Raw genomic sequence first — 288,358 nt, 5'->3', positions numbered from 1 at the left:
TTCCATCTACTGCATTAAGTTTCCTTGGCCAACCACTGCGTCTACAGTCCTCAGCATTGTCCCTTTCTTTGTGCTTCTTCAAAAGAGCTTGAACAGAACATCTTGAACCCCCAGTCTGCTTTGAAATTTTTGCCTGGGACAGACCTTGCTGATGTAGTATAACTATCTTGTGTCTTGTTGCTGTGCTCAGTCTTGCCATGATATATGACCTGTGACGTGAAACTGTCTTCCACAACCTCACCTTAGGAGCAGAGTTTGGCTGTTCCTCCCCCAGTTTTAAGCCTCCTACATAGCTGTTTCTGTTGCAGTTTGTGACTATATTTCAACCTACATGTGAAATTGATGATCATTAGCACCTGCTTGGTATAGCTGGTGAATCATACACCTGACTCTAATCCTGCAAGATCCCTGACTTTGTGCAAGTGTACAAAGTGTGCAAGTGTAAGAATTGATGCTGGTTTGAAGCCAAGGGTAGTCATACCAAATATTGATTTGATTTAGATTTCTCTTCTATTAGCTCACTTTGCATTTTGTAAATCGATAAACATTAAACAATTACAACATAAATTTTTGAAAGCATTCTTACTTTACAGCATTTTTTCACACCTGCCTAAAACTTTTGCACAGTACTGTATATGCACACATACACTTATTCTGTGCATTTAAAATTATGACAGCTTTTAGTCAAGAACTGCAGGAGCTCCAGCCATTCGAATGCCTTCTTTCTCTTCATAAAAGCCTCCCAGCGTGATGCAAATGACATTTTGCAAGGCTACAAGAAGTAGCAGAATAACACTGCGTTACCCTTCCAATTGGCTCCAAAATGTCATTACCCTGTTTGATAAAGGAACAGAAATTCTGTAGCCAGTCCAACAGCACAGTCGGCTTCCCTAGAAAGGTTTTCAAATAGAGTTTAAATAAAGCACGCTCACACCCGGCCAACGTGAATGGAAGATCTACAGTTCTAGGTGGAACTGCAGTTTACTTACAATTTACCTCTTAGTTTACTTACTCAGCACATCTTTTGCCAAGAGTACACTGCGTGTATGCATAATAAACTTAATTGCATGCTTGAGCAACATCGCTTATTGGTTCCACCCCATGGGCATATTATGCAGTAATTTTAGCATTCCTCTTTGTATGTATTTAGAGAAGGAGGAAAGGTAAGAGACAAGGGAGGCCTGCTGAGAACCTGCAGAAATCACAATTGCAAAACAGCATTGGCACTGGTTAGCCAAATGACAAAGAGTGGAATTAGAAAAGCAGGTGTCAGGTTAAAATGATTCTCACTGGGAAGTCAACCCTGAAAACATTTTTGTTTTCCTCTGCAACTCCTTGCTAGCTTTTAAACAAGCCCATCAGTTCTTGTTTTCCATTTACCAGGATCAGCAGCTTCTAGAAAGAATGAGGAGAAACCCTGATGCATCTTTACCAAGCTCTTCTGAAGGCATTGCTACAATGTTCTTTAATCCTGGGTGCTGATTTTTATATTTCTGAATTGTCTTATGGTGTAGACTATTTAAACCATTTAAAAACCAATTAATGAAGTGTTGCGCCCCCTTTTCATAACACAAAGCTGATTCTCATTATCACTGAATTAGAGGGATGGAAACATACTTGCAGTAATAGCCCATATGCTTTCTAACGCTCACAACTGGGAATTTTGGGTGTTGTAGCTCCCACGCATTTGGAAGGCTTCATGTTGTGGAATTCTTGCAACACCTGTTAACTTCGCAGAGCAGGCTCATGTAGAAAAATACACACCAGACATACAGAAATCATCATTGTTTCCCCAACACTTTAACCTTCAAAAGTTGCATTCCTACAGGCTAAAACAGGCAAACTTTATAAGGCTTTGGGCCCCTCTTGTCTTCATCAGTTTTCAACAACTGAGGACTGCATCCGGCAAAGCAACGATGTCACTAAACAGAATGGGTGGAATTGTATTGTTTTCTCCCCATTTGGGAGTGGAGGTTTGAGGGCTTTTGGTAAAGAAGTAAATAGGTACACTGTCAAAGACTTAATATTTCCACTTGATTTTTTATTTGCCCCTGTGAGAAATCACATTCCTGTTAGTGAGCAGTTTGACACTGACTTTTGGCAGTTCGGAAAGGACTCCAGTTGTTATAAACACCGAGTTGCACAATTGATAATTGTGTGGAAATATTCACCAAACACAGTAGGACTTACTTTTGAATAAGCATGTATAGATTTACTCTATAAATGAAAGCAACTGAGCGTAACTTTCCCAACTGAAAGGGCATCTGAGAAAGGTATAACATTAATCTGTGGCTCTTCTTTAGAATTTAGAGTCATTCTTATTGACTATAAATTAAGATTATGCAGAGAGTAACACAATTTTAACAGAATTAAAACATCATATAATAGCTTGCTTCAACTGTTGATTTTATATCTCTAAATCAGTGTTTCTCAACCTTGGCAACTTTAAGCTGTATGGACTTCAACTCCCAGAATTCCCCAGCCTCAGCTGGCTGGGGAATTCTGGGACTTGAAGTCCATACATCTTAAAGTTGCCAAGGTTGAGAAACACTGCTCTAAATAGATAATTATATGCATTTATAATTATGTCTTGCACAATTTTAAATCTTTTGTGATTAATCTGCAAGAGAAAACTGTAACTTATTTGTGCAAAACCATGTGGATAAATGACACTGAAACTTGAAAGTAAAGAGCAAATTAATGGGTTGAAATTATGTTCAAGCAATAACAGAGACAAGCTCTTATGGAAACATGTATCATATGTGGAGAGTAAGTAATGTGTTTTTTTTTCCAATACTTTTTCCCCTATGAGATGTAAAGCAACTTCTGGTAACATTGTATAATTATTTTTGAAAAGCAATTCAGACTAGAATTTTTATTTTTTATTTTAGTGCAGAGTGAGACTGGGAGATTTTCCCTAATCTGATATATCCATAAGTGTAATTGCAAGGTAAGGGAGTCAGTTTGGTGTAGTGGTTAAGGTATCAGACTAGAAACAGGGAGACTGTGAGTTCTAGTCCTTCCTTAGGCACAAAGCCAGCTGGGTGACCTTGTGACAGTCACCCTCTCTCGGCCCTAGGAAGCAGGCAATGGCAAACCCCTTCCGAAAACATTGCCAAGAAAACCACAGGGACTAGGCCAGGCGGTTGCCATGAATCAACATTAACTCAAAAACACCACCACCAACAACAAAAATTGCAAGGTACCATAAATATCAGATCACATGTACCATTGGGAAAGATAATACTACCAAATCTACATGGTATACTAATGTGCACATGAGTGTGTTGCTGTAAAACTTTGGCTTTTCCATTCTTATTAAATTCTAGCCCATTAGATGTGTGACGTTCTACATTTCACTAAGTGTATAGTTGTATGGCCTTTGGAAAGTACAGTCTATATTAATAAGTGTGTGATGGCAGGGTTTACATAGTTGCTGGGTTCCTAGGCACTGAGCCCTTCCAAATCACACTCCCAATCCCTCACCTAGTGTGATGGAATGGAATTATGAAGGCCAGACTCAGGGAGGCAAGCATCCTCTTTCGTCTCCAGAAGGGCGAGGAAGAGATAAGAGGATGAGGCTGGCACCTCCCTGAGGAATTCACTCTGTTTTCACAGCTACTGTGGGAACAGAGTTTCAGTCTGGGAAGATTCTTGATAGAGGTTGTAGCTAATAAACATTGCTGAACTGAATCTGCATGGTCTCCTGGAGTTCCTTGGGCTAGGCCTGACATCAATCTTCCCAGACTGAAACTCTGCTCCCACAGTAGCTGTGAAAACAGAGTGAATTCCTCAGGGAGGTGCCAGCCTCATCCTCTTATCTCTTCCTTGCCCTTCTGGAGACAAAAGAGGATGCTTGCCTCCCTGAGTCTGGCCTTCATAATTCCATTCCATCACACCTAGTGATTTGAAACTCACCAGAAATCGCCATCATCCTTTCTGGTCCTTTCAGAACTCTGACTATATGCAGGGCACACAATGAACTAATTGTATATCAGAGCAGTGTTCTGCCATCCACTTCCACATAAAATGGAACTAAAATAAATCTACTGAGCTCCAAATCTGCACTTGCAGTACATATTCTGTATCTTTGTCAGCTTGTTTGCCAAAAAATAATAATAATAATAATCTGAGCCACTTCCCGGGGGAGTGGGGGTGGGGGTGGGGGGTGGGAATACTTTCTGGCTGCAAAAGTATCATTCATTTGCACTGAAAATCATCTTGTAAGCAGTTATAATGAAATGATAGCATGTCAGTATGTGGCTACCAGGTGCATTCCCAATATCTCTAATTAATTGTTCAAGTCCGGGGGAGGAAGGGAATAAGGCACTTCTGTAATGGAAAAAGATGGGCACAAGTAACAGGGTGCTAAAACTTAGGAGATGGGGGGAGGAGTAACATTTGCTAGAATGCAAGAATAGGGAGATAAGGCCAGAAACGCTATCAATAAAAACAAATTATAGGCTTTAGAAACCTGTTCAGCCCTTAGTGCTCTCGTGGCAATAATGGGAGTGGGGAGAGGCAGTTCAGAGCTGGGATAAAATAGACCAGCATTTTGCAATCTTAGCAATTTTAAGATATGTGGACTTCAACTCCCAGAATTCCCCTGTCAGCATACTGGCTGAGGAATTCTGGGAGTTGAAGTCCACATATCTTAAAGTTGCCAAGGTTGAGAAACACTGAGATAGACTGAAGACATTCAGTCTATCTCCCTTGCAAGGGATGAAAAAATGCACCAACTTTGGAATGATGTACTTATTCCACTTCCTACTGAGAACAATGATTGAAAAGTGTTTTTTTAGGGGCAGGAGAAGTGGACAAAACCCTGGAAAAAATGTTGTCCCATCTCCTCCCAACCAGGGATGCTGCTCACCTTTGGGCCTGCAGGCACAGAGGACTTAGCTAACTCTTCCTTTCAAAAAGGCTGTGTGTTTGTTTCTTTCTAATGAAAACCCAGCTGCCCATACAGCAGTGTTTCCCAACCTCAGCAATTCTGAGGTCACTGGCTGCCTGGGGGATTCTGGGAGTTGAAGTCCACAGATCCTAAAGTTGCTGAGGTTGAGAAACACTGCCATAGAGGAAGCTGGCAGCATGATGGGGGCAGACTGGTAGGCAGAAGTAGGCTGCAGGCAAGCATGGCGAACTGACTCAGTGCATATTAAGTAAGCAATCACTAGATGGCAGCAGCAGAGAGAGATGTTAAAGTGTATTTGTTTGCTGCCATCTAGTGGCCATATCTATTTTATTTATTTATTCACACAATTTATTTGCCACCAATCTCCCTTTTTCCAAGCAACTCTGGGCAGCGTACAACAGGGTTAAAGAACAATCAATAAATACATTAAAAAGTATAAAAATATAAAAAAACTAAACTAAAACAAATAATAATAAGCAAAGAGATGTTAAAAATAATGGAGCCACCTCACTAGATCACCCATTCCCCTGGGGTCCCCAGGCCTGCTGGCACAACCAGGTCTTGAAGGACCTCCAGAAGCCCAACAGGGATGAGGCCAACCTCACCTCAAGGTGGAGAAGATTCCACAGTGTGAGTGCCACATGTACTTTTGCAGCCCAGACTGGGTTGCCCTAAGACCGATGCAACCTGAGGGCACTGCTCCACCACTGAGCCATTCCTTCCCAATGGATTTTTTAAAATATTTTTTTTACATTGTTAATGCAAAGCAAGGATGTCGCAGAGCCGTAATCTCTGTTTTTAAGAATGCTTTTGGGATCCCGGAGGCATGGGGGGAAATGATACAGTGTTGCAGCCCAATTCCTTCTTTTGGAAAACTGCCAACCTGGAAAATAGGTGTTTTGTGACTAGCCATGCCACCGTGGCAGCCCTTTTGTGAGTGTGCCCATAAGTTGCTCTCAACATTACGTACTTGCCTTCTAGTTCCAAAAGTCTGGAAACTTTTTTTTGGAGTCAATATTGAACTAACTAAATCAATGTTCTAAGTTGACTGTAAAAGGCACCTTGCTGGCTTGTTGAATGAGTCCAGTGGCTAAACTGTGATCATGTATTAAGAAATAATCCAGAAAAAGAAAAGAAATGCAGTAGATAGTAATTGTAACTAGGGCAGAATGAAATTAAGCTGTTTTAAAAGTAAGGTTGAATGGTTTATCCCTAGTCTTCATCACGCTTGCAAGACACTCCTGGTTTCCATGAAATGAACTATGTTTTCAGACTTTCTTGATTACACCATTTTAAGAGGTGCAATTATTTTAAACTACAGCTGTAATTTAACAGCGGAAGCCTAAAGAAAGAGAGAAATGATAACCATAAACATGATAGATGTATTTTAGGGCATGTTATTACAAGTTCAAATCTCGGAAATTAACAGCATGATTTTACCTACTCAGGAGTAAGTCTTGAGTTCAAAGAGAACGAGACATACATAATAGGGCCTAATGCTGCATTTTTCCAGGGCAATCTTATACATATGTCCTTACTGAGCTGTTGCTACATTCCACAAAGCAGGAATAGCAAGCTTTCCAAGCTGGAAGACACCTTTGGACCCTTTTTGAAAGCATGATGTCTGGCAATTTCCAAAGGGGCTGCCATGGAAAGCTTGTCTAAATTATTTCATTTATAGGCTATTGTATGTGTGAGAGGGACAGGGAATCAAAGTGGCTTATAACAAATGCCAAGTGAGGCAAAGAGTTTGGTGGGCACCAAAGGAGGTGTCTGGGCATATTAGGGCTCACATGGGTCATGTTGCTTATTCCTGCTAAAATGTGCATATAGTCATTGTTGTTTGCAAAACTAATCTAGGTGAGTTGTGTTTGTGATCTACCTGAATAAGGGATTAAAGTATCTGGAGAGCTAATATGTACAACTAAGTCTGGTATGAAGCCTGACAATAAATTTCCTTAGTTACAGTGTGCAAAGAACATTAAAGAAAAGGATTTGTGGATTCCTTCAGCCCCCAAGAGGATTTGTTTCCACCTTCCTTCAACAAACAGCCTGAAGGAAAATGTGCACCAATCATTTTCTTCAAGAAGGGTGAGGCCGGGCTGGGGAGGAGCCATATTTTGACAGGTGATTAGATCTGCAGGATTAGCCACTTGTCAAACAAGGTCTCAGCACCTGATGCCCAGGCTGAGAAGGGAGGCAGAAGAAAAGGGAGTAGTTGGCTCCTTCACAGCCACCAAGTCTCCAGTCCCAAGGATCAATCCTGTGGACAGAGTCAGGTCCCCGCTTTTTTAGGGAGAGGTGGCAAGACAGCTCAAAGAGCTGATGGATGTGTGTGTGTGTGTGTGTGTGTGAGAGAGAGAGAGAGAGAGAGAGAGAGAGAGATGTTGCAATATACAGTGGGACAGAAATTCATGCTACACCATATAGCCTTCCCACACTTCTGCAAGCCTCCCCACCCAACTGTTACCTAATAGTTGATAGGTACATGGGGGGGGGGGGTTGTATGGTGTGGCAGGAAGGAGACTCAGCACCATTTGGGGGGAGGGAGTGTCTGTTACTCCAAATATCTGTTAATTCTGAATTTGTATCATTTTCATGTTGACATTATTTGTGTCTATTTATATCATTTGCATAATTGACTTAAATGGCATCCTTTGCCATAAAACCTTAATATAACAGGTGGAACCTTGATTTAACAGACAATAATCTATTAAAAGTAAAAGTCTGAAAGAAAAATCTGTCCATTATATCCAAAGGCTGTTAAACAAAGGTCTCTGCTAACTACCTAGATTGACAGGTTAGATTTGATTGACAGATCAGATTCAGACTGCCCTTTAACTCTGTAGTGTGTGAAAGAGTGAGATTTTTCCTCATTGACAATAACATTCAGTAGGAAAACCAGAACATTTTGTCAGGTCCAGACATATAATCACCATTTCTAGGAAAGCTGTCAATAGGATTGGCACATGAGCATCTTCAGGAAGAGCAAAGGGAGCAATGATGACATATGGGTGACTGTGTCATCACTCAAAGGCCATAACTTACTTGTACCTGCCTTCAGGACACAAATATGCAAGAGCAGCATATGTGTGATGATGTTACTACATGGGTGTCATGCTGTCTTCATTATGGTTTTCTGCCAACACCACTGGTTTGACAACAATACATGGAAATACACAAAAGTCAGATTATCAGTGAAGTTGTCCTGGAACTTGATTGCTTTCAAATAGGGTTCTTTATACTAGAGTCTCCTAGCGTCCATCTGAGCACAGGGGTTGTTGATCAACTCTGAATACAGGAAGTGAATGCTGTTCACAAGTAACACTACACTCCCAAGCAAAGAATCCCAAAGTAACTTCATGCATCCTGCCTTCTTTGCAGGGAGTGGTATATTCTGCCTTTGGGATTTTGACATGACAATGTCAACACTCCTACATCCTGGAAAGCCAAAACTGAAGACTGGATCACTGTTGAGAAATGCAGAGTCAATGGTAGTAAGGCAAGATTCTGCTTAAACTCTGTTTAATCTCTGGTATAGTCTCTGTTACTGAAAGGGAGAAGTTTCTCGGGTCTTCTCCCTCTTTGCTTCTTCTGATTAGGTACCATGATATAGGACATGGCCATGATTTTCACTCGCACCCTTATCCATGCCTGCCTCTCCCTGAGCTCTACCCAGATATATTCCAGGGATTTTTGTGCAGAGAGATTGCAGGAAGAGAGATGAGGGAGGGGGATGCAGGGGACAACACAGTTGGATGAAATCCTGCATTTGCATGCAACAATCTGCCTTCCTGCTGTAACCCCATGGCTTCTGAAAACTCCATAGATCACTACATCAAAGTAAATAGCATTTTCTTTATTAAATTATGCAGCAATTAAGGTAATAAATTGAAATGTTTTTAAAGAAGGTGATGAGGTGCAATTTTTAAAGGAAAATTATTGATCAGCTACATAATGAAGACATTGGGAAAGTGATGCATATTAGCACAGATAAACAAAACGTCTAATTCATGTGGCACAAACTGAATATCATTATACCTTAACTGCAAAACTATATTCCTAATATTTCTGGGAAATTACAGGCTTAACTATTAAACCAGAGCTAATTACAATGTATTTTTGTAAAGTTACCTGGGTGCCTTTCTTGCTTTTTTTATGATTCTGGCAATGATATGATACTTGATACCAAGAATTTTATTACCTGAGTCAAATGAAAGTGATATATATTTTCTCAAATAGCTCCTTTGTGTCTTCTTGACACAGTGCTTCAGTGTTGGAAAGAAAAACACAGTGAAATATCAGGAGAAGGAAACAATACTGTTATTTATGTTGCCAAAAGATAGTTGCCAGGTTGGTAAGGTAATTTATTTACTCTGTTCTTAGACAGGCATATAAATAGCTTTTCTGCCCACCGGAGCCCTCAAAGCAATCTACAATTAAAAATAAACCAATATAATAAAGGCAAAAGCAAACCCCAAACTATATTCAAATCCCTCAGAGGCCAACATACACGCAATCCAACAATTCAGTAAGAATGGAGCCAACTGCCTACCCAGAGGAAATGTTCTGCTGTTTGGGTGCTACCACAGAGAAGACTGCCTGGAGAAACCATCAACCCAACCTTTGCCAAAAGCTGATAAAGTATGTAAATCTTCCCATACAAGAAGTTGTCTTTCCGATGTCATTGTTCTTTTATAGCATTATAACTGAACCCCAGTATCTTGACCTAAGCTTGGAATCCAACTGAGAGCCAGATCCAGTTTATGTTCAGTAATATTGTTTCTAAAGTACGTGATCAACAATGCATTGCACACTATTCATTTGTGGAGTACTTTACAGTAGTCTAAACAAGAGACAATTAAGGTCTAGGTCATCATGGCTAGATTATCTTGCCATATGAACCAAAACTACACAAGGGCGCTAATCATAGAAAGCTCCTGGCACTCTGAGGACACAAGTAGATCAAGAAGACCCCTCCTCCCAAATGGTGAGCTTTTCCATTAGAGAGGGATCGCAACCACAACCAAAACAGGGCTTAGCATCTAAGCTCAGGTTAACTAAACTGTACAGTGAAGTAACAGAATTTTTACCTTGTCTGTGTCCCAAACTGAAAGAGTAAACCAACTTGGATTTTCCACTAGATGCCATCACACTGCCTGCTGGCCCTCAATATCTTGGTAGAATCATTTCCGAAAGGAACCTATAGCAAACCTCGCTGCTTTTTCCCACCATTACTCCTGATCACAAACCCTGCGTGATTATGATTCTAAAAATAACAGGATCAAACCAAAGCAAAGAACAATCTCTTCATTTTAAAAAGTACTCCAACACAGGGGGTAGGTCCAGGGGGCATAGCCCCACCCTCACCTTCGTGCAGTCATTAACTGCATAAGAAAAGCAACAAGTGAATATTGACTGCATGTAGATATCAGGGCAGGATGGAGAACAGGGGTGCAATGAAAGCCATAAAGCACACCACAAATCAGAATTGTCATATAAATGATACAGAGTAAGAGAATACCTGTGTTTGACTTAATAATGAGTGACTATTGAAAAGCACAAGTATGATATTAATGGTGATTTTTCTAAAAAGATCGTGCAGATGCAGAAAGATACAGTTGTGGTTTCATATTTTCAGTCTTTCTGTAATTATACTTTGAGAAATCTAAGAAGCCACCTTCTTTTCCAGAAGTGGTATAATTATATCGGCTATGAAGTTAAAATCAGCAGGATATATTCAGAGGAAAGACTAATTGCATGAGGCTTAACAAAGGCTATTATATAGAAGAATGATAACTTAGTAGGCATTTCTTTGATGAAGCAATTGAAATGTTCCAATTTTAACTCTAATAATATGGTGCACTGCTAGCAGTGCTGCATTTGTGAGTTCGGTGTTTTTCCCCACAGCAAAGTGCTGAAATTATTTTTGTTCCGTTACTACCACTTGGTTTTCCATTCTGATACTGTAAACATATGCCCAGTTCCAAATTAGATTTGAGGCAAAACTTTCCATGTGTGTTTTATGACTATCAAACCTTATCTCTTTGGTTGGCACCCAGAACACTGTTATTCTCCAATGGGGCCATTATTCTCAGGTCCCATTTACTATCACTGAAGGGCCATTCTATTGACTGAATTGATCCATGTAATCCTGCTGAAATTGTGGGGTTCTTTTTCCCATGCAGCTTGGTTGGCCTCATAACTTGCTGTGCTCTGTGAAGTGCTACAAACATCTCTTTAATGCTACAGCCTTTGCTGTAACCGCTAGTTGTGTGTGCTATTTTATCATATTGTTGTTTTGTGGCTGAATGCTACATTTTATAATTTAATTCACCATGAATGGGAGGAATATAAATTTGAAGTTGAGAGTGGCATAGCTATGTGTGCAGTTGGATTAAATCACAGTGTGGGCAAATGAGGCCATGTCAGTGAAGGCAAGAAACGAGAAGAAAAATGATGTTGAGAAGAAAAAGTACTAAGAAAAGAAAGATAAAGGTAAAGTTTCTAACATTATTAGAAACTATTTTATATACTTTATTAATATTCTGGACAATACTATTTTCATCATCAATGAATGCTTCAAGACTGGGCAATTTTAAACTCTGGGACTCAACATTGGCCAGTTCAGTGGCTGACCTCATGGATTTGTCGGTGGGATAGTGCCTTTTTTCATGCTGGAACCTCCCTGGAAAATTGAACAATCAACAGATGTGCACTGTGTGGATGTCCATAAATGCAGATGGGCACATCCTCTTCCCTTTCTTCAATACTTTTCATTCTCACCAGCATTGGTTGCAGGACCATGATACAAAGTCCTTTTTCTGGCTGGCAAAGAGAGAAAAGGGGCAACTGATTACCACCCTCTATTTATTAACAACAGAGAAAAGGTAGCAATAAGGTTTCCCTTGTACTCCCCAAAGAAAGACAACATTGATTTTGTTCCCTTTTTATAGAAGGAAAAGAGACTTCATAGCTTCACCTTTCCTCCCTGCAAGACAGCTGAATATATTGTGATCGCTACATTCTCGCTGCCATTGGCAACAGGAACACAGCAAACTGCAGCTTCTTTTTTGGAGGAAAAGAGCAGTCCTTTTCTTTCCAATGAAAGTGGAGTAGGGCTGAGTTTTAAGCAAGACAATTCTCTGCTGCTCACTGTTCAGCTATTGGGGAGATGGAGGGGCTCAGAAACCCCACTACAGTGGTACCTCGGGTTACGAACGCCTCTGCTTACGAACTTTTCGGGTTACGACCAGCTCTGGCCGCAAAAATTTACCTTGGTTTGCGAACTCCGCCTCGGGGTACAAACCGGATCCGCAGCCATTTTCCGCTGTGACACGTGGTCTGCGGCCATTTTCTGCCCGTGCCACGTGGTCCGCGGCCGTTTTTCCACCCTGCCGCGTGGTCCGCAGCCATTTTTCCACCCTGCCGTGTGGTCCGCGGCCGTTTTTTCGCCCTTGACGCGTGGTCCGCGGACGCTGGAATGGATTAACAGTAATTACATTGAACCTTATGGGAAAATTTGCTTAGGGTTGTGAACAAATCGGGTTGCGACCAGAGTCACGGAACGGATTAAATTTGTAACCTGAGGTACCACTGTAGTTACTAATCGTGTCCACCCATCAAAATAAGAGTAATAAGGAGTGGCCTTCTTTCTTTTTTTTCAATATGTGTGTTTTATTATAATTATTTCAGGAAAAAAGGAAAAAAAACAATGCTGATGCAAATATACATTTAAAAGAGTATAGGAAATACAGTAAGGAAGGAAAAAAGATTAAAAAAACAGTGTAAACATTAAACTATGGGTGGATAACTAACACATCTCAGATAACCAGCAGATTTTGAACAAAGGCCAGATGGTGCTGGAAGATGCTAGTGGAGATCTTAGCATCTTCTCTTGCTTCTCTTGAAATTCTTGAGCACTTCCCAAAGCTACCTGAAGAATAGTAAGGAGCAAAATACAGTTTATAGATTGCCATTTCATAGTATGATTAATTCATATGCATTGGATGTTGGAGAACATCCTGCCTGTGGTCACAAATAGGCCATCTAGATGGCAATAATAGGCTGAGAGATGGGCATTTCTGCATTGGCCCATCTCTCAGCCATTCTCTTAAATTGTTGTAACTCTTTTGGAGCATGATTGAAAAGGAAAAAAAAAAAATGATTCAATTATGTGCGACGGATCTGCACTCAAAATATGGAATTAACATCTCTGCTTTGGCACATTAGTCACTTGGAGCATTTGAACTCTCAAATGTTCATTGTCTTTCACAGTAATAGTCTCTCAAGGTGTAGTCATTATTTTATACAGTAAATCTATTTCTTTTATTTGAGAGAGAAGGAGTAGAGAGAAGGTGGTGTGTGTGTGTGTTTTAATTGCATTAAGAAACCATGCTTGACAAGTTGTGACAAGGAGGCAAAGTACCACACAATGTCTATGTTATAGGCACCCATAGGAACATTTATTATGTTTTCCAGCTGCCTGCCCTTTGAGAAATGGAGCTAAGGAAAATCTGATATTAAATTCTATTATGAATTATATCTGAATGAATGAGATTGCCTAATTGTTGTTGCTTTTACAGAAGAGATATGATTGAAAAGAGGAAAATTGGTAAACATGGACATGGATGATGATGATGATGATGATGATGATGATGATGATGATGATGATGATGATAAAATAGTAAAAACTGACTAGGTGACCTTTGCTAGTCACTATCTCAGTCTAACCCAGTGTTTCTCAAACTTGGCAACTTTAAGGTATGTGGACTTTAACTCCCACCAGGTTTTTTTTTTTTTTTTCCTGAAACTGTCCACTTTTTATCTTAACTCTGATTGCCTTTTGAAGAGCAGCTTCCAGCACACCAGAAAAGGCACCTCCAGGAAAGACATAGGATGTGAGACTTGGGCAAGACTGCATGCTCCACAAGTTGTTTCAAACTTTAAAAGTTTTAGCAGCTATTTCAGAGCTTGCCCTTGCTCAGCACATGGAAGAAATTGATTTCAAGGTACAACTCTTTCCGTACAAGTTTCACGTGGTTACAAAAATCCCATTTGCCCTCTAAAAATCTCAGGAGAAAATGGAAAAGCTCATCCCCAGCTATGTATAATGGGATCCCATCCATTTTGTAGTTTTGCATTTGCCTCCTTTTAAGTGTTGCTGTTAACACCCTGGTAACCAAACCCCATGAGGTACAGTTAAAGATAAGGTAAGCCTACAGAAGACAGCTGAGGAAAGAAAAGATAAAAGTCTTCAAATATTAAAAGGGTTGCCACATGGAAGGAGTGGACTTTTCCTCTATTTCCCCAAGGGTAGGGTTAGAATCAAAGGGTTAAAATTAGAAGGAAGGAAGTTCAGGCTAGATGTCAGAAAGAACTTCCCAGCTGTTAGCCAGTGGAACCAGCTGATACATGAAGTGGAGAATTCTCTTTCATCTGAGCTATTGGAATAAGACAGATCCTGGGGATTCTGAGCTAAGCAGGGGGTTGAACTAGATGACTTCTCATGTATGTTCCAACTCTAAGTTTCTATGAGTAAAAGATTCCCAACTCTATTATATATTATCTATATAATTTTTATAAACATGGTTCAGCCAGGACACCATTTATGAATTGTAGCAATGAAAAATCTGGATTATTGATGTAAATTTCTTGCCCGGCATTAAATGGCCTCCAAAATACTAACATCTAGGGCAAGGATGAGAAATTTGTGACCCTGCAGAAGTTGATGAATTATAACTATAGCTTCCCTCATTTTATTCACAATGGTGGTTGGAACTGTAGCTCAACAACATCCGAAAGACCAGGTTCTGTTCTCAGGAGAAGGGGCCTAGCTCCCACAGAGATATAAGCTTGCATTTACTACCTCATTCAGACTATAGTCAAGAACTCACTGAACACCAATACAGACAAATGCATCAAAGAGAAGGCTCAAAAAGAAACATCGCTGTTTTTACTAAGGCTCATATTTTCTGTGGCTCTCAGGTTTGGCATACTAGGGATTAACTTTGCACACAATTCCAGGGCTTTGCAATTAAGCATTTCCACGTATCTAACTTTCTACTTTTAAGAAATTGTGGGTGTGTATGCGTGTGTATACATCCATGCACATATCTTCTCTCACACACATAAAACTAATTATATGTGGTAGCCTTATCTGCAGCTTTAAAGAGCTCACTTTTCAAATATCTCATGTTTAAAACCGTAATAGGTATCTTGACGTCCTTTATGACTAGAAATTTATTTCTTTTAATCTAATAGTTCTCAATATTCTACCACCCAATGGACATGCAGGTACATTTTGAGGAACACCATCAAGCTAAAGGCTATATACTACACATTCTTGGTGCTGAAATAACTTTCAGGGCTTTTAGCCAGTCCCTTCTGATTTTGGAAAGAATGTGTTTGACAGAACAATCTACAATAATGCTGTGATCTCCATCCAGAAGACTGACTGATGAGATTTTTATCTTAACATTCCAGCCTGGTAACATACTTTCTATTTAAGCACCCCAGTTGTTTTCAGGAATTTCTCTTTATTTCTTTCAAGCACAGTGTTAAATTTTATGCAGTTGTGAGCTAAGTCAATAATCAATCTTCAAAAACAATTAAACCACAAATGAAGTTAAGCTTAGTCATGTGAATTGAAAATACTGTTTTGTTAACATATACTGAATTCTCAAGGATTTCACATTATCAGTTCAAGCTTGATAATTAATTCCTCTAGTAAGTTACAACTTTTTGTGAACAACTAAACCTTTCTGAAAATCTGAACTCTTGGTTACTTCTAAACCACTAAATTAAATACATTTTAAAAGCAAATAGAAATAGCATTGGATCAAATACTGTATCCTCTCTCTTTCCTCACTTGAAAGAAAATTATTTCTAACTTCTGGGTGATTCTTTATAAAATGCTAGTGAAACACAGAAAATAGAGATTCCAATCTTATTAAACTTCCCAGAATGAAGATATAAAGAGCAAAAAATCTATTTGCTTTATATATTATTCTTACAAAGAATTGAATATATATTCCACAAAGTATTAGATGTGATTTGCCATTTTACATTTCCTTGTTCTTTTGTAATTGGGCTGGTGGTTTTTAATCCATATTCAACAAACTTGAATATGGGATAATTAAACACAGATATGCTTCCATTTTTACTTAGTAGCTAAGTATCATAGTCAAAAACCAACTTGAAGGCAGACGCACAGAGAAAGTATCATAGAGCTGAAAAGGCTCTTAGAGACTTTTTAATTTAACCCTTTTCCTTACGTGAAATATGCAGACCTATCTATCAGGGACAGTGTAGTGAATCCTGCAGTGTGCAAGGGGTTGTCTTGATGACCTCTTAGGTCACAATTCTATGACTTGACTGAAAATATACCAACACATGAATGTCCAGGGTGTGTTGGAATCTCTACTGACATGGAGCACCTCTCTAGTCATTAATGCTGCTGAGAAACTGCCCTTATCATTCAGAAATTTCTCCTAACCTCTGTTTGAAATCTTCTGGTTCTGTGATCTGGGTGACAGATCTTCAGTTATATGAAGAACGCTATCATCACATCAAGCTTCAAGCAGGAACACCATGACTAAGTATTTCTTGAACAAAGGAAAGTAGCATATGAGGACATTATGCTATATATACATGTGTGTACGTGTGTGTGTGTGTGTGTATAAATAATACCACCTTTATTATTTTTATAAATAACTCAAGGTGGCAAACAAACCTAATACTCCTTCTTTCTCCTATTTTCCCCACAACAACATCCCTGTGAGGTTAGTTAAGCTAAGAGAGAGTGACTGGCCCAAAGTCACCCACCTGGCTTTCATGCTAAGACAGACCTTTTATTTATTTATTTATTTATTTATTTATTTATTTTATTTATTTATTTATTTATTTATTTAATAGACTTGTCCCCGCCCATCTCCCCACAATGGCGGACTCTGGATGGCTTACAACATACCTTTTCCCTGACTTCTAGCTTTCTACATGCAGAATTTGAAAATAGGCTTACTCCAGTGAAACAGCTGCATAAGGATAAGGGGGTTGTGTTAAAAGTGCAACATATCTTATTCCTATTTTCTTCCCTTGTTATCTCTTGACCATTTCTAAACTGAACACCTTTTACTACCTTAAACCCCTCGGTAGATATGTTGAAGGCTGTTAAGATGATATCCTGATAACAAGACAAAATAACTCTGTAATTTTGGATAAAATAACCTTTGAAGCATTAATGTTGTGGTTTTGTTCTCGTTCAGTTACAGTACAAAAAAGACATACTATGACACTTGTGATTGGAAGAATTATAGGTATATTATAAAACTGGAAGATTACTCCACCACATTTAAATTTCCTGAAGATTTGTTTCTTTTCCTTGTTTGTTTGTTTTTGGTAAGCATAACTGATCATCCCTGACAATTTTGTTTCTTTGCAACCAATTTAAATCATTGCTAGATTATTAGCTCATCAGAATTTGGGGGTTATATAATATCTAAGAAATATGGTCTCATAGTGGGAGATGTTTTATTGACTGTCCTTTTTTACAACATTCTAGCCCTATAATCCGTTCTAAGTTGCAGTGCCCAGACGTGCACACACTACTCCAAGTGTGGGTCGCACTACAGACTTGTGTAAGGGTATTATTATCTTATCAGTTGTGTTTTCTGTTCCATTCCTAATTATTCCAAGCATGGAATCTACATTTTTAAGAGCAGCATAAACTACACTAACATTTTCATTGAGTTGTCCACTGTAACTCCAAGATCTTTTTCCTGGTGAATCATTATCAAGCTCAGATACCATAAATGTATAGTAGAAATATAGGGTGTATGTGTGTGTGTGTCTATGTACACTACCTTACAGTTACTTATGTTGAACTGCATTTGCCATTTTAAAGCCCAATTGCTCGGTCTGGAGCACTGCTTTTCACAATCCCTCTTTGATTTTACTAACAGTTGAGTATTACCAGTAAACATGGCCACTTCACTGCTCAGCCCAAAGTCCAGATCATTTATATACTACTTTAAAAGCCCAGGTCCTGACACCATATGTTGGGTGACCTGTAGCAGCTACATTTTTCCAGGAAATTTTGGTGAGGAACATCGTCAAAAGCTTTTTCAAAATCCACATATTCAATTTCTATTGTCTACAAGCTTGTTGACAGCCTTTAAAAAGTCTTCAAAAGGAGAAGATTCCTGTTTTATGTAAAATAATTTCCTACTGAGATGATAACCCATGGTTGCTACCATTACAACAAGAGTATAACAAAGATACATGATGAAGTCTGTCTTTATCCAATCCTCCATTGCAACCACTAGTGTAAATAAAGAAAGGATGGTTAGGTAGCCACCTTAGAACCTGCAAGCATGGGAGCTCAGCCAAAGTCTCCCCTGCCACCCACTCTTTGCCCGATGCCTTCAACAAATCTGACTGCACGGGATAGGGCCACCATAAGCAGAGTTGCACTATCACAGCACCAAGCTCTGCTCCTTTCATCTGTGTGCAATGTCATGACACATACAAAAGCAGTGAAGCACACAATCGTGCTTTTGCCTTTTGTCCAGTCTTATATCCACCCACCCCCAGCCACCCAGTCTTGCTGTTTCTGAATCTCTTTGTTGCCATGTTTAATAAAAGTCAAAGTAGAAGAGTAGCATGGAAGAAAAGAAGGATCAGGTGAGGGGAGAGATATTGCCGCTGCTTCTACCACCATTTTCACTGCTGCTGCTCCCGAGTCAACCACTGCCTTAACCACAATCACATCTGCTGGAAGCAGAAGCCCTGGAGGCTTTCCTGGTAAACATTGCTTGCTGTTCCAATCCTCTTTTTGCTCTCCGCCTCCTTCTTTATGGTTGTGAGGAAGGAAAAAGAGGCTTCATCCCTGAGCTTCAAAAATCTGGATGACCAATGAATGGCAGCAACCAGAGATAGAAAACTCTAATTCCTTACTGCCACCTAATGGCGCTCCAGGTTTCTGCAGCCTGCAGTTCAGTATGCCTCAGGTGGAAAGACTGTTAGGTGGCAGAGTGGGGGAGTCTTCTGATGGAAGAGGCTGGAGTGCTGTGCACACAATTTATTTATGTGTTGGTTATCTGATTTATGTAGCTGCCCATCTCACATGTGTGACTCTGGGCAGCTCACACAATTAAAAAATAACAAAAAACAGAAACACATGCAAATAAATAGCCAAAACAATAACAACAAAAACCATTAAAAACAAATTAAAGCAGTTAAAAACATTAAACATAAAATGTAGGAAAATGCAATTGATATTTATTTATTTATTTATTTATTAAATTTTTATCCCACCCATCTCCCCCAATGGCAGACAATGCAGCCATATCACAGGCTCCATACCTCCAAGGGAACCCCAGGCCCAATGGCAAAGTCTTGTGTTCAGGGCTTCCCAAAAGGCCAACAGGGTCACAGCTTATCTAACTTCAGGGGGTGATGATGTTCCAGAGGGCAGGTGCCATAGCAGAAAAGGCTCTCCTCCAGGGTCCCATCAGATGAAACTCCTGAGTGGACAGGACCTGTAACTTGCCTCTTCTGATGGCCGTGAAGGTAGATTGCTATATTCTGAATGGGAAGAAAAGTGAGGTTTCCTCAAAAGTAACAGTCAAACATGGGGGAAGAAGAAAAATTTTGGATGACTGAGAAGATGAGACCCATGTGGGGATCAAGCCCATTGCTGTTGTGAAGGCATAAGAGAAGTGGGACCTAGGGACTCTTAAATCTTTTCCACCAGGGGGAGATGATATCTTGGCATTGGAGCTCTCTCACCCTGGGGATGGGAGGCAGGGATCTGAGAGGTTTGTTAAAGGCTCAGAGAGCTCTACTTATACCCCTGACAGCAATTATCAATAAGCTTTTGCCACCCAAGTATGTTGGACTTCGAAGCCTATCATTTCAACACAGTACAGCGAAAGGTTATTGAGGAACTATGGGAAGTGAAGTCTAACACATTTGAGGAGAGCCACAGGATTGAGAACAGCTGATCAATTGCTTCCAAATCTTCTTTTATTGTAATATTATGATTTAATTTTTACTGTCTTAAGTTCTAAAATTATTACACTTGGAGCAGTTAGACCTTGGCTAATAATTGTTATACATAGAACTACATTAGAATTCTATTAGAGTTTGGGTTATACAGTTCATTGAAATCCTGACATATCAGCTAATTCAAGGTTTTATTTACTCCATAGCTTTTACTCCTCCTCTAATACTTTTCAACAACATTTTTTTTTTCTTCTCATAGGGGACATAGTGGTTTTTATGAAGTATAAGTGCCCATCACTGTTTTATTTCTTACTGTTGAATAGTGGATGTAATCACATTCTGGCAGGTGTGCTATTCCCAGTACAACACCTCTGTCAATAATAGATGAACCCATCCTGTGACCCAGCTTTAGCCAGTGAGTAGTGACTTCAATGCTGCAGGAACCAAGCCAGAAAGGTTTGTATAGATACACTAAAAACAATCTTTTAAGGGCTTTTTTTTCCCTCTCAATTTTTCAATTCAGTATGAAGACAGCAGAAAACATTGACAGTTATTTATTACACACTTATAATCACAATGGAAAGAGTTTATTGTATATTCCTGCAGACTGAATAATTGCATACAGTATATTGCTGTTTAGCTCTGCTAAAGTGATCTGGACGAAAGGTGAAATATTAATATCTTATAGGATATGTGCCTAATAATGCTAAATATACATCTTTCCCATCCTTCCCAATCTTTGGAAATTGTTTTCTAAGAAGAGACGGAAAGAGACTTTTCAGCTTTCCTACCAGCTCATTGTATCTCCTCCCAATAGATAAAAATTACTCATCAAGAGGATAAGCTGATTTCTTTGGTTTTATTTCCAACATCATTGTTACAGTGAGAAATATCTATCTCAGGCATCTGAATTCAAGATCTGACAGTGAGAAACAGCTAATACTTCTTCTTTCATTATTATGATATCTTGGGGAAGAAAGAATCAAGGGAACATACACTAAATCCTTTTATTGCACTCATTACTCATGTAAATTCCCAAGTATTGTTCAGCCACAAATCTCATCATCCATCCCTCAGCCATGCTGGTCAAAGATTATGGGAACTATAGCCCATCAACATCTGAGAACCCCCTGCAATAAGGGCTGGGTTGTGCAAATCATTCCATGAGGGGTTTTGTTCTGAATCAATTCTTCAAAGCTGCAAAGCAACCACAGCTGGTCATCCTGGCATAAATGTCTTCTAGGCATGCACATGCATGCCCAAAGACCTCAGGAGGGCTTTCAAGCAGCTGCACATCAGTGAGCAGATCCAGAGAGGGGCTCTGGACTGCTTCTTCAAATGATTTGCACAAGACTACTAAAAAGTCCTGCTGAATACAGAGCAGTTATATCAAATAAATATACTTTGGGATAATGATAGCTCAGGGACTGCGTATGTGCTTAGGATCCAAATGTACCCAAATTCAGTCTTCAGAATCTCCAAGGTTGGAAAAAACTCTTCTTTGTAACATTGAAAAGATGCTGCCAGACAGTTTACTACCAAACCAAACCAAATGAGTCAATGGTCTGGTTGAAATAAAGCAGCTTATTTACTATGTTTGTATTATTACTTACCAGAGTCTCCATGGTGTTGGTTTTCAGGCTAGCAATTTCTACATATGACCAAAGATATTTTCAAATAGGGATTGAAAGGCCCTTCTCTGTCCAACTAGCTTCAGATTTCCAATATCTCCATGTGTTGTTTCATGTTCTGGAAGTAGTGATAAGACACTATTCCCAATCCTGAGCTTGTTTTTCACACTTGCATTACAGACAAAATGAATGGTTGCACAGCCATATGAAAATTGTGTATCTCACAGAAGTTCCTTAACCTCTGTAAATATTTATTTGTGGTTTTGTAGGAAATAGAAGGTGAAGGGTAGAAGGTTTGAGATAGTCATATCAGTTCATAGCTACTTCAGGAGACCTTTTGCCAAGGAAAATCTGGAGCAATCAATGGCTTTTGATTTCAGTATTTAGTACAATGCCATGGAGAGTCCATAGATGAGCATACCCCAGAAATCCAGTGTCACTGAATGTCTGTGCAGAATCTCTTTGATTTATATGACTGTGCTGAATCAGTTCTATCTTGTTCAGCATCTTGTTTTCTAGCTGTCGCTCCAAAAGGATAAGAATACAATAGCATCCCCTTGCTCCTTTGCTCCAGCAAATAATGTTTAAAAGTCTACTGACCTTGATTATTGCAAGTAATATACAACCATCTGTGGAAAGAAGGCCTGGGGGTGCATGTGTGCAAGCACAGGGAGGCTGAGGAAACAGAGCACAGAGCATATGCGATCATAGGAAGTCTGTAGAAAGAGGGTGCTGTGTATGTGCGTACGTGTGTACAATCACAGGGAGGCCATGGAAAGAAGGCATGGGATGTGTGCATGTGTGTGAGCTCAGGGAGGCCAAGGAAAGAGGGTGGAGAATGTGTGTGAGCAAAGGGGGGGAAGGAGGGCACAGTGGTGCAAGCAAAGAAGGGCATGGGGAGATTTACCCCATTGATTTGTGACCTTCCTTGCTGATTTCCCATTGACTTTGCTTGGGGGAAGCCATCAGGGAAGGTTACAAATGGTGATCATGTGATCACAAGGCACTTGGCAACCAGTCATAAGTGCGAATGGGTTGCCAAGCACCCAGATCACAATCATGTGACCACGGGGGTGCTGGGATAGCTGCAACTTTGAGGACTGGTCATAAGTCTCCTTTTTCAGCACTGTTGTAACATCAAACGGTCATTGAACAAATGTTCATAACTCAAGGATGACCTGAAAGTCCAATGTTAAAATATTTTGCTTCATTCTGTATTTGTAAGTCGAGTTTAAGTGTTCTTCTTCTTTAATTGTAATTTTTATTTCCTTCTAGTTCCCTCTAGTGTCTAATATTTAAAGTCTTATTGTATTATGTTTTTTTTTTAAAAAAAAGAATTCAAAACAAAAGCATCTTCCCACAGGAAGGATTCTTTATAATTAATTCCAAAATCTTATTTCAGATTAATCTGGACCCTTACTCCATTTCTAAAAACTTTGTTGGTTTTTTGTCTTTCCCCCCAAAAAATTTAAGTCCTTAAACTTGTATTTAAAACTTCTTTCACTAAGGACTGAAGGAAACTCACTTGATGCTGTAAAACCTGTCAATCCAAAGGTCCCTAATAGCTGAAAAGCAGTTAACAAGCAATTTCCAAAAGTGATTAGAAAAGAAAGTATGTGAACTCAGTGTCCTTTCAAAGGCTCCAACTGCAATTTGAGCAAGTTGGTTATTCCCTTGTCTCCCACAGCAATAAACCCACCAGAGACCACTGTCTTGCAATCTCCTTGTGAGGAGCAACTGCCTGGAGCACTTGTGGGCAATCTCAAGTCCTGTTTTTGTCTGGAGAGGAATTATTGAAGAGCAGGTCTACTCACTGGGTCTTCATTCCACCGTGGTCGTCAGCTCAGCTTTTGTGGAGCCATCTTCAGTCTGCCATTTTTTCCCCAGAAGTTCAGTTCAAGACCCACCCCTTTTGTATGTGCATTGTGATGGTTGGAGCTTAAGGCTGAATACTTTTTGTCATTTTGAAGAAAACAGTGGAACTTACAGAAGCCTTTGTATATGGGATCATACAGGCCATTATATATAGGTTTATCTTCCATGAAATATCTTTAATTCCTATTTAAAATCATCCCAGTTGGTGGCTATCACTATATCTTGTGTTATTTATTCCAATGGGACTGTTTTAAGTATAACAAGTTTGGATTCAGCCTGTTAATATTATCCTACTCTAAAGCCATTCTTGTGTTCAGTTTCAATTAATTTATCCATTAGAATTGAAAGCATAGAGCTCCTCCCAGTTCAATCATTTTTAGCATTCTATTTCCCATTTATTGTGTAATTTCACAGCATTTAAAATGAGAGGGAGAAGTGAAAGTCAATTTGCCCATCAGAGCTTATTTTTCATGCTCTCTCTACATGACTTACCCTAAAGATTTATGAAACTGTTAAAGGCAATTTTAACAAGTCAGCTGGAAAAAAAATATGGAACTGACAACAATAGCTACTGGAGCCAACATGAAAACATTTTATTACTTGTGAAGTTATCATCAACTTACCAGTCACCTTAATTAACCTGCACTTGTGAATTTATCACTTACTTATTGTCACAGAGTGGAGACATAGTATGTGTTTGCACAAAAAAAGAAAAAGAAAAAGCAATTCATGCTTGTAGCAGATAACAGTGGAATTTTCCAGGAATTCCTGCCAGAGGGAGCTATTGCAACATAACTTAATTGAATTATGTAGTAAACAAAAAGGAAATTGCTGAGATCCATTTCACACCAATTTTTAAATGTTTCTAGGTGTGTTGCTAAGTGATTTGCTTAGGCCTGAAGATTTGTGTAAGTGCCACATTGGAAGCATCAAACATCAGTTCCATAAATAAACTCAGAAACCATTTCAGGAGCAATTCTCTAGACATTTTTTCTCTATCAGCATTTTTTTGGCGAGGAAGGAAGGAAGGAAGGCCTTCTTCAAGTCAAGTTTGATTGTTTGACTGCTGTTGACTTCATGAACATAATCATGTTCCTTAAAAGGCAAGGACAATGCAATGCTTATATCAGGAAGCTGTAATTATTCGCTCTTTTCTCCCAAGTTAAGAGGTTGTGAAAGCTTTTATATACTATTCTGAAGTTAAACTCTGGAGTGTAACTCAAAGTTGACAATGTTTTCAGGTGTTGGTCACAAAGTTACATGACTTTGTGTGATGGGACTAGTGACAAAAATTAACAATGGCTGAAATCTTACAAGATCCTCAAATCCCTTCAGATTTTGGAAATCTCATTTCTGAGATCTCACCTGATCTAATGTGAGAACACTGGAACTTTACATGTATTTTGCCTTATATTTTGTGAGGTTTCATGCAAGAACACTGCTTTCTTGATAGATTTGATAATCCTGTGCCACATGGGCCGTTAAAATATATATCTTTTTTCAATTTTATTTCATTTAGTTTATTTCATTATAGGACAACATAGCATGAACAGATGCAACATTTCCAACTCCCTGAGTAAAAACTTCAACAAGTTGTGTGGGTGCTTCTGCTTCAGCTGCCATGACTGATAATAAACTTGGAATCGAGTCCTTCAACTTCTTTTCTAAATAGTAGATATCCATGCTTCAAAGCACTTCCTGCTTTGATTTTAATTTTGTTGCCATGAAAGTGCCATTGGAAAGTACTTTTTGTATCATCAGAAATATGCAAACAAGAAAATTTGTGTGTGTTGTTGAACACTTGAGTTAGGCAACAAGTTGCATGAGATGTCAAGGAGCAAAATCTTAGAGAGCACAAATTTCTTGAGATGTGTTTACAAATATTGCAAGGAAGGAAGGAAGGAAGGAAGGAAGGAAGGAAGGAAGGAAGGAAGGAAGGAAGGAAGGAAGGAAGGAAGGAAGGAAGGAAGGAAGGAAGGAAAGGGGAAGGTCTTCTAATCAGGTTTGATTGCTGGTGACTTCATGGATATCACCATGCAGAAATTTTTGGCAGCAATAGTAGTTTGCCATGGTCTTTGTTTTTTTTTCTTTTGACTCCCCAATCTACTCTACAGCCCCAGTATTTCCTGAAAGTCCCACTGCTCCCTTGAAATTCCCCACATTTTTCATTTTTGGTGGAACCTTTGATTTTCTTTCAGATTTTACTTTAGGCAAAACCTTCTGCCAACATCTTTTCATTATTTTTATTCAGATAGGGATCAGATATGTAAGTGGATTTGTTTGCTAATAAATGTATTTGCTAATAAAGTGAGAGGTACATTGGGTGTTTTGTTGTTTCATGGTATACTTTTTAAGTGTTTCTTATATTTTAAACTGTGTTTTTATCTTTTCTTTATTTGTTAGGTGTTTCTCTTGGAAAAAATGTGAGAAATAATAAGGCTACACAAAATGGCTTCATAATTTCTCCATGTGTACTTGAAAGAGTGAGATTTTATTGCTACCACCCTCACTAAATAATTCCCACCCTTATTGCCATGCCTACGCAAGCTAAAATGGACATCTGTTTATGTAGAACAGCACTTATATAGCTGCAGCATTTAAATGGGTACAGCAGTTGCACGGGGTTCTAGTTTGCATAATTTTTGGAAGTTATGCACTTCTGTACAGGTAGTCCCCAGTTTAAGAACGAGTTCCATTCCCAAGGTCTGTCCTTAAGTTGAATTTGTATGTAAGCCGGAACAGTATTATTGTAAAATACTGTATAAGTAGTATTGTGCAATGATCTTGAACCATTTTAACGAATCATTGTGTATTCAGCTTCAATTTTGCTACAGTAGGCTCCATTTTTAACTATGGGTTGTCCGTAAACTGGGCGTTCTTAACCCAGGGACTACCTGTATTTGTATACAACCATATAGGTGCCAAATAAAAGTTCTACAGAGACTGACTCTTTACAGAGGTAAAGCTTGCATAAGTAAAGCTCAGTGTTTCCCTTTACCACACATTAATTTCCATGCAGATGACATCTGAAAAAGCAAGACAGAATGGTAGAAACCCAGAAAGCCCATCCCTCTAACCAGTTCTCTGGAAGGCTTCTTTTAAATTGTCTTCTAATTCACTTTTGACAAATGTGTTCTCTGGAGACTTAATGACTTTGACCCTTTTCCCTCCATCTCATTATGGAAGGAAATGCACTGGGTCTCTCACTAAGAGAGAATGAAAATACAGTGGATGCAACCTGCTCCTTGAGATTAAAAAAAAACATGCAAAACACAAAAAAAGCAAGTCATTACCACCCAGGAGAGAGCAATGTCACATTCTGTCAGGATCACTGTCCTTCTTCAGTTTTGATTGCAGTTATCATACCCACAAGAGGAGAATGTAAATGGGATTCCATTAGAAGACCTAAGCTCTTTCACAGGGTCTTTGTCAAATTGAACCAAAAAAAAAAAATAGTAAAAGTCTTAAATGAATCTACAGGATGAGTAAAAGAGATGCATGGAACATGGAAATCTTTAGAGGGCTCCAAAAAAAGTAGATGAAAAGTTTAGACAGCTGTCTATTTTGATGGATGACCAGATGTTCATGGACCAGCATGACATAGAGAAGGGAGGCTTACTTATCACCCATCATCTGCTGAATTTTACATGCAGGCACATTTCCTAAACAGGGCTTATACAGTAGTTAGTTTTGCAAACCCAACTAGCAATTGGGAATCTTTTTCAGAAACCATGGTTTAGCAAGATGGATGAATCAGGTCATAGTGTGCAGAAATATATAAAGCTGATTTCCTCCAGATCTAAGTCCCAGAATTCCCAGTCCAAATGGCACAATCTGTAATACCTTGCTGTAACTAAACTTGACCATAGGTAACTGGAATAATTCATATTCTTTCTCAGTTTAGCCCTGTCTTCTTCTTTTGCTGTTTTCCTTGTGTTAAACTTTAGAGAATGGGCTTCTCCTACTAGACTTTATAAAGGGAAGCACTTAGGCCTTTATGGGAGCACGAGGTCCCTTCTGCCACATCTCTGGAGCCATTGCCTTAGCACAATATTGCCTGTTTCAGAAGCTGTCATGGGTACAATCAAGCTTGGCATCTATTACTCTTTACATCTTTCTCAGTTAGGGTGAGTGCATTATAGCAATACTACAGCTGACAGATCTCTTCACCAAGTGCACTTGCCTTTTCTTTCTCTGTCACTGAGCCTTATTAAATTCTGCCAGCAATTCCCAGCAGCCAGCTAGAGAAAGTGTTTATTTAATCTAATTAGTGATTAAAAGGAGATGTCTCCATGTTATTATTCAATGGCTCCCAAGTAGTGTAATAAACACCCGTGCTTAGAGATCCTTATATTTGTTTTTACAAGAACAAGCAGCTAGCGGAAACTGTGATCACCATCAGGAAAAACAAAACCAATGAAATAGAAGAGAGATGGGAAGATAGATAGAATGGGGGGAAAAAAGTTTGGCACACTCTCCTTTAGTTTGATTCAGAAGCACACTGCCATTTAATAAGCTTCCTCAGGCAAATCTCAGGCCTGCTTCAGTGCATGGACACCAATGGTGTCAGGCATGCACCTTACACTTTTATTCCCTGGAAAGTATAGGTCCAAGCCCCAGAAATGGTAAAAAGCAACTTAGAAGCTCAGCTGCTCCATCTCCCAGAATAAAAGCAGTCAAGAAAAAGAGATGCTTTTAGATCTTGGAGAGAAATCAAGAGAATAAATAGCCCTTGTTATTTATTCTCAAGAATCAGTCAAGAGAATAAATTACCCAATAATCATTGCTGTAAATCACCTTGTCAGATAGACAGAAAGGTGGAGTCTGAATTTAATAAATAAATCCAAGATGTGCACATCAGTAGGACTCTAGTTCACCTACCTACCTGTCCTTTTAAGGTAGTATTCTGGTTTGCCAGGATTTTATTTCACTTGATTAAAAAAAAAACTATCTCTACTTACATTTTCAGTGGTCTATGGAGCTGTCATAGGCAGCTTTCTGTAATGTGTGTGTTTATTAAAGTATATTCCCCAAGAAACACTTTTTCTTAATACACGTTTCCCCAATCTCCTTCTTTGTTATGTATGGCTGTTTTATCTCACAGTAAACCTGTGAGACAGATTAGGTAGACATAATGGAGATTAGAACCCAATTCTTGCTTAATATTCTAATTGTTAAATCAAACTGGCAGTCAGGCCTGAATATTCAATTCAAACTGTGGAAGCAGAAAAGATTTCTCTTATCACACAAATAAAAATACACAAGGGAAGCCTTTGTAATGAGAAGACAAGCTAGATCTATGTATCCCTTGAGTGGCACAAGAATGTCAGATCTTGTGAACATACTGTATGTGCATTTGAGACAACAATTCCAGGAAATAGTGACTCAAACGCTTACTTCCTTTTATGGCATAAGAGATGCAATTATATTATCTTAGAAAGCACCTTTTTCTAATATAAAATCAGAAAAGCAAAGTAAACTAAGCTGCAGGAATGAGTGAATGTATGTATGTAGGCATGTGTGTGTATATATACATACATACACATATACACATACATTTTGATATTTAATATTCTAAAATCTTTAATGTTGTAAGTTGTGGAGATGTTGTCACAAATGCATTAAGGAGCAACAGTGACAAAAGCATTCTCTGTTCTGAACCGCTCTTTTTCCTATAACCAGAGCCAACGCAGGAACAACATAGATTTGGTGTACAATATAATTCCATTATGGGGCATGCCAACATTTGATCCTGTCCTGATTTCCTTCACAAATAGAACAGCATGGTTGACTGCCACGATGACATATTAAAATGATCATGGCAAGAGAAGATAAACCAAAAACAAAACAAAACAACGCTGCTCTGCCCAAAAAACCTGCTGAATAGTAACAAGTGGCTTGTTGATTTTCTAAAATAATTCAAGCTAAGATAGCAGAGCATTGATCTATAAAAGAAAAAAAATCTCCTTCCTTTGATGGATTTTCAGCTAATTTAAGTCTACCCTCCAATGTTAAAGATGAATTTGGGAGAGGAGAGACTAGTACTTTTTTTCCATATAATTTGACTGAAGAAATTTTTAACAAGATAAAAACAATGCAAATATTAGAAAAAAACCCCAAAGGAAATAAGGAAGAATAGTAAATAAGAAAGAATAAGTAGCTTCCACCCCCACATAGCTACCATAATCATCAGCCAATATCAGTTCTGGTTGCAGTTGGGGGTTATATACAAAAAACTCAATTTCTCTTTTTAACCCCTCCCAAAATAAATTCTTCACCCAAATTTTGCAGATCAAATATTTTATATCCTTTTTCTAATATGTGTTTCCTGAAAACCAGCTACATCTTGTTTCAATTTTTAAAATAATGAAATAATTTTATTCTTTTTTGAGGAGCATTTGCTCCATTTATATTTCACATTAGGCATTCAAATGTATGCCAAAAAGTTATAAAAGTCAATACTTGTTGCACCTAGCATGGTAGTCTCCTCCTCAGTTTCTTGTGGTAGCTAGTTAGAGTCCAGAGTGCTGGAGCCCTTTGTCACTTCCAGGTCCCCTTTAAGCTTTTCTAGTAATTCTCTTGCTTTTTGGACTAAAATCAGTCTGAACCTCTGTTGTTTAAAAGTGAAGATCACGCCTTCCAATTTATCCCATCAAAATGGTATTTTTTTCTGTTTGAGTTTGTCAATCAAAAAGAAGTACTCTTTTCATTTGCACAGTATTCTATTCAGAATTTCTTTAGATACAATCACATCTGCATTATTAATCTTCAGTCTAGTAGTGAAATGCTACTGCAAAACCTGATCTCTGGTCTTCTTTCTGACAAAGTGCACAAGAATATCCCTTGGCACATTTCTTAGTTTTGCAAATTACGTGTTGATTCTATTGACTTTATCAATTTTTGCCTCCATGTCATCTTCATCCCATTCCAAAAAAATTGTTAGAGATTGAACAATCTTTTCTCTAGTGTCTTCTCCAGGATCCTCTGGAACTGCTCTAAATCTCAGGCAGAATTCTTTTTCTCTCAATTCCAATTGAGAGAATTATCTAAGATAATTATCCAAATTATCTAAGTAATTTTCCATCTTTCTGTTTATTATTTCTAATTTTATTTATTTTTAAATTTTATTTTCTAAAATTTCCACTTTGTCATTAATATAACTTCTCCCGTAAGATGCCCTATAGATTCTTCATTTTTTGTGTGTGTGTGTGTGTGTGGGGGGGTAACTTCTTTCATCTCCTCTTTCATCTTTATGAACCTTTCTTCCATTCTCCCTTCAAAAGCAATCAGCTCACTTTTGACAGATTTGACAGATTCAGATACCTGCTTTCCCATTTCTTCAAACATTTTTTGAATTATTTCTGGGGTAATTCCTTTTTCTGTCAGTTGCTCTAATGAACCTCTCCTTCCCTCAACTTGATTTTCAGCTTTTCTGGTAGTCAGAATATTTTTTAAATGTATAATCCAAAAGTAAAAGTAAGTCAATTACAAAGATGAAAGTAAAAAGCAGACTTCTCATTTTTTTCTGTTTCACTTTCTCTATACCCTTAAGGCTTTAGTCCAATCTGTCTTCCCATAGTTTAGATGAAATAATCCATCTCATATTACACTTATCTCCTTATTTTATAACTTCCACCAATTACCTTGTCCATTTGTTGTCAAACAATCAACATTCCCAGGAAAGCCTAGTCTGTTTATTTAATTCCAAATAACACTAAAAGCACTTTTGCTAAAATATTTATCTTTCAGATTTATACTGTCCCTTTTATCCATTTATAACTTTCTTAGTCAAAATCTTTGCTCTTATTTTAAAGTCTTTTAATAGTATTTTTTCCTCTTTACTTTACTCTTTGTAATCCAGAAGGAAAGTTAACTCGCCAAGAAGTTTTCTTTGTTCCGCTGTTTTCAAAGACCTCTTTTCAACTGAAAATTGATTATATCCTGGATTAAGAAAGTGAGGGTTGGTCGAACTTAGTGTCCTTTAAAAAGCTCCATTTGCATGTACGAGTGAGCAATTTCTCCCTTGATCTCCTCCCACTCTACTCATGAGAAAACCACAACACTTCCATCCCGCAGTCTCCTTATGAGGAGCAGGAGTCTGGGGTGCAGGTGGGCAATCTTTCAGTCTCTCCTCTATGTGGAAAGACTTCACTGGCCAGAAATCACTGCTGGCTGCCATTCGTTGCTACAGTGCCATCTCCACTCCTTCGGATATGTCTAATCCACCATAAACCTCACCTGGAACCCTCCAGGAGAGATAGACTAGTCTTGTTTTCTAGTAAACAGAACTTCCTTGAAGTGAAAAAGAAGTTAGCAACCTTTTTCAACCCAAGTGCCAGATGGTGCATGCACACACACACACACAGAATTCATGTTACACATGATTAGATCACTGCATCTTTGCTCATTTGCCAGGAGAATAAATTCCACTGAGAACAGTGAAACAGCTAAGTAGGGATCACCTTCTTAGATATAATGCCATGTATCTTGCATATGGTAAAATGGGCCCTAACCTGCAAAAGCAAATGCTATAACACTTTTATCTTTGCCTTTCAAGATGGTACAAACTTCTTCTAAGGATTTTGAACAGTCCCCACCCCTCTTCGTTTAATGTCCACTCAGTCAGCCATGCCTTCTTCTAAGATATTTTATGACAGTTTCTTGCACACCCAATTTTTTCATTCCTTTTTTCTCAGGTATCTTTCTCCCGGGAGACTTTGAACTTCTCCAAGGGTTTCTCAAGTCCAGTGATTCTTTCCCTTGGGCACAGATAATGCTCTACTGACTAAATAATCTATGGCAATCATGTCTGAGCATCAGAAATAATTGAAATAATGTTTAAAAGACTTCTGCAATTCTAAACTTGGATCAGAAATATTTGAGAGTAGTTTCATGAAAAGCCACATTTGGAGATGTCGACCTTTTTGCCCAGGAGATAATAGTAAAGCAGAAAGGTGATTACTTATTAAAGCAATGAAGACCCGTTCCTGTGAATGGCGCACCAATCCAGATAGAACCTGAATCCAAAATGTGGCAAGAGTAGGTCAAACTCAAATCATATCGCTTTATATTTTAGCTCTTGAATGCATTTCCTACAACAAGGCAATCCCAACCATATTTTATTAAGCATTCTTTAAGATATCCAGTATATACAAAACACAGTTTTCTGTTAACAGTATATTAAAAACTATATTTCACATTTTTAGAATAACCCCTTTCAGAATACTACAGAACAGCACAGAAAATGTAAAATTACCATATTTTGCAGCATTTTAGCTGAACTGTTTAATATATTTCTGCTCATATTGTTTTCTTTTTTCCCAGGAACTCATGTAGATGGTCTCACAGACAACACATGGGTGGACTGAAATAAGGAGAAAACTGCAGGCCCTGCTTTTGAACAACAGCCAACTGAGTTTCAGCAACAAGATGGTGCATTGATTAAAAATGGATACTAATTTGTATTTACAGAATTTTTAAGCTGCTCTTTAACGGTACATTCTCAGTGGATGAACATCAGTAAATAATTCAGATACGACATGGAAAAAAATGGAAAACAGACATAAGATTAAAGACCAAGAAGTATCAAAATCAAGAATATTAAAAGGAGCAGTAGCAATTTGTCACTAAGAATTTTACATACCAGAACACATGGACTCTACTTCCTCTTTGATTACAGATTATTTTCAGGCTTCACATTATGTCATACTGCATATTTCATCAAGCAAAATTATTTTTAAAGCCATAAGCATTAGCCTTATTAAGACTTTATTTATTAGGTAAATATGATGTTTTCAATACATTCTGTTCCCAAGAACAGGCAAGATGGTTGAAAGTTCGGGGAGAAAAAAGAGTCTGTGTTTAAAATCTATTTGTGTTTGAACATTATCGTTGGTGGAGAAAATGTAGAACATAGTCAGCTAGGCAGTCTTTGTTTATCAAATTTATATAGCCACCCATCTCACAAGAAGTGACTCTGGGCAGTGTACATCAGGTAAAACAATAAATATATAAAAACAATCATTATAAGTATAAACAATCATTATTAAAAATTAAAATATACAAACCACAAGGCACAGGAGAGAGTGAATATTAACCACAATAGGGGAGCCATCTTAGAATGTCATTGGCTCCTTGGACCCCCAGGCTGGATGACACAGCCAGGTCTTGAGGGACTTCAGGAACAGCGATGGAGCTAACCTGACTTTGGCGGGGAGAATCTCCCACTCACTCTAGTGTACTGTAGCTTCAGATCATAAGAGAAAAAATATAAATAACATTTTAAAATAACATAAAATACTTTAATAATCAGTAATACCATTATGTATAAGAAGGAATGTATTCCCAGATTATATTTCATAAATACTGTATATTTGAGATTTGCCACCACGAATAATATTCAAGTCCCTTGTGCCTGGTGATTTCTTCTTTAGGATGTATGATATATTTGAAAAATATTGGGTAGTCCTCCTATTCCAAGGGTTGGCACACAAATTCCCCACATTTCTTTTCTATTGCTCCTCTCCTATGACTCATCGACTAACATCAGCTCTGCTGAAAATAGGTGGCCCTGCCATTTGACAGCAGGAAACAAGCCAATTTTTTTGTAGGACAAATCCCAAAATGGGCTTAATATGGTTTTGAAAAACCTACAGCACCTCTCTGTAAAATAACTTCCCTTTTGCAACATGCCACCTCCCAACACAGTTGTATTTTTACATTGGCCATCCACCAGAGTGGTGTCTGGAGTATGTGTGTGTGTGAAGAATGTCAAGATGGTGGTTGTGGCTGCAGGACTGAAGCCCTGTCTCTTTGTATGTGCAAAAAGCTTCAAGTGGGGCTTCAATCTTGCTGCCACTATTGCCATCTTGATTACTCCAACTCTTGTGGATGCCACACAAACATTATCTATTTATCTTTTAACAATGTTTTCATTCTGGCTTGGAACCTGGATTAAAAATAATTCTGCTCTTAATTTTAAACCATTTCTTTTAGGACCTGTAACCTACTTTGGAATTCTTTGTAATGAGAAACTATGTAGAAATACTTTTTAAAAATAGATAATGGAAGAAACTAAATAAAAAAAACAAGGAACCATCAACAAGCAGAACCCCAAACTTTGGCCTTAATCATTATAAGACACAGCAGCCTCCAATCTCTACACCATCTGCAGACTTGTATGAAAAACCTTCATATTATTCTATTTCTTTTTTGTTCCAAAGGACCGTTTAGCTTAATTAACAATTAACCATGTTATATAAGAGTCAGAGACACTTGTTTTTTAAATCCACTGTGAAACAATTAAGAGTAAGAGCCACACTTTAAGGAGGATATTTCCCATAGCCATGTAAACACTGAGTACATTCTGGAGAGTGAATCACTTTTTACTTGGAGGGAATTCAAGAACATTTACCTAACAGCTTTGGGGAGGGTTGTTTTGTTTTGTTTTTAAAACTTATTAGTAGCTCTCTCCTTTCTTCCTGGCAATCTCTAGTGCAGCCTTCACCAACCTTGGTACATTCCAGATGTGTGAACTTCAATGCCCACAATTTTTTAAACTGAGTTGCCATTATGGAGAATTTTAGAAGTGGGAAACCACACATCTCCAACTGCAGAATGTTGCTGTGCTCTGTGTATCCCAACTGTGACTTTCTGTAGGCTGCTAAAGATGGAGAAACGTGGAAATAATAAAGTAGATTATTGTGTTTATATCCATGGGTACTAGTGTTCCCAAGATACCATCTTTGGTGCCTGCAGGCTCCCTGCCCCCACCCCCAGTTTATGTTTTTAGGTTCTTTTGATCTAAACCTTCAGCATCATCAGTATTCCAAGAATGCTTCTGGCTCCCTTCACAGGGCCCCTAACTATTCTTAGAAAATAAAAATGGGCATGGCTGCATCTCAGTGCTTTGTTTGGAATTATGCCCACATGCCCAGGAAAAAAGGGGAAAACTATATTAGGGGAGTTAGATGGTCCTCTCAGAGACTAAAAGGAAAGGGCAAGGTTTATTTTTTTTTTCCTGTCATATTTATAAAGATATTTTAAAAAGTGAACCATAGGAAGCTATCATCCATTTGTGCAAGCCAGTTTTATAAAGAGCACAGCATTATCTTAAGTCTGCCATGTGATTCACTGCAACAAATATGGCTACATTAATAAGGATTCAAATCCAAATCATTAAAGACATGATCAGCACTTAGAGCCTTCTTCTGGGAGGGATAAATCTTTCTGTTTTCAACATTTTGTAAGTTTTTGTACAAGTAAACAAAACCCTTGCCTGCCTTTCCCTCTGAATCTTTGATAATAGATACATGTTAGACAAAGTAGTAACCATATTTTTAGTATTCCCTTCATAACAAAGTACTCTATAAATAGGAAACCAGTATACCAAGAAGAGGCTTAGCTAGAAGCATGCTAGATGTTTAATTGCAACGTGTAACAGCTAGAAGAACCAAAGTCAGACACAAAGAACCTGATGCACCAAACATGTTTGTTCCAGTAACTAATAGATGTCAACCACCCCACCAACTGAGAAATAACCAGCTTTTGGTTTGTTGCGATATATAGCCTGGGGCAAAAGAATGTAAGATTTGAATCTGGGAACATATGTATGTGGCTTGAAGCTTCAATGTTTTATTTATTAATTTGTTCGTTTGATCGATGATGTGCCATCAAGTCAGTGTCGACTTAGTGACTAAATAGATTTTCTTTATGATGATCTCTAACATGGTCTTTCAGCTTTTCCAGTGGTGCACTCATCAATGCCATAACTGAGTCTATCCATCTCATACATTTAATTTGTTAACCTGCTGCAATCTAGAGGGTCTCATGATTATTTATAGTTGATAGCTGCTTGTTTTCTGCTCTAATTATGGCTCTTTTAGTATCTAATAAAACTAGCTTATTGAAGAGTTGCATCCTTCAGTCTCAGCCTGGTAGCCTTCAAGTCTGAGCAACCATTGGGTGAACACAATAAGTTTATCATAGGGAGGAATTAAACTTAATCCATTGAATATATTTGTCAACCAGACCCTTGATGGCTTTAAAGGAGAATCAAATGAATCCATGAAGGAAAAGCTTATATATGATAATTAAAATGGAAACTCTAACCATAATGGTAGGTATACCACTGAATATGTCTGCCTTCTGGCTTTCTTTTCTTTTTTTTTCTTTTTGTTAAGCCCAGTTAAAAGAAATTCATCTTTGAGAAGTCCTTTTAAAAAAAAAAAAATTGAAGCGGGAATTCATTTATCTAAAGGAAATATCAAGCAGTAAATCTCCAGTTGCAGTCTGAAGTTGTTCAGCTTGACAACAGAAACATATAACAGAGATTGATTAATCTTAAGTATATATGTATGTATTTATTTAATATATTTGTTAAGGCCACTCAACTCCAAAAAGACTAGGTTGCTTACAAAATATCAAACATATATCACAGCCTGTAGCAATGAATTTTAGAAGGAACTGGAAGAATTCAGTGACTCTCCTCCAAATGTAGTTTTCCAATGTTCTTCAAATGTGTTGGATTACAAATCTCATTGGTCCAAAAATAGCATGCTTTGAAGAGATCAAGAAGGTTCTGATACAGTACTACCAAAGGTTGCCAGATGGGTCAGTGTCCTAAAGCTCTCTCTCCTTTTTGGCAGTTAATACTAAAATGCGGACACGAGAATAGCTCTGATGGTTGTGGCCTAGGCCCATCTAGCCAGCATTCTGTCTTACATGGTGACCCATCAGGTTCATCTAGAAAGATCTATCCACAAATAGGAGATCGAAGCACCTTTTTCTTCCATTGTTGCTCCAATGCACCTGTAGTTAGAGGTGGGCAATTCCATGCTTGAAGCGTTATCCAGTCATCAAAGTTAGTAATCATGATAGGACTACCCAATAGGAAATTGTCTAGTCCTCTTTTGAACATTATGAGAATAAGAATAAATAAGATTATATTGTAATATTATAAATAAGTTGATATCAGAATAAATAAGATTATATGGAACAAGGCCTACCTTTGTGAATCATATTATTGAGTGCTTCTCTAGCAGTACCAAACTGAACAGTGGCAATTGCAAACAAGAACTGATGACAGATTTAGATTACTGCTATCCTTCCATTACCTGGAAGAGACAGTTCTGTTTATTTTCTATGCCACGTTCCTTCTGCCCTGCAGAGGAAAAAGAAGAAAAAGTGGCAGGTGCATTAGGAAACACAGGAGAAATCCACAAGTTTGGCACATCCTTTCTGATCAGAACAAATAATAGATATTCATGCTCTGTTTAGCTCATCTCTTCTATGTCTTTGTGATACATATGTACCATTTTACAAACTTTTTTTTTTTCCAAATGGTGGAAAATGGAATTTCCCAGTCCAATGTGTAATTTAGGAACAGAGGAAGCTGTCCTAAAATCAGATCACACCACTGATTCTTTTAGGACAGTATTTCTACCACTGAGTGCCATACTTAGCCCATGATTTTCTGGACCCATCTGGAGATGCTGGAAGTTGAATGTGGGGCCTTCTGCATGTCAAGCTTATGTCTATCACTGAGGTACAGTCCAGTTCTGGGAACCATACCTTACTCCCAAGCAGTAATTCCACATGGATGACACTTGCATTAGCTAAACCCATGTAAAGTGTATAACCTACAAGGGCACCCCTTCCCATCACAAATAGAAGAGGCCGGCACTTTGTGAAGGAGCCATGCATTTTTTTATATGACCAGGATCTGTATTACACATACATCAAGTCCAATTTACCTTTTACTAATACTAATAGTATTGCAATATTGCAGTAAGACATTGGAGGTCCACTTCCACCATAGTATTAGTAAAAGGTGAGATAAGACTTGATGTAGTCCCTTCCTACCTCCCTTCCTTCCTCCCTTCCTTCCTCCCTTCCTTCCTATACTTTGGATTTTCTTTTTGAATTTCTTCTGGCGATGTTCAGCTTTATTATTGAGATAGCAGAGAACACTGTTGTTGGTGATTTCCCTTTACACTCCCCATGCTTCCTGATCTGAGAATGGCCCATGGCAGACATTCCCCCAAAATATTTCCCCTTGGGATTTTTAATTGATGAATTGGAAGTCAAGGAGGATGCAGGTTGCTAATGAAAGAGCAGCACCTACAAACCCACCCCAGTCACCTTATAATTTATTACAAATTAACCATTTTGTACTCATGAAAGTTTCACCATTTTTCCATCAAAAACAAACCATACCTCAACTAATTTAATTCCTCTTAAACTGAAGGAGAATTTTCTGCCTTCTGTTCTTCTATTCACTAGTAATGCAGAAGGCAGATAATAGCAAAAGCAGTTTGGGAAAATTAAAAAAAAAACAACACAGCATAGGATTGCTGATTAATGAAACAGGAATTTGTATGAGCTTTGAAGGGCAAAAGTTTTTTGAGAGCAGCCTGGAGCAAAAGTCGCCTACATAATTAGAATTAGAAAACATTAACAAAGTGTTCTGTTCCACCAATGCATGTTTGACTTAGGGTATTCTCTGATAAGATGTGGTGGTAGCCACTGGCTTCAATGTTTTAAAGACAAAATCAGCAGTTACAACCACTAGAATAATATTCCAGATGCTGAGGAAACAGCAGAAAGCAGATGCCTTCATGATCTGCTTATGGACTGGCAGAAGATATTCATCAGCTAATATTCAAAACAGACAACTGCTTTGGATGGATTGAACCCATAGAGTATCTTACTTGGCCTATGCAAAGCTTCCAAGGGTTACTTCTCTTCTATAATATTTCACAAGAAGCACCTCTTAAAAGCATTGTGCCCCCCACTTCTAAAGACTGAAGTTGCCACATTGTTTCACTTCATGTTATTCCAATGATTTCCTCAGGCATTTATGGCTCATAAGTGCTGAGAAGATTCCTAGAGCAGAACAAAGCACCTCAACAAGGCAACTGCGTCATTACTGTGCTTTAGCAAGGCAAACAATATTTGTCTGTGGCATGAAACACCTCAACAAGGCAAAGCATGGCTACTTCTCACAGACTTACTCCTTACTCATTTTTCCCTACATCCAGAAACACAGTAACATTTACATTCAAACAATGAGCCATGTCTTGCATCCTTCCTTCCCTCATTAAAGCAGGCATAGATAGGATTCATGACTCAGGTCATCTTGAATTCATGCATTCTTTTTCCTGAGACCAGTTTCCCTGGAAAGCATATGCATCACCAAAAGATATATGAATCTCTTCTTCAGGCATTTTACTATGTTTTACCTTTACACCCATTCTTAACCCGGGGACTACCTGTGTAGGGAAATGGTGAGTGACCTGTACTGGTGATAGGCCAAGTAGAAAGTGTGGATCTGCCTCAAGTCTGCTGTTTGTACTTTGTTTGTTTCCAATAGATTTAAAATATTTAGGGAGAGAATTGTTTACATTTGCAATATTAACAATGAAGAGGGTTTGTATGCATCTTTCCCTAATTTACTGATTAAATAAATTGCGTAAGAAGATTTAGCTTAAATTGTTCAAGGATTTTTTTGGCATGTATAATTACTCTGCTTTCATTATTTGACATGTGATGCAGGTATTTTAAATGCAAATTCTCCCAGGGCAAGCTTTTCAATGTCACTACCACCGTTTGCACAAATTTTCAGTAAATGAAAATTTTAGAGGCAAATATTCATTCTACTGCAAACTCTAACGTAAATGAACACCCACATTCATTCCCAACAAAATGTATGCAGAATTCCTTTATACGTCTTCTCTGGAGTTACAAGCCCATTACCTGCTTTGAATCAGCGGCATTACTGCTGTTTGCAACCTGGTCCTATTACAGCTACCAAACCGGTTAGGACCATGTGAGACAAAAACAGAGCCCTGCCTATTATATATCAGATATTGACTAGGCTGTTTTTGGCAGCTAATCTTCTCCTCTCTCCGGCAGAAAGTCTTGGAGATCACAGTACTGAAAACACCATTTTTGCTCCTGGGGCAGAATTAACATTTAAAATAATGTGGCAGAAAAAGCAACACAACTGAGGCCATATTTTGCCTCAGCAAGATGCTTTGTGGCACAGAGGTGGCATTGTTACATTGTTCCATTCTCCCAACTTATCAGGCTGGTGAACTGAAAGGAAAGAGACAGTGCCTAGTAGTCAGTATAAACAGAGAGGCTTTTATTGCTATTCCAGGCTGGTGTCAGCACACCCCTTCCCCTCCAATCTTCCTGAAGAGCAGGACACAGTGGAGCCTGAAATGGCAAGTACCTGAGATATAAAGCTGCCAAGTAAACTACAGGGTCACCAGGATTCATGCTTATCTTGAACAAGATTTGCTTTTTAACTGAATGTTTCAAGTTGCCGTGAAAGCCTCTGCTGTTTCCACAGCCAGTCAGATTCACATAAGAATGGTAGAATGCTTGCTTTACTCAGGGGTACTTTCAGATCATTTACTTTTGGATTAACATATAAGACTCATAGTATTGGAAAGCTGGCCCTAATCTAGTATATTTATATAGTCCAGTATATAAAGACTATCTTACAAAGTGCAGATCCCTGTTTCAGCCCTCCTTGGCCAGCTTCTTCTACCAAGCAATGGGCGGTTGCCCATTTTTTGATTTAAAGAAAGCATCACATTACTTTTAAATGTATATTTGGGCAGATGTAGGGACCACCTTTATGTTGGTGACTGAGCAAAATTTCATTGTAGTGCTAGACTGCCCAGCCCGATTCCTCTTTTTTTTTTTTTTTTTAGTTTTTTTCCACATTGTCTTGGAGTTTGCATGGGGCTGCTACAGTGTAACACTGAAATCACAGGACCAAGAGCTCTTCATGGCTTGCCACCCATATATCTTCAAAACTACTTCAACTATTTTTGACCTATGCAAGGTGGCTCTTGGAAGAAGCTGTTAGCTGTACCCTAACTCTGGGAAATGAGAGCAACTAAGGCCCAGTACTGCTTTCCATGATGGCCTCTAGAGGCAAGATTGGCTCCATCATTTACAATTTTCAAAAGTTAATTAAAACTGAATTATTCTAGGTTTTTGGTTGTTTGCGGTTTAGATTTTATATGCTTACCATGGATGCTTAATGTTGTATTATATAATCATTGTGAACCACTAAAAGTCACAAAAAGTGGTGGTATATTAAAAATACAGACAGACAGACAGACAGACAGAATGAATCTAGGAAGATAATTCTGTTCCCTTTGTGATTCCTATTTGTTTTGTTTTGTTTTAAAACCATATTATTAAAATTATATGATATGATGGAATGTGGTATAGAAGCAGGGTGCCCAAATGCAGCCTAGAGATGCCTGACAAAGTGAGACCCATCTTGTTCTTGCATTACACTAATATTGGCAGATAACAAAATTTGGCAGTGTGTATAGCCTCCGGCCATTTCAAAGATAGAATAGGACTTTAACTCTGTATGAGAAAAGGCCATAAGACCTACAGAATCATGTCTTTATAGAATTCTTTGCTATTTGATCCACTGAGTAACCTTTTGCAATCATAATATATTTCTCAAGAATGGTCAGGGGGGTTAAACAGTGCTATCATACGTCATAACAGCTTTTCTATCCAGGGTACAGGTCAAATTCTGCTGGGACGCATTCAATCCAGTTGGGATTCCTTTTCGAGCAGTCTAGTTGGTCAATACATACTGTTATCAAGACCAAAAAAAAAATCCTTTCCTTATCCAAGAATTGCAGTGGTTTTCTAGATGTTTTCTCATGCAGCTCATAGTTGTGATTGTTCATAAGATGTAAACCCAAAGAGAAATATGAGAACATCCAATTTTTTTTAAAAAAACAAAACCCTTCCACTTTGCTGGAACACTTTGCTCTCAGCACATGTCTTATTTGCAAAACACAGGCTTTATTGGACCTCTTTAAGCCCCTTGAACTAAACATGAAATGCAAGATTAACACTAAGACATCTTTACAAATGATAGCACTATCCAAGGGGCTAAATGCATGGAAGAGAAATATAGACAAGACAATTTATAAATACTTTGTTTACCTTTCAAAGACATTGAGAAGGCCTTTCCTGTTGATCAGACTTTTTTGTCCTTCTTCTTCCATTTTAATGACTTTGAGAAAGTAAGTCATATCTTACTTATAAATCTTCCTAATGGGGCATGAGTAGACTTCCTCAATGCCTCCCTAAAGTGAAATCATAATGGTCATATGTATTTTAAAGTAGCTTTTCAGTGAAGTCTGCATGCTTGCTAATATTTAATTACTCTTCTGATTCTTATTTCTGCACCTGCTAGTACATGGAATTGGGAGGGTGTAGCCCTGGAAAGTAATTTAAAAGACTGCAAAGGATAATACAAATTATTATATGCAGACATTCAGTCTCACCTAGCAAATGGGTAGGAGCCAGCTGGAGCTTTTAGATGAGTCTGTGATAAACATAACCCATAACACATATGTCATGCTATTTATTGATCAGCTCAGTTCATGTCTGACAGAAGTCTGGCTTCCATGCAATTTAAAAAACCCTGGTTTTCCCTGATGATTATAATCTATAATTTTGATTACTGACTTTTGTTTCCAGGGCTATCAAATATTGTTAATGACCGCTTAGTTCCTGAACTTTTTTCCCAACAATTTATGAACCTTACCTACCACTCCATAGCACTGACTTTATTTTAATTCTTCATACACCTTATATAATTATAGAGTTTGCAAGTTTCTAAATCTCAGAATTAATTTATTTCTGCTCTTCATTTTTTTAAAAAAATGATCCAGAAAAGAAGCTCTGTAGCTTTACCTAGATGTTTTTGTTGTTGTTAAATTGTGTCCGACTCTTTGTGACCCCATGAACCATACCGCGCCAGGCCTTCCTGTCCTTCACTGCCTCCCTGAGTTTGCTCAGTTTCATGCTCATGGCTTCAGTGATGCTATCTAACCATCTCATATTCTGCCGTCCTCTTCTCCTTTTGCCTTCCATCTTTCCCAGCATCAGGGTCTTTTCCAAAGAGTCCTCTCTTTGCATTAGGTGACCAAAGTATCTGAGCTTGAGCTTCGTTATCAAACCTAGATGTTAGACAGTTAATTAATATTTAGGGGCAAGTGCTGGAAGGGCCAGGAAGATGAAGATGATGGCTGCAACCATGTGTTTGAAGCCCTGCCCTTTTTATGTGTGTTCCCCTCTACATAACAAAAGGAGAGGCTTCAGCTGTGCTCTTGTTGCCACTGTCTTGACTTTTTTTTTACTTACCATTTCCTATGGATGCCCTGTTAATATCTCTTCCAAGGACATGTTCCAATTTATTTATTAATTTATTGGATTTGTTAAAGCCAACCAATTCCAAGAAAACTCTGGGTGGCTTACAGTATGTCCAATATATATGTTTAAAACACAACTACCATGGAACTGCCCAGACCAAAACATGTCCCAACATGCAAAAAAAAAAAAAAAAAAAACCTGAGAGGGGCTTCACAGACACCCTAATCCCAGGCCTAGGAACAGAGCCAGGTTTTAAGAGATTTCCAGAACCCTAAGAGAGTGGGAACCATGCATCTCTCCAGGGGGATGTTGTTCCAGAGGTCAGGAGCTGTGACAGAGAAGGCATGCTTCCTCAGTCCCATTTAACTGGTGCCCTCTCTCTTTTTTAATAGGAATTATTATATCTTTAATACCTATCTTCAAAGTGTTTCTGTTTTTCTTGGGTGGGGCTCCCCTTCACAAGCTACCATTGAAACCAAAACATAATTAAGAGTTTATGGTTCTCCCCTGGCAAGCATGACAAATGGCCATTTTGTAAATCTAAAATTTAGCTGTCATGCACTGCATGCTCCTGGGGCGCATACATGTTCAGCTAGACAACTGGATTTTCATGGCTGTCTTTGATCTTTCTTCCAGAACATAAGGATGCATTAACAGGATTCAGAAATATGTATAAAGAAAACAATATCCAAGATAGTAAAAGCAGAATGAATTGAAGAAGAGCTTTTGCTATGAATGTGGTTCCCATCCTACTAAGACAGAGAGAAAAAGAATGATTGGGAGGAAAAAAGGCAGTTATTAGGCCACATAATCTTATTCTTTCAGTTTAAAACTAAGAAGAAGGAGGGCAACACTTTGGTAGGTATATGCTATTACTGGTAAAGCTTCAAAAATTCACGTTGAGTAAATTCAGCTGCTTTTCAAAGATAAGAAAAGGTTGAGTACTCTATTAGATATAGCACATTCTGCTTTCTAAAAGCAGAGTCACCCCTTGCAGGTTTACCTTCTTTTGCAATTGCCCAAATAAATATTGTATTTATTTATTAATTGCCCTACAAAAGGGTAAAGGGCAAAGAAAAGGAGGAGTGCCTTCTTTCAAAATCTGGTTCCCTGCCTACCTAAATATGTGGAAATTAGCAAACAACTTTAGACTGTGATGAGAAACTTAAGAATGAATGAATGAATGAATGAATGAATGAATGAATGAATGCATGCATGCATGCATGCATGCATGCATACATACATACATACAGTATGTGTATGTGTATGTGTATGTGTGTATGTATATATATATATGGAAATCTTTGGTGAGCTTGTCTGAAATCCTCCCATTCATTCAATGACATCCATATTTAGGAGAACATGTAGCCTATCATGAGTCTCCATTGACAGATGCTCATCCAAAATAATACATTTACAGTAATACCTTGGTTCACGAACACTTCCGTTCACAAACAATTTGGTTCACGAACAGTAGCGTTTGCAAAATTTTGCTTCTGTTCGCGAACTCCACATCGGGTGACAAACACAACCCGTGGCCATCTTCCCTGCTCTGACATGTGGTTGTGGCTTCTTCTAGGTGAGATCGTGGTCGCAGACAGACACTTGCTGTGAAGCTTTTTGGTGTTGCCTCAAGCAAGGTTAGTGTTCTCTCTCTTTATACTGTACTGTACTGTACTTTGTTTCATATTTTTGTAGTTAAAAAAAAATACATATGGTTCAGAACGGATTAACCTTATTTAAACTGAACCTTATGGGAAAATTTGATTCGGTTCGTGACCAGAATCGTGGAACGAATTAAGTTCGTGAACCAAGGTACCACTAAATCAAATGCTCTGATAAAACATCTGCATCTTTGAATTTCTGACATGAGGGAGCAGGGGAAAAGAGGTACCTTATATAAAGCAGGCTGAAGAAACAGAGGGCCTTTTCTCACTACCAGGCTAAAGTGCTACCCTTCTGGGTACTTACAGCCCATCCCAGCACCTCTGCAGTCACATGATTGCAATCTGGGCACTTGGTAACCGACTTGCACTTAAGATGGTTGCAGCATCCTGTGGTCACATAATCACCATTTGTGGCATGCCCTGCCAGCTTCCAACAAGCAAAGAAAACTTGCCCTACCCAAAGACAGTACCCTACCCAAAAACTCCACCAGTATAAATTTGCTGTCCCCACTGCCAATCACTATCCTGTTGCTATTGTTTCTGTTCTGACTTACTGCCAAATGGTGCTGCCCTGATTTTACACGTGAGTTGATTCCTCTGACTTTGTTGCTCTTCTCTTTTCATGTAACTGGCCAGCAGGGAAACATCCATCAATCATCTTCTATCTGGGAGATAATGAGCAGGTTTTGTCCTGTGCTGTTTCACTATTTCAGACTTCCACAAACCAGTAAAGGTCATAGGTTATGTGACCTTACGGTACTGAGCAGTCTACCATTACTGTGTAATTCTGGAAGACCATTGACCCAACACTGTTGGGTCCAACTCTTTACTGAAATAATAGGTAGCAGGCAAGGCTGACTAGGGGCTAAAGAGGAGACAGCATGTCTACATCAGCCTGAAATGGCCAATAGCACCACTCTGGTCCCATATCTACTACAGATCACTTGACTTTATCTCTGACATAACAAGTGATGAAGAATAAGGGATTTTACATTCCTTGTGGCTGTTGTTGGCTGCTGTTGCTTAAGAGGGAAAACATTATTTTAACAGTGGAACCCTGCCTCACTAATAGACAGAATGACATGAAGGAATATCATAACATAAAAAGATTTATCAGGACATGCTTGTACCATAATGAGGTGCAAGAGGGGAAAGGTCTAAACAAAAGAGAATCCCTTGCATGTAATCTTTTTTCCTAATATCCCTGATAATAAATAAATAAAATAAAAGGAATAAAAGAACAAAGAATTAATCCTTCTGGAACAGCATCTCTAATAGCGCTGGTCCATAGGAGAGAGAGAAGAAAAATATATATAAAATCAGACATGGGCAATATCTTTTCAGGATTAATTAAAATACCCTTGTTAGTCAAGGTATGAAAAGGTGAGTTGGTATGAAAATACTTTTATTACGTTTCATGTTTCCTATTAGTGAGTATCTATGTAACAATTTGAAATGTTTGATATCTTGACTCTGCCATCATGGAAAATCTCAGCCAGTTGTTACATTGTGCTGGATCAGTAGTTAACACGACTGCTGTCTGATTTGGTAACATACCATTGTGTAGTTATGCTCAGATTGCCAATTAAAAAATATAATTAAGCTGAGCTGATGCATTTGTCCAAGACATCTTGCTAACTAAAGCAAATGATGCAAGTATGGCTGGAAATCAGAACCCAAGTCCAGGGCCCTGATGACACCTAGGGAAGAGCAAATAATTGCTTGAGAAGGGCCAAAAGATGATGCAGGGAGAAGAGATACGGGTAATCCTTGGTTAATGATGGTTGGGACTGAAATTTCCATTGCTGAGTGATGAGGTCATAAAGCAAGATGTCATGTGACCACATCACTTAGCAACAACAATCTTGGCACTCCTCACTGCAGTTGTTAAGTGAGGATTGCAGGTCATTAAGCGAGTCCCAGGTGGCTTGCAAGCAGGCTGGCATGCAGGTAAGGTGTAGTGTGAGTGTGGTGGGGCCTGGGGTGGCTGTTGCCAGGTGGTGGGGGCTGCATGGGTGGCCTGCAATGTGCCAGGTGGGAGAGTGACTTGCAATCTTACTGGAGTGGCTTGTGACCTTCCCTGCCAGCTCCCCCACTGATTTTGTTTGTGGGAAGCTGGCAGGGAAGGTCACAAATGGAGATTAATCTTATGTGCTTAAGATTTGTGGCAACCATCTTAAGTGTGAGTCGGTTGCCAAGCACTCAGATCACAATCATGTGACTGCAGGGGTGCTGGGATGGGTTCTAAGTACCACTCATTTATAATATATGATAATATATATCATTATAATTTCAAATGGTCACTGAATGAGTGGTCATTAAACAAGGACTGTAATGGAAGGAGCCAAGTCAGGACCCACATTCATTGAGGCAAACTCTCAAGTAGAGGGAGACAGTTTGGTGTGGTGGTTCAGGCACTGGCCTGGAAACCAGGAGACTGTGAGTTCTAGGCCTCCCTTAGGCATGGAAACTGACTGGTGACCTTGAGCCAGTCGGTCTCCTCAGCCCAACCCCCCTCACAGGGTTGTTGTTATGGGGAAAATAGGAGGCAGGAATATTAGGTATATTTGCCATTTTGAGAAAGGGAAGGAGGGAGGGAGGGAGGAAAATAATAATAGTAACAACATTCTAAAGGATGATGATAATGGTTGTGCTACAACGCTTCCCAAAGTGGGATACTTGGTAAAATTATTAGAATAACAATCAGCTTGATTGGCATTCACACATTTCTGGCTTGGGGCTTCAGAGAAAAACATTCCAGAATAATTCTCCCAATGCATCCTCATGGGAGAAGCAGTTGGGCAGTGACTCAGAGTGTGGCCAACTACTGAGTTCTGAATCTCCTCATTTCTCAATACACTCTCTCACTCTGTCTCTCTCTCTCTCACACACACGCACACACACCACATTGCTTTGTTGCTCAGAAGAAAATATAGATGCCTCCTATGGCCAGTAAAGGGGTTAGAGAGAATTCCAGAAGCTGTGTTCTGCAGGCTTTCCATAACCTATTATTCTGTTCCCTTAATTTAAGTTTAATTGATGTCAGAACATTGTGGGATGTTTAGTTTTTGCTTAATTTATATTGGAGTAATTTTTTATTTTTAAAATTCTTCAGAAGTTGGTTGTAAGCCACTTTCAGTTATTCATTTAATAAATAATTTAATTTAAAAATAATAAATTTAATTGTTTATTTAACACGTATTAACAATTAGGTATGTATATATAACATTACTTGTATAGTCACCCTTCTTTCTTGTTTGGGGGAAGAAATACTGCATGAGAATAGGAAATAAAGGGCTTGGATATGTTCCTCTGCAATAGTTTTCATCTCCAACAGGAACAGATATTTGGAATGCTAATAGATTTTAACTGCCCATTTTGGACTAAGCCATCCTTGATCGGTTTGCAATACAGTAGGAATAACTCACAATAATAATTTGTTTCTGGGAAAAATCCACTATCACCACTACTCCTGCTAGGCTGCAGTTAAACTTAGAAAGAACAGAGAAACCTAAGGGATTGATTTGCCGTAGACACTGCATTACACATAAATATACTGGGCTGCAGGTCCAACAGAGTGACAGCACTCTGCCATCTTTACATGTTCAGCAGCCTGCATGTAGGCCCCACCTGCTCATTTGTTGAAATTCATATATGAAGACTCAAATGGCCGTTTCTCACATCAACAGAATGGGCAAGCAGACACTTCTTCCAGAATCAGGCTGACTCAGAGGCACACACATTTCCTCTGTCTAAGAGATGGCACCCTTTTTCACCTGCCCTCTACCTTCTGTGTTTGTGAAACAGCACTTTAATTGCTTTTTCTAACTGTAAATTAGATTTTGATTTGCAGATGGTGGCAATCAGAATAACTTAAGGTTCAGAGTGGTGCTCAGAAGCCCAACTAGTATTGATTATGGAAATCGCTTTAAAGATGCTACTTCTGAACCAATCTGCTGTTGCTGGAACACTTGAGAGTCCATATGGTATCCACATTGAATGTCAATGAGTAAATTATAATGCCGGCTGTGAATGTGAATGCAAAATTAGCTGGGATGCTTTGATCTGCATTTTTTTGCAACCAATGATAATCACACAGACACATGAAAGAAAGAAGGGAGTTCTTTGATTTTCTTTGAATGTTGCCGCAACTGGTGATGGTGAATTGCCTTTTTATATATTTTTTTAAAAAAACACACCATATTGGTTCATACTCTACTGTTTACTGTGTATGCAGAAACCTTCATCAAGCTTCCTTATCATTTGCTTGTTGACTTTTTCTACCATTTCTTTTGATGCAAATTTGTATCTTTAGAGTATCACAACTGCACATCAGTTAGATATATTCATGCTGTGTCTGGCTAGAAAATCAGCAATACCTAATATTCATACCCCAAGAAGTAAATCTCTACATTTACATACATTTCCACATAAAGTTAAAATAAGGGATCAGATGAAGCCAAACTAGTTTGGACTGGTCACAGAGAAAGCTCATTTAAGTGTTCCATGTTAGGTCTGTTTGGGTTTGCCCCCCAAAAGAGCTTCACACCATGGAGGGCGTGTGATTCCCATGCTTTTCATTGACCCAAAGAGGGAACAGAGATTCCTTTACATTGGCTACTACCTCCTTGTAGCCTCTCACCTGTTCTATGCAGCCTCCTCGGCCCCTCGCAAAAGCCTCTTCCAGATCTGGCAAGCACTGGAGGAAACTGTGGAGCACCAGCAGGGCTGAAGAAATGGCTGAGGATGAAAGCAAAGTAGGAGTGAAGCCACCCGGTAGTTTGCATTGCTTCCTGAAGCAGATCCAGGACAGCATTTTGCTCAAAACTTTGTTGAAGCAAAGTACCTCTTTGCATATTTTCACAGCTCTATTCCATATATTCCTTTTTTAACAGATCAATGAAGTGATTGGTGAATGTGTTGAATTCTATCAGTTTCTCATTTTGTGAAGTTTTCAGAAATATTTTTTAAAAATGGCACAGTACACATTTTACTGCATATTTTCTCCAAATACATATAATTGTATTACCAATGATGCCTATTACATAAGATTTGTAGATTATTTTTGCTATATAATGCATTTTGTATATTAATTGTATGTATTTATGCATTTTTGTATTGGCTTTTAATTAATATATACATTTATTACAAATAAACCATATTGCCAAGTATGCATTTCCAGTGATAACTAAAGTTTGGAGTATGTATATTGAACAAAACACATTTTTTCTTTTTTCTTTTTCTTATGTTATTATAAATTATGACAATGTAATAAATTAATACATTGTGTTGTTTCAATACATTGATGTTTGTATAATATGATTGAAAAATATTAACATTCTATTATTTAGATAGCTTAGAATATTGAGAAGAGAAAAGAGAAAGAAAAGAAATCAATTACAATTTAGGGTATCAATATTACAAGCATAGAATTATTTTGCTTTTTCATCCAAGGTTGAATATAACATTGAAAAAGAACCACTGCAACTTGCATCAAAATATTTGTTATATACTAGAGGTTCCAATCATAAGCTAATTACCTGAAAAATTTGATAAATTTAGATTAGGATATGATCTGAACAGTCTCTATTGTACACAGAAAGCTAGAGATAAGGTAGCAATTGCTATTCTGCCTTCTATCATCCTGAGCTACCAGCAGAACTCACAGTGACAAGCAATTAAGTGCCTCTTCTAGTCTCATGTTATTCTTTCAGACCTAATATGAAGCCAATGAAAGAAGAGAGTGGCCTCATGAGCTTAAAGGTAAATTCACATTTTCCAAGTTATGACTTGGTTGGTAGTTACCTATAAACCTTTACTGAGCCTGTTCAATCACAGCATTTCAGTCTTAGGGCTAATCCTCACATCCCCCTAACTCAGCACAAAAGTGCCCCTGTAATCTTTTAGGCAATGTCTTTCATGTCATTGCCATCATCTCATCCCTAGCCCACAGCTTGAGGCACCTTAAGTTTGTCTTTAGGTTTTCCAGTTTTACAGCAGAGTTTTCCCTCTTTCTGTGGATTTGATTTAGCACAACTGCACTTGATATGTGGTATCTGATATGGTCAGAGGTAGGATCTACCCAGTTCTTATTGTCCACTTTAGCCTGAGCATTTGATCTAGCATGCTTCACTTGATGAGACCTACCTGATATAGTCAAAGGTAATCCGACCAACTTCTATTCATCTGCTATCATAATGCCAAACCAGTACTTTCTATTAGACATACAGTTTGGTGAGTGGCTAAACACACAATTCCAAGCACCCACTTCCATTGGTCTAACCCTGTCTCAATCCACATTGGAGAGTGATAGTGGTTGTTTTCTCATCAGGAAGCAACTCTTGACGGGAGGGGAAGTAAATCTACCAATCACATTTCCTTAACTTGTCTCACATTAAAACAGGAAGGACAGACTAGTCAGTAGCCTCATTACTGTGGTAGAATAGGGCTTGGCAATCAGGACAGCAAATGTCAGCCTCCTTTTCTGCCAGCTCAATAACTAGTAGACAGCATTTTAAAATAGTCATTTGATTGTGTCCTTAATCTACAAACTTGATTATGAAGTTGACTACACCATGTTTGATCCTTTAAAACTTCCTTGGTAAGAAAAGTTAAAACCTTACTTTTCTGTGTGAGATTACTAATCTCTAACCTCTGAATTCCTTCTTAAATTCCAAATTTGTATATGGGTTTTTCTTTAACACATAACACCTGCTTTCTTTGATCTCTCCCTCTGACGTTATAAATCAAAGGCATATGTTTCCAGGATGATTTAATGACCTGCCTGAGTGCCCTTCAGTATTGCAAGGAACTTTCTAAAAGTTTCAAGCCTTGAAAGTAATTTTTCTGCCGTACCAGAATGATTTAGAGAGATGTAACTCCCGAGATATTACAGAAATGCTGTACACTAAGGCCCATCATACATTTAGTGACAATGAAAAAGTTGTTTTAAATATCATTTCCCTCTGGGTTATATGTCAGTGAAAATTGCCATTTTTCCTGCTATAGTCTTGTTCCAATAACTGCTGGTTGAAAAGAACTAAATGATATCAAAGAATGTTGGTGAGTGCATAACACCTTTGAAATATGTCAGTTCTCATATTTCTATTTGTAAAAGTTTCTTCCTCATCTCCTCCAACACCACCATTACCCACATACCTTAATCAGTGCCTGGCACTGGATTGGAAATATTTTTTTCTTGACAAAATATATTTGTCTCTCTTTCTTGATCTCTCCCCAACTCCCTTCCCCCATCTCTGGCTTTAGTGGCCTCACATATTCCTGCACTGAAATTCCATGAAATTTTGCACTTCAAACAGCTTTGCTCACTGAAAGTAGACTTCACATTGTTGTAGTAATTATTATTAATAAACCTTTGTATTAAGGTTTAATTTAGCTATGAGTCACTATTCTACCAGAGCCTGAATGTACTGTGGCTTATGCTGCCTGAAGACAAGAATGACAGATTAATCAATCTTTCTTGCAATTAGGGGATAGCCCTTCAAGCTTCATCATTGCAAGGGCAGAAGAAAATGCTATATAATAAATGTTCCATTTCTCAGTGTCAGACAAAGTTCTTCCCTATTTTTTGTAATGCCAGCATTTAAGCATATCTTAAGTATAAGCGATTTATTGCAATGGAAATGAAGAAAAATCAGCTCTTGCTTTTATGGTTTAACTACAGCAAATCCTTGAGTTAATAGACTAATTAGGAAGAATGGATGTTCATTTAAAGCCAAATAGTGAATGGGATCTTTCAAGCTTCGAAAACTCTTGCCTATGCGAAACCTTACTATATGCCACCTGGGATTTGACAAAGATGATATTGGTGACTGATTTGCTTGAAGAAAGTATCCAACTTTAATATTTTGGAAGCATGCTGTTCCTGTATGATTACTTCTCTAAAAGCATGGAAATGGGAGTAATGGAGCTGGAGTCCATAATCAGATGAGGAATCAGTAAAAGTCATCACATTGCTGATAACTTGGTTTTTGAAGTTCTTCCAGTTCTTTCTCTTGTTGTTCTTTTAACCATAGCTTCTTCAGCTATGTCACTCTATCATCAGCTGGTATCAAGAATCACCTTCAACTTCCTCTAAGCACTGCAATACATTATTCACCAACTTTTGGTATGATTCTGTAGTAGTCACTCACTTCAAATCCTGTATTCATGTCATAAGGCAGGGTTTTTTTTACCAGCCATTTGCCCACACTGGCATTTTGACTACTTTCCAAGCTGCTGCAGTACTGAAGATGGGCTTAAGTTATTACTTCTGAGGTTATGTAAGGTACGTTGCCCACTTGTGTGTTTTCTTTATTAGATTCATCTTCCAACACAACTATAATCTCTCATCATCTCTTCCTACAAAATATTTTAGTTGTTTGAATATCCCCTGGTCCATGGGCTAAATGGTTGATGTTGTATTTTTTGGCAAAAACAAGCACTTACTTTTCCACCTTTCATACACATTTTTTCCCTGGTGGATGAGTGGAGGCATTGGCCAGATTTAGGTGACCTTTTACATTTTCAATTTGCCTTATCAGCACTCATTTCAATATCTTCTGACTTCTGGCACAAAGTGATTAATGAATCGGTCCTGAAAAAAGTTGATGTAAACTGTGACTTCTGTGCATTATAATCAATTCCTGGCAGTAGATGCATAATGTCTTTCAGCACTCTTGGACGTGACTTGCCAACAATGGCTGGTGTTAATCTGTGCACTTGGTTGGTGTTTACACAAAGTAACACTGAATCTGCTGCTTGCTGATCTTTCATCCTGCTGTTGATTTTTTATGTCTAAAGGCTTGAGTACTCTCAGAAACCAAACACCAGCACCAAACATCATCAGTACTGTAAATCTGTAACAGTATGAGGCCTTCATTCTCAATTAGCTTGAGTAAACTTTTCCTAAAAGTCTGTCTTCCATTGGCATATTCAGTATTTTACTAAAGGTTTGCTCATGATTCGTTGCCTTTTCAAAATTGCCAAAGTCATCTATCACTGGCTTTGAAACTTATTTTCTTTTTTTTTTTTTTTAATGTTTTTTTTTATTTTTACAACAAACACAAAACAAACATGAACAAACAAAAACATAAAAAGGCATAAAAAAGTATCTTCCATTTTATACCGTGTGTCAACCAGTTAAACTCGTTGGTGCCCCTTTCATAATCTTAAATTTTCATATCATCTATTCAAAATATACTTGTATACTTATCAATTAACAATCATTAATCATTCATAGCTAATCTATAAAATCATATATTACAAAAAATTTTAACTTTCAATAGGATTAGTAATACATTTCCATCTATCTATTATATGTGTATATATATAATAATTAATATCAAATTTCTATTATAAAATTTCTTAATCTATTACATTACTATATTTTCTCTTCTAATCATTAATAAAAGCAAATCCCGTGTCATATAAAATTACTTATCTTCTTACTCTAGTTTCAAATCTCAGTTTAACTCATCTCTGCACATTCCATAATTTTCAATAACTTCCTCCTGCATAAGTACTTTTTAATTTTTCCAATTCTTAAGAGTTACAGTTCTAACCAATATCAGTTACAATATCAATTACAGTTCTAACCAAGTTACAGTTCTAACCAGATTCTTCACTACATGTTATACAATTTTTAACTATATATCTCAGATTTATACTTTATTCCAACGCTTGCATAATTTTGAGTTCACCCTTTTCATTCAATATCCCAAGATATCTAACTGTTCATCCCTTTTTCTATATTATTGAATAAGAGAAAGCAATAATAAATGTCCTTTTGAACATTCTGCTTTTGGAAGCTTCTGTCAGTTCCATCATTGTTGTATTCCCCTGATTTTTCTTTAAACGTCTCCAGTAGTTTCTTTCAATATTGTTTTACTTCTTCTTTTTGTGCATTCTCTTAGTACAATTTTCCATTATGATCTTGTATAATCTTTTTCTCACCCTCAGTGCCAAGAACAAATCTGTCTCTTCATTTATCAGTTGATTAACCCTTTTAATTCTCAGTTTATAGGCCTCACAATAATTCTGTTTAATGTTTCTGATTTCTTGTACTATTTCTTCCTTTTCCAATGATCCCGGTTTATATTTAATTAAGTCCATTTTAGCTTTAATATCTTTTTTTCTTTTTCTTTTTTTTTTGAGAATTTCTGCAGCTCTTCTTCCAATTTTTTATAGTCATCCTCAATAGTTTAAAGATCTTTTTCTGCATTGTGTTTCTCGTATAGTCTATTATCTTGATAAACCTTCATTGAGTCAAAGGATTCTTTATCTTTGTTCTTGCCAAAAATAAGAGAAAAAAAGAAGCAAAAGGAGAAAAAAAAAAAAAGGAAAAATAAAAAGAAAAGGAAAAGAAGGGAAAGGCTAAGCCTCTTTAAAAAAAAAAATCCAACGGGGGGGGAATAGAGAGCAAAGCAGAGCTTCTAGCAGAAAAAAGAGCTACTGCCACTAATCAAGGCTCTTGTGACTAGCTCAAACTTTCCATCTTAATATTTTCATAATCGCTTTCAACTCCACTTTCTTGTTTATAGTTACGGATGGCACCTGTATAAACATGCACATCCCACTATCTTTTTAGAAAGCACAGAGTCCTTGAGCGTGCGTCACAAAAAAAGAAAGCACTAAATCGAGCCTCTAGATGGCAGTGCAACTTTCTTTCATTTACTTTCTCTTAACTCCACTTTCCCCATTTCAAAGTCAAAATATAAATTTCTTATAACAATAAAGAAATCTTAGTAAAAAAAAAAAAAAGGCTTAAAATAAAGAGTTATTGAATATTGAAACTTATTTTCTTGTGGTTATTGTATTAGCTACTTTGTTCCACTCTGCATACATAAACATCCTACAAACATTGTTGAACATATCATTTCATCACTACTTCATCTAGGGCTACTTCCTTCCCATGCCATTTTGATGTTATCTTGCCCCAGTTTCAGCATTTTTACTGATAACATTTACATCATGTAGTATTAATTCTTCTTGAGCTTGTATTTTGCTCTATAATTATCTTACCTAGCTTGTTTTTTTATACTGAACTTGTCACAGATATATGCAGTAGGCATTCCTAATTGTAATTTATTTGATCACCTCTGGTTTACTTTACATTCAGATCAACTCTTTTTTCTTCTTCACTTGCCATTGGAAGCATGGTTGATTAAACACATCATTTCCAATATGTTTACAAAACCTTACAAAATACTAACTCATACAGCAGATATACACATACACAGATGTGAAGATGTTGAGATTGCACACAAATTCTGTATGCAGTACTGCATTTGTTGATATAAAGTTTAAGATATAAAGTTTAAGCATGCACAGAAGTGGCAACTGTTTTATCAACAACAGACTTTTGTCTATTGTCTGGGGCAAGGTGCAGATTAAAATTTTGTTTATTATAGGTAGTCCTTGCTTAACAACCACTTGTTCAGTGACCATTTGAACTTGTGACAGTCCTGAGCAAGTGGTATTAACAACCAGTCCTCAAAGTTCTGGCTATTGCAGCTTCCCCCGGTCATGTGATCACAATCCGGGCACTCGGCAACTGGCTTGCAATTATGACATTGTAGCATCTTATGGTCATGTGATCACCATTTGTGACCTTCTTTGCTTTGTACAAGGAAAGTCAATGGGGAAGCTAGTAGGAGGTCAAAAATGGCAACCATGTGACATTCTTGCTTAATGACAGCATGGGATTTGCTTAACGGCAGCAACCAGGAAGTGCCAGAACTGCCATTGCTAAGCGATGTGGTCACATGTTGCACTTTATGACCTCGTAGCTTAGCGACAGAAATTTCAGTCCCAATTGCTGCTGTTAATCAAGGACTATCTCTGCATCCAAAGTCTACTGAACTGAAAACTGTAAAATCCAGAGTATGCTATTTATAATTAGTAGCCCCATTCATGATCTATCACGAGACTTTTCAAATAAGGAGTCCTTAATTCAAAGTTTAAAATGAGATCTGACATGTGGCTTTAAAAAAAAAATCTGACTAGTTTTAAAATACTTGTTTTAAAGTAACTTTTCCTTAAATTTATTTTGGATTGTTTATTCACCTATATCCTTCTTGAGTTTCCATGACTGAATATTGTGGGGGAGATGGGTGGGGGAGAAATCCAATGAATGAATGAATGAATGAATGAATGAATGAATGAATGAATGACTCAGATGAATTCTAGTTCAGGTTTCTAAAGCTAGTGTTGTCTGTCTATCACCCTAAGACATCAGTAAGAAGAGAAATTCTGCAAGTTCAGCCAATGTAATTCTGTCCACAATATATTACAGGAAAGAGATGCCTGCGGAATGCCCATATGGATGATCCAAACATTCTTTTTCCTGTACTACTACAGTTTCTGTTTGGAGAGATCTTTGAAAACAATCTTACAGTGGGATCATGGTAACCATAAGCTATGATAAGAACCTACAGACTAAAAATAATTAAACACATGTTCCTTTAAAATTGGACATAATTATACCTCAATTATTACCTAAACTGAAAGATGTAGTGCCATGTACAATAAAATGTCAAACCTTGAGGATGGAAACCACCCATTTTAAAAGCCATCTTAAAATAATCCAATGTCCCAATATTAACTGCCTCATGTGCAAGAAGTAAAAATATTGCCCTGGCCAATTAAGTTTTTCCTCTAAGGGTGTAAACCTTGATGTTTCCATTCTAAAAATAAATCATACATCATTCTTCTTAAAAGATCTGTACCAATTTCAATATAATTAAATATATTAAAAGACATAGTAGAAAACAATTCCAATTTCTGATGAAATAGCTCTGAAGATCGTGTTCACGTATCTTCAGAGTTACGAGAGATCTAATTTCTGCTACTCAGGTGTTATTTTCCAACCACATGCAGCTTGTGACTGTCACTTGATTGGTCCTTTGAATTAGAAAATAATATCCTTCTTATGCATAATGGACAAGAATCTTTAGAAACCCTGTTTTAATCTTTTTGGTGCAACTCAGATTCAAAATTTGTATCCGCAGTGAATAGGTTTTCAGTTTATAAGTATTTCCAAAATACCTTGCACTTTATTTTTTCAACCCTGTATTAGTACTAGCTCTTTTCAAAGTGATAAAAAAATTCAGTGACATGTTCATTTATTAAGAGTTTCTTCATGTCAGCAATACCTGCAATAATCCAGACACCACCACCACATTTTTTTAAAAAGCTTTAAACACAAGATGTTTTTAAAAAGTCAAATCTTACATTTATGAGATTTTCAGTGTTTTTCACAAGATCAAAAAAAAAAAATCACATTTGGCAATCATGTGAAATTTGGGCCATCTTTTCTTCTTTCTCTCTCTCTCTCTCTCTCTCTCTCTCTGTTTTTGTTTTCACCCTCTCGTTACCTGAAATTATCCAGGACACACTTCTCATAGTTGTTGTTTCCCTGGGTAGAGAACTGGAACAGTATACACAGTATTCACAGAAAATTTAACTCTGAAAACTTAGCAAAATTCTTTTTCCTTTTTCCTCCAATCCAATCCAACTCTCATCCAAAATTGAAAGAAAACAGAAGGAGTGTGTGTGTGTGTGTAAAATGAAAACCTCTTTTTCTTGCTGAAAGACATTGTTCTTAGTTGCTTCATATACACAAATCCAACACAATCTACTAAAATGAGCTGCGGGCTTCTGGATCTATAATATTTATATAATTGTGGTTGTTCAAACGCCTTCAGTACTGTAATGCATTCCATCTGTGGGTTGCTTCTGATCAACCATTTCTAACACTTGAGAATACAGAATAAAGTTGCCAGACTGAAAAGATCCTTCAGAAAAGACCTTGTGACTTAAATAGGTGGTTCTCTTGTGAATGAAATGGAACACCATTAGCATCATTATGGGAGGGATGCTGTGAAAAGGAATGTTTGCTTTTATCCTTGAAGATTCTCAACAGCACTCTGAACTTCTAAAAGCCTAACTACAGTAAAGTGAGCCTTCTAGATAAATGGAACACTTACTCATGCAGCCAACTGCCTTAATATTACAAAAAGGCCCCTACTCTGGAAAAAGTCATTTAAGAACCTACCGTATTCTAAAGAGGCCAGAAAAGAGGAATAGAAAAGCAACAGATGGTATTTATTGTCAGGACGCTGCTGGATGACTGGTGGGGATCAGCAGTGCTACAGATGATTGAGTAAGCCTGCTTTCACTGGGAAGGTGCAAAAAGTCCTTGAAACCAGCATATAAAGTGGGAGAAAAAGGAAATATGAACTGTAACTCAGCTACCCACTGTTTCTTCACTTCCCATATGCAATGATGCTATTAATCTGATCTTGGCTGTTGAGTACCATGATCCTTCAAGCAATAATAATCTCTAAAAGGCCACAGAGATTTTTGGTTTCAAGGTACTGTGGAAGAGCCCTTGAAAGTCTTTGTAAGTGTAATTATCAGCCAGGATAAAGCATCCCACATAAATAAACAGATGGAGTATATGTACATTATATAATATAATAATATAATATAAACAGATTTGGAGTTCTTCACTCAAGGGGGTACATGTTCCCTCTTGCTTTTTCTACCTGAGGTACTGCTTGACTTCTGTTTCTTTCTATGCCTAAGTTAATTATCCTTATTTTTTTACTCTTTATCTCCTCATTTATGTAAAGTTTCTCTTTCTTCCAACTTCTTTTTCTTTGTTTTGTTTACATTGTTCTCCTTCGGAACTGGAATTTTCTATTTCTCGTGCATATCTAGAACTCTGGAACCCTTCACAATCATGGAGGATTCTATGCTGTACCAGCAAGCAAAGACTTGGCTTTCAAACATTTCATTCAATGCATGAAGGTCAAGGGTGGAGCTGGCAATGACACAACGGGTGGTGCCAGCATATTCAGCTCTCTCCTGTCAACACACCTTTTGACTATCCAGGGATCGACACTTACCTTAACATGACAGCCATTTTCTGAAAGAAAAAGACCAAAACTATTTTTAATAAAGATCTGTCCACATTAGATGCTCAGTAAGCTGGAGTTTTGTTTTTGTTTTAACATACTCTGTGGTTCACACCTGCCTTTTCAGGATCCTTCTGTTATTGCCCACTTATTGTCTCACTCCAGGATTCTTGCCAAATCTTAACAATAGGATCATTAACAAAGAGTTATTGCAATGTCCCATATCATACTACCTTCCTTGTTTGCTAATGAGCATGATCATCTCTGCACTTTGGGGAAGCCTAATTTAATGTTCCAGCCTCCACTATTGGGGATTGCAACTGCTTGGCAAACACAGGCTTCCTTTGTGGACCAGCTGCAAGAATGTCAGGACCTCCCCCTTCACAAGCTGCAGTGGAGGAGGGGATGTTCATTTCATGCATAGCACATTCTTACTACCCCTCACTCTGGGCTCTTGTATTTTCTCCATATTAAAACAAAAATAATAAAGTAATTTGCACACAAAGTAACTGGTTTGCTATCAGAACATGTAAAAAAAAAAAAAAGTGGACCCTTTCCTGATAATAAGTGTTACAGCCAAAAGTTAATTATATAAAATTGATTTACTCACAAAGAGAAAGAAAAGCTAGTATTTGCCAGGGTTGCTCAAACAGAATATCCATAATCTCAATCCTATACATTGTATATGGAGCAAAGTCATATCTGTGAAATTTTGAATTCTTTTTGGCAAATTTTGTCTAGTGAACATTGAAGAAATATGCATGTTTACAATTTTATTTTCATTATTTGAAATATGCCAGTCATTGTCAACAATGACCTGTGATGCAATTAAATCAAATCCATCTTTGGTAACAACTCTAGGGAGACCATAGCATCAGTAGGCAGGATCTTAGATTGAAGGAAATAGATTCAGAGGAAACTATGGAAGGGATGGAAGGACTAGTATCTCCCTCACTACTGAAGTAGCACTCAGCTTCAGTACACAAGTATTTCTAGTTGAAATGCAAAGGAAGTCTTTCCAGAGATAAGCTTAATTTAAATCAGATATCCATCAATTGGCTGAGTATAACATGTAGCATCCTTGCAGTTCATACAATACATCAAAAGTCAAACTAGTCTATCAGCCAAACATCCATTTGATATTCCCTGGCATAAGTGGATTCCCTATATCCACTTTAAGCAAGAGTAGTTAATACAGCAATCCAACATTTCTCAACCTTGGCAACTTTAAGATGTGTGGACTTCAACTCCCAGAATTCCCTAGTCAGCATGTTGAAGTCTATACATCTTGCCAAGATTGAGAAACACTGGAGTCATCCTTTAGCTTTTCCTGAGGAATCTAAGACTAGAAACTCTAAAATAACCAGTACTCTGAACTGGCATCTGCTGATAGGATATGAAACTGGCAAAAGAAACATTTTCATATCTCATGGCTATATTTTTTTTTCCTAAAAGAAAAAAAGAGAGTTTTATCCCTCATAGCAAGCAACAGTAAGGAATTAATCCCAGTTCCAGAAGTAGTAGAGATTCCAGACTAGTTTAGTGGCATGTCAAGTTGAGCCCTATAGGCTCTGACTCTGCACATGTTTTTGGACCCATTCTGACTTAGGTCTTTGCCAATATCAAAAGGAGAGGATTTCCAAGCCTGGATAAGCACAGAAAGTTTCCAAAATTGGACCCTTCTTTCTGACTTCCAATGGAATGCAAGCCATAGAGGGCTGCAGCCATAGCTAACTTGAGCAAATGGTTAAGCTAATTTTTTTAGCAAAATTCTAAGCAAAGCCATGCCTTAATATGAACTAAACTGGGACTTCACTGTTCCATGTTCATATTGGTGGTTCACCTTAGAGCAGTGTTGTCCAAACTTGGCCACTTTAAGATGAGTGGACTTCAACTCCCAGAATTCCCCAGCCAGCCTTTTATATGCCAGTGATGCTGTAAAAGTTTTATTTATCTGAGGTTTTCTATTGCTTCAGTCCACAGACTCTAGATGGACTAGATACAGACTTAAGATCCTTCCTTAGTGAAAAGTTAAAAGAACTTTTTTTAAAATTCTACTATAATCTTACCTGAAGGAAGGGAAAGAAGATTGACGGCAGCAAATACCAGAGGAAAGCATCTCCCTGAGCTGTCCTACATTTCAGGTCATAAAGAGACACTGCATGTAGTAGAAGTAGGAGAATCTTACTCTTTCTGAGTAGGAATGTTTTCTGAGATCAGGGAAGCTAAAGCAGATGGCAAGCTCACACAGAATCTATGCAAATAGGTTTAACTATTCCACACCATGGACCCTCCTTCAAACTTCATGTTTGTCATCAGATTTATCTTCATGCCAATGTTCAGTCTCTGGCTTGCTTTGAGTTTACCCTTTGCAAGAAGCATTAAATTCTTCTCATCACCTTCAGTCACCTGCTTTTCTAGTGAACTAGTATCTTTTGTTGGCTTTTCCTATATTTATTTCTTTTGCTAAGTCCAGCCTTCATGTTCTGTTCAGAGAGATTTTTCTCCATGAATTGATCTAACCTCCTGAGTTGGTGACCAACACTGTATACTATAGAAACATAATCCATAGGACTATTCTCCTCTATAAGAGAGTAAGTCCACTCCCTCTTCTATCTGACAACCCTTCAGATATTTGAAGACTGCTTTTATATTTCCCTTCAGTCATCTTTTCTGTAGGTTAAACATATCTATGGTCTTTAATTATTCTTCACAGGGCTTTTTTTTTCCTTTGCTGAAACTTCACTGGATCACCCCAGTAAACATGACCTCCTTCTTGTTTGTCTGGTTATTTCCAGAAGACCTGACACTCTATCACTGAAGTCTTCTGATTTCAGAACTGAAATTAAGCAGAACATACATAGATTGTTCTCATTATTTTAGTTACTAGGATGTTATAGTAGGGTTACCAGACCTCCAGCAAAAGGAGGGCACATCCTCCTTTTTGTCCTCATGTTCTCTGTCTGGCAGGCACAGTCTTAAAATCAAATATTGTCTGACTTTTTGAATATCTCTGCCTAAGCAGCTTTTCTCCACAGCCCACCACTTCCCTAATAAGTGCTAATAGCAAGTTAACAAGCACAATTCTGTGATCTTAATTAGTTGATTAGTATCCTCCAGCCTGCTACCTGAAATTGACAAGACCTTAATCAGTTACACACTGAAGGTTTTTGCCTCCTAACTGGCTTTAGAACATGCCTATGATTGAAAATCTAGTCCTTCTGATGCTGGAAAAAGTAATTTCATATACATGTAGGTCTAAGTCCCTTTTTTTTTTTTTTTTTTGGGCAGTTTGTCACTGTAATTTTTGTCATGGATGGCAAGAAAGTTAAAACAGTTAGTGTGTCCTCTTTTTCTCCCATTTGTCCTCCTTTCCAGTTATCTTTGTCCTTTGCCTGTTCAGATATCTGGTAACACTATAAGTGCTTCTGCCTTGTGAATCTGCAGCACTCACTGAGAACCAATAGTCAGCCAAAATGAGCTTTTCCTGGCCACTAGGAGAACAGAGATGTCTCAGACAATCTGTGCTCAGCTATTGGTCAGTAACATTTTTTTTAGTAAAAAGTTAGGAAAAAAAAAGTAAAAACCTGCATGCCACTAGCAGAGTCAGCTTGCAATAGAGATCCAATCAACAACCATGATCAGTAACAATATATGCCAAAAGCAAATACAGGTAGGCCTCAACTTATGACCATTTGTTTAATGACTGTTTGAAGTTATGATGGTGCTGAAAAAAGCAACTTACAACAGGTCCTTGCACTTACAATTGTTGCAGCATCCCCATGGTCACATGATCAAAATTCAGGCACCTGGCAACCAGCATGTATTTATGATGGTTGCAGCATCCTGGGGTCACATGGTCACCATCTGTAACCTTCCCAGGGGGATTCCAACAAGCAAAGTCAATGGGAGAAGTCAGATTCACTTAACAATTGCAGCAAAAAAGGTTGTAAAATCACGACTCACTTAATTACCATATTGCTTAGCAATGGAGGTTCTGGTCCCAATTGTGGTTGTAAGTCGAGGACTACCTGTATTTCAAATGTCATAAAACATCATGATGGTGATGATGATGATGGAAACCAAACAACATACAACACTTGGCACCATCATAAAAATCCAGAAGACATAAATCAATCAACTCTTGGAACGTCAGTCTTTTCCTTAGACAGCTTGGAACCCATATCCACTAGTAGCCTTGGAGCCCTGTTTCAGCTCCAGGCCGTCAGATTTCAGCACCTGAGTTTGCTCTTTTAAGGATAATGCCTCACCCAAACAACTTGAATCCAAGTGATTCATGGCATTGCTATCATTGCTGAAGGGAAGGTTATGAACTGCAAAACATTTTAGAGAATTGGTCTTGATTTAGCAGCTTGAAAGTACATTATGCGACACCCACTGGTGAAAAGAAAGCATCAAAGGGCCTCCCTTGCTGCCTCATGAAAAGTAATATATGGGCAACAATAACAGGAGTTGTCAGAAGCTGTCTACTACCTTTGGCTGCTTTCAAGACGCAATATATTTATCTTTTGTCCTGTGACAAAAGCAGATTTCTCCTAAACAAAAGAAGAACAACACAATTTCCCTTTGCTTTTGACTGGGAATTATCAAAGCAGAAAGGATTAGTTTAGTCAGGCATCAAAGAACAATTTACTTTTTAAGTGTGAAATCCCTCTTGAGGTTGTGGTAGTTAATTAGCACTGGGCATAGACATTTCTTTGGATCTTATTCAAACTCAAGCCAGTAGGAAGGGGGGTGCTGACCCAACACAGCTAGCTGGTTGTGGCTGACTGGGAAGGAAAAAAGGTACCCCCTCCCCATGGGACAAAACCAAGAGTGTGCTGGCATTTTAAAAAGGGGTTCCCACTCCTCATTAAACAAAAACCTATTAAATAAACATGTACAGAAAATGGAGCATTGTCATGCAATGAATAACAAGCTAACTCAAATGCCATTCTCCTTTTCATTTCCTTTGGACTGTTCTTGCATCTGCTTTGTTTTCTTCCGACTGCTGGGGCTGCGTGCATGACGCTTAATGATACTAAGGGGTTTGTGTTTAGAACGGAAAAGGCAGGCGGCTCTCCATGAAAAGGCATTTGCTGCTAGCTGCGTATCGCAGGGGAGACAGATGTTTTCTTCTGGCACATGCAATAAAATTATATAGGGGAGAACTTATCTTTGATGCACGCAACTGCTGAGTTTAACTGCAGCCAGTGTTCCCAGGGTTGTTTTGCCTCCTCCATCTGGAAGCACAGCTATTGAAATGTTTGGCAAGATAACTAATAACTAAAGAAAACCCTCGCCATTTTCCTGAACAATTCTCTTCTGATAGTTTTTATTATCCCTTTGTCTTGTTCTTTATGCCAAAGAAGGCTCTGAAATTGACAGGCTCGTCTCTGCTTTTTGAAGGATCTGGCCAGCTTTTGATTTTTCTACCGAGCCGGAGGAATTTGCTTCCTTGTAGTCTTCTCCCCTTGGAAATAATGGCAGCAAGCATTGCATTTGCAGGCACTTCTTTGAATCTCTTCCTCCTCCTTGTAACACTGATGAATGGGATTAAGTATAGCTATCTACATGCCAGTAAATACAGCTAAATGGCCTAGTGCATTCCACAAGGCCAGGTTCATTCCCTGACATCTTTCAGCTAATTAAGAAGACCTGGAAAAGGCCTTGGAGAACTTCTGTCGATCAGCATAGACCAGTTCTACTATAGGTTCTTTGGTCACCTTGGCCAGGAATTCAGGGAGTTGTAGTCCCAAGACTTCTGCTGGACACCAGGTCGAGGGAGGTTGAAGTAGACAATGCTGAATTAGATACAAGTACTCCTCACTTAACAACCGTTCACTTAGCAGCTGTTCAAAGTTACGATGGTGCTAAAAAATTGACTTATGACCGGTGCCCAAAGTTACAACTGTCGCAGTGCCCCCACAGTCACATGATTGCGATCCAGGCACTTGGCAACCAGCTCTCACTTATGATGGCTGCAGAGTCCCAGGGTCACATGATTGCCATTTGCAACCTTCCCAGCCAGCTTCCAGCAAGCAAAATCAATGGAGAACCACGTGATTCACTTAATGACCATGTGATTCACTTAATGACCACATATTTCGCTTAATGACTGCCGCAAAAATGGTCATAAAATTGGGTCCAGTCACATGATTTGCTTAATGACCGCATCACTTAGCAACCTAAATACCAGTCCCAATTGTGGTCATTAAGCGAGGACTACCTGTAGATCAATGGCTTGATTGAATATACATTGATTTTCTTTGTTTTCTGATATATCTGCCCATTAGTGAATACAGTCCTAGCTTTTACAAATTCCCCACTAACCTACAATTATGTGGGGACAATTGCAGGATAACTGCAGATTGTGCTTCCATAGATTAGTGTATACTTGCTTTTTTCCAAATTTCTTTCCTTAATCTAGTTGGATACTATAATGTCAAAACATTAAAATTATTTATTTTATAGGTAGTGCACTGAATAAACAGTATTGAATAAATAATAAATGGGAAACAACATTGCACAGAATGGAAGCTGAACTGAACATACGTATTGTATGCCTTTGCAGTGTTTGTGGCTTGCTAAATTTTTGGAGGTTGTACTACGTCAATTTAATTAGTAGTGGAAATATTAAAATATATATTTTGAAAATCTTATACAAGCAAAACACACATAAAATTGGTGCTCCTCATCCACAGTATTAGATTCAGTACTTGTGGTCTCTGAAACAGGGAAGACTGAGAAGTCATGATAACATTTGACAAACTATGTTAGTTGCCAGGAAAAAAAAAGAATCCAGTAAATTGAATTGTATACATAATGTAAAAATATTAAAGAACTGCACTAAAGATGCTTCCAGATATTTATTTATATCTTAGTTACAGTGGAAGCCCACAATAAAACATCTAGCCTTTGTAAGAATCATAATACTGCCTGCTCCATATACTTCCATCTTGCTATATTCAGGAATTAAATTAAACATTAGCTGTAAAAAATCCTTATGTCATGAAAGGTGTCTGCACTCTCATTAAAGGGTATTAAAATCCAAAATAGTTTAGACTAGAAAAGCAATGCAATAAACTGGGATTAAAAGGATGGTTAATAAAACAGGGAATGGCAGGTAAAAAAGCCAAACAGAAGCTAGGTTTATAATAAAATCAGCTAATTAAATTCCAGCTGAGTCATTGAGTTATATTAGTTTGCTGGGGCAAATAAATCAACACCTAAATAGCACCTAAATTGCTTTTCATTGTATTCATGACAACTGCCTCTGACTAGTTGATTGTTAACCAGTGGAACTCCCTGCCACAAGGAATTGTTTTCAATCATTTGCACAGCCAAACAGTGTTTATTGCATGTTAAAGTTGGCAGGACACAAGGATGTGAATACTAGGTAGGTTTGGCAGGAGTTTTGACATCCTTTGAAAAGCAGCACAACCTGTGAATAGTTATGTTAATGAGCTGATGGTCTTGTTCAGCCCATGGACAAAGATACTGCTGAGTCAGGCAAAGACAACCTTTTGGGGGTTGGGTGCTGCAGCACCTTTATGGGTAGGCAGACTGGCAGAGTGGTTTAAAGACAGAGGCAAAGTGGGTGGGACCATGCCATACATATATGTGGGTGAAGCCAGGATTTCCCACTTTATGTGTTTGTTTAGATGAGTTGCACTCAGTTTTCCTGGATTCCATCAGTTTTCAGTGATTATGTTCAGAGGAGCCACAAAAAGAGGATTTCACATATAATATTGAAGCCATGGCTTGCCACTCCTCCTCTATGTGTCCTCCATCTTCTCTGTATTGGGTTAAAAAAAGAGATTTATTTCTGGCTCCATCCTCAACTGCAGGGATGTCAGCCCCATTAGGTAGACCAGAGCAGGAATCAACTCCACAGGAAGGCTAAGGGTACTTTCACTGAGAGGGGCTATAACAAGCCCGACTGAGCGGTATCTCCTTCCCTTCTTATACCCATGTGAAATAGGGAGGTATCTGTCTTAGCTGCTTCTGCATACTTTCTGCTTGTTTTGGACTTAAGCTATGTTTTTCTTCTTTTGCCTTTGGTAATGGATCTGGCCTATTTCTGTCAAGATCATCTTCCTTACCCTCTACAAGGGGTGCCTGCAGAGTATGGTCAAAAAAGTCAAGAGTGTGAACAGGTGCATCACAAAAAAAGGCAAGAGTGTGAAGAGTGTGTCATAAAAACCAGGTGGAGCTTTGATTGCACCATCACAGCCGCTATCTTGACTTTTTTGACCACACCCTGCAGATTCCCCTACTTCACTTGGAGGAATAAAAATGAAAAGGATTTTCAAAATTCTCCGTTATAGCAAGGGAAGATAAACATTTCACAAGCTCAGTTCATCTGCTATATTGCAGACTTAAAATTAGATAAAATGTGACACAATTATTCAAGCATCTGTCATTAGTACATTCAGGAATATTTCATCAAGTATCTTTACTGCCTAGCTAAATTAAGCTTTCTTGACAAGTGCCTTTGATAAATGAAAGAGAAAATGTAATGTACCTAGCCTTAGAAGGACATTGAGGAAATCAAATAAAATGGTGCCTGGTTACTAAATTCCAAAATGAATATATGTTAAAGGTGGCTTTGTTCTGCACCATTTTATTTGATTTCTCAGGGTACATTTGCACTCTCATACTGACCTTGTTAAAAAAAAGTTACAGTCAGAAAGAAATGTTATGAGAATGTTGGAAATATTATACACAGACAAACACCATTCCACGTGTTAAGTGTAGCACAATTTGATTTATTTAATTTGATTTTGGCACTGCTCAATTCCATAACAACTTATTTTATAAGATAACAATATGCTCAGAACCTGAAAATAAAATGGTAGAGAGATTTAAACAAAAAGTAAATATATAGAGAACAATATATTCATTTTTTCTCCAAATCCAATTTTGTTATGACTACTACAGAAATAGATTGGATGAAAGATAGATTTTAAAAAATTATAGGTTATATTACTCTAATTTTAGATGAAAATTTTATAATTAAAAATAATTCAATGAAGAAATGTAGCAATTCTAGGAATTTTTAAATATAACACTTGCATTATAATTTCTCAGTAATATTATAGTCCTATAAGATTTAAAACTCATGTACTTTTCCATATACTACTCTCTCTCTCACACACACACACACACTATATAGATCTATATACATCTATATAGAATCATAGTTAGGTCATTGAATACAATCCTCTACTCAGTTCAGGAATCCAAATTAACACATCTGGTTAATGGTGGTTGCCTAACTTCCACCAAAGAGAAATCCACTACTATTTCCCTGGTAATTGTTTGCGTGGTGTGTGTGCGTGCACACGCGTGTTTATACTATCTCTTGGAAGCTGTAATTTGAGGTATAGAATGGTAATCTAACTGCATTTTGCCAAGATCCTGGATTTGTCCATTGTTTCCAGGAATAACTTTATGTTTACACCGTGGAAGGCAAAGCAAAAATGTCCCAAAAATGTCCAGGAAGGCCCATCTCACTCTAGCCTTTTCACTGCAGTCAAAACACAAATAGCAGTTGCCTTTGAGAAGTATACACACCACCCATATACACTAGAGAGGAACATACACTAACAATATATCCCATTTGAATTATGAACAGTAGAATCTGTCTTAAACAATGATGCTCATGCAGACTAAGTTCATTCCTTCTGAACCAGATAAGCACACTGATAAGCCAATTGACTCTAAAATTATTTACAGGGTGGGAGAAGAAACCTTCCTTCTTTCCTTCCTTCCTTCCTTCCTTTTCTTAATAAATAAATAAATAAGCAAAATTCTTATACAATATTTTCCCAAGGCGGCTTTCCTGGCCCTCATAGCATCATCTTTTCAACACCAGCTAGGGCCTTCCTCCTCTACCCGGGGTTTTCCATTATTTTTAAATGTTTAAATGTCCTCCTTGTTGGAAGATACTGGTTTTTATACACTGCATTTGTACACTGTTTGTTATTGGATGTCTTGGTTTTTATTCTCTTTAATCACATCTTATCTCTCCACCTATAGAGCTCTTGTTATTGACTAGAACTGATTGATTGATGATTAAAGCAGTGTTTTTCAACCTTGGCAACTTTAAGTGTGGACTTCAACTTCTGGCTGAAGATCATGCTGGCTGGGGAATTCTGGGAGTTGAAGTCCACACATCTTAAAATTGCTAAGGTTGAGAAACAGTGGATTAAAGCACGTCAACCTTTCAAGCAGCAATTCAGAAAAGCCAATGCCTCCACAAAGCCAATGCCCCCACAATTCCCCCCATAATGAGTATGGGAATACCTGGCTTAGTCTATGGTAATAAAATAGTCCTAGAGTTTGTAACACTAACCAATTTTATTGGGGCATAAACTTTGGTAAGCATCAATGCTCCAATAGAGTAAGTTAGCCTTAAAGGGGCTACCAGATTCCAAACCCTCCAGGATGTTTGGACTGCAATCATTTCAGCTGCTATTTGTGTTTTTATTGCAATGGCTCTGGGAAACATTCTTGGAGGGGATAAAAAAAAATGTTTCTCTATACAATATTCAGCCACCTGCTTTCAAAATGGATGCATTAAGCTGGAATTTGGAGTTTAGGGGATGTGCTGTTGCACTTTTCCCTTAAGTCGTCGTTTTGTTTTTGTAACATTTTTGTTCTCGAGGAAACACACCCCAAACTGTACAGATTAAAGTCAGTTAAGAAATGTGCTGATGGGGAGAAAGGCAGTGTCACAACAAGCCTAATTGCTTTCCCCAGAACAGCTGAGTAGACTAAGTGTGCTTAGGCCTGTCAAGACAAGGAACTGACAATTGGTGTGTCTTTGCACTGGAGATGGTGTAGCCTTCAGTACTCAGGGTTCTGTTTCCACATTTTGGGCGGGGGGACAGAAAACCATGAGGAAATGATGAAGGTGAACTTTAAGAAGTGTTGTTTTTCCAGGAACCATGAGAAACAGGAAACTAGCAAACCCACATACACTAATATTCTGCAAAACTGTGCTCTCCCCCTCAAAACAAAACAAACCATACCTCATGTAACGCTGTTTGTTTATGCATATATATGACTTTCCTAATGTGGAACCCAACACTCCTTACTATATTTCTTCTTCTCATTGTATCTCCCCAGAGGAGATTTTAAAATTAACATAGTAATCTCCTCAGTCCTCCTGCCTGCAATATTGCTTCCTTCAGCAAAATTTTAAAAATTATTAATATTACTACACAGTAGGAAAGCTACACCTCCATGTTCTACCCTGAGTGTAAGCAATTCCACAATTCTTCAGAAGGAGCTCAAAACAGCTTTTTTTTCCTTTTTAATTAAAAATCCTTTCTTTTCTAAGGATTTTATCTCATCATCTTGCATCATATTTTTCTTTCTTTTGTTCTTGTGGGAAGGGAGGAACGAAGTTTGAGGAATGAGTCTTTGAGCCTACATTGGGGTTTCTTGTGGGCTGGTTTAAGACTGGCAATATGGGTTTAAGAACCCTGAGACCTCCAGTATTGCATCAAAACACCATATTGAAACCAGGTTTTCTCCTGTTAAGCAAGGTAATATGCTGTAAAATTTACAATACATTCATACAGAAAGGCAAAATATATGTTGCAATCAGTCCTACTGTGGCAGCTACAGTAGTGAAATAGTTAAGATGTTGGATCTGGAGTGGAAAGAGCCAGATTCTATTCCAGCCATGGAAGCTCCTGGTTAACTTTTGGAAAGCTCGTAAGACCTGGCTGTTTTCCTAGGCAAGGGGGTTGGGAGCTTAGTCAAGCCTGTGAAGTACTGTTCATCTATTATTGATGAACTTTGTTTGCATTTTTTCTGCTTTCTCTTCTTTTTTATGTATCTATACCTCTTTTTTGTTATATTGATGTTTTTAAATGTGTTTGCCACCCAGAGTCACCCTGGCAAGATGGGTGGCCATATACAAAATAAAATAAAGTAAAATAAAATCCTTTGGGACAATCCCTCACAGGGTTGTTATGGGGAAAAAGAGGAGGGCAGAGCACTACAGCTACCATCTTCAGCTAGACCAAACTAGAAAACCAAAGTTATAAATGCTAATACTACTTTTATTATAAGTTCAAAATAGGGAAAGGTGTACGACAAGGCTGTATACTGTCACCCTGCTTATTTAACCTATATGCAGAGTACATCATGAGAAATGCCAGGCTGGAAGAATCACAAGCCGGAATCAAGATTGCAGGGAGAATCAACAACCTCAGATATGCAGACGATACCACCCTAATGGCAGAAAGTGAAGAAGAACTAAAGAGCCTCTTGATGAGGGTGAAAGAGGAGAGTGCAAAAGCTGGCTTGAAACTCAACATTAAAAAAACTAAGATCATGGCATCTGGACCCATCAATTCCTGGCAAATAGAAGGGGTAGAAATGGAAGCAGTAACAGACTTCATTTATTTGGGCTCCAAGATCACCGCAGATGGAGACTGCAGCCATGAAATTAAAAGACGCTTGCTCCTTGGGAGGAAAGCTATGGCAAGCCTAGATAGCATATTAAAAAGCAGAGACATCACCTTGCCGACAAAGATCCGCATAGTCAAAGCTATGGTTTTTCCAGTAGTAATGTATGGCTGTGAGAGCTGGACCATAAAAAAGGCCGAGCGCCGAAGAATTGATGCCTTTGAACTGTGGTGCTGGAGAAGACTCTTGAGAGTCCCCTGGACTGTTAGGAGGTCAAACCAGTCAATCTTAAAGGAAATCAACCCTGATTGCTCATTGGAAGGATCGATAATGAAGCTCAAGCTCAGATATTTTGGTCACCTAATGCGAAGAGAGATCTCTTTGGAGAAGACCCTGATGCTGGGAAAGATTGAAGGCAAAAGGAGAAGAGGACGGCAGAGGATGAGATGGTTAGATAGCATCACTGAAGCAATGAGCATGAAACTGAGCAAACTCAGGGAGGCAGTGAAGGACCGGAAGGCCTGGCGCAATATGGTTCATGGGGTCACGAAGAGTCGGACACGACTTAACGACTAAACAACAACAACAAATAGTAACAGAATCCTGCAAGTCTGAATGTGCTTCCCCCTCCCTCCCTTTATCTTCGTGAGAATGAAGGAGGGTCTTGTCTAAGATGCTTACTTGTATTACAGTTCTGCCCCAGACTCAGATTTCTTTTATCTGACTATTGTCTTGGTTGCAGCTCCTCAAGACCATTTCTTCTGCCCATTACAGTTTTCAACCCTTTCTGTGAGTGCTAGAAGATTATTGGTGTGAGTGAGATGTATCACTATCCTGGTTGTCTGTATCTCACAGGGCCACATGGTAAGACAACCAACACAAGGCTACCTTTGTGAAGCACAGAAACAGGCCTCCTTGGGAGCCTAAGGAACAGAAGAAGGATTGCTCATGAAAGCCTCAATGAAATCCATATTCTGTGACATCCTCAATTTCTGTGACATTCTCAACTTCTGTGAGAAATTTCAGCTCTGACAAAAAATTATTCAATCTTCTAAGGACCTTTCACCACATGCCTTGGCAACTTCTCTTTTTCTGCTCTGTCCCCATGACATTGCCTTCGTCTTGTTCCGGCCAATAAGAGAGGCAGGTTGAAGTTATACTTAATGGTACCACTGTTAAATAATATTTTCTTCCTTGTGACACCATCCCAGGGCAACTTCAAGGTATATAAAATCTGTTAGGCTTTGTCATACCTTGCCTTAGAGGAAACTCAGAAGACTGCAATGATCTAAATCAGGCAACGGAAGCAAGACAGGGATAGCAGATGTCATATTCATATAGTTTTCTGCCAACTTCTACTCAGCAGTGGTGAAAAGCCCTAAGTTGATAAGTTTCATATACAGAGCTTAAAAGTACACCTTTCCAAACTTTATTAAACCAATAAAGCCAAACTCTCTGGATCAATTAGCAATTTTAATTCAGGGCCACACTATTTACTGCTGAACATATGAAACCAGAGGAATCTTGCATCAACTGTATATACATAAACAAGTATTTGAAACTTATATGTAATTTTTTAACAAATCACCACATTCCCATGAACCATATGAACTTTACCAGTTTGGGTAAAGTTAGAAATTACTTGCAAGGTGTTTATCAAAATCAGAAAATGTGCACATAATTCATTTTCAAGGTTCTAAAAGGGAGGGGGCGAGGAAGTCTTATGATGTGAATGAAGAAAATCAGGATAGAGGTTGGGAAATTTCACCTAAATGATGCAATTCCTTCCTAAATAATACAGACATACAAGACAGGGCAGGAATAGAAAGAGATTTGACTGAGACAGTGGCAAGAAGTAAGTCATGCAGCATCTGTGGTTCAGCTAGGGTGAGCCTGAAACTGAGTTATGTTGAGAGAGAAGTTTCTGTCAATATGGGATGGCCCTTATAAGGATAGTCCTTGGAATAGTTACTATTTGAGCTTTTTAATGAGGAAAATAAAAAGCAACACCACTGTTTCATAAATCAGTCTTCATTAAGGGAACAGTTGTTTATTACAAGAAATGGGCATGGGAATTGTGTCAGGCTTAATCTGTATGAGGCTAGGACAAGTTAGGCTACATTTAAAGCTCTACTCAATCATGATGTTCACTGGTTGACCATCGTTCAGCCTTTTCTAAGAATGAAGTGAAGATAATGGACACTAAGCAGTCTTCTGGGGAAGGAATGGCAAAATGAAGATGGCTCCGCGAAAAGCAGAGCTGACAACAATGGTGGAATGAAGAGCCAGTGAGTAGATCAGCTTTTGATAATTCCTCTCCAGACAAGGAGAGGACTTGAGATTGCCCACAAGTGCTCCAAACAGTTGCTCCTCACAAGGAGACTACAAAATAGTGGTCTCCGTCAGGTTTAGAGCTCTGGGAGACAAGGAAATAGCTATCTTGCTCAAACCGCAGTTGATGCCTTTGAAAGGACACTAGGATCATATACTTCCTTTTCTAATCACTTTCAGAAATTGCTTGTTAACTGCTTTTCAGATATTAGGAACCTTTGGATCAACATGTTTTACAGCACTGGGTGAGTTTCCTTCAATACTTAGCAAAATAAGCTTTAACTGCAAGTTTAAGAATTAAAAAAATTTTTTTGGAATAAACAGCAAAAGGGTGATTAAAACTTTGATTTTAGAAAGTTACAAATGGACTAAGGGTCTAGATATATTTGAAATAAAATTTTGGAATTAATTATAAAGAATCCTTCCTGTAAGAAAATGCTTTTGTTTTGAATATTTTTTTTTTAAAAAAACATAATAAGGTAAGACTTTAAAAATTGGGAACTAGAGGGAACGAAAGATTATAGTTAAAGGAGAAGAACTCACAAACTCAGCTTAACAATTACAGAATGAAGCAAAATATTTTAACATTGGACATACTGAAGTATATTTTTGAACAATGGAGCCAGAAGTTAATTTAAGAGATAGGCTGTGTTTAAAAGATGTTATGTGAGAGGAACAAATTTTATGTGACAAGATCAAGACTGAGTTGAAAGTGGATTTAAAAATGACAGGCTACAAGAATGACATGGAAAAAGTTGTTACCCTGGACATACAAAAGAAACTAGCTGATATCTTAAAAATTAAAAGGGATATACAAACAACAAACCAAGAGAGTGACCTGGATAATTTTCCTATATTGGATTTACAAAAGAGACTTGTTAAAGCTTTGAAGAATTTTGCGAGAAGGGACAAAGAAAAAATGAAAAGAAATCAATTTCTATGACATTATTGGAAGGGACTAAAGATCAAGATTGTTAGAAGTAAAAGGAAGGAATATAAAGTTGGTTTATTTGATCAAGGTTAAAATAGACATGTTGTTATCTCTGGTAACCCTTAATGGACTTTTACTGACATCAGGACTGAAATGACAAGGCTTTATGGATGGGATATGGGAAGAAGAGATCATTTGTTGTATTTTAAGAGAAGGTGATAAGTTACTAAAATTGTTTATACTTGTGATGAAAGGAGAAGTAATTTCTTTATATATTTTCCCTTTTTTTAAACTATATTCTTATTTTTTTCTATTTCTCTATTTTTTTCTTTTCTGCACCTTCTACTTTTCCTTTTTCATATATATTCACATATATTCACAATATATATATATTGTGCATCAGTTTTTACAGTTAATGGACACTAAGCATACTGCCCTTAGTTCCACAGAGGATGGAAAATATCTATGGAATAAAGTTTAAATTATTGTTCTTAGCTTGTTGTTAAGGCCCTAGCTCTTAGGAAACGGGCGTTTTTTTATCTCATCCTCCATATGAGATCAGACGGTTTGGAGGGATGGTGTAGGGGGTTTAGAAACAGGAGAGGGAATGTTGTGATGGTGCTAGGGGTGCTGAGTGTCTGTCAAAGGTGCCCTCATGCCATTCTGCCAACCCCAATTCCCAAAGTCTGTTCGTGGTCAGTGATATCAAAGACTGCTGAGAGATTAAAAAAAAAAAATGGGAGAGGTGCGCTATCCCCATCCAGGTCCTGACAAAGGTCATCTACTAATGCAACCAAAGTTGTCACTATCCCATGCCCAAGCCTGAATCCTGACTGACAGAGGTCCACATAGTCTGCTTCATCTCGGGTGCTCTGCAATTGGTCCCTTATCACCATCTCAGCAACATTCGCTAAGAAAGAAGGTTGGAGACTGGGTACTAGTTGTGTAATATTTCTGGATCCAGGAGTGCACCACTAAGGCAGCTGGTTGCTCACACACACACACACATACACACACACACAAGGTATTAATTTTGAGATCCAGGGAACTACCCCCACTCCTGATGCTTGAAGAAGCCAGGAGAGGCAAGGATCCAGGCCACAGAGAGCAAAGGACATCCTCAAAAGCTCTGTCTCCACTTCCTTAGAGGTCACCAGTCAAAAAGAATCCTAAATAACCTGGTGAAATGATGCCCTTGTCATGGATCTAAATTCTGTGCAAGTGGAGTCAAGAGTTGAGCAATCTGAGTGACTTTACTGGCAAAATGCTGTGCTAAGTGGTTGCACTGGCTAAAGGGAACCTCTTACAATTCCTGAAAGACTTGAGGACAGTCAACTAATGCAATAAGTGAGGAGAAATATATTTGGGAATAGTATTCATTCTGCCATACATTTGTCTAAGATGAAAATCCTGAATCTAGCCTCAAAGGAATTCTGCTGAGAATACTTCATATTCCTGGTTCTAACAAACTTGAAAAACACATTTCCAGCTTTGACAGTAATACATAAAGGAAATATTTACATACTTTGCAATATGCACATGTGGTTTGATGAATCAGCAACAACATGAATCACTTGTTAAGATTATTTTGACCTGCAAGTATGTTAAGGTCTAAGGAAACTGCAAATGTCTCACCGTTTTTTGTTTTTGTTTTTCCTCCAGAATTGTTTGAACTCCATCTGGAGAATCAAGGCTCTGTTCTCTCTATAATTCTGCTGTACCACACCAGAAACCACAACAAACTAGTTTTGAAAATTATATAACAGGAAATAAAAATCCATGAGTAAATGAAGGAAAGCATCTGAGAGCAGTTACATTTGCTATCATGAATTGTTTACACATTGCAACTCCATGTGACATCAGCAGCGGTGTTGTATCACGCCAATTTTTCCAGTTCTCGGAACAAAAGAATCACAGAGATATGAAATCCCCTTAATATTAAAGCCATAAAAATTAGAACTCTGTGAGAAATACTGCCATTTATATCTTTAACCCTCTAAATGTTCAGTGAACAACATTTTATGGCAACACGTAACTACAAGAAATGGAAGAAGAACTAAAGATTCTCTGAATATTTAATCCTTAATTTAGAAATCTAACTGAACGAAGAGAAAAACTCAGATAAATGGTTGGATGCCCAAAGAGTATGGGAGCGGCTTTCCTATCTAGGGAAGCGCCTTTTCTGTTTGCCTATGACTCAGGCCCAGTCATTATTTGAAGGCAAAGGGGAGTCATTATTTTCATAGATTCACAACAATACTCCCAAGTAAACATTACATTAGGGTACCTGGAGAATATCTAAATGCAAGTGCTGCTAATTATTCTTTTTTTCCCCCTGTTGCTTTAAGAATAAAAAATATGGCAACTCTAATGTGTTATAAATAGTATAAATGAACCAGATAACGACAAATATTACATAGAATATGTAATTAAGTTAAAAGAAGGTAAAGAAATTACATGAAAATGTATAAACAGAGCCCCTAACCTACAACATCCCAATGTTTTGCTTATCCTTCCTTGCCTCTGTTGAAGATGAATAAGTTCAAATACTGAACAGGCTCAATCAGTACATAGCATTTTACAGTACAGTACAATCAGTACATAGCATTTTACAGTGACAAGCAGACAGGTCCCACCACAAGGATTTTATACTTCAAAAAAATTGTCAGAGAAACAACACTGGATTATAACTGCGCTCAGCCAATTCATGAACCCAGCCTATCTCTAGCATGCATTGATTTGCAGAGTCAGCATTTTATGAAGGAAGCAGAGTCAGGATGGAGTTTAATAAATAAGTATTAGCTTTGCAAACATTCCCAGCCAACCCTGCATCTGCTTTGATAATGTTGTTCAGGATTTTTTGAATCACTTTAATTATCCAGGGGAAATGACATGCTGTTTTAATGAATAACCACTAAAATGATGGCTATAGAAGGAGATATTGATTTTCAGCAGGGTGACTTTTCTCCCAGGCGGAGACTTAATATCCGTTAAAGAGATTCTCCAGCTGAGTAACTCAGGACGGTGGCCAAACTCGCTGTGCGTATTTATTCCCTTTGCAATGTTTGGCAGAAAAAAATAATCCGTCAGAGACAACTGATTAAGGAACCTTATGAATACATTGGGTTTTTTCTCCCTCCACTTTTGGATCTCTGGAAAAAAACTAAGTGGATTGTTTGCTTTAACATAAATGTGTGCCAGTTCAGATGGTCATGCTGAATGGAATATTATTAGATTTGCACCACACGCAAGGCAAAAGGCTGGGGAAATATTTGCCATACAAGCACAGCTTGTAATTTCTGAGCGCGGCAGTAAAGTCACAAGGCTTGCAATGACATGCCAAAGCCATTTTTGCATGAACATGTGTTATGGCAAGGGGCAGGAGGAGGGCCCAGCTTACTGCTAAAACCACACACTTTGCTTGCAGCAGACCATGGCTTTAATCCATAACATCTTGCTGGGAACACAAACAATTGCCTTATGTCAGACCAGATATTACATGGTCCATCTATTCCATTATTGTTTATTGTAACTATCAGGTATTCTCCACCATCATAGACAGTTTTCATCACATCACCCAATATCTGGTTCTTTAAACTGAAAGGTGGTTAACCTTCGGGCTATAAAGTTCTCCAGGATCATGTTGACAAATTCCATAGCAAAATGGTGATTTTCAACAGCCCACTTGTAGAGGAAAATAGTTTATCACTGTTTTCCCTAAGGATGTCAGGGATTGAATCTGGAACCATTAATATGCAAAGCTGACACTGAGATAAAGTTTTCTCTAGCCTCAGTATGCAGAAGACTAATGAATCTTTGAAAGACACAATGAAGAGAGAGTTTATCCAGTGCAGCTTCTCCTATTATAATACTGACATGATGATAGAAACCACTCCTGGTGGGATTTAGGAACCTTTAAAATACAAGAGTCCATTTGGAAACATACCATTATCAGCATGGAGGAAGCATGTTTACAGCCTGTGTACCACAATGATTTTTCTATAGAATGCTCTACAACAGGGGAGTCATGAGGGTGGGTAAAAAAGCCAAATTGCAACCACAACTGCATGAATGCATCTTGACTTTTTTTTTTTTTTTTAATTAATGTGTCCTTTGGCTGCTCTGCTCTACAAAGAGATGGGATTGCATAAAAAATGAATCAAATTTTAAGAATAAGTCCAGCAACTTACCTCAGTATTACACATAAAATATATTTGCCAACAAGCTGGGGCAAGTAAATAATTTATCTTATATGAATTACAATGATAGTAAAGATAAATGTTACAAGCATTAATGGACGTTGAGGCTGTTCTTCCTCAAGAAATGAGATAAGGAATTAGGAGGAAATTCTTTGTGAACAAGTATAAAAAGAACTTGCCAAGAGGCTATGGAAGAAAAAGTGCCATAAAATTATTTTGGATGAAATGTTTTTTTTACTATTACATCTATATATCCAAAGAAATGTCTGTTATAAGCCATTACATCACCTCAAAAGTCACTCTCAATAATCAAGCATGGCCTGTACATCATGAATGGGCTACCAGTGGTGGGAGTCAAATATGCAAAAACCAAACAGGTGCCTACCCCCAATTTAAGAGGTCTCTGGATTCCATCTGTTCATGTAGTTTATGCATAATGTTAAATATATTATATAATTTGACTTAGCTTAATAGGTGAATCCATCAATTAAATCTTAACATCATATGTATATGTGGCTAAGCCATATTTTTAAAAAATCTTAACTTAGCATTCTGTTTGACTTGGTAAACACATCCTGGATTTTAAAAGATATTTTTACATTAAAAGCCAAGTTATTCTCATTAACAGGATGTTTAGCAGCTACCTGAATGGAAAGCATGATTTTTACAAAGTTTTCTTTAGCAAGATTTATTGAGATGAAACACATTGGGGTGCAAGAATTTCAGACATGCCCACATAACAGAAAGCAATTGGTGGAAAAAGAATTAGGGAAATCCACTGATCAAGAGCTATGTTAACAACAATCTGGACAGAACCCCAGGCCATCACTGCTGCCAAAGTGGTGGAAAAGGTTGAAAATCAGAAAAGGACTTCTTAAGCCGGCTTCATTTCCAGCCAGTTTACCCACAGGAAACAAGTAGCCAAAGGCTGCAATGCCCCCCCCCCAAAAAAGCCCTTTGAGAAACATGTTGTGTGAAGCTAGCCACAACATTTGGAAAGGGCATGTCCCAAAGCATAGGACCTACAGAAGAAAATGACTGCCACAGGCACATATGGCAGTCTAGTTGAGACAGCCAGATTAGGAATCTCCTTTGAGACAGCACATAAGGTAGAAAAGTAACAAAATATCTGTAGTTGACTACAGGAAAGTCTGCCGGGGGGAGAGAGGTGTCAAAAAAATCAAGGTGATGGCTGCAACCGTGCAAGGAGTGGCACTCCTTTTTATATGAATTGTATATAAAGAGATGATATGCATGAATATGGCTTATAGTATGGCTGATTTTTAGATATGCATGTAGACAAATGAGTAGTAATAGTACAGGTAATCCCCAGTTTAAGAACGAGTTCGGTTCCCAAGGTCTGTTCATAAGTCGAATTTGTATGTAAGCCAGAACAATATTATTGTAAAATACTGTATAAGTAGTATTGTGTAAGGAACTCAAACCATTGTGTACTTAACTCAAATCATTGTGTATTTAACTCAAATTTTGCCACAATAGACTCCATTTTTAACTATGGGTCGTCTGAAATGGGGCGTTCTTAACCCGGGGACTACCTGTATTGTAGCAAATCATAAGGAAGATCTCTATAGGCTTCTGAGACGTATGCATATACCCCAGTTAATTCTCAGCAGACACACCAATTCAGAGCAGGCAGTCATTTGACCTAGTTTTCCCAGACGTGACTCTGACACTCTATGTTAAAGTAGGCTAAATGACATCAGTGGCACTGAGCTCATATTTCCTTTCTTCATGTGCTAAACATCCTGCAAGATCACAAGAGACCTCAAGCATTTTCATAACTAAAGTTCTGAGACTTCTTTAGATGAGATTAAATTAATACATGTCTCTATACACATCTTAGAGGGATCCAACCCATATTCCATGTTCCCAAGCCACTCTCCTGGGTGGATGGGAGATGCTATGGCTCCCTCGTTTTCCCACTGAAGGGAACTTTTATCTCAGCCTTCCAGGTTCTGAGCTTTAAGTTTGTCACTCTGACAGCTTTACAGTCCCTCTCAATAATTAAGACCAAAAAAAAAATGGGTAAAATTGGGTAAATTTGACCACAGTTTGGTGATCAGTTTTTTTTTTCTCTTCAGCACTAAAATAGCCAGACAGTATGCTGTAATACATAGTTGTTGTTCATTTCCTTTATTTACCCTTTTTGTAGGGTGGAAGGTAAGAGAATTTTGTTAATGCAAGACCTATAGCAACTGAAAAGCAGGCCACTGATTTTCCTTTCATGTTCCTTCCAAACATTTCAAGTTGGTGGAAGTGGAGACAATCATGGATTGCTTTTGAATTGCTTCTGAGGGTTTGGAGAGAAAAAAAACCAGTAAAATGTGAAAGTCTGCTTTGTCTGAATCCCTTCTAAAGTGTGAAAAGAGAATTAACTCATTACTCATTACAGACAAGAACCTGAAGTCTCTCAGCACATATTCCCATGTCTGAAACAATATATTTAGGATTACATACATGGTTTTGTTTTTTGGCTTTCAACCAAGCCACTTTAGAGCTTAGGGGTTTCATGCGGACTTTACTTATTTCATCTGGTATCCAAAGAAATGCCACACAGTATTTGTCACTGGAGAGGTTGCATAACATCTAATGATGACTCAGGATTATTTGGGGGAAAATTCAAAATCTCAGTTCTCTGACCCTCATGGTGGGAACATCCTAAAGCCAAAAAGTAGTCAACAGAAAAATAAATCTCCCTGTTTCAAAAATAAGATTGATAGGTCAGAGGGAGGAAAAAAAATGGTAAACAAAGTGAGAAGAAAGAAAAGAACAGTTCAGGTCTTCACTTTACAGTTTTGTAAACTCTTCAAGAAGTTTCTTGGTAATTGTATGATGGAAAGCTGAACCATCACAACTTAAAGTTTCTAAACTGAGCATCCTTTGCTTCACCATGTACCATTATACTTCCTAAAGCCATCTGTGTGACATTCGGAAATAATACCTCTGTTCGCTAAGGCTAACCTTTGATAAGGCTTCAAGTGAAGTAAGGTGACCACTCCCTTCCAAGGTGCTGCAGCTGAAGATCAGAGAGACTTCTAGAAGTGCAATAGAAAGTGGGCATGTGGGTCTGTGCGCATGCATGCACACATACTATCCTGAGAATTTGTGAGAAGGTACATAAAGAAAAAGCCTAGTGCTGCATGTTTCACAATTGACAAGAAAGAGCCCTTATTGTTTTTATTAAACTCGATCACTCTAGAAAATAAACTGCCAAGTTGAGCTTTTGGATAAGGCCAAAAAGAACATACAATATCATATTTTGGCAAACTGTATCTACTGCTGTCCATAACAAAATCACCAGGCAGTTTACAGATAAAAATGGAATGCTATTAAAAGTCTAAATTTATGCGCAATGAAACAGAGAGACTTTAAACTACACAACAAAAGGAGGCATCAGCGTTCCACTGGGCACCTCAGAAAAGGAAGGAAAAGATGCAGCATCGGATATTGATTGTCTTGATCTCTGCCTTTGCTTTATCTTATGTACCCAGCTGCTATATATAGGTGCTAATAGATAAATATTATTTTGCAAGCTGGCAAAAACAGCTCAAGGCATCACCAGTGAAGGGTAAAAATATATCCTCACAATCCATGAATAAACATTTGTTATGGAAAATAATTGCACGAACTGAGGAACAGAGTACACCATGGAGTCACCAGTTCCATACTTTCAGTGAGCAGTGTCCTACTTTCCACTTTATTATTTTTTCTAAAAACATCCTCTCATTAGGCTTTCTCATTCTTTAAGCTTACAGGTGAGGAATTGAGAAGAATGTTTCCTAGCTTGGGGGGTTCAGATCCAAAAATGTGGTTTCAGTATGATTGGCACTATCCTCAAAAGAAACTAAATATTTCTATGGGGAAAAAAAGTTTCAAGAGGAGCAGGTTTTCAGTGTAGAATGTGGAGTTTTGATGTCTTCAGGAAGTAAGGTCAAAAATGATTTCCTACCAAAGGAGATATGAAATCTCTCTGCATGTCCTAGAACTGAAGCAACATCCTGATACAAGAGTTCCAAACTTCATCTTACTTCATTGTCCTTGTACCTCAGTATATATAATCTATTTAGAAGCCTATAAAAATACATAATGGAAAAGAAGACCACATGCACATAGTAGTCAGTGTGGCATAGTGGTTAAGGTGTTGGACTAGAAGACCCACCTCTAGTCCACCTTTAGGCACAGAAGCTTCCTGGATGACTTTGGGCCAGTTACTCCCTCTCTCAGGTCAATCTACTTCACAGGGTTGTTGTAGGGGAAAACAGGATGAAAGGGGACTATGTATACTTCCTTGAATTACTGTATTGAAAAGTTGGAAATAAATAAATAAATAAATGGGATAAGGGACACGCAAGCTTGCAGAATTATAAGAAAGCATTTAGGGAAAGAATTTGTAAGCAAGACTATTTTTCTTTGCAGATTTTTGTTCTCCTCTAAAGGGCTTGTGTTACTAGCAGTAATACAATAGTCTGGCAGGTAATAGACGAGTCTTGAATAGAAGGAAAGTGAAGGGTTGCGGAACAGGAGGACAATAACCAATTCAAGCCAGACACAAAAGAAGCACTGTACAAGCACGATCTATAACCTTGACAGAGGGAGTTTTATATACCTTCAGTATTCATTCAGCCAAGCCTTGTTGTTTTATCACGTAGTCTGAAATGCAGATAGTGCTAGGGCACTTAACAAAAAAGGTAATGTATAAGGAAAGGGAATTTTCAGCTCATGCAAGAAGAGACACTTAGGACATACTCTTATGCATATTTACCTGGAAAGAAGTCACAGTGAACACCATGGGCCTTGCAGTTGAATAAATATGCAGTAGTTCCGTTGACCTGGCAAATTACTGCCAAGTTCTTAATATTGGATATACTGCTTGCATTGGAGACCTAACAAAATGCCACGGGGCAGGTCACCAATATTTGCAACAGGAGACCTTTCCTACTCTGTAATTACATTACTCTCAAAACTGTAACAGTGGAGAATATAGAGCCGCACTTACACAAATAAGCAGCCCCAGGGAGGCTTTCAGAAAAAGAATCGCATCAAGAGGAACAATTCCTTTACAGAAACTCAAGATGCACACAACTCTTGTCAGAGACTCTTTGACCAATAGCTTGGAAAAACAAGAGCGCAACATGCAAAAAAATACTGCCCTAGATGCTCTTTTTGTTTTTTGGTAACTCTCTTTTTCTTTACTTCCACTTTCCATTAAAACCTTTAGCACTTGGATGACTCATTCCTTTTTGCAGCATGAATTTTAATCAGAGTTAACCCATTGATTTTGACTAAAAACCCAACATGACCATTCCAATTTATATTGATGTAAAACACCATTAGGCAAATTCAGCAGGCCCTGGTGCAAGAGTCAGCCTTTGTGGATATGGGAGAGGCAGCACATAGTGATCTGCAGGCTTGCCAGGCAATCCAGGGAAAAGAAGGGCAATAAAAATGATGAAAATTTCTGTACTACTAACTCCTTAACTCCATGCATGCCACTGGTTTCACATCCCCTGCCTGGACACAGGCACACACATGCTCCAATAATGGGCTCTGAAGGAACCTGCCTTCAAGCAAGGAGGATGGGAGACAATGTAAACAGGCCAAGATAAATGCTTTTCTCTTACAAGGAGCACTGAAGTTGGAGAGAAATAAGCTGCATTACTTCTGCTCCTGTTCCTTTGGGTCAGTGACCTCACCCAGGCATGCTGCTTAAAGGTCCTAGCTTTTATTGGACCTCATTATAACCACAAGTTCTGGGGTGATCCCAGAGGCCGAAACCTGATATTCTAATGATCTCTTTCAAGAGCATTGCAATTCATTCAGTATAATTAGGGGTGCTAATGTCATGGGGGGAAAAATAATTGTTTTTGCTAAAATTTAAAGACATAATTGCTAACTTTATGTATCCTGTGGCCAGACGTAGTATTGCATTGGGCTGCTTGGGGAGATGTCTTAAAAGCTAGCCTGGATCTTCTATAATGCATTATAATTTTTGTAATGGGATATTATAGAGATGAGAATGCCATAGTTTGCATTTGATAATTGTTATTTTAATATTTAATTTATATTTATTTTGAAATTAAATTTGAAATGTGTATGGCACCCTTCAAATCCAAGTTCTGCCAGTTTTTTGTTGTTGTTTTTTTGAAACACTTCTTTAAAAACTGTAGGTATATATTGTCTACAGATATCCAACACATTCTTATTTTGTATCTGTGTTCATCTGAACATTTTCAGGTATAGATTTAGAATGCACACTCTACGTGGCTGAAAAACAACCTGCAAATTTAGCACTTTTAAATTCATATTTGAAAGGGAGTGAGTATGAACTACTGGGACAGCTGGATCTGGACTCACTAGTACAGCTCTCCCCTAATTATGATCTGAATAGGGATCGGAATGTGTAGGTTAGTGTTCCTACCAATTTTGTTAGGCAGAGGTCCACTTAGGCTAGGGTTACCAGATGTCCTTATGTCTTCCATCTGGCAGGCATAAACTTAAAATCAAATATTGTCCAGCTTTTTGAGTACAGGTAGTCCTTGCGTTAACAACTCCCCTGTTTAGAGACTGAAGTTACAACGGCACTGAAAAAGTAACTTTACAACTGGTCCTCACACTTACGACCATTCCCTGCGGTCATGTGATCACCATTTGGGTGCTTCACAGTCAACTTCCAACAAGCAGAGTCAATGGAGAAGCTGGCAGTAAAATCACAAGTCGCGGTCATGTCATGTCTCGCTTAATGACCATGTCACTTAGCAACAGAGTTGCCAATCCCAGTTGTGGTCCTTAAGTGAGAACTACCTGTATCTAAATGAGCAGTTTTTCTCCATGGCACAGTACTGTACTTCCATAATAAGAGCTAATCACAAGTTCACAACCTCCACCTGAAATTGACAAGATCTTAATCAGTTACCTGCTGAAGGCTTTTGTCTCCTAGCTGGCTCCCACTGGCAGGTGTGAGAGCACTAGGCAAACAACTGACACAGCACATTCCTGTCAATGTGTATTCCCCATTGTGTGCCTATTTACTCACCTGCAATCTCTTCCTCTCCAATGAAAGTGAATACAAATATTACACAGCTAGTGTGTCCTCCTTTCCGCCCCATTTGTCCTCCTTTCCAATTGTCTGTGTCCTCCTTTGCTCGTTCAGATAACTTGTAACCCTAATGTAGGCAGATTTACATCTGGATTTTTAATGAAATATCCAGACATAAATTTTCTTCTGGAACTTTTACAAGCAGTGTGGATGTTTACTTACTTCTGAAAATGTGCATAGTCGCCAAGGCTATTCTTTTCATAAACAAAATGTTACTTTTATCCTGACATTAGAATGAGAAATAACATTAATACAGGAAGAGTGCAAGAAAGAGAACTTAGGAAAATTGTGAACATTCTGAGTCCTCCAGCATGAGTCCTGGTTCCTTTGATAAGCTCATAATTACTGGTGTTTTTTCTTTTATCTAGTGGTAGCTCAGTTGGCCATCAAATTGCCATAGATACAGTATATGGCATAAACCTTATGGCAGCTGGACTGATAAACCTATTGCTTTCCATTGGGAAAATCATGCTTGAGCTTGTTAGTTAAATACACAGCAAAGGCTCTTGGATAAAGGGAGAAGCAGCTTCAACTATTACAGCACCAGCACTACTGTAATGGAAGGACAGACAACCAGATACCATTTGCCTCTATTTTTTGCCTCCTGAAGAAAAGGATTTGCCAAATCGAGGTACTCAGCTTACCCATCTTGCTCAGATGTGGATCTAGCTGTTTGCTGGCCAGTTTCAATTACAAAAGAGGAAGATGAATAAATTTTGCTCATATTTGTCCTGAGCTGTTTTTTTAGAATGAAATCCATATTAGATTTCCTTGAATTTCATTAGGACTGGGAAGACTAATACAGTCTAGCATCTTCCTGTCTCATATCTTTTTTTCTTTTTTCAGTTTTTCTTCCCATAGTTGATATTGCCTTCATGAAATAAGACAGGATAGACAACTTGGTGCTTTCTGCATGCTTTACATAACAAATCCCATAACCCCCTATTATTGGGCATGGTATCTGAGACTGATGGGAAGGAAGTGATGTTCCTTTAGTCCAGTCATCTACTTCCAACCCTACTTACCACAAAGGATTGTCAGGGGGATAAAATGGAGAAGTGAATAGATATATAAATATTGAGCTCCAGGTGGAATATACATCTAAGAAATTAATAAATTAACCTTTCTTAAAAGTGAGACCAGATTGCATATCTTCTGCTATTATACCTACGCTGGGTTTCATTCTTAAGGGTAAATCAACAAATTTCTTGAATTATCTCCTGGTGTTCAACTCAAATAATAGAAGAGAATATACGTAGCTGAAGGTTGAACTGTGGAGTCCCTGGTGCTCTCTGAGCTTGGTTGTTTACTTGCAGACATTTCATTACCCAACTAGGTAACATCTTCAGTGCATTCCTCAATATCAATGCTTCTGTTTAATATGTGGAACTCTTCAGCCCTCCTGCATGGAATGCTTGAGTTAAGATAATCCTGAATGATATCAGTCACTCAGCAACTTCTGGTGAGCACTGACATTTATGTTTCACTGCCACTGGAAAGATTATTGGTACCTCTCACCTTTATTTGAACCTCTGAACTAATTTCATATTTATATGTGCAAAATAAATAGGGGAAAGGAAAGGAAAGGAAAGGAAAGGAAAGGAAAGGAAAGGAAAGGAAAGGAAAGGAAAGGAAAGGAAAGGAAAGGAAAGGAAAGGAAAGGAAAGGAAAGGAAAGGAAAGGAAAGGAAAGGAAAGGAAAGGAAAGGAAAGGAAGACATCCCATTCCTAAGAGATTATGCATTCACCACAAGAAAATCGAATCCTTCAGCCTGTTCTGAACCAGCAATCAATATTAATATTGTTTGTGAGTTTTAAACAAATCACTATAAAAGGGTTATTCATTTGTAAATTAAACTGTCTGTTGCAATTTTCACATGTTATATCTGCTACTATTGTATGATACAATGGTTTTATTAAAATATGAAGCTGATGACACTTCCTTTTCCTTGAATGTCAAATACAAACTGAGGATAAGTCCTTTTTCTAAAAGGGTATTAACTTCTGCTACACACTAGGGCACATTTCAACATGCAACATCCTTGTTTGGTCTCTTCAGTGAGACATAGAGAGCAAAACGATGCAACATTTGGACTGGCAGGACTATTCAGTATCAGTCCCCTTAAATCAACAGGGTTTTATATGGGCTGTTTGGATGATTTATCATGCCCCTTTGGTAAATATGGGGACTTTGAAGACAAGGATTAGATTGAATAGGGTGGCCTGTGTTGTGCAGTATCACATTATTGGCTGGTTCTTTCTAATTCATCTAGCAGGGTATTTGTCTTTATAGCCACAGAACTGAATGTTATCATGCAACCATGCCTGCAGAAACCCACCTAATAAACACTATTCTTTGGAATATCCATATAATGGCCATAAGAGAATGTGCCTGCCCTCCCCCTTCCAGAGGAGGGTGAGGGCTTGTCGTCCAGATAACACATTGCCTGTGTTCATTCATGCTATGAATTATGCATATGCAGAGCTGCTTGAAGAGATAATAAGGTGCTCTGGGCTGCAGTGCCCTAAGATCCAAACATATATATCTCTGGATTTTTTGTACAGTTGAAACAGCAACTTAAAATACTTCAAGTGAAAGATCAATATATCTCAAAAAGTTTCCCTAACATAAGCTGACCCAATACAAAACAATGGTGCTATTGACTTAATAGCCTTCATTCACCAAAGTCCCCAAAGCAGTAATACTGGTCAAGAGATTTAAAATCTCATGTATTTAAATTACAGTGATTTAAGTTTTCAATCTCCTTTGGTAGCCCAGAGAAGACAACATGATCAACAGTTGCTTGAGAATGATCAACATGTCTCCAGAGAATAATCAACACAGGTCACACTATGGCAGCACATTCTCTTATGGCCATTATATATAACCCTAACCCTAGTATGTAGCAGAAGTTAATACCCTTTTAGAAAAACTCACAAACAATATTAATATTGATTGCTGGTTCAGAAAAGGCTGAAAGACTCAATTTTCTTGTGGTGAATGCATAAACTCTTGGGAATGGGATGTCTTCCTTTCCTTTCCTTTCCTTTCCTTTCCTTTCCTTTCCTTTCCTTTCCTTTCCTTTCCTTTCCTTTCCTTTCCTTTCCTTTCCTTTCCTTTCCTTCTACCTATTTATTTTGCACATATAAATATGAAATTAGTTCAGAGGTTCAAATAAAGGTGAGAGGTACCAATAATCTTTCCAGTGGCGGTGAAACATAAATGTCAGTGCTCACCAGAAGTTGCTGAGTGACTGATATCATTCAGGATTATCTTAACTCAAGCATTCCATGCAGGAGGACTGAAGAGTTCCACATATTAAACAGAAGCATTGATATTGAGGAATGCATTGCAATTTTGGTTCAATGTCAGTTAAATTACTTGAAAAACTGGTGAAATGAGTTTGTTGTCTTTCTACACTCAGAGCCAATTCAAATATAGCATTTCCCCTTTAGAGTAAATAACTGGTAGGAAAAAGTGGGTGGTTTCTTAGGTTTCTTATGCATCACTCATTAATAAAAATAAGAAAAGGGTTATGCTGGAGGACTTATTACAGAAATTTCACAATTTTCCTAAGTTCTCCATAAATTCGTCACTTTGGAGATCCAGAAACAGTCTCTAAATCTTTGTGCAACAGAGAAAACTGTTGACTGGACTTTGTTGTTCTGTGTATTAACTATATTTGAATTGTGGAGACATTGGTGTTCTCTGAGCTTGGTTGTTTGCTTGCAGATGTTTCATTTCCCAACTAGGTAACATCATCAGTGCGAGTGAGTGTGGGGTTTGCTCTCTGTTTATATACAGTAGTTTATATACAACAGCCAGTGTGTAGGACAGACAGGCAGAAGACTAGCAGAGCGCATCCATGAACACCAACTTTCAATTAGAAGACATGATGAAAACTCCTTAATCTCACAACACATGGACAGACTCAACCACAATTTCAACTGGGAAACTGTTAGCATCTTAGGCCAAGTCAAATCAAAAAACGCTAGGGAATTCCTAGATGCTTGGCATCCAGACAAGTCAACCATCAATAGACACATAGAGATAAACCATATTTACACACCATTCAAAAGAGACAATAAAAAAGCTAAGCAGGAAACAAAAAGACGAGAACACATCCTCTCCAGCAACCAACACCCAGATAAGGAGGGATTAACTTAAGACAAACAATAAAGCAGAAAAAAATACCCAAGTCAAAGAACTACCAAGAAGAAAACCACACTCCCACCAACACTGGCTGGTATATAAACAGGGAGAAAACCCCACACTTACTCATACTGATGATGTTACCTAGTCGGGTAATGAAATGTCTGCAAGTAAACAACCAAGCTCAGAGAGCACCAGGGACTCCACAGTTCAACCTTGAGCTACGTATATTCTCTTCTATTATTTGAGTTGAACACCAGGAGATAATTCAAGAAATTTGTTAATTTACCCTTAAGAATGAAACCCAGCCTAGATGTAATAGCAGAAGATATGCAATCTGGTCTCACTTTTAAGAAAGGTTAATTTATTAATTTCTTAGATGTATATTCCACCTGGAGCTCAATATTTATATATCTATTCACTTCTCCATTTTATCCCCCTGACAATCCTTTGTGGTAAGTAGGGTTGGAAGTAGATGACTGGACTAAAGGAACATCACTTCCTTCCCATCAGTCTCAGATACCATGCCCAATAATAGGGGGTTATGGGATTTGTTATGTAAAGCATGCAGAAAGCACCAAGTTGTCTATCCTGTCTTATTTCATGAAGGCAATATCAACTATGGGAAGAAAAACTGAAAAAAGAAAAAAAAAAGATATGAGACAGGAAGATGCTAGACTGTATTAGTCTTCCCAGTCCTAATGAAATTCAAGGAAATCTAATATGGATTTCATTCTAAAAAAACAGCTCAGGACAAATATGAGCAAAATTTATTCATCTTCCTCTTTTGTAATTGAAACTGGCCAGCAAACAGCTAGATCCACATCTGAGCAAGATGGGTAAGCTGAGTACCTCGATTTGGCAAATCCTTTTCTTCAGGAGGCAAAAAATAGAGGCAAATGGTATCTGGTTGTCTGTCCTTCCATTACAGTAGTGCTGGTGCTGTAATAGTTGAAGCTGCTTCTCCCTTTATCCAAGAGCCTTTGCTGTGTATTTAACTAACAAGCTCAAGCATGATTTTCCCAATGGAAAGCAATAGGTTTATCAGTCCAGCTGCCATAAGGTTTATGCCATATACTGTATCTATGGCAATTTGATGGCCAACTGAGCTACCACTAGATAAAAGAAAAAACACCAGTAATTATGAGCTTATCAAAGGAACCAGGGCAAACAAGGCAGTAGGATAACATTATGGGAAAACAAACCATGTCTGCAAGTACAAACAGAAATAATTTTCCCTCCTCCCTTTCCAGTTATAGTATAAGAGAATGGCATAATCGAGCCATGATAAATGAGAAGAAAACATGTGCAGGGAAATGGAAATCTAAAATGTCTTATAATTACTAATGATATGACTGTTCCTATGAAAACTGCTGCTCCAATGTAATTTAGAAGAGGTGTGTGAGCAGTTCAGTTGCATGAGTGCACACATGGAGACGCGCTCACTCACAATCATATCATTTTTAATGCCAATACAAGGACAATGAAATAGGGCAAAGGGCAAATGAAGAACCACAGATCTTCTGGTGATGGTTGTTAATAAGCATATAGGAACTTGTTAAGCCATGGACCTAATTCAGCACATTACTCTGAATGTGAAATCTATAAATTAAAGATGGGCCTCTTGCCCATAAAGGCACTACTGCCATTAGAAAGACTCTGGGTGAAAGATATGATGTGGGTGAAAGATATGATTCTTTGCAATAATATTAAGCCAATAATGGGAGATAAAAGCATGGTTACTAATTCAAAAATGAAACATTGAAATCTAATCATTCTCCCAAAATTAATGGGTAATTGGGAATAATAATATGAACATGCAGCTTGAGAGTTAACAGAGCCTTGTCTATTCCTATAGTACCTACCAAACATTTTTCATTAAAACAAATTACTTGCTAGCCTTTGAGCAGTAGAAGCATTTCTCCAAAGCAATGGAGGGTGCAATTGTACATTGAATGATTTATTTAACAATGTAGAGCATTTTTCTGTCTTTGCAGATAAAAATGTTTCTGAATACCTTCTGGAATTGCTGAAGAGCCTACTTGAAAAAAAAAAAAGATGTTATCAACTTGTACCATTCTTGAAAGCAATTTCAGGCAACAAAAAGTCTTAATCAATATTTTTCCCCATTTGTAAATGCATTAATTGATTGAATAGAACATGCTGGGCAAAGAAATAAAAGTTGTGCCATCAAAAGAGAGTGACAAAAATAAGATGTTAATGTTACATAAATAGTATCCAGTCGCAACTTACTACTTTCCCCAAGAACAGATGGGATTTATATTTTAGAAGGAAACCTTTGCTTATAACTCCAATTATTTCTTAAAGATTAAAATAACATTTTAATGTTTCAAGAGTTTAACAAAAAGTGCTACTCTTAACTGATATAAATAAGCATGTTTCTCCAAACATATAAAATGCATTGAAATAGCTCTGAAGTTTCTTTTTCATCCAACAACATATAGAAGTCAGAAATATTTATGTTCCTCATTTCAAAAACAGTTTCTTTCTGTTGCAGCCTTAATACACATCATGTTCTACAAATCAAAGACATTGCCTGTTTTGCTCACTCAAGATTGCAAAACGCAGCAAGACAGAGAACGTCAGGCATGTGACAAACTGCAGGACTTGCCCAATGGATCACTAGTTGTGCAAACCTGCTTTATTGGCAGGCCCTGGGTAATATCCTGGAATTAACTGAATCGCCATCTATATCAGTTTCAGAATCATTAACATAGCATCCTTATCTGATAAGGCATCAGAGTAGTATTAGAAAATCATTCCTGTGCAAGCTGTAATGGTTTGATTAAAAACGTGATAGAAACTTTTGAAGGTTGGTTTGGTGTTTATTCATTCTGAATAAACAGTTTATTCAGTTTCACTCAGGAATAAGTTTACCAGGCTAAACCTTTTATTGGCTAGGACTTGTAAACTAGCCTCAGATCTAATCCACAGGATCATTAAGTGCATATCACCATCACATATGGGCACTTATTTCTGAACTTCTTTATTAGATTAACATTTACTTGTTTGATTTCTTCTAGATGTTCCACCACTTACATGGGGAATTCCCTTCATTTTGATCCCCACAACAGCCAGACTGAGAGGAATTGACTGGACTAAAGCCACCCAGCGAGTTGCCATGGTTAAGGGGGGACTTGACCATGGGTCTCCACAGTTCTAGTCCAACTTCTTTACCACTAGAGCACTCTGGCTCTTTTTACATTTGTCAAATCCATATTTATCTTGATATTCAAATGTTTAGGCTGGCATTGATCCAACTCAAATCAGGATTGCATCTTGGCAGAAATTCAGATACTCTAGCTTGTTTTTAGATGTGTTTTATAATACAGAACCAAAATAGAAGACATTTCTGCACACTTGTTTCTTCCCTTAAAATAAAGCACTAAACAATCTGTTTTACCACTTGTTAATCCCTCATCATCTCTCTCTGCTAAGGTGGTCATTTTTATACCAAGATGCACTGAAAGTTATTTATCTATATGTAAGATGCTATAGTGATCACATAGATGACTTACTCTAGCTGTCCTTTTAGGTCCATCCATCTTGCTGCTGGTCATCCTCTTCTTCTTTTTCCTTCCACATTCCCCATCATTGTGGACTTCTCAAGAATGCTGGGTCTTTGCATAATGTGTCCAGAGTATGATAGTTACTCCGATAAGATGGGTCTCATGTGAGAACTGGTAATTTGTGCCTCAAGTGAGAACTCTGGATTGATCTGTTCTATAATCCAGTTGTTTGTTTCCCTGGCTAATCATGGCATTCTCAAGAGAGTATTCCAACAACAGACTTCAAAACACCAAGTCTACCTTTTGCATCCTTAGAGCATCACAGAGAAAACCACTTTCTGAATGATTCTAACCTGTATAGGTATAGACACATCATGGCATCTGAATATCTTTCACAAGGCCTTCGTGCCACCCTACCAAGTACAAACTCTAATTGTGAGTTTACATGCTATGCTTTCCAAACATAAAACAACCCAATTAGGCCTTACTGCAGGGTATGAGTTTGGCCACTGACTGTTTATGTGGATATATCAGCACTCAGGAGAAAGTGATTGATTCAACAGAATGAGAGATACCAAATTTTTATTGGATTATACAAAGAACTAACTCACTGTAATTGTTGTATTGATTTAAATTACAGACCTGCCTAATAATCCTGACTATACCTGATACAACAAATCTCTTATTATTTTTTTGATATTTTTGTTCAGCAAAAGTTGCAACTCAATATTGTAAAGAATTAAGTAAGCATAAAATCTGACTAAGGCCCTATTTGTTAGGACCTGTATGTGATATCTTTATTTTCCTCACTAAGCAAACTGCTGACAAGTCTATAAACCTGGACATGTAAGAACACAGACCTATTCTACTTTATTTTTGTTCTAAACTCCTTTTCCTGACAAACATCTTGAGATACCCGAGGCCTGCAGAATATTTCTTTTACAAAGAGAGTTGATGAGATATCATTTGTACTCATTCCATATCCCTTAGCCAATGCAGGCACATATGTATCTCTCCATAATTATATGGTTTGCAAAGCTCAGAGAAGAATTATAATTAAAAGCAGTCACAATACATTGAATAAGTTCTAAGAGATCTATTGCTCACATCACATAATTAATTACACCATGCTATTCTTGGCTTGAATGCGCTGTTGTTGAGAGGGTTTTTTAAGGGGAAAATAGCTGAATAGAGGAATAATCAGGCCATGTGTCATGTGCATATTTGTGCATGGTAAATCAGCAACAGAATTTATGCACTTAATTACCTAGGACTGGTAGCAATCTACTGGCAGAAGTATTTATGAAATAAATGAAGAGAATGTTGGTAGCACGGTTTCTTTAAAAGGCACAGAATTCCCAGTTTTGATCAGTTCTTAGCTTTAATTGAATACAGGGCCTCTTTGAGAGAACATATTTAAGACTGACATAAACTTAGCTGTGCTGCAGTAGAAAGGGTCTTATCTTGTGTTTAGTGTCTATGAAAAACCATAAGTCTTTTTTTTTTTTTGCAGCTGCCTTTGTGGAGAGTTCTAATGGGTCGTTATTAAATGGAACAGTCTAAATCCATGAAAGATGTAGGCTGTGATTTTGGTTGCTGTACTAAAAAATCTGCACCTATTTATGTCCACAATGCTCGCTAACACATAGAGTGTTCGTATGCTGTTGCCCTTTAACGCACAATGTTATTATATGTTTCCTTTTTTAATGCAATTTTAATTCCACAAATCCGAATTGGAGGTGAGTTAACTATGCTCACACAACTCTGATATTTTAGCAGAAGGCTCTAATTCCCCATTTATCTCAATAGAAGGAGCGTCTGCGGCATGCAATGAAACCCGTATGCAGATATGCTCATTGACATGAACAAGAAAACATGTGGTGGCAAAGCATGTACATTGTACTGCATTTTCTTTTTTAACTTGGCTTCTTTTTTTATTTATCCATTGGTGTGAAGTCCATTACTTGTGCAAAGCAGCAAAACAAAACCTGAGCATGAATTATTCCTATGCAAAATCCTGATGACTAGGACACTTCTTGACCAAACATATAAAAGGGTTACTAATTGAACAGGTCTATTAAATACTGGAAAGGAAGGAGGGATATTTTACATTTTTATTATAATTTATTTTATTTAACAATCTAAGAAGTTTGCAGCCATCAGTAGCTCCAGTACTATCTCAGGCGCAACTGGAAATTCAGGAATCTCTGTGGAGATAGAGTAGTATCAGTGTTATACTGTTAGTATAGTGAACCTTATAGGTGAAATACATGCATACTTTGGATAAGATGTGGGAAGGAATCCCTCCAAAATTCACTTTGTTTGTTTCACTTTCAGCAGACCCGCCTGGGCCATTCAACATAGCTTTTATTGTTTCTGATGTGTGTGCTCCCATATAACAATGAACTCACAGTGATCAGAAGATAGCAATCAAACCCACCATATGTTTTCTCTTCTCTGTCCATCTCTTCTTAATGCATGCTGTTTCATTGCCCTTGGAGCTTTTAAAACAAGATCTGTCCATGCCCAGTACCTGCAGAAATCAACAAGGAGCTTCTCAAGTATCATATGGATGTAGTCCTACACTGCAGTGGTTGTACATTACAGCCTTAGAAGAAATCTAGCCTGGGACAGGATACTAGCAAGCAAATACCTGAACAGTACAAATGTTAGTACAGTTTTTTCATATTTTGTCACATTTATTGCATGACTCATACACTTGAGGAAGCCTCAAAAGTTCTCTTTCAACAGAGGAATTCTAATGCTCTACCCAGCTCCCATATATACTCGCAGGCTGAGTGAAGAAATCAAGTCTGGATTCCTTGTGGCATTACCCACTATGGGTGGAGTTCTGTATCCCTCAACAATAGTTGGCCATAGTGGACAATTAAATAGTGAACTTTCTTTCTTTCTGCCACTAGAAGGGAAGACAGAATAGAGGTTAGAGCAACAGATTCATTCTTGAGAAGATCCTGATCCATATAAGCAAGTAGATTGCCCTACTATTTATTTAAGGCAGACCAGTAACCTGTATGAGCAGCTCCAGCCCCAATTTTGCAGTCCCCAGAGCACCTACTCCAGTGGCCCTTCGTGGCAGCTCCTGACACCTGGAACAAAGCAGAAAAGAAATCTCCCTCTCCTGGCACACAAAATAAAACTTGCTCAGCTTTGATTTGAAGTATTTACTTTCTCACAGTTGCCAGTTGTACAAAGGAAATCATATCTACCCAAGCTCTGAAAAGGCCTTTGATAAGAAAAATAGAGTTAATATTTCAGTGTTCTTAGAACTGGGGTAGAAGAACTTGTGTTATTGTTGCATTAAAATCTATGTTCTGATCACCTCACTTCCAAGATACCTACAACAAATACACATACAAAATGTCAAGGGCCTCTATTCAGGCCTTTTTCCCTATAACTTTAACCAAAAAAAAAAAAATTACAATTGCTAATTGTTTGAATGCTATCTAATCTGTGGGGTCCTTCGGGTTCTCTGAGCTTGATTCTTTTCTTGCAAACGTTTCATTACCCAGCTAGGTAACATCTGAAGATATTACCTAGCTGGGTAATGAAACATTTGCAAGAAAAGAACCAAGCTCAGAGAACCCCAAGGACTCCACAGTTCAACACTGAGCTACATATATTCGCCTCCATTGCTATCTGATCTAGATTGCCCTCAACCTGAATGAACTGCTGTTTAGAGGAGTTTGTGAAATGTCCTCTGTATGAATTTCTCTATGAGATTAACTAATTCATGCTTCTTGAAATAAGAATACATACACACACACGCACACAAATAGCATAAATAGCAATAATGCCCAGTGTCTATCAACATTCATCACTCTTGGATAATGTTTAAGAACAAAACAGCATCTATTTGGAAAGATGAATACGAAAAGTATATACTTGAAAAAGCTTCATACCAGGAAGTGCATGCTATGGAAAGATGCATGCTGAAAAGTATATATTACAGACATGTTAAAAACACCCTACATGAGGGAAACCTGCATACATAATTGTCTTTATTAGAGAAGGTTGCAAAATTGATGCACAGAAAATATTTGTGTGACGGAATGTTGCATAAACAACACAAATGGATTTTCTTGCAATTTTATATGCTCTGCAGAAAATTTGACACAGAGGAATTATCTATCTATCTATCTATCTATCTATCTATCTATCTATCTATCTATCTATCTATCTATCTAATCCACACTCAATCGTTACCGATTCTGTGGCGACTGCCTGGGCGAGTCCCTGCAGTTTTCAAGGCAAGGTGTTTTGGAAGTGGCTTGCCAGTGCCTCCTTCCTAGAGCAGAGCCCAGCTGGCGAGCACAGGAGGCGGGGTTTCTGTTGCTTCGCGCCTTTTTGGGGCGTGCGCGGCTTCCGCGTTACCGGCAACTGCTCCCGTCTCCCGTGCAAGCGCCGCCAGCATTTTCCTCCCACTGGGGTGAGAGTCCCCATTTACCTACTCACGTACGTTTTTGAGCTGCTGGGTTGGCAGGGGCTGGGGAGGAAGCAGGAGCTCACTCTGCTGCACGGAGCTGGGCTCGAACCACTGAAGTGGCGACCATTTCTGGCCGGCAACTTTCAGCATCATTAAGTCACTGCGCCACTAGGACTCTTGTGTATGATGGTTTATAACCTTCAATTGGGTGACATGAAGCATGATAGGGCAACAATTTTTGAACCAAGGTACCTCAAATGAGCTAACTTACAGAAGGCATCCAAAATCCAGGACCCATGACTCCCATGGGATTGGAATTTGGCAAAGTTGTGGCTGCTTAAGCACCACTGCACTGTCGCTCTCAGCCACAGTCATGTGACCTTCATGCCCAGCACTAGGAAAGTCAATGGGGAAGCCAGCAGGAAAGTAGCATCTCCTTCCCTGGGCCTCCCTGTGTTTGTACACATGCACACACCTGCCAGCACCCTCCTTTCTGGGCCTCTCTGTGCTTGCATGCACCCTATGACCTCTTTCCCTGGCCTTCTTGAGTTCCCACACACCATACACACACATACACACCACCTTCCCTGTGCTTGCACACATTCATATACCCACCAGCACCCTCTTTTTTGGGCCTCTCTGCACTGGCACACACCCTGTGCCCTCTATCCCTGGCCTTCCTGCATTACCACACACAACACACATGTGCCCCACCCCCTCCTTCCCAGGCTCTCCTGCATTCACACACACATGTACACCCACCAGCACCCTCCTTGCCAGCCTACCTGTGCTTTCACACACTCTGCGCCCTCTTTCCCCACATATGCCGCAGCACCTCCCTCTGCCAACTTGCACGTAGCCTGCCAGGGTCTCCCCCACTCCTCTGCAGCACCCCCGGGACTTCCTCACAGCACTGCCCCACAGCAGAGGTATCTGCATATCACACCAAGCCAAACTCAAGGGCAGAATACAAATATGGTTTACAATACAAGTGAGTGTGTGCGTCAAAGAGAAAGGGAACAGCATTTAATGGCATATACTATGTATTTATAACAATGATTAAGACAACAGATATATTAAAACTGAGCCTTCATGTTTTTCAATTGCCCTGCTGTAAAGCAACTGTTTTTTCAGTCAGAGATGCTGAAAAAGGCAGAAATCAAACCATTTTATCTTTAAAAGGGGGTATGTGAATAAAGCCATTCCAGGAATTCTGTAAGAATTAGCATGAATGATAAAAATGTTTTCAATAAGCAAGATAAATAAATATTCAGCAGTGGATTTCACTGAATTTGATGGAATTTATGGAAAAGTGGTTACAGGTTTATTAGATCATACAGACAGTATTTGTAGGAACAGTTTGTATGAATTCTAGCAGTTTATTTCTGCTATTCAGACTTTAAACTTTAAGTATAACGAACATAGTTTTCAAATATGTCACTAATACTATGCCCAAAATCCTACATTCCAATCTGCAAATTTAATATATTTTTTCTTCATTGAACTGGTTATTATATATGCTTCTAATATATTATAAAATATAAAATATTATAAAACCACTCAAAAACTCTCTTTTGGAGGAATAAAGCAGGATTTTTTTTAAAAAAAAAGTTTCAGTTCTACAATAGAATGTAATTAGAAACATTAGACAAATTACTACCTGTAGCTTTTCTGGGGGTTTTTAATGTACACTTTTAATTTTAATGCAAATGAATAAAACAAGTAACATTTTAAAACAATTTAACATACATATGTCTATCTGTGTGTGGATCCACACTTGCTTTCTCAGTCTTTTCCTCTCATTTCAGTATTATATTTAAAGTTTTGCCTGATCAAATATTCTGGATTTTGAGGCCTTGATGAATTCAGATCACAGACGCATAGCACTTTGTATGTACAGTAGAAGAGAAAATCAGATGTGCAAGAAAGACAAGTCAAAAGCTGGATGGGAAATATTTTGGATATAGTCCAAGAAAGCAGGAGAGGGGTTAGCTATAATCAAAGCTGCAATACTATATCAAGTTTAAAACTGAATTGTCCTTCAGTTTGCAAAGGTCAAATCCATTTTTCCATTGAAAAAAATCCAAAGTACAAAAAAAAGCTAATAATTTAAGCATACTCTTTATAATGATAAATGAGTAATTAAAAGCGTTAAGGCCCCTAATTTTCATGATAATTCTGTTTAGGTAAGGAAATATCTCTGAAATGATGACCCTATGGGTTGCTGTGGTCAGATGCACACGATCGCCATTTACAAGGCTCCCTGACAGCTTCCCACAAGGAAATGCAATGGGAAAGATGGCAGGAAGTCAGAAGTTGCTCCTGCTCCCCCTGCTTTTTTGCTCTTGGTCATTCTGTTTCTCTGTTTAGGTAAGGAAATATCTCTGAAACAATGACCCAATGGGTCTAGCATGTGAATAAAAGTGGGAATGGCATAGGCTAGATCTGGAATGGCTCCATATCGCAAACTAAACTGATCTAATAAACAGCTGTCGTCTGCCAGATTTCTCACTTCTCTGAATGTTTCAATGTACTTTCATTTACCACAAAATTGCCAAATTATATATTTTACTAGAAAAGATAGATTAAATGCATATTAAAGTAAAATAAGTATGCATTTTGAGAGGGTTTTTTTTTAATGCAGATAAATAAGAAAAGCATCCAGAATGGAAATAAATAAATTTGCTCATCTCTACTTTTGCCCTGTGCTTCAACATCATCTATGAGCTGGTGCTGAATTAGGATGATCCCATTCTTCAGCATTCATTATACAGTTTATGGCTTTAGAGTTTTCACTTATGGGAAATTTGTATGGCAGCAAAAATGTCTTCTTACAAATAGAGATGGAGCATTTTGCAAAAATGTACATACATAGCCTTTGGATATCACTCAGATGCTGCTGAGAATTATGATTTTCAGGTTCACGACACCGGGCATAACTCAAAACTTTTAAGACCATTAACTTAAGACCATTAACTGGCAGGAAGTAAACATAGTTATTTAGGACTGCTATACATTTGGATATAATTCTGTGCCCTTCAGGACAGAGAGGTACATTTAATGCAGTGTTTTCTTCTGCCTCCGTCCTACTTTCTATAAAAAGAAGAGTAGTTTTTGAATGGTGCTGCTATCTTTGGTGTAAAAGTAAATTACTACATAGAAAGACACAGGCAAATGGACACAAGTAGAAATTATTCAGTTGAGGAAGGACAAACAAAATTTTCATTTTGATAGTTGTTCCCAACATTGGTTAGATAATTTCTAGAGGACAGGGTTTTTTTTTTTCTGAAAATGAATCCAACTGATGGAATAATTGGATCTAATCCTGTGGGCCAGGTGACCAGATGGTGTAAAATGATGTGTTTCCCCTTGAAATCAGTGGATTGCATTCATTTTTACAATTGCTATTCTGACCTATTTTGATTCCTACCCCCCCTAAAAACTACATATTAGATTGATGGGTGAAATAGCTTGGACCAAAACCTTCCCAAAGGCAATCCCTGAACCTTTGCCAAAGAATTTAAAATCAGCTCAGGCTAATTTTATTTTCATAGATATGAAAATAGGGCAGATGGGTCCTGAAGCAGAACTGCCAAAATTTAGTGTGAAAGTCTGTTCTTTCATTTTTTTTCCCCTGATATTTTCACTGTAAGTAAAAAGAGGAGAAACTGTACAAGGAAGAGAAGCCTATTTCTTAAAAAGCTGCAACACCACCAACAAAAATCCACTTTGCAACTAACCATCATTTCTACTAAGTTCACTGTGTGTTCCTATCAGTATGTTTATTGGTCCAGCACATTGGACATTGAGCTGAGAGACTATTATAATCAATTCCTTGCAATGGAAAGTTTGCTCCATTTATTCAAGTAAGTCAATAATTTGCAAGCCTTGCTGAAGAAACATGCTTTTATTTCTCATTCAAGAGCAAAAGCAAATTATGATACATGTCACAGACAGACCATTTTTAGTGCCAGGGGTGTACTTAGTGTTCAGTAGTCAAAGATCTCAGGAAATACGACAGTGATGCAATGATACTAAGTATTTGGGTGGGCTTGGGGGAACGTAGCACTCCAGCAAACCATGTGCCCTGAAATGATCTCATTCTAGTTCATAGAAGGTACGTGCTACTTTGGTTTCACAAGGCACAATTTGAAACTGGTAAGTCTAGATACAATATCAGGTGTAATTTCAAAGTTGGAAGAGGAGGTACAAAATGCATTTCCTTTTGCCAGTAACAAGGTATTTCTCATGCAAAGCTCATTCCTTTCTTGTACAAAACTCCTATGGCTTCCAGTCTACTTTAGACACTTTCTTGTGGCATCATCAGGGAGGCATAAGAAAGAGGGATTTTTTAGGGTGGAGCATAAAATACTGGTTTATTCTAATGGGTCTCTTCTACATGCTATATGTACTGTTCTTTTCAGTATTTTTAGTAGTTTGCAGTTCTTGTAATTATCATTTTATATTATTAATTACCTGATATACTTAGTTGTTTGTAAATAAAATAAATAGGTAGATAAGATAGATAAGGTTAAACAAAGACTCATTTGCTGTACTTCATTTCTACTTGGATCAATTTGATGTATACGGCAATCCTACCCATCTCTATTTAGAAGATGGCCCAACTGTGTTCCATGAAACTTAATCCCAGATAAATGTGTTTGGACTAGAGCTTTAATCAATGTTAACATCAATCCCCAAAAACAAGAATTTAGAATGAATTTAGCAACCATAGAAACAGAGATATTCAAAATTCTGTTGCTTGCTCTGCCTGATTACTTCCTTCACTTGGACAATATTGGTGCTTCATACAGCACTCTGTTAATATAGTTGGATCCAGTTTTTCAGACTTGATGATCAACACTCAACCACATGCACACTAGCATCTACTCACTTGGTAAAAATAACTGATATGCAAAATATCATTAATTGTTCCTGCATGCAGATTAGAAGAGTTGTTTCATTTACTCATAATGCCAACTTCTATTCACCTTTCAGAAGGAGAGATTGATTGGGTTAACTCCCTGCACAAAGCTATGGTCTGGCTTTCTCAGTTTTAGCTCATGCTGTGAATTCATGACTTATCCACGGACTATGATGAGGCAAACCTAAGTTCCTTGTTCTCATTAAAATCACCAAAGCCTTTCTGCAAGTGGTAGTGTTTGCACAGTTATTCAAATTAGGCTTGGCCGTTTGAGACAGTTAATACTCATTCCCATTACAAGTGCTGTGATTAGAGGGTAGGTCTTCTACTCTGCTTAACAGAATATAAATTCTCAGCAGCAGGTTGCCTTGAAAACCTCTCATGTACACATTAGCCTGGGGTTCTTTTCTTAATGGCCATTCCCCACCTAGATTCTTGATGATTTTTAACATTCCATGAAGCGCTAAGTATTTTTTCATAGCATGATTTCCCCTAAGTTAATAAAACAAAGTGCAGCACAAGAGGCAGCTGAAAGGAGGGTCTGACACTTAGGTGACTTATTTAGTATTTGAGCCTGAAGCCTAGGGCAGTCTTTAAAAAATTTAACAGCAAAAGCAGTGGGAGATGGCTTTAGCATCTTGATTGCCCATGACGCCATGCTTTAAGCACAGTGCTTGTCATGAACTTCATACTCTTTGCCCGTTTCATAAACATTTTGAAAAATAGTTTGGCAGCCTTGGTAGCACCAGGCAGAACATCTCTCTGGTGGCAAATCATCATTCTAGTGTTTGCCTTCTGTAACCTGAATAAGTCAGACACAATAATCCTTTCAAGCCATAAATAAATGTTTGAAGGAATATGTGGAACATTTTGTGCCAAGGTTTTGTCAGTGATAGGATGAGATAATAGAGATAGGTAATAAAAAGTTCTTAGGGCCAAATAGGTACATTAATCACAAAGATTATGCATTATGTTTATGCTCCGTGATAAACATCCAGTAAACATCTGATAAAAGTGCAAGCATATAAAGGATGCACAGAGAGTACCTATAGTGGAGAAGGGACCCCAGAATTGAGAGAACATAGATAGACCGATTAGTTTAGATCTGTAAGATCACCCAACTCATACTTTATACCCTGAGTGGTGTACAAGTATAAAACCAATATAAAAACCACAACCATACGCACACAACCAAAGCTGGAAACCACAACCACTCCTTTTCCTAACAGAACAGAACCGCCTGGCCCCCTGCACTGGGGGAAGAGTCAGGGTTTCACAGCGCTATGAAAGCTTAGGAGGGTTGGGGCCACCTGCATCTCCCAGGGAACTTGTTCAAAAGGCCAGGTGCAGCAGTAGAGGAAGCACATCACCTAGGTCCCATAAAATGACCCTGCCTCAGGAAAGGCACTTGGACCATCCCCTCAATCCACCCAAATCATTAATGTTCTGAGTGGAACAAAGAAACAGATGTTTATCATTCTTCCATTGAGTTCAGTATATGCTCAAATATACTCTTTCCCAGCCCTTCCTAGAGCTACCAAGGATTAAACCTTTTGCACGCCAAGCATATGCTCTGCCATTGAGCTAGTCACTGAAATCATAAATCCAAACCTTGGCTCGGTGGGCTTTTCAAATAACTTTGGGCCTCAGAGAGGGGCCACTTACCTGGCTGCTAGTAATTCAGGAAGTTTGCTTACACCAGATCAGAATATTTATCATCTAATCAATAGTAGCTCCCAAGAGTCTCAAGCTGAGTTCTGCTACCGAATCTTTCTGAACTGCAAGTACCAGCGGGTAAACCTGAGATCCTCTGCACACAGGCTACTACTGAGCTATGATTCCTCTCTAAATTGCTTGCTGAAAATCAGCTCAGGTGGATACAGACACACACACCCCCAAATAAATTTGCTGAAGCAGGCTGATAACAAGATGGCAATCTCTCTTCTTCCATGTACAAAACCCAATTAAAGTAGCAATTAAATCTTTAACACTGACAAAGGGACAAGAACCATCTCAACACCCAAAGGAAGCAATCAAGTAATGCATTGCTCCCTCTTCCTTTTCTTTCTGCCATTGTCCAGCATCTGAATTCTGAGGCATCATTTGGCCTGAAGAGATAAGGCCAGCCTTACAGATGAATACTCTTATGTTTCATACTACTGTAGTGCTAATATTACAGTAGATGCTATAAAGAAAATGACCAAGAAAGGAAAATGTAAGGAGAATGAAGTCAGAGACTAACAATGAGTAATGAAAAATGAGTTTTCAAAACTGGTAGGGATGATAAAAATATGTGCCTGTGTGTTAAGAAAATAGTAATTAAATGCCAATTCCCTTCCACCACTTTCCACAAACCAAGCAACATCTTTTTTTCTACTGCTTTATCTCTCTTATCAAATCATCACATTGCTTTCATCTCATTGTTGGCTTTTGATTGAGATGGTCTTAAGTGGTTCTTAGGTGTATATGCATTAAAGGGGTATTTTCACACTTCTTCCAACATTGTCCAAGGGTGTCCACAAGGTATATAAAATGTATTAGGTTTTCTCACCCATTATTTAGGAGGGAAGTCAAATGCAGTCAGCTGTACTGTAACAGAGGCAACAGAAGCAAGATAGAAATCAACAACAGAGACAGGAAATTTCATGCCTTAAGAGTTTTCTGCTGACTCAAGGTGAGGCTATAACACTTGTGCTCAGCAGCAGCAAAGGAGCTGAGTTAACAGGAACCGCCTGATAGAGAAGAAGGAAGTGGGTTGGAGAATAAGGAAGAAGATGCATCCACCCAAGCCTTATTCCTAAAACTATGCGTGCAGTTTAGATATTTGGGAAATTGGGAAAAGGAAAGGAAAATAATATTTTTGGGGGCTTGTGCACATTTTTGTTGGGAAGAAATAGCTGTGTATTTGGACAAAGTTCAAAAGCAAATTAGAGCAAATCTCTAAATGCATACACTGAAATTATCAGTGTTGGATATATGTGTGTGGGTCTGACACACATACACATATGATTAAAAACAGACTGTGAAAAGTAGCATTGCATCCATGTGTTTCATAAGCCACACATACAAAGTGAATGAGAGTGAGAGCACACTTCTGCCAAAGAAGTGGGGGAAGGAAAGTAATAACTGTGGATTCATCTCACACAGCTCTACAGTGCCAGAACTTCAAAGGCATTGTTACAAGAGAATTGTTGAAAAAACAAAAGATTCAATGGCTTAAATGGATTTCCAGAGAATATGTTTTGAACAGTACATAGACGTCCATTCAAATTTCCTGTGATCTTTCACTTAAAAGTTATTACACTTCCAACTATGCATCCACAAAGGTAGCATAAGATATACCGTGCTTTGGCAGTGATGCTTAAAAATTTATGAGCTGGTCAGTTTTAATGCTGTATTTTTTAAGTTATTTTCTGAAAAAATTCAGAGATTTTTCTTTTTTTTAATCATCCGTGTCCCATTCATAGCCCCCACCCTCAAAAAATAAGGCTACGCTGCTGATTTTTCCTACATATTCTCCATTTATATAGTTATATGAATGCACATGTTTATCGATATGGGACTTGTTATTGCCCATTCAGAATGCCCCTGAAAGACACTTGTCCTGGAGCATCACTGAGTGTACAAAATGATAGTCAGACAGCAGTACAGTTCCTGCATTTACAACCACAGGAAAAGAAGAGAGGGAGAAAGAGAAGAGGATTTATGCTACCAGTAATGATGAGAAACTATCAGAGAATTATTATTTCACATGGAAAAAATCAGTGAAATAGTCTCCCAATTTCTTTGCCCAGAGAGTGTAGAATTTTGGAAGGCCTTTTACAAATATCTTTAGAAATGATTCAGAACTCAGTTCTGAGACAGGGATTTCCCCAAGAATCCTGATCAAGCATATGACTGAAAAAGGTGTGTGTGTGAATATGAATTTCCCATTAGACTCCCATTCCTCTAATTGTGTATATCCTAAAATAGGTAAGGATAACGTGAAGGTATTTGTGAAGAACATGGATTATCTTGCATTTAACTACTCTATTAGCAGTTTTCATGGGAAAAACTGATGGTTAAATTGCACCTGGGGCACCTAATTCCAGTACTTATAATATAATGATAAGAACAGGACAGCCAAGCTTCCAGATAAGTTGCTCTAGAATAAAGGGGCATATTACCCTAACATTATAATCTAGACTTTTATTGTACATTGTTGAAAGAATACTCATTTTGATTTAAACTGGAAAAACCCTCTTCCTCCACCTCCTTTTTCAAGGGAATGACCAGATGATTATACTAGCCTATTTTTAAGTAAATAGATATCAGGTGCTTCAGCTAAATGCCATTAGGACAATTACGGATAACTTTTTTCTTTGTGATAAACTGTTTTATCACATTATCACAGGCATATGTTGATTCTTGATTGGGCCACATGCCTGCAGTGGGTGATACCAGAGCTAAAACATCACCGTTTACAATGTCATTCTACATTGTCCACACTCTTTCCCACTATATCCACAAAAGTTCTTCGCATTGCCCCTCAGAGAGATATCTTCCTAAGCCATCCCATACTTGATGCAATGAGAAAGTTAGTATTCAATCCTGGCTAACAGAATGGAAAGGAATTCCATGACACTATAACAAGATCTATAGCAAACAGCAGTATATTCCTGGGGGCTGAATATTTCCCATTTCTGTCTCCTATGCTTCTAAAACTCAGAGGGGCTCTGAGAAAACCACATGGAGTCCAATCTCCTTCCCAAGCTGTTCATGCTGCTCTTCCTAGAGACTTTATTAAGGGAAAATCAGATCACATAACTTGGGAGAAAGATCATCCCTTTTTTAATCAGTCTTATCTACCGAATCAAATTAATATATTACATGGTACCTAAAGTGGCCTAAAAGAAAACATTGCAAAAAGAATGCAAGTAGAATTTTTTGGTAATGCTTACTCCAATAAACAGGGATGTCCATGGGGAGAGTAAAAAAGTTGGTGACTACAATTGTGTGACTTTGATCACTTGGTTGCAGTTCACTTTTTTTGACACCCCCACCACCATGGATGCTCTTGCCTATCAAATACTTACAAATGATAATTTTCTTTTGAGTCCCAAGTTTAGGCAGCACTTCAATCCCATGAAAGCTAAATGAGATCTCCACCCTCTATGCAGAGTGGGTGGGCATCTCAACACCTTTGTAGATTTACAACTTAGCCCCAAAGACTTAATATGCTTAGCTTGAGTTTCTTGGGACACTTTCCCTGTGGTTTTAGGTCAAAGTCCTGTCAGTTTGGAAGCATTTGAAACAGAAAAGTAGGGCTCTAGAAAAGTAGGGCTCTGTTTTGTAATGAAACTCAAAATGAATTAATTTTCTAATGAATCAACAAAATGTTTTTCCATGCACAAAAAATACAGCCTCTGCCACCTTCCTTTGCCCTCAACTAAGCAGGTATCTTTATGATACTATTCCATTTTCTGAGCTAAATCTATTCTCCTTGTGCAAACTCCATCTGGCTTGATTGTCCCATTAGGTCATCACTCTGTTTCCATTCATATTGTACCCTTCCTTCATTCACAACCCTTGAAAATGCCACTTCATCACATTTAGATGCAGAATGGTTATGAATTCAGCCAAGACCTATTCATATGTCATTCAGAGGAGTTATGTTAGACAAATCTCCACTTCAAGCAAGCCACCTTTCATATTACTTCTCTTCTTCTATTAAAAGACTCAAAGGGATTGAAAGATAATCATGGACTTTATTCTCCAGATCTGAATCCCATTATATACATTACTGGAGATTCATGGACACTATTGACCCATGAAACTCTATTTAATAGAGTATGGGATGAGTATGATTTTAGTGGCTGGAGCCCATGTTTAGGGCTTATCCACACTGCCTGGTTGCCCTGCCCCCAGAACTGGACAGCAACTCTTTTGAGGACCAGAACAATGACAGCCTCCCCCCTGTCAGAAATTCAACCTCCAAGTGTGTTTTCTTGCTGAACTTTGAAAGTAGTTATTTCCTCTTATATATCCTTGACTTCTCTTGTCAATTTGGGCTAGAGCATTTTATTTCCTTATACACCAAAACCAGTAGAGTGTTGGCTACTTCCCAGAGGGCAGAACATCCCTTCAGTGGAGCTAATGCTTACCATTAGCTGTACCACCATATAGAACTTCCTATTATTATAACTGTTTCAATACCATAGTCCAGTGTTGTCCAAACATCTTAAAGTGGCCAAGTTTGGACAACACTGCCATAGTCAATATAACTGGCTTAATAAGTCAAGAGTAGCTGGTTTGAAACCCAGCAGAAACTTTTTAAAATAAATAGTTATATTTTCTTTCCCAGCTTCCTATTTCTGTCTGTGCTTTATGTTTTTAATAAGTGCAGCTCCTCCATTTCACCATTTTTTAAAGTCCCCTGAGACAGAGAGGTTTCACTCTCAGCTCTCAAACAGTGGGAGCACTAAAAAAAGAAATTACTGCTTACACACTGGAAAGGTTCATACAGCACAATAACCCATGGTTAGTTTAAATGTGGTTTATTGAATAAGTTAGCCCAGCATTGCCTGAGTTCATACAATATGCTAAACCATAATCTGCTATCTATGGTTTTGGTTCATAATGTTGTATGAACCAATCTAAAGAAATATGTATCTGAATGTGATGTAAAGAACCTCTAAAAGAACAACATGAACTCATCTATTTTCTCCAGTCATTATAAAATTAATAACCAGATACTCAAGCCTCTTTGAGATTTAGAATCCCTACTTCCAGTATCCACTTTAATTGTATCATCTCAAAACAAGCTGCTGCTTTCAGAATAGATCTTCACAGATGGGGCCTCTGTTTGAGCATGTGGGAAGGATTAAGGAAGAGTTCTTAATTTAGATTTCATGCTTTTAACCAATACTGAGCTTGGCTTGTTTAAAGCACCTGCTAGTTATGCTTGCTTTAGAAATTCTATTTACAGATCTCTTGCCCACGCTGTAATTCTTTGGAGGAATGTACTTCCAATACAGCTTTCATTGCACATTAAAACTATACAATTGCCTAATCCTTGGGAGAGGCTACATGCTTGAAAATATTAGAAAACATTCCTAGGGGCCAATTTCAAAAGGAAATAGACATAAAATTGAAATGTCCTTGCTGTTGCTGTTCTTCCCAGGGGCAGAGCAAGTGATAGCTTAAGCCAGCCACCAGCGGGAGACTTACAATTTTGGATAAATGGTAAAGACATCTGTGAGATCTTAAAGGACAATAACACATGCAATGTATGTGTATGTGATTGGAATGTATAAACATTGTAACGAGGCACTTTAAGGTAACAATAATTAACGTCAATCTAAAATACTTTAAGGAACCAATTCACTGTATGTAAAAGAAATAGCTAACCATAGCACATTTATTCTGAAATGGAAGGCAAATTCATTTTTTTATTTAGTCTTACAAAATGTGTGGCTAGTAGACTAAAGTAAAGAAACATTCACTGGCTTCTGTGTATACTTTCTGGAAATCTGGAGAGGGCAGGATATGTTTTAAAATTCAGAACTGAATTGTGATCCTACCTGAAATCCTTGGGGGGAAAACCCCACTAGATATATCAAGGCATTTCTTTAGATTTTCTTTAGTGGGTTTTTTTCTCAATCCAGGTTTTACAACCACAGAGCTGCTCAGTTGTCAGGATGTGTGCCCATTTTCTTTCACCTGACAGGATTCTCTGCACTGTTTTCCCCCTGAGATGGCCAATACTGGGAGGCTGATGATCCATTCCTGTCACCCGGGGAGCTGAGTGTTGTAAACTCTTGACTTATTGTCCCTCAGACTTTGGATGCACTAGACAAAATCCAATTGCCCTTTGATGCATACAAAGCACCATTTTGCACATGCATAAAATCCAATTCACCATGTAATAGACATTTGTGTCTAATGAAACCCCTTCCTTTCATTGGCCCATTAACTGAGAGTTTACTGTATATCATGATGTCCAAACACTCATGCATACTTATATATTTCCTCTCAAGAAATAGACTACACCCACAGTTTCCCAACTGTGAGGCAGGGTTCCCAAAGGAAGAGTGGGCTGCAATTGCTTAGAGAGAAGCAGAGGTTGAAGAAAAGAAAAGAAAAGAAAAGAAAAGAAAAGAAAAGAAAAGAAAAGAAAAGAAAAGAAAAGAAAAGAAAAGAAAAGAAAAAAGAAATTCAGATTAAACATAGAAATGTGGAAAGAGCTGTAGGAATGACAAACCAGGCTCTTCCAGTTGCCTCAGCAACTTGGAAATCTGAAAAAAAGAGATTCTTTGTATTCTCCCTGTGTTCCTTGTTTTGACTAATAATGATTTAAAATCCATAATGACAATTTTAGATTGAACTGTGTAAGCATTACATTTAAGTGCAAGTGCATAACATTTGCAGCAACCCATGAATTCTGACACTCAGAATCTTGCCCATTAGTCCCTGTCACTTGTTCACTAAATATTAGAAGTTCCAAGAGAAGTTGCAGGAAGAAATCTGCCAGGTCTTTTTTTTTTTTTTAAACAGATCATTTAACTAAGGGTGGAGAAGAAAGGTGATGATGGCAATACGAAGTCCTACCTTAGGCATGAAAGCCGGCTGGGTGCTGTTGGGCCATTCACTCTCTCTCAGCCCAACTCACCTCACAGGTTTGCTGTTGTGGGGAAAATAGGAAGAGGAAGGGGTATTAGGTGTCTGGTGTGGGTCTTCCGGGCTGTGTGGCCGTGTTCTGGAAGTTTTGTTTCCTAACGTTTCGCCAGCACCTGTGACCGGCATCTTCAGAGTGCAGGAGCACAGACAGGAGCAGTTCTCTCTGTGCCCAGGGTGATGTGACCCTTTTGTGGGTATTCTCCCCCCCCCCCAGATCTCTATAAATACCCACAAAAGGGTCACATCACCCTGGGCACAGAGAGAACTGCTCCTGTTTGTGCTCCTGTACTCTGAAGATGCCGGTCACAGGTGCTGGCGAAACGTTAGGAAACAAAACTTCCAGAACACAGCCACACAGCCCGGAAGACCCACACCAGCCATCGTATGCCGGCCGTGAAAGCCTTTGGGTATTAGGTATGTTCATCACCTTGAGTTATTTAGAAAAATAATAAAAACAGGACTAAAAAATCTGAAAAGAAAGATTGCTGATAATAATTTCTGATGAAGAGCACAACCTTGGAGATATATGGCAATTTTATAAGGTTTGCTTTATTTATAAATATCAAGAACATAATGAAGCCAAAGAGGCTGTCCTATCAGGTAGCAGATTCATTAAGCCACAGGAGATCCCTATGTCTCCAAGGAGGACCAGATTTAAGGGTTGGCATTCTAGCTGTTTATCGAGAGTTCTAGGGTTAGGCATGCTTGGGTTAATGAAAGAGCAAATGATTGGTTAAAAGAAAATTTGCACTGTAATATGAGCCACCTTGATCCTGCAAAGGAAATCTCTATGGAGTTAAAAAAACAGTTTTTCATCCAGTACATGGGATATGTATCAACTACAGTAGCACATAGCTCATATACTATCAGGGCAGATAATCTGGGAGGACAGTGAATTCTAAAGAGAGAAGATAAACACACAGAGAGAGAAACCTTTTTGGTAATAGTACAACTATCATATATTGGGGAGCCTTGTCCTTGAAAAATAGTTGAAGTTCTCCATCCCACTAAAACATTTGGACAAATCAGCTACTCGATTTCTTTACTCACAAATTGGTTAGAAAACAATTGTGCTCAGCTATATCCATATCCCAATGCTGTTTGTGGGCATCTGTGAAATAAAACCTTATTTTTCTTTTCCTTTCTGGGTATCCCCCATGTTTTCAAACATTGCATGAAAAATATGCTTAGTGGCTTTCAAAATAAACTAGTGTTCAGGAAGAAAAGAAATAAAAATCACTTTTTGCTTTAATGAAACCAAGGGTGCCCAATAAGGGCAAATCAGCCTTTTGAAAAATTGAAATGCTTTTGAAATTTAAAGGCATTAATAGATTATGAAAAAAATACACCTGCCAATAATCAACAGACTTTTGTGAAAAGCACTCAGCACAGTAAATAGAGCTTAAAACCCACTAAATCTGGGTTTTAGATTTAAGTCAGCCTTTAAAGATACAAGTTTCTTTTTCAAGTTAGCATCTGTAAAGCATCTGTTGATTGTTTTCATCTTGATTCATTTTAATTTTGCTGTGATCATTTGGTGAAGTGGTTAAAGGGATCAAGCTGGGAACCATAAGACTGCGAATTAGGCACAAAGCCAGGTGGGTGACCTTGGGCCAGTCACTTTGTCTCAGCCCTAGGAAGCAGGCAATGGCAAGCCACTTCTGAAAAATGTTACCAAGAAAACTGCAGGGACTTGTCCAGGCAGTTGCCAGGAGTCAAAGCTGACTTGAAGGCATATATTTCCTTCCTTTCATCAAGGAAAATGATCAAGGTCTTAGAATGCTTACTGCAATGATAAGGATGCATGTTAGTACTTTACTTAGAATATTTGACATTTGTTCTCCTTTGCTATCACAATCTTCTTTCAAAAGTGGCCTGTAATTAAAATCAGTACAAAAGTACTAGGCACTGGCAGTGGATTGTTCAGGCTTTTCCCCCTGGAAGGAGACAACAAAAGGAATTACACGTGGGTTAAGTTTGTCTTCCTACCCTGAAGTCCTGCAGATAAATTGGGCTACAAGTCCTGTCACTCTCAGCCAGTATTATCATGCTACAAATCAACCTGAGATAAGGTAGTCTGGAACATGACAATTCCCACTCCCAGTAAGATTACATGTTTGTCATCTAAGCACTGGGCAAGTGATGGAAAGAAAAAGTGTAGAGTAACTATCAGAAACATGGGGATTTGACCCAGTTCTAGCCTTGCATTTAGATATTCTGTGAATGTGTGGAGAAGTGAGATCATATGCATCTATCTTCCATGCATTCAGAATGGCCTGAAAAACCACCCAGGCCTGCATCTCTATGTATTTTGAACTTTCCTACCTGATCTAGGTCTTATTTTGTCAGAGAATCCAAATGTGCAAAAATTATATCAGCTTTCTTGTGAGAAACATTTCCCAGGTATGGGAAACATTTTGGCCAAGAGTCACTCTTCTTTTTTTCTTAGCTTCTGAAGAACAAGAAAAGCACAGCCAAAATGGTCACTTTTTTTACATGTTGATGGGTTAAAACAAAATGCATTAAGTGTATCAGAGCCAGCTGTGAATTGCCATTTTGTCACAATATTTCAACTGTGAGATCTAGAAATATTCCAGTGATCATAAAAAATGGGCTTATTGTCCACCTGTGATGGGAAAGTTGAGTAGGAATGATCTTACTTGTGCTTCTGTCTATTCTAAAATATAAAATAATTGGTAGATGTACCCCATTGTATGATTTGAAATATTTATGCTTAATAGATCTGTTCTCAACATCTTCAGCATCTGGGTTACAGGCTAGCCTGATTTTGCTTTCAGGGATTATTTATCCACATTGTCTTTCATCTTTGGCAGCTGACCTAGCCCTTTCCAGGTCAACCAAACAACTATAGCCTTGTCTGTCCAGCAGTGGCACCATTTTAACTCATTGTGCTATTAAACTGCCATTCTGAATGTGCACTGTGGAGAGAGTGTTTAATGACACCCTGTCCCTGTTATTTCATCTTTCCCCCTCTAATTTCTACAAGCATTCAACCCAAGACAGGCACTAATAGGTCTGAGATGGGGAGGATTATTTTAAAATTGCACAATGACAGGTTCCTTTCACTAGATTTCCATGGGCTAAACAAAGCATAAGTGTGAACCAACAAAAGACCTTGAAAGGTGGGGGGGGGGGACATCCTGTGTGTTCTGTGCTTACTTTTATTCTTTCTCAAAATACCATGGTAACTTGAACAAAGATGATGCCATTATATAAAAGTCTTCTGGAAGATATGTCAAGATGTAACAGTATCTGTATTTTTCTGGATCATCACCATTCCACAATTAAGGCTGGATTCATACAACAAGCTGAACTGTAGATCTGAGTTGACAAAACACCACTTCCATGTTAATATAACACACTATGCTTAGATAAGATATGGTAAGATAAGATATAAATACTATGGCTTAATGTGATGGTTTGATTCATGCAACTTGCCAGGACAATGACTAGGTTCCACAAGATGAGCCATGAACTATCCAAATTTCATTTCAACCTAGCTAAAGTGCTCTGCAAACCCAGTTTCACTGTAGAAACTACTGAAATATTGCTTATGAAGATTCCATAAGGCAGATGAATGCTTAGCTCATGTAAGACAAAGCTATTGAAATTGCAAAGCACCATATTGCTAAAAATAAGACAATATATAATGGTGAAACTCAACATTATACATTCCTTCCACTGAGCCTGCACCTATTTTTAAAAGGAAATGCAAATTGTAAAGCTATGTCTGAAATGCATTCTGCATTTTTCAACCATTTCCATTCCATTCAATGTCAAAGGAGAAGGAATATTCAATGAAATTCTCATGAGCAGAGCATGCTGTTCTTGTTACAAGATGACCAAGGGATGGGTGTGAATATCCTGTCCTTTATTGTATATTCACTTGTCCAACAGTCTGAAGTCTCTCTGCCTTCCTGGGCTTTCATTAAATCCCAATAGAAAATACAATGAGAACATTCTTCTCATATGACTTCTTCAGATCTGAAAGTGCCAAGTGTTGGAAAGATATTAACAAAATAACATTCGCATCTTCCATCACCTTGTACAGGAAGTTCAAAAACAACTTTTAAAAACTGTAAAGCACTCTGAGAATAACATGTGAAAACAAAAGCCTCTTTTGCAAGGGAAAATATTGTCATGAAAACCAAAAACAGCTTTTGGTAAATTATTAATAAATTGCATTTGTTATAGGAAGAATCATGATCAGGATTGCAATAGGTATGGTGGAGAGGGAATTTTAAGCTTTTTTCTCCCCAGGAGCTGCAGTTCTAAAGAAAGGACTGCAGAAAACTTTTGAAAGCCAGTATTAACATTGGGAGGAAATCCTATCTTTTAACTATGTATGTACTAACTTTAAAAAGGAAATGTTTGCTCCTCTTGCAGGAATGGAAGAGGGCTGTTTTCTTAATTGCATTCAGCTGCCCTTTAGTTGCAGCATCTGATCATTAATACTGCTTTCAAATTATTTAAACACCAATATAATCACATCCCAATTATAAAACAATAGCAGAAGGTGAAAGTCCATAACATCCCTCCAAAAATGGCCAGAATAAAAGGGGCCTTCAGTTTCTCCCCAAAATCCAGCAAAAAATAAAACTCTGCTTGAGAATACTGATAGGCAACCCCAGAAATGACATTGTGCCTGACATTCACAGCCTTAATTCCTCCAGCTGAAGTAACACAATGCAAAGATGAGACAAGAACATGGATACTAAATTCCACATTCAAACAGAATTCATTAAACATGGAACACAATGGAGTACTGTATAAACCTCAGGTCCATCACAGAACAATTTTTTAAAAAGTCTATCCACCTGGCTAATATGCCAGGAACATAAAATAAATCCAATGAATCTAGAATCAAAGTTTAATTTAATCCAGAATTCTATGTCATGTAGGCACCAAACATACCTCTGGAAGCTTTCATACAGGATATGCTAATCCTCATCCATTAAGCTTCTCAAGAGGTACTACTTAAGGCATGCAAACTTTATTTTGGAAATAACATTCAACCATTAAGACCAGTAGCCATTGACTAACCGTCTATGAATTTATCTCATCAGTTGTAATGACCCAAGAGGAAAATATTGGCTGACTTTCCTTCTACATTATCAGTGCGGTATTATGCTTACATGGCTTGGATAAGGGTTGTGTGGATTGGGAGCTGGAGAAGGAGTAGAGTAGACCTGGGTAGAGTAAAGTAAGGAGCAGAAGAATTTCATTTATATGAATAGCAATGATTTGTGAAAGGATGAGAGAGATAGAAGACAGTGAAAATAGCAGAACACCGTAAGAGGTAAAATAGAAGCTGATAACTTGGGAGAATGACTTGTGGAATCATCAGCTCCTCTCACCACCACAACCCATGAAGAGCTGAGACAAGTCTAGCTGGTACTTAAGAAGAAACCTGGAATAGAGAAACTCTCTCACTCTCCCCCCACCCCCACCCACCTTAAAAACATCTAATGATGGTTGGCATTGCCACATTGGATGACAGTGAGTTCCACATTTTAACTACGTGTTGTTTAAAAAAAAAAATCTTTTTTTTTTGATCCAGAATCTTTCAGTAGTTAAATACAGTAGATAGTCCTGAATTTAAATACTGTATTATGAGAGAGGGAGAAAAACTCCAGATTTTCAATGCTATATATCATTTTATAAACCTCTATCATCCCCTGCCCATCTTACTAACCTTTTTCAAAACTAAGTCTCAGTGCTTAGTTTTTCTTTTCTATTAGGTAAATGGTTCTAGTCCCCAAATCTTTTAGTTGCCCTTTTCTACATCTTGAAAATAACTTTGGAATATGTGTGTGCTGTTTCGTTACCACTGAATGAAATATGTATATGCATTTTTCAATATAATATTCAGTCTTTCTGCTCATCAAGTCTTCATTTCTCATGGATCAAATTCAAGAGAAAGTCACTGTTCTCTTTCCATTTCACCAGCAATAATTTGGGGAGCAACAATAATTCAATAAGCACATACATGTTTTTTGTTTTGTTTTTTGAAGAAGCAATTTCAGTATTTGCTTTGATAGTGTTTCTAAATGAAAAACAATACTTGGTATCTGTAGAGTGGATGTTTAGTTTCTTAAAAAATAAAGATCCAGAAATGACAGCTGGCCTCCAAAGTAAAAATAACACCCTACTTTTAGCCTCAAAGTAGATTACTGGAAGAATAATTAGGTATTGTTACAGTTCTTAAAAAGAAAGAAAAGCTCCTAGAGACTCGTGCTACTAGTGATAGCAATATGGTTAATTATACACTCTTTTTAAAGTAATTTGAGTTTGATCAGTCAGTCATCCTACCGTGGCATGCCAGAATAAAATGATCATGATTTAATGAAGAGTTATAGCAAACACAAAGAACTTGGTTTTTGGAATAAATGGTTAGTACTCTTCATTGAAAGAGGATTACAGTACTGAACCCCAGGTGTAACCAAAATATTTTATTTAGCACTTGATGAAATCCCTCCAGAGAACGGTATCACAGTCCCTCATCTGAGGCTTAGAATATCACTGTATTTTCAGGGAAGTGATAGGGAGCTTTTTTGGACAACTGTACAAAATATGAAAGTTTGAGAACACATTGGGAGCACTCTCATAAAATTGCAGCCATGTATAGATATTGTGATGGGAAGAAGGAAGAACCCTGAGGAACAGGAGGAAGAACCACAATCAAGACAATAGTGAGATAAAAAAAATCTGGGTCCAGATTGTAGAAATGTAGAAATGCAGAAATGTAATTTGAGAAAATCTCAGACATGACCCTCCTTAGTTTTCATGAAGATAAAGGGAGGGAAGAGAGAAGTCCATTCAGATTTGCAAGATTCTGCTACTTTAACCATATAATAAAAGTAGTATCAGCTTGCATGTCTTTGGTTTCCAAGTTTCGTCTACCTTGGAGGGCTGACAGCTATTCACCAAACCCAGGATGCTTTCTACTATCACACCTTATGTTAGTCTTTCATACACACCTCCTGACTTCACTTCCAAACATAGCACTTTGGTATAGCTATCTAACATTTTTATTTTCTAAGAATGTTTACAGAACTCATGTGGGTTCGCCTTGTAGTTAAAGATGATCCTAGATTATTTGTTTTTCATTATTTATAAGAATCATTCAAAAAATTAAGTCCAAGGGGTACAGAGCCTAATATGTACTAGGAGAGGTCTAGGGAATGGAGGATAGAACTTTATAAGTGTGGATTAAAGTCCACTCCATCAAAATGAATGGGACAACCCTCACACCTAATGCTGAAAGAGTTTCTTTGCCATGTTTAATGAACACGATGCCTGAGCAGGATGAGAAAAACTATCTTACACAGCCTTGGTCAGTATGCTCTCCACTGAACAAAACCAGCACTCCTGAAGTATCTGATCAAGGTTTTCTTCTTCTATCTCTCCTGCTCTCATTTGGATTCTTTCTTCAATTTGGGCTTAGTAAACCACACATGTGGTAGCATGTAATGACACCAGCGTTCAGCAATTGTAATATAATCTATGTGTTCTTGTATGCATAACCATTAAAAAAAATGATTTAGAGATATGTGTTTGAGAAATCAATTTTAATTTTCTTCTTTGAGAAACAACAGATATGTGGTCAAAATGTGATCATATGAAAAGACAATCCTATAATTACAGAAAGTGATATAAAGAGGTGCTAAAAATCAGAACAGTGAGAGAGAGAGAGAGAGAGAGAGAGAGAGAGAGAGAGAATGCAAAGAAACAATAAGGAGGAGGTTTTCATGTTGCTTGTTGGGTTCAATTTTCAGCAATTTTTTTCTAATGAAGAGATTTATATGTGTGTGTGTGTGTGTGTGTGTGTGTGTGTGTGTGTCATATTTATATAGCCACCCATCTGTGGGTGGCATACAAGAGATGTTTCATTTAATACTGCCTGGATGATTCCTAATGTAAATCTCTGGTTCAGTGCATTCATTCTATATATTTATTATGCTCAGGGTTAGTAAACAACTTCATCTAACTGCATGCCCATCATTTCATATAGGAAGCTGTTTGTGTGCAGCAGTTTCCAACACAAAGTGCTATTTGAACAGGGTAGTATGTTTGTTATTGGAATGGGTGTGTTGGAGTAATTAAAACTGTACTACTGGGCTGTGAGTAATAGCTCAGAGCCACTAACTGTCAAAAAATTTAAAAAATACCCTCAAAAAATAACTTCATGTAGGCTTCAATTATTTAAAAAGTAATCAGTAGGCAATACCTACACAAAACAACTATCAAAAAGGCAAGCTTGTTCAGTAGCCTTAACGCTGTATTAGATGGCTTTATTCACACTTTACATATCCTTATAATAATAATGAAGTACAGCAGATCTGAATGTGTCTACAGCTGAAGGAGTGTTGTAATACAAGACTAATGAAAAATGGTTGGCTTCTCTCCCAATATTTGTAGGCTTGTAATCCAAGCCTATATCAACATGAGTTTGTCTGCTGTGTGCTTCACCTTAATTCTTCAGCACAACCTTCTTTTCATACCCTTTAGATACGTTAGACCAAATCATATAATTCCCCATTTATATTGAGCCAAATAATGTAACATTAAATGCAGAGTCAATATGGTATAGCCATAAAATTAGTAGATTGTGTCTGGGGAAATCCAAGATTGGATTACTGCAATGTGCGCTGCCTGGAATTGCCCTTGAAGACCATGCAGAAGCTACAGCTGGTTCAAAATGCAGCAGCGCAAGCAGTAATGTGTGCTTCTTCTTGTGCCCATGTGTCACTACTGCTACATGAGTTGCATTGGCTGCCCTTTGGCTTCAGGTGCAATTCAAGGTGCTGGTTGTTACCTTTAAGACCTTCATGGCACAGGGCCTGGATACCTGAGGGCCTGCTTTTCTCCCATTGTTTCTACCCACCTGGTACATTTGGGCAGAATGGGCGAGCTCCAGGTCCCTGTTGTGGTTTGTTTTAACGGCTGTTTAGTCTGGACTTTTGCTTTATGGTTTTTAATTGTTTTAATTTAGTATTACAGTAAATAGAGAGCCAGTTTGGTGTGGTAGATCAGGTGCTGGCCCAGAAACCAGGAGACTGTGAGTTCTAGGCCTGCCTTAGGCATGAAACCCAGCTGGTGGCTATAGGCCAGTCACACGCTCTCTCAATCTACCCCATCCCACAGGGTTGTTGCCGCCTTGAGTTGACACACACACACGTGCATGCACACACACACATATTGTGTGTGTATTAGCAGGATAACATTATTATTGTTGTTACTGTTGGTCACAGTCAGCCAAATGTTTAAACTGGAATTGGCATTTTTATCCACCTATCAAGTCCTTCGCAAGGATCTGGGATAGTCAGATGTTGTTGTTGTTATTATTTAGCATTATATTTTATAAGCCACCCAGAGTCCCACTGGGTGACTTGGGGTCAGTCATTCTCTCTCAGGCCAACTTACCAGAAAGAGTCGCTGTTATGGGAATAAAATAAAGGGAGAATCCCATGTAAGCCATTGAGTTTTTGGAGGAAAGGTGGAATATAAAACTAAGGTTGGTTTTTTTGTTTTTGTTTTTTGCACTTAATGATTCCTTTCAATGCAAAAGCAGTTTCTGTGGAACAGTTTTTTTAAAGACACCTCAGGGTAAGAAAGGTTTAAACTTCTGTTATGTAGCACTGCTATTTTCAACAATGTACAGGTTTAATACGAAGATCTGCCTAATGCAAAGTTTCTCTTGGCCCACAGAGATAGGAAACAACTGCATGACTCCTCCAGGGAGTGATCCAGTTGAGTATAAGTTCCAGACCCTAATCAGGATTTTGCAAGAACTGCAATAAAAACAATCCTGCTTGCAAAATATACCTTTTTCATTGTAAATGGGCCATTCCTGAACATCAGGATGTGCAAAGAAACTGATAAAAGTGCAGTTCTTTCCAGAGAAAACATTGAAAAATCTGTGTACTGTGAGCAAGGGTTTTGATTCAGTTCTGGGCAATAAAGTCCAACATATCTAGAGGTACTAAGCCTGAGTTATACCACATTTTTGTACAATGTGAAGAATAGAGGAGAAGGAGACAAGAGGGTGAAGGGTAATTTTTTTGTGACCTAGATTTAAATTAGCTTTTATGTGATGCAACAGTTTGAACTATGGAAGAATTTAGAAACTAAGGAAAATGGTAATTTGCAGTCAACCTTATTCACATTTAAGTCAGCATGACCTGCAAAAGTCTGAGTCCTGGAGTTCTAATGGGCACACCAAATACCAGTCCATAGTGATTTCTTTATCCAGCAATTTTTGTTCCAATTCTTTGCAAAACTACTCCATTGGTTTAGAATTGGCAGCACCCACAAAAGGCCTTTGAATCCACATATATACCCTGACCTGGGACTATCTTTTTTTTTCTTTAGAAGTAGTGCTTAGGAATATCAAAGTAATGCATTTCCTTGGGACAGAAAACTGTTCTCAGAAATATAAGAAAAACATACAGTACATTTTTACTTACCAGTTTCACTCTTGGATTCCAGTGATTCATGCAAACAAATATCAAGACCTATTTTGTGGTGGCTACAATTTGTTTCTTAATTAGGATATCACTTTCAATGTTCTCAGGAAGAGATTAAAACATTCTCTAGAGATGGCATTTTCTCTATATAAAAGTGTTAAATTTTCATTTATTGTAAGCTTTATAGCCTTCCTAATTAGCTCCCACTGATAGCATATGTGGAAGCACTACATTAGATTGGGCATTTAATCAGAAAAAGGCTATGAATCTGATTTCTACTATTTATTTTTATAAGTTGAGCTTCTCGTTGTCGTGATGCATTCCCATAATCCCAGTGCACCAGCAAGAGGTCTTTCCTTATTGCTGACTTGAAATGCTATCCAAGATTTTTCTTCCCTTCATGGGCATCCGTGGGAGGCAAATGATGAAACAAGTGTCAAGACACAAATTCTGCCCCATTAAACATGCATCGTGACATTGCATGCACACATGAAAGGGTCATAAATTTTGTTGCAATATTGTGACATTTGTCTCATCCTTCTGATGAAACCACTGGATTCTGTGAATTATTCTGCTCCGCTCCCTTTTATTTTGCTATATACAGTAGGCAATTAATGCCAATATCCAGCTTCTTCCATGTTCTCTTCAGGAGCTCATGTAGAAAATTAGTCCCGTTATTCCAGTGTTTCACTATTTCAGTCTTGTGCTAGACCGGTAGAGATTATAGAATAAAACCACTTATAGTTGGTGAGCAATTCTGGACGAGCAATTCTGATTTACCACTAGTACACCACTTCTGTACCCATCTCTCTAGGTGGACAAAAGCAAGATGGGGGAAAAAAAGGGTTAAGGATAGGAATAGAAAGAGATGGGCATCCCTACATCAGCCTGAAATGGCCAGTAAGTGTCACTCTGACCCCACCTAGTCACCTGACTTTGCCTCCAACAGTGAGGAGTGAAGCATAAAAGATGTTACACATTTTGAGGCTACCATTGAATGCTGTTGGCTTTGAGAGAAAACACTACTCTAGCACCAGTGGAAGTAGGGACAACTTAAGTCTTATCAGTGATAAGATGGGTATGAGATGAAAACAAAGTCATGGGGACATGGCTGAACAAAACCTCCATGTGCCAAGTTGCAACAATCTTGATTTGGCTCTGCAAAGTACATAAGCCAAAAATAAGAAAAACATATCAAACTCTACTGAATCCATACCATGGTTAGGTGTATGAGAACATAGTTAACACATTTAAAGGGAGATTATATTACTGTTTGGTGGCAAGATGCAAGTGAAGCATGTGATATAAATGATACTGGCCTAGGTTGAGCAAGAGTCCTGATTCCTATAGGGTATTTAAAAGGCTAAAAGATATGACGCCGGAAGATGAGCTCCTCAGGTCGGAAGGTGTCCAATATTCTACTGGGGAAGAGCGGAGGGCAATTCCAAGTAGCTCCAGAAAGAGTGAAGCGGCTGGGCCAAAGCCGAAAGGACGTTCAGCTGTGGATGTATCTGGAAGTGAAAAGAAGGTCCGATGCTGTAAAGAACAATATTGTATAGGTACCTGGAATGTAAGATCTATGAACCAAGGCAAGCTGGATGTGGTCAAACATGAGATGACAAGATTGAACGTCGACATCTTGGGAATCAGCAAATTGAAATGGACGGGAATGGGTGAATTTAATTCAGGTGACCATTATATCTACTACTGTGGCCAAGAAACCCTTAGAAGAAATGGAGTTGCACTCATAGTCAATAAGAGAGTGGGAAAGGCAGTAATGGGGTACAACCTCAAAAACGACAGAATGATCTCAGTGCGTATCCAAGGCAAACCATTCAACATCACAGTAATCCAAGTCTATGCCCCAACCACTGATGCCGAAGAAGCTGAAGTTGACCGGTTCTATGAAGACCTACAACACATTCTAGAACTAGCACCAAAAAAAGATGTCCTTTTCATCATAGGGGATTGGAATGCTAAAGTAGGAAGTCAAGGAGTAATCGGAATAACAGGCAAATTTGGCCTTGGAGTACAAAATGAAGCAGGGCAAAGGCTAATAGAGTTCTGTCAAGAGAACAAGCTAGTCATAGCAAACACTCTTTTCCAACAACACAAGAGACAACTCTACACATGGACATCACCAGATGGTCAATAGCAAAACCAGATTGATTATATACTTTGCAGCCAAAGATGGAGAACCTCTACACAGACAGCAAAAACAAGACCAGGAGCTGACTGTGGCTCAGATCATGAGCTTCTTACTGCAAAATTTAGGCTTAAATTGAAGAATGTAGAGAAAACCACTAGACTACTCAGATATGACTTAGATCATATTCCTTGTGAGTACACAGTGAAGGTGATGAATAGATTTAGAGGATTAGATTTGGTAGACAGAGTGCCTGAAGAACTATGGACGGAGGTCTGTAACATTGTACAGGAGGCAGCAACTAAAACCATCCCAAGGAAAAAGAAATGCAAGAAAGCAAAATGGCTGTCTGATGAGGCTTTACAAATAGCTGTGGAAAGAAGGAACGTGAAAAGCAAGGGTGAAAGGGAAAGATATAAGCAACTGAATGCAGATTTCCAGAGAATAGCAAGGAGAGATAAGAAGGGCTTCTTAAATGAACAATGCAAAGAAATTGAGGAAAACAATAGAATGGGGAAGACTAGAGATCTCTTCAAGAAAATTGGAGATATCAAAGGAACATTTAGTGCAAAGATGGGCATGATAAAGGACAAAAAAGGCAGGGACCTAACAGAAGCAGAAGAGATTAAGAAGAGGTGGCAAGAATACACAGAAGAACTATACAAGAAAGATCTTAATGTCCCTGATGTCCATGCTGGTGTGGTCACTGACCTTGAGCCAGACATCCTAGAGAGTGAAGTCAAGTGGGCCTTAGGAAGCATTGCTAACAACAAAGCTAGTGGAGATGACAGTATTCCAGCTGAGTTATTTAAAATACTAAAAGATGATGCTGTTAAAGTGCTGCACTCAATATGCCAGCAAGTTTGGAAAACGCAACAGTGGCCACGGGATTGGAAAAGGTCAGTTTACGTTCCAATTCCAAAGAAGGGCAATGCCAAAGAATGCTCAAACTATCGCACAATTGCACTCATTTCACATGCTAGCAAGGTTATGCTCAAAATCCTACAAGCTAGGCTCCAGCAGTACGTGAACCGAGAACTACCGGATGTACAAGCTGGATTTCGAAGAGGCAGAGGAACTAGAGATCAAATTGCCAACATTCGCTGGATCATGGAGAAAGCACGAGAGTGCCAGAAAAACATCTACTTCTGCTTCATTGATTATGCAAAACTTTTGATTGTGTGGATCACAACAAACTCTGGCAAATTCTTAAAGAGATGGGGGTACCAGACCATCTTACCTGTCTCCTGAGAAATCTGTATGCGGGCCAAGAAGCAGCAGTTAGAACCGGTCATGGAACAACCGATTGGTTCACAATAGGGAAAGGAGTACAACAAGGCTGTATACTGTCACCCTGCTTATTTAACCTATATGCAGAGTACATCATGAGAAATGCCAGGCTGGAAGAATCACAAGCCGGAATTAAGATTGCAGGGATAATCATCAATAACCTCAGATATGCAGATGATACCACCCTAATGGCAGAAAGTGAAGAAGAACTAAAGAGCCTCTGGATGGGGGTGAAAGAGGAAAGTGCAAAAGCTGGCTTGAAACTCAACATTAAAAAAACTAAGATCATGGCATCTGGACCCATCAATTCCTGGCAAATAGAAGGGGTAGAAATGGAAGCAGTAACAGACTTCAATTATTTGGGCTCCAAGATCACCGCAGATGGAGACTGCAGCCATGAAATTAAAAGACGCTTGCTCCTTGGGAGGAAAGCTATGGCAAACCTAGATAGCATACTAAAAAGCAGAGATGTCACCTTGCCGACAAAGATCCACATAGTCAAAGCTATGGTTTTTCCAGTAGTAATGTATGGCTGTGAGAGCTGGACCATAAAGAATTGATGCCTTTGAACTGTGGTGCTGGAGAAGACTCTTAAGAGTCCCCTGGACTGCTAGGAGGTCAAACCAGTCAATCTTAAAGGAAATCAACCCTGATTGCTCATTGGAAGGATTGATAATGAAGCTCAAGCTCAGATACTTTGGTCACCTAATGCGAAGAGAGATCTCTTTGGAAAAGACCCTGATGCTGGGAAAGATTGAAGGCAAAAGGAGAAGAGGACGGCAGAGGATGAGATGGTTAGATAGCATCACTGAAGCAATGAGCATGAAACTGAGCAAACTGAGGGAGGCAGTGAAGGACAGGAAAGCTTGGCGCAATATGGTTCATGGGGTCACGAAGAGTCGGACACGACTTAACGACTGAACAACAACAAATGTGGATACATATGTGGTACTTTGGTTGCTATGTGGACCACAGATATGCATGCTTATATGGAAGTTAATCTAACTGTGCTTAATGTGCTTAACAGTGTTCCACTTCATTAACTTGCATTTATGCCATTATATTAATTTCCTTACCCTCAGATCCTTTCTGTGACAGTTACAGCTTAGTTTTTATTTTGGCCCAAACTATTCAGGAGTCTACTCTTTCTCTTCGGCCCTGTCTTCATTGAAAGTACTTTTCAGGAGCTACAATAAATAGCATGAGGGATGCTGTTATTTATATAAAAGAAAATATGATTCGTTCCATTATAAAGCATGAAACACAAGTGTGGAAAACACACAATAATACTCTGTTCCACCACATTTCTTATGTACATAAACTAGTGCTGCCTTATATAGACCAGCTATTTAGAACAACTAAAATTTTACACAATTATAGCAGAATATCTAAGGTAATGGGTTTTTCTCATTTAATAAGTATTTTACTTGATATGCCATAAACATTACAAAGCATTTAGAAGCATAGAATACACCAAGCAGGATTGCTACAATGCTCATAAGTAATTAGTTTCACTTCTGTGATTTACTGTTTTTTTAAAAAAAGGTTATTTTGGGGTTTTTTAAGTGATATGAAGCTTATCCTAGGATATGATTCCCTACTGCCAGCATAAGCAGAACCCAAGCAAGTCCCAAATGCTGTTTTTCATTTGTCCAGCTTCTTAACATTCTGTTGTCATTATACCAATGTTAGCAACTGTACAGAATGATATATTGCTTGAAGATACAGTGGCCTCAGTTAAAAATCTGTATTCTGGAATGCTTGGAGAACAGACTACTGCCAATAAAACATTTTGCAGTTACTTTTAGCATCTGTTGCTGACACTGTTAATTTTGTAAGGGAATTTTCCCTCCAAACTCAAAACCTAAATCCAGAAGTCACTTGAGAAATAATGGGCCGGCGGAAATCAGAAAACTTCTGCTTAAGCAGAGTTAATTTTTAATCTTCACAAATTCATGCAGAGAGTGACAGATGTTATGAGTTAGACAAGAAACAATTTTTTTCCCAGCTCCATTGCCATATTTATCATTCTAAACCCCAGCTACAAATGATCCAAATAAGGATCAAGAACCAGAAGCTGAACAAACATAAAAATGAAAATGCAGTGGCCTCTTTGTATAAGTAGAAAGCACTTCAGTTCATATGTTTTATCAATCCACCCACCCATGGCAGCACTGAAAAGCTGGTCCTGGGAGTTGGGGGAAGGGACTTTGTACGGCACCCAAGGATACTGTGGAGAAATAGCAGTAGGTAGAGACAATGAAAATAATTAAATACTTTTATCTGATACAAACACCACTAATGGAAAAACCACCCATCAATGCAAACTATAAGAAAAATAATTTCAATCACACTAAAGGCCAATCCAATCCAGCATCTTATTTCTACAAAGGATTCAAGAAATCCCAAATACAGAACATGAAGACAATTGCTCCTCTGATGCTTGCTTGCTTGCTTGCTTGCTTGCTTGCTTGCTTGCTTGCTTGTTTATTTATTTATTTATTTATTTATTTATTTATTTATTTTTCAAATGTATATATGCCACCCATCTCATTATACAACTGACTCTAGGTGGTGTTACACATAAAAACCTAGAAAACCCTAGAAAAAATATATATAAGTTAAGACAACAAAAGTAAAAATACTACAAAACTACAAACTATCCCCAGCAACTAGGTATTATTTGGAGGCAAAATGGCTCTGATTCTGGAGGAAGATATCCATCCATCATGAAGTGTTGTTACTGATAGCTTTCTCCTCCACAAAGTTGCCCTGTTGATCCCTATCCTGCCTCCACTGCCTTGGTTTCAAGTAACTGTAGTCACTTGACTTCCTTTTAAGGTAATGGGTAAGTGATGAGGCCTAACAGATTTTAACCAGGCTGCCCTTAGTTGTTGGTATAAAAGGGAAAAAAAAGTATTATTTTAACAGTGGTACAGCTGACTTGCCTCTGTTTTCCTGATTCAGTGGGGATGAGAAGATGGCAAAATCATTGGAAGATGGCTGACAATGCCAGACTCCATTTGTGATATAGTAAGGTGTAGGTAGGGACAGTAGCAAAGTCAGTTAACATAACACAGCAATGGAATCCAGTTCCAATATCAACTGGAATGGAAGAAGGAAAAGGAACAGAAAAAGGAAAGGGAAGTCTCCAAGATCAAGCTGATTGTTTGTCAAATAGCTTTGCCAAAGATTTAGAAAATTAACTGCTGATCTGCCCACCAGTTGCTTCAGCCTGCTTCTTCAGAGTCTATTTGAATGAAATACAACTGAATGCTACAAAACCAGCAGTGTTTTCAAATGGTAAACTCCTGACATAACCAATCAAAAAGTACTGTGTAAGTACACTATTCCAATATTTCACCATAAACTATCTCCTTAAACTATTGTAATACATCTTCTTATGCACTGTATTAATGTAAAATGACAGTATGTTAGAACAAGGTATTCAGTATTGGAGAATTAAATGTTGTCAGCATGAACTATACTAGTAATTCTTATAGCATCCATGTTAATTCCACATATGATTTCCTGTATGACTGAACTGACATTGTACTAGAAGTCTGGGAGGAACTGCATTCTTAGTAAAGCAGACAATGTAAATCACACAGGGAAAGGAGTGGGGTTGGACTGTGTGTAACTACATCATTCATACATCCTTACAAAAATTATTCAGATCAGCACTGAAGGGGGAATGTAGAAACTTTCTATATGTACTTAGTATTAGAAGTGCAGATAGTGAAATATGATTTTAGCTCTTGAACCAAGAGTTCTGTGTGGATTAAGGCAGCAGTGAATCTCATACAATAAATAAATAATTCAATTTTATGCTTTAATAACTGTATCCTGAATACCTGCTCTGCAGAAGCACTACCCATTGTGAAAATAGTTGTTCCTGAAGGATCCAATTCTCAGTTAATGGACTGAGGATACAGTTGAAAAGACCCAATGTGTTAAAAGGGAACACTCAAAACCCAACAAGGCAGGTTTTTCATCTGCAATAATTACTTCACACTACACAGGAGGTTGATGTAAAAAATAAATGTGAGAATTACAGTTGTCGTTTAAGGGTAAATGAGAAAAAGAACAGCAGCAAAATTTTGTTTAATCTATGTGATTACAGAATTTGCACCTCCTGGATATATTCAAGGCAAATCAAATCCAGGATTCTTCTTGTCCATGAGAAGTCACTTGTTTGTTTTCTTGTAAAACATTTGATATTATTTTTAATTCAATATTACATCTTTAAAGAGAGAGGAAGGGAGCTTCAATAAAAAAGGCCAAATAGGATAATGCAATTCTGAGAACAGAAGATCTCAGCTCATAAAGAAGATCAGCCTTTTCTTTTTCTTAACTCATGTTGAAAGCAGTGAGGATCAACATTCCTTCCAAGTCCAAATTCTATTCTTTCATTACTAGGAATCTATTTGGTGCATATCTTTGAGAACAAAATGCATGTGTGCGTAGTGCTTGTCAGCTAAAACAAACTGGATTGTTCAAAAAGGTCTTCAGATCAGCCCTGCTGAATATGAATATAGCCCTGCTATACTGTAGCACAAAGCAATAAACTAGTTGAGCTTAACTATCTAAAGCAGATTTGAACCTCTGTTCCTCCAAATGTTGTTAGATTACAGTTTCCTTTTTCCGTAGCCACTGGCAATATGGGCTGCATCTAACTTCAGAGTCCTATAACATCGTTCTGCTCATGGATAGAATGTGAGATGGTTGAACTTACATACCTCTTAAGTGATCAAGAGTTGTGTCTCTCTCATCTTTCTGGGGATTTGCAGCCTAGTTGGCTTCCTATACTTCAGTTAAACTCCAGGGAAGACTTAATGAGACAATTCCTCCCCATGGGCTTTTTCAGTAGCAGTGCTACTCTCACCAGTAAGCAAGGAAGATTTGTGCTCTTGAGAAAGTATTGAAGAATTTCTTCTTCCCCTGGGAAATTCAGAGAAATCATCCATTCTATTTTTCAGCCCATACGTTTAGTGGACAATTTGCAAACCCATTTGTGCCCAGCTGGCTTATTTGATGGTTTGTACAGGTAAGGCTATAAAATACACCAGATGAGAAACCTAGACAGTTGTATCAATGTTACATTGAAGACATTTAGCTGCTTGATAGGCAACTACCCATGTTCCTAAAAATGTAGCACAGATACAACTATAGTTATTTTACTTTCCTTGACTATCTAAAAGTTAAACCTGGTATGGGAAGACAGTTCCACACATGGAATCTTGTGAGCTGACAACGGTTTAAATTCGAAATCTACCATTTCACATGCTGCAACTGTTGCAGTTCATTGAGCAATTTGTTGTTGAGCAATTCTACTTTTCTAACCCAATATCTGTTTTACTGTAGGACCTGTCTAAAGCTCTGAACAAGCTCTGAATTTTAATTTTTCTTGATTAAAAATAAAATGCCAGTGCACTGTTTCCCTTCTACCTCCCACTGAAAATGCCAAACTGCTGAAGAATTTGAGCTGCAGTCAGTCTGGAGTATGTAGAACCAATATCTATTGTTTCAACAGCCTTAATCTTTAAAGTGTGAACTGGATGCATCACGTTTACTAATACCATGTTCTAGAAGCCAACAAAGAACAGGCTGTGGCAGAATTCAAAGGAAACAGTCTTAACTCTGGGGTTGATTACTCCTCTGTCTAGATTCTAGCCCATGATTTTCTATCTCGGCTGGCAATGGTTCTTCAACATCTCAGGTAGAGCTTTCAGAACACATTGTAGGCAATTCCACAGCTGTTCCTGAAGTTGCCCAACTTGGAAGCAAGAAGGCCCCTTCCTGTCATGGGTTTGCCAAAGAATACTCCTTCCAGCTTTCACCTATATTGTAGTATGAACTCTGCAGCAGAAGACTGAGAGGGACTCCAAAGAAAGCAAGATGAAGGACACATTTGCTCAGCTTTACTCAAAAGTGAGGAAGAATGTTGCTTTGTAGAGGGAGGGTGTTCAATCCTTTTGAAATATCCAACAGCCCTAATATTTGCAGCAAAATATTTACTGCCAAGAAGGCAGTTCACAGTATGCTGCACTGGAATCATGGAAAAGCACACTGACATGATGTGGCCCAAGTCCTTTGGAAGTCGTTTTGCTGTGCCCAATGTAAAAGTTTGGAATGAACAGCTCCCCTCCTTGTCATTCGCTCTTAACTTATACATCATATTTATCATTCTATCTTTTTCAAAAAGAATCTCAAATATATTCAGATCCAAAACCAAATCCCAGTTCATAAAAGGGACCTTTTCTGGATAGACATTTTGGAAGTGATAATTCCACGCATTTGGAAGGCACCAGAGAAAAGAAGGCTATACTGTTGTAGTGCTGAGAAGAAGGATAAAAAACTGAAAAGAAAACTTTCTGGCTTTCTGAGTGAAAATTTTAGTGGGCATTATGCACATATATTCCCTGCCACACCCACGTACTATTCATAAAAATACAGTTCCTACTTTGTTTAAATAATTATTTATATAATTTATTAAAGACAAAATGGTGGCAAAGTACAAAAATTACACTATAAAACCAAAAAAGATGATAGCAGAATAAAACATGAGCTCATTAAAAAAAAAACACCTTGGGTGACAGATGAGCCTCTCTGCAAAAGCCATGGCAATTAAATGTGGCATGCCATTTAATCCAGTCAATGACTATTCACTAAGCCTCACTGAGTTCAGTTTGAGGTAGGTATGTATAAGGTAAATGCCACTTTACATATTTAAGATATAGAGTTGTTAAACCTGTTAAGATAGTGTCTGTGCCTCTAGGGAAATACCATAAACCAGCAGAAACATGACAATACATAATACATTAAAGGAATATATCAGGCATTGGAGCAGGCAACAAATAATGGAATAGATAGACCAAGTCTCATAGTTTCTGTGCTGCAATACCACACATCTCTTTGGCATGGTTTTTAATGCAACACCACTAAAAGATCTGCCATAATTAATATGCACAGCCAATGCCTCTTCAAATCAAGAACGCTCTGTTTTTATTATTATTATTATTATTATTATTATTATTATTATTATTATTATTATTTCAGTAGATAACCCAAAATAGAACATTCTATGTTAAAGGGTTTCAATTGGGCAGTTGCTATTTTTACTTTCTAGCACACTTCCACATGCTACTTATATCAGTTGGCTTCATCTTGACAACTTCTAGATGTGTTTGGATAACTAAATCAAACATTCCTACTCATGCTGGCTAATTAGGAAAGCTATTGCTTTAACCCCAATTGCAGCTACTGAGTTATATACAGCTGTATTCATGCTTATATATTACACTAAACAGATCCACTAAAATCAATGGGAAAAGTCAGTCAGGACTAACTTAAATCCCTTTGCTTTGAATGGGTCTACTCTGTGATGAAATCTGTATCTAATCCTTTGTTTTGGACCATGTTTTATTAGCACCTACTTATGATTAATTATTTAGATGACTGCCAGCCTTACATATAACATTTTGTAATGATCCACGATAAAAATTCACAGTTGAATTATTCTAAAAGCATCCTTTCTAGTTTGGAACTATTTTGTTTTCAGCTATATGTATCTAGGAAGCCCACAAAACAAAACTTCCCTTATTCTATTTTATCTTGTAAGAGGAAAAGCCAAGGAGAAAATTAAGAATCACACAAATTCTTATGAATTTGTCCCTGTAGCACAACTAAAAGCAATTAGGGAAGTATTTGAGCAATTTCTAGAGAGTGTTTCTAGGTCCTTTGGGCTAGTTTCTCAGGCTGTAGTCAACTATTACTCAATATTTGTTTCATTTACTTGGTAACCCTGCAGATCAGATGCAATATCAAGACAGCAAGAGATTTTAAAAAATAATTTTCATTAAATAAAAAGTGGAACAATCATGAACAAAAGTTTTCACCACTAGAAATATTTAACTTTTTTTAATAACAAGCACCAGACAACTGTTGCTCAAGCATTCAAGATCGCTGGACAGTTCTGTATTTGTGGCTCATATTAGCCAAATTCTGCTTTTTGATGTCAGGCAGAACCAGGTATATGATCCTTCTGACCATATGTACATACATATGCCAAAGGAAGGTAACTGAAAAATAAGGATATGATGTTAGTTCAGAGAGAATACAGGATGAATTCATCTCATTCCGATCTGACTTCATTGATCAGACTTGTTTCCATGGCATCATCCAAAAGCCTATTCAGAATAAGAGCAGTATGTTCTGCCCTTATTCCAATTCAGCTTCAAGATATGAAGTTTTTTTTTTTTTTATGATTTCCAGTTGGCTGGAAAGCTCTTGCATTTGAAAATGACATCATTGCTGCAGATCAGTTATAGATGCTGCTATAAAAATGTAAAAATCTCCTTTCAGCTCTCAAAAAGCTCTCTTTATTATTATTTGTTCATTTTTGTGTTCAAATATCTGGTACAGGCCTGTCAAATCAAGCAGCATTAAAGATTGCAGCACCACTAAATGCAGGTATCAACCCTATTCTTAGATATTTATTTATTTATTTTATTTATTTATTAAATTTATATAGAAAGTTAGATGGATGGATAGATGTTAAATCCTAATGAAATACTACTAGTCCTCCTTCTATTAAATGATGCTATAATGAATTGTTGTATAATTAACAACCATGATTTTTACACATATGCTGTAGCACCCTTCACCAATGAAAGCAACAGAACACCACTGCTATTTTCCAACATTTTATAAGTGCTTGCTTCACTGTGTCTTTAATGCATTAGAGAATGTACCCAACTCCCTTCTTTATTATATCTTGCCTTCATAATTTTAGTTTGAAAAGGAGCTGTATAAAGCTCAGAAACCTTTTCTTCTACCTGCCATTAAAAAAAAAAAACTACTTGAAGATTGCTATTACATGCCTCAAGCCGATATTAAATCAATAGTTCTATGTCCTCTCCTAGCAAGTCTTGACTTAAACTGGTAACCAGCTAAATAGCTAATTGATTTTGTCTTGGGCTACAATAAAAAAATTCATTCTTAGATACTTGTTTCTCTTTTTTTCTTCTAACCTGGTATACGGGTGTCCTTACATTCATCAACAAGCTCTTTGCAAAAGCCAAAAACTCTTCCTTGTGGATTCCTTACTAATTTTGTTGATAATAATCAACAGATATTTGATACACATACATTAAACGTTGGTAGTTCTGTATTTGTGGCCAGGCAGAGACATTATTTATTTTATTTTATTTTATTTTATTTTATTTTATTTTATTTTATTTTATATGATTTATATAGCTGCTCATCTCACACAAGTGACTTATAAGATTAAAACAACAACCCCACCAAACAGTGCCTGGTGGCCAAGGAAACCAACTGATCCCACTCACCACCAACAGCAGCAGCAGAGCTCATCCCCACACCATACCACAACCCTCCCCCCACAACTCAAATGCCTAGGGGAACAGACAGTCTTCAATGCCTTTCAAAAGACTAACAGGATTATCATTGTATTTTTATTGTAGCATCTTAAATACAGACACAGTATGATGCAGCTAAGCTATAATGATCAAGTTATTCTTTTTTAGTTACTCCATAATGAGTTTATTGATACTTTCAAAGTAAATTGTTTCAGTAGTGCAGAACACTTTTGTGAGGACCATGTACGCATTGACTGATGGATTGATATCAGTGCAATGTATACATGTATTAGTGCTTCAGAATCATTTGATGTCCAGAATAGGACCTAACACCTGGATGTTTTTGCAGATAGCCATTGCAATAGCTTGACAAGCCACTGTGGCTGGAAGCATGAGCTGGCTCTGGGGGGTTCCAAAATAACAGCTGAAATGTGTGAAGAGCTCCAGCTCATAGCTCATGCTCCCACCAGTCTGGGCTACCACAATATCCATCTGCTGAAATTAGAGTCTGCCATGCTGAAGTATTTACTACTAAGTGCAAAAATATGATAAGCAACTTTCAACAGCCTGGTAGTCAATATTTTAATAATGATTTGCTCATGTTCATGAAACTCAAATACAGCTGCCTGAAGTCATTGTTTCACTCTGTCTAATAATCATTCTGATCCTTTGACAAGATCTTGTCAGCCTCTTTAAAATACGACAAACTCCTATATAATTACCAAGAAATAATGGTTACTAAGAAACTTGTCTGATCTGTTTCTTTCAAAATTGGTCAGTCCTTTCCAGTTTCTCAGTAAAACACACACATACAAACACACACTCTCTAGACCAGAGGTTCTGAACACAGCCTATGTGAAGACTGACATATGCTCTATATCTGAGATTGAGGAAACCACCTTTTACACATAGAAAGCCTATAAATGTTTTGACATGCATATTATGTATATCCTTAAACTGTAGACTGAATTCATAACATAGATAGGCACCTTTAATCCTAGGGCTTTTTGTAGTCCTTGGGCTAACTTCATGTGGCCTTCAGCAAAATTTCAGAACATTTTGTGTGTAATCAATGCAGAGAACTGCATGAGCAATCTACCTTTCCCTGGGAATTAGTTACATTGAAAAAGAGTTGCTAGAAAAGAGGTAGGAAAAAAAAAAGTGACAGAAAGACAGATCATGGGTACTCCTACTTTTGGCTCCAGACCCAGCTAATATGAGCCAGCAACTTCAATCCAAGGGAACATTCAAAGTCCATTCATTCAATAAATTTATATCCTACCTTTGCTTTGGGAACTTTAGACTATCAAATGACTATCTAAACAGAAATTAGAAGCAAGATCAGGTGTGGTCTCATTGTCACCATATGGAAATAATCTTCCAGCAGCATTAAAATGAATAAAAATGAACTTATTTCAATGCTTTGAGAACAAAGGGACTACATCCGAATAGATGACTATGATGTGCTCCAAATTATTTTAATTTTGCACACTTTAATCATAGGGTATTAACAAATGCAGCTGTGCAGGCTTCCTTAAATAATTACATTCACTTACAATTCTATGATATAGGCCAGAAATTTGGATGACTATCAAAAATGACATACCATCTGTTATTCAGGCAACTGATCTTCTTTTTGAAAAGCTGTGCATGTTCTCCTGGAAGGATCTGGAAAGGCAAAGTGATTTCACTCTAGTCATAACCCTGCTCTCCAAGCTGAACCTGTGCCACTCTTTTGCAGCATTGACAGTTATTGGACCAAAGCCTGCAAGCCACAGAGAAATGGGATGTTAATGACCTGATAATTTCTATAAGGTCAACCAGCAGCACTGTGTTAAACACTCAATTAAGAAGTGCCATCCCCAACAGATAAAACGAGAGGCCTTGATTTCCCCAAAGTTGTGCCATAATCCTCATTTATGATTCTGATAGGGCTGCCAGTTAACCTGAGATAATTTTTCATCCCACTGAATGCTACACACACTTTTTTTCCCTTTCAGAGTTCTCTCTCCCTGTTTCAATTAAGAGCTAAAAGCTTTGAATAAAGGTTAGTAGAGGAATAATAGCTGAAAGATCCAGGGCTCAAAGAAAAAAATGTAATTACATTTAATTAGTTTGATGACTAATGCTTCTCCAGATTAATGAAGCAGCTGAAAGTTCAGCTCATTCAATCTGTCCCAATTTGTATGGCAATTATTTGTTCACTGGTCTGATACCACAGGGTCCTGACCTTTTTCATTTGGGTCTTCATGGGGATTCCCTAGATCATCCTTATCTAGATCCCATACCAGTTCAGAACAAGAAAGGGCCATGTTAATGAAAACATTCTTAAGAATTCACCTGGATCTGTAGGAGCTAGGCTTTTGAGATTTTAAAAAATATATACTGAAAGGCAGTAGTGACTTCACAAAGGCTCCGTTTGCCTAGTCTTAACTGTGCTTAGCATGCTGGCTAAATTGGCAAATAAAATTCAGGTAATCAAGTAGTAACTCAGAGTTGGGGACTGCTGTTTGAACTGAACTTATTTTACTTATTAGCAGTACTGACGTTTTTTTCCTTCTCACAATAGGCAGGAGCACCTAGCTGACTTTGGCTTATCTTAAAAACTAAGTAGGCTGAAACCTAGTTAGTACTTGGTTAGGAAATCACTAGGAAATATGGGTTATAGCCTTGATTGGGAAATTGAAGAAAAACATCTCAGAAGAAGAAAATGATAAACCACCTCAATTCTGTATCCAAGAAAATTACATGAGCACAGCCATAGAGTCAACATGCAGATTCATAAGGATGTTGGTCCACTGCAGCAAAGGCCCTGAAGAATCTTGTGAGCACCTTAAAGGGGGGTCAAGCATTGGTGACCAAAAGCCATCTTTTCATCTCCTACTTTGGGTTGCAGTGGGTGGGGTAAAGATATTAAGGGGGTAGGAGCATCTGAGGCACATGAATAGAGCCAGAATTTTCTTCTCTAAGTTTGGGGTGGAGATTGAAGAACTTTCTCTTTTTTTAAATACTTCGAGGCTATTTTAGGACTTAAAAACTCCAACTATAATGTAAATTTCTATCCATTTCTTTCTTTATAAAACATCAGAAAACTTTGATAAAGGCTAAAATAGAAAACTATGACAAAGGCTAAAATATTTATGCTTTCATGTATTATAGACCAGTTCATGGAATATTGGTCTAACAAAAAAAATGTAAGAGGGTTTGTGGGAGTGGCAGAAAAAATAGTAAATAGTGAGTCAGAGGGAAACAAAATACAGAAGATACAAGCAGTGATAATTACTTAGGAACAGTGTTTATTCATTGGTGAGCTAAGTAACACATAAACACAGTAGAATGATAAGACTCATTTACTTCTCCTTTCTTTATCCCTAGAATTGAATCTCTTGATGATTACTTGTTGTACAGTATTGCAATAAAATAGGATTTTCATATCTTTTCATTAAAAATAACTGTCCTAAAGTCAAAGTGTTCCTATCCTGGTTTTGGAATACTGCCATTTCAAATATGAGATTTTGCCTGCTTATCTATTTGTGTAGAGTTGCTATTTTTATTGAAGAATCTCAGAAGCCCTCTGGAAAATAAATGAATGAACCCTTTCATATCGGTGACTTTATTAGGTTCAGAGTAGGTGGCATCAATATCTGCCTTAGGGATTAACACATAGTAAGCTTTTTCAACTAAAATGATTATGTGCCATCAAGTTGATGTTGATTCTTAGCGATCGCATAGATACAGGTGGTTCTCAATTTACGAACACTCATTCAGTGACCATTCAAACTTAGGATGGCACTGAATGAGTGGTAGTTATGTCCAGGCCTCAGAGTTCTGGCCATCACAGCATCCTCACAGTCATGTGATCACAATCTGGGCACTTGGCGCCCAGCTCGCAATTACAATGTTACAGTGAGCCATGGTCATGTGGTCGCTATTTCTGACATTCCCTCATTTTTATAAAATTTTTATTGCTTTTTAATTAATAACAAAAAAAGAAAAACAAAACACAAAACACAAAAATAATAATATATTATCAAGGAGAAGGAAAAAAAACATTAAGTGCTATTACAAAAAAGTGACAAAAATACAACAAAAGAAATAAATACTTGGTGTAGTATATCATTATAACAGAAAATAGTTACAAAATTATTTCCAACATTCCCTACCAGCTTCCCACAACCAAAGTCAATGGGGAAGCCAGAAGGAAGTTGGAAGTCATAGCCACATGAGGTCCTCGCTTAATGGCCCACACAGTCCTTGCTTAATGATAGCAACCAGGACTGCTGGAGCTGCCATCGCTAAGCAGCTCACTCATGTGATATCACAATTGCAGTGCCAATTGCCCTCGTAAACTGAGGACTACCTTTAGATTTTCTCCATGATGATCTGTTCCTAAACAGGTTCTTCAAGTTTTCCAATAGTGCGCCCATCACGACTATAACTGAGTCCATCCACTTTGTTGCTGGTCATTCTCTTCTCTTTCATTCCACCTTTCCCAGCATCACAGTCTTCACCAGACAGCTATATCTTTGCATAATGTATCCAAAGTATGACAGTTTGAGCCTGATCATTCGATTTGTTCAATGTTCCATATGTTTTCTTGGCTATCCATAGTTTTCTTGGCTATCCATAATTTTCTCAGGAGTCTTCTCCAATACCAAAATTCAAAAGCATCAATACTCTCTCTATCCAGTTTCTTCAAAGTCCAACTTGCTTCTGTAAAGAATCACAGGGAATAATAGTGCCTGCCCTATTCTGATCTTTGTAAGTATAGACACATCATGGCATCTGAATACCTTTTCCAAGGCTTTCATGGGTACTTTATCAAATGCTAGTTTGTGGCCTATTTCTTGACTGCTTGTTTCTTTACTGCTGATGGCTGATCCTAAAAGGCAGAAGCTATCCACCACTTTGATATCTTCATTGTAAGTTCTAAGACTAGTTGTTGTATCTGCTGCCATTAGTTTGCTCATCTTTATATTAAAACTTAGCCCCTTTTTTCACTGTGCTCCTTGACCTTTATTACTAGAGGTAATCAGGACTTCAGATTTTCCCATCGCACTATTTTTTTTCCTGTTTTCTTTAGCTGCTTCTGCCAATGGAAGGAAACAAGAAGGAACAGGCTAGATAAATGGATCCTCAGCTGATTCAGCAAGCTAAGATTCAAATGATCTTAGATTAGCTTTTTGTGCAAATGCCACTATATTTACCCAACAAAAACAAAGAAATGAAAAAAGATTAATGGCAAGGAAGGGAAATAGATAAATAAATCTGTACTTTTGGAAAGCTCACCTACAGCAGGTGGCAATAACTAGCTTATATTGGCTAGATATTATCTTGATTTCAAAAAGCTAAGGAGGATTGGATCAAGGAATACCAGGGCTATAGGCTAGACTGAAATGTCTAGAAAAAGCATCTCAGGAAAAGATAACTTCTCTATTGTTGCTGAAAAAAATTACATGGACGTGTTTGTGAAATTGTCAGTAATTGAGCTTGACTCAAGGGAGTTTTTAACTTACCATTGGAAAGCTTAGCTGTGGGTTTCTTCCATGTATCTTCTTTATTCTAGTGCAAACCTACAATGGAATGCTAGATTCAGCCAAATCAGGTGCAGTTTCAACTATGCAAAAAAGCATTAAAGTTCAGCTATATATTAGACAATCTTTGTCTTTTTAAAATCTACCAGTTGTATAATATTATGAACATGTAGCAGTACTGCTTTATCCTTTAATCTTCTTGAGCCTTATATATGAAGGCCAGTGATGGAAGCATGGTCAGTAGTAGGAAATAAAATGCCAAAGGACTCCCTGAAGACTCGTTTGCACCAGCCACCAGATGTCAGAAGTTATTACATATTTTACTGGTTCACATCTCACTGTCAAAATGCTATACATTTAAAGAATTAGGATATTGTATGCTCCATTTCCCAAGAAAGCCATATAATATCCTTCCATAAGGTAAGCTATTTTCTGTTTGTAATTTTAGAAGCATGTTGTTGCATGTAAATTCAAAAGTTGTTTTATTTTATTTTATTGTATTGATTGATTGATTTGATTTATATAGCTGCTCACCTCACACACATAACTCTGTTAATGAATTGCACTCTCCATCTTGGACCAACAGTTTTTTTGGATTCAGTATTTTCTCCGCTGAAAAGTTGTCATTTAATCTGAATCAGCAGCGTGTTCTCTATCTATGTTTTAAATTTTGGAAATGTAAGTAGTTACTGAAGGTTACCCATACGTTACAAGATAATTTGACATATTTTTAAGCAATTGCCCATGTAAAATAAGAAACAACTATGAAAAAGTAAACATAACTATTTGCCACTCAAAATATGCACAAAACAATATTCATGTAGGAAAAATGTGCATTAAAATGCTTAGATGGGAAAAGAAGTACTAAATGCATATACAAAGAGAAAGTATGTACAAGAACACATTTTATAATGGAAAAAGACTTGCTAAAAGTTAGCCTACTAAAAGAAGTGAATATTTTAAAAGTAAACATTAGAAAAGGTATGCATGAAAATCATAGGAATAATTGTATGGACTTCCTTAATTTAAAAAAAAAAACTGATAAGGAAACAAGGCCAAACAGAAGCTGTGGATGGTAAAATAAAAGTCCAGTAAAAACAACACTGAGAGAGGTAGCCATTCTTTTTCTTGCAGATAATATCTTGACTTATGTGTATATTACATAATGCTTTTTATCCAGCTATAGTCTCTTGTAACTGCAACTACAGGAGTTAGCTGCACTTAGCTAGCTGAGCTGTTTTTTAAGTGGCAGATTCTTTACCATATCTACAGTAGTTATTACAAAGAAGTTTATGCATGTTTCTAAGCTGCACAACTGCCCTCAGATAGTTATTCAGAGCTAAAATAAAATAAAACAACTATATATTGCTGTCTGAAGAAAAGAAGGAGTTCTGCACTTTTTTAGAATGGCCAGAGATAATATTAATTAGAGAAGTCTACACTGCAAAATTCAGCAGTGAATCATGGAGGCAAAAGCTGCTCAGAAATGCTTTGATCATGGAAATGTTCAGGCACACTGTTAAGCAGGATTGTACTATTTAAGAGCTTCTCTTATATACATACAAACACAGAGAGAGGAGGAGGAAGTGTATGATATTCACTAAAGAGATGTCCTGGTAGAAAGGCCATAGGCTGTGGTTTAGGTCCACATCATCTTTTGACTGGAGATGTAACAAATATTTATCACAAGAGATTCCAAAACACACATACTGTGATAATCAGATATACATTAATTCATAATTAATACAATAATTTTGATGACACTCTAAATTACCTGTCAAGGGTGAAAGGCTACTTCCAAATTTTTGTAATACTGTGTCATCAGGTCATCTCTGTGCCATAAATAACAACAGGACTTAAAAAATGAAAAGGTCATCATTCTGAGATATCTCTAATATAAACACACCAAGATAAAGGGAATATTGGATGAAAAACAGTGTGTTTTCCCTTGTATCCTAAGAAATAACAGATTAAAGGCAAGCAAATGATTGATTGCTGAACCATGATTCAGTCACAGAATAATGTGATGGTATCTTAATATGCCCAAGATTTCCTCTGATGTTATTATGGTATCAGTACCTTCAGATGAATTATTGCTTAGTCATTCATCTCATTTGGCTGTTAATCTATAATATTGTAATGACAAATACAATCATATCTTGGGGCCTCTTTGTGAAGGGCTATCACATAACTAAATGCCATACCTCTCATAGTATTTAGCCTTCCTTTAGCATGCATTATTGTAAGTATTTAGGGTTCCAGGGTCTGAGAAAGGCTGAGCAAGTAGAGTTTGTCCCTTTTAGAAACCAATGTCATTTGTGCTGAAAGCAGAAAACCAAGAAAAATAAGTAATTTATGTTTTTGATTCCACAGCTAATAACATCACAAGGATCAAGGACAAGCTCCTATCTATCATCTACCACCCAAGCATTTAAAAAAAAAAAGATTTCATACATCCTTATCCATCCTATAAAGAAGATAAAGGAAGAGAAAATAAATAAAAAGAAAAAAGAATCAATCCTAAAGTAAAGATGACAAGAAAGAGATAGATTCAGGGAGTCATTTGTCCTTAAATTTGGACACACCTGGGTCCTATTTTTCATCTTTCTGGCATTTTAAATTTTCAGCTTTACTGCAGGGGAGCGACAATATTTTAAATGCAGATGAAGAAAATGTGACATTGTAGACATCTTTACCAAATATCTATAAATTTCAGGTGATTAAAAAGGATGGCTATTGACTGCTCAGTGCTATCTAGTCACATTTTTGTTCTCAAAACTTCCTATAGTCATAAACTTCAGTTACATTTTACAATCCCAATGGAATAGTAGCATTAATTTCACATAACTATCCAAAGTAATAATTGTTTTGTTTATTATTTTACAAGAAGCCTGAAGTTTGGAAATAAAAAATACTGCACTGACTGCTTGTATTTGGTTTTTCTAGTTTTCCGTATCCTTTGCAGGAGTTATGGATATCCCAAATATTGCTCTACTTGAATACTGAAAGGTTCATTGCATCTAAACTCCAGAACAAGGGTTTAAAATTCATTCAGAGAAAGAGCAAGGGAATAAACAAATCTTCAGGACTTTTCTAAGGGCTTAAGGCTGCAAGGGTGATCCAGACATACCTCTGATGGCAACCCATTCTAAAGATATGGGGCCATTTTGAAAAATGGTCATCTCCTTGCTTATATTAGTTATTTAATTTGTTTAGCTCATCTTTTATCCAGGAGTTCAAAGTAGTGAGAAAAATACTCCTCTTTCTGTGTCCTGGATGGGCTGGGGAATTCTGGGGGTTGAAGCCCACATATCTTAAAGTTGCTGAGGCTGAGAAACACTGTTCTAAATTATTTTCAAAGGTTCCATTTTTATTTTATGTTATTTATCATTTTAAATTATATACATACATACATACATACATACATACATACATACATATATATATTCATTCATTCATTCATTCATTCATTCTCAAAGGTATTGAAAATCCCTTTTTGTTATTATATATATTTAAAACAAGGTATTTTCAAAAAAGGTATTATCTACAAATGGAGAGAGAATGAAGTTGTACAATATCATGAAAACATTGAGTTGTTTTCATGATATTAAAAAGAGGTATAAATTTTTGAGCTTAATGCCAAAATCTCCACTGTATTATTTATAAATGTCAAAACAACCACAACCACAAAACATCTGTAATGGTATGCGGGATTGACCTTAGGAGACAGGGGAAGAGCCACAGTCAGAGGAGCAATCGGATAAGAGGCAGCTTAGCCCACAAAAGGAATGTGGGCGTGGGAAAATTCTCAGAAGGGACCCTCCCTAGTTTCTTGGGCTGTAAAGGTGACAGGGGAGAATTGTAGTTTCAGACTCGCAAGGTTCTGTTAATGTAACCCTAAAATAAAGTAGAATTAGTTCATCTGGGTGTGCTTACTATCTGGACTCCCTCACAAGGCTGAGAACATCCTTATAATGTTCCATTTTTGTTTATTTTAACTTTTTTCTTTCTCCTCAGAGGAGCTGTGTAAGTGCCCACATTACCTCCCATAGCTGTTTTGTTACAGTACTTATTTTCCATGATGGCGATGACGATTTCTACCTAAAATGGGCAGTGCCAACTGGACCTAGTTAAGCAGGATCAAACCTGTATAGTGTTTAGATGTGAGACTATCAGGAAATACCAGGACTTTAGGCTAGACAAAGAGGTTGAAAAACACACCCTGAAAGAAGGCGCTTTTTTACCGTAGCCAAAAAAACCTCCATATCATTATAGTCACGAGGAGCAGAGTTTAATTTGAAGGAGGCTTTGCTGTATTCTCTGCACATTTTTGTTATGTAACTTTGCAAGGTTGTGCCTTCTAGTTTTATATTACTTATTCCATCATTAAGAGATCAAACAATCCAAATGCTACGGCCTTGATCTGTTTGTTTTTGGTCTCTGTTTCAGTAGAAAGGGGAAAAAATGCTAACTAATATTATATTTCACGGAAAAGCAACAGAGGTCTCTCATAGAACTGAGTGTCCTGTGCAGACTTTTCCTGTGTGGAAAAAAAGTAACAACCAAAAACATATAAGCCGAATGTTTATGTGCTCCACTTGGGCAAGCTTGCCAATAAAAGCATGAAGTAAAGCTGCTAAAGGAACTCAAACAAGCCAGCATGTACTGTCAGCAATTTCATTACTTAAAAAAAAAAGGAGCAATCTTCCTGGCATTTCATGAGTGTTATTTACTTGTTGGCTGCACATGGGACAAGGGACTTCCCCCACCAAAAAAAATTCCATAAAATAAATATCTGGCTAAATATCAAAGAATCTTGCATGCTATACCTCTGTCACAGGTGACAAGTACTTGGAGGTCACAACCGTGTGATCAAAGGCCTGCCCCCTTTTTACATATGTCACAATGCATGTAAAAAAAGGGTGGGTCACCATCTTGACTTTTTTGACCCACTCCCTGCAGACACCTCTGGTCCTGGTTCAGGTGTGCCTATATATTAGTCACTCAATTTTTAGGAGACTGTGCCCAGGGTTTGTCCTCTCTGCATATCTTCTTTAGAAGATTTAGTTCCTATTTATTAAATTTATAGTCCAGCTTTCTAGTACATTTTTAAGAATAAAGTTCTCTGGTATAAGCTACTTTTAAAATTAACTACTGTTATTTAATTGCAACTTTCAGGAGCATGCTTCCTTTCCAGATGCTTGGAGGGGGGTTGTTTTATTCTAGACTTTTTACTTTTGAAAGGTGGGTACTGGAATTATCTGGAATGCTAACGCTCATCTCCTGCAGAGTCTGGTGGGAATAGTATCTCTAAATTCATCCCGAATAGATTCCGTAATTGAATTATTTTACACATTTAACATCCAGGCCATTTATATTATCTTGACTTCAGTCTTCATCAGTCAGGCATTTCAAGATACTTTGGGGTACAATTCCTGTTTTCCTTGGGATAAGATGATGGAAATGGTAGAAGACACATGGACGATACTAGGCTAAACTGTAAGCAAGACAGTTTAAATCTCTTGATTAATTCCCTCCCCCCTCCCCCGGTATTCCGTAATGGTACTTATAATGTACACTCACATATACACTTTCAGAGCATGGAATTGATGGAGTAATTTGGCTAGTGATTATAATCTCACTATCTGAGAAAACTTTCTACTTCTCACCACAGGCCTGCATGTTACTCCCTACCCTCCTGTTAAATGCCCTTTCTTTCCCCAAATGAGCAGCTTGGAAACCATAAACCAAGGAATAAGCACAGCATGGAAAGTCACAGGTACAAAAGATGACAGTGTGGAAGTGCAGAATCTCCCAGCATCTTTTATAATTGCATTCAGCCCTCCTGGCGATTAATCTACAATTAGCAACATTGTCTCTCCTGCCTTCTAGACATCCACCAAAGCTTTGGGGAAACCCAGCTGCAGCATTATTCCTCTCAGGGATCTAAACTAGGACAAAAAGTAGAATGGCCTGAAGGAAAAAAAGTTCTGATTTGCAGGAAACTTGCTCTACTACAGTTTACCATAGGCTAGACCATAGGCTAAGGGGATCAACAGATGCTACTGCTGTACTTCTAGAAATGCTTTGATCCCATCTGTGTTCTGACCTCTCTGCAATCAGAATGTTTTTGTTCTTACTATCAGAGGAAAATGATGGACTTCACAATAAATACCTCTTATCATTGTATTATGGTTATTCCCCTAGACATCTCAGCCTAAAAACTGCAGATAAGCATAAATCATGTGCTCAGTGGCACTATGTCTGTGTGTGTGTTTCATACCCAAGATCTAAGATGTCTGAAAAAGCTCGCTAATCATTCATTATCCTAGCCAACACAGATGAGAAGTGATGAGAACTGTTACCTAGTGACATCTCGGTGGCCATATAGTTTCCATTCTTCTTTAAAGTTCAGTAGAAGGTTATGAGCCTGAAAAGTTAACATAGCAAGAGATTATACAATTTGGAACCAAACACTGACACATGGCACACCAACCCCCCATTTGCAATCACCAGGGCCCCTCAGGATAGAAGGAACAACAATTTGGGAGCCATATTTTGGAGGAGTGTAACTGTTTCAGGCTGGGGAATTCTGGGAGTTGAAGTCCGCTCATCTTAAAGTGGCCAAGTTTGGACAACACTGGTCTAGGGACTGTAGGCTTTTCCCTTTCACAGTTGGAGGGGGAAAGCTTTGTTCAAATTCTAAGGCACAGAGGCTATTTTTTCAGCAGCTATCAAGAGCATCTTGGAGGGCTAGACAGATGACAAGGAGCTGCCTCACCAGTTTATCTGCTGGTAAATGGATGCTTTGTGATTGAGAAGCCCTGCCTTAGTAAATGTAGACAATTTCAGCAACTTTAAGATATGTGGGCCTCAATTCCCAGAATTCCCCAGCCAGCATGGGGAATTCTGGGAGCTGAAGTCCACATATCTTAAAGTTGCTGAGGTTGAGAAACACTGTACTAAGACAGTGTGTGAATGAGCAATTCCCATAGTAACCATCTTGTGGAACGGCTCAGACACCCCCGCCCCGCCAAAAGCAGCTTACCTTTTATGTAGCCTGATCAGCACCAATACCGTCTTGGACTTTATCCTGCCACTATAGACTGAGAAGCGTGCTGTAAATCTGCCAACTCCAGACACTGAAATACTGACTGGTGCTTTGGAAAAACTCACCCACAAGAAAGTTAATTTTCTTTTGACCCAAGACACCCATGACTCTTAACTAATATCTGTTACAGCAGTACTTAAAGAAGAGAATATATGGGTCAGTTACCTTATTTCTTAACGTCCTCTAGGCAATAGCAATAATGGAAATCAGTTTACATTAGGCTGTCCCAAGACACTCATCACTTATGGAACAGATAGGAAGCAAGCAGCAAATGGTATTAGGATTAAGTCTGAGTTACAAAAAACTTGCTGAAATTTGCAGCTGCTACACCATTCGGATATAGCTTCAAACAGCTGCATGTGGAAACATTTCAAGGTTAGGAGCACTGAGTGAGCTTCTGTTTTGTTTCATCTTCCTTTTGATATTATAACACCAGACTGTTTATTCAGCTTTTTGTGTTTACCTGTTGCTGCTTTGACTACACTTCCAGCAGTAAAAATTATGTAGTCCTTGTCAAAAGTATGACTAAACTTATGGCCACCATCCAGGTGCACCTGCCTACATCAACTTCACATTGCTTTCAGGTTTATTATGCCATGTGAATGATATAGCGGTATCTTAATGTTTCAGAGTAAGAGCAAGTGTCTCTTCCTTCAGCCACGCTTACGTAAAGAACCAAGAGAGATGTGATATATAGAACATTCCTTACGGCTCAGCTTACAAGTCTGTTTAATGCCAAATTCCTGTGTTTTCCCAGGCTTGATTTCATATGTTCAAGCTAAAACTTGCACGTAAACAGTACTTAGAAGGAACAGAAGTTAAACTCGTTCTGATTCACCCAAAAAGGAATACGCATATACTTGTACTATATTGTTGAAAACGCACAAGCTTAAAGGTTTTATGACAGAATTCCATCGGATAAGCACAGACGTTCACAAGCTTCAGAAAATCACTAATAAAATCTAACATTTTTTTTCCAGCAATTTACAGTTTCAGTCATGGAAAGAGGTTGCATGGTCCAGCAATTTATAGTTTCAGTCATAGAAACATATTTTATAATTTCCTTCATCTAAGGAACACGGAGTAATATTCATTTATTCATTTGCTTGTTAGATTTACATTCCATCTTTCTCCAGCACCACAAGAGTTCAAACCAGGATATGTATGTACACGTGCACACATGCACGTGCACCCACACACACACACACACACACAAATTCTCAAATAATTTTGTGAATTAGGTGAGGTTAAGCAGCAACATTTGACCAATCTTTCAATAGAACTTCATGGCTGAATTAGAATTTGAACAAATATTTTCCTAGTTTATTTGTAAGCGGGACTGAATGAAATCATGGGTATAGAAACATATGAAGTTAACACACAAATCTTGGAAACACACAAACCTGCCCATTCTTAAATGCATTAGGGAAACCTACATAAACACCAAATAGCTCTGAGCTGTACATGAAAAAATGCCTTAGGTATGAAAAACCGGCTGGGTGACTTTGGGCCAGTCACTCTCTCTTTCAGCCCAACTCACCTTACAGAGTTGTTGCTGTGGGGAAAATAAGGGAGGAGGGAGTACTGGTATGCTTGCCACCTTGAGTTGCATATGAAAAAAAAAAAGTGGGATAAAAATCTAAACAAAAAAAATGTTCCCTGGATGGTTAATCGGTTCTGTTTGCCACAAAAAAGACTTGTATTATCTGCTGAACTGCTAAGAATAAAAGATGGGAAGGAAAACACAAAATCTTGTCTTTTGCTATATAGACTAAAGCACTCTCATTACCTTGAAGGTTTGTTGGCTGTAAGGAATCTGAAGGACAAGCCTGAAGATGTCATACAGCCTTTTCCAACTTGACAGCTCCAGCTCTCAGAATTTCTATCTATCTATGGCAGTGTTGTCCAAACTTGGCCACTTTAAGATGAGTGGACTTCAACTCCCAGAAATCCCCAGCCAGCCATGCTGGCTGGGGAATTCTGGGAGTTGAAGTCCACTCATCTTAAAGTGGCCAAGTTTGGACAACACTGATCTATGGGGTTGCTAAGAGTCAACACCGACTTGATGGCACATAATCACTCAATCAGTCATGGCCAAATGGAAAGCTGTTGTCAGATGCTAGGTTAAAGAAGGATGCTCTACAGCCTTTCTTTCATGTAAAATACTCAGGCAGTTCAAATACCCCGCTAATTAAGTTTCCCATACTTAGAAAGCCCCAATTTGGGATATGGAGCATTTGTGCATCAGTTCATATATTTATTGGAGCCAGGTCTGATTCACACACCTACATTTTGGATTGATTCATCTTCCATCTGTGATTTCCTTGGGGGTGAGGAATCTTCTCAGAAGATTATCTTCTGGCCTATCTTGCCAGAATAGCACATGCAGGGGCATCCATGGGGAAAAAGGGTCCAAAATGTCAAAATAACCATATGATCAAATCCCTGCCCCCGTTTTACATGCAATGTACATTACATGTGATGCATATCAAAAAGGAGCTAGGATTTGATCACTGGGTTGCAGCTGTCATCTTGACTCTTTGACCTCCCCTGTGGATATCCCTGAGCAAATAATGAACATGAAAACTTCTTATGTTCCCAATTTAGCATGCCATTGAAGATGTGTATTTACTGGAATTTGGGTGTATGGCACTACACACAGAGGACAACTGGGCCATTTCCTCAATTCTATCCAGGCTGAGTTATAAGATAAATTAATAATAAATGTGTCCAAGACTAACAATAAATGCTAAAAATATGTACACACAGTGCCCATGTCAACCATGTTTTGTCTTCCAAACCAAAATATATTCACAGATTTTTTTTAAAAAAAGGTGGGGGAAGCAGGGAGAGAGAGAGAGGAATAGGAAGAGCATAGATACAGAACAGTTCCAGATGGTATTCTGTTATTTTTATTTTATTTTGTAAGCTTCATTTAGAAGCCTGACTCTTTAGGAGAATGTATCATCTTATTTAGAACAGGGATAGGCTAGTTTAAAAACAGTGCCCAGACCCACACATACAAGTGCCTTAAAGGTTAGGACATAGTTTATCCTCTTTGAGCCTCTCCTTAGGGCAGTTCCAAGCTAAAAATTCTTCAGATGTTCTTGGCTGATTGGAGTTATTTCCCCTGCCTTGATTTACCATCTGTGGAAGCTAAGGAACCCTTTGTATCCTAATGAATGTCTGGCCTAACTATAAAATGCTTTTAGTCAGCTAACTGGAGAAAAGAGCTTAATATAGTGTGGCCTTTACATATTTTTCTGCTCAAAATTTTCCAGCCAACTGATCCTCTTTATTTATAGTTCACACTATCATAGCAGATGGGCTGTTTTATTTTTGTGCTGATCTTCAACAGGGTTTAATTATTTGCATGCCTTTCCAAGGGCCACCTTAGAAGCAATGGCAACCTAAAAGTTGAGTTATTAAATAGCTTGTTGGCATAATTTTGGACCCTCTGTGTATGTGTTTACAGCCTGTGAGTTCTGGAGTAATACAGATTGCTATTTTCTGCTTCCTTGTGAACATGAAACAAGTTGTCTTGTGTGTATGTATTATTAATAAACAGTATAATGAGAATTCCATGTCTCAAATTTGCCACAGTCTTGTGCAGTCAGTTCTTTAGTGGTATCCCTGCCAGATGGCAAGCAATCTGCTTTCCTATAGGCAATATCTTTTTGTTGTTGTTAAATTTAAACATACAGCAATCAACCAAAATCCCCTCCCAAGTATATAACAAGAAAATTAAGAAACAGAAACTACACAAAACAAACAAAAGAAAACCAGCATAATTTGGGAGTATATATAATACCTAATCTGAAGGAGAGAGATAAATTTTAAACATCCATAGTCCGTATTTCTATCCTTTGTAAAGATAGATTATCTTTACTAAGAACTATTTTGTTGATGTAATGAAAGGATGGAGACCAAATCTGAATAAAGTGAAGATGCTACATGAGCTGTGAGGTTTTTTTAACTCAGTAGACAGCTGCTGTCATAGACAGAGATGATTTGACATGGTTGTACATGATGCTAAAAGGGCCTTTTGCATTTTTCATATTGATAACTGTGGATAGGCTGTTGGGGACAAAAGAAAAGTCCTTTGCTATAGCTGCACCCAAATTCTGGGTCTTTCCTCATGTCCACCTAACCACAACACAAATATACCCCAGCAATATTCTCTTTCTGCCATATCCCCAAACATTAGCTTTATCTTGTCCCTATCCATGAGTCAAACAGGCTTAGGACATCCCCAGCTAAATCACTATTAAAGGAGTGCTTTCCCTTTAAGTCAACAGCATCCAAAGACAGCTGGAAGGTGTGTAAATTCTTTTATCCTTCACCACACTCTACAAAGAGGTGAAGTCCAGCTTGGAAAGATACTAGACACATTTGATCCTTAATACGCAAGTGGTTAAATTTTGACTGGGAATCATAGGAGCAACTGACATAGTTGTCAGGTTCAGCCCAAGAATCACCATGAGACAGTCCAGAAATCAGCTCAGCTTCTTTATTAGCTTGCACCTAATGGACAGAATCTCGCCAGACTAACTCTAATCCCCCAATGATAGCAACTATAACCATCATGCCCTTAGGTAGGGGCCAGTCTCTTTCTCTTGACTTTCACACAGTCTATCTGGGAGCTAAGGAGATGCTTCCCTTGGAATGTCTCTCCCCCTTCCCTGTAACCTTGAAGCTCCATTCCAGAATCCTCCCCGCTCATGCCTTCCATCACAATAGTAGAATAATCGTAACTGGGAAAGATATTTTATTGGAAGATCTGGGCCAAGCAAGAGATAAATACCTTAAATCAATTGATTTATAATAGTTGTTTTAAAGATTTTGAGAGGTTATGCTCTATGACTTACCTATAACATATACAGTTTAAATAAGTACTGACAAAACAATCTGGTCTACATACAGGTAGTCCTCACTTAACAATCATTCATTTAGTGACCATTCAAAGTTACTATAGCACTAAAAAAAAGTGACTTACAACCAGTGCCTGAAGTTATGACTGTCACAGTGCCCCTGTGGTCACGTGATCATGATCCAGGCGCTTGGCAGCCAGCTCACACTTATGATGGCTGCAGCATCCTGGAGTCATGTGACCACCATTTGTGACCTTCCCAGCCCACTTCAGCAAGCAAAATCAATGGGGAACCACGTGATTCAGTTAACAATCACATGATTTGCTTAATGACCACCTCAAAAAAGGTCATAAAATCAGGTCCAGTCACATAATGATTTGCTTAATGACCGCATCACTTAGCAATCTAAATTCCAGTCCCAATTGTGGTCATTAAGCAAGGACTACCCTGTAGTTTAGATACTTAAGACATACCTGGTATTCTAGGATCTCTAACAAACATTGCATTTGAAGTGAAGCCAACAATTCAATTCTATATGGAATTTTAGAAAATAGGATGAAGATTAGCATTATATATATATGAAATGAGGAATTGGAATATCCAATTTTGGGAAATCAGTTTGTACATGATTTTAAAAATGTAAAATACCTTTCTTAGGTTTTGGACTCCTCAAAGAATGTTCTAAAAAAGATTTCTTGTGCTAGCATTTTCTCACTAGAAACCTATCAGGGGGCAACCTCAGAGTAAAAAACTTAATTGTCTAAACCCTTGCTTAAATGGATTACTTGCATTGCTATGAATAGCAAAAACATTTCTGCAGACACAGCATTTCTGGCAAGAGGAGAGTTCTATGATACTCCACCATTACCACCAAAAAAGGCTGGAATTTGGTAGATATTCCCAAACCAGGAGAAGCAACCTTGAGAAGATAGCTATGTACCTTCTGATACTCAAAATGGTGACAATGTGATTTCTGGGAAGAGAAATTATAACTCAGATTATAACTCGTTTCCAGCTGTTTTTATCAAGAGCCAAAGGCAGGCACTGGAAGTATTAATGGCAGTCAGCAAAGTGCTCATTCTTCTAGCCACATGATTGTTGTTCTAATATGAACCACATATTTGGGAACTACCAAGTTACATTCCTATGATGCAAAGGCTATGGGACAACCTGGAAATCATTGACTAACTCTCAGGCTAGCCTTCTGCAAAGGGTTATTGTAAGGATAAAATCCCACTCCCAACATCCTTGATAGATAAATGGGGTTAAAATGTGATCAATAATATTCAAAACCACATGGATTCAGAGGCCCAGATGGAAAGCGGGAGAGATTAATAGCATTTTGCTTATCAGCTAGTCACCCTTATCTCACTTTGAGGAGTTAGAACACCGCACAAAATACATAATGGTAATTATAGGCCATATGTGAAACCTCTAGTAAATACGGGCCCTTAGATGATTGAACTGTATAGATTAGCTTTTCCCAACATGGTGCCCCCCAGAAGTATTGGATTAAACTCCCAGAATTCCTAATGGTAGAAGTCTGGTTCTGAGATTTGTAGTCCCAACACCTCTGGAAGGCACCTGATTGGGGAAATTGGTAATAGATTATTCTATTGCCAATAACAATGAGTTGTGAACATTATTGTGTTACCACTTGTATTATATCACCAGCATCCTTAATTTATCTAAGGAAAATAAACCCTCTTTGATAGTATTTTTGTTTATCCAAGTTCAAGATTAGGAGCACCTTTGAAGTAAGCCTGAGATCATAGAACATACTAAGCAATATTTTGGCTATTTGTGGCTTAGTGTGTTATGTAACCCCAGTCATTGTGATTTATAAACCATGGTTTGTGATTTACAATACTGTATGATGTGACTTAAGGCAAGTATGGTTTATTCAGCAAGCCATGGTTAATCAAATAATGGCTTAAATTCTCTTACCATATATATTCTGAGTATTATTCTGTTGCCAACTGATTAATCAATATATGTAACAAAGCAAACAGGGAAATTCATTCACAGCAATAGTGTAATGTTAACTCATGTATTAGTTTAGTTTGATTGATTTATATAGCTATCCTACTTGGCACACTGTCATAGCTATGAGAATAAAGCTATGTAAGAGACCAGTATAACAGAATAAATACAAGGCTGGTTCCAGAGAGGGGTATAACAGAGCTTGTATTAGAGCCAGTATTTGGCACCTCTCAGTGTTTTTCTTTTATTTGGGAGTCTTCTCCAACTACAGGCTCTCAGTGACCTTTCCCTAAATTAGTCAAACTTCTCACAACAGAACAGAGCTTGTGCAACACTCTTCTACTGTAATCATTTTTGTTGCTTCAATTGCCATTTCTCCCTGTTCTAGCTTGTTCTGAAACATTATGGGGATGAGGTCTGCTGCCTGTTTAAACCTTCATCACTACAACACAGTACAGCTTCCACCACTGCAACTGCCAGTCCTGGCCTCCATGTCACTTTTCAGTAGTGTTTCCTTGGGCTGGAAGGCTTCCTCTTCTTTCGGTACTAAGCTCTGCTCCCCTCAGCCCAAATCTACTAGGTTTAGAGGCCTTTTCAACAGCAGTCCAAATTTGCCAGTTCCTTGACCAGCCCAAAGTACATTTGGTTGCATCCTTGCTGCTTCCAGTATACCAACCTAAACAGTGGCATGGATGTGTGTGCGTGTGCGTGCGTGCGTGCTTAGGGCATCACACTGACCAAAGCAGTGTTGTGGTGTTGTGATACAAGCCCTCTTTTTAGATGCATTACAACACTGTATGCATTTCCAGAAGAGGCAGAACTTGCATCACCATGCCATAATGCTGGGGGGGGGGGTTTATTCTGATGAAGGTAGCAAGATCCTTCAGATGCCATTGAACATGATTTTGCTGTAGTGATTGTAATCACAGCAGCCCCCCATCTCATGCCCACAGTGAAGTAGCAAAACTAGGCCTCTGGCCTTTTCAATTAACTTCTCTCTGGTATCCCTCTCAGAACAAAACTTTGCAATACTCAGATAATACCATGTCTCTCTTAAATAGGAGGTTTTCCCCTTCCCTCAAAACCCATATTTGCCAAAGAGGGAAGAGGAATATGTCTTCTCCACAGCTCTAAGTTTCAGGGAGGATTTGCATCCAGAAATCAGCACTAAGGGGAAATGTAGAATTATGTTTAACTGCATAATTGTTGATTCTGGATTTTATTGTGTTAGTGGTTGAAAATGGGCTTCCAAAATTAGATTGATTATAATTGTGATCTTTAATTTTGGAGATAGATAATGTCTTCATGAGGGAAAAAGGTGAAATAAAGCAAAATACTCATAACATTTTGCTGTTATTATGGGATCAAAACACTGACCAGAACCTGCCACGTAGAATAAACTTGGAAAATTTCTTTTTAGATGATTGGGAAACAACTGGCTGCTGCTAAGAGGTTTCCTTCCTGGTCAAAATGACATTGTTATGAGAAAGAAAACATATTAAATTGCAAAGCACTGTTATGAGTCATCAGGAATGAGATTTTACCCACTGTCTGTCAAAGCACACATACAGTTTTGTCACAGTGGGGGGAAAAAAATCAAAGCTATTTTTTTTTCAAAAAGCAAGGTTTTTAAAAAGAAAATATAGTATATAGTACTATATAGTAAATTGTAGAAATTGGTGTAACTTCTATGAACAGTGAATGTTCTATTAAGACAAAGAATTAAATGTGCCCTGTATCCTTAAATACAACCCAAACAACAGACCTTGGACTGAATCCTGAGCAAGTTAGTTAAGTAAGAATCCATTTTAAATCACTGTGAAAAGTTACTTAAGAGTAATTATGATTCAGTTGTCCTAATGCAATATTCTCAGTCCACTATAATATGCAACTAAAGTCCTGTGAAGGAGACATAAATTATTTATTAAGATGCATATACCCATTAAATTACCAGCAGTCGTGTAAAATCATTCTAAGATACCTATATTACTGATATAAACTGAGATTATTCAGCAATAATGATCTTCCTCCAGAAATTCATGAATTCTTGTTCTATGAAAAGACCTAGCAAGTTCCAGTAGACTATCTTCTGATTTTCCTTAGTTCTTGGGTGATAATCAAGGACAAAGCTTTCTGTTCTATTTTATGTCAGTTGGCGATTTGAGGCTAGGCATTCCTCCTTGAGAATTAACAACAGCAGAATTATAATTAAACCCTTTTAGCGTTCTGGAAAGCTGTAAAGAGCTAGCTCTTCTTCCAAGCATTGGGATAACTTAGGAACTGTACTGTTGGATGAACTGAAGAATGCTGGTTAAGGTGCCAAGTTTTGATTTTTATTATTGTTTTATTATTGTTGCAAGCTGCCCAGAGTTGTGTTCCACAAGATTGACAGCCATATAAATCTTTTAATTAATTAAACATCCCGTTTTTGGCCCATTAAAAATGACAATGTGGTGGCAACTTTTGGAGAGGTTTGGGATATCACACCTATTGAATAGATCGTACATGAGATAGCAGGAAACTGTAAAGTCTATGAAGAAACATTTCTTGATAGCAACACAGAAAATAACTGAGTTTATCCATGGCAGCCCATGCAAAAATGAACAAAACAAAATTTGCCTGCATCCACTAGCTCAGTGTTTCTCAAACTTCGTAACTTTAAGATGTGTGGACTTATGGCTGGGGAATTCTGGGAGTTGAAGTCCACACATCTTAAAGTTGCCAAGTTTGAGAAACACTGCAGTAGCTGCAGCAATTCTGCTGAGCAGCAACTTTAACTCCTCCCAGCCTGTTGCTGGAGCCCTGCCTTAAAACAAGATAACCTTAACTCTTCTTATAATACCTAAAGGCAGCCAAAGCTTGGAAAAGCTGCATGGATCTGCTAGGACCTTGTTTATACATCTCTCTCCTAGGGCTGATCTATAGGACCCTAGCACAAGTGTAGGCCACTAACATGTTCTTGAGGCAGGAAGCCATGATGTTGCTTCTATCCATCTCCAACCCACCAGGGAGGCAACCTTGGCCTATCTTTTTCCTCCATGCATCAAAAGTAGTATTTTCAAACCTGTGATCACTCATGTGATACTATGCTTCTCCATCACTGGTTACTACCCTCCACCGCCATTTTATCCTGGTTTGCCACACTGGTAAAACTGGACCTTTTTTAAACACATTCTCACATTCACCAATGGACTAGTGAAAGGTGGAGGTTTAGTTTTGTTTTTCCAATATGTTGTAATACAGTGGTACTTGCTTTTCTTTTCTGGAACCCATCTAGCAGTGCAGTACAAGGGGGAGTCAATGGTAGGGGGCTCATACAAGAAGTCTGTCTACTGTAACCACATGTCCTCCACATGTCCTTCAAGACATGTTCCCCCCTCCCCCACATAGAAAGAAAGTGATTGGTGCTTGCATTCCCAGGGGGAGAGAGAGGATTAAAGAAGCACAGGAATCCACCCATTCAGGGCATGGAAAGTGCAACTTGGACAGAACACCAGGCCATCACTGTGGAGTCTTTCCTTTCCTTTCCTTTCCTTTCCTTTCCTTTCCTTTCCTTTCCTTTCCTTTCCTTTCCTTTCCTTTCCTTTCCTTTCCTTTCCTTTCCTTTCCTTTCCTTTCCTTTCCTCCCCTCTCCCTCTCCCTCCCTTTTCTTGCTTTTTTTGTTTTTATCCTATGTTGAGAAGTACAGTGAGCAGGCTGAATAATGTAAATGTGGTTAGGCAAAGGGGTTCTTTTCTGTGTTTTCCCCTCGCACAAGCTTTCCAATGGTTATTATTTTAATACTTTGTGGCTATTCTGAAACTGAAAGCATTAGAAGAACTCTAGAACTCATGGAAAGCTGGGCGACAAGTTCCCAGCAGTTGTGACATGAAAAAGTGGTTGCTAGCTGGCACCCTGGAGGCTACAAAAATGGCTCAGGAGCTGCAGGCCAATGTGAGAATGCTGGTAAATGATGAACTGGGCAGCAAGTGCTGATATGTTGACATATATTCTGATTCATCAAAATTGAAGTCTATTATTCCAAACTCTGGTGAATTCAAAAATGTTTTGGTGTACTCCACACAAGTATATTTAAAAAGCTATAATGTTTTAAGCAATATGTTTGAATGCAAGGTTTACCCTGTGATTCAGAAACTTATTTCACAGCCATAACTTTGCCTTCCCAAGTGCTGCATTTCTTTGTGGAGCCCTTCCCTGAATGGACCTTACAAGGGCATCCACAGGGTGTGGTCAGAAAAGTCAAGTTGGTGGCCACAATGGTCCAATCAAAGCTTCAACTGTTTTTTAATGTGCATCACACCTAAAAAACAGATGAAGCTTTGATTGAACCAGCATGGCCACCATCTTAATTTTTTTTACCATTCCTTCCAGACACCCTTGAGACCTCAGATTATTCAGGTGAAGTTCAAGCAATTAATTTTGTATCAAAATAATGTTAGTTGCCAACATAGCCCTACAATGTAGCATGATCTTTTCAGGATGTTTTATAATTTCTGTATGGCAGTTTGTTTCAGCGATCGGAGTCTTTAGAACTTCAATTCCTGTCCTGCATTTTCCCAGATACTACTTGTTGATATTTATGTCAAATATCCTTAGTTATCCCTGGCTGCAAGATTCCCCTTCACCTATTAATATCTTCCTCTTGATTCTATAGTAGACTTCTCAGGCCTGGCACCTTCCAGATTTGTAAGAACAGAAATATCTAAGGTTCCCATTTAACATGTCTGAGAGCAACAGGTTTGAGAAAGGCATTAGTGAAGGCCATTCTACAGGAAAAATGCCCATTCTTCTTCTCTGTGGTCTCAGCAGGTTGCCTAACTGATCTTGGCTGAGTTGAACCTGCTTAATGCTTGGTTAAGAGACCACCAGAAATCCAAAGCTGTAGACTAGACTGAGAAGTTTAAAAAAAAATATTCAAGACTAAGGCAATAGCAAACCACTTCCATGTTCCTCCCAAGAAAACGACATGGATTTCCTAGCTTTTCTCTTTGCTATGAAATTTGTATTTTATTTTGCTTCAAGGATCCTGTTAAATTCTCTAGCTTCCCATACCATTTGCCTATCCATTTGGAAAAGAGAAGGACAAAGGAATACTGTCTGCCACATAAAGACATACAGGCTTGCAAGTTACAGTATACAAAAAGGGTAAAAACAGTAGATAATCATAAGGAAATCAGTGAGCACTTTAGGGAGGTGGTGGGCTTTCTTTTCCTGGATATGGTCAGGCAAATACTGGATAGCTATCTATCATAATGCTTTAATTTGGATTCCTGCAGGGAAGAAGGATTGGTCTTTTTGGCCTAGGTAGTCACTGGCAAATAATCGGTTCTCTGGGTAGTGTTTAGCTTTGACTTCCTTACAGGGGAAGATCTCAGAAGGAAAACATTGGAGGTGATGATTTTTTCAAAAGCACCAAACAGCGTGGATTTATTTTTAAGAAAGGTATCTCAGACTTCTTCTATATGGAATTACAGACCTTTAAAATCTTTAAAATTTCCCAGGTGCCACTATATAATATTTCAAGAGTGTATTTTATTAATTTCATAGAATACCTCATATAATTATGGGAGATTACAAAGAATATACACATGCAGCAAAATCTAACAGATACAATGTCATCTACAATGATATTTATTAGCATTAATTCTATGAAAATGTGATTGTTATTAAAAGTCAACCGGGTATTGCTTATAATATAATAAGAAGCAATAATATCAGGCTGACCCAAAGCAGATATAATAGAAAGAAATAATATATCAGTACAAACAAGTTGGATGGATAAGTTACTGGTAGTAAGTGGAACATAACATTGGTTTATCAACTGATACAACAATGGTATAGGCAGGTGAATAAAAGGTACTATGGAGGCTGGTGTAAAATGCTAAACGCAACACCTCAACCACGCTCAGGATCTCTGAAAAGATGACATGTGCTAAAGGGTTATTTGTGAAGTTGCCATGCCACAGTTCCACATTGGTATAATTGAAGCCATTACATAAGATACTTTTTTGCTTGTAGAAATTCACTTTTGACAGAGCGTCAGAATCAGGGAAGTTTCTGATGGAAGCTATGCTATCAATAAGATGAATAGCATCTTTGAATTGCTCTTTTGTAGGAGGGAGTCCTTCCACCTGTCTTTCTCTGCGGAAAATGAGCTTTCTTTTGTTTTGGGAATAAGCAAGTGTACAAATCTCTGTCTGAGAAGAATTTGTGTCAGAAGCCATCCATGCACACCCATCCTTGTTGTTCGGTCTACAGGAATCCCACTCGTCTTCTCTCTTGCCTGTATGACAGCGATAAGCTGACCAACCATATCTGGCACATTGATAGTTTTTGTGGCAGGGCAAGCCTGTGGGAGTAACATCTTGGAATGGAGAGCAGTGTTCAGGACCAAAGGCAGTCTCACATTGGAAATATGTTTTGGATACTCGGCAACTTTTCATACACAAGTTGTTTTCCAGTGAATATTCCAAGAAATTCCGCTGCTGTAGCAAGCCACAGTAATGCCATCCTCCACTCCTGAAGTGACAATAGTAATAGGAGCCTCCCCAGAGTTCACAAGCTGTATAACATGTCTGACCAGAAGCAGCCAGGCCTTCTTCTAAGGAACAGTAACCCCATTTGCCATCCTTTTCCTGGCACCAAGTGTACTTATAACCATGATACCCACAAGTACCTTCACATATTCTCCCCGAGCTTGAGTAATGAACAAGTTGGGAGTAGGGGGAAGATATAAAGGAGAAGAATACAATCAGAGCTACAGAAAATTCCATCATGGTCTTCTTGAGTTCCTGAAATGAAAAAAAACAAATTGTTCTGCTAGCTTTGTTTCTATGGTTTTGCTTCACAGCTGTCATACCTTGCTGTCCCGAATTCTGACTCCTCATGGAATCATAATATGCCCTGTAATGTGTTTCTTTCATTAAGGGAAGTCATTAGAAAGTGACATAACCACACCTTCTATCTGATTTTCCAATGTCTTTCCCTGAATTTCACTCTTTTGTGAGTGGCAAACCTTGCATTTCTAGGCCATGGAAATCTGAGGTGTCATTGTAACCAAAAAGTCTCAGAATACTTTTCTAACCTTAGGACTCCCCATATGACTGAAACAAAACTCTTATCATATCTGACTATTAAAGATGGAACTGTAACCCAAATCAACAACATCTAAAGATTTAAAATGCTGTTCCAAAATATTAATGAATGGGTGTTATGACTATGAACCAGCTACATGCAATGTATTACTTGCACTCAGGTATCTTTCTGCTAGTATTTGCTCTTCCCTAGGGGGAAAATAACCTTCAGAGAGGGTGGACAGGAGTTGTACTTATTCTCTAAAACAGCTGGCTGGGGAATTCTGGGAGTTGAAGTCCACCCATCTTAAAGTTCCCAAGATTGAAAAACACTGCTCTAAAATATATATATGGTAGCTCAGGGAGCTTTTTCCCTTTAACTTTTAAAAATCTTGTTGGTCTGATGGTAGTTCATCTACTATCTCTTTGAAGAGTAGAAGCACCTTTCCTAATACATCTTAAAATGGCTATGAGACCATGCAACATCATACAGAAGAAAGCAAATGGAAAAATGACCTGGCCTGGCCATTTTTCTACAGATTTCAAATTTACAATTTAGTGTGGAATTTTGTTGGCCCAGATATCTGGTTCCCAAAGTAGCCACTTAAACAAAGCTGACCTACACTAGCCTGGTGTTCTTTACTCACCAGTCAAAGTCTATTACTGGTCCCAGAATTAATAGCATAAAGACAAAGAAGATAATTGTACAAATAGTGAAAAACCAATTAAGGGGCAATCAATTACAGCCCCTTAGGGGAAAAGGAAAAAAAAGCTAATTATCTTTCTAGAAAAGACTATGGAATTATCTTGTACTAAAGAGCTTGTCATCAAAAACTTCAAAGATTTTTAAATTACCCCCAAATGTACAGCTACTGGTTGTCATTCAGTAGCAGTTTGGTGGTAGCGATAGATAGAGCGATAGAGAGATAGAGAGATATTGATAGAGTCAGTCACAATCCAGCAAGAATCTATATTTTTGCACCCAACTTGCTTATAATATATAAAATAGGAAAGCTGCACAAATGTATTTATGTACTTGTTTGTTTGTTTACCCACACTTGTATGCTGACTAATGCCTTGCAATTCTAGGTGGTTTATAATATATAAAAACAATGACATACATGAAACACAAAAACCAATTAATGAATAAAACAAAAATATTGCTGCCCTTAGGACATCTTTCTAACTAAATGGCTGTTGAAACAAAACTGCCTTAACCATTTTTTGAAGATCCTCAAGGTAGTGGCACATCTGTCCTCCTAGCATGATCCTGTGAATGCAGTTCTATGCTAAGTCCTTCTCTATGCTAGACTGTGGAGGGTGTGCAGATTCTACTTGGTGAAGTTATAGTAGAAGATCACCCAAACCTTGAATTGGGCCCAAAAGCCTACAGGCAATCAGTGTAGCTCCATCAGCATAGTAGGTATTATCCTACTGAAACACTTAATGCTGGTGAGCAACTGGGCAGCCCCATGTAAAGTCAATTACAGTAGTCTAACTGAGAGATGACAAACTGGGGACAAAATCATGTTTTCTCAGAGACAAAATAATCTGAGTGCTATAACAATTCAGTTTCTTCACAACACACACACTTCATACCTGGGCTGCCTTCAAAAACTTAATAACTACTAGGTTTTGATCTGGGGGAAGAAATAAAATATCTAAAAAGTCCCTAAGCTTATTTGTAAACTGAGCATGCCTTCACATACTCCATTAGTTAGTGAAGTGGGGCATCAGGATTTACAGCACAAGCAAGAAGGATAAGGAATAGGCTTATATAAAAAACTTACAAACAGAAAAACTCATAAACAGAATCAATAACCCCTCTTTCTTCATCCCAGATGCAATTCTGAAAGCTAGGATAGCTATCATCCATATGTTGGAAATTACATTCTCAGATACATTTCTCCTACTCAGTCCCTCATGTTCTGAGTTTACCCTAAACATTAATATTAAAGAAAGTTAATGGTCTAGTTAAAGTTAATGGTCTAGTGGTTAAGGCACCAGGCTAGAAACCAGGAGACTGTGATTTCTAGTCCCATCTTAGGCATGAAAGGTGGCTGGGTGACTTTGGGCCAGTCACCCGCTCTCAGCCCACGAAGTCAGGCTCGGATGACAAGCTGGATTCCTGTCGCAACCAATGGGTCAACATTCAGTTAATCTGGAAAAAAAAAAGCAGACCCTCCACCTGTGGTAAAAATGCTAGGAAGGAAAAAAAATAACATTAAAGAAAGCTTGTAACTTAAGAAAATACTCACTTTAAAAAGAAAAAGCTTTCTCTGTACTGGGATTGCACTAAATTACAAATGTTTTTATAAATCTTAGCTAATTCCTTCTCATGGTAATATTGAAATGTAGATTGATGTAATCCCAATTTTATAGATGAGGAGATACTGTAAATTGTGTTTGCTCGGTGTCTTCAATTTAACCTGTATCTTCTACATTCAAGTCAAAATGGTCCAAATGTCCATTTTATAATTCGTACCATTCCCTGACCAGTATTCCCATGTAGTCCCCCTGTATTGGTAGCACCCAATATTGTTCAGTGTGTATTAGCCTGATACAAATTCTCCATTCAAATATGTATCTGCATTAATAGATTGGTAGCTGGCAAGCCATACAAATAGACCATACAAATAGCCATACAAATAGACAAATAGGCTTTGTTTTTTTCAGGCAATAAAGTGGTTTCTAGCACTTGACAAACATATTTTAAAATAATATTATCTGTTCATAGAAAGAGGAAAGGTTCCAATATAGGGGCTTTTAAATTTAAATGAGTTAACAACCCTTTTAAAATTCAAATTCACCCGCCCCCAATCTTGGGGGTAAGCATTCAAATTCATAATGGATATTTCCCATCAATTTATGATTTTAGTTTGTTTTAATTTTTGTAGTCTTGGGTTTGTCTGGACAGGGAGATGACGGGAGTCAACTGGAACTGTGTATCCATACATAATTAAGTCCTCTTGACATCAGTTTAGTTCACTTTTGAGTAAAGGGAGTATTGGGGACATTATAGTTTCTAGAATCCACACACACACTTCATAATGGATATTTCCCATCAAAGATATCTCACTGAATACAATGGGTGAGGTGGGGAAGCAGCATTAGAAATAAATTCAGAGCTGTGGGAATAGAATGATTCTAGAAACCATGATGTCCTAAGACTAAAAAAAAAAAAAAAAGCAATATATAGTGCTCATTTACAGCTGAGTCCCCAATAATTATTACCTTTACTCAAAAGTAAACTAAACTGATGTCAAGAGGACTTAATTCCAAGTACGGATACTTAGGATCACAGTTCCAGTTGACTCCCATCATCTACCTGTGCAGACAAACCCAAGACTACAAAAATTAAAATAAACTAAAATCAAATAATCTTCAAAATTAAAAAAAAAAAAATCTCACCCATCTCTCACTGAACTTTTAACCAAAATAGTACTTGGACATGAGCACAAATAATGGAACATGAAATGTTCTTCTGCCCCGGTTTTATTAATTCTTTGCAACCAAATTACTGAATTCAGAGAACTTTACACCAGGGATTTCAGTTACTTACTCCTTTTTCCAATAAAGCACTCCTTGTTCTCTCACTCTGTCCCTTGCTCTGCGTCTCCCCTGAAACCTCAGGAGCAATGAGGGGTGAATATGCTTTTTGCTCTTTATACGCTGACGAAAGTCTTCCTGTTTTAAAGCTAGGGGAGAAAAGGGAGGGGGGAGAGAAGTGAAAAATGAAAGGATCTTTTTCCCTCTATTCTGCTTATTTCAATATCAAAATGCAATTCGGCTCACTGAGGGGGAAAACGAAACTTATTTTGAACGGAAGGCAAGTATGGAGAGAGATCAGGGAAGTCAGCTATGGCTATAATCGTGAACATCCATACTTCTAAATCAATCTCACTGTCATTGCTGTTGGATATCCCAACCAATTTACTTCTCCTCCCCTTAGATTGAAACACAGTGATCAGATTTCCATCTGATACCTGACATTTGATGTCAGACCTAATTTAGTGAAAAGTGGTCCTTGAGATGAATAGCTGTCAAAAACAAACTAATTCAGATTTTCTTAGATCTGACTCCACATACCTATACTCTTCTTTTTATGGATGGATCGTGCCATTTTGGCTCACTGTGGAGCCACACAGAGTGAATTCAGGATTGGGACTGTATATAATGACTGCACCCTCATTTTGTGTGGCACATGAAGATGAAATGGTATATCCTATAGCTTTGATGCCAAATGCAATAGTTTCATTTATTTTATTTTTTTATTTATTTAAGCAATTTATATGACTTATTTATCTTCTTTATTTATTTAAGCAATTTATATGGCTGCCCAACTCACTCATGGTGACTCCGGGTGGCTTACAGGAATAAAAATCCCAAATACAAAACCCACTATAACCTCCCAATCCCTTGGCAACAACAACACATTTACACTAGCCATTTGATGGGCTCCATATCGACTTGGGATCCCCAGGCCCACTGGCAAAACCATGTCTTCAGGGCCTTGTGGTAAAGCATCAAGGTGGGGGCCAGTCTTATCTCTGCGGGGAAGATGCTGCACAGGGAGGGAGCCACCACAGAGAAGGCCAATCTTCTCAGTCCTACTAGATGGACCTCCTTAATAGGCGGGAGCCATAATATACCCTGCCTCCCCGATCTGGCGGGTGAAACTGGGAAAGGCGGTCCTTCAAATAACCTGGCCCCCAAGCCATGTAGGGCTTTAAAGGTGATAACTGGCACCTTGAATTGGACCTGGAAGCAAATCAGCAGCCAATGCAGCTCCCACAAGAGAGGTGACATGTATGCAAATCTAGACTTGCACAAAACTATGCAGGCCACTGCATTCTGAACCAACTGAAGCTTCTGGATGCTTTTCAAGGGCAGCCCCATGTAGAGTGCACTATAGTACTCAAGACAAGAGGTGACTAGGGCGTGCGTGACTGTGAACAGGGCCTGTTGGTCCAGGAAAGGGCATAACTGGCGCACAACCCACAGTTGTGCAAAGGCCCTTCTGGCTATGACTGCTACCTGCTCCTCAAGCAGGAGTCGCGAGTCCAGGAAAAACCCCAGATTACTTACTGGCTCCGTGCCATGGAAGAGGTTGTTCTTTATTGTTAAACCAGTCTTACAGCTTTTCCTTCTCTGGTCTTAAACTAGTTGACTCACTTGCATAAACTGGCTAGAAGTGAAGCCAGTTTAAGAAATTCCTGCTTTTCACTTGGGCTGGAAAGGGGAAAGAACATTTTTCAGTCAAAAGGTAGACTGGGAAGAAAAAAGATTCCATGGGTCAAGGGCTGTTCAGAGGTCCAGCAGCCCAGGACAAAATGGGCCTGGAAACCAGTAACTGGTGATCAGAGGGGTTTCCTATGATGAAATAAATGCAGCAGGTGAGGCACTTGTGCCAGAACAAGTTGGAAAATAATACTTTTGATGTGTAGCAGGAAAACATGCTAGATGTTGTCTTCCTTGTACACTGAGGACAGGTAGAGGAAGACTTGATGTGGGGCAACTTCCCTTGAGAATTGGTTAGTGGCCCTTCCTCATGGAATCATAGCACCATAGAATTGAATAGGATCTTGGAAGTAATCTAGTCCACCTCCCTGTTTACTGCAGGATCTACTAGAACATTTCTGATAGATGACCATCTAGCCTCTGTTTGAAGACCTCCAGAGAAGGAATACTCACCATTTCATGGGCCAGCCTGCTTACACTGGGACAAGCTGGCCATGTAGAGAGGGATGCATGAAAAAGGTTCTTGCATAGGATGAAACTCCTCCAAGCTTTGGATGTTCTTATATAGTGTAAGAAGGTGATGCTGATTTAAAGCAGGCTCCAACCTGTTGATAGTTACAGGCTGGGAGAAGTTAAAGCTGTTGCTTAGCAGAGCTTCTGTATCTATTGGAAAGTTTGTTTTGTTCCTTTTTGTATTGGTTGTCACAGATAAGGTCTGTTATTCTCCATGTTGCTACCCACAAATGTTGGTTCCATGTTGCACATAAAAACCAGGTGGAGCTTCAATTGCATTTCCATGGCCACCATCTTGACTGTTTTACTGTTCTCTGATCACTCATGAGGTGTGACATCTATAACCCCTTTATTTAAAAGTTGCCCCCCAGAAGTGGGAAGTTATTAAATATATGGGAAGCAAACATATTAAGTATAATTAATTTCATTTCAATTCCATTTAACAAAAATTAAACCACTTCTAACTTTTTTCCTATTTTCAACTCAGCAAAGGCCATGCATGATCCTTGGCCTGGAAAAGGTGGTGCACTTCTAATCTGTTATTTTGGGGCTTGTATAAACATGGGTTTATACAAGTTGCAGAAAAACAAGGAACTTGTTTCCTGGGAAATCATATGATGAGCTAAAAATTATGAAATATACAAAATCCCTGGAAGAAAACGGTGACATTCTGTTTAAGAAATGTATGTAGTTCTCCTGGCACATGCTTTGCAGCATGCCTTGTTTTTCATTTTGTTGACATCCTTTTGCAATGACATGAGGATTAAAAAAAAAGTTTATTTTACAGTGTTTAGAAACACAATCTGTTATGTTTGTCCAAAACAAAAGAAAAACAGTAGAGTCTCCTTAGAACTGAACTTAAATCCTAATGACTCCTGGATGCATCCATATATATTGCCCAGAGTTACCCATTGGGGGAGATGGGTGGCATACAAATTAATTAATTAATTAATTAAATATCCATTATAGCTATATAGTTCTTTTGGCCACCATACAGAAGTAGTTTGCCATTGTCTTCTGGGTTTTTTGTCAACTTTCCAGTCCAACGTACAGACTTTGGATTTCATAATGGTCTCCTATCTGAGTTTTAAACAGAACTGATCCAACTTTCAGAGATCGGACAAGGTGAACATGGTGATGCCATTCAACTAGTTTCACTGACCTCACCTTGGGAATGTTGGCACACTATATAGGTGCCAACTGCATCTCATCCCCAGTCCATGAATAAGTAAGACCAGCTTAAGTTAACCTTAAGTGTTCTGTTTTAAAGTTGTGTTTTCCTTCTTAAGCAAGCAACAACGCACAACAATTTCCAGATGTGTAAAATCTGACACACTTTGCAGACTATTCAGTTTATGGCACAGTTGGGTGACCTGCAGGGATGCAGGTGCAGATAGACCATTCAGACAGGTTTTAGAGTCCTTCAAAAGTGCCTAGTTTTCAAAGAGCACTAAATTCTCTGACAAAGCAAGCTGGCCCAACAACTAACTTCAGGAATAGTAAAGCTAGCGCTAGCCTATCTGGGCTGCAAAAATGAAGATAATCAACCACTAGATGGAAGAAAAGAGTGATTGAGGCAGCAATGGTTGTTTCTGTTTTTTTCCAGACAAAGTGGGGACAAGTGTGTGTGCGTATAAGATCAGCGGTGACATCTGTGAGGGGAAGGGGGACAAAAAAATCAAGTTGGCAACTGTGCAACTAAAGCCCATCCCTTTTTTACATGTGTGTATGTGTGTGTGTTTACAGACAGACACTATTAACATTTATTTCAAGGAATCTTTGCCAATATACTACAAATCACCCTATTATCTTCCAGCAATACCCACCTGGTGTAACTGATAAAGCCTCTGTTCAACTTCCTCCTCCAAAGCTATAGCCAATTATATCAGTGGTTTTATTCATGTGATCAGTCAAAGCAGCATGTGAGGTGCCCCCAGGGTTTGAGTTATGGCAAGCAGACATAAGAAATATGGCCTTTTTAGCTGTGGATCCATATTTGCAAAATTCTCTCCACTCAGTTTGAGTTTTATCTTGCTGGGTCCCCCAAGGCATCCACAAAACCAGTGGTCTGAGGCTTCTCTTTCTATGCCTACAGTCTGTCTAGGGTTTTTTGGAAAGATGGAAGGGGAGGACAGAACTTTGTCTGTATATATTCAAAAATATTTGATCTTAGCCTGATTAATCCATTCCTTTGGAAGCTCTTTTTTTTTTTATTGGATTAGCAGGACAATCGATATGGCTGATCAGTGGGTGAGGCCAGAATCCATGGGGTAGTTCAGGAATTTAAAAAAAAACAATAGGGTGGCCCCCACCTAGAAGATTAATTTTCAGAGGAGGAGGAGGAAGCAAGAAGGCATTGAAGATTAATGAGGACAGGACCCAATTTTCTAGGACTGACTCATAACTTGGATCCTGTTTGCATCCCATCTTCACTCATTTCTTGAACTCTTTGGTATATGGAATTTCTTAGACATTTTGGCTGACTTTCAGGGTGTTGGTAAACCCTGTTTCTGCTTCATTCCCAGACTAGTTGTTACCTAACAGCCAAGCATATGATCTTGTCAAATCTCAAAAGCATGCAACAAAAGAAGAAAGGCTGAAAGGCCTCTACCCTGAGCTGTATTTTCTACATTCCTGAATTGGCAGAACAGATAATTGATTATCAGTAAATACCAGTTATCTATGATTCAGTCTCATATTGTATCAGAGCAGTATGTGTTCCAATTTAGAATAAAGGACATTGGACCCAGCCACAAGCCATCAACAACCAAATTTGGATATATTATATCAAATATAGGAATGCATGGATTCCAAAATCCTTTTATACAAGTAAATTTTATAGTGACAAAATTGAAAAATAAGACCCTTAATGCATCTCTAGAATAAACAGGAAAGTATTTTTACTATAACAAACACATTTCAACTACATTTTTTCAATGATCTTGCAATATCACAATTTCTCTCAAATACATATACCAAAGGAATTCTCAGTCAAATTTATCAAATAAAGTAAAACAATACTGTAACTATAGAATGCCATGCAAATTAAATGGTAATTGATTTAATTAAAGATAACTTGAACTAATTATCCTAACTAATTATAATTAGATTTTTAAAATTATATCCAATTATAACCCTCTGCTCTCTCTTCACTACTATGTATGCAGTAAACATGCTATGGCCACAAGGGGAGTTTTTAAAAGATATCTACCAGCAAAAGGTAATCACTAGCTCCCACTTAACATACATTTTGCCATTGTTACCCCCCCCAAAAAAAATCAAACTCTTAATCTCTCTTTGTCATTATACATCACAATGTATAAAACTCTAGTTCTGCTAAATCCTATGAAACCAGCTTTTAAGCCGACCTGATCTACAGTATCAAATATAATAAGGGGAAGAAAAACTCTTGCTCAGAAATGTGAATAAATTCTCATTAGAACCATAACCCAAATATTTATCAACAAGAATGAAATGCTTTTTTCAAAGAAAAAAAAATCTAGCAATTAAAATGTTAGGCCTATTATGTTTTTCATTACTTGCTGTCTTTAGATCACAAGTAGACACTGTCTCAAACATATAAAATTTAATAATTATTCCAATTTATCAGTACTGAATAAAATGCAATACCTTTTATATTGACTATTCTTTCTGACTGGATCTAAGCATATTCTGGATGTACATTATTAACCAGGGAAAGAAAAATGTAACATCCAATGCAAATCAAATGGTACCTTTTCTGCAAGGCCCCCAAGGAAGTTTTCAGTTGGATGGGCAAAGTACTGAGTATGCCCTTCCATTAACATTAATGAGATCTATTCTGCTAATACCAGCGCATTATGAGGACAGCTCTTCTACTCACCTGGCCCATATTTCATCCTAAACGTTTGTTAGCATCTTTTGAACCCCAAATTGCTATTTTATACAGAAACACTTCTGCTTTCAGTGTCACACCATCCAGATTAATACAAAAAGTATCACACTGAGGATGTCTTTAAATTTCTTTTGGTACAGAGTTTTGTATTAATCTGGATGGTGGAAGGTTGTTTTTTTTCCTTGTTTTGTCTATCTCCATGAGACTCCCTGTTTATGAATTGTGATTGGAACACAAATGTGTGTGGGCACGCATGCACACACACACACACACACACAAGGAGTTTCCTACTGACCTTTTCCCTTGGGATTGAACTGAAACACTGGAAGCCAGGAAAGTTGATAAAATGATGTTGAAGGATGAAAGACAGGACACTTTGCACATGTCCTTTGGTTGCCTCGTAATATAATCACAAGAACATCACCCTCTCCATGAGAATTGTTTTCCTTTGACAAAAGTATTGAAAGGTTTTCTTGCCCCCTATAAAACTGAATTAGAATTACAGGGAGAAGGAGACTAAAGAATTTTTCCAACCCAGCACTACCTGGAAAAAAATAAACACTGTGTACTTTATGCTATTCAATGCCTTCATAAAGCTAACCTATATGGAGAACATAATGGATTAAAGGAGCTTAACTGCACTTTGATTCTAATATTCACTGCTCATCTTTGCATGCATAGCATGACCCACAGTGCATCCATTCCTAATTAATGACTGCAAAGATAAAATCAATATGAATTTTATGGAAACTCCAGACCCCATCACATCTCACAAGGGACATTTTACATTCAAAAGAACATCAGTCTTTACAGGGTGGGTAAAGAAAAAAAAGTCATTATCTTGCTAAAATTCCCCTCACAGACCTTGTTTGCCCTGAAAGCAAAAGCCCTAAAGAGCATGTCAACAGCAGCAGCCTGGCCCCTGTTTGTCACTAGATTAACTGGAGAGATGACAAGGACAATGATTCAACCATTCAGGCCCATTAGACTCACTGTGAAAGGTTTCATTCACTTACCAGCTGGCAGGGTGGAACACAATCTAAAGATGGGAACAAGCACTGTGTTGGAAGCCAGGCTGGCCTTCCTGCCATCTAACACCAAAGTGTCAATTAATTATGTATGGAATGTGGCCAGGCGCTCCTGCATTATAATCAAATGAGACCACACAGAGAAAAAGACAATGCTTCATCACGTATTGGGCAATGAGGGAAAAAGTGGTGTGTGTGTATGCATTCAGCATTCCCACAATCGTAAAAGAGTAATAGGAAACCAGCTGGTAGGGCATTTTTGCTATGATTAAACAGCATGTTCGTAAATTTCAGTGCAACCCACACAAAAATAGATCTCACTTAGGTGAATAGGGCCTACTTTTGTTTAAAAATGCAGTCTAAGCTGCAGTGACTCATTTCCAAGGAAATACATCTAAAACTGAAAACTTAAAAAAAAAAAAAAAACTTGCAGGATCAGCCCAATCTAGTCCAGCATTCTTTTCCATATGGTGGCTAGCAAGATGCAGGACATGAAGGTGACTGGCCACTATATGGTGCCGGTCATGCTGCTCCTTAGCAACTGATTGGTATTTAAGACATGCTGACTTTGATTCTACAGATAACAGGATACCATGAAGACCAGCAGCCACATATCCCAATCACAATTTGTCCAGTTCCCCTTTAAAACCATCCAAAATTATGGCAATGAATTCCATATTTTACACATTGTATACTTATGCTACAATGCTATCTATGGCAAAGTGAAGCAGTGAGTCTCCTCAGCTTTCCTTTTAAGAGCCAGGAATGGGGACATGTTGTTTCTGAAGCAGCTTCAACGGTGTACTTCACATGGACTTTCCAAAAGTAAAACATTTGTTCAAAACTTTGAAGAAGCCTATTTCGGAAGTCCCACTACATTTCATGGAGCTTAACTCTAGGAAAATACTTTGCAGCTTTTTGTTTTATCAGGAACAAAAACCCAACCATTTTTCTTTCAAAATGTATTTGTTTTGCCAGACATCAATAGTTGGCATCTCTATATACATCGTATGAGATGTATACAGTTGTCCAGATGATCCTAGAAGATTAAAAAAAGCTCTGTTATCTCAAAGATATTATTCCAGTCAAGTAACATGATGGATACTCCTATGGTATAGTTAGTGGTAAAGTAGACTGTTGTCAACTTGAAAACTGGAATCGTAATGACTTTTATTTTGCAGACTCATTCCAAGGAGGAATGTAAAACATTTCACAAATCTGGAAATGCTTACGGAAAACAAGACAGGAAGGCAAGCTATTTGTGACCTGACTGTGACCCCAATTCAAGCCTTCTCTGAAAAGCTGGTGTTTGGGCCTCAGCTGGAACATAATTCTTGCCAAATGGACTTTCACAGGTGGTAAATTCAGACAATACAAATCATATGGTCTTCACTTAAAAGTTACCATATGGCATCATGGGGTAGGTAGTAATCCTTTGATCATTATAGTTAAGCCCAATCTTAGAAATCTACTGATAAAGTTGGCCACAGAAGTTTCTGAGTGAGCATTTTAATAGCCACTACAAATCCTTTGATTCTCTGACTCTAGTCTGCCATACAGTACTAGAATTTAGCCAATAAGAGGGGATTGTTCTTATGTAATTTCCAGATTTATTCTGTGCATAAATCCAAATTATCTTATTATACCAAATAAATATAAACATGTGTACATGCAGATAAAAATTAGGTGGTATGAGGCCATCAACAAGTTTCATATTTTGTTTTTAAAAGAGAAGGAAAATGAAAAAGCATGTCTAGATATTACATCACTGACACACTGTAGTAAAGAAAAAAATCAGTAGACGAAAAATAGCATCATGTTTTTTTGCAAGTTTGGGAACCCAATCTCACAAATAGGTGCAGGCGTTTTGGGGTTAGACTAATTTAATGCCTGTGTATTTTTATTTTTTTAAGGAAATCTCCTATGACTTTTGAGTTTTCCACAGAACAACATGACATTTGCAGGCATTCAGTGGGGCAAAAAAGTATTTAGTCAGCCACCAATTGTGCAAGTTCTCCCACTTAGAAAGATGAGAGAGGCCTGTAATTTTCATCATAGGTATACCTCAACTATGAGAGACAAAATGGGGGGGAAAATCCAGAAAATCACATTGTCTGATTTTTAAAGAATTTATTTGCAAATCATGGTGGAAAATAAGTATTTGGTCAATATCAAAAGTTAATCTCAATACTTTGTTATATATCCTTTGTTGGCAATGACAGAGGTCAAACGTTTTCTGTAAGTCTTCACAAGGTTTTCACACACTGTTGCTGGTATTTTGGCCTATTCCTCCATGCAGATCTCCTCTAGAGCAGTGATGTTTTGGGGCTGTCGCTGGGCAACACGGACTTTCAACTCCCTCCAAAGGTTTTCCATGGGGTTGAGATCTGGAGACTGGCTAGGCCACTCCAGGACCTTGAAATGCTTCTTACGAAGCCACTCCTTCGTTGCCCGGGCAGTGTGTTTGGGATCATTGTCATGCTGAAAGACCCAGCCACGTTTCATCTTCAATGCCCTTGCTGATGGAAGGAGGTGTTCACTCAAAATCTCATGATACATGGCCCCATTCATTCTTTCCTTTACACGGATCAGTCGTCCTGGTCCCTTTGCAGAAAAACAGCCCCAAAGCATGATGTTTCCACCCCCATGCTTCACAGTAGGTATGGTGTTCTTTGGATGCGACTCAGCATTCTCTCTCCTCCAAACACGACAAGTTGAGTTTAGACCAAAACATTCTACTTTGGTTTCATCTGACCATATGACATTCTCCCAATCCTCTCCTGGATCATCCAAATGCTCTCTAGCAAACTTCAGACAGGCCCAGTCATGTACTGGCTTAAGCAGGGGGACACGTCTGGCACTGCAGGATTTGAGTCCCTGGCGGCGTAGTGTGTTACTGATGGTAGCCTTTGTTACTTTGGTCCCAGCTCTCTGCAGGTCATTCACTAGGTTCCCCCATGTGGTTCTGGGATTTTTGCTCACCATTCTTGTGATCATTTTGACCCCACGGGGTGAGATCTTGCGTGGAGCCCCAGATCGAGGGAGATTATCAGTGGTCTTGTATGTCTTCTATTTTCTAATTATTGCTCCCACAGTTGATTTCTTCACACCAAGCTGCTTGCCTATTGCAGATTCAGTCTTCCCAGCCTGGTGCAGGTCTACAATTTTGTTTCTGGTGTCCTTCGACAGCTCTTTGGTCTTGGCCATAGTGGAGTTTGGAGTGTGACTGTTTGAGGTTGTGGACAGGTGTCTTTTATACTGATAACAAGGTCAAACAGGTGCCAGTACTACAGGTAACGAGTGGAGGACAGAGGAGCCTCTTAAAGAAGTAATTACAGGTCTGTGAGAGCCAGACATCTTGCTTGTTTGTAGGTGACCAAATACTTATTTTCCACCATGATTTGCAAATAAATTCTTTAAAAATCAGACAATGTGATTTTCTGGATTTTTTTCCCCATTTTGTCTCTCATAGTTGAGGTATTCCTATGATGAAAATTACAGGCCTCTCTCATCTTTTTAAGTGGGAGAACTTGCACAATTGGTGGCTGACTAAATACTTTTTTGCCCCACTTGTAGCTGCCCTTTCAGGAAGAATAGTCAGAGTTTTGCAATGTGATTATGTGGATAAAAATATTTACAGGTTTAAGGGTTTGTTTGTTTAAGTAATTAATCCTCCTGGTTGTATGATGGCAATATCAATGAAAATTGCAAATTCTGTAGAGGTGCCTCTAGGTAAGAAACATACCTAATTATAAAAGGATAGTTATAATATAGGAGGATATTTTAAATTTAAATTCTGGTCTTTTAAAGAGATGATATGCATATAACTTTTGTTTTTGGACACAATTAAATGACATTTGCAACCAAAAAGCTCAAGAGCTCCATTCAGATGTGATAAGATTGAGAAGAGGTGCCCGATAAGCCGATAAGCCGGTCCTTGCAGCTAAGTGTAATTCAACTGACAACAGCCCTGGTGGATATTTATGCTCGGATAACATCAGTAAGGAAGGTTTTTTGGATGTCCTCACAAAGTGAGTAATCCTGATATTATTATGTCTGAATAGTCTAATATCCTTTCTCCAGAGCATTATTATCAAAAATTTCCAGATGAAGCCATGTCTGTAATTGGAAGGTCCCCCTGTCAATCATTTGATTCCACTCTTTTTTTTCCTCCCTCTTCTGCCAAACCTGGTGAAATGTAAGCACTGGAGGTGGATTTTTTTTTTTAAAAGGAAGGAAGAGTTACAGTTTTGTCTTGTATTCTTTTCATAATATAAATCACCCACTCCTACTAACAACCTCTTGTGAACTCTCTGTGGGTATGGGAAACCAAGCCTGATATACAGAGGCTACTACCAAGAGCCAGAAAGAGTCATTTCAAGTTTTTGAGTTCTGCAGTCTTAACAAAAATTTAAAATGCTGACCCTTGAAAGCAAAAAAAAAAGGAACAAAAAAAGAGTGAAACATACAGTATTTGGAATATTTTAAGTAAAAAACAAACAAACATGAGCAAGGATCTAAATTTGAGGCCTCCTTCATCTCCTCAGTTCAATTCAATTTTATGCCTTCAAGTCAGTTTTGACTCACAGAGGCTGCCCCCTGCAAAGTTGCTGGCAGCATTTTTAGAAATGGCTTCCCCTTGCCCTAAAATCACCCAGCTGGCCTTATCACTGAGGCAGGACTAGAATTCACAGTCTCCTAGTATCTACCCTGACACCTTAACCACGATACCAAACTGCCTCTCCCTCCCACAAAGGGCCCTAGATATTTTCCTCAGAAAGGTCTAATAGCAACTACAGGAGGAACAGATGTATTTAGATTCAGTGTCTGTGATCCAGCAGCATTTCAGAGGAGAAAAAGACCATATTGCATATCTTGCATCATGAATAGATATCCTGTATGCTGTACCTCCCAGTTTATAAGCTATAAACTTACTATCTTAGTTAAGAGTCTGGGGGGAAGTGGAAATACCAGAATAATCCAAGTAGGGTTGAGATACATGATTTTCATTATTCTGATTCCTGATGATACTCACATGCAACACTAAGTCAAGTGTTTCTTTTAACTCAGGGTTTCTCAACCTTGGCGACTTGAAGATGTGTGGACTTCAACTCCCAGAATTCCCCAGCCAGGAACCCTGTTTTAACTGATTTGTTGAATAAACCCATTTTGGTCTAGTGGTTAAGGCACCAGGCTAGAAACCAGAAGACTGTGATTTCTAGTCCCGCCTTAGGTAAGAAAGCTGGCTGGGTGACTTTGGGCCAGTCACTCTCTCTCAGACCAACTCACCTCACAGGGTTGTTGTTGTAGGGAAAATAGGAGGAGGAAGGAGGATTAGCTATGTCTGCCACCTTGAGTTATTTATAAAAATAATAAGGTGGGATAAAAAAAAATCTTCAAAAAAACAACCAAAAGGTTAGATTCACACATAATGCTAAGCTATGAACCATGCTTCCCAAACCATAATTAATTGCACTCACACAATACACTATGAAAAAATCAAACAAATCAAATTATGGTTTAATGGGATGTGAGAACCCAGCCAGTAATTTATCCTTCTGCTATCTTCCAGGAAGAAAAACAACCATCTGACCGTAAATGCACTTAGACAAGCAAAAACAGTTTTTTAAAAAATAAGGATAATGACTGAAAACCATTTAGAATGACTCAAACTTTCATCCAGCAAGTGTAGGCTGGCTCAGCAGTTTTAAGATGCCAAGCCCAAATTGGAGGAAGAGCATTTTATTTTTTCCCCACCCTTTATGCACTCAGATCACTTTTGGTTACAATAAATGTTCACTGTTGCCATATAGTAGTTTGGTTTCTATAGAAATCAAACAATCCCTTTAACCTAAGTTTTAAAAGGGGAGAAATCTTAATTTGCTGAGAAAACAAACTTGCTGTAGCTTTGGGTTGCTCAGTGGCAAAGCTTTCATAGGTAAAACAAACCATTAGATGCTCTCCACCATTCTTTACAAATTCCCCCAGCCTTATAGAAACTGCTTATCCCATAAGGAAGTATATTGATACATTTTTCCTGTGACTAGAGGGGTGGAGACAAGCATATGGTCATCCTGATTCCATGAGAGCAATCTCTTTATCATTTGGGTTGGTCAGGTCTCCAAATCATGAAGTAGCTTCTGGGAAATCAGCAGAGATATCCATGTAGTTAATTAGAATTTCTTTCAACAGACAATTTCACATTAGAAGCATTTCTGAATTTATTGTTACTCTTAGAAAGAAGGAATTAAAAAAAAATTCTTCTTTGTTAACAGCTTCCTAGATCCTGTTTCGCAGCCCTCAAAGCCAGAATTGGAACAAAGTGGCCAGCACAATTTTTATACTTCCTTTTTTTTAAAAAAAAAAAACGAGTTGTTAGGCTGAGAGAGTTAATTGTATCTATTATCTCTTTAAAAAGGAAAAAAAATCCTTAAACAGAACTGCAGTTACTGGATCAAAAAATATTACCATGGCTGTCCCTTTCTTTCCCGGCTCTATATCTGTGGCCAGAACTTGGTCAGAGTCTGTAAGCAACAGGAATAATGTGATAAAACAAGTTTGACCGGGTTTTTTTTCTTTTTTTTTGGCCAGAATGAATTCACTTCCTTGCAGATTGTTATCTTAAAATCAATGGTTCCCCACATGGTACTGTTGGGCACTAATGTGTGCACCAGGCTTCCTTTGCTACCAGACTTTTTAAAAGTTGTTTTAATTTTCAAAAAATGAACAAAACATTGAAACTGGCATGCTGTGAAGCAAAATCTCAGCTTCAGAAGCATTCTTACAGTCCAGGGCTCTTCTGGAAAAGGCGCTCACAAGATAGTTTCAAATTTCTGAGTCTGTCCACGATACCACAATAGTATTAGTATCTATGTCATCCCTAAGAGTGGACATCAACTTGATAGCACATAATCAATCAAAAAATGCTAATAGGCTTTATATTCCAAACAAATGATACAGCCTTTAAGCAGCTCAACAATCATACCTCCTTTAACTTTGTTTTTTTTTTCTTTTTTGTCCCCTCCAAGAGCCATGACGGCTGACAACTTTACATCACAAGTTCCCCAGGTGATCTGCTGCCTTCCCATCTGCAGTAAGTTTTCATGTTGACTATTTGGCATTTACCAATGGCAAACAGCTAGTACTAATGCTAATCAAGGTGATTATAATAGCTGTCCAAGAAGAAAAGAAGTGCTAATGAGAATTTAGTCAATTGTCATTTCAGATTTTCATGAATTCTGTTATTTGTCACTTCCTTCTATCTTTTGACTGAGGACAATTGTGCCAGCTGCTATCTGAATGGAGGCTGTCCAGCTACATTTAAATAGACTTTGTCTTCATTAGCACTTTGTATAAATTCATCCAAAGAGGGTTCTTTCACACTCTCATTAGGCAAGCCCAATTGATGCTATCATTCAGAGTGCTAAAGTAAAACATTACAGATGTCTCACTGTTTTAGGAATTATTTTCTCCATTTGAGTCCCATTTTTAAAAATCTCCCCTTGATTAGCTCAGAACACATTATTAGCCCCCCCCCAAAAAAACAACTTCAGATGAATATAATCATTGTAATTCTTTTCCACCTTCATATGTCTTTGCCTTTTGCACAGTAATGACATTAATTGTGTATTGTAAAAAAGTTACATTCATCTCAGAATTGGCAGTGATAGAATATGAAGAGCTATCTCTGCATATGTCACCCCAATCTGCTCAGAACAAAATAAATAATGGTTGGTGCAAAATAAAGTATTATAGTGCCTGTAAGAGAAATAATCTAAAATTTTAAGCATGTTTCAAAAAGTGTCAATTCTCAGCCATATAAAAGTTCCATCATATCTTGTTTGTGGACATGTTCAATAGACAAATTTATTTACTGTGATATTGCCTTAATACACTGCTCCATGCTCTGATCAGAATCCAACTTCTGCACCTTCAATAAAATTGATGCCTTTAGTCCATCCCCCTCAACTCAGAACTTGAGAAAAATGAAAGTTCAACTGATTTTCATTCATATGTGGGAATGGGTCATGTGATCCCTTCTGAACATTCTGACCACAAATTTGTTGTGGCATGCTAAAAGCCCATTTCTGCCCCTTACTATGTGAAGCCAAGTTACAACAGGCCATAGCATCTAAATTACCTTGGTTGTTCTTGAAAAATCTGGTTGCACCAGGATGCAACTTGGATACAGTCTACCAGGAAATCCCAGCGCTATAGATTAAACTGGGAAGTTGAAAGCAAACCACTTCTGTATTGTTGCCAGGAAAACAATATAAACATTTCCCTGTTGCCATTAGGAGTTGAGCTGGACTATAGGGAGATTTTCTTTAATCAAAATTAGATGTGGTCAGGTACCACACAGAAACATTCTTTCTCTCCTATAAATACACCATACACACAATACAAGCTATTGATGCATATTAACTAGTAGATTTTTTAATATGGTATCGCCACTTATTACTTACCCACCTATGGCATATATATGTATACCTTGTTTGCTAACTTTATCATTTGTACTTCATCATCTGTGGATGGTCGGTTCTTTCTAGCCTCCTATTTAAAGTATTTAGATATAATATGTAAAGTTGCACAATGCTGTTCATTTCAGAATGACTACTCCAAGTGAAATAGCTTGAGAATTTCAATCTACAACCAGGGATATGGCATCCTTAAAGAGGAGGATCTTATACTAAATGTAATTCCATATTAGCATATTTCTATTCAGTTTTTTCTACATATTTGTTCCTGTTATCTCTTTTATTTGCAAAATGCCAAATATAGCCTCATCTTTCAAAAGTACAATTATAATTTCCTGTCAGGGAAAAAAACAGCAATTGAACCAGATGCCTTCAGAAAAACAGCAGCTGCAATTTGTGGATTCAAACTAGTCTCTTCACATTTACATGCAACTCACAAGCCAAGCCAAATGGGTCTAATGCAGAAGGTTTACCAACTTTTTCTTTCACTTCAGTCAGGCCTTTTGTGTTGAACAGAGGAAAACAGTGCTGGATTTAGGAGACCAGAGAGTGCTTATAGAAGGCCACAAAAAATAAATGCATTTCCCTCAAAAAAAGGACAAAAGATACAAACGTACAGGGAAAAAAAAAAAAAAGCACACATCACTTTAGCATAGAAGATGGTGGCCATCTAATTGGTGTTCCTTTTCAACTTGCTATCCAGGATTTTTGATGGATAGAATCAAAGCCCCTACTTTTTCCTCCATATGGGTCTTTACCTTTCATGTGAGCTTTGTCTGGACAACCCTTCTTCGGTGTGGTCCACCGAGATGGTTCAGATTACAATTCTTACAGTCATTTGCATTACTGACTCAGGGCAATGAGAAGTGAAGCCCAAATCAGATAGTCTGTTCCTGATATAGAAGTGCTCAGATAGTAAGATTTGCTATTTGTTTACCAAGAATGTAATGTTTCCACCTCATTGGATGAAAGTTTTCCAGACTACTAACTCTGAACAAATGAGAGCTGATATAAAAGATCCCTTGAGCAAATCTTTTCATAGAGTAGTAATTTTCTGTTAAATTATTTTGTTGCTTAAAAGAATAATCCTAGAATTTGTTCATGGAGCTCAAATATCATCCATATATAATTTTTTCTATTACACTGCATTGGATGCTGAAAGATCCACATGGGGACAAGGTTAAAATAATCAAGGTGGCAGCTTCAGCTGTGAGATCGAAGCTCCACCTGTTTTGAATGTGCATTGGCATCACACGCATCTACAAAGGGGTGGGACTTTGATCATGCAGTCACAGCTGCCATCTTGACTTTTCTGATTAGGCAAAAAATTCCATTACAGAGGAATGTAACTAGGGGAGTAGCCCAAATAAAACATTAAACCCCTTTCATTAGTGTGCTAATCCTAATCTGAGTGAATGGATGGATAGATAACAATAAGAGAAAACAGAAATATTAAAAAAAAAGATAAAATAGAAAGAAAGAAAACAGAAAGATAAAATAGACAGAAATAGATTCTACATTGTCATGATGGCATAAATAGCAATAGGAAAGTTTGTTCATGGATCTAATACAATATGGCTTTATTAATGTTAGTTTCATCTGACATTCATAGCTTGTAATGAAAAAGAGAGAGACAGAGTGTTGTGACATTGTGTAGTGTTAAGATGTTGGACTAGAACTGAAATAACTCAGGGTCAAATCTATACTTAGCCATGGATATTCACTAAGTAAATATGGGCCAGCCACTTCTTCTTAGCCCAATCCTCACAGGACTGTTGTTTGGGGAAAAATTGGAGGAAGGAGTTTTATATGCACTGTCTTGATTTCCTGGGTAAAAACAGGATATTAATCTAACAAATAAATAAAAATAAAAATGAATGCATGACTCATATAATATTGATATTACAACCTAGTAGCACAAATCAGTTTGGCCAGCCATTTTACATGAATTGATTTAGCACTGAATTTGCGTCCAGTGCCAAATTACACCCTCAGGCCCTGTAATATCAGCATCTACTGTCAAGATTAAATTCTAAAATTCTGCAGATTGTTTAGGAAAAACTGCTTGAGTCTACAAAACCAAGCAAGAGGGTGAGTCCAGGAACAATTTCTGCAGTTGGCATTTGTGTGTGATGCACCTTACTTGTCTATTTAGTTGTGAGGCCTAGTCTTGCAACACTGCACTGGTGTTAGACCTGTGGGAACGAACAGATCTTGTAATCTGATGCAGCAGTTTATTGCGCCCCAGCATTTGACAGTTTCATTTGCTTTGATCAATGCAGTAACTAAAGCCTATTAGAAGCAAACATATTCACCAGGCATGCACAGCAATATCAAGGGGCACGTGCCCTAAAGAACCAAGCAGAAGCCAGTGAATTACCTTGCACAGACCAACAAGCACCTGTCAGTTAGCAAAAGCCATAAAATGCAGTAATTTGTTATTTTAATATTTTTTTTTCCTTCAAGGGATTGAGAACTAAAGCTAAATTGGCTTCCTTACTTGCTAAGATAGCATTACTCTTAAGGTATGTTTTAAAAAAAAAAAAAAAATTATCCATGCTGTTTGTTGATTTTTATCTTAGCACTTTAGATGATGGAAAATACACTGGAGTTGCAAGTTCCAATTCCACTTTGAATATGAATTAAATGAACTTGATTTTCTTCAGCATCTTCATAAGAGAATAGAGAAGGATATTGTCAAAATGATTACATTTCCATTTTTTTCTCCCATAAGTCAGTGAATGGAGAATAATTTTAAGAGCTCTCACTGAAAAGCAGAATGAAAAATAATCACTTATTAAAAGAATGATTTGAAAAGCATGAATAATGAATTTAACTTGTCTGAACCTGTCAGATGCAGATCAGTTACCAAGTAAACTAGAATTTGCAAATTTAAGGTTTTTTTCCAATTGCCTTTTATCAGTTCAGAAGAACAGCTGTCTTGAGCAACATTTTAATCTTTTTGAGAAAAATATGTTATCCAGCAGACATCATAGAGATCCTCAGAGATGTTCTCCAAGTAAGTCGAAGTTGTAGAAGAAAATAGTCTGAGAAGTTGCACAATATGAAACATTGCAAAATGGTACAGAAAGTAGGAGTGAAAGTTGATTGTTAAACAATAACCAGGGCATAAATTGCATCACACTGAAGCCATGTTCTACACCATACCAGGCTGAAAAGCAATTCTCCAGGGTAGAACATAATACTGTATAGACTATATTGTATTAGTACATTAGTGTAGAATGTAATATAGAAAAGCTTAATCCATAGAAATAAAGGATAATTGATGTGTTGTACGCTACATTCTCAAAGCTATTCTAAGAAGCTTACAATTCTAAAGCAGTGAAAACATTAGTATAACCAATTCACAGTAACTGTCATAACTAGCCAACAGCCCTCCCTCCACCAAAAGTGTTGATTGCCTTGTATAGTGCTCTTCTCTCCAAAAACTCTGAAGAAAAACATATTCTTAACTACTTTCATGAATAACAACAAAATATGGCCCATCGTGGGCTTGCAAGAAGCAAGCTATTCCACAGCAACGGAGTTGTGACTCAGAAGCTCAGCCTTTGGCCCTCTACCCCTTCACCCCACACCCTTACTTCTCCATCCAGGACTGTGCCTGGAAACAAACTGGCAGCCAGTGCAGTCCCTGCAATACTGATGTCACACTGCTAGTTTGCATCAGTTAACAGGCAAGCAACCACCATCTACACCCACTGTAGCTTCTGAGTTGCTTTCAATGGCAGCACTTCCAGTGACCTGCAGTAATTTAATTGGCAGATGACACAGGTATGAGCTGCTGTAATTACAGCCTCCTGATCCAGAAAAGGTCACACATGGGGGACCAACTAAAATTGGTCAAAAGGTCTTCTGATCATGAAACCCCCCTGTTAATTCTACCTGGAGCCATGAGTCCAGTAGGAACCCAAGATTGGGTGCCAGCTCCTGGAACAAGGAGGCTTCTGAACAAACAGCTGGCTCTTGCTAGGATTCATTCTAAGCCTGCACCATCCCATCAAGACTTCTTCAGGCACCAGGCCAGGACTTGTACTGTATCTCCTGCTTGGCCCGGTTAAAGGCATAAAGTAAGTATCAGCATACTGAAATCAAAACCTTTATTATGGTTTTTAGGCCAGATAACATCGGCATACTGATAATACCTCAACCCAAATAAGAGATGACCTCTCCCAGTAGTTTCAGAGTGATTTTCTTAAAGGAAATGGGGGAGGGAGCCAAGCCCCGGGGCATCCCCATGTAAGTGCTCAAGGGCTAAAAACTCTCTTCCCACTGCAATAGCAGTTGGAACTGCCAGATGAGTAAGGAGTAGAGCCCCTGCAAAACAGTGCCTTTGGTCCCCAATCCTCATAAGTGGTCCAAAAGGATACCATGATCACAGGTATCAAATGCTACTGAAAGATCTAGTAGGACAAGGATGGATATATTCTCCCCATCCAAGTCCCACCACAGGGGTATAGGTAAGACTGAGAAGTAAAAAATAAAATTAAAATAAAATCCTAGAGAGAAAGATACTGTATAGTGTGTGTCTGAAACCATGGCAAACATGCAAACTCTGGAGAATGGTGACTGTTGGAGAAGAAGGAAGCAGTTTAGCAAAATCTTCCTGCCTCTTTACTCCATGGTATAGGAGTGAGTTTGCCTTGTCTCTTCTCAATATATTTTATGTAACTGGAGCTTCTATAAGCCCTCCTTCCAGTAATTTGTAGAATTTATCACACCCAGTTCTAAAGAAGCAAAACAAACAGGCCTTCTCCCACTGACTTTACAATGGGAGGGAAAATGATGTTAGGAGGAACCCAATAAATCAAGACTTTTCTTACAGCTTTTTCTTCCTCTTTCCCCAGCTCTAATGAAAAGCCATTTGGCCATCTGCTTAAGGCTCTGGAATGAATGTAACAATTTTGCTCCTACTAGCCAGCCCTCCGGTAAATCCTGTAGGCCAGCTCTCATCCATTTGTCCTCTTCCCCCAAACATCTCTGTTTTTCTCTTCTCCATTCATCCTATATAAGGATTATTCAGTCCTATCCCTCCCCTGTCCCTGCCCCTCTTTTCCAGGTGTAGCTGCTAAACCATCAAGGTCATGCTGTTGAAAATAGAACCTTAAACAATGGCATTTACTGCCCCTCTCCTCTTCACAGGGTACCCTGTTCTACCAGGATATTATGGAAAATAGTCATTTCAAGACAAATACTCTCACTCAGTGTACAGTGCATGAAATGCTATATAGTAATTCTTTTGTCATGTTACTTTTGATTTTTGTTAGCATTGCACATTTTAATCTGCATTAGTAAAATCATGGGAAATGATTTCTGTAGACGGGGACTTCCAAACTGCCAATCCCTACTTTCCCACCCCAAAGCATAATGCTAGCCCAGCATCTAATGTATACAAGTATAACAAGAAAAAAATGTATGGAAAAAGGTTTAATATAGAGGAATAAACTCAAAGATATTTGTTTGTACTTGAGGCAGGGATTTGTGAAATGCGGCTCTGAGGCAATTTGGCTACTAAAGAAAGACATTTCAACGTTCCTTAACAACCTGTAATATTTAAATCAGCCTTCCTTGATGTAGGAACCTCCCAAATCCTGAAACCCAGAATGGCCAGCCAGTGAGCAGGGTGTTCTGGAAGTTGCAGGTTCAACTTATTTGATAGGTGCCAGTTTGGGAAAGGCACCATGAAAGTGTCTGGTGGCACTTTAAGGCAAAAATATTTACGAGCTACATCCTATGCCAAGGCCCCCGAATGTTTTTGAGCCAGTGAGTATATTTGAAATGTTGAGACTGTATCATGGGTATATAACAATCATTGCAGAATGGTTTGTATGGAAGGTGTGACCAGCCATAAAAGCCCATGTACCAAAAGAAACTTGATGAGGTACCACCCCACTTCTCTTCTAATAGCCCAGTATGCTCCCTATCGCTCAGCTTCTTCCTTTTCTTTCAGGAAGGTATTTCCAGGCAAAGGACTACACTGCAGCCATCCACCATTCTTTCTTTTCAAGAATCCCTCTGGGGTTTGTGCAGTATCCAGAGGCTGTCTTGGAAATTAAGTTCACGCTGGAAGCAGGCAATTTCTTCTGCTGCATAGCTCGTGGAGTATGGTGGGTGCCAAAGAAAGTATTGCCAGAGACATTGATATCTGCAGGCACCAACAGGGAGCCCTGAGGTTCAAATCAGCATTATCCTGAAGTAGGTTTCTACATACCCATCAGTGTTTTTGCTGCAAGTCTAAATATAACCCCCCTTCTGGACATTTTCTTAACATCAGAGATCTTTGCATGACAAAAACTATTACTAGCTTCCTTGAAATCCTTGGCTAATATGCAACCTCTTGCAGAAGCCTCACACAAGAATCTCCATCTATCCTTTTCCCTTCCACAAGGCATTTATACTTAGAATTATTTAGCTGTTATGTATAATAACATGATTGAGAGGCTGGGAGACCCAAATTTTAGCAGGTCAAATGCAGCCTGGCAGGTGTAGGGATGTGGATTCAGATGCAAATAAGGAAAGGTTGAGTGCAAGCAAAAGAGGCAGGCACTGAATTGCTGTTGACACTACAGAGCCCCACATGTCTGCCTCTCAGTGAGAATAAAGGCAGCAGGAACAGTGATGCAGCCTTGCACATTATTCATCTCCATCACCTGTCTCCATTGTCCTAAAGCAAAATCACAATCAGTGGCTTCTCAGGCACTCCTGCTGGAGGCAACATCAAGGAATACAGTAATACATTTCAGACCCATTTTGCATTTGTTAGTTTAAATGACAGGCTGGCTATTATTTTAATCACAGGGCTGTAAGCACATAAATTCTGCTGCAGTGCCATTCTGCATGTTCCTATCTGCCCCTCTGCCTTTAAAAAATCCTGTATTCTTCTTTCTCGTGACAATCCTGGCATCTTGAATGACAAATTCAGATCAACAGGGACATAGTGATTAGAATATCACTGGAAAGATCCTGAGTTAAATCCCTATTCAGGATTGACGTTGATTCAGTCAATCAGTCATTACCTGTCTTAATCTATCTCATGCTAACTATAGAATACTGATTAATTTAAATGTAAATTAAATTAAAGCACCACTCACTACTTTTTGGAATATGTCTCCTAGCATGTTACTCAAAGCCCAAGTGCAACTTTTGGCTTGGATATTTTGTATTCTCTTGGACTAAAAGGAAAGAATACCAAGGTGGACCAGGAAACCTGAGTGCTTTCAGCTTTGCTGAAACTGATCAAAATCTGGCCTTGGTCTCCTCCTTAACAGACTTGAGCAACCTGACCTGACTCATTGTCCTGCAAATGTGTGTCATTTCACTTCCCATCATTCCCTATCAAGCAAGATTTTCACTGGCTGAGATGGTAGGAACTGAAATCCAGCATATTTGTGGAGGTGGGGAGGAGCATAACACTGAGGAATGCTAGTTCTGAACCTGACAGTTCATATCAAAGGACAGCCTCTAAGATTTGATAGATAAAAAGATAGAAAATTGCAATAGCAATAGACCAGACCCTTCACAATGGATAAATTATCATCTACTGTTTAAGAACTGATTTAACAATTGGGACCTTTCTCGAAGAAACTTTGAGAGGATCGGAACTTCTCTGTCTCTACAAGTTCTCTCCTGGTTTACTAAGTTGCTGCTTACCAGAAGCTAATTGGTGTCCCTGAAAATTGTGGCTCCAAGAATCAGCCATAGCAGACAATCACTTGGAAATGCAACTTCCTCCTTCCCAAAGGAGACACAGTTAGGAACAAGAAATTGAGATAACAATAACATGATAATTTTGCAAAAAAGAAGAGGATTGTCCCATATAAAGATGATCATCACCAACCAAGTAAATGATAGTGTGGTCACATGGTTCACAGTACAGCAAGCCAACATGATTTTCAAGCAAGAGTAAAGAGCCAAATATAAATAATATTCATATGTTCACCTTCAGAGTAGCTGCCTTGAGCATCCGATTTGTTGACGGCTGTCCTCATATAGACAGAATGCCATTTCAGATTATGATCCGAAGAATTTACAGGGTAGAGAGGAATCATGCTCAATTCATCATATAAATTGACCATAAGAAACTGGACATATTAGTATTCTGGGGAGAAGAGCAATTCTAAGGCAAGCAACTCCACAAACTAACAGAGCTGTGTTGGCCAGGGATGAAGGAACTGTAGCTGTCAGATTTGGAGAGTACCAAATCTGCCTTAGGACTTGAACTGGAGCCCTACCACTGTATTTAAGCTGCTTTCCCTCCTATAGAAGGGGAGGACAATGTACAAAAGAAAAAGAAAGTTGAGGGTTTCTGTCCATTCTGAAGTTATCTTAATTTCCTTTTGTATCATAATCTTTATACTATACATCTGAATGTTCATACATATACATAGGATCACACGCGGATAAGTATGTGAATCAAATGTGTTTGATTCTCCCTTTCTGGATTGATACAAGGAACACATTTATCCTCCCAATTCCAAATTTTGCAACAGAAATTCAAACACTCAAAGGAACATCAATATATGCCTACCAACTGTATTGTTAGAATAAAATGTTATATTTACTGTAGATAAAATAAGAATAAAAATTCATATTTAACTAAGCATTTGAATGCATATTATGTACAAGTTGCTGTTGTTGTTAGACTTGCAGATGGAGAAAGACTTTGGAAAGAATACAAGTGAAATGAGATAGAACTGGCATTAGAATCATCTGTATTTATTTTTATAGCTAGATATAGCTAGATATGAACACCAGCACAGGTTATGAGTACTTCTTCCAGGAGTCTGATGGAGATGTTGAATGTAATCCACAGATTAGGGGAAAGGAGAGAAATTGTGGATCAGAAGTGACTTGATGTTTAGGACGATGGCTCAAGAAACAATCTGAGGCTTTGATCACTTAAATGTATTTTCTGTATTATTTTTCCATCTTTTACACCAAAGCTTGGTAATAACACATTGGTTCAGTTCAGGACCAAGTGACTGTACTATTGGCTGCTTTTTTCCTCCTGTGAAAGTTGATGCTTTATCAAAGGAGCATGCATTCTAAACACCCACCCAGAGCAGGTACTGGAAAAGGCCTGGTTGTGGGGGAATACTCAAAGTGAACCAGAAACAGACACAGAAACTCTTTAGTTTATTTTTTTGTGAATACTTAGACCCAATTTTTTTTTCTTTTACCTTGAGAACATGTGCTTTAGCTTATTTCTTTTAAGTTACAATACCTGAAACTTTTGCATAGCTTTTTGAATTTGTTCTTGATTGAGTTGAGTTGTCCTAAAGATCATTTTTGTGCCACTGAATGACTTTTAATCAGTTGTAGAGCAAAACAATGGAGATACTGGCTCATGAAACTGATGACATTACATGATGTGCATCTCCCATACTTTAAGATCACTTGTAATGCTGTTTGGAAAGCATGAAAACTTGGGAAAACATAGCACATTGTACCCCTTCATTTCCATCAGAACCTCAATATATGTTAACAAGAAATCATAAGTCCATCTTGTGTCAGGCCTGCACATCCTGGTTTTCTCCAAATAAATAGCCAACATGGATTCCCCTGATGACAGAACACTAGTAAGGAAAAAAGCTTCAGAAAGGGGTGTTTCCCAGCCTTATTTCCAAGGTTAACTTCCAAGAAGTTTTGTTCCCAGAGATAAAGTACAACATGATGTTCCTTACATTCTCAGTCAACTGAACAAGCTTTTGAATCTTGCTGCTACACTTGCAACAGCACAGCATTCTCCATTGCTTCTAAGGGCAGTGAGCTAATAGGAAACTCAGAGGCCAAACTATAAAGTTCTCACAATTTTGCCCTCCACAGTTCCCACCTCCCTCCAGCAACAATGGGCTCTATTGGCCATATCATTGTGCATAGTAAAAGGATCTGGCCTATTTGGAGATTTTGGGTACTCAGATGGAGACCTTTGCATGTGAACTCTATAATTTATCACTGAGCTCTAACCTTTCTATATAATGAGGAAAAGCTCATTATACGAATTCACTCTTGGCTTTGTTCTAATGTCATTATGCTTACATTTCTAATTCTAGTCAAGTTGCTTACTAATTCTCTTTAGATTAGTCTTGGAATTCCTGTAATTGAATAACCAAAGAGCTATATATATTCATCATGGGTTGAATTTAATAGGAATTGTAAATATAGCCATTATTATGCAATCTTCACATCCAACGTAGGCAGGTGTTAGCATTCCAGAACTTAACATATGTCAATAAACCTATGTACACCTGAATTCATTGCAAGATCTTCTAGCAGTTATTAATCCCCAGCTTCAGTTTCTTTTCTGTAAATTGTGAATAATAGTAACCCATATTTCCCATCTGTTGTTCTATGTATTATTTGTCTGAAATAGCAAAAAAGGAGCTATGGGTACACACCTCTTGCTTCAGATCCTACTAAGTACAACAGATGAGTAACCTATGAAGTATAAGCTTCATGCAATCCCCCAAGGTCTACTTTTGTGGCCCCCAAAGCATCTAGAAGACCCCAGAATGACCAAAGTTGGGCCACTGGGGGAGATTCAGGGGAGCTATGGGGAAAGTTCAACGTAGCACAAAAAAATTGGCCATCCCGATGTATAACTTCCCCTAAGCTCACCAATACCTAAAATGTTGGCTTCCGCAGCTCCTGGAATTCTACACAGTCGGGATAGGAGAAACCTAGAGTGGAATATAGAGGAAGCTTCCTTGCACAGCTAAAAGAGCAGAGAAACTGTCTTGAGAAGCAGGGCCAAAGGACACTCCTATTTCTATTTCTATGGCTACTTTATACGATTAACATATGCAGTGGGCTCAACAGTGTCTGGCTGTTTGAAAGACTATTGAGAGAGAGATTTAGTGATCAGCATATAAGAAATGACATTTCGACAATAGAAGGCTTCCAGCTTAGTAGCCTTAAAGAAAGACAAATGCATTCCTTCTTAAATTCTGGGGTAAAAATCAAACAAGAAGAGAACAGGCAGATGAAGTTGAATATGGGTGAGAAGAAAGAAAAATAAGTATAAATATAATATATAGGAAATATAGCTTATGATAGGTAGTTCCTGGATCTGGAAAGGTTTACAGTTGGAATTACAGTGTATTTTTTTTAGAACTAAAGCAAATATTAAAATTAGAGAGGCTTAATTAGGCATGGGCGTTGCATCAAAAATAAGATTTTGTAATGACCTACACTACAAGCCAAGGCATGCCTACTCAGATGCAAACCTTGCTGGCTGACTCCCTGGCGTGTGCAAAAGGTTGCGGTCATCCTCATAATGTTCAGCAAAGAACAAGCACAATGAAGCCTCCCCTGTTGCCTCCTTCCCCCCACCCCACTGCCATAGATCTTTAAATAAAAAATATCATAGATCCTCATTTTTGGATCTACTGAAGCCAGCATTAAGGCATGCAATATTAATGACTGTGAAACAGTTTCATGATTTGCTAATTTTCATATAATAGAAATGGAATCTTGGAATATTAACCAGGCAGCAGAAGAGGAATGACTCTGCTATGTAACAGTAAGTAAACAGTAAGTTCTCTCTGACACTGGTAGACTATAATTTACTGAAATAATATTTCTTTTATTTTATTCCAGCAGGATTGACATTGAAATAGATGAACTAATTATATAAACACGATACATAAACAAATGATTAAAAAAAAAAAAAGGATTCCCCAGACATACCATAAGGTAGACTCCCTGACGTTTTGCACTTTCACCATTTCCATCATTAAATAGTTTTGTTTACTTTTTCAAAGGGTGAACTTTTGAGGACAGTTTCGTTAAAGCTACTATGAAACTGAGATCTTTTAAAAGATCATTTTAAAAATAAGACTAAAAATATACCCAAAAAGATCTAATTAAAAGTAGGTAGTTAACCCTTGAAATGACAAATTTACACCGCCCATGAACTGAATGCCTTGCTAATCAAGAGTCAGAAGACCTTGCTTCCTGAGGCAGGGAGTTCCATTGTTTAGATGTAGTCCTTATCTGGTCCTCAACCATCTTGCCTCCACCACAGTTGGGGTCTTTCACTAAGGTTAAATATTGTTCCAGCTTTGTCTTGTACAATGTTGAAACTTGGTTGTTTGGAACAGTTACAATTCAACAGATACAGAAGATTAGCTAGAAATTCCTCAGCCTCACAGCAACACAGCCCTGGCTTTTCACTCTTTAAACAGAGTGACCCAATCTATTCCCTGTAAACACAATAGGCTCCCAGCCAGGTTGTCCATGTGCTTTACTCGTCTTTATCTTGGATAAAATAATGGGAGGAAAGAAGCCAAGATTGCCTTTCCTCAGATTTCTCTGTTGCAACTCATTCTTGAGCAACAAGGTTTAACAAGAACTCCCTTTTATGAAGCAAGGATCACCTTCATATTGGAACCAAAATATGCACACTTTCCTGACATCATAGGTCACTGTGATGATGGATTGATATTTTCAGCTGTTTTTAGAGGAGTTTGAACAGGTTGCTCAAACATATCTGTTTTAGGATTTAACTGTAAAGCAAAGCAAGCATTTCATCAGCCAAAATATTTTAGCAGCCCTAACTTAAGAGGCTCTTGAGGCCATCCAGTGGGTTTAGGATCCATACTACAATGTGGTCAGTCTGATACAGTATTGTATTTCAACTCCCAGAATTCTTAGCAATTTCATGCTGTCAGGGGAATTCTGGGACTTAAGTTACAGTCCACATATCTGAAGGCTGTCCAGGTTGCAAGAGTTTGCTTTACTTATTCTGGCAAAATTCATCTGGAACATTTTCGATGACCCTTTACTCAGGTTCAAGTCCCCCACTTGGCCACAGAGTGTAAAGGGTGACTTTGGCCCAGTTGCTCACTCTGTCCAATCCATTTCCATGGGTTTTTGCTATAATGATAAAGTTAGGAACCTTTTCAGATAAAAATTAGGACATAAATACAATGCATAAAAATAATAATTACGTTGTAAGATGACAGCCTTAATATTTTTCCTGTGAAGTTATTTTATTTTAATTACTGATTTAAGAAAAGACTTGTTTGGAGAGCTTTCCATTTTTTGGTGTAAAAGAAATGCATTTTGGATTAGTCTTCTTAGTTTCATTAATAATCCCATTATTTGGAATTCACTATTTATAAGCTGATTGAATTCATTTCTTTGTGCATGAAAAGAATGTTTTTCTTTGCAACTGTAGATACCAGCTAAGACTTCAGTCAGACTGGTCATTTAAAACCTTTACCCCATGGATTTTGCATGACCTTAAAACTGCTCTAGTTGATGCTGCTTCTGGCCCAGATTCTTGTTGAGTCACAGCTCAGTTTTAGTTTCAAGGCAGGGATATATTTCAAATCCTGTCATATAGTTAGTAGTCAGAGACGTACAATGAATGATTAGAAGGTGCAGACTGAAACTGTGGACAGATGTAGCTCTCTCCAAAGAGACCCAATTTCTCCAGCTCAGATAAGTTGTCTTAGTTCTGGCCCTTTGATGCTGGAAGCTGCATACTAGGACCTTTTATCTGTCTTTTGGCAAATCAGCTGCTCAAATCAATCTGTGGTTAAATAAACAAAGATCACTAGTGATGGTTCCCAGACAGTGTTTTGTTGGAAAGGGCTCAGGGTCCACTCATCTGCTCTGCTCTCCATGTACATTTGCCACGTACCAAGGTTATATTGCTTCCTTGTTCTTGTTTGCACATCAGCAAAGAAATGCTATAAAAAATAGCAATCTGAACCAGGGGTGGTAGAACCAATGTCGAAACATAAGAACAGCCTTTGGATTATTGACATGATCTGTCATTCCCCCCACGCACCCATTTCCTAAATAAAAAACTGCACATTTATTCAATCTTGAGATTTAACAGATATTAGTCCATTAGATGGGAGTGAAATCTGAATGAAAAAAAATTCTGCATTGTATCCAAAATCTGCTAAAACGAGGACTATCAAACTGAAGTTTTACCATCTGTAGGAATTATTTCTCACAGAACCAATGAGAAATTCAACAATAATGGCATCAACAGAAATACTACACTTAATTCTAAATGGAGTTGTCAAAAGGAAGTATATCTCAGTGCCAGATTTGGAATTAATTATATGTTTATGCTTTTGCTGTATTGGTTTAATCTTTTTTCCCCTACTGATAAGAATATTTTTATGATATATGCATCCCATATGGCTTTTGATATTATATGTTCAGTATTACACTGGGAGCTTTATGAGGAAATTATAAAGTGGTCTGTCTAGATGTACTTAATGGTGGCCTGCCCTATATCCCAAACAGACAGCTTGTGCCCATCTGGCCCCAAACAGGCCCCCAGATTCATTCCCATACCCACCATGCTATTAATTTCAATAGCAAACCACCACTGAGCTAGAATTCAAAGAAAAGATGTACATTGAGATTCTGATCGCTTATAAGCACTGTCCCAACAGAAATTACAGTTCTTAATTTACAGTTCTGTAATTTGTAAAGAACTTACAATTCTGGTCCTGCTCTACCCCTTGTGGCCTTCAACCATAATCAGTTAATCAATAGCACACTACCCCCAGAACAAAAATTGCCTGACTGTACGCCTATTTTGTGGGAGAAATCTCTATTGAATTCCACAGGACTTCTGAACAGGTATGCATAGGGTTGCATTAGTAGTAAAAAAAAATCCAAATAAGGTACTGTTCATTATAAAAAACAAAAAATGTGAATACTTTTCATAGTTCAAAATAATGAGAAACATAAGAGCCAAAGCAGACATTATGCTTTCAAATTTATGTGGATTAAAACACCAGTATTATTAAATCTTCCTTCTAGTTAGCCTTTCCACCATCAAGTGGCCATTAATGACATCCAGCTTTAAATTACCCAATTGATTGATAATCACACTGGAAACATACCCAGAACATTGGATTCTGGGAAGCATGAGGCCTCTTTTTTTAAAGTGTATTTCAAATGGGAACATTTCCAAGACAAATGATTAGGTCATCATCACAGGAGGCCTGTTAGCTGTTGTGCAGGAAACCCAACCTAGTTAAGAAAATAAAAGGCTTCCTTTTGAAAGAAACCATGTAATGATTGTTAAATAGCACAATATAAAAATAAAAGAATCTTGTCTCAATTCCTGCTTTTTTAGGTTGGGAAAAAGACACTCATTTGGATGGCTTGTGGGTTATGTCCACGAAAGGACAGACATAGTGTTATTTGCTTGCCCTTCACAGGATTGGGTTTTAAGCTGAACTGCAGCAGCAGAAAGAAGAGAGGAAGAGGAAGAAAACAATGAGCTTTTCCTCAGGGTTGCATTAACGTGCAGCTCTCGAATTCTTGAATCGGCAGGAAAGTAGGCCAATTCATTGGGCTGCCCAAGAGTGGTGAGCTGGCAACTAGTGAGTCTTCACAGCTTTGATACTCAACCATTTAAGGGTGGCAGTTGGTAGATTTCCCTGACTGTGTCTCCCCCCTCCCCCAGCATCACTTGCTCATGGGGGAGGGAGGGGGACAGCCACCAATTGCTGTCCTTAATGTGCAGTGGGCTGGGTGTCAAACCTCTTTAACAACGATCAGGCCTGGAAAAGATCAGTGAGTCTCCCTGAGCAGAGATCAGTAAGAGTTATTAGGAAAAAGGTTAGAATTAGACCATTCCAAGTAGTTACAGTCTCTCTCTCTCTCTCCCTCCCTCCCTCCCTCCTTGCCCTCTGTTTGATGCGAGGGAGGGAATGCTTGCCTCTTTTGAGAAAGAGGTGCAGCCTGCACCTGCAAATTGTTTTGAAATGGCTGCTAGCTTTCTTATCACTATGAGAGCCAGCTGTCATAGTCAGCCTTTCAAGTAGCCCAAGTGACAGGTTGCCAACACAGAGGTTCTCTGCATTGTCAAACTGTCACTCTGCTCTTTCTGAATGCAGGTCTACCACTCTTCTGAAAGAATGTTAATCCAGTGTCAAAAAATAGCTGGGCTGACAAATTGATGGAGTGCAGAAGGGGTGCGGATGAGGTGGGATGGAGCTCCCCTGATGCATCAGACAGTCACCCTCCCATTTTATCCCATTCACCTCCAATCCATCAACCGCTCACTCAGCCTATTTTGAGGGGCAGGTTTAGTGGTCTTCTAGAAGAGTGGCAGACACACATTCAGAGATAGCTTCAGTGACAGGTCACTGGAATAGTGGAGGAACTGCAAGGAACATTGGGATCTCCTTCCCGTTTTACCCCAACGAATCTCTCTTGCACTGTGCCAAAGAGGAAACAAACAGAACTATTGTTCATTTCACCATAATTCCTATATATCCCAAATCGATAAGTGCTCAAGGCAGTACCAACTAAGAGTGGCTGTGGTTGGCAGCACCTAGGAGTCATCTGTGAGGTAGGCAAAATGGCCTTTCCCTTATAAAAAGTAATGAAAACAGCAGAAAGTATACCCTAACCCCCTGCTCAGCAGAAGCTGCAGAGAATGTCTATGGCACTCATGTAGGACCAAAGCAGCATCACAAAGCTGGCAAAACTTAGCTCTTTCTCAGTCTAAAACAGCCTACTGGATTAGTGCTTTCCAGGGGTTCCTAGTCCCATGAAGATCTAGCAGCTTTCCAAAAGAGTGATAAACCCATGTGCACAAGGAGCCAGTTTAAGACCTGAGAGTTGCTTTGGGATCGGCCTGTTAATATTACTTGGACATATCCCTCTGCAGAAGCCAGGTGTCCAGTCTCTCCTCCACTCCAAGCCAAAATGACCATGAAGGTCAGTACCTACAGTCAGAGGGAAGGAGGCATGCTCACAGCACCCTCAAGCGAGGCAGCCCCTGACTGCATCATCAGCTTCTTCATCAACAAGGCATTGTAGATGCTTGTATGGCAAGATAGTACCTGGAAAAGGGGGAAAACACTGTTTTAAAACTGGATCAGCTACAGATGAGTTTAAGCTGCGTCTGCAATGGGCTGGGATGAGATTAAAGGAACATCGTATGCTATATCTTTTAAAAGCAGTAAGACACCTTTGTGCTGCAGTTAGTTAGGCATATGGATGAGCCCGGTGACCTTGTCCACCTAGCTTATCTCTACCACTGTCGAAGTTCCACAATAACCCCTGGAGCCAAAAAGCTTTGCCTCCAGAGGAGAATCTGGCAGGATCTGCCTGCGACCAGAGTTGACTAGTTTGTGCTGCCTTAGAAGTTGCTCTCCAGAGGGAGACACCAAAGAAGGAGAAGAATCTCATTGTAGCAGTAAAAGAGGGCAGGGATCAACCCAGTTCTATGTCTTTGTGTGTGTGTGAGAGAGAGAGAGAGGGGGGGGGAGGGAGAAAGAGAGAGAGAGAGATGGACAGGGGCATCTGCAAGGTGGGTCAAAAAAGTCAAGATGGCCATGACCATGGCATTGAAGCCCTGCCCCTTTTTTACATAAATTGTGCAAGGCAGAGCTTCAATCATGCAATCATAGCCAGCATCTTGACACACATACACAGACCCCTGTCAGATGCCCCTGGAGAGAAAGAGAAAGAAAGATAAAGATAAAGCTTCCTTAGGCTGAGTTTGCGTAACATACTCACCTGTAGTTAACTGTTACTGTTCACTGAATAAATCCAACTGCTTGCACAACACTCTAAATCATGGAAAATACCCCAAACCATTCACTAATGAACATACTGGCTAAATTCACACAACATGCTAGGTTAAAATCTAATCAACTAATCTGTGGTTTAGGGTTTTGGACAGACCCAACCAGTATAGTTATTCATTGGCTTTGGGTATTTTGTGTGAACCCAGATAACTGGATTAATCATAGATGAATTCAGCTACAGAGCTATAAACTCATCTAGCCTAATTTTAGTCTAATGTTAATCTGTTACTCAAACCAAACCTGTGTCTTCTATTTCCACTTCTAGAGGAACAGCTGCTTAGGGAAAGGGCCTCTTGTATTCTCCCCTGCAAAATGCCATACAGAGTGATGGGAATAGATGAATACATTATTAACAATCACTGAGCCAGAAATAAACATCACTGGCCTTACTGTAAAAATCGTTACAACTTCATATCATATGACAATATTAAATATTAGAATGGCTATTTGGCATATGTTGTGGAGAAGATATACAACATACAGTATTGGACAAATCAATTCAAAGCTGTGAAAGAAACAACTGCATTATTTATGGAATCATGTATAGTTTTGACAGGTACTAAAAAACCTGCAAATACCATTACGTACAAAGAAACACAAATACCTTGGTCAAAAGGATACATAATTCTTAATCTTTATCCCTAATTCACATCTCTATTTTCTCATCATTTCTTAATAGGAGCTTAGTGGGATTTACTGTGCGTAAGATTTTAGCATGTGTGCCCCCCACATACAATATCAGTTCACAGCTTTTGTAAAATGCAGTAACACCATTAAAAAAACCAGGCACTCAAACTAGACCAGCATAAGTCACCTCAGAAGATTGCCCACCCCTAGTGTAATGCAAATCTACTACCCTGGAGCAAGATATCATCTTTGGCTAAAGTACAAATCCCTTTGAAAATATCAGGGCAGATTTTGAGCAAGGCAAGGAAGATCTGTCCCTTCGGCATATTGTCTGGGTAAGAGTTGGAGAGGGAGGGAGGGAGGGAGGGAGAGAGAGAGAGAGAGAGGGAGGAAATGCTAGAGAGAGACAAAGGATGTATATTGTCCAACCCTACTTTTGCCTCCCTCCCCCCTTCAGTGCCATCCACCGATTGGGATGTGGCCCTCAACGAACTTCCTGAGTGAATGCAGTCCTCCTTTTGTCATTGTTTGAACATACGTCTGTACCAGTGCAGAGTTTTCAGACGCAGCCAATGTTTTAGCAGCTCCAAAAGAGAACATACTAATATTGGATTATTAGTTTGAACCTTGTGAATAATCAGCATCTGAAAGTGGGCTGGATGGTGATGGATCCCACATCCATTCACTAAATGCTCCGTCATTAGAAACCTAAAAGAAGTTACTTCTTTTGCAAAAAGGAAAAAAAAAATCCATGCATCTATTTATTAGAAATTGTTCATTGTATACTATGGCTTAATACTATTAATACAAATAAAGGTAAACCTTTAGACTGAATCTTCCCTAAAGCAAGAATGAGCAACTGCACCCCTGAGTTTCTTTAAAGCAGACCTCAAAACCCTCTCCAGATTCAGTACTGTGATTCCCCAAATTAACCAACATAATCTCCAGTCCTCCATTTCATGGGGGGAATGCATGGAAGCTGTACTGTAATCCCTAAGGAAAGAGATAATGGTTACATTTTTGGACTAGGTCTTGCAGAGTTCCCATTTCAATTCCATCTGCAGCCACAGAAACTCACGGGAGGACTTTGGAGCTGTCATTGTTTTTCTCAGTTACAAAGCTATTGCAAAGATTTGCAACTATGGGGAAATTAGAGAACAAAGTGCTATATATGCCACCTCAATCCTGGTGGAAATAAAGTATATAAATCAATCAGCAACTAAATAAACAAAAAGTCGTAAACATTTTTTAGAAAAAATTAAATCGCCAAATCATAGGTTGGAAGGGTCCTAGGAGGTCATCACATCCAACCTCCTGCATGCTGCAGGATTCACTACACTATCCGTGATAGAGGACTGTCCAGCATCTGTTTGAAAACCTCCAGTGAAGAGAAAGAAACCACACTCCATGCGGTCACCTGTTCCACTGATTGACAACTCTTACTTTCAAGAAGTTCTTCCTAATGTCTAATTTGTATCTGTATCCTTAAGTTCATCCCATTAGTTCTAGTCTTATTGTAATGGCCTGTGAGAATAACTTTGAGGAACAGGAGGAAGAGCCACAGTCAAGGAAATGGTCAGATAAGAGAAATCTGAACCCAAAACAGAAATGTAATTTGAGAAAATGTCTTAGACTTCGGCCTCTCTAGTTCTCTTTAGGATAAAGGCAGTGAGGGGAGACACACATTCAGACTTGCACATTTTTGTTACTGTAACCCTATAATAAAAGTAGAACTAGCATTCATAACATTGGCTTCGTTGTCTGGTCTACCTCAAAGGGCTGATAGTTATCCTCTGGAGCAAGTGAGAATAAGCTCGAAACTACAACGTGACTGCTCTTCAGATATCAGAAAACAGCTATCATGTCCCCTCTCAACCTTCTCTTCTGCAAGCTGAATATACAGTACCTTTAACTGTTCCTCATAGAACTTGGTTTCCAGTTCTTTCACCATCTTAGTAGCCCTTCTCTGGACTTGCTCCAGTTTATCCATGTCTTCTTTAAACTAGGGTTTGCGTAACTAAACACAATACTCCAAGTGAGGTCTGACCAAGGCAGAGCAGAGTGGGATAATTAATTCCCGTGGTCTGGACTCTGTGCTCCTCTTGATGCTCCTCAAGATGCTGTTGGCCTTCTTTGCAGCTGCATTACACTGCTCATCATTTCAATTTTATCCTTATATGTGTTATGACCATGCTCATTTTATATCACTACTCTGAGATATGCAACATATTAAGTGCAGCTCCCAGCATTAAAAAGTTGCCTATTTGTGCTCTAAACCATCTGTGCAGAAATGTTTTGAATATATGCATGCTTTAGAATCAATCATGTCTTTTCAAGCAGATATTTTCCAGCATCCCTTTGAAGTTATAAGTGTGGTCAGAACATTTGGCACATCAGCTCATTATATATACTTTTTCTCCCAGCCATTGGTTGGTAGTTTCATACCACTTCAGCAGTGCTCAGTCTTCCAGGGCAAAATACAGCTATGAGGCCAGCCTTGTGCAAAAGCTGACGTAAAGAGCCAGAGTACAGTACACATAAGCTGACACAAACTGTTCTGTTTATCTTCTACCAGGGTGTGGGTTTGGTGAGTTGTAAAATAGACACTCAAAGGGAGTTCACTTCCACCAGGAAAACTCCTGCACTTAGTTTACTATGTCAAAAGTGGTGGGAAAGGAAATGTGTTCCTAGCCATCCAACCCCATCAAGCTAGACAAATAGGGAATTGCTTAAACACTTGAAAAAGCCCATTATAAGGATAGGAATGGAAAATAAAGGATTGCAGAGGAAGATTATTTCACACTGTTGATAACCTCTTTGATCGGTTTTGCCAGTAAGCCATCATTCAGATACAGTGGGCAATGGCTTTGTTTGAAGGAAAACAGGCTGGTATTAGAATTAGAACATGCCAGTGATTGATGGCTAGCTCAGAGTTATGAGGAAACATTCACAGGTTGCTAAACTCTGCATACCATTTTTTTAATTACTGATGTTTTGTATCTTTTTTAAAAATTTGCAGATCAACCTGGAAGTTATCCTGAATAGCAACTCATTCTTACACATAGGTATTTATTTATTACACATAACCCCTACCCTTCCCTTTCCAGGATCCTAAATCAGTGGGCATCATATTCCTCATTCTTAATCAGTTTTATCCTCACAGTGATCCTGCTCAAGTAGGCTGGGTGGACAGATTGGCCTAAAGTCACCCACTAGCTACATGGCTGAATATAAATAAGAACTTGAATCTTGCCAATTCTAATTCAACAGTCTAATACTAGACCACACTGGACTATGCATGCAATATTTCAATTTCAGAAGTGTGGTTATAATAATCTATCATATCCCCCTCCACACAAAAGCATTAAATAACACTTAAAGATTTAGAGATTATGGCTAACCCTTTCCAGCTACTTCTCTTTCAATTTACTTAACAAAGTTGTACTTAAAATGCCACACAAATCCTTACTTGTGTCTCAGCGATATTTAAGTTGTCTTTTAAAAAATTTAACTCCAGTGTATAGTTTTGATATCCATAAAGAAAAATAATGTGTATATATATATATATATATATATATATATATATTATCTGCACTCAGTCGTTACCAACTCTGCAGTGACTGCTTGGACGAGTCCCTGCAGTTTTCAAGGCAAGGTGTTTCGGAAGTGGTTTGCCAGTGCCTCCTTCCTAGAGCAGAGCCCAGCTGGTGAGCGCAGGAGGTGGGGTTTCTGTTGCTTCGCGCCCTTTTCGGGCGTGCACGGTTTTTCACGCTTACCAGCAACTGCTCCCGACTCCTTTTGCAAGGCACCGCCAGCATTTTTCCTCCCACCGGAGTGAGAGTCCCCATTTATCTACTCACGTGAGTTTTTGAACTGTTGGGTTGACAGGAACTGGGGAGGAAACAGGAGCTCACCCTGTTAACATGAAGGCTGGACTCGAACTGCTGAAGTGTCGACCATTTCTGGCCGGCAACTTTCAGCGTCATTAAGCCGCTGTGCCACCGCATCCCCCAATGTATTTTTATTCCAATGCATTCCTAGTTAGATTGAATCTGATTAGATGACAATCTTATCACAGAAAATAAATCAAGGAGCTGGGAAAGTTCACCCTTTACTTTTTGATTAAAGCTCCCCTTCCTAGCTTTTCCATTGCCAATTCAGGCTTTCTGGAAATCATTAAATTAAGCGTGCAAATCTAAGACTAACTAGTTCTGCTCTCAATCTTGTGTGAATAACGTAGATATTGTTGGAGGTTTCGGCATGTTCAGCACAGTTGCCTGCAGGAAATGTGATGTTAAGCATAAGGTAGACCCCTGCTCCATATGCTCTAGAACTCTGATGGCTATATACTACTTCTAGGATTGCAGTGGAGTAGGCAGCAACATTAGGGATCTTCCTCTACAGCTGAGTTGAAGTGGTGTCTACATTATCCTGCCTCTATTGCCTCAATTCCCAGGCACTCCGCATACCTAACTTTTTTCAGAGGAAATGGGTGACAAAGCCTAACAGATTTTATAAAACTTACCCAGTGTCAGAATAAGGATTAAAATACTCCTTAAACACTGGTACAGTAAGGATGACTTCAACCTGTCTCAGTCATGGGCTGGGGGCTAGTTGAAGGCAACATGGTGGGACACAGCAGGAAAAAAAGGTGTTGCCATAATATACAGTATTTGTGCTGTACAGGTAGTCCCCAGGTTAAGAACTTCCAGGTTACAGACAACCTAACATTAAGAACGGAGCCTACTGTAGCAAAATTTGAGTTAAATACACAATGATTTGACTTAAATACACAATGGTTTGGGTTCATTACACAATACTACTTATACAGTATTATACAATAATACTGTTCTGGCTTACATACAAATCTGACTTAAGGACAGACTTGTTCTTCAACTGGGGACTACCTGTAGTTGGTGCAAGGGTGGAAAGGTCTTATGGGAGACCTATATGTCTCCTTTCCTGCTTCCCAAATGGTTCTGTTTGACACAGAATATTGGGTTAGATTGGCCTTTGTCCTGAACTATCAGAGTCCTTCTTATGATCTTATACAGTGTAATTTTTCCCCCATAACAGGTTTGGATGAATGCCTCTCCATTCCTGTTCCCAGCCCAGACTTTGCCCAGCTTCTCCTCCTTTGATACGGAAATGTTCTCATGTCCTACATTTTAATGCTGATTCAGGGCAAATTCAGGGCAATGTGCAGGGACAGAAAGCTGGCTTCAGAAAATGCACCATCCTATTTATGCGATGATGTTCAAGATCACCTGCCACCTTTGCTCAGTCTCCAACACAGGGTCTTGCAACATACTGCACAATTTATTTTAATAATTAAAAACAAGTTAATCCAGTCCATAGTCCCAAGAGGACAATGTTTGCATGAATGCAAGAACTGCAAAACTTCCAAGATAAAGAGAGAGAAAGTGAAACTTAAGGAGGCATGACAAGCAGCATGAAGTCAGAAACAATCTTGTCATGCTTTTACATGGCTTTCTAGTGAACCTATGCTTTAAAAAGGAGCTTTCCTCCCAGCCTAACAAATTCTAGGCCTGTATTCTTAGATCATATGTTATCAATACATAGTTAGGCTTAAAAGTTTGTGAACCCTTTTGAATTTTCAATATTTCTGCAAAAATATGACCTAAAATGCAATCAGTTCTCCACATAAGTGCTAAAACTAGATAAGGAGAACCCAATTAAACGAGTCAGTCAAAAACATTATACTTGTTCATTTATTTATTGAGGAAAATGATCCATTCCTCTGGCTATTTTAGAAGGGGGGCATACCTTATTGTAACCACACCTGTTGATCTATTTAATATGCAAAAAAGAATTTGGTGCAACCTAGAATGCTACCTCCTTCCATTCTGTTGCCATTTCTTCTATGTTCCTTTTCTCCTTTCATCTTTCCCTCCTAGTAAGTTTCATTCAAGACTGTATACACAGGGAACCCATCTAAAAGCAAAGCAAAGGAATAAATAATAAGTCAGTTATCTCCCACCTATACAACAGCTATCAATCCTCAAGATCACACGGAGTTAGCTACTGAACCAAGACTATCCAATACAACCAATTCACCCCACCCTGACTCCTGATTAGATTAGAATGTGACATAAGGGGAAAGTAGATTACATCCAAATGTAACCAAACACTGCAAGAAAATTCCTTCAGATGTATTTTATTAATTACTATTATTATTCATTCTGAACATTTCCATCTCATCTTATGCCAATCTGGAATCACAGGAGATGCTGGCTCACAACAGTATTTTCCAAGCTCACGAGTGCTGTAATTCAAACTGGCTGAAATTCTCTTCCAAGAGTATTCACATGCAAAACCTCCATTTATTGTAATGGTATTCAACTGCAGTATTATTTCAAGCTATATCCAGAAAACTGACTTTAGGTGAATCGGTTAAAAATAATCAAATGGTGAGTTGGTTTTCAAGCACCATTCTTACTTAGACATGATGTTGAATTTAACAAGGGAAGAAAGAGAAGAAGAAAGAGACATGGATTTATGTGAAGTCCTTGGTGCTCTCTGAACTTGGTTGTTTGCTTGCAGACATTTCATTACCTGACTAGGTAACATCTTCAGTGCTAGTAAGTGTGGGGTTTGGTCCCTGCTTATGTACTAAGCCATAATGTGGTTTGGTTGGTTTTGACTTCACATGTTATGTAGGCTTTTTTTTTAAGCAAAACATTGTTTTAAAAAATTATGACTTAGCATTTGGTATGAAACCAATTAAGTGATAGGATTAAAATGGTGAATCAGGTAGTACTTTATAAGCTATTTACTTATTGAACACATTTGTACACTCACCCAACTCAACCAAAGTGACTCTGGGCAGCTTACAAACAATCCAAGAGAACCTAGCAAAAAAAATAAACAAAACCACAATACAGAAACCAATTAACAATAACAAAATGGTGGTCCAAACAGAAAGGAAACCATCACGTAATCAGTGCTCCAAAATATCATGACCAAACCGGTTGGAGAAAGAGCCAGATCTTGACAGCCTTTCTAAAGGCCAGCAGGGTCGGTGCCAATCACAGGTCAGGATAAAGGTCATTCCATAAGATAGGGAAGTCACCACTGAGAAGTCACATCTCCTGGGTCCCACAAGACAACACTGTTTCAATTAAGGGATCCAGAGTGCACTCTCCCTATCAGTGTTTGGGGCAGTCACATAGCCTAGGAAGAAATAGTAAACAGTCACGAGTCTGGTAGGTAAATGACTGGAGAAGTAACAGAAGAATTCATGTGGATAATTGTTTTTAAGAGATTACAGCCACCATGATTTTAATTCAAGCAATTCAAAGGATACGTAAAGGAGCTTAAAAAGTGTATATTTTATGATAAATTCCAGTGACCTCGCCCAACCAATACTCTGAAGAAATTTCCTTAAGACCATAATCGTAGGACAGGATCTTGACTGTTGTAACCTGTTTAGGCTTTTTTCATGTTAATCTTAAATAGAAAAAGGACAGGAAAAATTACTCATATCACCTGGTTCCCATGAAATACTGAACCTCACTCAATGATTTCTGTTTTAAATACAAAAACCAAAAACCTCTCATCTCTACTGGCTTCCAGCACTAGTTATAACAGAAAATACTTCTGATTTTTTTTTTTTTTTTTTTTGCAGATAAGGAATGCAATTGGGATGACCACAATTGTACAGAACAGAAGTTAATCAAAATGCCTTTTTCAGAAAATAATTTGCTTAACAAGGCTACAATCTGCTGAATGTTTACTAGTGGTAAATGCAATTGAATACAATTGGATTTTCTTCCGAGTAAGCATATCTAGGACTGTGAAGTAAACAATTAAACATTGCAACCCAAGATTTTATATCAGATAATCTTCCCAATCTGGAGGGTCATCACCTATCTTTTTAAACAGTGGAAGAGCAGTTTTGCAGTTTACAAAAAAACCCACACTTTTTAAAAAGATACAATTTGCATATAAACATATACCATAAAATCAAATAAAAGGCAAGTTCAGTGGAAAGCAAACAAGAAAGAGAGAACCGTCCAGAGGGGGGTGTTGCATTGTTTTAAGAGGGTGGACTTTGCTCTCTTCATCTCCTGAATTCAAACTGTTCTTTCAACACAACAGCAGCTTTTCCAGGCTCTTTTGTTTTACAAAGATAGCTCCGAACAGATGCATTGTCTGCACCAGGAGTTTCCCTGGAAGGAAAAATCCCTGACCCACTTAAACAATCATAGGGAGGAGAGGAAAAGTGTGAACTCCCTTTCCCCATTTAATGTGAACAGAAGCACTTCAAAGCTTCACAGAAGCTTCTTTCTCAGCAAAGCGCTGGGGTAATCGCTCCAAAAGAATTCCTGTCTCACCTCCTGTGTTTATCTAGGGTGGTGCTCTGGGACTTCAGTCTTGCAAAACCGTACAGAAAACCCCAGAGTTTTCCCCACCTCTTTGCTTTATATGCAGCTCCTCATTGCCCAATCTTCTCTTCCCTGAAGCAGAACAATATGAATACAGTTCTCTTCTCCACTCTTGGCATACTGTAAAGCAGGTGATTAGCAGCTGCATTTATTACTGTTTCAAGCTGTCACCAGAATGGCCTTTGAGAAACATGGAAGGGACAGAGTAGTGCTTCGCCTGGACCCAACACAAAACATTGGCTGAAGCTAAATATGGCTCTTAGGAACAATAACCTTACCTGCTTCCATACTCTGTCACTTACAGGCTGGGTTCATGCAACATGTGTCACATTTCCTCAAGTATGGTTTATTGAATAAACCACAATTTGCTCACATAACACAGGCAAATCCAAGCAAACCACTTTATGGCTTAGTATGATGCGTAAAGCTGGACATTCTAGCACTGTTTCAGAATCTGTTCTAGTCCTTCTTAAAATCAGCACAGAAAGAGTAATAAACCACAACTGCAGGAACTATAGAAAATAGGAAGTCTGAATTTTTTTTTTGAGTTTGTTTCTCCTTCTAAACTTGTAAATTATCAATGACATCATGATGCAAGGATTGCCCTTTCATATTTGTATTGCAGCATTGCAAGCAAATACCTACCAGAGTCTGCATTATAACATTACAACACAAGTTTTGTCACATGTCCCTCCTTGCTCTCCCTGCACACGTTTATGGATGACTGTAGTTTCAAAGGAAAAGTATGTTAAAGCAATGTATGGCGTAGTGGCTAAGACGTTGGATGAAAATCAGGGAGACCTTGAATCTACCTTCTGCCATGAAGATTGATTGGGTTTTTCTCTTGGTCAAACTTGGTTGAAATTTTGAGGATAAAACAATAGGAGAGGAAGGAAAATGTGGGCTATGAATCCAGTGAATAAATAAAATAACAATAAACAATATGTAGTAGGTGGCAACAGCTGTTCAACCTTGTCTGGGCTCAGAAGTTAACCTAGGTAGACGGGATGCTTCCAGGGAATCTCTGGGAAGTTGCAAAAAAAAAAAAAAAGAATCCTGAATAAGCAGTGGGAAACAATTTTTATGTCCATGGAGACACCAGGAGTCAAGCTTGACTTGAAGGAGACTTTATTTTATTTCTAGCCTACTTCCTAAGGATGCTGTAAGTTAACCCTGTTAGATTTATTTCCATATTAGGCTAAAGTGCTAATAGAAATGCAAAATTAAATCCATAAAATCAGTGACAGCAAAACTCTTACCATATAATTGGAACCTGAAGCCAGCAACCCATTGCACAAGAGGTAGGAGCAGCATAATTAATTGTCATTTCAGCAATCCTGGGTAGCAATTCATGGTATGAGTTTCAATAGAAGCAGTATGAAACTAAGGTAATGCCAAAGCATAAACTCCTGATGTAAGTAATACTTATGGAGATCTGACCAATTTCCCTCACCTAATGAAAGTCACTGGGAAGAAATTACTTTCTAGTTGAGACTGAAAGGAACAATTCAAAAGGTATTACAGAGGTGTTGCAAGAATTATGAGGCAATGTATATAATGCACATTCATTTAAAATATTAGATACATGCTTATTATTAATATTATTACTTTAAATAATCCATAGTCAAGTATTTTCCCCTCTTTTAAAAGGAACCACAGTGCAGGGAGATGGTGCTCTTAGTAAAGATGCCTTTAATCAGTTACATTTAGTATTATTCAAGTCCTCGTTCTAAATGATGGGATTTCTAGTCAGAATTCTATTTGGTGTCTGAGTTATGGACAACCACTGTCATTTTCATTAGGTTAAATAGTGTTCCCAGTATAATTTATTACGCAGCAAAACAATGCATCACCTCAAAAGATCATGCCCTACCCAGCATATTAATGCTAAAAATAAATCCTAGCACAGTACCAGCATCTGACATCCGTAGTCTCAGCAAAAGCTTCTTTGCCCCAGCTCTGGGCATCTTAATGATTTTCAAAAAGCAATGCTATTATCTTAGCTGGGCGTTTTCTCTACTGATCTATGTACTTGTAACCAAAAGTACAAAAACAGTGTGTATGTACTGCAGTGTGCATGGTTAAAATGTTTTGGAGTTGGATACTTACATACAATGGCACTGGGCCCTTACACATGCACACACACATATATACATGTTTCCTAACAACTTTCCTAATACAAGATCTTCCAAGAATTAGAGTGACAGGTTTTGCTCCATAATCAGCTAATTCACCCTTTCTCAGTTTGATACTCTAGTGTGTTAGGACTACAGTTTCCCAGAATTCCCAGCCAGTTGACTCAACTGACTAGATTGGGAAAGGCTGATTTGGTGGGCTAATGCAGGAAGAAGTTTAATATGTGCAAATTTTATCTACTGCAAAACAAGGAGAGAGATTTTTTTTTCAAGTTGAAAACTGCAAATTTAAGGAGTGTTAATAAATATGGCAGACGAGGCCACTGGCACACATTTCATGTTTACCCATTTTCCAGTTGCATATTTTTATAGCAGGTTTCTCCAAACTGGTACCCTTCAGAGCTTTTGAAGTTCAATCATGCTGCCTTGGAATTAAGGAAAGTTCCCCAGTGTGGAAACTTGCAGGATATGGAAAAAGCACTGTATATATTCAGAATAATATGAGATCTATAGGACTTTGGCAAGTATGGAACAAATGACTCTCCACAAGGTAATAAGAAAGTTCCTAATAGTCATTCAGTAATGATCTAGTCCTCTGATAGTGGCCTTACCTATGGGGGAAAAAAACTGTTAATAACAAACAAGCAGCTGTTGATTTATGAGCATATTAAATACCTATTAAAAAGTATAAATGTGAAAGTGGTTTTAAAACAGCAATGACTTCATAAATTACTCCTGTGGCAGCCAGATCATGATGCTGGCTAGAATAAGGTGACGAGGGAGGGGACACTGGCAATCTAGAAATGGACAAGAAGCTGGAAAAGTCATTCTAATTGGGTACTTCATTGCAGGTGCTATTCTAGCTTCCCATTCTTAAATAATCCCATTCATTCATTCATTCATTCATTCATTCATTCATTCATTCATTAGATTTGTATGGCTGTTCATTTTAAGAACAGCTCTGGGCAGCTCACAACAACAATAAAATAATAATAATAATAATAATAATAATAATAATAATAATAATAATAATAATAATACATGGTGCCTTAGCCATTCTCCTTGGATGCATCCAACTGAGCCATCCACAAGCTCCCACTTCATCTTAACCCAATGCTTGGGGGAGAAGCCAACTCTTTACAGTTTTCAGGAAGGCTAAAGTGTGAGGGCCTGCTGGATCCAGGGGGGTGGGGGTGTTTCACAGGGCCGGGGCTTCTATGGAAAAAGCACACTTCCTAGGTCCATTAGATGACAACATTTCAGGAAAGGGACCTGGAGCATGCCCATTTTATCTGATGTCATGGGGCAGGCAGATACCCTCAAGGAGAGGTGGTCTCGCACTTGAATTTTATTCATTTATATATTCATTTTAAACCATCGTTCTGCTTGAAAGAGTCCAGCATGGAACAAAATGGGGGGTACTTCAAATGTGGGGTTGTAATTAATTTCTTAAGGTTAAAACAACAGCTTGAATCCTCAGTTAGTTATTTGGTTAAGATGTAAAGATGAATGAGAAGAACTCTAGGAGTTCATTACCCATTAGAAGATCAGCAGTATCACCTCATCGACTTGCAATGAGTCATTGGGCCCAGTTCTTTCTCACTTGATACCAGAGCCCAGTCGGGGGACAGAATCTATTTATCTTACAAAGTACAAGGGAGCTATTATGATATAAGCAGAATTTGTTCCTTTGCAGAGTTTATTGCATGGGGTAATTCAGAGAACATCAAAATAAGGCAATCCAGAACTGAAACAAAATTGCATTCTTTTCTCTTTTTAAAAGCATTTTGTTTATTTACTTATGTAATAAAATTGGATTTCATACTTTAAAAACAGTTTTTATTTCTTATGCAACAGTTTTTTTTAAAAAAAAATCCAGTTGGAGAAGGTTTTTTTTGAAGAGATGGTTATCATTAAATATCATTGAATCATTGGTACACTTGCTGGCTTTGGAAAAATGCACATATTTTGAGATTAGGAGTCTGGCAATAAAAAGAGGTATGTTGGTACATACTTCAGCACACATTGTCATCTGAGTCTAAAAGGATAATGAGAAAATTCATTTAAGAACAATGAACTCAAAGAAGAAGATGAAATTGATATGTTTAAAGTAAACAATTGTGCTATTCCAGCCCTGCACTAAATCTACTAAGGGCCATAAAGTCAAAGCATCTAGCTGATCAGTCTAGAGCTATTGCACAATTTTGATGGCTCAGTGGCACAGCATTCCTGTATCTAGCTCTTTAGAGAGACCACAGTGGTGGCCAGACTGACCAGGACGAAAGGGGAGAACATGCCCACATCGGCCTGAAGCAGCCTCTAAGTGGTACTCCAATCCCAGTGGATACCTGACTTAACTTCCAGCATAATGGATCGCAAAGTGTAACAAATTTTACATGCCTTGCACATAATTGATTTGATTGATTTTGTGCCATCAAGTCACAGAATCAATTCCTAGCGACCACATAGATAGATTTTCTCCATGAGATCTGTCCCCAACCTGGTCTTTCAGGTCTTCCAACACTGCACCCATGTCCATTGTAACTGAGTCCATCCACCTTGCTGCTGGTCACGCTCTTCTATTTCCTTCCACTTTTCCCAGCATTAGAGCCTTCTCTACATTGCATATGAAGAGTGTCAGAAAACGGAAAATACCACTTGGTATTAATTGCTACAACTAAAGATGACTTAAGCCTGTCTCACTCATGAGCTGGCAAAAAAAACCACAGAAAAAATATGTTGCCAGGGCATGTTTGTGCTGTATTGAGGTACAAGCAGGGAAAGGCTCTTTATTAGAGATTATACTAGAAAATGGCAGCATTTACACATAACAATATGGAATCCTTTAAACCAAGATTTATAGAATCAGACACACTGGCCTGGTTCACAAATAACACTAGGCTGCAATAGCTGGGTTCTGATACTGTTCCAAGCTAAAACAGACAGTGTCACTTTTTCGTGAGATGGGCGGTATCTAAATTTGAAATATAAATAAATAAACAAACAAATAAACAAATAAATATTTAGCATGGTGTGCAAACTAATCAACAGTTCTTTCAGGCTTAACTCTTTCCTTCCATCCTGGTAGTGTCTTTGCATCTGGAAGGAATTTAATATTTTGTTTGGAAGATTCCCCTAATGCTAGCTCTAATGTATAATTGCTGAGAGCTCTAATGTATAGTTGCTGACACTGTAAACTTTACTGTATTAGCATGCTGGTCAAATAGTTTCTTATTGAAATAGCTGTGTGAAAGAATCCATTACAAAGCACCTTGAAAGCTTTGATCTCTTCACTGGCATAAGCATTGTCATTCTAGCTCTTCATCCAACTATCTGAGTGTAAAGAAGTATTGAACAAAAAGGCCAGCTGAGTTTGTGCAAGCTTAGCATTTTATACATTTACAAACATTGATTTGAGTACCACTGGTATAATTTTATTAAGGGTATCTAGGTAGAAAAGTATCACATCTCCTGAGCAACTCATAGGAAACTGTCATTTTTATTCCCCTTCTTTTGGCTGTGTTGTAAGGCAGAGATGTACAATATGAGACCCTGGGGCAACATGTGGCTCCCCTTCCAAATCTTTTTTCACCCAATTCTAATTTTCAGTGTAACAGAAGAGAGCAATTACTCAGTACCGGACTGGAGAGTAAATAATTTAACTTTTAATTTTAAATATAAATTAGATATTTTGCTTTTATTCTGGATCCATTCATTATTTTGGAAAGGATGGCACCTGGTGCACCACTCCAAGGCTGGGTGTGGTCTTCCTGTTTATAGCAGAAAGAAAAGAGCACGATCCATCTACACCTGATCAAACTGGAGTCTGCTGCTGTTTGAAGTCCTTGTAATTTAAGGAATGGGGAGGGAATTTATTTCAGTTTTAGAACTAATTGTAGTTAATATAAATCTGCCCATTTTCCATACTATAGTTAATGCAAGCCACAGTTTGCAACTCTGGCTGGAAACATATTTTCACACTGTAGCTTAATCAAACCACCATGATGAGCCAAAATGCCAGTGCAGATATAACAGCAACCACAGCTGGCTCTTTGGTAGAAATAAAAGGTCCTCAAGGTGTTCTACTTTGGTTCAGAGATTAGAGATATCATTTTTAACCATTGAGCTTTAATGTTGTATTGTGTTGTACAAACACTAAGACTGTGGGTCAGCACATAACTCTTCTTAATTATTATTCAGTTTGATAATGCTCATAAAACAAACATTCCACATTCCTGATCTTCCTTCTTTCTCCATCCCATCATTTAAAATCCCCATTTACAAGTTGCAATCTGCCCTTCACAATATCACATATATCCTTTTATATCAAAGTAACTTTTCCCTTACTAATGAATATATGAAAGCCAAATATAATATGTAACATTAATAAATAACATTAAGATATAGTCTTTAACCATGTAGCTGATTGCCTGATCAGACACAGACCTCACTGAATTGTCTTGTATACAAGGTAACTAAATGGGGACCTCCCTTTTTATCAGACGCTGGGACTCATCAACAACTGGATCAAATTGTGCTGGAGTCCATGGTTTAATTCTCAGTATGACTACCTATATTTGGAACATCACAAAGAGGATTCAAATGCCATATATTCCATATCAGTCTGTCTGACATTCTGTACCTATACTACTTAGTGTACTAACTCCTTTCAAAGCTGGCATGAATCTTAATTCTTTTTTTTGGGGGGGGGGAATGCCTGCTTTCCCAACCCAAACAAATGAATCACATTGTTATTCTGGTTTCTTAGCCCACAACAGCAATCAGTATACTTTTATTGTTGTTGTACTGTTTGTCTTACTTCATGCTGTGGGAAAACATTTAATTTAGGCATCCTTATTCCAGCCACATTAAAGATGAACACCATTATTACAGCAAACAAATCAGACACATTTGATGGAAAGGGTTCTTGTGCATGACAGTTTAAACTATAATAAAATAGTTATCTTTCAGCTATTTTTAAGGTGTCATAGAACTATTTGATGATTGACTATGTAGATTGTATTAAAATGGTTCTCTTTAAAGTATTGTAGAATTCTCTGTTTTTCTTGATGAAACAAAATACTTTAGGATACAATGGTGCCAACCTCTCTTCAGTGGCTAATGCAAAAGAGAGGCAAATGGTTCTCTCTTGTTTCTCACCTGAGGATACACTCATTGCAGATCAAGGAGGAAAAGAAACAGCACGGGCAAATGCCTCCAAATCACTGCTTAATTAATTTGTATGAATTCATTCTTGTCAGTCCAGAATAATCAGGACCCAAAACAACACACATAAGCAAGCCATGTGTACAAAGTCAGAACATGACTCTTCTCAATGGGGCCAGTCTTAAGACAGGTGTGGACTCATATGTTTGCAGGCTAGGAGTCTTGCAAATGCACGTTGGTCCTCTAGGTTGCTAACACTTGGCTACCAGTCTTCTTACACATCTTCAGTTTTTGCTGAGATGGAAAGGAAAGCCTTCTTTTCTCTTTCTCCCCCAAGCAACAGTCTGACAGGAAAATGGCAGACAGTTCCTACCAGCAGTCTAGACTGATCACATAAGAGGGATTTTGACAGCAAACACCTTGTGAAATTACTTAAATAATCTAGTCCCAAAGCAGAGTATCCTCAAAGGAGTTTTTGAAAAATCAAGATGGCAGCCATGACCATGTGATCATGGCTGCCGTCTTTTGTTTTTTGACATCCATCCACCATGGACACCCTTTTCCCAAAGTGTCCTTCCTTCTCCTCCTTAATTCCACTGGTTGGATAGAAGCCCATCACCCTCAGTCCCTTCTTGCCTGTTTGACCCTTCTATCAAGGGGATGACTCCAGACAATAGGTATAAACAATATATGTTACTGTACTTTGCCAAATCATTCCTCAAGGAAAAATCTATTGCATTCTGTAAACTGTGTCACACCAGAGAGAAAATCAATTGGGTTACAATCAGGCTAAATTGTTGATTCAATTTGTATTTTCCCTCAGTAAAGTGGAATCAAGAATTCTGTCTCCTAGTCATAGTTCCCTCAGCAGGCAGACCATCCGCTCTCAAGTATGAATCATTGGAAGGCAGTCCTGTTTTGCTAAATTACTTACCTTTAAATGTTTCAACTGCATGCTAAATTGTATGTCTGCTCCCAGCAAGTCTGAATGTTTTGTTTTGTTTTGTTCTTCTCTGTCCCAGAGACAACCAAGCCCAGAAAAGAATGCTTTGTAGGTATAGTCTCCTGTTTTGAAGAACCGAAACAACTGGATAATAAACTTCTACCAAATTAATGCCAGTTAAATATGAAACGTTTCATAATAATTATGTAAGATCAGAGACTTTCTCTCTCCTTCTTCCTAGGAGCAGAGACCAAAGAGTCTCTCTTGAAACAGAAAAAGGTATTCTGCACAACACCACAGTAAGGCATGGTATTTTACTAGACAAAGCAAGCATGTGCAGTACTGACTGCAATTACTCCTCACTTAATGATGGTAATTGGGACTGGAATTCCCATCACCAAGTGATACTGTCGTAAAGTGAGATGTCATGTGACCACATTGCTTAGCAATGGCAATCCCAGCAGACTCCATTGCCATTGTTAAGTAAGGATAGCAGGTCACTAAGCGAGGACCTCACATGACCATGACTTGTGACTTCCTGCCGGCTTCCCATAAGCAAAGTCAATGGGGAAGCCAGCAGGAAGTTGCAAGTCCAGGGTGGCTCGCAAGCAGGCCAGTGGGCAGGTGAGTACTACAGAGTGAAGATGGGTGGGTGGGTGCTGCGATGAGCATGTGTGGGCTGGGAAGCGGCTGCTATGGCACTGCTCGAGTGTGTGAAGGTGGGGGAGTGGGTCCCTGGGATTTCGTACTCCGTGGCATCAGAGCTCATCGGGAGAAAAGGTGTTGGGAGTGACTTGCAACAATATCCCATATAACAAAGCACCAATAGGGCCCCACAGCCATCCTATGTGAAGGCCTAGGAGACCAACCATATTTTCAAAGACATCATTAGAGTGGCAGCCACATGGATTTCTGGGGGATATCATTCTAGAGGACAGGTGCCACGACAGAGCAGGTATATTTCCTGGGTCCTGATAGGCATTGTTTGAAGATACCTGAAGCACAGCACCTCTGCTTGATCTTACCGGATGGGCAGAAACCATGGGAGATAGACCCCTCAGATAACCTGGTCCTATGCCATGAAGGACATACAGTACATGTGATAACCAGCATCTTGAATTCCACCCAGAAGCTCATCAATAACCAGTAGTGTCACATGGGCATACTGAGGCATACTCAACACTGCCTGTTCTGCTGCATTCTGGACCAGCTGTAACTTCTGAGTGGTCTTCAAGGGCAGCCTCCTGTAGAGCGTATTGCAATAATCCAGTCATGATGTCACCTGTTGCGGAGGAGATGGGCGGCATACAAATTAAATAATAAATAAATAAAATGAGTATCTGTCTGAAGGGCCTCACAGTCCAGGAATGGGTGCAGCTGACACACCAGGTAAAGGTATGCAATGGTCCTTTTCTTACTCTTTGAGTCCAAGCCAACCCTCCGATCATGCACCAATCCTGATATAGCAGAAGTGAACCCTCACTGCTAGAGAAGGAGGCCTGCTGCTGGAATTGAATAACCTCTGATGAGGTCTCCTTGGCACAGTAACAGAAAGCGCCACCACTGTTTCCAAAAGACCAATTCTTGGATTTATGCGGGCAGAATGTCAGGGGAGATCATGGAACTATTAGATGCTGAGCTGTCCTAACGCTTTAAATAAGTCCCCTAACTATGGCAATCCTATAGCCTAGACTACCATTAAAAAACAGTTTAGTGACAGAGTTTGCATGTCTTGCTAAGCTGTAATACTGTTTGTACAAGCTGAAGTATTATGATTTACTCAGTAAAACATGATTTAATGCACATATTATGTCACAGATGGGGAGGGACTGCTAAAGCAGTATTATGACTTGCCTCACCTCAGGCCATAGTACAACTTTGTAATGCTCAACCCTGGATTTAATATTCTTACTGGGGAACAGCTTTGAACAGCCATATGTGTGACATGGAAATAAGCATCTTTAGTTGTTGTTTTTTAAAGTAACAGTATATTTTAAATAATAAAATGAACATCTATAGCTGTAAAAATAACCTTGTGGCACTAACAAATTTATATTCTCATCAGCTTTTGGATATCACAGTCCAACATATCAGAAACATGGCATAAGGTCCCAAGAAAGGAGATAAATACTGTATATACCCCCTGTGCATCTGATGAAGGGGATTCTAATCCTCAAAGGCTTACATGAAACCCAGTTCTTTAAAGTGCCACAAGATTCTTTGCTGCAATTATCACAGCTACCTTCCAGAATCTGTAACTGCGTATATAACCAGCCAAATATCCTCAACTATAAAATATTTGAAAAAGTAGTAAGAATAAAAATGCTAAGCACCCTGCTGAGTTCTAACTGAGTCCATGTTAGGCCATGAACTGGCACAGTTCCCGCAGCAGTTACTTGGAGAACACCTCGGCTGCCAGGCCATGGACTTAGGCCCGAAAGTCTAGCCTCAGCTGTACCATTGAAGTCAAGAAATTTGAGATCTGCACAGTGGGGCTCCAACTACTGATCGTAGAATAAATTGAATTCTATTCTGCCACTCATAGCCTAGTCTATGGTCACATGATTATATTACAGAATGTAGAAACCCAAATTATCAAGAGCATTTCTGAACAAGAAAAGCTTAGCACAGGCAAGTGTCCAATTTCCAAAAATTGTTTCCCAGCTATGAAAACTAATGAGATGCTATTGCCTAACTAATAAAACAAGTGACCTTTCATTAGGTGTCTTTGGTTTCTGTAAAGACAACTTTTTAAAAACAAAACTTTATTTTTAACAGGTTTCATTTATAAGTTAAACATCTCCTATATGTGAAAGGCCTGTAAAACAAAGCAAGTGGGAGAAAGGGATCTTTTTAATTCATAAGAAAAACCTTTGATCTATTTCTTTTCTGTCCAATGATAAACTAGTGTATTCCCTCTTTGTTCTCCTGTTACACTTTGGGAAACTTTTTAATTTATGGTAATAATCATGATGTGCATATTTTCTCCTCACAACAAGCCAATCATACTCTCTGAAATTAGAACAACATTAGAACAGCACTAAACATTACAACTGCAGTGATAAAGCCTTGTTTTTTTCTTAGCCAACACATGAAGCATGCACATGTTTGACCAGAGTCCCTAAACTCCTCAGTTCATCAACCCCTTCATGAAGTTTCAGATTGTTCATTGCCCCCCAAACATTTATTATATGAAAAAAATTAATAAATACTACTTTAACCAATAGTACTACGAATAACAACAACAACAAGATAGACAACCCAAGGCCGCTCTTGCTGGCAGTTGACCATCCAACTCTGGGTAACATTGTCTCGCTACTAGCCACTTCACCTTCAGGACTAGAAACTGGCATGGAGTTCTACAGAGACCCAAAAGATTAATTGACCCCAATCAACCTTCCATCATTTATCAACCATCTGTTGACTCCTAGACATTTACTGACCCCGTGGATAGTCCCATTGACCCTTGGGGGTTGATATTGACCACTTTGGGGAGCCCTGTGTTACTTTACCTGGCTTTCTCTAAATATGTAAAAATATGCATGTAAAAAAGGGTTGTGGCTTCAACTGCAGGGTCATGGCCACCATCTAGACTTTTTGATCCCCCTCGGCAGATGCCCCTCAGATGCCCCTGAGAGAGATTGTACTCTCTCTCATTTCCATCTCTTGATCCGATGGACATTAAGATGCTCCTAACTGCCTCCTCATGTTTGGAGGCAGTTAGGAATGGGTAGGGGCAAATAAGATGAAGATCCCAATCAGATGGAAGTGTTGTGTACAGTGCAATCAATGACTTTTTTACAGATCTTAAATAGGATTGAACCTTCCCTAAAGAACCAATTGTGAGGAGTTCTTCTGGATAAGCACTGATTGGGGAAGCACAGGTTTCAGGGGCAACCAGGAGTCCTTTTCAGCAGTTTAACTATTTAAGCACCTGTGCTAGCTATTAGACAGAATTACGTTTCTACTCCTAATATTTATTTCTGATACTGTTAGATTTACAGCCATTAAGCAATGGCTAGTAGCTCTATTAAAGCCACTAGAGCCTGTAAATATTTTCTTTCCATCTGCACACCTTTCCATCTAGTTATCCCGTGGCTGAAATTTAGTACAGTGAAGCCTTGTTTTAACAGACCCCCATTTAAGCAGACTTTGGATGCAAGGGATTAAATTTCCATCTGAGATTCCCTCTCTTTGAAAAAAAAAAACCTGACATCCCAAGTAGTTTAGATGAGGCAGTTAAATTTACATTAATTTTATGTCATTTACAGAGATGTATGTCATTTACATAATGACATCATTACACAAATGTCACAAAACATTGCGAATCACTGTCTTGGGACTAACAGACATCCCTTCTCCAAACTGGTACATTAAATCAGGTTTTCACTGTACATCCTAATTTTATTGCCAATAATAATGCATTGAATCTTCAAGGGGACAGTCTGGTATAAAAGTGTCACTAGTATTGACTGGATCCATTACAGGAAAACAAGCAAAATCTACAGCAAAAAACTATATTTACTTGGACTTGTTCAACTGTGGATTTTTACTTAATGTAATAAGTGTTTTATCCTATTATGGATTGATACAGGCATGTCCCATCTCTTTTGCATAAAGAAAAATAATATGCAGAACCAGCTACTCTGATTTCAGAAGCTTAAGCATGAACCTGAATCAAGGTACCATTTCCCCAAACAACTGGGATATAACAAATCTCAAAAGATCGTGGTATCAGCTATTCTCATGTTATCACCCATTTCTAACACAGTTCATAATCAACCTATGGAATTAATTACTATACAATGTAATCATAACAATGTGATTAATTTGGATGGTTTTTCAAAAGGATTGAATAAATTAATGGAGGATAGGTCTCTTGAAGACTCAGAGTTCTCTCGAGGGTTGCCTCCAATGCCAGCTGCAGGAAAGAGATAAGTCTCCATTTCTTAGGGATCAGTTTGATTCTTCAGATTCAGAAACTGAAGAGCCTAACCAAGCAGAATCTTAGCCTGCACTGTACTGTAGGAATTAGAAGGAGAGCATGCGCTGGTGGAAGAGACATTTGAGGAGACACAGGTGCAGGTTGACTCAGCACCTGAGGGGAGCAAAGTCCCAAGCCCCAGAATGCATCACAAATTATGAAGAGTAGAGCAAGGAAAGTCAGATTATCTACTTGAAAGAAGCATGATTCAGCCAATTAGTTGAGCTGGCAGTTAGGGCTATAAAAAGGGACAACTGTGTTACTGGCTTTTTGTGATAAATAATACTCTGCCTTCCTGAAACTCTGCCATGTGCTGTTTAGATTACCAGGCTGAACTGTGGACTGGAAACTGACTACTCTTTGATCTTCCTTGACCTTGTGATTTGCCTCTCTGAACTCTTGGTTTGAAAAAAGTAAGCTCTTAGCTTATATTTTTCTGTACACCTAAAGCAAAAGTTTAATTTACAGCTTGCTTTTGTGTTAATTATGTTAAAGATTTATTACAGCAACCAAGACCCTGAATTTACAGCAGAAACAATTTGTGTGTACAGTTGCCAGCACAGAACACCACATCCTGCTTGTGAACATCTCAGAGCCATATAGTTGGCCTCTGAACCCAGATGGGTCTTGGGCTGATCAAGCAAGGCTATTTGTATGCATTTATGGGTTATGCCAAATCCTAATCTAGCATTACATATATACACAGCTTTATAGAAATAGCTAGTATGACAGATTGAGTGTATGCATCACACTAATCTCTAAATTATTTTGCTTGGTTTTGAGTTGACTTGGGTGAACTCAACTAACTACAGCTTATTCAACAAAACTGTTTAGCACAATTTGCAATCAAGGCCAGGTTTCCCCATCATTGTTAATTTCAGCTGTTGAGCTGTAACCATGGCTTAGTACAGCTTCACAACCTGGAACATTTTCTGAGCTTTTGGTCATTCTACCTGAAAACTGTAGCCCAACACATGAAGAAGACAGTTTTAGGATTATCTGAGAGTATAGCCCATGTGTCATAAAGCAGATTACAGAATCAGCCAAGTTGTACACCTTCCTTTAAATGGAAAGACAGGATGCAATTGATTTTCAACTGAATTGCTATACTTTGCTGTACATGGCACTGCCCTTGAAGACACCTTGGATATTTCAGCTGGTCCAAAACATAACAGCCGGTATGCTTACTAGACAATCTCAATACTGCCATACTGCATCGTTGCTGCAGGAGCTGCATTGATTATCAGGTTTTTCCAAGTGCAATTCAAGGTGCTGGTTGCTACCTATAAAACCTATAATGGCTTGAGGGCTAGACATCTAAAAGGCCACCTTTCCCAGATAAATTCTGCCTATGCAATATGGGCAATGAGATAGTGCCTGCTAAGGTCCCCTCTTATCCTTAGGCATGACAGGGAGGAGCTCAACAGCAGGCACTGTCGGGCGGGGGGGGGAGGCTTCCCTTTTTTGGAACAGCTTGCCTCCCAAGGTGAGGATAGCAAGAGTGGGATCCTTAAGGTGACCCCCCAAGAGGGTCTCATTTTTATGTCCTTCCAAAAGCTACTGAAAATGTAGCTTTTCAGAAGGCTTTAGAAGTCGATTGCATGGTGTGATGAGTGCCAGAATGGTTGGCATTTATAGTTTGTGCTATTATAGATCACAAACAGTTGTTTATTCTGTTTTATATTTTGAACAATACTTAGATTCCCTATATTCCCTTGAGGTTAAGGCAATCAAGAAACAAAACAAATGAACAAACACACAAATAAACTACCACTGTAGTTATGAATGGTCATTAAGCTTGCCAGGTAGTCATTTAAAAATAGTTCCATTGAAATCAGAAGGTCTTAAATTTTGATGGATTGTCTTCAATCCTCTTGATTTCAGTAGATCTACTCCAAAGATGATGAAGTCTAGATACTTGTCACTTCTTTTCTTGCACTGTTTACAATTTCTCTCTACTGGGGTGTGTGCTGCCGTTGGCATTGTACAGAGATGCCTACCTGTCCTACCTTATACATATCCAATAAAATATTTTACTGAGTTAAATCAAACTGACATGCAGGTGCAGTCACTTCCTCAAGAGATGGGCAGTGACTAAATTTGAAATAGAAATAAATAAAATAAATAAAAAAATTAATATACTAGATAAAGTGGTCATGAGTCCAATAAAGCCATTCCCACAATATGAATCCATGTCTTTAAGGTACCATAAGCTCCTTCAATGTTACTTCAGCGGGTGCTCAATGTGGCAATGATCCGATAAGAAAGCATAGCTGGTCCTACTAGATGTATAATAACTGAGCCCATGAATTCAAAACAGCCTAGAGCAGGTTTTTTCCAAATGCAGAGGCTTCTGTCTCTAACGGACTCACAATCTTAACTTCTTGAACTTTTATCTGTTATGCAGCTGTTAGACAAAGCCTCAGAGGCAAAAGGAAAGAATGGAAGTATTATCAAGGATAACTGGCCAATACTACCTGATGAATTTTAGACTCAGGATGGATGTAGCAGTGTTGAGCTATCTGGTTTGGTCCAGTTTGCATGAATTAGTTGTTAACTTTACAAAAATTGCATCTTGTCTTTAGTCCTTCCATTCTAAATTGGATTTAGCATATTTTTTACCAGTGTTGTAAAGCATTCAGTTCAAAGTACGCAGGGCAGTGGTTTAGCAGAAAAATCAGCAGCTGAAGCAGGAAGATGCTGTAGCAGGAAGATTGGGGGGTGGGGGGCAGAGGATAAATCTGAACCAGTTGTTGCCTAATTTAGATAACACCTTTGGAAGGATCTGAGCACATCTGAGATGGCTACATTTATTTACCCAGATAGGCAACTACTCTAATTCTCATATTCTAAAATACTATCAAAGGCAGCTTCAAAAACCCCTGGATATCTTTCAAGAACCACGGCCTAATGCTATTTTATTTTTAAAAATCAATTTTGAATTGTATGTATTACAACAAAAACAATATTTCCTCCTTGGTTTGTCTACATCTTAGTGATAATGTCAAATTAAATCATCATATTTTGACAGAAGTCCAAAAGCAAAGTGCCTGTAGTCAGGTTTCAGATAAATATGTAATTTTGTGGCTTTTAAAACTGTTAGGCTTCCTGAACCAAAGAAGAGAAAATAATGACAACTCAAATGGTCAGTCAAATCTTATAGCACTGGCCTACATTTAAAGTTTCTTTGTGGAACTTGGATGGTATGTAAACCACAGTTAACAAGAAAACAAATAAGCTCCATGCATGATTCCTTGCAGGAATAACAATGCATATATGGAAGGGAATGTCTGCTTTGCTTTAGGTAACAGACCTCGCTTTAAGCAAGTAAATGCATATTATGAATTAAAAACACTTATACACAAAATTCAGCATCCCTATCATAGAAAGGATGGACCTCAGTCTTGGTCCAAGTATTTTCTTTGCTGTGGGGGAAGATAATATCAGCATGAACAGTAGATTTCCTACAAAAAAGAGACCTAAGTCTTTATATGATATTTAGGATACTCTTTGATGCCAAATGTCTTGAAAGGTGGTAATACCAGGCTCACCTTGTTTAGACTTGGAAGCCAAGCAGGGTCAGGTCTGGCTGGAGATTCCTGCAGGAATAATGGGATGGTAAGCTAGATTTTTAGTTTAAAGAAAAAAAATTAAAAGAAGGCAGCTGGAAACTGCCTTTGTATTGCTGATCAGAAAACTAGATGGCTGTATCCATTAAGTCAGCAGGAGCTGAGCCTGGTTCATAGGTGACTTGACTTGACTTTTTTAAAAACTGATGCAGAAGTATACAATCATGCAGTTCAAGTCTTTCTTTACACCAGGAATTAGCCCTGGAATTCATTTCCAATGAAGTAGCCATTCCCAGAATGTGTAAGGAGTTTATTAAGGATAAGGAGCTATTCCAGTCCAGTGCTCTCCAAACATGAAGGATTGCAATCAATGGCTATGTTAGTTAGATATGAAGGGAGGTGAAATCCAACTGATCTGGAGGGCACCAGACTGAAGAAGGCTGACTTAAAAACATTATTTAAAACACACACACACACACACACACACACACACACTCAAATGATATTTTAATGATGACTTGAAACCAAGGATGTGCAAGTTGCTTGATAATAGCTTCTTTTGAGACTGAGTGTTGGCTTCTGAGGCTTTGGAGTAAAACTCATATTGTCAGGTCCAGATTATTGCTGAAATCTTCTCCAATCCAGAATATACACTTGCACATTATAAGGTATAATGTAAAAAGAAACAAAGTGGTCCTTAGACACATTATATGGATTACTTAACCAATATGATGGTTCCTTGCTTATTGGTTTCCATTCATAACAGTTACTATGGATGCAAGACATGCATCTCTCTCTTGCTCTCAGTCATATCTCATCTGTAAACAAAAACAGCAAAGATAGGCAGGCTGTTTAAGAATAAATATAAGTGATTATAACATTGATGGATTTCTTTGTAGGGTGGATGGAGGTTTTTGAATGTCAACTCCCAGTAGCCCCAGCCAGTATAGTGAATGATGTTAGGAGTTGTTCAACAACATCTGGAGGACCATGGATTCTCCAATCTTGTACAATAATATTTTTAGAGCTGGCAGTGCATTCTTCTTCTGTAGTAAACACCATGCTTACAAGAAGGTCCAAGTAAACCCTGAGCTTTCCTTTCAGGAAACATGCCAATGCATTGCAGCCAAAATCAGTTTTGAAGGTGACAATTCAGTGCCACAGTTAACATGGAGTGTAAATTCAGAAATCAGAGAAGACCTTATTCTTAAAACAAATGCACTGCTTGTGAATTGGAAACAGTTGCTGTACATTTACATGGATTATCCATCCCAATTCTTGTTTTTATTATGGGAAAACAGTAAGTTCTTCATGAGAATCCAGTGCCACATGGAGCTACCATGAGGCTCTGCAGAGAGTAAGATGACCTTGATGAAGTTATGCAAAAGCCGTTGCCTAGGCAAAAGGTGCTAAAGCATTTTTAAAGTACAGAATATCCAAATAACATTAGGAAGTGGCTCAGACACCTCCCTAATTCACTGAATTCTAAGAAGGAGAAAGAGGTACAGGACAATCAGACATGCAAGGTTCTCTTATTATAGCCAATCTCAATAAAAGTAGTTTTAGCCTTCCAGTGGAATTGATTTCATGGTCTGGTCTACCTAGTAGGGCTGACAGGCTCCCTATAGTCTAGAGTTCCACTTTGTATTACTTTGGAGCAGCTACATCCTGTACATCTGGCCGCCCTTGGATTGCTTCATTAAAAATTAAAAGGAAGATCTATGTGGCCTCAAATATTGCAGGAGACAAGGGATGGTTTTGTTTTTTTCCTTTTTCCTACTTCCTTTCCCTGTTAAAAGCTGTATTTTAGAATAAAAATAGGTATCAAGAATTCAGCATAATTTTACCATAATCTGCCTCTTGAACATGGAGTACATTCCTTTTCCATCTTTGTTCCAAAGACTTGCCGAAGAGCCTTTAGAATGAGTCTCATTCATCAACCAAGGTTAGCTTACCCACAATGCCAGCTACATGGGGAATATCAGCTAACACTTCCATATGGCAGCAGCATCTGCCTGTACAAAGTAATAAATGCAGATATTTTACTCATGGAGCCTCTGAACTGAGTAATGAGAGCAGGCATTCTGCCATACATTCTTAGAATTATCTGACATAAACGGTTCCTGCAGAGTCCTTTTCCTATTATGGCTATCAGAAGTGGACTGCAAATATCTGGACAGCCACTACATGGCAGCAAAGAGAAACAGAAATGCTCGTGCTTTGCAGCCATCTAGCGATTGTACAGATTTTTGCAGCCCAGACCAATAAATATATTCCCCATCCTGGCACCCACTAAATGCACTGAATTAGTATTTCCATCATCCTCAGTCAAAAAAAAAGTGGCACATGTAGAGCAATCATAGCATGTCTTGTGGGCTGCATTCGGCTTAATAAAATGCAATCCATAACTAGAAAAGTCAGATGAAACCTTCAGTTTATTCAATCTTTTGCTTGACACCGCCCCCCCACCGAACCAAGAAAGCTAGAGAAAAAAACCCATCATGTGTTTTCCTTAAAAGACTAATCAGCATCTAAGAGATCTGAAAATGTATATCTGAAGTCACAGAATGGAAGTTAAATGCCTTATCCTGAATTCATATACTTGAAAAGTAATTCCTTTGTAGCCAAGGATAATTAATAAGAATTATAGGTTGAAGGAATCAATTACAGGTCTCCAATATCTCATATAGTTTAGCCCCTTGGACAAGTAATATGGTGTAGGGTGGGCTGTGCTAAGTGATGGCGGCACAGAGCAGTGTTAATCTACATGATTGATAGGATGCAGAGGAAAGTGAAAACACTTTTAACAGAATTTCCAATATAGTGAGCAACTAGCAGGATGAAAACAAAAGGTTACGATTGCCAACTTTTTGCTGCTTGTGTTCCAGGACTTTTAATAACAGCCCAATCCACACTAGAAAGTAAAATCTTTCTCCCTTTGTTTCATTATACTGTATGAATAGAAGTCACTTGCCTCTTTTACTCCTACTTATCTAATGTTGCCCAGTCAGATACTTGTCCATTCTGAAAGCACTTCAGAACTGAGCAAGTCACAAGGGTTGTTGCCACTGATAAAAGCATGGAGAGGTGTTAGATAAAGAATGCAGGGCCCATCCTTTTCTGAAGAGGCTGGGCTGGGCTGGGCTGGGGGGACTATCATGTTGATATACATTTTTCGGTAGAATGTTAAGGAGTTCCCTGCCTCTGCAGGAATCAGTTATTCATGAACAAGATACTCGTATATTATGGAAAAGTAGAAAGTTGGGGTGTGACTCAAATAAATAAATAATGAAATAGCAGCACTCCTTGATACATACACCAGAAGTCTATTAAATTTTTAAATACAAGGCCAACTTGCATTTCCAAGATAATAGAGGTATAGTACTTTCACAGGTTAATGTGGGTAATGACCCCTACTCTAAAATGGGAATACCAATGGCCCTATAGTACAAGTGTTTTCTGGTTTCTATCCTCTCCGATTCTGCATACACATACCCCAGAATGAGCACAGCCTTGTTACAGTCTTGCTATATTCTACAGTACAGTCAGATCATGAGATGGTGTTCCCAGCAAAGTCCTAAAGCTGGGTCAGCAGATCTTTGAGAACTGGACTTTCTAAGGCTGTTAAACAACACTTAACTGATCTTAGCAACAGTGGGGTATATTTAGAAGTCATCCTTATACCTAAAATACCTTCCCATTGCCTCTCAGATAACCTGCCTTGCAGGATTTTTTTTTTTTTTTGACAATCCTGAATGGGGAAAAACAATCCTGTGAAAAATCCCCTTTGTAGGCTTGTGAAATAATTTCAGCCAATGTTTAAACTCATTTGAGATCAATAGGGTTTTTGGTGTAAAATTGCTACTTCCAAATCATTATTTTTAAGTGTTTTAAAGAAAAATGATGATGTATTCATTTGAAGTATTTATATGCTACCAAATACAGACATTCTTTGGCAGAGGTCTTTAGACACCTAGCAGGATTATTGCTTCGAAATGATCTGCAGCTTGTTGTATTTTCAGTCCCAAAAATCTGCCACAGTTTCACTGTTATAATCTTTTCCTCCAATAAAGAAAAATACAACAGAAATGTCTATGGTTCAACAAAATTTGACATGGATATCAAGAATTGTCCCACAATAAATAAGTTTCTTATTTCTCCACATTTCTTTTATTCAGTATGGTATGGTATTTATTTGCAGTCTTCTGCAGGAATGATCACATCTTTCAAAAACTGGAAAGAAACAATGTTCCTAATAGCCTCTCACTCCCCTCTATCAACAGTTTATGTAGATTATATGTCTAGCTGAACTCCTTGACATTACTTTATCAGATATTAGAATGAGCAAATTTCATTGTTTAGATTTTGTTTTAAATGGTCCAGAACCAGTTTCCTCCTTGCAGCAAATTCTAAAACATTATCACCTCAGAAGATAGCTATAATTTGTGACACAACTATATATTTTATTTCCTAGTGAAGTTGCATTGATTATACAATGATTTTTATTTTATCCAGCTCTTGAATATTCAAAATATCTGCATATGTATAAAAGTTAAATTTTGTAAAATACTGTAAATGATAATACTGATGTATCAAGAAACACACAACTGACTCTCAAAACTGCAGATTAGGTATAGCCACTAAATGTCCCCAAACTGTACCCTACCCAAGGAACCATGCTAATCAACATCAAAGTCTTGTAGAAGAGTATTTTTTTAAAGGAAGTATGTTCCCGCCATTTCCTTCAGCAGACTTTGCTGCCAGTCTCAGTAAATCCCTAGTAATAACCCAGTCATTTTATTGAATTTTTTTTTTTGCTCTTAACAGATACATACCTCATCAACAAGGCTGAGCAAGGTTCATTAGACCTTAGAGGTTGTGATAGTATTAAAAATTATAAGAGAAAATTGCCCGTCTAATCTCTTTCCTTGGGAGTAGTAAACAAACAGAATACTTTTCCCTTTTGTTCTACAGGGGTAAGGGAAAGAAAACTGCAAAACAACTTCCCCCAAAATTCAAATCTGTAGTTTTAAGTGGGCACACCTTTACTAAAGTATTCAAAACTAACTACAGACATCTGGTTCTATCTTGAATCAGCTACACTGACAATTCAGTCTCCTAACAGCATAGCAAAAATGTCATTGCTTTAACAAGGTATCAACTTCTGTATCTGAACATTTCAGTTTCATGAAATGGTTACAGCACAGAAAATACTATTACTTTTAAATGCTTTTATGGCATAAAGTACATGAACTTAATCAATAGTAGGATGCTGATTCTCAGAACCAAAGTAGACCACTAATGTTCATAAACATATGGCATCTCAGTATTTTCACCTCTCCTAAATGTAAGCATTAATTAGACTTAAATATATATGATCCAGTGTATGGGAGAATATCAGACTACAGTGCTTCAGCTAAATATCCCTAATGCAATCTCTTTAGCTTAGAAGTGCACAGTTAATACTTCCAGTTATTACTGGGAATACATTGTCAAGCTGTTCACATATGACAGTCATTTTTCAAAATTTACGTGTTACAAATTAAGAGACACCAGGACTATCCCCTTACATTTTGTATTCCACTGAATATGAGTGGCCACAGAACTCAAGAAAAGAAATGAAGAATATTTGTATACTAAAATAAGACTACAGAAAAACGTGCCACACCTTTATAACAGCCGAACTATTCTACAACTTAGTAAGAACAGCTGTTATGTACTGGAGCTTGTCAGGCACCAGAATCACAAAACTAGGACAAGAAATGGTATCAACAACTATATTTCACTGCTGTAAACACACAGAACATAATGCAAATTGCCATTACATTTTTAATGAGATACCAGTGATTTTTAAAACATTGTCACATTTTACAAATGTCACATGAATAGAGTTCAGTTTCATGCAGACAGTCCTGATAAAAAGCAAGATCAACAGAGAATGTTTTCAACTTCTGCTTCAATGAGTTACTTGGAATTGAGTTTATTGAGGTTTAAGAAGTTATCTACATTTCTATAAATATAGACATTAAGTGACTTGTAATGTCACTAGTGCAGATACATATAACCACCATACAAAAGCTCCATTGGAAGCTACTTCAATTCTTTCGAAAAGGATCAGGATTTCATTTTTTTTTTTTAAAAAAGCTGACACTTTCAGTATTGGAAAACACTAAAGTGCATTTTTGGTTACCTTCTAAGCAGTTTCTGGCTATAAAATTTGATTTTGCAGAAGTTTTTATTTCCTAACAGTCAGAACTATAGTTAACCCTCCTTATATCTGATCGATAAAATCACACTAACTTTGTTGGTTGTGCTGAAGGAAGGACAAATCTCTGCTCCTTTCAAGTTCTTTTCATTTAATAACGGAATTATTATAACAATGTTTCACAGCACCAGTAGAGTAATACAGGCTTCACTCTAGCCCTTTGACCTGCTACCCACACCAACTGATTTTTTGAAAAAATTGTACCAGTAAGAAACATGTCTCAGTATCATGTGCCATCCCACCAACTTAAACACTGTTTGCATGACTGTAAACAAGAAAAACTTAAAGCATAATTAGAGCAGACACGTGTCATCTTTAAACTCTTGTTTTCCACAGTGTCAAAGTTTTCAAGTGTATAAAGATTCAGTACATTCCTAATACTACAAAAAAAATTTTTTACAAAAAACCTGGCAGTACATTTCAACAATATTGGGCACACAGGACATGTAGTTTTGCTGATGTTAGCTTGACTTATACTGAACCATGATCAAATTTTATTGCCATCAATTTAATCTAAAGGTAATATTGCACTATAAGAATCCTGAAACTCCTTATGGTTGTAGTTTACATTTATCTAATTGTTTGGGTTTTCCCTTCTAAAACATGTCTTCTTGGAACAAGTAAGTATGGTCCAAATCTGATTAGCACTGCTTTAAGGATGCACAGCTATTTCTAAAGAACTCCTACACACCAAGACATGCTACCTTATCAGGAAACTCATCCATGCTCTTACATAGTTCATACTTTTTTCTCTATCAAGCTGCAAATAACATGACTACCACAGTAGTGATAATTCAAATCATCTGAGCTCCAAGTAGTATTTTAAGAGAAACCAGTTAAAAGCATACCATACAACCAATCTCTCACATTCGCAGCCTCCTTAACTACTGGTTGTCTAGCTCCAGACATGTTAAAGGATATTGTTTTAAAGCTGTATATCTTCATCTAAACACTCCACTTACACAAGCAGTAGGTGAAACACTAATGCCTTGAATGCAATCTTCTTGCAAAGGCACTCTCAGACATATGACTATACCACCAAGCAAATCACTCTTCATTGTTTTATTTGGTTACTTAGATATCCAGATTACATTTACCCACCCATCTGTTTCCTGATCTCTTTGTACTATGTAACAAGGGAGTTGTTGTTTTTTCTTTTAAAGTAGTAGTGCCCAAATATATGTGGGGAAACCATATAAATGATCTGCCTGCAAAACTTTCCACCAGGCTGCATGTTCAATCAGTCTGTACAAGATCCAAATGAGCAAGTCTGGTGCTGCCGACTGTTTTAGTCAAATACCAAGAAGGAATTAACCCCTACAGTCACGGCAGCTCATCTTTTCTTCTTCTGTTGCCTCAGCATTTTCCTTCGTTTAATTATCATATCATGCAGTTTCTCTAGCCCTTCTTTAAGACCATCTCCTATTATAGCACAAGTGGGCTGCAGATGCCAGGGAGTGGAAGAGCTCAGCTCGCTGGTTGCCAACATCTTTTCCATCTCCGAAAGCGACAGTGAATGTCTCAAGTCCTGCTTGTTGGCCACAATGAGCACAGGCACTCCCTGGTTCTCGGAAATGCGTGTGATTTTGTGAAGTTCCGTTTTTGCCTCTTCCATTCTCTCGACATCCACGGAATCCACCACGAAGACGATGCCGTCCGTGCAGCGGGTGTAGGACTTCCAAAGCGGCCGCAGCTTCTCCTGGCCTCCGACGTCCCAGAAGTGGAAAGTGACAGTCTTGTTGTTTCCCAACGTCACCTTGATTTTCTCCGTATTGAAACCTTTAGTGGGCACAGTGTTGACGAATTCGTTGAATTGTAACCGGTAGAGGACGGTGGTCTTGCCGGCACAGTCCAGCCCCAAGATCACGATGTGGAAGCACTGGAAGGAAGGCAGGCTCGACAGGATCGGCGTCTGCTCCGACAACCCATTCCCCATCGCAGGGGAGGGGCCCGCGGCGAGCAGAGGGCACCAGTCGCCCGCCGCTGCTGCCGCCGCCGCAAGGCTTCCTCACCCGTCCCAGACTCTTAGTCACGATCCTTCCCTGACAGGCACACAAGCGCAGGGTCAGACCAGATAACGATTACAGGGCAGAAAAAGCGAGCGAAGAAAACACAGCACAGACAGTAACAATCCCCTCGGCTAAGCCTCTCCGCCTCTTCCCCAGAGGCTCCAAGAAGACTCCTTCCAACGCTGCAGCAAAAAACCGCCCGTGCTTCTGGCTGGGCCGCGCCTCCTCCCGCTTCACCCAACCCCTCAGCCTTCCCGCCCCTTTTTCCACAGTCCGCCCGTCATTGGATAAAAAAGGCCGCGCTGGGGGACCAACTGGGCGGCGAAGGAGGAAAGCCGCCGTGCAGGCGCTGCTCGCCCCTTTCGCTCACTGGCTTCGGCCGCCGCCAATCAATATGATTGCTCAATCCGCTTTAACCTCATTGGTCAATCTGAAGCGGGTGAAGGCAGGAGGAAGTGGACGTTGCCTCCCCGGGGCTGGCCTGATTCCCCCCTCCCGCCGCTTTTTCTCCATTCATAGCCGCTGAGAACAGAATGTGCTGCAGCGTCCGTCCCTCTTACGCCTTCAACGAAAAGGGAGTTGCCTCCCTGTCCTGTTTTCGAGAGGAAGGAAAAAGGTCATAGAATTGTTCAAACTGAGACTCCCTCTTCGATCTGGCTCCTTTTCTAACGGGAAACACACCCTGCCCGCGCTAAAGGTCGGCTGCGCCCCGTAGGCGATGCCCTGGATTTCCCTGGGCTCTTGTTTTTGCTACTCCTTCTCCCACCAGTAGGCATGTTGAGGTGCATTGCTGGAAGCCGTACTCTTAATCCTCGTTTCCTTCCTTCTCCTTCATAAATGCGGAAAGGGGGGAAATGGACGTCTTCAAATTCCTGAGAGGGGAAATGACGGCTGAAGGAGGAATAAAGGCGCTCCGTCCAACTAGCCTTTCACACCTCTTACGTTCCTGGTCGCGTTAAGCTCAGTAACCGAAGAGTTCATACGTTGGCCTCCCCGTGCACTCGTTTCCTAGCAACCGTTTTCAAATAATGCCCTCAAGCAACCGGCAGAGGGCCGAGCCAAGCGCTTTCGAACGGCCGACGCCCCCGCCCCCGCCCGTCCTTCCCCAATAGCTCCGCCTCGGAGTTCCACGTGCTACTCGCCGCTTTCCCCAGCCGAATCTCGAGCAGGTGACGTGAATGGAAGACCTAGCGCTTTGGCCACGCCCACTCTTTTGTAGCCTTCCTTTCATCTATTGAGGCATCCGCACGGCCTTCGTTACTTGACGACCTCCTGGAGGAGGTGTTAAGTTTTCCTGTTCCGAAGGGGAACTGGGCGTCGTCGCGAAGTATGCTGTGTTCATAAATATAAATATTCGGTGGAGAGAAAAAAAACGCCTTTTCCCTAGCGATGAAAAGACGTGCCTTCTTAATTTCTACCTAAAGATAGAGGTCTGATTAGAAAAATGGCGATATCAATTCAGAATTCCGCTCACATGTATTCATGTTGATGAATTGCATCCCCATAAGATGTTTCTTAGCCAGAGATTCTCCTCTTTGCCACTTTACCTTTACCAGTTATTCCACTGTTGTTCTAGTGTTATTCCAGTATTAATACTATAGCCTGGCTTTATTCCTCACAGTATCGTTCCGGGCTGTCGAAGCAAAAGTTATTTCCTATTTGAAATATTTATGTACCAGCAGTAATGCACTGCATTAAATTAATGAAGCATGAATTCTGTATGATGTGGCTCCATAATGTGGGCACTATTATACTTGCAGACACCTCTTCCTCACAGCAAGCTCCCTGCCTCAGCATTTGTGGTATGAAACCACAAATCTCTGGGAGCTAGCCCAGGGTGTGTGGCATGGAATCCCAAGTCTTGGCGTCTTAAACCAGGGTCTAGTTTATAAATTCTCAAGATCTCTAGACCAATTATGAGCAACACAGAAATTGCTACAAGCTAAACCATTGTTTGTGACATGAAAGCAACATGTTTTCCAAAGGCATGGAATGAAATCACAAGTCTGTTACTTAGGCCATTGTTTGTGGTAGGAATGAGTGTTTTGCAAAATAAGTTAGTATAGTATTTGCTAAGCTCACAAATCTGCCTAAAGGTAAGCTATTGTAAGTTATATGAAATCATCTATGCCTGAATTAAATCAGGTTTTGAGGTATCAAATCACAAGTCTGTTTGCTAAACCAGCTTTTGCTATATGAAGTTTCTGGGAGTTAAATCATTTATGGTATGAAATAGACATCTTTGTGAGCTAAGCAAGTATTTGTTTATTATTAGCCTCATTAACTTAAACCAATATTTGTCATGAAATTGTAAGTCTGCATGACATAAATCACCTTTTGTAGAATGAAATGATAAGTCTTTGAAAGTTAAACAATCAGCTTTCCTGTATAAAATCAGAAGTGTCTAGCTACACTAGTGTTTGTGGTATTAAATCAAAGTCTGTCCCGCTATTAATATTTGTGACATGAAATTGCATTTGGTTTAAATGTCTGTAGTACAAAACCACAAATTTCTCCAAGCTAAACCAAATGTCTAAAATGATGAAATATCTCCATCATTTACCCATCTTTAAATGATTTTACTGTCTTGGAAAAAGAGTGCCCAAATTCAAATCTTGGACCATGTATTTGGCTTATAGCACCTCTGTATATTATTGCCGATCCCTCCCTTTCTCCTTCATATATCAATCGGGGGCAGTAGGGGTGATGCATCTTTTTAGAGATTACAGTTGGGAAGGGTTGTCCCTCTTCGCCTATCATGTCATGCTGCCCTCAACCCAGACATTTTGGAATATTTTTCCTCCTGGATGGATGGAATGGAACAATAAAAACTTGACACATCCATTACCAGATGCACGTAACTCCAAATTTTGCAGTATTTGGAGGACTGTATGATCCCCATCTTAGGAGTAAGTATGCAGTGTGTGAAATGGTGCCCAAACTAGGTACACATTCCATTTGTAGTGTTACAGGTGCCTAAGTCTTGTATTTTGTTTGGATAATATAGTCCATTTTGCTTCAAAAGAGCTAAACATGCTGTTTGTGTTACCTGACTCAGCCATGTTACAGATATAAAAACAGATGAAGAGATTTCATCTTAAATCTTATCCTTCCCCAAAGTCCACATTAGGGTATTTTTGAAGTTTATGTATTAATTCTTTCTGTCCTAATTTCTCAGGACTCAATGTGTTTTACATACAAAAATGGTAGTTTCAGATAACAATTTAAAAAGCAATCCAGTTCCATCTGCTTCCAGAAGCCCTTTGGGATATAAAATACAAGCAAGATTGGGGTTCCCCTTACTTCAAGATGCAAGGTGTTCCAGAATGTAGGGATTGTCATTGAGAATGTGCATCTCCAGGCCTCCAGCCTGTTTGGAAAGATGCACAGGGTGAGCTGATTCTGACAAGGAGAGACATTATTTCAAATGCGCAGGTATTAAGCAAATTAGGGCTTTAATGTTTAAAATCAGCACCCTGAATTGGGCTTGGGTGTCTTTTGGTAATCAGTGCAGTGACCTTGGCGCAGATGCTACACTATATTTTGTCAGCAAATGGACCACTACATTTTGAATAAACTGCAGCTCCCAAGTATTTTCAAGGACAGCCCCAAGTAAAGTCTGTTATCATAATCTAGCTGCAAGGTAATGAATATGTGATAGGCCATATAGCACACATAGTTCTGACTTCTACCACTTTGCCACCATTTGCTACTCTTCATCTGCCATCTGAGAATGGGCACTCATTTTACCTAACAGTATAGCCGATCCTGCTCTATGTGCCATTTTTTCCTCAGTTCAGAACTATGAATATACAGTGGTACCTCTACTTACGAACGCCCCTACTTACGAAATTTTCAAGATACGATCAGCTCCGGCCCCAAAAATTTACCTCTACTTACAAACTCGCCTTGACTTACGAGCCATTTTCCGCCCGTGCCACGTGGTCCGCGGCCATTTTTCCGCCCATTCCACATGGTCTGCGGCCATTTTTCCGCCTGACACGTGGTCCGCAGCCATTTTTTCCGCCCTGACGCGTGGTCAGTGGCCGTTTTTCCGCCCTGACGCGTAGTCCGCGGACGCCGGAATGGATTAACGGTAATTACATTGAACCTTATGGGAAAATTTACTTCAACTTGCGACCAACTCGACTTGCGATCAGAGTCACGGAACAGATTAAGTTCGTAAGTAGAGGTACCACTGTATATAGTGCCTTGCTGCATGTACGTAGCTTTAGAATTCTGACCATTGTTTCAGAAAATCTATGTAAGGTTATCATATACGTGCTCTGTTGTTTTAAAAAATGCAAGTTTCTAGAATTTTGGAAAACTCAGTTACTTAATATCCATCTGGAATGGAAAATACTTATCATATTTTAAGTCCATGTCCCCAAATACAATTACACAAAGTTTATGTTAATTGTATTTATCAACTTGATTCCTGAGTATAATGTCTTCATTATAAATACACTTGAGTTATAGTATTTGTTCTTCAGAGTTTGTTATGATATAGACTGCTGACATTGAATATAAACACTTTTAACATTATACATTCTCCAGTAGTTATTAACTTGCAAACATAATTCTCCTTTAATGTGATATGCCACAATAAAAGGATACTTAACACTGAATTTTTAAAAAAGTATTCTTTCTTTTGAGACAGAAATTTAAACATGAGTAAACAGACACACTATGCAGATAATAAAAGTAGAAAGACTGTTAACTTTAGATACTGCATTAATGTCAGAATTTGTAAACTAAAATGGGGAAATGTACAACAGTACACTGTGCTTTTATTGATTATATTATACAAGGAAATAGGTAATCAAATCTTACTTTTTTATATCTGAAAGGTGACCGTTAATTCATATATGATGCACAGATCTTTTATAAGGAAATAACTCCCTGTGAACAGTTGCTAAACAAAGCAGTTACTAAACAAAGACTACTGATAGAGCCAGTGTCATACACTGTATTAGACTAAATTGTAAAGCTTATCAGGTGGTTTCAGGTGTTTTTGTTAACTTGTCTGTCAGACTTGTAAATGATAAAGGAATGGATGGAAGTTTATACATTGTATTCTGAGATAGTTGGGAGAAAACAGGTAAAATTTAATGAATACTTCTGCCAAAATAACTATATTTGGATACTAGAGACAAACTCTAGATAAAGTGACCAAGATAATAAACTACTTGAATATATAAGTAAATCAAACATAATTGCGTAAAAGGAAGACAACAGTTTAATAAATTTGTTCAGATTAGAAATTATTTATTAATTAAAAGTATAAAATTCATACTTAAAACCATGTCTCACATTTAATTTACTATAAGCTTCCCTCCCCCAAATGCTGTAGAAATTGAACAATTATTCTCACTTTTTGATCATGTATAAAGATCCTCTTTATTCGTTCTCATCAAACTTATCAGGTCAAGAAAGGATGGCCAGGTCAAGGAAGGGAGAATTACAGGTGGAAGCAGGTTTCCATGTGATGTTTTCTTGATCAGAAACTGAACATATGTATATATAATATGATCTAGACATATCAATCCAATTAATAATGCATAGTAATTTTTTTTCAGCAGTGCTACAAGCTGTGGAGTGTACATCTCAATCACTTCTCCAAAGCATCTTAAAATGGAAACAAAAAATTAATACCACTTTTGAGATACATTGTTAAAATCAGTAAATACAGGACTACCAGATCAGGGCTGCAAAAATCTCAACAAACAGTAAATAGCAGCAAAATATGAGTTTTTCTGTATTTCTTTCCTGCCATCTAATGGTCATCAAGATTTTATTAGCTTCAATCTGACAGCCTTATTTGTAATTCTGTGTTGTGGGAAGGATGAGAACAGAACATGGTGGGTCAACAGGTTCTTCTGAAATGTTTTCAACATATATTTTGTCAAAGGAAAGAATAACATAGTTTTTGGCAACTCTTCGTTCTGAACAACAATGAACAGTTTTCTTCCTATAGAGCTTTGTAAGATGCATAGGGTAGAGGAGTATTTAAACAACTTGGAATATTTAAACTGATTACTTTCATTTCCTTTCCTAAACATGGCCAGACGCGTTCAGTTACTTCTTTCAAAAATTGGGAGCTTCCCTGGGCTATACAATTCTCTGGAGCTTTAAATGTCAGGTTTGAAGAGCTAAGTTATGATTACTGTCCAAGACTTGGCATAAAAATAGATGAAAAATATAGATGTTATATGACTAAAGCAAAAGCAAAGCTAAAATGACTGCACCAACATACGAGTCAGGAGAAGGGTTTGGGCAACCAGACCAGTCTTTCCTAAATACTCAATCAGAAACTATCAATTACTGAGCTAATGCTCAGTCACAGTAGGGGTAATAACAGAGCAGCACATAATAAGCCAAGCTATAGGCAGAAAAGAAGGCTATGATGAGGAAATTCCATAATCTCTTTTCAGACTGGAGCTATGGTGTTTAAGCCATGGAGTTGACAATGGTAGCTATAAACATTGCCCAGAAGTTTTGGATTTCTTTCTTCCTGAACAATGCATTTATGAAAGGAGCATTTTCTAATTCTGTTGGGGACAAGTATCTATGCTTGTAGAATTTGTACATATGTGTTATTTCACAAATATACACCCATGATTAAGGCACAGACCTTAGCTGTTTATAAACCCCTTTGCAAGCACATACTCAAAACTGTTGGAGAATATTTTGCTCTGGTATCTCTTCCATGGTTCAGTCTTCTGTGGCTGTTAGTTTTTCCATTTGTTGTAATCCCAGCCCAAAAACCAGCCTGTGAATGTTGGAGGTTCATAACCTTGTTTTACAATAACAACTGGAGTCCCTTTATCTCTTCCAGAAGGATCAGTCTCAATGTAGCTTTTGGCTGAAATATATGAATATGCAAAATAATAATAGTGTATCACAGCAAAAAGGGTGTTCTATTTTTAGCTAATTTCTAAATCACTTTATTTAATTTCTGTATCAGTCTTCCTCCTAGAGAACCCTAGAGCCCAAGACAAAGATGGGAAGTCTGGCATAAAGTCATCTTAATTAAGTCACTAACATTTAAAAACAAGATTTTTTTTTAAATTGTTAAATAAATAATCAGTAAAATTAAAGCAGTCTGGTGAAGGAATAATTATTTTCCCATACTTGCACATCTTCAATTGAAAGAAGACATTGTGGGGACCAGCCAAACATCTCAAGAAAGAGTTCCATAACTGGACACTATTACTGAGATGACCCTGTAACAGAGCCAAACACATCAGTGGGACCACAAACAGGGCCTCCCCGCTGATCTTGGGACACAAGCTGGATGATACTGAATGAACTGATTTTTTAACAGACCTAAACCAAGCTGTTGTTATTGTGTACCTTATGTTTTGTGAGGATTCCCTATGATAAGCTGATCCTTTTATAATTTTTGTTTAGAACTATTAACAATCACTAAAGTTCTGAAACAGGACTGTTTAGAAATTTAACACATTAATTTTTATAAATGTAAAAATATTGTCTGTGCAAATAGCATGACAGTGATGTATTTTAATACTGAATAGAATGATTATCATTTCAAGAAAGAGGTGATATATGTTTTTGCAACTGATATTACCTGAATCACTTAAAATATTGGTTGGGTTCACATTTCATATTGAACTATGGTGGCTGGGTTCAATATACTCATGATATTGAGGCATAAATCATGAATTTAAAATTGCAGTGATTTGGTTTGCACAATACACTAAGCTAAAACTAAACAAAATGCACAACATTTTTATGTAGCCTACGCTTTCTCCTGCACAGATCCACATTGCATTAACCCCTCTTAACAAAGAACAGGCTGTCCATGACTGGGGTGATGGATAAGTTACTGTCATCTCAGCAATATCCATAAATGTTCTTTATAAAAGTAATACTCTCCTTATATCTTGGAAATTGGCTTTTATAGAGAGAGAGAGACTTGTTCTTATTGTTGATTTTAACTGTTATACTTTCAGTTATACAAATTAAGGTTTTAAGGGGTTGTCAGGCAGGTGTTATATTAAAGGGTTTCCCAGATCAGAAGGTAAATATGCATGGCATTTGCAAACACACCAATGGTCTCTGTGGTCTCTTATTAGCATGTAAAAAGGAATAGCAGTGGTATGGTGTAATGGTTGTCATTTTTACATAAATCGTTAATATTTTGAAATATATCATTTTCTGTTGCAGTAAATTGAGGTAAGAAAGCCAGTTTGGCATAGTGGTTAAAAATACTAGGCCAGAAGCCAGGAGACCATGAGCTCTAGTGCTGCCTTAGGCACAAAGCAGCTGGGTGACCTTCAGCCAGTCACTCTCAGCTCCAGAAAGAAGGCAATGGCAAACCACTTCTAAAAATATTGCCAAGGAAGTACATGCAGCTTAATGCATGTTGCCAGGATCAAGACTGACTTGAAGGCGCATGCATACGTGTGTGTGCACACACACACACACGATTGAAAAAATCATTGCCTTGCTAATGGCAGCTTAGAGAAAGAAATTGTTGTGTGGAACAATTAGCTACAAGGGTGAAAGTGATTAAGCATGGATTGACAGCATGCTAAGCTAAAATGTGACTGGCTAGTTTGTGGCCGTGTCATGTGATCCCAACCAGCATGGTTAGTTTATGGGTTAGTGTGATGTTCAAATCCATGACACTGGGTTAACTCAGTACAGGTAGTCCTTGGCTAACAACAGTAATTGGGACTGGAATTTCTGTTACTAAGCAATGCGGTCGTAAAGTGCGTCATCACATGACTGCATTGCTTAGCGATGGCAAGCCTGGCAGTCTCCATTGCCCCATTGCAGCAAAGTCAGTGGGGAAACTGGCCGGAAGTTGTGATTCCCGGGTGGCTTGTGAGCAGGCTGGAGGGCAGGTAAGTGGCTGCCGCAGCCTGGCGCAAGTGCAGCCAGACCAGGGGTAACTGCTGCCAGGGGTGGGAGGGCACACAAGCTGCTCTATATGCTGCCCCAACTGACCTTTGCTGTCTTCTTCCACTCCTAATGAGGCATAACCAGCCTGGCCCTTTGTGAAGCTGCAGCTGCCCCAGCACCATGGCACAAAGCTCCAGCTGCCCCAGCCCCAAGGCACAAAGCCACACTGCCCCAGCCCAGCACCGCAGGGTGAAGTCCCGGCTGCCCCATTTGCAGCCACCATCACCTCCCTGAACTCTGCAGCCCTTGCTGCCCTCCGCTCCACCCCCCCCAGCTGACTTTCACCATCTTCTTGCTCCCACTAATGACAAGGGACGCCTGGCCTGGCCCTTTACAAGGCAGCCACTAGCTGCGCAAGGCCTTCTTCCCAAGGTCTCACGCCTTGTCCAAATTGCATCTGGCCTTCTTGCAAGGCTTTGAAAGGCAGCTGCCTTGCATAGGGCCAGGCCAGGCATGCCTTGTCAGCAGCAGGAGCAAGAAGATGGTGAAGGTGAGCTGGGAGCAGCAGGGCCAGCAAAGCCCAGGGTGGCAGAGGTGGCAGAGTGCAGGATGGCCAAAAGGGCAGAGATGGGGAGTAGACAGATGGAGGGAGGAGTTGAAGTGCCCCTGCAGACATAAGTGCGGGCGGGCTGTTAAGTGCCTGAATTTTGATCACATGACTGTGGGGGCACTGCAACAGCTGTAACTTCAGGGACTGGGTATAACTACCATTTGTTCAGCGCCACTGTAACTTCAAACGGTCGCTGAACAAATGGTTGTTAAGCAAGGACTACTTGTATGGTTCAGTAAATTGTGAACTAGCATACTGTATAAACATAACCTAAAGGTTTCAAGGAAGTGAAGAGAAATAGATTTTTGACAAAGGTCAAGATATTCAGAGCAACAGTCAAAGAAAAACTCTGAACAACCTTTGGATGGCAGCAATGAGAGAAAGCTGTAGTATTTTGCTGCCATACTTTTGGAGAACATATTAGGTAGCATGAAAAAACATAGAAGTACCAATGTGCAAAAATTAACTAAATGTATCTAACCAACAACTGAAGAAAATTATGTAACGGAAAAATGACATAAAGGATGATTGTGGCTGTACCATATGGCAGAAGACACACTCACGAATGTGTACCACTTTGAAAAAAGTAACTGCTATGTCACAAAAGTAAATTGGTTCATGTTACTCTCCTGGGAATAAATGTAGCTAGATTAGGGATGTACCTGAAAAAAATTCTCTGTCTTTTATTGAAAACCTTTTTCCAATGTAGTACTCTGCTGAATTATTTGATTTGAACTGCTGTGCTGGCAGGGGAATTATAGGACTTGAAGTCCAACACATCTGAAGGGGAAACTCTGATACTACAATTTGAACATCCTACAAATCCTAACTTCGATCAACTGGTTTCCTTACCGGATTTAACTGATTCAGCACGTTCGATTTCGTTAGCATCTTTGCCAATCCAGACAAATACCTTGGCATAACAAGAAGGAAAAAAAAACCATACATCAATTTTTGAAATGGAGCTGGTATAGCCTGGAAACCACCCTACAAATTGAAGTCTAGTAAACTAAGTAGCTTGAGTCCAGTTTTAACCATTATTTTTCCTCATTTAATATAAGACTAAATACATTTTTGTTTTATTTTAGCATCTAAATGCAGGGAAGTACATGCATCTTCATGCATGAAGTGCTGTCTGAGTGTTTAATTTGCTGTGCAAACATATTGTTCCTCCTTACATTTGATAACCAGCTATTTGTTTCACAGCTCATAGTACAGCTTTATTCATTCAAGCCCTTCCCTTTCCAGGCAATACCTGTCCTTCACTCTTCCATTCTAAAAGAGTTCCCTTATTTACTTCATTAATAGCCTGCCATTTAATAGGTCCCTGCTGGGTAGCTTCCAAAAGGTTAAAAGTTACAATAAAACAAAAACATTAAAACAAGAACACCAAAACACACACCATAAAAGAGCCGTATAAAAGCAATTAGTATTAAAGCACGGAGGATAAAAAAAAGCTTACAGAATGTATAAATCACTTTAAAAAGTCTTCCTGTGCCAGCATCTCTGACAATTGCTCAATTGCTATATTGGAGCCATCAAATATTATGGGGCAATGGCCCCAAAGAGAAGCAAATAAGGATTTGCCTTTGGCTAAAATACAATGGAATTGAGTAATATCAAATAAATCCCTCTCCCCAACTTGGTTTCAGTATCTGGTGCAAGGCGTTTTTGGTTTTTTTTATCATTTCTTCCTCAATCTCATTTTCACCATGTCATGTTTCCCCATTCATTTGCTTAACAGTACGTATATTGCAATATTCTCTTAATTTCATCTATTTAAATAATTCATTTTTTTACATCAATTTAAGTTTGTTGAGGTTAAGAATAAGTTTAGAATCAAATGGGTACATGTATGTGAATATTACTTTTCACTTTTTCCCTAGATTTTAAAAAACACACAAACACAGCCACCTAAAAACAGAAAGTAAGCATTGTAAAGAGACGGCTTCTAGCCCCACCCATTCCCTCCCCTCCTTTTCTATTTGCTGGATACAGAATTTGAAAACATGACACCCTATTCTTTAGTCTGAAATGACACAAATCATTTCATCATGCACACATTCTACATCTAATGTAGCTCTTGCATACTATAGCTTCTGTCATACAGAATTTCTTAAGTGAAATAAGTGTCTTACCTGATCCCAAGTATCTAACAACATGACATCATCCTCAGCCAAATCATCCTGAGTGAACTCTCCAGGGACCTCTTCAATCTGTAAGAAAGAATACTTTACTGAATCATGCGTTTCTCTTACTAAAAACACACAGGCTAGAATAAAACATTTCCTTACCTATTAATTAGATAAGTTAACACCACATTCATGTTATTTTAAGATTGGCAGAGGCTGTATCATTACTGAAGAAAATAAGGAAAAAACAGGTAAGACTGCAAAGGATGAAAGAGTGACATAGCTGTAAGGAGACTAGAGACAGTCATAGTCAAAATGACATGTTAGTCAGAAATTCAGGTCAAATAAGGGGAGAAAGTTGCCAAAAGCTAGGTACAAAATAAACAATAGTTCATGTATCCTACCCTGTGGTGGTACACTGTTTATAGATACAGGGTTGGAAGCAGTACAGTATATCAGAATGGCTTAAACTACAAGATTACCACAGAAATCTTGGCCAATAGGCCACCATCTATAATTTCAGAGATTCATACGTGAACAAACCAAGCAATGGGGCACACCTCTTCTTGGCCAGTCAGAATGCAGGATGATACAATGAATGAAAATGTTCCAATGGGATTGTACTAACAGACCCCAGTGAACATATTATATGTTCACTGCAAAACCACTTTCATAAAAGATTTAAATACAGAATAAAAAGCTTTAAAAATCTAATAAAATTAATTAGGCACCAGCTTACTTTATTTAAAGAAGAAAAAATCAATTAGCAAATGTTCATGAGAAAAACTTTTAGTACAGAACACTGTGTTTTTGTAAATGAGAACAGATGTGTGTGGGAATTTATGTTGCACCTGTTACTTGACTAATGATTAAAGTACTGCCATTTGATTAGATGTAATATAAACCTACCATATGCAGAAACTGCTAAGACGTTCTCCTACCCCATTTATCATTAAGAGAACATGCTCACTAGATTGATCAACATGTTTCAACTCTTCTCATACCATTTTAAACAAAATTCAAAATTAATAATTTGGGAAGTGTAGAACTTATATGGGGGATTGAAATTTCATCAGAAAGTCAGAAATATTAAGCTTTTGTTTTGATATATTATGTATCTAAGCCTAAGTAAAGGATAAAAATGTTTCACTTGTTTTAAGTTTTGTTCTGGTCATTCTGGCCACATAAAAATCCTCTGAAGGACTTGCACACTTTAAAATCAGATGCATTTAGCTCAAATCAAATATCTTTTCTTTACTTTCCTTATTCTAGATTTGATGACAGAATTCTTAAAGAATGCTATTGTTTTATTATATTTCTGAAGCCTTGTTTTATATACAGTATCTATGTCAAGAAAACATACTAAAGCAAAACATCTGGCTTTGTATTTGCATTAAGAATGTTGCACACTAAACTCTCCAAGTTTTGAAGCCATATCCCTTTGACCAAGTTTAAATAAATATACCATATAGTAGTTCAGTGAATGAAGTTTAAAATGTCAACAAGAAAACAAAAACTGAAAATCAATGTGTAGTATCCTGATATTCTGTGAACTACAATGCAGCAACATCTGTGTGGGGGAGGCTCAAAATAGGCAAGATGGAAGTACAACATTGCAACTGAAGTCCTGCCTCTTTGTACATGTATGTGACATTGATGCACATAGGAAAGGGAAAGGGTTGCCTCCACCATCATCTTGCCTGATTTACCCTCCCCCACAGACACTACTGTGACAAGACCTAATATCTGAATCTCTATAAAATGCTCCTTTATACTTTTATGTTCCTGCAAAGAGTATTTTTATTTACTTACAACATATGCAAATAGATTTATTGAAGCCCAAGAGATAGAACAACCATAGTAATAAAGGATAAAGCAGGTAAAAGTATCTTAAACTTACTATAAACCTGCCAGTCTTATTAGAACAACCATACAGACGAGGTGGATGGTCTTCTGACTCACTCTGCAACTGGGGAGATGACTGGTATTGTTTTTTTCCACCAAGTGCAGTCCAAAATTCCTCTGGAAAATACCACACAAAAAATCCTTGGTGAAGTACCCTGCAGGCATTAAGAGAATAATAATCCACTTTCTGGTCTTATTAGTCATCCTTCTTTTCTCCCTATCTCACCTTCTCTCTCTGTCCTCAGCAACTTTTCTGCATGCAAGTTTGTGTGTGTGTGTAGGCTATCTTGAAGCATTCTCCCCAGATCTTAAGAGACCACCTTGCTGATTGCCAAGGCATGCTGATTTTTTTTTTTGGGCACACTCACGTGGTTCATGGCCTTCTTCAATCCTTGAAGTTTGACATCTTAGAACACCAGCTGCATACTTAGCTCCTTTCTCTTCTTCTTTGCTTGCTCCTTTACCAATCCAGGTATACCCAGGCTTAGTTGGCAGTTTCAAAACAAAAACATCATTGGAATTCAATGAAGTTGCATCAACATCAACCTGAGATTTAAAAAAAGATAGGTTCACTCTTCTCTTTGCCCCATTTCTGAATTTTACACCGTATGCAAAATTAATTTATTCCAAGCACAGTATTAGATAAACAGTCTTTGAAATAAAAGACTATGTAAGTAAGGCAAACTGTCAGTTATAATCTTAAGAATAAACTAGTCAGGAAAGAAAGTTTTCACCATTTCATACACACACACTCAGAACAATCATAAAAGTAGGACAAGAAAAAATATAGGTTCAATGCAAGAAGCAAATCAGAAGTACAACAAATATTTCATGCAACTTAAATATATCAATATTCTGATGATGGCATCTTTTGGGGGGAACAAGGGATTTAGTTTGTATTTTCATACATTGTGTTTAATTAGACTTGTCCTTAGTTTATCAAGTTGCAGTTTGAAGAGAAGCTGGAGGTTAGCGGCACTGTAATTTAAAATATGACATGTGAAGTGGTATCACACACATTAGGAATATGGGAAGGATCTTAAGCAAAGAACTGCATTTCCCCAGCTGCACATTCACCCCAACTGGTTTGCTCAGTTTCTTATTTTGGTTAATATATTTTGGAATTTATTTTGTTCCAGTTTTGTATCCATTTGCAATTTTTAAAAGTCTGTGCATTTTTTAAAAACATTTCCCCCAATATAACTTTTTTTGTAAATTATTTTTCCCAATACTATTTCGTACATTATTTTTATTGGCTGAAACTCCCCAAAATGGATATTCAGTATATGGATATTTATTCAATGAATGCAAATTAGGTTAAGCTGCAAACTGGCTAGCTTTCACTCAAGCAATTTATAGCAGTGAAGAGGCAAAAATACCAAAAGTACATATCTGAGGCAGATCTGTATGAAAACACCTGGCCCTCAATCTGGAACTTTAGGTAATTATATCTGGTTACACAGACAACAGATTTCTGAATGGGAATTTGTTACCTCTACAATCCTGGTGATGGCTCCAAGGTTTCTGCGAATTTGGAACAAGCGGGTTGCAGGAGGGGGCACCTGGCCAGTTTTCTTGGAGGTCCCATCCTTATAAACGATGAGTGGCTTATCTTTGAACAAACTCAACAAATGTGGAGGTTCCTTGCCTTGGCTCACTCTAATCTGTAGAAATGTTTGAATATAAAAGTACAGGAACAGATTTTACAAGTCTTGTGGGAGAACGTCTACTGCCCAATGCTGCCCTCAACAATAGATGCTTCGTTGCATCTTGGCAGGAATTATTTCTTGAATAATTTAAGCGTACCTGATTGTAGCAGGCATGCACTACAGCTATAGAACTTTAAGCCTGCTCTCTCCCACCATAGCAACAGTATGACATGCTTGTGGCAATCCAAATATTCCCTTAAGTAAATTAGAATGTGTGTGTGTGTGTGTGTGTGTGTGAGAGAGAGAGAGAGGGAGGGAGGGAGGGAGGGAGGGAGGGAGGCAGACAGATAGGGAGGATGGATGGATGGATGGATGGATGGATGGATGGATGGATGGATGGATGGGTGGGTGGGTGGGTGGATAGACAGACAGACAGACAGACAGACAGACAGACAGACAGATTGATTGATTGATTGATTGATTGATTGAGGAAGGTTTGCATGTAAATGGAGAAGAAAGCAGTGGTGTTTACCATACACAGGAAACCCCTCTGTCTATTTCAAGAATCTCTTTAACACTCCATCAGCACTGCCTGTTGTTCAAATACTCCAAAAATAATCTGAACTCCATTGTGCCTTGTTAAAGACCTGAGACCTTTTTTATAGCATTAGCAATATGAATGGCGAGCAATGTATACCTTTCAGTCTTATTAAAAATGTGGGAAATTGCTTTGGCCAAAAAAGTAGCACAGTAACAAAGCACTTTGAAAAACTGATTTCTAGGTTATATTAAAATGGTTTTTTCCTAAGAGACTACCTTCATCTGGTAAATGTACTTAATATGGATGCTTAAAATTCTTGCATTTCTCCTTAAGATTACATATACATTTACAAATATATACTGTACACATATGCGTGTGTGTGTGTGTTCATATGTGTGTGTGTGTGTGTGTTCATATATGTGTGTCTATGTGTGTATGTGTATTCATATATATAAATGTGTGTGTGTATCGATTATTTCTGTTTTCATATATATTATTTCAATTTCAAGGCCGCCTGACTCCACAGCAACTCTGGGTGGCTTACAAATAAAAATTAAAAGAAAGCAAATATATATTAAGAAGGAAAAAAAGGCAGCTGACCAGAAATCAATTTCTTGATCTTTTTTCCTTCATAACTGCCTTTATGTTTTGTTTGTTCAATGAAAAGTCCATGCCCAAGGAATTTACAATCTAGCACTTCACCCAGGAGAAATAGAAGAGGAAAGGCAGGTAGGAAGCAATCTTTCTCAACTGCAGGACTCTGCTCATGGAACACAAGCATGCCTCCCAAGACTCCCGAGACATTCCTCTTCTCTCAGGCCATTTATGTACTGCATTTTTATATATCTGTCTGAATGCTTTTAAGTAACTTGGTTGGGTTATGGGGCAGTTTGAAAAGGATAACATGAAGCTGGTTAGTTGTACCTTAAAGTCAATCAGTTATGGGTGGGGGAAAAGAATGATTGGTAGAAATAACAGAGGAGAAAAATCTACCTCATAGGTTAGGAAAGGAGTGATTCTTTAAAGTGTATTGTGGACACCATATGTTTCACAGGCACTGAAGACTATCAAGGTTTCTCTCTACAGTCTACATTGGGCACCAGTATTCCTGTAACTGTTGCAAACCATCAACCAACGTAGCCCACTCTCCATATACAGTACAGTACTATGGCTTATTAGGAGCTTGATAATTTCTGGTTTTTCCCCAGGGATCCAAAAGTGAGACAGCTGTTCAAGCATGTAGCAGATCACCAAAAATACTACAGGGAGCTTGCCCTGGGCTTGGTTGCCAAATAACTGAAATGTGAAATGAGAAGAGAGAAGAGTGAGCAGAGACAAGGTTTGGTGTTTCCCTGCCTGCTACAAATGGCATTTCATCTTGTACAGACATCAATAACACTAGTCTCTATCAACCAACCTTTTAAAATACCATCTTGAGGTCTGGAATCTCCACAGTTCAATTCACATTCATAGTGTGAAGTTTGACCTCACTTTTGTTGGTCCTCATATTTACACTACTATGGATTCACCCACCCAACTTGCATTTTGCAAGGCAACAAAAACATTCTTGTTCCATCATGGTTTTGGTCCTAGCTGACTGACTGTGGGCACACTTATAATTAATTAATACTTATTAATACTATGTTTTGTTGGTTTCTTATAGTGTTATTGTCTGGCCTTGTTTTAACTGTTTACTTTATTGTATATGACCCACAGTCTCGCAATGGAGGCAGTTAACAAATAGGGAGGGAGGGTAGCCATAATCCTGTGGAGATTCCCAGGAAAACATAGCACAAGACTATTTAGAAATTAACATTTGGAAAGCTTTACTTTTGTTGTAAAAATAGGCAGCAGTGCCATCTGGTGACTGATAAGCTAGTTGCACTCTATATTATCCTAGTAAGGATTTTCAAAGCTTATTAAAGATCTGTTCCCATTTCAAAAATATAATGGTTTATTTAAATGTGACAAAAAGTCAGGGGACGTTCTTGTTCTCAGTAAAGAACAAGCAGCATTAAGAATAGTTAAAAGAGATCTACAAAAATGAATTAATGATCCTAGTGAAACTGGCTAGAAAAATATGGGCATATTTAGTATGTAATTTAAAAGGAACACTGTTTGCTTTCCTTGTTATTTTCCTCATGTTTGCACCATCAAGATCTTCACATTTCTCAATAGAGTTCTAACCTGGACAGCGTGTCCGTCAAGCGATCGATCAAGTTGGACAGTCAAGAATGCTGAATGAGTCAGCTCATCTTTAGTTGCATGAGCTCCTTGCCTGTGGATGGAAGAAACACAAATAAAGATGAAGTCTCATTTCAAACCTATCTCCCCCAAGGTTACATAAAGCAAAGCTCCTGCATGAGTCAAGAAACAAAGTAGTGGGAGTAGAACACATTTGGAAAAGATGAAATTACAGAAATACAAAGCTTATAGTAGCAATCTTATTCCAAAAGATTGGAAATCATCAACAATTTAGAAGATTAAGAACAAGACAGACAGTAATGTAGAACAGAAGGGACACAAGGAAATCCTGAATTATGTGATCAGAGTATGCAGCTCGCTATACCTCAGATAATTTCTTTTCAGATTTCACTGCACTACAGATGTATTACACTTCAGAATTTGAGTGAGACAGGAGAACAAAAATCAAAGGATTGAGGCAACGGATCCTTCAATTAAAACAATGTTGGTCACCTCTACTGTTAATGGAGCTATTATGTGTAAGCTGCCTAGAGTCGAGTCACTTGTATAGTGACTTGTTTGTTTATACTCTATAGTGTAAACAAACAAATCAATAATTTTTGAGCACAAAATGCAGAGTTTTCCCACACTGCAGTCTTCAGCTGCTCGTCTCTCTTGCATAAACCAGGTGGAAATTAAGCCAGTTTAAGAAATCTTTTTCCAGATTTCAACCTTTTCCTCCACTTGGGCCACAGTGAAAGCCAGGTGCTCTGTCCAGAGCACAGTTAATATAGCTCCAATTGGTAGATTTCCCTGCTGCTTTTCCCCTTTCACCCAGGTCAGGAAAGCAAAGGCCAATTGCTTTCCCTTTTGTGGGCATGTTCTTTCAGGACTGGTGGGAGGAAAAACAGTTTTGCATTCTTCCTGTCATCTGAAATAGAATGGAAACTTGACTAAACTCTTGTCAATTTCGCTAAGTTAAAAGAACAACAATGGAATAGCCAGCAGTTCCCCATTTCTTTGCTGAACCCCAAAAACAAAAGGTCAATCTTTCATGGCAGGCATCTCAGCAACCCAATACAAAGTGGCTGCTGAAGGCAGAAAGCAGAGCCTGGGTGGGGCATCACATCAACCAACTGGAAGAGAGGCATTTGTGTAAAATGGGATGAAGTGTCAGTATAGAGGAAACACAACTACTTTTGATGCAGCTCAGAAAACTCAGGTGAAGCTCCCCTCCCCAGCAGGCTGGAAGCAGGCAGAGGATGATGTCATCCATTCCAGCCACCCCAAAATAGTAAGGGGTCCATCCTTGCCCTGGGGCAAGCTGGAAGGGCAGATCAGCCCTTAGTCTGACTCTGTATGCCTGCAGAAACACAAAGCTTTCAGACAGGCTACTCAAATCACATTAACACAATAATAACACATCAACTAAACATACCATGTGTAGATAATCTGGCCCTTAGGATAGGTGTACAATATGATGTAGCAATCACCACCGTAAAACTGCCCATAGCTACCAGATTCTACAGGGATTCTGCCGTTACTTTCAACTCGCCAAATCTAAGAAAAACAAGGTATCATTGGACAACTTTATAGCTTTTGTAGATCCTTAAACAGAATTTTTGTTAAACTGATAAGTTACAAAGGGATAATGTATCTGAAATTGTTCACAGCAGAAATAAGTCTTGTGGCACATGAAGGTGGTAAGTTTAAGATATTATCTATTTAGATACATGAAAGGCTCATTTGTAAGTTAATATTTAGGTGTCAAAATGGCAGTTTGTTCACATTCACTTTATTCAGAATTGGTACCTCAGACTTCTGTTGAGAAGAAAAAAACAATGTTGTATCTTTCAACACCTTAAATGCTCCTATATTTCTGGCTTGACTAGAGGCTTCTGTCCTGTAGGAGCACTGGTAAGGAAATTATGCATGCTAGGTTTTGTTAAGAAGTCACACACTACAATAATTCTTATCTTCCTGTGTATACTAAAGTTAGTAGGGGAGAAATCACAACCATCTTTTTTTCTAAATCTGCAAGGGATTCTGCAGCCCAGGAATCATTTTCCATTTCACTGGATTCAGTGGGAATTCAGTGGGAACACATAGCCAAGCTTCAAGTTTTTTTTTTTTTTAATCCACAGAATTTAAGTACAATAGTACCTTGGGTTACGAACGCCTCTGCTTACGAACTTTTCAGGTTGCGACCAGCTCCGGCCGCAAAAATTTACCTCGGTTTGCGAACTCCGCCTCGGGGTACGAACCGGATCCGCGGCCATTTTCCGCCGTGCCACGTGGTCCGCGGCCATTTTCCGCCCGTGCCACATGGTTCGCGGCCATTTTTCCGCCCGTGCCATGTGGTCCGCGGCCATTTTCCGCCCGTGCCACATGGTCCGCGGCCGTTTTTCCATCCTGCCGCGCAGTCCGCGGCCGTTTTTCCGCCCTGCCGCGCAGTCCGCGGCCATTTTTCCACCCTTGACGCATGGTCCATGGACACCAGAATGGATTAACGGTAATTACATTGAACCTTATGGGAAAATTTGCTTCGGGTTTCGAACAAATCGGGTTGCGACCAGAGTCACAGAACGGATTAAATTTGTAACCCGAGGTACCACTGTATGCCTTATTTTCCCCCTTTGATTAATTACAGGCATAGGAGGCCTGAACATCACTGGGAATGCTGCATGCAGGGATGGGAAGGGGGGGTACTTCTCCCTTCTTTAGCTATAATTCAAGCAAAAATCACCCTTCCCCTGGTGTTCTTCTGTAAGGGTTGGGGGGAAAATATCCCCTTGATACCACCAAGAAAGCTTTTCTGAAGTCTGGGTGAGGCAGCAGAAGTGAAAGAAGAATAAATTGCCCTTCTTGTGGCCTGAGGCCCAGATAAAGTTTGCCCCAGCTGCACTGGTAAAATAACAGATATAGATGTATGCTAAGATGTGTCTGGGTAACTCACAGTGAAGTCTTACATTTATGATCCAAAATACTTTTATTAAAACATGAGGTGTGAGAGCATCTGGGAGAGAAACAGGATAAATGTATTACAAGAATACCATCATGAAACAAAACAACTGAAAAGGTAAGTATTGAAAGTTGACAGCAATATAAGGTCAATATGCCTAAATACCTCCACTTTCCCAGAGCCATCATCTATCATGTTGTGCTGGGCTGCCATCTGAGGAGATTCGTGTAACTTGCTAGCATCAAATTCAATCTGCTGAATTTTTGCCACTCTCTCTGTGACATGCACTTTTCCGAAGCCATTGCTTTGATCTTTGTCTTTCCAGTCCTTAAAGAACTGTTTGAAGATTGGCGTCTCACCTCCTTCTGGGAGAACCTGGATCTGTAAGTCAAATCACACAATTATATATAAAAAACTGAAATGCATATAATTACCAGCACCACTTTTTTCCTATACTGTGGGAAAGTAGAATCAAACATCACTCAATCCAATCTCTAAATATGCACCAGATAAATGGAATAGAAACAAGGCTGTCCTTCGCTCATTTCCATTATTACCAATCAGGACAACAGCGCTCTAAAAATCCAGCATGGTGTCTACTATTGTTGTTGTTATTACAATTCCACTCACCATGCGTTACAGCCAATATCAGTTGTTTTCTTAATGATCTGAGCCCTATCAAACAGCTTGGAAATCGACCCAATAACAACTGGTACCACTTCCAAATGTTTGCAATTTCTGATTGCAAATATCAGTATTTTGTAAAATTTTCCTATTCCTTGTCTTCAGCTTTAGTCTCTTGGAATGGCTTCGCTGCTAAACCAATTACAGTTCTTTTCAATGATAGTAATGTTTGATGTGTGATATTCTGGGTATCGATCAGTCTGAATGATAAGAACCTATACAATTTTTGGTCTGTCATTTTCAATTACTTTATCTGTGAATTCGTATCACAAGTAATTCTCATTGACATTGCCACAGTTTCTATATAAATGCTGGTGTAATATCTTGCCAACTCAATCATGCCTTTTTTGTAATCAGTCTGTGTGATTTCACTGTATCCAGTTTTATATGTTTTACTCTTATCTCAGCATCTACTATCTAAACTAGTATTTTCTATTTTGGGCTTGATGACATTTGTGCATAGGGCTTGTTCTTGGGTAGCAAAAACATTTCTTCTTTTTCCTTTTTTAATGAGCCATTCCTAAGCCATTTCCATGTTCTAGTGTTGTCCAATTTTCCTTAAGTATCTTTCAAAAAATGCCCATGGAGTGCTTCAGTTTTCCAATTTTATAATCTCATTTCTAATCGTTGCTTTTTGTAATCATACCTAGATTCCATTTCTGCAAATAGTTCTTCTTTTTGAGATTCTTTCAATAAATTTTCTTTACTTGTCTTAATGTAATTATTAAATCATTGTTCTTTCTCCTCTACAGTTTGCATGCAATTCATCAATCCCAGGTGCACTCCAGTTTTTTATTTTTTTTACTGCTTCTGAACCATTTTTTCTGTTATAAATTTTGTATAATTTTTCCTTTTAATTCATTTACAGTAGTGTAACTCCATTGTGCCCTTTTGTTATGTTAAATGGGGTGATCCCATAGTCCCCTCCCAAAAAGCAACATTACTTTGTTTAAAATATTTATATTAACAATATTTATATTTAAACATATTTATTTATATTTATTTATTCTAATTTTATTTTTGTTTAGGTTTTCAAATATTTCAGTTTCAGTTGCCTATTTTTCTGTTTTCATAGTTTTAGGTCTTGCAAATTGCTCAGATCTGCCTATAGTTTTTTCACTTTCAATTCTAACTGAACTTTCCATTTAGGTTTTTTCATTCGAATTTGTTTCTTAATGTCATGTCCAAATTCTTTGATAACAACACAAGCAGCACAATACTTTAGCTGGTTGTTTCACTAAGCGTTGATGCTGGAATGGTTTCCAGTGCTTTATGTTCTGAAATATCTCAGATAAGAGTCTCCTCTTTGTTTGCTTTAAGACAGGTAGTCTCATTCTTGCTGTCAATTCATACAACCTTTTAATGACTTTTCCAGCCAATTTTTTTTTTTTTTTGCCTTTCAGTTAGCCCTAGTTGTTTGAGTCTGAAAATTGCTGCATTTTCTTGTCTAAGGTCATTTTCTTGTGAATCTTGGCTCTCCCTTCCCATTTCTACTGATAGATCAAAAGAGCCTTTACCATGCATTTGCAGCTACTCAGAATTTTCCAACTGCCCATCTGTTATTGATGTTTTCTTCCATGCAGGTGATCATTACTTCTCTCTTTCTGCTTGTAATCTCTCTTGCAGTTAAATATATGGAACCACCAGCATGAATGTTTATACTCATGCAAAACAAATAGTAGGTGGATCTTTTTGAAGCACTCCTCTGGGTGCTTTTAACAAATGTGAGTAGTAACTACTTGAGAAATTGCCTATTTATTTAGAGATTTCAACACCAAGTTGTCTGTCTTTTCTATGTTACAAGCCTTTGCTGCTTTTTCGATCATGCATATGCAATAGCTTTTGCTGTTGTTTTTAATTTGATGTTATGCCACTTTTTATCTTGCTGTAGGATTTTATGTTGGTGTTTTTAATTTTTGTCAATCTTAATTTTTATTATAAATAAATATAAAAGTTCAAGCCTGGAAATGAAATAGTAAATAAAATTTGGTCTGAATGAATTGAGAATATTTTGATACTAGGTTTACATCTTCTCTACCTCCTCTATGCCCACAGCAATTGGACTATGGTAACCTTACAACTGTACTGAGCATAACTTTAGAAATCTTCTTGCCTAAACAGCAGTTGTTTCTCAAATAAGCATACCTGTGTGCTGGGAGGATAATTCATTTGCTGAATGAATTCCTCAGCTGATTTCATTGCAGCTCTCCTCTCATCTGGATTAGCATTTTTACCTTATTAAAATAAAGTGGTAGTTCACATTACAATAACAAAATGATTAAAGATAATGAATAGTTTAGAAACTTCCTAGGAACTATTACTGATTGATTGATTGCTGGGTCTGAGCTCAGTGTGATATCTTTGGCCAGCAGAACTTCAAATGGCATAATATAAAAGATTCCTGCAAAAACTGTAGCAATTGGTGTTCTTCACTGATTTAGGCAACAAAGCTTTTGACAAGTGTTAGTTATGAATTATAATTAACTTTTGAATTAAAACAATCTAATTTGGTCAGGTTTACGTTGTTCTTTACTGACTACATGAAAAAGACCTATCACAGGAGACCTTTACAGCAGTGTTTTTCAAACTTGGCAATTTTAAGATGAGTGGACTTCAACTCCCCAATTCCTCCCAACATGTTTTACAGTATCCCCAGCATGATACATGTTTTACAGTATCAAAACATTTCAGGGAGTGTAGAAAAGAACAAAAAACAACACACACGTGTGCACACACACACACACCCCTATGCTACTAAGAAGAGAACCTATTCTGTGCACAGGAGATTTGATGACTTTACAACACCCTCATTTACATGTTCTGAACAATTTTACTTTTATTGAAGAGCCAATTACAGATGATCCACCGGTGAAGCAAACAAGGACCTTGCATCTCTGTAAGATTTCAGACCTTGTACCAATGTATGTCCACGTGCTAGAACAAAGGTCTTCTTGGAGGACTATGAGAGTGGGACCCTCGAAAGTTTAGTGGCTTAGCAAAAATTGGCAGGTCAAAATCTTAGAGAGGATTTTGCATTTTGCATTTCTCCCTTTCCTTTTGGTCATTTTTTTTTAAAAGATCTTCTACTCTTTCGTTACTTACAGAAATACATCAGGAGGCCAGAGTGATCTGTTGCATCCAGATATTCAATGGCCTTCCCCACCTCACCTGCTTTAAAAACCATCTGACGCTGAACTTTCCCAAGAGTGTAAAGACACAATTTCAGAGTCTGGCTAGGAAGATTGTCCCATGTCAGATTTTTTCCTATGAGGCCAGTGCCTTCCTTTCAAGCTTCTACAGGGAGATTTGACATTTAAAAAGAGAACCAAAGAGACTTGCCATTTACCTTTCCATACAAATATCTGTCTAGCTACACCGTAATCCAATATAAAACATTCTTCGGACAAAAGCATTGCTCTTAAGAAGGGATTTTCTTCTGCAACAACTGTAATCTTCATAGATCCACTTGCATCGGATACCTGAAGATGTAGGACATTCACATTAAGATGAATTCACAATCCAAGTAATTTCATATGGTTACTTCTAAAGTTCATGTATATGTCTAAGTAAGAGATGTACAGAAGATGTCACTGCACTGAATTTTGAACTCTTGATGCCACAAGCTAAAGCAAAAGATAACAAAAAGGTAGAATCTGGTTTCTCTTGCTTATTAGCTTCACTGGATTTGCTTGTAGGGTATTGTAATAACCTTAGGTTGAAACTGTAAAAATTAAGTAAATTTTAATTATTTAAATTAAATAATCTTACCATAAAACTTTAAAAATGAATTATTACAGAGAGAGCTTTGCAGAAAGGTTGGAAAGAAAAGAAGGTTTACTAATAACATTCTTTATCAAATTACCTCCTAATAGCCCCAATTTCTGTTCCTACAGCAGAAGGGAAGGAAAACCATTGCTGCCTTCATCTCATTTGTTACAGCAAATTGACACTATACAAAATGAACAGCAATGCAAGAAGCCAAAAATTAACAGGCAGACACTTTGGACAAATAACAGGAACTATTCAACCGTCAACTTAGATATTCATCTTTAATTTCCTAGTCATACTAAACAGGAAGCATTAAAATCAGTAGGGACTGCAAATTGGAAGCTTTTCTGTTACTCTGTAAAGATCCTTTGCTGAATAGGATCTGTTTAGAAGTAAATATACCACAATTCTTGGAAAAAGGAACTGGCTCTACAGGATTATATATACCTCTGTATTAAAAAGTATGTAAATTCTCTTCCTGCTACTTAAGGTGGTGCCCTTGCAGTTCCAAACACCTTTCAATGAATATGTACCAGCTTTCCTTTATGTAATCTACTCCTGACATAAAAAGAGAGTGAATCAATGTTTCATTCCATATCATTTCCCAAAGAACCAGCTGGGCTCTCATGACTCATTTCCAGAAGAGGGAGCTGACCTATTACACTTTATAATGTTGGTCATTTCTTTTCTTCTTATAATTCATTAGAATTCAAAAATCAGAAATGAATGTTTTACAGCATTAAAATCAAGTAACTGAAATTCCAATAGAGGCGAATATATGTAGCTCAGGGTTGAACTGTGGAGTCCTTGGGGTTCTCTGAGCTTGGTTCTTTTCTTGCAAATGTTTCATTACCTTGCTAGGTAACATCTTCAGTGCTAAAATGGGATGGGGTTTGCTCTCTGTTTATATACTGTGGCCTGCCTTGCCAGTGCTGGTGGGGGTGGCTGCCTTCCACAACACATGGACAGACCCAACCATAGTTTTAACTGGGAAACTGACAGCATTTTAGACCAAGCCAACTCCAAAAATGCAAGAGAATTCTTGGAAGCTTGGTATTCAGACAAGGTGGCAATTAAGACACATAGAAATAAACAGCACCTACATACTATTCAAAAGAGACAAAAGACAGAACATCTCACCAGCAATCATCACCCAGATAAGCAAAGGTTACCACCAGGCACACAATCAAGCAGTAAACATATGCTAATCAAGGAACTACCACAGGAGCAAAACAAAAGCCCCACCCCCACCAGCACTGGCAAAGCATGCCACAACATATAAATAAAGAGCAAACCCCATCCCATTTTTGCACTGAAGATGTTACCTAGCTGGGTAATGAAACGTTTGCAAGAAAAGAACCAAGCTCAGAGAACCCCAAGGACTCCACAGTAACTGAAATTCTTTAGAATTCTGGGACTGTATGAGCAATGTCTATCTGTCTTGTTAATCCAGGAGCTTGTTGTAGCTCCCACCAGTGTAGGGAATTGTATAGTTTAAGTCACAGATCACAAAACCTGAGGATTACTAGTTGATAACTTCAACTGAAGAAAGAACTTGAGCTGCTGCATCTGAAGTGGGTTCACCTCTTCCTGTGGAGAGGGGAACTATATCAAGCAGTCAACTGTCAACTCCCCTACCAGCACTATTTATAACTGCCTAGCAGACAAACATTAGCACATGAAGCTTTTCCTAGAACAGAGATTCACTACAAAATCAGAGAGTTATAACGTGTTAGAAGTCTTTTTCTGCTATTCAGCTGACAGTGTAGAAGTCTTCAAACTGGGTAGAGAATCAGCATGTATGATGGCCAACCCACTTTTCTCCCCCATTTCCAAGGATTCAGTTGGAAGATCTCAAGGGGAGCCAAACTTGCATTTACTTGAATATAAATATCCTCTCCATAAAAAAATTGGGACCCTGCTTTATTAGGGCACCAGATTATGCAGAAACCATATTCACGAGCCCTGTGTAGCACTTCAGATTTGATTCCTAAACAGTGCAAGTAGTCCCAGGAAAAGATGTGTTTGCTTTAAAGAGCTGCAGGTGAGAGCTGCGTTTGTTCCCTCGGTATTTCAAAGCACAATTCTGGTATTAAACCCAAAGTGTCCAGCTCTAATATCATGATCAACCCAACCCAGTACGTATCTCCTTTTGAAACCTTCCAGCTGAATGCAAGAAGGCAACAATAGGACAGGACAGAACATGTGTGTCCCTGTTTGCTATCCAGTTAAAAGCCCTCCAGGTGAATTCCCGTAGAGATCTAACATTTAGAAGATGTTGAAGGTTGAAGGTTATCTAGTCTAGTTTTCTGTTCAGTGCAAGAATACAAGAGGCAACAGCAGCATTTTTAACAAAGGGCTCCCCAATCTCTACTAAATTAGCAGCGCAGAAAGATCTGCCACCTCCTGAAGCGGTCTATTACATACTAGGGCTACAAAATTTCAAACACTAGATAGCAACGAAGATAGTTTTCTGTATCCCTTTGTTTCCTTCTAGTAGACATCTGGATTTTTGCCCAGATATACTAGCTCTACCACAGTAATGAGGAAGTTTTTAGGATACAGGTTCACAGTGTCAGGTTGAGGGCAGCATGCAAAAGCCATGGATGAACTCCCTTGAGCTCCTCCAGCAGTTTCTTCCAAATTGGTGGCAGAAGGAAAACATGGTTAAACATATGGAAAATAATCACATTAACTCTCCATTAATTTAGATTACAAGTCAATAATATTTAAATATAAATGAAATCACACATCGTGTTTGACTTATTCCCACCTATTTCTGTGTTCCACCCTCCTATATTTTTTGAAGTTTGGTCCTGACATGTTGATAAAAGGCAAAATATAAAAAGCCCCCCCCAAAAAATGTGCACCCTACTTTATCCTGCCATATAAAAAGATAACAGGTTTACAAGGGGTTCTAAGTATGTACAAGTTCAAAGGTTAGAGGGTTGCCCTTTCCAGTGGAAGGGATGTACCAAAAACACAACCGCAGATAGTGATACCTTGGCCAGGAAATAGGAGAAGGACTGGTTGGCACCAGGCCCTTGGCAGCTGCCTATGCCCCTTGATATTGCAAGAGTTTAGCTCTATAGAGCAATGCCACATTAGCAGGAATGGAGTCCTTACACTAGCATAAAGTTGTCTCTTTTGCCTGATCCTAAAAGCTGCTGCCTTGCATTGTCTCTGAAGACTGGAATACAGTACACAGCTTTATTTCAATGAGGTTAATTCTGAAGAGGAGAATGTCCTGCATCTCCATAATATATGGGCTCCTTCAGCAGAAGAGTAGAAGGACTCCTTCTGCTAGCCATCATTTTTATCAACAGCTGAGCGCCCCAACCTCCTTCTGTACTTTATCTATGGGAAGGACTGCACAGAATTCGTGGTGCATCAGCAAAATGGGCTGTCAGATACACACAGCAGTGTCTTACACACACACAACTATGTCACCATGGAAAGGCCACCATTACATACTTGAATCCCGACACTGATGCAAACATGTAAGTTATGGTATTTGTGAGGTGTTATTATGCATGTTTCATCAATTACTCTCCTTGCCAGCCTCCCCCCCCCGCCACTGATGCCCATGGATATACATCACATACCTTTAATATGTTAAATCTGTCATGGATTTAAATGGCTGAAAGCATTTGAACGTCTAATTCAGGCTCCCAAGAAGGGTATAAATGTAAGCCTACCAAAGCAGCCAAATCAAACAATTAAAAGAACATGCCTTCATTGCATACAGCTCCATAAAAAAGAGATGTGCAGAAAGAAGAGGCTTCTTACCATGTAGAGTTTAGCATTTCTCCTGTTAGTAATATCAGCAGCTTCATCATCATTGTCATTGCCTTCCTGAAGACAAGACTTGGGTCCTAAAACCTGAACATAAAAAAGAGGTTGGGGGCTGAGAGAAAGGTAGGACAGCAAAGTAACATAAATAAAATGACTATCCTTTTAAATTATGGATTAGCATTCTTGATCATTCTTTCCTGGCAATTCTGAAAGTTGTTTCAAAAGGGCAGCACCATAAAGCACAGCTAAATTTTAGAACTTCAGTTAGATCTCTTGATGTCTTTGGAAAGATGAATGAAAAGCTGATGATCTGAAACAGCCACAGTGCTAGGAAGGTAGAAGTTATTAATCTTTTTCATTCACAGTATTTCTCTAATGGAAATCTTTCACTCCCCCTCAGTGTCATGGTCCTAACCCCAAACTACCCTCAGCAAACAGCGGCTTATAATTATAGCAAGGATTATTAAAAAATGTGATCACTTCTTTGGGTTCCTCCACTTGTGAATAGCATATGGACATATATGACTGCACACCTTTGACTGATAGTTTCTGGTGTTGTTTTCAGTTTATGTCTGTTGCTTGCACCTAGTTTTTGACATTTTATGTTGTTGGGTTTTTTTCTTGATTTTCTGGTTGTTTTTTTCCTCTTGCCCCAAAAATGAGTACAAACTAAGCCTTAAAGCATTTAGTGGAGCCATGGAACCCTTCAGATTTGATTCCAAAAAGGTGCTTTGGAGCATATGGGTGCACAAACATAGGACCTGTCTGTATCCTTTTAAAGCAGCTGCATGTTTGTGCAGGATTGAGCAGTACCCTCCTCAACTATCACATGCAAGCATTGGGAAAACACACGAGAACCAAACAGCAGCAGACACAACCACTTAGCAGCGGCTCCAACGGCAAAGTGAATGGCAGCCCACTGGTTAATAATTCAGCTGCCTACAAAATAGGATTGATGCCAAGGGATCTATAGTTCGTCCTGTTTGTGGCCCATGCCAATTTCACATGCATTTATTCATGACTCCATTCTGCTCCAACTTCCATGAAAATTCATACAGAAATATGTATTTCATAATGTTCTTTTGAACCTATTCTCTTATAAAATGTGCTTTTTCTAAACATATGCAACTTTGAAACTAAGTCTAAAATATGCATTTGACAGTTAAGTTTTCTATCACAAAATTCAAACAAGTGGGAAATCCAAAAGATAATTATAGACCAATCTGCCCATTAGTTGGTCTGTTCATATTGTTAGAGTTGAAGATATCAGAGACTAAGTAATTAAGAGAAATTCATGGAAAGTATGGTATGTCTACACCAATGAACAGGAAGCACTTATTAAACTTCTTTAAAAGTTTAGCAAGGGAAGAAAACTACTAATTACAGAGAAATTGTGTAAGTCATTTGATATAAACCACTCTGTCCCATCTTGCCTTCCAAAAACTAGGAATATTTTGGACCGATTACAGGAAAGATAAAATCTCCTTCAAGTTGAGCTTGACTTTTGGTGACTCCATGACTTTGTCCATCAGTTTTCTTGGCAGAAGTGGTTTGCCATTGCCTTCTTCATCTTCTGGAATTTTTTTTTTTTACTTTTCAAACTAGCTTAGAAGTTCTGGTTTATTTGTTTAGCGTATGGCATCTCATACATGGACTTACATTAAATACTAACATTTAATGTAAGTTAAAAGCACTAGAAAATATAAATATTAAAAAGATCTAAATTCAAATACCAATGTCTAAGCCATCTAACCATTGAAGCGCAGCATCATTTATATAAAAAAAAATCAGATATTGGGCCATTATATGCCCTCAGACTACAGCTGGTCACAATGTGATCTATAGTTTGACATGCGGCCCTGCAGTCACATTGAGATGACGATGCCATACCCCATTTATGCAGTGAATCCTGGCAGACGCCACGTAAGGTGTGAATCCTGTTCAAGGTCGTCCATTGCTGGTGAGATAGATCAAAACCTGGCACCTTTTGTGTAGGATCATCTATATGTCTTCCTGTATCTGGGCATTCAACGACCCATTTTACTTTCCACTGGGAGTTGATGTTGAAGTTGTTATGCAGATGTTGTGCAAGTACCAATGGGGGCTTCCTAGATTTAAGTCTTCCAAGCGATAAGTAGGGAAGGTCAGCATGCACCGGAAGAAGTGGGCTGTTCATGATTTTTCTATATTCTCTCACTAGTGCATCTTGCCTTCGCAAAACTGGCGGTGCCATATGTCTCAGAACAGGAATCCAACAGATGGGAGTGGTTTTAATGCAACTGGTTATAATCCTCATTGTGATGGAATGGAATTATGAAGGCCAGGCTCAGGGAGATAAGCGTTTTCTTAGCTCACCTCAAGACTCAGTTCACCACAAGAGCGTGGGAACTTCAAGAGGATGAGGCTGGCACCTCCCTGAGGAATTCACAGTGTTGTGGCTGGCTGGCTTGGGAGCTGGGGTTCAGTCTGGCTGGCAACTGTTAAGCCATACAGGGGCACAGTATTCTGCTGTGGAGCAGACCAACCCTAGTGCTGATGTCCTAAGAGTGGCAACTGAAGCTCCTCATTTTGTTCCACCTAATTTCTGGAGTATGTTGTTCCTAGTATTAATTTTTGTGGCCATGTTCTCTAGATGTATCTTATAAAAAAGAGTCGGATCCAATGTTATCCTGAGGTATTTTGGATAAGAGTTGTAGGGAAGTAAGTTGTAATTCAGGTAAACCTTCAGAGCTTTATTTGCTAGTTTATTATTAAGGTGGAAACAGGTAGTCACCATTTTACTAACACTAGGAATAAGCCTCCAATCAGTAAAAATTTTTCCCAGGATGTTAAGATCTTTTGAGAGGAGGCTGTCTGCCACCTCCCCGTGTTTTTCTTGCATTGCTATGGCCAGATCATCAGCGTATCCAAATTTGCGTCCCCTTGTCACTAGCATATCTGATATCTGTAAATTAAATAATGTAGGTGCCATTATTTAATTATTAGTTATTAATAATTATAAAATGCTGTTATTAGTTCCGGTATTCCCTAGGTCTCCCATCCAAGTACTAATTAAGCCCAACCCTGCTTAGTTTCTCGACCCATTTTACACCCTTGTTAATGAATCACTGAATATTTTTACCTAGATACATGGTCAAAAGGAAGATGGAACAGCGCTGAAATGAGCCTATTTATAAACATTTATCCAAGGGCCAACAAACCTTGAGCCAATCCTGTGCAAACCTCAAAAACAGATGCACATTTTAACAAAGGCTAAGTTTAGATAATTTGATTCTCTGTAAGTAAAAACGGTTATTCTGTGACATCATTTATCTGACTTCTGTCTTCAAATCTACCCTTCATTTTGATGGCAGAAAGAAATATAATTGCAAGATATAACTACATCTGTATAACTAAAATGAGAAAATCGTGAAAGCTAATTCTTAAAATTGAATTAAACAGGCATCAAATGTGGCAGACTGCTAGAAATTCACTACCTAGTAAATATAACATTTGTCACTGAAGTCTCTTCACATTTACTAGAGAAAAGCTAACTTAATTTGGCTTAATGTCTAACCAGTCAAATACTTAAATAAGATAAGTAGAATGCAATATTGCCCAGTGTAGAGTATATATTTATGAAGCAGAGTCCCATGTTGACAATGTAAATATTTGATAAGGGAGAAACAGCCAAGCTATGTACTGTAAAGATAATAGAAGACACCTTAAACATATTTCAAACAACCAGCTACCTGCATACTTTTCTGGCCCAGCAAGATGTTATGCAATTATGCAAAGCTCTAACTTCAGATAAAATTGTATTTGCCAGCTGGTAAGCATAGTGGCATTGTTTTATTTATGGTGCATGGCCCATACCACTCCTACTTTGCTGGAGAGATTAGGTACAGACACTAGCAAAATAATAATTCTTAAGGCAGGTGGGAAAATGGTCAACTGCCAAACTGAACAGTCCCTCCTTGAGCAAACCCCTCATGTATCTATTTTGCACTGATTACTGTATACTGATGGCCAGTGCATTTTCTGCCCTACTTTAAAGTGCCATTGTTATTCTTGAAATCCCTAAATGGTGTGGGGATCAGAGTGCTTGGAGGATCACCTCTGCCTCTACATACTAGTCTTTATGCTAAGTTCAGTTTCAGAGGCCTTGCTCATATGTCCACCCAAGAAGATGAACATAATTTCCTTAGCTATAAGACTATTTCAGCTAAATAGGGTATAAATTCTACAATGGAATAAAAGTCTGATTTAACTGATCATTTAAGGGAGAGGGTGCCTATTAAATCTTTTCTGCATGCATGAAAACCTGTCTGTAAGGAAAGCCTTAGCAATGTGGGTTTCAGAGCAGCACAAAGGAAAGATACTTCCTTTGTTGGGCAGTGGGAGCATGAGGAGTAAGCAGTGAGGTGGCTGGAGAAGATAGCCCCAGGATGACCTTGGTAGTGGTGGTGACGGTGGCAGCATCACATGGGATCCACCAAGAAGAGGCACTGCTCATTCAGCTGCTTCTCCCTGGGCATTCTGCAACGGTGGGAGAAAAGTGAGAGGTGGCTGAGGAAGAGCAAGAGCAGCAGCAGAATGTCCTGGGCAGGGGAGTTTTGATGGCAGCGGCACTGAGTGGAGTGGGGCAAAAGGAGGAGGTGCTCATTCAGCTGCTGCTTGCCAGTTTTCTCTGGTAACAGCATCAAGTGAGAAGTAGGAGAAAGAGGCAGGCAGGGAGCCTCAGAGGCGTCCACTGAGTGTGGGTTGGGTGGCTGGCAGTGGCTGGAAGAGCTGTGGAGTGTAGCCTGGCTTCTTGCTAAGGCACACGCAGGAAGAACAGTAATGGACAACTTGGGATACAATGGCTTTGTCCATTGATTCCGGAAACCGTCCAAATGAAGAATTAGTCCACTAGATCCAAAGTCTATTTTATTATCCAGACTTTCAAGCAGGCCTTAAAAACTTTTTTTCCCAAGGGTTTTGGTGCTCCTGCAATTAAAGTGTTGTGTTTGGGGGATGGACGTTTGAGATTTCTGAGCAGTTCTAAACTTTTTTTTAGTGCATCTGGGTTTTTGTTTTAAAATGTATGTTTTCTAACTGCTTAAAAGCTGAGGATCTTTTATATTTTTTCCACCCACCATCTTAAATAGGCCTCCCAAAAGTCACAGGAGAGCCTGGGCAGAAGCTACCTTCAATTCTCGTTCATTTACCTCTATATTTACATTTAAATAAAGATAACATAATCCCTTTTCTGTTGTATTTCCCATTTCTGTTGTATTAAACATGACCTAATAACATCTTTTAGGGAGTTCTGGGGGCTGCCTTTCAAAGCTTTCAGGGGCCATTTGAGGCTCTAGAGCAGGGTTTCTCAACCTTAGCAACTTTAAGATGAGTGGACTTCAACTCCCAGAATTCCCCAGCCAGCATGGCTGGCTGGGGAATTCTGGGAGTTGAAGTCCACTTATCTTAAAGTTGCTAAGGTTGAGAAACCCTGCTCTAGAGCTTCAGGTTGCCTACCTGGGCCTAAAAGAGAGGTGTGTGAAACTTCTACCGTGCTTGCTTGGCATGTGTAGGGTGGCCCTCCAAAAGTAGGAAGGACCTGAACGCAAAGTGGACAAAGCTTCTAATTTTAAACTTCTGTTTATGATTTTAGCTGATTGTTTTTAAACAAACAAAGCTTGCTATGGCACTGAGATTCTTCTTGCAATGTCCTAAATTCTACCAATGAAGAAAAAATGTTGCAACTAATTTAGGGAGGAGGGAGGCAGATGGAGAAAACGAATTGCTTCTTTTCTCTATTCCAAAGAAGCAGAGAGTGAAAAAAAGGCTTTGTGAGTTCAAAATATTTCCAAAATGATCAAAACAGTCTGTTTCAAATATGACATAGTTGTTTTCCTTTGGAAATCAATACTTCAAATTTGAAACATTTTACCTACCACTAATACACAGTATTGATTACTATGTCTAATAGTCATAGTCTCCTAATTCCAGCTGCCACATGCAGGAAAATCATCACAGTTTGAAAACTTGAAAAATGTTTTCAGTTGTAAACTGCTCTGAGTATGAGCCCTAGAATTGCAGGACAGAAATATCAGTACTAAATCAATCAACCTATCACCATAATGTTTAATCCCATTATCATGACTACAGTTTCCACAGTTTTTCCCAGAATAACTTTACATCTTGATATTTTGATATTGTTCTTTCCTAATTATTTGTTCACAGCAAATATTTATGGCAAGCATACTGGAAAGAAGACAACATAACTCATATTTGAGCTCATACCTCATATTGAAGAAAGCATATAAACATTTGAAATAAATGTTCATGGAGCAGAATGTTTTAATGCTAAACAGGAAGTATAATTACTGGAGGGAAACTGTCAACAACATCAGTTTGTCTCCTTATTTATTTACCTACCTATCTACCTATTTTACTATTTTTGTATCCCATCCCAGTTGTAAGAGTCTAGACAACAGAGAAGGAATAAACATAACCAAAGCAGAGAATAACATTCCCCATTAATAGTAACCATGGAAATAACCAATGGTTGCTCACAATAACACTATGGGCCAAAACCCCATTGATTTAATTTTCTTTTAGGGCCTTGCTGAACAAGTGGAGAGTCAGGACCACTTGTACTTCTAGGGACAACACATTCTGAAGTATGGGGAATATTATAGAGGCCTGATGCCTAGTCCAAACCCCCTGAACTTCATGTGATGGCAGAATCTTCAAAAGGCCCTGTGTAGATGACCAGAGTGGATGGGCAGCATCATGGTTGGTAAGATGGATCTGATATATCTTGATGCCATGCCATATAGGTCACTGTCACTTTGAATTGCATCAGGAAACCTACTGGCAACTAGCTCAGCAATCTCTGAATACAGTAGCCAGTTTCACCGACTAAGTGTCTTGCTGTTTTATTCTGCACCAGCCGTAGCTTCCAAAACATCTGTCATAAGGGCTTATGGACCAGGTGAGTCTGTAATTACTGCCCCAAGTAATGCTAGGCTAAGGCCCCTCTATGCCTGGCTTAACCTGTTGTTCCAGCAAGAGCCATGAGTCTAGACATTCATGGACCAAATCCTTCAGAGGTGCATGAATCAGCCACCTCTGGGGCTAAATTCCTGGATAGCTCAGATGCTTACTAACAAATAGCAACTCAGGTCTTGAAGTAATTTAATCTGAGCTTGTTTCCACCCCTCCAGTCTCTTACAGCCTCCTGACACCTGTTCAAGACTTTCACAAAATCTCCAACGTGGCCTGGAACTGCAGTTGAGGGTTTTCAGCATATTGGGAACACTTCACCCCAAACCAACAGATGACCTTTCCCAGTAGTTTCATATAAATGCTAAGTAATATAGAATAGATTAAACTCTCCCTGAAACAAGTATCAACTACCTCATGAATCTAGCCATATTTGCCCTGCCCAGCTACCCAAAGGATCCAGGAACATGGATTTATCCTACAGGTGGCTTCCTAAGAATTCATCAGGAGAGGGGGAGGGGGAGGGAGACGGAGAGGGAGAGACCATATATATGGTTTCTGTTTGGGTTTTGCAATAATTGCAGGAACATGCTTAGTTCCCGGGACAATAAATTCTCCTTAGCTAGCAAGCACTCATTTCAACACCAGGTTTAATTTTCCATATTTGACAGAACTAACAACCTTTTCTGTTTCACTTTCCTCCAGTGAATTGTAAGAGTTTAATAATAGCTTCATATGTAAAAGAAACCATGACTACTTTGATAATTGCAAAGTAGGATCTTGAAAGTAATTTATAACTGTCCAAGAGGCTCTAATCTTATAAGTAGTTAAGATATCAAGGAGACAACCATACAGCACGGATGAGTAGAATTAGTACACTATAATTTAAGTGTAAAGAGTTGAAAAAAATAATTTCTGAAGAAAGATGTTTAATCACCTTATTCAAGGATGTCTCAGCTTGCTTAAAGAAAGAAATGGCATGTGCAACCATTCATTTTAGAGCTTCCCTTGAAATGCTCGATAAATATTGGAATAATTTTCATATGAGAAACCATTGAGGAAGTCCTTTGAGAAATACTTTGAATTAATATTTAACCCACTGGGTGAATTCTGCTTTTTCATGCTACATCCACTGACCTATATATACACCAACCAGCTTACACAATATATTATAATGGATGGCAGTATCTTTATTTAAGCATCCAGTGCTTTAAATATGAGTTTAAATGTACATCAGTTTACTTATCTCCTTTTGGCAAATATTCAAACTTGCTTGCTGGAACAGTTGATGAGTCCAGGGCAAATTTAATATCCCAATGCTATAGGATAACTCATGAAATCATGTCCAACAGGGTTAACTAGCTTCACAACTTTCACACTTTATTCTGTTCAATAATTACTTTTGCATATATATTTTCAAAGGGTTGGGTCCAGACTTGATTATACTGGATTAAGTTAAGTCCCTTGATTTCAATGGCTTATCCTATATATGCTTAAGTCATCATCTATTCCAATATTAATTTGAGACTTAAGGCAGATTACTCCACATGGCATCCTTGCACGCTGGCTGAGAATTCTGGGAATTCAGCCCCCACAACACATCCAACAATCAGGTTATGATGGAGGCACTGACATTTTCAAATGACTGGGAAACTACAAACTTCTCAGCCTAATATCTATACTGTACAAGTTTTTCAAACAGATGATTAAGCAGCATGCTTGTTAGTAAGGTAGAGTTTTCTAATTGGAATGGCCAATCGCTTTTTTTTTCATCCAAGTGAAGCATTTTTAAAGGTTTGGTAACCATTTATCTTGCATCTTTTATTTATTTGTTGCTTCATCTGGCTATGAGTCTTTTATAGTTAAGTATTTATTTACACCCAAAACTATAATATATATGATGGGAAGAAAAATTAAGGGGGATCCTATTCATATAGCTTTACAAAACAAGTTTCATTAAGCCCCAAATCAGTTATTTTTAAAGGCAATGATACACAGGAGATTTGCTAACCTACACCAAGGTTCCTAAATGACATTTAAATGTTGTTTGTATTTGAATGAAGCTTTACTTTATTTCAAGCAATGAGAGACAACAGTTACTCCGTCCTGGCCCATTAAATATTCTCTGTTTAAACAATTTTTAAAGTTTGTTTTTCAGAAAACAGTAAGCAGAATCCCATGACAGATTTGAGAATAAAATAAAGAAGAACATATTTGCTATAGATTACTACAATTGTCATCATGCTGAAAGCACTCAAGTTAAATAAATAAAAATCAATATTCCCACTGTGTCAGACGCTGTTTTTTATATTTTATTTAAATTTCAAATTTGGACACTGCCCATCTCACGAGGAAGTGATTCTGGGCTATATAATCATAAAGTGGGACAGACTGGCCAGTGGACTTTGTATTATTAAAAGAATAATATTCTCAGTTTAAAAGTTGTAGTCCTATAGATTTAACTCAATTAAATCTATTAATAAGTGAATTAATAAATTACATAATTAATTAAAAGCGATTAATTACAGTATAAATAAATAAATAAATGCTTCCTTTAAAAGAATTGCTTTGCTTCATCAGAAGGAAAAAGTACTTTTTAATATATTTTTTGAGAAAATAAGTTGGATTTGATCCATATTAAGTTATAAGTTATATTATCCACTGAAATAATTGTGACTTAAGCCATGAGTAAGGAAAACAGAGCAAACCATTTTATATCAACTTCAAAATGAAGTTTAGAAACTTGGCTTGTTCTAAAGCTGACTTGTTTCCCAATTGGGACTGCCCAGAAAATGCTGGTTAATGAATGATATCCTGATTTAACTCCCACTTGCAAAGAAAAAAAATGTACAAGAATTTTATGCATGTGCAAAAAGAACATTATAGCTCTACTTAAATTGAAATATAAGTAAAACCAGTTCTATGTACAAATGATGTGCAAACACTTCCCAAACAGAAGAAGCTGAGATGAGTCATCTCCATTCCCCTCTTCAATCTTCACTTTATAACACGGTAATATAAGTTCTGTAGTTTTATCATTGCAAAGGTCAAATATCTACTATTTCAGTGTCAGGTCCATGTTTTCTAAATAATATATCTGATCCAAATGGATGCAATAATACACTGCCCTCCTCTACAGCTCTTGCATAGTTCATGAAGCATTTGGACAACCTACTTTGGTACATGGCCCAATAGTCTTCCAGGTAAAGTATCCATTGAAAACGAAGGGCATAAAATCTGCAGTTGTTATGTATTTGTAATACTGTAACCCTTTTTAGCCACTTTTTGAATATCCTCAAAAAGCTCACATAGCAGCAAGACAAATTTGAGAAGTTTTATACAGTTCCAAAAGATGGAACTATTGCTAAGGTCAAATTAGAGGACTTCAAATGCATTACTTAATGGGTAGAAATAAGAATTGCATATGGTGCTTTTTTACACCTCCATCCCCCCCCCCTTTCTCTCTCCCTCTCTCTCTCCAGGTTTGACATGTGCCTCCTTAATGCCAAGCCAGCCTGCACGGATCATTTGTCATCTTATCTGCAAGTTGAAAAGGGAATGTGCTGCCTAACTTTTATGATTCTGAAATATATAAGGAAGTTCTTTCTGACTTTGAAACAATGACACAGTGAGGGGGGAAGGAAACAACAGTCTATTTGGTTAAACAATAAGTCTTTCTTTCCAAGATGTAAGGAGATATATCTATCCCATAATTTTTACCATGTGGCTATCTAGTGCAAATTAAAATCCTGGGTGAGGGGAACCAAAACTCGCAAGTTTCTAGTTGGCTTCTCTTTAGACCAGTGTTGTCCAAACTTGGCCACTTTAAGATAAGTATTTAGTCAGCCACCAATTGTGCAAGTTCTCCCACTTAAAAAGATGAGAGAGGCCTGTAATTTTCATCATAGGTATACCTCAACTATGAGAGACAAAATGGGGGAAAAAATCCAGAAAATCACATTGTCTGATTTTTAAAGAATTTATTTGCAAATCATGGTGGAAAATAAGTATTTGGTCACCTACAAACAAGCAAGATGTCTGGCTCTCACAGACCTGTAACTACTTCTTTAAGAGGCTCCTCTGTCCTCCACTCGTTACCTGTAGTAATGGCACCTGTTTGACCTTGTTATCAGTATAAAAGACACCTGTCCACAACCTCAAACAGTCACACTCCAAACTCTACTATGGTCAAGACCAAAGAGCTGTCAAAGGACACCAGAAACAAAATTGTAGACCTGCACCGGGCTGGGAAGACTGAATCTGCAATAGGCAAGCAGCTTGGTGTGAAGAAATCAACTGTGGGAGCAATAATTAGAAAATGGAAGACATATAAGACCACTGATAATCTCCCTTGATCTGGGGCTCCATGTAAGATCTCACCCCGTTGGGTCAAAATGATCACAAGAACAGTGAGCAAAAATCCCAGAACCACACGGGGGGACCTAGTGAATGACCTGCAGAGAGCTGGGACCAAAGTAACAAAGGCTACCATCAGTAACACACTATGCTGCCAGGGACTCAAATCCTGCAGTGCCAGATGTGTCCCCCTGCTTAAGCCAGTACATGTCCGGGCCCGTCTGAAGTTTGCTAGAGAGCATTTCGATGATCCAGAAGAGGATTGGGAGAATGTCATATGGTCAGATGAAACCAAAGTAGAACGTTTTGGTCTAAACTCAACTCCTCGTGTTTGGAGGAGAGAGAATGCTGAGTTGCATCCAAAGAACACCATACCTACTGTGAAGCATGGGGGTGGAAACATCATGCTTTGGGGCTGTTTTTCTGCAAAGGGACCAGGACGACTGAAAGGAAAGAATGAATGGGGCCATGCATCGTGAGATTTTGAGTGAACACCTCCTTCCATCAGCAAGGGCATTGATGATGAAACGTGGCTGGGTCTTTCAGCATGACAATGATCCCAAACACACCGCCTGGGCAACGAAGGAGTGGCTTCGTAAGAAGCATTTCAAGGTCCTGGAGTGGCCTAGCCAGTCTCCAGATCTCAACCCCATGGAAAACCTTTGGAGGGAGTTGAAAGTCCATGTTGCCCAGCGACAGCCCCAAAACATCACTGCTCTAGAGAAGATCTGCATGGAGGAATGGGCCAAAATACCAGCAACAGTGTGTGAAAACCTTGTGAAGACTTACAGAAAATGTTTGACCTCTGTCATTGCCAACAAAGGATATATAACAAAGTATTGAGATGAACTTTTGATATCGACCAAATACTTATTTTCCACCATGATTTGCAAATAAATTCTTTAAAAATCAGACAATGTAATTTTCTGGATTTTTTTTCTCATTTTGTCTCTCATAGTTGAGGTATACCTATGATGAAAATTACAGGCCTCTCTCATCTTTTTAAGTGGGAGAACTTGCATAATTGGTGGCTGACTAAATACTTTTTTGCCCCACTGTATTTCTCAAGCAACTGAAGCTCACAGAACATGAGTTGTCTTGTCTCCACATCTGACTGCCACTTTGCCCATCCTTGAAACAAACTGGGCAGAGACGGATCCTCTTTATCACTGTGCATGGATCCAAATTCTGTCCTACTCTTTTGCCACTGCCTGTATGATACTGAAGCATGAGGGTTCAAGTAGCATTATCTGAACACTTCTTTCTCAAACTGCAAAACTCTCCTTACCAGCAAGATAGCATTATTATACCAAGACAGTTCTGCAGTTGATTGTTTTAAAAGAATTCTATACTATCATCATATAAAGTAGTTCCTTATACCCTAACAAATAAACCTTGTCTCTACTTGTCCCAAAGTCATATCCGCATGGTTTCTTATTAATTATAATTGTGTCCCCTAGACAACTCAAGAGTTTTAGCCTATTCACTTCATTACATTTCCTTGAAGGAGGAGGAGAATGAGATAAAATCTGTTTATAGCATAAATACACTTCAAGTATTATACACAGTTTGAACCAAAAACATTTCTTTCCTGATACACGGGACACTATTTTATACTGAGTTGGTCCAATTACCAAGATATTGTTTATATTAACTGGTACTCACTCTCTGGAGTCTTACAGGACAATTTCATTTCAAATTTCTCTCAACCTTCCAGAAAGGGGTTAAGACCTGGCTCTGCCAACTCGTGGGGGCAAGAAAAGGGGCAACCAACCCTGGGGGTGGTTAGCACCTTGAAGATGCTCCCGTATGTTAATATCCTTTTTACCAGCAGCATCTTGGAAGATATTTATGTATGAATATGGTTTGTATTGTATTTTTATTGTATTTTAATTAATATTTATTTTTGTTTTCACTGTAAACCACACAGAGTCACTTCCGCATGGTTGAGTGAGATGGGCAGTGACCAAATTTGAAATATAAATACATACATGCATGCATGCATGCATGCATGCATAACTATGGAGTAGTCAGATAAACTATCCAACTAACAGTTATTTTTAAAGAAAATGAATATGTGATACCTTTAGGAGCTCTTGTGGTTCACTCCCTTCATCCACGACAATCAAATGTGCTCTCCCATTCCGCTCATTGTCTCGAATGCCTATAGCAACCTGTGTAGCTTTCAAGCGCTCATATTTATTGCAGGTAGAGCCACACCATTGGTAGATATGCTAGAATGAAACAAACAGAACTTCAGTTAACAGAATTTACCCAGGACAGTGTGAACACGAAGTATGAAAAATGTTTTATGTACATAACAACAACCCAGTGAGGTTGTCCTGAGAGACAGCCACCACCCAGTAAGCTCTACAATCAATAGGGACTTGAACATGGTTTCCCAATCCAAGCACAACACCTTAACCTCTATTCTACTTCTGCAATTATCTTCAGAATATCAGATGCTTGTCTTTCACTACAAAACCCAGAAGTGAAACATTTCTCTTTTTTCTCTTACAACACAGAAACACAGTTGAGAAAACGGTGAAAATCCCTCGGCTCTCAACAGGAATTTGTACACTCTTCTTTAGTATTCACGTGGATTGGATTAATGGAAGGTTTCCCTACTGAAAGGCTCTAGGCCAGTCTTTTCTAGCTTGCTGCCTCCAGATACGCTCCCATACATTTTATGGCCAGCTGAGAATTCTGGAGTTGCAGTTCCAGCATAGAGATGCTACATTCCAGAAGGCTATCCTTAATATCAGGAGCTTCTACATTTCCACAAGGTAGGCTCTGTTATTCATAAGAGGAAGCAGAGTTGCACATGTTTTTCTTTATGCATATATATTCCAGACAGGTAAATTACAGGGTCCAGACAAAATTTACTCTCAAGGGATCATTTCTGCCAATTATTTTCACTTAGCTAATGGAAAAAAATGAGGTGAGAAACACACACAGAGCTAGTACGAGCTATCTCATTGAACTGATTCTGTTTCTGGCTGACAAATTCTTTCCAAGTACTAACCAGATTCAATCTTGTTAACTCTTTGAGACTACTCATGTTTGACTAGGTGGTCACCCATCTGGGCTCAAAAGACTTACAAGGATTTAAAAAGACCAAGTCTGAACTCCTACTCCTCCAATAAAAGACATATACAGAAAATGTGTACCCACAACCTACTCTTCATGATTCTAAAGTTAGTGAAACCCTTCAACCACCCCCAATTATCAAAAAATTGATGGTTCTGGCTCTAGCTGGTCCACTGGCCCAGAAGCATCCCAGAAAAATGTCCTCTTGTTTCCAAAAAATAGAGCAAAGAGGCCTAGGAAAATGTGATAATCTATTAATATTACAATGTAACTTGAACTTTCACTAGCCTATTTGGATGCTATTTATTACTGATTAGTACAGATGGTTAAGCAAATGAAGTAGTGTGTTCTCGTTTACCAACACTAAGGTGCATTTGCTAAGAGTTACAGAATTATCGTATGCATCATTTCATAAAGCATTTGAATTTCCAGCATTTCTGTTGCACGTAATAAATTCCAAACATAGAAACAAAAATAAAAATCATGTTAGAATATGAATTTACAAATCTTAATATATCTTCTTTCAGTGTAATAAAAGCATATGGCATAGAAAATAAACTTCAAAATTTCCTTTTAGAAAATATTTAAGATCTGATCTAGAAATATACTGCATGAGTAATTGTTTGGCATATACTTCAATTCAGTTAACATTTAATTTTAACTGAAATTAAACTGATTTAAACACAGTTAATATCCTCACCATTTATTTAACTATTTCTGTCTTTTGTAGCATTAAAAATTACAATTCAGCAGCAACTTGTGGCAGGTGTGTGTGTGTGTGTGTGTGTGTGATTTATTTATATATATATGAATTGCTTGAGATTCACTGTACAATATTAGATAGCGAATTCTAAACAGAACAGCCAGATCTAGAAAGAACACCCTGCAGCACAGTAAACACAATATTGTGAACACAAACATAAAAAGAGGGTTTTTTGTCTTTTCTTTTTCATCAGCCCTGCCTTTTTGTAAAAGAAAACAGTGCATCATAACATTAAAGAATTGAGAAGGAAAATATCAGTTCTCTCACTTTTCCTATGATAAAACAAAAGAGATTTGAAGCAAAAGGAGGTAAGGACAAGGTCCTGAAACACTTCTTAGAATATGAGAAGAATCATAGCTACACTTGTATGAGGGCAACTGGTTTAAAGGTTTCCATTAATAGCTTCTGCTTTCTGCTGGAGAAACATCCTGTTCAGTCTGGGATTTTCCACTGTTAACAAAAGTCATTGAGACATTATTTCCATGACAGTCTGGATCAAAAACTTTTCCTGTAGGGCCTGCATTATTCCTTGGAAGTTGGTGTATGTGTTGTTTGCTACTTAGCAGCAGAAAAGAACAGGGAAGGCAGCAAGGATGTTCTTCTTTTGCTGCCTGCTACAGGCAGAAGGGAAGAAGGTCAAGGCCCCACAGCAAGACAAAGCAATAGCCTCTTTCTGTTATCTGCTCTCCTTGTTACGGTACTGACCAATGGCAGCTAGTAACTCTTGGCCCATTTAAATTCCACGCTCATGGCTGCAGGCTGTTTCTAATGAATAATAAACTTCTGTGCTCCCCCAAATCTCTATCAACTAGAATTCTATTACCCACGTTCTTGCCATTGGCAGTTAACATTTTCTGTCTATAGAACTCATGTTCTACATTTCCATGCTTGCCTTTGTCTACCTGCCACAGGAAAGACTGCAATTTTCTAAATGAGATGAATCATACAACCAGAGAGTTGGAATGACCTTAGACATCATCTCGTCCAACCCTCTACAGAGCACAGGATCTGTTACAAGATCTTTGATAAATGACCACCTAGCTTCTATCTGAAGAACTCTATGGAAAGAGAACTCACAACTTCATCATGTGCCAGCTTATCTGAAGACCACAATCTTATCTCCCCTCAGTCATCTTTTATATTGACTAAACATATACATATGCTTTAACTTTTCCTCATAAAGTTTGGTTTCCAGATCTCATTGTTTTTGGGCAGCTGCCCTTGGAAATTGCTCCAGCCTGTCAGTGTAATTTTTGATGGTGCACAGAACTAGATACAACACTATAAGTGATCTCTAATCAGAATAGAATAGAGTGGAACAATTATTTTCCATAATCTGGACTCTATCCTCCTATAAATGCATCCCAATATATAATTTACCTTTTTATCAGCTGCTATCACACTTCTGGCTCATGTTTAACTTGTGACCTACAAGGCCTACTTATGGTCTACAATATGGACAGGTATTTGTAACTCATTTTGGTCCCATTGCTTTTCAGTGCTGACTATCCCAGCATCTCACTTCTGCAATTTATGTTTCCTTTTGCAGTGAAACTGCAACAACACTATTTTTCATAATTCTGTGTGTAACATTTGGCCCAAGTCCCATGATAATACCTAACTATGAATCATATCTCCTAACCCCATATAGAGGGAGGAAACAAAATGGAGAATATAGCAAATTTGACTCTTGTCTTGTGAGAATAGAATTGCTTCCGTTCTTTTTATGTACTTCTGCTTTCTAGTGAGAAATGAAACAAATAAAGTATACACACACACATACACAAACACAAAAATATACATACACACCCTTTTTTTAAAAGATTAATTGACGTACCGCTGGTTGCATGAAATGAAATATAGATTTCATTTTAGAAATTTAGGATTTCTAAGAAACAGGATTTCCTGTGGATTTTTTTGTAACCTATACAGTTGCTTAAATACTTTATGGGAAAATGTTAGTAGCAAACCTCCTCTGATGCTTAATATTGAGTCTCAAATCACACAGAGTTCAGAACAGTTTTTCCCACCCTGGTGTTTCTAGATGTTTTGGCAGGGGGATTATGAAAGTTATTACCCAACACATCTAGAGAAGTACTCAAATTAGAAAAAGGCTGGGGCAGGACATTCTGGTTTGAACTTATACATTAGACAGTATTTGCAGGACATTCCTTTGTTTGTTTTGGAATCCTGAGTTTTGTGACAACTTACCGTTCCAAGATCTACAATGAAGCAATCTCCTTTGTTGAAACTCTCCCAGCTAAGAGGAACTTCTGTGGCTCTAACCACTCTCCGACCTTTGATATGTAGAAGTCTCTGTGCACTTAGGTCATTTGTAATTACATGCTTAAAACCGGAAGCAATGCCACCTGCCTAGAACAACAAGCACATCAAAGAACCCAGGCTTTAGCAACATGCTTTAGACATCACACCAAAACATGTCTCCAAAATCTTAAGTTTAGACCATGCATGTACATTATGCTTGGAGCTCTCAGTGCATATAGGCAAACCATCGAGCTTCTCTTCTTTAGTTCTCCCATCCTCAGACATAACTTGGCAACAATGTCTCTCTCTAAGAACAAACTCAGACTGTGAGTTTAAACAGAAATGGGAGATAAAATAGGAACATTTTACATGAAAAACAGAGGCATTTCTTGGTATTTTTGGCAGAAACAGGCTATAGTAAGCAGGGCCATACAATGCAAGCAGGTAGGGAATGGCAGAAGCAATTGTCCACATTTTTCCTGGATTTTAGGCTTTGGAAATGTTATCTCAACATTTTAAGCCCATTTGGGGGCTTAAACCATTAAAATAATCCTTCAACCATGCAAATTGCACACCTGATACCACTGAATTTCAGCAGTACATGTGCTCAGGTCTCCAAGAGCTGCAAAAAATTAACTGCAGCTCAATATAGCAACTTGCAGGCTAGAGATGGCCCATTTCTGCTTTATAGGCATTGCATATTTTTTTAACGTATCCATTCCCATCTTCCTCTGCATATAAACTCTTCTTCAACCCTAATCATAGAGGAATTTTGCTAAAGAAGCTCAAGTATCAAGAATGCTATTATGATATTTCCATGGTTCAATTCAGTGCAGATTAGCATGGGACCAGGAGTATTATGAAGAGGCAGCCCAGATATAATCATCTTCAATTGGCAGCCAGAAGTATCCTATAGCTCCACTGATTATATTTCAACAATCACACCCTATCTTAAGATATGACATATGCCATGTAGAAACAGAGTCATAAGCCAAATATGTAGATCTCCATACTCCTCTTTTTGTCCAAGCAAGCAAGTAAATCATTAAGCCAGGGTTTCTCAACCTTGGCAACTTTAAGATGAGTGGACTTCAACTCCCAGAATTCCCCAGCCAGCATAGCTGGCTGGAGAATTCTGGGAGTTGAAATCCACTCATCTTAAAGTTGCCAAGGTTGAGAAACACTGCATTAAGTGCTCTATTACCTAAAGCAGCTCCCCCAACTTCAATGTCCTCCAAATATGTTGATTTCAAACCTCATAGTTCTTAGCAATGGCCATGCTGGATGGGAATGCTAGGCATTAGTCCTCACATCTAAAGAGTGCTCAACACAGGGAAGCCTAAGTGACAATTACTATATTATCCATCTGCAGTGAACTTCAGAATATTACATTATTTAAATAACCTACCATTTCTTTGAAAAAGATACACACACGCACGCATACATACATACAGTATGTATGTATATGTGTGTGTGTGTGTGTGTGTATATACATATACATACATACATACGTACAGGATTCAAATATATACGATGATGCAGAGAATTTTAAACTTAACTTTTGATTGAAACCAGAGCTTTTTTTAATTAGGATTTATGGATAGTCAACTAGAAAAGACTCATGGACAATTGGTTTTAGATATGGTAACTACAGCGAGGCTATTATATGCACAAAGATGGAAAAATACAGAAATACCCACAATGGAGGAATGGATTGTGAAGATGGCAGAACTTGATGAAATGGCCAGATTGACTTGTCTGATTAGGGAAGAAATAATAACTACTTTTAAAAAAGACTGGAAACCCTTTACGGACTTTTTGCTGAAAACGACAAAAATGAACTGATGTTCTTGGGATTTACTGATTAAAAAGGGTTGTTTATGGGAAGAAGGGAACCATGATACATAATTTGGGAGGGTGGAAATAGTATTTATTATGTTTGAACTGCTGTGAAGAAAATCTGAAGTTGCTTCTTTAGATATTTTTCTTTTTCTTGTCTTTTTCTGACTTTTTACTGTTTCTCACTTTTTCCTTTATCTTCATTTTTTTTTCTAATTTTTTCTTTATATTGCTGTAGCTTTTAATTCTGTAAAAAAATTTCTCAATAAAAATTATAGAAAAAAATAACCTATCATTTTCTTGATTAATCATCATCCTTGATCTGGACACACAAGAAACTAAAGTTAATGAAGCAACTTCCTGGAACACTGAAGGAGGTATACTAATCTAAGATTTCATCAACCAAATTCTCTCACTGACTTCATAATTCTTTAGCTGAAGAGGCTTGGTAGTAATTATGCCTTTTACTTAAACTGAAAATTCAAATTAATATGGATAGGTGGGTTGAAACCTCCTTTGATTTAAGGTTTAATATTACACTGATATTTTACATAAACGATTCTTGAAAAAGCTTCACATTTTCCTCCTATACCTTATACTTAATGCCTCCTTTGAAGTATCCAACAAACTGTGTAGACTCATAACCTTGGATTTCTCGATGTTGCACAGGTTTCCCTCCAAGATAATCGTCCAGCTGAACAGTGAAGATTGCTGCTGCAGCACTTTCATCCTGAGTACATTCTTTACCTACAAGAAAATGGAACGGTTCTACTTAGAGAAGCAGAGAAGGAACTACTGTGAATGACTACAATTGCACAGTTGGCATAAGCCAAAGACTCGTCCCTAATCCAGCATTCTGCAGATTTGGGAGTTACTGAATAATCATCCAGAGCAGAAACCACCGAGAGCCCCATCTTCTGTGGATTTCTCCAGATCTCCTTAAAAAAACATTTAAATCAGTAACCGTCATCGCCTCATCTGATGACAGTGACATCCAAGCAACTTCTTGTGTAAAGAAACATTTGCTTGCTTTTTCATCCTGAAGCAGTGACTGTAGATTCCTGCTAAGGAAATCTGGAAAGTTCAGATCAGTGGAAAAACATACATGAGGCTACTGGAACATGAAAAAAAAAAACCACTTAACCAACCTGGGGTACCAGGAAGTCATCTGCAATCGATTCCTTTTCCTACTTGTATTAGCAAAAGAAAAAAATCTCCCTAAACCTGGTCTTGTTCCAGTGGCCTTCACTGCTGCCTCCTTTCTGACATCATCCAAGTGGGATGTCCCAGGAAAGTATAATAATCTTTGGCTATCTCTCAATAATTGATAAAACTCCTTCAGAAGGATTTGTGCTATCCATCATACTATTATTAGGTCTATTCCACCTAAATACATAGATATCAAACACTTTCTTTTCCTTGTTGAACCAAGTGGAAAATAGGTTAATTTGATATGTTAATGGGGGTGATGAATAAACATAAGAGAATTTGAAGAGACCAACTCAATTTACATATTAGACATAGCTCACACCATTAAGCCACACCTTAGTTAAGGATTCTATCTAAATTGGCAAACCACTTTTTACAATTAGAAACCAAAGTTTTAAGTGAGGTTGCCACACATGGTTTGTGCTCACTACAGTTTGGCATAACATTGTCAATACATAATTATGTTTACTGCCTTGTCTTTTGAGGCTGCTATACTATGCATTTATGCAGCAAAGTGCTAAGAGAAGTGAATACTGAAACAGACAAGCTGCTTTAAAACTACAGCCTGATTTCATTTCCAAACTAACATTAGTAAACAAGCTGTGGTTTGGGGTAATGGTAGCTGAACTGTGCCTATGGAATAAGCATACATGTAATGCGCATGATGGCTGGCATCGTGAAAATAAATCATGAAGAACCTGAAGTTGCACATCCCTCCATTTGATATCCATTTTACATGGGATAATAATTTGCAGGAAGTCATATGTCAGGGGCAAATTATTGCTCGTTTTCCAAGCCAGGATTACAAGTCAGAATTTAGCCTTATGTCTATACTAGCTCTGTAACTGAAATGTCCAAATTCTATTCTCTCAGAGACTTTTTTTCCTTTGAAAGTGAAGTTGAATTCTAATTCCATGAACTGAACCCCAATTGTTGTGATATTTACACTCCCATGTGAATGCAAGGTTATTCAACCAAATCTAATTCGAAGCATTAGCAAAATAGTTTCATATAATATTTAATCACGGCTTCAGTTATCATTTACCACGAGATGCAGAAAACACCGGTACTGCCAATGCTGGTGCTATGTTTTGAATGTTGAAAAAAGTTGCATTAAACGTTTCAGATAAAACAAGAATAAAGAAACATACTTTTATATCACTGAGTACTGCAGCTATGGCTGAATATATATGTCTATATTAAAACATAGCATGTTTAGGCCTTCAGTTGAACAGTTTTTTTCTCACATGTGGGTATATGAGAAAGTACACAAAATTGAGTAGAAAAAAAAACTAGGTCACAAGTTGCTTAAATATCTCAGCTATAGATTACAGAGGATACTTACACATCACTGTACTTGGCAAAATGGCAAAACTTCATAATAAAAATGCAGAATACCTAAGCTTGCCAATATTCTCCACTGCTTTCTGCTGAAATGGGCTAACCTGGGAGGGAAAATTTTCACTCTGTCCCTGCACCACTCCTTCACCCAGCAATAATTATTTCTACTAAGCATAATCCAAATTACTTAGATGCACTAACATTGCTCTTCTGATGAATTAGAAAATGGGGTGTGTGTGTGTGTGTGTAGTTTTTGCTGTATAGACTGGAAATAGGTGAGATGGAGCTTATAAACAAGAAAACTCATCAGAACTAATAATCCTAGTAATAATCAAGAATCCTAATAATAAAGAAAACTGCATCTGAAGTGATCCACTGTCTTAAATCAGGCAGGCAGGATTCTCCAGGGAATCCTGCTGTACCCACTGAAAGTTAATAACCTTGCAATACATAATCTTCCAAATGACAAGTTCCAGCAGAGCGGAAATCCAGTTTCAGAAAAAGAATGGTGGTGTCTGTTCCATCAAATAGATCATGGTGTTACCTTGAAAATATAATGGCTTTATTTTGACACGACATTTTTTTCTGCATTTCTTATAAGAGATGCAATTGACTTCACCCTGCTGGAATTTGTCATTCAAAAGATACTGGATTATTTATTTCATACATTTGAGATAAATGCATCCCAAAGAAATTTACAATAAAATTATTAAAATAAAACGATAAAGACAGTAAATTAAACAGCATAGAATAAATTCATTAAAAAGGTGAGATGGAGGGAGATTTAAAAAGTCATTGAACCAATCATTCAGCATTCAATCCTGGAAAAAGTCTTTAATAGGTGTCTAAAAGATGTTTAATACCTTGAAACCTTCTTTTTCCAGAACTTGATACAACTGACTGGATCAAATTTCTATTGCAGTTTACGTCATTGGCTTAATAACATCATTATGGAAATGACACAATTTGCATCAATTACATCATTTAAATAACGACATCAGCATGCAGATCACATAAAGTGATCCAAATGAGGATTTTTTTCTTCATTTGCATACTGAATCCATCATGTAAATGAAGTAAATCATGATGTACTGTGCAATTTAACAGTCACCCTCTCTTGCTAACTGGTCTCCCTTAAGTAGGCACCTCACAAATTCCAGGGACACAGCATGAGTGCAGGTGCCACTACAGAGAAGGCCCACCTGCAAGTAACTGCAAGTTGACACTCTGAAGATCTTGATCCATGCGACAGGACTGCCCAGAACAGCAAAGATGGCCTATCAGTTATCCTGGTCCCAAGTTGTCTATGGACTTATATGTTAAAAGCAAAATTTGGAACCTGTTCATTAGCTAATTGACCACAAACGCAGTTGCTTTAGCTGAGATGCAGTCATGGCCAAGGCCAGGTACCTCACCCAGCAATTTGGCTGCATTATGGGGATATCACTATACATCTGTAGACATTATTTCATATATCTATAGAATCACCATTAGTGTACATTGCATTACAGAGTACAAGACGATTGTATTTCTATCCCAGGAGTTTACAATCTAGTCCAAAGTTTCCCGACTTGGCATGTTGGGACACAATACCCAGAACTCACAGCTAATTGTTTTGTTATGAATTCTAAAAGCCACAGTTGAAACACATCTGGAGGATTCCAGGTTGGGAGAGCCTGAACTAGATTACAAGACTCCCTCTTTTTGCTATATCTTGGATTTTTGTTCTCCAGAATCAACTTTGCTATGCATGTCTGCGCTACCAAGTTGAACTGTAACAACCATCTTTGCTATTCATATTACATCTTTACCAAAAAGATGCAGGAACTGAGTGAAGCTGCCAAAACATTTGAATAGCAAACTTGGAATGTGTTGTAGCCATACAACATCTGGGAAGCAGCATGGAGAAATAATTTGTGAGCTGAGTGCTTTCCACAGATACACTTATTCATGAATTCCTAAACTGGCTGCTAAGTTCAGTTTGGGCTCTTTGTGCTCTGTCCAGCTAAAGGCTGAAAGGTTTCATTTTTCTTCTCTAACTCCACTAGGAAGGACAGCTGCTTTCTCAGGAAAGAATGTTGATCACCATAATTGAGACCAACTCAGTCTTCAAGGACAAGTTAACGCAAGTCAGTTCAACCAAGCTTTCCTCGAGCACTTTCCTGATACTGGCACTTTCCAGATGTCTTGGACTACAACACCCCCTCCCCAATCAGTTGCTCTCTAGTTGTGTTGGACACTCTTAACACTCAGCTCCTCTTCCAGTCTGTGTTGGACCATCACTCTTATCCTCTCCTTCCAGCCTCGTATGTGCAATGAGAGCGACCCTCATCCCTAGCCAGCACAGTCCATGGCCCGAGTTGACCGAGCATGATGGGAATGGTAGTCCGATCCCTCTGGCGGCGCTAGTTTGAAGAAAGTTTATTTAATTTTTGCTTTGTTTTGGTTTGGGTTTTTGCCCCGTCGAGTCCGCCCAGCCCAGCAGGTGCCCCCGGCGCCCTACCTAGCCAATAGTGCAGATTGTAGAAGATGGCGTTGCTCTTCTTGAAGGTGTGCAGCACCAGGTAGGCGTCGCCCACGTAGAAATCGCCGTACAAAGGTTCGGGCACCGGCACCAGCTCCAGCTTCTCTATCCGCCAGATCTGCAGCCCGACCTTCTGGCCCGCCCGGGCAAACTCCTTATGATAGAGCTCCGGCGGGGCCATCTCGCCGCTGCTTCTGCTTCAGGCGGTGGAACGAAGTAGCCCAACCAGTGCGTCCCCCTCAACCCGCGGCCCGCCTCACCGCCTCCCAACTGCTGAGCTGCTTCTGAGAGGAGCGAAGCGGCTCTTCCCGCTTTATAACTTTGGCCCGCCCGGGCCCCGGGAGGGGGAGCGGTGCCGATAGGCGGGTCGTGTTTACTCGCTCTTCCCAGCCTTCCAGCCCGGAGGCAGACCGACGCCTCGCTAAGCTCGGAGGCGCACGTGGACTGGCGAGGGAGGAGAGGCGCTTCCCGAGCCGCCTTGCCTTGGCGCTCCGCTGGGAACAGGGAAGCCCGTTGGCCGCGCCTCGGATCGGCTGAAAGCCGACTTGTCTCAGGGAACAGCGAGCTCGTTCAGGGGTAGCCAGCAGGAAACCCCGAGGCGGCCAAAGGCAGCCTTGTTTTCTCTCCATAAGAGGCGGTTCATTTATAGCGCAAAGATCCAGCCAACGCCTTTTTCTGTATATATTTATTATATATATAATAAAACAAGTTATACCGCCGTTTTTATTTTTACCCCTTTTAGGGTAAAAACTTCTGAGTTTTGGAGACACAAAGTTGAGGGGGCGGGGGGAGACTTGCAAACACAACTCCAAAACCAGATTCCCGTATCTGGCTAAGCCACAAAGGGGGTTGGGAGCAGGTGGCCTAAGTTGGTCGAATGAACCCCGCCCTTGGAGTGAGCAAACCGCAATTAGTGGCTTACTGTTACACAGCCATAGCTAATGGTTTATTTAAGGATATAGTTCAATAAACGGAACATGAATGCAGCCTCACAAAACCATTCTCTCTTTAATAAATACATCACTGAACTGATAGAACACAGAGCGAGCTCAGGGATCTCTGCCAACTAAAATTGGAGCAAAAATATCTAGGCTGCAATGAAGTAGGATTAGGAGCCAAATGCTCACTTTGCGAGGCAGGCAAGTGGTGGAGAAGTAGCAGCAGAAGAGGGAAGGTCTCCGTCCTAATTCCAGTCAAGTCTCACTGTACTGTACAGATAACTTGGCTCTAGATGCTCTTGCAGAAA

At 38.4% G+C, this 288,358-nt stretch overlaps 3 protein-coding genes and 1 pseudogene across 3 annotated transcripts; all 4 read right to left on the bottom strand.

The window, feature by feature from the left end:
- Positions 1–96,920: 96,920 nt before the first annotated feature.
- On the bottom strand, positions 96,921–97,345 carry LOC148214584 (elongin-C pseudogene; annotated as a pseudogene).
- Positions 97,346–161,168: 63,823 nt separating this feature from the next.
- LOC103050722 (uncharacterized) lies at positions 161,169–227,331 on the bottom strand. Its single transcript, XM_025169921.2, has 4 exons — positions 227,229–227,331; positions 225,364–225,411; positions 166,379–166,514; positions 161,169–162,534 (listed from the first exon to the last, which is right to left on the bottom strand). The coding sequence occupies exon 4, from the start codon at positions 162,517–162,519 to the stop codon at positions 161,527–161,529; it is 993 nt and encodes a 330-aa protein (XP_025025689.1). The 5' UTR covers positions 162,520–162,534; positions 166,379–166,514; positions 225,364–225,411; positions 227,229–227,331; the 3' UTR covers positions 161,169–161,526.
- Positions 227,332–231,196: 3,865 nt separating this feature from the next.
- ARL4A (ARF like GTPase 4A) lies at positions 231,197–233,873 on the bottom strand. The gene has a single exon (XM_007433323.4). The coding sequence runs from the start codon at positions 233,580–233,582 to the stop codon at positions 232,980–232,982; it is 603 nt and encodes a 200-aa protein (XP_007433385.1). The 5' UTR covers positions 233,583–233,873; the 3' UTR covers positions 231,197–232,979.
- A 5,760-nt stretch (positions 233,874–239,633) lies between these two features.
- On the bottom strand, positions 239,634–287,476 carry SCIN (scinderin). Its single transcript, XM_007433324.4, has 16 exons — positions 287,092–287,476; positions 282,631–282,785; positions 280,146–280,307; positions 276,166–276,315; positions 262,751–262,843; positions 258,540–258,672; positions 257,339–257,427; positions 254,675–254,890; positions 252,986–253,107; positions 251,551–251,641; positions 248,667–248,837; positions 247,542–247,719; positions 247,169–247,290; positions 245,275–245,352; positions 243,989–244,049; positions 239,634–240,520 (listed from the first exon to the last, which is right to left on the bottom strand). Exons 1-16 carry the CDS (start codon positions 287,291–287,293, stop codon positions 240,387–240,389), a joined length of 2,157 nt encoding a protein of 718 aa, XP_007433386.1. The 5' UTR covers positions 287,294–287,476; the 3' UTR covers positions 239,634–240,386.
- Between the last annotated feature and the right edge of the window lie 882 nt (positions 287,477–288,358).

The sequence above is a fragment of the Python bivittatus genome, unplaced genomic scaffold (genome assembly GCF_059951505.1).
Source record: "Python bivittatus isolate LINGU-HERP-01145 unplaced genomic scaffold, Pbiv_v1 ctg000610_np1212, whole genome shotgun sequence".
NCBI lineage: Eukaryota > Metazoa > Chordata > Lepidosauria > Squamata > Pythonidae > Python > Python bivittatus.
Note: the sequence above shows the minus strand (reverse complement) of the source record. Positions and strands in the feature narration are given on the sequence as shown.

Excerpts from the sequence above, each read along its gene's own strand:
- LOC103050722 (XM_025169921.2), bottom strand. The coding sequence starts at position 162,519 with ATGATGGAATTTTCTGTAGCTCTGATTGTATTCTTCTCCTTTATATCT.
- ARL4A (XM_007433323.4), bottom strand. The coding sequence starts at position 233,582 with ATGGGGAATGGGTTGTCGGAGCAGACGCCGATCCTGTCGAGCCTGCCT.
- SCIN (XM_007433324.4), bottom strand. The coding sequence starts at position 287,293 with ATGGCCCCGCCGGAGCTCTATCATAAGGAGTTTGCCCGGGCGGGCCAG. Across the intron at positions 251,642-252,985 it reads GGCCAGATTATCTACACATG|GCAAGGAGCTCATGCAACTA; the intron begins GTATGTTTAGTT and ends TTCCATCCACAG. Across the intron at positions 245,353-247,168 it reads ATAAGACTGGCAGGTTTATA|ATTGAAGAGGTCCCTGGAGA; the intron begins GTAAGTTTAAGA and ends TCTTTCTTACAG.